Source organism: Mesoplodon mirus, assembly GCF_964341445.2.
Source record: "Mesoplodon mirus genome assembly, contig: HAP1_SCAFFOLD_751, whole genome shotgun sequence".
NCBI lineage: Eukaryota > Metazoa > Chordata > Mammalia > Artiodactyla > Ziphiidae > Mesoplodon > Mesoplodon mirus.
In genome coordinates this window covers 9,266-269,000 of record NW_028295282.1, presented here as the reverse complement: position 1 = coordinate 269,000, position 259,735 = coordinate 9,266, and the positions used below count along the sequence as shown (strand labels likewise).

The 259,735-nt window shown below is 38.7% G+C and overlaps 3 protein-coding genes and 1 pseudogene across 4 annotated transcripts; 3 read left to right on the top strand and 1 right to left on the bottom strand.

The window, feature by feature from the left end:
• Positions 1 to 23,406: 23,406 nt before the first annotated feature.
• LOC309797575 (ankyrin repeat domain-containing protein 26-like) lies at positions 23,407 to 126,047 on the bottom strand. Its single transcript, XM_082646071.1, has 27 exons — positions 125,909 to 126,047; positions 123,400 to 123,546; positions 101,650 to 101,711; positions 98,500 to 98,593; positions 96,366 to 96,464; positions 95,720 to 95,748; positions 95,555 to 95,627; positions 84,910 to 84,992; positions 82,664 to 83,776; positions 80,788 to 80,939; positions 78,329 to 78,499; positions 76,485 to 76,518; positions 76,060 to 76,201; positions 72,565 to 72,778; positions 70,074 to 70,257; positions 69,325 to 69,462; positions 59,572 to 60,525; positions 58,039 to 58,191; positions 55,122 to 55,192; positions 54,692 to 54,785; positions 50,431 to 50,537; positions 48,480 to 48,597; positions 42,233 to 42,523; positions 39,904 to 40,121; positions 38,280 to 38,508; positions 25,045 to 25,090; positions 23,407 to 23,865 (listed from the first exon to the last, which is right to left on the bottom strand). Exons 3-27 carry the CDS (start codon positions 101,707 to 101,709, stop codon positions 23,822 to 23,824), a joined length of 4,911 nt encoding a protein of 1,636 aa, XP_082502197.1. The 5' UTR covers positions 101,710 to 101,711; positions 123,400 to 123,546; positions 125,909 to 126,047; the 3' UTR covers positions 23,407 to 23,821.
• LOC309797577 (maternal embryonic leucine zipper kinase-like) lies at positions 40,149 to 41,795 on the top strand. Its single transcript, XM_082646073.1, has one exon. It carries the CDS (start codon positions 40,261 to 40,263, stop codon positions 41,422 to 41,424), a length of 1,164 nt encoding a protein of 387 aa, XP_082502199.1. The 5' UTR covers positions 40,149 to 40,260; the 3' UTR covers positions 41,425 to 41,795.
• LOC309797576 (ATP-dependent zinc metalloprotease YME1L1-like) lies at positions 108,921 to 111,724 on the top strand. Its single transcript, XM_082646072.1, has 4 exons — positions 108,921 to 109,000; positions 109,094 to 109,167; positions 109,814 to 109,900; positions 111,361 to 111,724. Exons 1-4 carry the CDS (start codon positions 108,934 to 108,936, stop codon positions 111,502 to 111,504), a joined length of 372 nt encoding a protein of 123 aa, XP_082502198.1. The 5' UTR covers positions 108,921 to 108,933; the 3' UTR covers positions 111,505 to 111,724.
• A 113-nt stretch (positions 126,048 to 126,160) lies between the features above and the next one.
• LOC309797578 (ankyrin repeat domain-containing protein 26-like) lies at positions 126,161 to 222,762 on the top strand (annotated as a pseudogene). The gene is made up of 35 exons (XR_014296150.1): positions 126,161 to 126,582; positions 134,970 to 135,084; positions 135,247 to 135,420; positions 139,591 to 139,697; positions 143,479 to 143,549; positions 148,467 to 148,500; positions 150,941 to 151,013; positions 151,898 to 151,958; positions 152,048 to 152,241; positions 155,356 to 155,482; positions 156,010 to 156,068; positions 159,128 to 159,221; positions 161,307 to 161,405; positions 162,023 to 162,051; positions 162,144 to 162,216; positions 172,770 to 172,852; positions 173,997 to 175,109; positions 176,836 to 176,987; positions 179,299 to 179,469; positions 181,281 to 181,314; positions 181,598 to 181,739; positions 185,031 to 185,244; positions 187,103 to 187,286; positions 187,898 to 188,035; positions 190,651 to 191,606; positions 192,994 to 193,146; positions 195,989 to 196,059; positions 196,400 to 196,493; positions 203,473 to 203,579; positions 205,173 to 205,302; positions 211,240 to 211,530; positions 212,116 to 212,333; positions 213,731 to 213,959; positions 220,602 to 220,646; positions 221,828 to 222,762. The product of XR_014296150.1 is annotated as an ankyrin repeat domain-containing protein 26-like (transcript).
• The last annotated feature ends 36,973 nt before the right edge of the window (positions 222,763 to 259,735 follow it).

The window sequence follows — 259,735 nt, the reverse complement described above, 5'->3', positions numbered from 1 at the left end:
AAGGGGTGTGTGTGTGTGTGTGTGTGTGTGTGTGTGTGTGTGTGTGTGTGTGTGTGTGTGATAAATTGACCTTTCCTTTCCCTGGTGAGCAAGGAGTTTAGGACTTGGGTGTTTGGCATGGTGTTTTTAAGACCTGTGGAAGTATGCTCAAAAAGGAACACAGTGCCATGTACTCAGAGAGATGCACCTGAGTGTATTTGCCTTCTCCTGCCAGCCCTGGAGATCCTGATATGGGATGTATTTTCAAAATGTGTTTTGTGAGCCCACCCCAGCAGAGGGCTTTGGCTGAAGAGCCCTTGACTGTGGATCCGGTATGAGTTCCCTGTCTGCTGTGTGTCCTTCACTCTACTTTTCTCTGTGATTTAGACTTTATCTGCTCTTTCTGATGTTTGTCCTTTGCCCTTCCCCCATTGCTCACACTTCTAGAGGCCAGAAGTCCAAACCAAGGTGTCTTCAGGATTGCTTCCTTCAGAACCTGGGAGGGAGGGATCTGTTCCAGGTCTCTCTCCTTGGCCTGTAGGTGGCCTCCGTGTGTCTCTTCACATTATGTCTTTGTGTCCAAATTTCCTCTTGTTATAAGGACATATTAGGTTTATTTCAACCCTTATTTTAACAAGATGGCCTCCATAAAGATCTCATGTCCCAATAGGGTCATATTCTGAGATAATGTCAACATATGAATTTTTTTGGTGGGGGGGAACAAAATTCAGCCTATAACACAGACCACGATTAGCTATGATCCCCCATCCTTTAGAGAAGGGGAGTGGGGCCCCAGAGATCTTTGAGGTAGCCTGGTTAATCAGTGGGGCCCTGGGAATGGACCTCAGGTTCCTGCTACCCTTGCAGGTACCAGGCTTCATCAGAATCCAGATGTGTGAAGGAGCTCCGAGGGCCCGGAGTGAGTGTACTCCAAACGGGTGTAGAGTTGGTGTCAGTGTCCAGGTGTCAAGCTCAGCTCTCAAGTTTTAAAACCTCTCTGTTTTAAGAGGACACATTACTCAGACTGAACTGAGGCTTCTCCCTTCTTTCTTGTCTGCTCCGAGGGCAATAATGGTACTGACGGTCACGGTTACAACTACCACTACCACCTACATCTGCTGAGCGCCATGTACTTCTGCAAGCCTGTTCTATGCTTTACCAATGTCCATCCTTACCACCACCCCATGAAGTAGATTCAGGTTTAGAAGCCCTTCTGAAAGCCCCTGGGGCCAGATGTATTTTAGAATTCAGAGCTCTGCAGACTTGAGAAAAGCAACTACAGTGCTTGTCTTGTGTATGACATAACAGCCCTTGTGGGTTCAGGGGCAGCATTTGAAAGCAGACGGCAAAACATATAAATATTCACACAAACCTGGGTCAGTGAGGATAAGCCATAACCTCTGATCCATTCAAGTCAGATTCTGCTGCTGTTGAGTTTGGAAAAACTTTCAGTTTTTTGCGATTCTTCAGTTTCAGGTGTGTGGCTAAGGGATCACGAGCCTGTTGCTATTTTGGCCCCTGTTCCCAGATGAGAAGGTGAAGTTGCCCACCTGCCTGCAGAGGTGAGCTGGCCTCGGCACTCAGCAGGAGAGGACTGATGGCAGGGCTCTGTCTAGAAGAATCTGGGTGCCTGTTCTGGGCCCCAGTGACTCATTCTGTGCCTCCAGGGCACATTGTTCACCCTCCCCGTAGCTCAGTTCCCAGTTTTGCTCTGATATGTCCACCTTGTGGCATTGCAGTGAGAATAAAACAGACTTAAGAGGGGACAGGAAGGGGTCTGGGTTTTGTGGGGCTTGAAGCTTGCGAGACTGTGAAGGCACTCTTAAAGAAAAAGGACATAAAACAACAGACATAAAATTAGACACAGAGTAGATTTTTCTTTAGGATGAGAAATCACAACAGATTACACATTTTAAAAAGCTGCCAGATAAACTGGAGGTGGGAGTGTGTGAGGGGGAGCTCTCTGTGCTTTCTGTTCAATTTTTCTGTGGACCTAAAACCAAAAAAAAAAGAAAAAAAAGGTCTATTAATTAAAAAAACAAAAGCTGCCAAATAGTTCAGACATCACACAATCTAGAAAGGGAACATGATATATTTTTTAAATCAATTATCTGCCCACTCTTTATCCTACTTTTTTTCCCTACAAGTTTTGGGCTGTGGATTCTTTGATTTCCTTTTCACATGACAATGATTTTCTAATATATTTATAGAGAGCCTTTAAAAATCAAATGTAAAGATGATGCAGTCTTCCTTCTAGTGTGGTCGATCAAGCTGGCTTTTTATAACTGAAAGCTTAGAAACGTTCCTCTCGGCTTTGCAACTGTTTATTGGTAACATGGTAAATTTTTAGGATGGTTGACCAATTTGAGATACCTTTGCCAAGTTTCTTCCAAATCTGTGCCTTTCTTTAGACAGGAGGATAGTGTCGTGTGCCCACTGCAGGTGAGGGTTTCAAACAGCCTGGGGTGTTAAGGGATGGGGGGTCAGTTGCACACTGTCTGGTTCTCACAGTAATGCTGATGCCGTGTGCCTCCCCACTGTAGGGTCAGCCCTGCTTTGGCCTCTAGAACAATCTTTAAGTAGGAGGATTTTTAGCAGACTCATCTTCCTGAAGCACTGGCTCTCATTTGGGTTCTAGACCCACTCCTGTTCTGCCGGCTGGGCCTCTGTTTGAATTGGGTACGTAACATTGCCTAACATCCCAGCCTTCTAAGAAGGCAGGCTAGTCTGGCTACTAAGCCCTCCCTCTCTATAGCCTCCACCTGGACACCCTCTTTGTGAAGGGTGCTGTGAGCTGCCTGCCTGAATTTCTGAGTATGCTTCTCTCCCTCATATATGAACTCCTTGATGGCAGAGGTAGGTTTTTTGTGATTACATGTTTGTGACCCCATCAACCAGAATAATATCTGGCATAAAATTGGTACTTGGAAAATGTAAAGGAATGAATGAATGAATGAATGAATGAGACATGGAGGGCCAGGCCAGCTTTATTGCCAAAGAGCATTTAGGAGCTCTTAGAGCAATAGGCATAGATGCTTCTGAGCTTGACGGGGAGGATTTGAGGGCTGAGCATGGGGTATGTGGATATCCCTGTATTTTGCTAGGGCTGCTGTAACAAAGTACCACAAACTGGGTGGCTTATGGAAAAGAAATTGATTGTTTCACAGTTCTGGAAGGTAGATTGATTTACAATGTTTACAATGTTACAATGTTTACATTGATTTACAATGTTTTGTTAATTTCTCCTGTACAGCAAAGTGATTGAGTTATACATATATATACATTCTTTTTAAAAAATATTCTTTTCCATTATGGTTTATCATAGGTCATTTGGGATTAGGACCCACCCTAATGACCTCATCTTAACTTGGTTAATTCTGCAAAGACCATATTTCCAAATAAGGTCATATACTGAGTTTTACTGGGGGTTATAATTTTGATACATCATTTTTTTAAGGGGAAACAATTTAACCCATAACAAGCCCCACAATCTCTCACATGGGTGTTTTGGACATTTCCATGACTTTCAGGGGATGAAGTGGGGAAGGGATGTTCTCAAGGACAGGACAGTAAAGATCCTGGATGGAGTTTCTCAGGATTAGCTGGAACATAGGTTAGTGCTTGTTCAATAATGGAAGAAAGACAAAGAGAGTGAAAGAATGAATGAACACATTCTGCGGTGTACCATCCTATGGAGATATCCTTGTGACTTCCTCCTGGACACTCAGTATCATGAACTTGCCTGGACAGATGGTTTCTGGATGCTTTGGATATGCTGCTGCCAGGTTGAACTCTGGATGCCTACAACTGGGAACCAGATAGACCTGTGTTCAAATCCTGGCTCCACTATTTTCCCATTGTAAGATGTAGGTCAAGTTACCTCATCTCCAAGAACCTCTGATTTCCCATGTTGAGATGAGAATGGTGATAGTAATCTTATAGAATTGTTTAGCATTAAATATGATCATATACATGATATATGTAGCTTAGAGTGGGCAGAAAGGAAATGCCTGGTAATGAGGAGAAGTCTACTGTTATTGTCATATGTGGCTCTGTCTGTCTCTTCCATGGCTGCCCTCCTCTAGCTTGTTAATCTGGTTCTGGTTCCTTCCACACTGCCCCTTTCTTCTAGCTGGAGTTGATCAGGCTACGCCTGGCTATTCCCAGAAATAAGGTGATCAGATGCCCAGTCCCAAGTTAGGCAGGACGCCTGACTTCTGGGCCAGATCTTCAATTAAGTGCCTCTATGGGGACTTCCCCGGTGGTTCAGTGGTTAAGACTTTGCCTTCCAATGCAGGGGGTGCGGGTTCGAACCCTGGTCAGGGAGCTAAGATCCCACATGCCTCGCGGCCAAAAAATCAAAACATAAAACAGAAGCACTATTGTAACAAATTCAATAAAGACTTTAAAAATGGTTCACATCAAAAAAAAAAATCTTTAAAAAAAAAGTGCCTCTGTGGACTAAACTGTGCATTCTCTCTGTGCCCTGAGTGTCTTCATTTGTGAAATAAAATGTTGTTGGTCTAGTCCTCTCTATGACCCTATCAGTACCTAATTCATGTCCTTACAAATGCGGATGAGAACGGTTATGGGTGAGTATTTTTCTGCTGTAGGACAATATTTTTACTTGTTGTTGTTACTGGCATAAGCATGGTGTTAAGACCTGTGGCATGAACAGCGATATAAGAACTCTTGGATTACATCATAACCCAGAGGAAAGGGAACGCAGTGTCTCAGACCCGACTGTGTTTCGTGCACTGTGCTCTATGCTTTGTGTACAATATCATATCACACACACACCACAGCCTCTAAGGAAGGAGCAGGGCAGGAAACTGAGGTCTATGGAAGTTACGTGACTTGCTGGAGGTCTCAGTGCTGGCAGGTAGGAAGGCCAGAATTGGAACCTAGGATGCCTGACAGTCAGGGACCTCTGGAAAGGCAGCTGGACCCAGAAGAACTGAGAACAGCGAACAGCCACGTGTCCACGCCCCCCACCCTTCCCCCATCCCAGTCCCCACACAGGCGCACAGGGGTGGGAGCTGCCTTGGGCTTGAGCAGTGGTCTGTTCAAATAAGTTCTTATGAAAGCAACAGGCCTTGACTAAAGAACCAGACTCTCCGGTTGGCCAAGCTCCTCTGCATGAGAAAACAGGCTTTTAAGAGGATAATGAACTCAGCCTCTAAGGCAAGTGAGCAGGCAGCTGGTGGAAAATAGTCCTGTGCAGATTTAGCCTTAGCTTCAAGGCCCCTTGCAGCCTGCTTCTGTTGGCAAGGAAATGGCCTCACACTAAGGAGGAAATATCCGCCTTCCTTCAACCCTAAACCCTGGGAGTCATTCTGGCCATCCAGCGAGGTTCCCAGGCCATTTTCCTTTAAGTATTTACACTAAGCAAGTGCTTTTTGCTCATGAACACTTTTTCTCTCAAAAGGATCTTAAAATGGGACTCAACTCCTTTTCAACCGAAGTTCAGTTAAGAAAATAAAGGCCAACTATTTCCATATTGCAAAGTGAGATGGTAGTGGACTGACAAAGGATGTGATAGGAAACTAACTGGTTTTGGAGCCTTAAACCCACACCCACTGGAGAGCATCAAAAGGGGCATAAAGTCAGGACATGAGAAGTTGGAAAGGTGGGAAGGGAGGTGATTGGAAATTGGAGCATTTTTTGGAAAGAGCTGGGCAGTGACTTTTATCCTTGATGGCAGAGGGTCAGGGGATACTTTCTGATCCCAAATCTATTGAGAGGGATGCTAGTGGGAATTCTCAAAGATCTCAGCATGCATGCCCTGGTTCTTGAAAACTACAGTGGACTGACATCTATCTCAAATTTGGGAATCTACAGAGCGAAAGGCTGTGGCTGGAGCTGTCAGCAGGTGGCTCAGTGAACAGAAGGCTGCTTTGGGGAAGTGATTCTACCCCCACTGACTGAGGGCAAATACGAGTTATTTCCTGTGTGGATCAGGGAGAGAGAGAAAAAATTGATAAGGGGCAGTCACCCAGAGGAGTGAGAAGAAAATGCTGAAGTTGTACCATGGTATGCCCAGGAGTCGAGGGAGAAATTGTAAGTGATCAGCCAGAAGAGATACATTTGTCTACATCAAGGGCACTGTAGCAACTCTAAACAAGACCCTTCTAATAATAATTCATACATGTATAGATCTTACTAAGGGCCCAGTGTTCTTATCACTAGTTTAGTCCTCAATAACTCTACGAAGCCTACACTATTTTCATCTTTATTTTACAGATGAAGAAACTGAAGCACAGAGAGGTCAAGTGACTTGCCCAAGGTCACGCAGGTAAAAGTGGCAGAGCTGGGATTCAAATCCAGGCAGTCTAGCTCAAGAGTTTACACTTTTAATCAATACGCTGATGCTGAATCTTCTAGTAGCAATGAAGCCATTACATAGTTCTGTTGGAGGAAAATGTTCAGTTTCTCTGCCAGAACTCCATGACGGAAGCTGGGATCCTGGGTGAGCTCATCCTGGCTGCCCTCGACTCCCCAAGTCCCCGACTCGCCTTCACTTGGCAACACCTCCCACCTTCTCTCAACATGTTTCCCTAAAGGGCTGCGCTGGGGACGCTGTCATCTCTCCTCTTGGCCCCCAGCCAACTCTAACCTCTGGGGCCTGCGGAACTCAGCACAATCTCCAGATGCTTCCTTGTGGCCCCTGCACATACACAAGTCCAGTCTCAGTAAGAGCCCCTGGGTATTCTAGCTCCCTAACAGAGAAGCTACGGGTTCAAGTGTAATGCTTTTTGGTGCTAAAGTCAGGGGAGACTCGTAGCACTTTTCTATCAACTTTATCTCCTCTTCCATTGGCTCTGAGCCCTCAGTAGCCTGAGGCAGGAGACAGCTCTGATGTAGGGGGAAAATGCCGTACCTGGAGTGGGATGATCTGGGAGGGTCCTGAGCTCTGTACCTGGTACTCAGGTGCAGGCAGATATGTCTCCCTGCACCCGCCCCCCACCCCATGCCATGTGATGTCTGCTGGAGGTCCTCGGATAAGAGAAGTCCTTAATGAAAGTGTTTTTGAGATGACATAAAAATCTAAAAAAATGCATATATATAGTATATACACAAAAATGTGTAAACATCTGCCTTCATATAAAGATTTATATTTATTTGTATACATGTCTATGTGTATATATATATTTATGTGTGTATATACATTCATATAACTATTTCTATATCTATCTCTATAGCTATCTTTTTTCTCTCTCCCTTCACCCCCCCCCATTTGCAAGATGAAACAGAGAATTTAAAGTCACGGGTGGTCCCTGAAGTTGTAATGCAACCTCTTATGAATGTGTGAGAAAACTGAGACTCAGAGATGCTAAGTGATTTACCCAACATCACACAGCCAGGCACTAGCAAGGCTGGCACTGGTCCAGGTGTCCTGTCTCCTCCCAGTGCGCTGCTCCTCCCCCCTTGCCAGCTGCTTCTGTTTCCCAAGCGCTGAGTATGTTCTTGACAAGGTACTAGGCACGTCTCCAGTACTGCCTCAGCCAGCCTCTGTTATTTTTTTTATTCCTCTTTTTATTTTTATAAATTTAAAAAATTTTATGTTGGAGTATAGTTGATCTACAATGTTGTGTTAGTTTCAGGTGTACAACAAAGAGGTTCAGTTATACATATATATGTATCTACTCTTTTTCAAATTCTTTTCCCATTTCAGTTATTACAGAATACTCAGCAGAGTTCCCTGTGCTATACAGTAGGTCCTTGTTGGTTATCTATTTTAAATATAGCAGTGTGTGCATGTCAATCTTACACTCCCAATCTCTCCCTTCCCCCCCCCACTCTTCCACCCTGGTAACCATAAGTTGGTGCTCTAAGTCTGTGAGTCTGTTTCTGTTTTGTAAATAAGTTCATTTGTATCATTTTTTTTAGATTCCGCATATAAGCGATATCATATGATATTTGTCTTTTCCGTCTGACTTACTTCACTTAGTACGATAATCTCCAGGTCCATGCATGTTGCTGCACATGACATTATTTCATTCTTTTCAATGAGTCAGCCTCTGTGTTAAGAGGATACTGAAGGGCACAATGGTTAAGGAACCTAGAAATACAATGGTCTGTGATAGAGCTTCCAGGTCTTTCTAATTCTAAAGCCTGAGTGCTTCACAGGACACACAGGCCTCCACCTCGTGGGCCAGCTCCAGTTGACTGGAAGTGGCTGCATAGAGTGCTTAGGGGCTGGGATCTTTCGAATGTGGCCTTTAGTCTCTGGGACCCTGGTCTGTATCCTGTTCACCCCACTCCTTGCAGGGAGCCATTTGGAATTCTCAGCTGAAAGGCTGCTTTTCCGAGCCCTTGTTGCTTGGTGGGCTCTGAACTCCAACTTTACTCCTTTGAAGCCCTTAAGATGTCTACATTTTGTTCAGCCTTTCCCGTACCAGTCACTGCACTGGAATTGGCAAATGCTGCAGTGGGAGAAGGGCTCTCAAATGATGGCTCACCCTGCACTTCTCTTCACTGTGGGCTCTTGGTCCCTCAAGTCCCTGCTTCCTTGGCAGCTCTCTGATGCCTTCAAACAGGTATTTTAAGTATCTTTTATTCTTCCAGTTGTTTTAGTAGGAAGGTCATTCTGCCACATGCTAATCCACTTTTACCAGAACTCCCCTACATTAAGATGTGGAGAAACCAAACCTGGAATTTCGATGCTAATTGAGTCATTTGAGAAATTGGCCTCCTCCCAGTGACTCTTCCCTGAACTAGGCTGTACCTCTGAAACCTCTCTACCTTTCAGCTAAGTTACACTGGCACTTCCGTGGTGGAGCTCGGGACAGCTAGCATTCTCTTTACATGAAAGACAATGGACACAATTTCTCTGGTGTTGGGGCCTCTAGCCAGCAAAGTTGGGTGAGTGTTACAATGCAGTCTCCAGGCAGAGCTGGCCATCTCAGAGAGTAATTGCTTCCCCTTCTATCACGAAGCTTTACATCCCTGGTTCACAGCCAGGTGCCCAATGGCCACAGCGATGCTCACATGAAGCCTGTTAAGTCCACTTGGGCACAGCTAACCAGGCAGGAGTGTGAGCAGATCTGAGGTTGGTGAATATCTGCCCCCATCATTCCCCATCACTGTCACCCTGTGAAATCTTCTGAGAAACATACCATGCAAGAGGGGCTGCTGCTAGCTGTGGGCTGTGCTTCTATTTCTCAAACAGTTGGCTCTAAAAGGTCAGAGTAAGTAATGTTGTATAAAAGGAACGAAATGGTGACAAAAATGGACCCGTTTGCAAAGTGCTTGTACAGTATTTATGGCTCAGATACACCATTTAATGCTGTATTTGGAGAATGATTGATGCTTTAGTGACCCCCAATGCTTTGCTTTGCAGGAGCTGGTGACACATAGAGAGGGCACACCCTTGTATTTGGGAGGGGCAGGATAGCCTTCTTCTCTGGGTGGCCAAGGGCAAAAGCCTCCTGGACTGTAGCCCTCACTTGTTTTTCTTGTGAATTTGCATCTTTGTATTTTTGCAGCTTCCTTTCCTTTCCTTCCAGCCCATGAGACATCCTTAGCACAGCCACTAAAGCAGAAAATCGGAGGAAGACAGATGTTGTCCGGGTGTGGTGAGGCTTTCCGGGTGTGGTGAGACTTGACGGGGCACAGATCACAGCTATGTCAATGACAAACAGGAGAAAGACCATGGTCATTGTAAAGTCAGACCTCTCTGGGTCGAAGCCCAGCTCTGTGACTTTCTTGTCCTTGGCCTGTCACTTAACCTTAACAATTTATATTTGTTAATCTTGATATTAGAACATTTAAACATATCAAACTACATAAAAATATGACAAACAATATAAAATAGAAAGAAATTTGTTGACAACTTATTTCCAAAACATCACTATTTCTTATATTGCAGTTAAGCAAGAAGACAGCTTCCACAGCTCTTCAGAAAACATGTAGTGTTCTTAGTGGAGTGTTATCAACAAAAATCAGCACAGTCCCACACAATAATGTCTTCAATTTATTATCTTTTCCACAGTGCAAGTCTTTCACAAACCATAAATCCTTTGCAGTTATTGAGTCTATAAACAAGTGCCTGAATTCCCACATCCCCCCAGTTTAGTATATGCTTGTGAATGTTTTAAGTCTCTCCTTCATCGTCTGTTAAAGGAGGGCAATCGCGCCGACGCAGCAGCTTTGCTTTGAGAAGGAAATGAGAGACTGTCCATGAAGAGTGACACATCCACATTCCAGCTTCTCAATTTCTCCAGCTTCCAATCATCACCAGCCTTTTATCACATGGCATCTTAGCCAACCCTGCCTTGCTTACGCCCTGCACCTTGTCACCACCAGAAAAAGCACCTCATCAGAAATCTTAGTTCTGAACGTCCCAGTCTCCAGCCCTTCCACTTGCTCAGGACCCTGTTCTTCCACTGAATCCAGACCTCCTGTCCACGTGGTCTCTGTCCTGGAGGAGGGCAACAAAGTGGACTTCCTACTCCCATGCCTGTCCCCCTACCCTCTTCTCCCCAAAGCAGATAGAGTGATGTCCTCAAAATTTTAAAACCCATCATGTTCTTCCTCTGCTTAAAGCCTTTCAGTGACTTCCTAAGTGGTACCCAATCAACCAAACAACTAACCCGTAAATGCTGATGAGCACCTACTTTGTGCCAGCTGCCATGTTGCGTGATCTCAGTGCAAAGGATACGTGCAGAGCCTGCTGTCAGCTCCTCCTTGTACCATGATGGAAAATTGCCCACTATGTGTCTGCAACTATCTTGTTTCATCTTTACCATGAAGCAGATCGTTGTCTTCATTTCTCAGGGGATGGAACTGATCCTCAGAGAGGTTAAAGGACTTGCCCAAGATCACACAGCTGGTGTGTGATCACACCAGGAGCTCCCAGCCTGCCTGTTTCTGCCATGCTGTCTTGCTTGGGTAGCTCTAGGGCCATGGCTTAGCCCCATCACTTACTCATGAAGCCACCACCATTAACCATAATAAACCCTGTGGTGTAACACAGGGCATTAAGACCTTGAAGTCACCCCACCTCCAACACAACCCCTTTGTAGAAAATCTTAGACTATTTCCCAGGCAAAAATCTATATTCTGTGTTCTCTCATTGTCTTGTCTCTTGCCAGTACCCTTACTCCAGACTTTTGGTCTTATGGTCTCTTGCTTCTCACTGTCACCAACAATTCTGCATCCAACCATCCTGTGACATAGATGAGATCTGATTATCATCACCATTTTGGATGAAGAAGACAATCAGGCTCAGAGAGTTTAATTTACTTGCTGGGAGTAGAACAAGGCTTTGATCTCAGAACTTCTGCTCAAAGGATTCCATCCCATTATTCCTTGTGGCCACGTCACTGTCATTTCTGCCGGTGGAATTCTGCAGCAGGAAGGGCCAATAGGCTTCATCTAGTGTGTGCTGATGCTGGTTGATTTCAGCAGTTTCTTGCACCTCTGTGTTGGGAAAGACTCTGAGGCTGCATTTAGACTCACCCAGAATGAGCGTCCTGATTAATTAGGCATGTCTGCTAAGTGTGGGGTCATGTATTGGCTGTTCCCAAAATTCTATATCATCTCTCATGTAACATAATGTGGCGGCATCTAGCACAGCGCCTGGAATGGAGTTGAAGCTCAGAAAATGTAGAATATTAGTTGATATACAGGGTTGTTTCCAGGGAAAAGAGTAGTGGAAAATACTCATTCCTTTAAAATACCAGCCTCTGCTCTCTCATGTTAGATGGGGTTCAGGAAATAGAAACACCGGACTAGGAGGTCGAGCACAGTAGGTGAGGTGGTGTAATGCAAAGAATTGGGACTTTGGGGCTGGCATCCCTGGGTTTGAAGTCCCTCTCTGTCATGTGGTAGCTGTGTGACCTTCAGCAAGTCACTCAAATATTATAAACTTCAGTTGTGGAGGCGGTAATGGTACTTATCAAATAAGGTTGTTGAGTGGATTAAATGAGATGATGTATATAAAAGTGACACATACAAAGTGTCCCATAGCCATATGGATATACAGAAAGTGTTCCTGACATATAGGAAGTGTTCCACAGTTGTGAACTAGTAATAGTATGGTGCATGAAATTCATAGCACAGTTCCTGGCACACAAAAGGCACTTGGAAAATTTTTTCTTTCCTCCTGCTGCAAGGAACCGGCAGAATGTTCTTCCTCTTTTGCCCCAGATCCTCCATCTGCAAAACAGAATCTGCTTCCTTCCTGTTCAGGTCTTGGGGTGCCATGGAGATATCTGTAAAGCTTACAGTCACCCAGATGACAAAAGCAAAGAAAAGATCTGGTCTCTTCTCAAATCATGACCTGCTTCTTCCATTGGAAAGATGCTTACACATGGCCCCTGTCGGGAGGGGCAGTGAGAGGCTGCATCCTGGGTTCTGGGGTTATTCGCAACAGTTGCAGAAGGACCACCAGCATCCACTTTCAGAGTACTCTGCCGATGCTAAGCACCTCTTGGTCCTGCCCTGCATTCTCGCCTTTTGCTGATCAACTTGCAGTCAACTCAGGAATGTGCTCTGAGCAGAAGAGAAAGTCTAGGCGAGGTGGATGGGGCATTAAGAAAGACGGTTAATTTGCTGGACGCAGAGTCTTTCAGGAAGTGTCTGGAGAGTTTGAAAAATTTTAGACCGATGGACTAAAATAGATACCTAAAAGACTGCTTAGCACTGAAGACAGTGCTAAACTAGCCTTCCCCATTTGAAGCAAAAGCTAGCCTTCCCCACTTGAAGGTGCTCATAATTATTTCCCTGGATTGTTCTAGATTTCTGTGTTTGGGGCTCTTATTTGGAACTAAAGTTGTTTTGAGAAGTTTGGGACTTAGTGGTGAAAAGCACAGGTTTACCCACCCATTCAGATGTGGGTTCAAATCATGACGCTGCTACTGTCTTGCCTCAGAAAAATTAATTTACTCTTCTCTCTTCTACCCTGTAAAGTGGGATCATGACACTTCCTTAGAGCTTATTTGTGAGAAGAAAATAAAATAAATGAATGAATGGAAAGCATGTATCACAGAGCACAACCCGGAGTAGGTGATGGAGCCTGTCACTGACATTACTGACTGACCAGATTTTCGGGGTAGAGGGGGAAGAACTCTTGTTTAGGACTCAGAACATTCAGTTCTTCTGCAGGCTGAACAAGCTCAGAAGTCCCCAACCTCCCCAAACCCTGTGGAGATAATAATATCACTTTGCCTACCTTACCAAGTTGTGAAAATCAACAAAGTAATGGATGAGAAAGGCATGGTTAACTGTAAAGCATTATCCAAGTGGAAGGTGACTTTTGGGGGGGGGTTATTGAGGTATAATTCACATGCAATAAAGTCCATGCTTTTAAACTGTACAGTTAGATAAGTTATGATAAATGCCTTCAGTGGGGTAGCCATTACCATTGTCAAGGTATAGAACCGTTCCATCACTCCAGAAAAATTCCCTCTTACTCCTTTGCAGTAAATCCCCTTCCCCAATACCCAACCCTTGGCAACTACTGAGCGGCTTTCTGTCCCTGCAGTTTTGTCTCTTGTAGAATGTTATATAAATGGAATCACATGGTGTATAGCCTTCTGTCTGGCTTCTTTTATTTAGCATAATGATTTTGAGATTCACCCACATGCTTGTGTGTACACGTAGTCTGTTTTTTTATTATTGAATGATATGGCATTGTATGGTGCTAGAAACTGAACTGTGTCCTCCCTAAATTCATATGTTGAAGGTCTAAGCCCCAGAGTATGATAGAAGGTGGAGATGGAGTCACTGGGAGATAATTAGGTTTACATGAGACCATGGGGGTAGAGCTCTCATGATGGGATTAGTGCCCTTATAAGAAGGGACACCAGAGAGCTCTCTCTCTCCATGTGGACATGGTGAGAAGGTGGCCATCTGCCAGGCAGGAAGAAAGCTCTCACCAGGACCCAACCATGCTGACACCCTGCTCTCAAACTCCTAGCCTCCTGAACTGTGAGAAAATAAATTTCCATCTTTTAAGCCACGCAGTCTGTGAATTGAGTTATGGGAGCCCGAGCTGATGAAGACATATGGATAGAATTTTTTTTAAAAAGAAATTATGGAATATTTCAAATATTTACATTTCTCATATTAATTCCTTTAACATATACCAAAACATTTGATTATAAATATACTGTTCACAAGATCATCACAAGATTAAACATTATGAATTCAGAGCTCTGAATTTGTAAGACATAAAATTTCAAGTGCTGCCATTGCCTTGACATCTCTGAGCCTCACAGGACCCCAGATACCTCACCAGATGTGCCCCTCACACAGTGGGAAAAGGGTCCTCACCCAGCTAATTCCCCTACCAGTGGCATCAGCTTTGCCGCACAGGGTCCTTACTTCCCTACCAACCCAAGGAGTTATTCAGCAAACCAACACATCCTCCCACTGGAACCAGCGGTCACATCACTATCTTGTCACTACAAAGCCTGCCTCTCACAGCTCCTGGTTGTTCACTCTGTTCCTGAGTGCAGTCCCCATGTGGCCCTGCAAGGTGCTGTGTCCTCCGCCCCCTGGGCTGTGAGTATGTGTAATTAATAAACTTCTGCCAATCTCATCGGTCCAGTGTAGGGCGTTGTACTGGGTGGGCCAAAAAGTTCGTTCAGTAACAACTTATGGAAAACCCGAACAAACTTTTTGGCCAAACCAATATATTTATTTAGGGCTGGGGATCCCTCCTTCACTAATGAGGTGAATGGAAGGTGATCAAAACAAGCACATAGTAGATTTTGTGGTTTGGTAACAGGATTTGAAGGTTAACATCCTCACTCTCTCTTCAATCCTTTACTGTGTGGTTCAGTGAGGCTGTGCTGGGTCCCACTTGCAGATAAGGTTAAAAGGCTTAATGTGTGGCCTTATGAATAGGAGCTCTCCAAAATATACAAAAAGTTCATGCAGCTCAATATCAAAAAACAAACCACGCAATCAAAAAATGGGCGGAAGACCTTAATAGACATTTCTCCAAAGAAGACATACAGAGTGCCGCTGAAAAGCTGCTTAACATCACTAATCATTAGAGAAATGCAAATCAAAACTACAGTGACGTATCACCTCACACCAGTCAGAATGGCCATCATCAAAAATCTACAAACAATACATGCTGGAGAGGGTTTGGAGAAAAGGGACCCTCCTACACTGTTGGTGGGAATGTAAATTGGTACAACCATTCTGGAGAACAGTATAGAGGTTCCTTAAATAACTAAATATAGAACTACCATATGATCCAGCAATCCCACTCCTGGGCATATACCCTGAGAAAACCATAATTCAAAAACATACAAGCACCCCAACATTCACTGCAGCACTATTTACAATAGCCAAAACACGGAAACAAGCTAAACGCCCATCGACAGAGAAAGGAATAAAGAAGATGTGGTACATATACACAATGGAATTTTATTCAGCCACAAAAAAAAGAATGAAATAATGCCATCTGCAGCAACATGGATGGACCTAGAGATTATCATACTAAGTGAAGTAAGTCAGACAGAGAAAAACAAATATCATATGATAGCACTCATATGTGGAGTCTAATTTAAAAATGATACAAATGAGTTTATTTACAAAACAGAAACCAACTCACAGATCTTGAAATCAAACTTATGGTTACCAAAGGGGAAGCATGGGGGGGAGGGATAAATTAGGAGACTGGGATTAACATATACACAATACTACATATAAAATAGATAACTAACTAATAAGGACCTACTGTATAGCACAGGGAACTCTACTCAATATTCTGTAATAACCTATATGGGAAAAGAATCTGAAAAATAATGGATCTATATAGGTATGATATATATATATAACTGATTCACTTTGCTATACATCTGAAACTAACACAACATGGTTGTGTCAACCATGTAGAGTCAACTATACTCCAATAAAAATTTTTTTAAATTGTTTCCTGCTGGAACAAGGCTTTATATCCCTTTAGAACAAATCTTTCCAACTCCTAATAAATATCTCAGAAGCTAAGTGGTCTTTCCTACGACTTCCTTCCCATTTTCTTTGCAGGTTCATAAAGTGATTTTGTTTTATTTACTCCAGTGAGTCATTAGCATAAGGCTCAAAATGACAACCGGTAACAAACAATTAGAGAGAAGAAGCCACATTTTATTTGTTGTTGCATCTCTAGCATCCAGCACATAGACTAGAGCTCTGGAATTGGCTGGTTTTGGTTTTGTGGCTTTTCGAATGATATAACACGCATTTACTATCTGAGGTGAGGGAATATGACACGCAGATTATTTTATTTTAAGGAGAGAGATTTTTCTAGACCTTCCAGTTTAGGTGGGTTATGACTGAAAAACTAACTAGGAACCCTCTCCCCTCCTCTTGAATCCATTAAAAATAAGCGGGGAAACACTGTTAAAAAGAAAATCTAATTGCAATGGAGCAGGACCCAGTGGGGACCTCCCCATGGCCCCTGCCTCTTGTTTGTAGAAAACCTTTAGCCTCCTAGGCTTTCCCCCAGTTCCAAAGAGCAAATGTAATTAGGGAAGTGGGAAAAAAGGAAAATAGTGAAGCAAGACAAAATAATAATAGTTTAGCCATAAAACAAAGTCAAGGACCTTTAGTTCCTCCTCAAGGGCTATAGATAATATTCTAAGCCATATATACCCTTGAGCTGTTTTGCAGACACTGAAAATCCCACCAGGTGGAAGAAGTTAACTGCATGCTGACCACAAGCCCACAGACCTCAGACCGGTTGGAACCTGATGGTTGATGTTGATTCCCAAAACACCACCCTGTTACCTCACTGCCAACCAATCCAGAAGGATGTACACAGGCTCAGCTGGCACATTACATCCTCACCCCTAATGTTGCCTTTAAAAACCCTTCCCTGAAAGCTATCGGACAGTTTGGGTCTATTGAGCCTGAGCCGTCTGTTCTCCTTGCTTGGTGCCACGTTGGGCAACTTGGAATAAACGCCACACTTTCCTTCATCACAACCTGGTGTCAGTAGATTATCTTTGCTGTGCATTGAGCAAGTGGACCCAAGTTTGCTTTGGTAACAAAATCAATAACAAACTCCTATGCTCAACATCACTAATTATTAGAGAAATACAAATCAAAACTACAATGAGGTATCACCTCATGCCGGTCAGAATGGCCATCATCAAAAAATCTACAAACAATAAATGCTGGAGACGGTATGGAGAAAAGGGAACCCTCCTGCACTGTTGGTGGGAATGTAATTGATACAGCCACTATAGAGAACAGTATGGAGGTTCCTTAAAAAACTAAAAATAGAATTACCATATGATCCAGCAATCCCACTACTGGGCATATACCCTGAGAAAACCATAATTCAAAAGGACACATGTACCCCAGTGTTCATTGCAGCACTCTTTACAATAGCCAGGACATGGAAACAACCTAAGTGTCCAATGACAGAAGAATGGATAAAGAAGAAGTGGTACATATATACAATGGAATATTACTTAGCCATGAAAAGGAATGAAATTGGGTCATTTGTAGAGATGTGGATGGACCTAGAGTCTGTTATACAGAGTAAAGTAAGGCAGAAAGAGAAAAGCAAATATCATATATTAATGCATATATGTGGAATCTAGAAAAATGGTACAGATGAACCTATTTGCAGGGTAGGAACAGAGACACAGATGTAGAGAATGGACATGTGGACACAGGAAGGAAGGGGAGGGGAGGATGAACTGGGAGATCAGGATTGACATATATACACTACCATGTGTAAAATAGCTAGCTAGTGGGAACATGCTATAAAGCACAGGAGGCTCAGCTCGGTGCTCTGTGATGACCTAGGTGGGTGGGATGGGGGTCGGGGCGAGGGAGGTCCAAGAGGGAGAGGATATAGGTATACATATAGCTGATTCACCTCATTGTACAGCAGAAACTAACACAACATTGTAAAGCAATTATACTCTAATAAAAAATTTTAAAAATTAAAACAATAAAAACCTCTTGCAGGGGGGCAGGAAGGAACATACAGGTTGCATTATAGGTTCTCCATAAAACCTAGCCTAGAACTGGAAAAATATTAGAATATTTCAATATTCTTCTTAAAATTGATAGTTAAAATATCTGCCCAGTGTGATAGTTAATTTATGTGCCAACTTGGCTAGATTATGATCCCAGCTGTTTGGTCAAACACAAGTTAGATGTTTCCATGAAGGTATTTAAATATATATATATACATGTGTATATATATATATATATATATATATATATATATATATATATATATATATATATATATATATATATATATATAAATACAGTTTTGTATCCTGCTTTTATAAACATCACATTTGGAGCACTTTACCATACCATTAAGTATTCTTCGAGGAAATGATTTTATTTATTTATTTATTTATTTGGTTGCACCAGGTCTTAGTTGCAGCAGGTGGGCTCCTTAGTTGAGGAACGCAGGCCCTTTAGTTGTGGCATGCAAACTCTTAGTTACGGTGTGCGTGGGGGATCTAGTTGTCTGACCAGGGATCGAAGCCAGGCCCCCTGCATTGGGAGCCCAGAGTCTTAACCACTGCGCCACCAGGGAAGTCCCCTCTGTATTTAAATATGATTAGTATTTAAATCAGTAACTTTGAATAAAGCTGATTACCCTCCATAATGTCCATGAGCCTCATCCAATCAGTTGAAGGTCTTAAGAGCAAAGACTGAGGTTCCCCAAAGTGGAATGAACTCTTTTCAAGACTGAAGCATAGAAACCCTGCCTGAGTTTCCAGACTATTGTCCTGGGGATTCAGACTCAAGACTGCAACATCAACTCTTCCCTGAATTTACAGCCTGCAGGCCCACCCTGCAGATTTCAGACCTGTTGACAGAGATAGATAGATAGATGATAGATGATAGATAGATAGATAGATAGGTAACCTCATACTGTTTTTATTTCCCCTCTGGAGAACACTGACTAATAATTTTACTATATCCCAGCAGCAGGGCTATAGTTATGTTTCACTATATCCTGGCAACAGGGATATAGTTATGTTTATAATTATAGTAAAATATATTGTGGTAATCATCTCATAAGTCAAATCATTATGCTATACACCTTAAAATTATACGGTGCTGCATGTCCATTATATCTCAATAAAACTGGAAGGAACAAAAAAGAATTTCAATTCGGGAGACACAGATTCACGTAAAACTGAGTGTTCCGAGAGAGAGTCAGGGGCTTATAAAGACAAAAAGCCACAGGCTGACAAAAATTGCCTGATGAGAATTATGACTGACTCTGATACGAGTCCAGAAATACTTGTCCTTAAGGGATCACAAGTTATTTTAGGGTAGGGCCCAAGAAGTATCTTGAGTTTCTGGCAGATGTTCTGGATGACTTCATTAGGACAATAAATGGTCAAAAGGTCAGATTCCATCCAGGCTGAGACGTGCATATGTCACACCCCTTAATGGCCTCCCAGCTCCACTTTAGAGAGCCCTCTTTAGGGAGCATTACCGACTCCATTTTTATTTTTCTTTCACAAAAGGCAGTATGAAATTTGTCCCTGACTTCTGCTGAAGTGAACAACTGTACAATACCATACAAAGCAAAGGAACTTCGTATTCTATTACAAGTTAATCACTGAGGGGATGTTGCCTACAAGCTTAAATTATACACAATGGCCCATCTCTGGGAACCCTGCCTCCCAGGTAATGAGCATTAAGCTAAAGTACCTTTGTTTAGCTCCCAGGAAGCATGCTGACCAGGCCCACCTGTGAATGACTGCAGGGAGAAAAAAGAGGAAAACAGTAACACCTCCCCTCAGGAGGCTGATGGGAACCAGGAAGTGTTTGACTTTACTCCCTCCCCTTTCAGTATAAAAGAAGCTTGAATTCTAACTCAGGCTAGATGGTTCTTTGGGACATGAGTCTCCCATCTTCTCAGCCTGCCAGCTTTGCAAATAAGGTCGCTATTCCTTGCTCCAACAACTCGTCTCTCAATTTATTGGCCGGTCCTGCAGCGAGCAGTATGACTAACACAGTGACCCCACCTCAGCTTGAAGCCATTCAGGTGAGCTTCAACTCACTGGCTAGTATTGTATGGATAACAGAGTTTGCCATAGATTCCTTCCTTGCAGGCGAAGCAAAGTCTGTGCCACTTGTAAATTAGCATCGCTACCTGTACTAAGGTATGTGCTGTCGGGGAGAAAAAAAACCTTCCTCTATCCTTCTAGCTTCGTCTGACTGGTCTCAAGATAAAATTGATGTGAGACAGATTAACAGGAGAAAAACAAAAAAAAAGCTTACTAACATGTTTACTTCCTGTATACATGGGAGAGACCCAGGAAAACTGAGTAACTCACCAGAATGGCTAAAAACCTCCCCTTAAATACCATCTTCAGCTAAAGACATAAGAGGATGTTATGGGTAGTGGTTTGGGACTACAAAGTGGAGGAAGGCAATTCACATGGAGATGGAAAAGCAAATGTTTGGAACTCCCTGTAAAAATCTGGAGTGCTCTTTACCGCACCTAGCCCATATTCCTTCTAGGTGTCTCTGGTGATGGCGGTCTTCTCGGACCAGGCCCTTTATCTAAACTCTTCAACAGTTAAGGGGGTGGTAAGAAGAAAGACTTCCTGAGTCTTCCACTTCTTAAAATTATTCAGCCTAAAATAATTCTCGTGCCAAAGAGACACGTTTAGGGGTGACAAATTTTGCTTCCTCACAGTGCCTTGGGCCAGATAGCAAAGGTTAATATGGAAACACAAGGAGGAAGCCACCTGCCTTCCCAAGGTCGTCCCTAATGCTTTGGGGGACTCGGCTAGATGCCTGAACCTGAGATTTGGGGGAGTTCAGCTGAGACCAACTTCTTTTGCTAAGTCAGGGTCCTGCTGATCGTAGCTCTGATTAAGTGTTGGCTAAGACAAACCCAAAGGATTTGGTGCCCAACAATTTTAGTTGGACTGGTTACAGTGGCCGATGTTGGGGCTAAAGCTCCTTCCGGAATGAGGGGTGGAACTATGGGGAAGCAAAATTTCCTGGGATTTCTCAGCAATCTTGTAAAAAGCCCTGGCCCTCTGAGACTCTTTGTGCAGTGTGAGATTCACATCTACAGCCATTTGTCTAGTTAATTGCTCTGATCTGAAAGGATTCATAAAGTCTCATCCCCCCAGGAGGACCAAATAGTTACAGCTCTGAGTAGGTCCCCGAAGGTGCACCATCTCCCTAGGAATTCACATTTCAAGGAGGAATGAGGCCCAGAAACTTGGAGACTCCGGGTCTGGCTCCTGGAGAGATTTCATCACTGGCAAAGCCCATTAGCTGTTCCCAGGAAATAAAAATAGAATCTGGGTAGTAAAATAAAGTCTAACCTTTTTTGCCTTTGTGCTTAGTCTGCTTTCACTGGCTTACAGTGGGCTTCGTGCAGAGGCCTCGCATCCAGCACTTCAGACCCGAGTTCCGGGTGTGAAATATCTGCGCCAATGCTCCAGCTGGGGGTGGGCGGTCCGACCGTATGCAGGAACGCTGCACACGACACCCCCAATCAAGATGGCGGTGGCGGGTCATGTGGGCACTGCGATGGGGAGCAGCTGCGCCTGTGCCTGCTCCTGCGCCTGCCCCGCGAGAACTCCACCCCCTCCCCTGCTGAGGGGATCCCTGTGAAGCAGCCACGCCCACGGCCTCTTGAGCGGGAGCTTGTGCCTCTGCATTCTTTGATCAAAGAAAGAGTAAAGCTTTCTTTTGCTTCTGAACCCAACTCATTCTACTGGTGGGGGCGACACTGGGCAGAAGGACCCTTGTTGGAATGGGTAACAGTTTTACTTACATACCAAAGGCCAGAGTGAGGAGGAGATGCTTCCCAGGAGAGAAGGACGGCTAACTCCCGCCCCTTCACAAGCAGCAGGGAAAACCAGTTTCCTCCCGCCCTTCACCTGCTGACTTAGAACAACTGACCTGTTCTCACCATGTTGCCCCAGGTGCAGGCCTGGGCGAGGGGGGAAGGCCTGTGTATTTACTGTGAGATATTAATAAGAACTCTGTCTGCGATCACAATACGCTGTGGGTGCATTCAGGATGAAATTAAAGAGTATTAAAAGCCCAGCCAAAAGGAGAGAGTGTCTCAAAGAGGTCAGTTATACTGAATGCCAAGAGGAATGAGAAATTCAGTTAGACAAGGACTGGAAAGGTGTCACTTTGATTTAGCGATGTGGAAGTCATCGGTGACTTCGGAGTAGTTTTGAGAGAATGCGGGAAGGAGAAGACAGCCTAGAGCGGGTGGGGATACAGGCAAATCTTTCAAGAAGTTTGTCGTGAGAAATGAGATTGCCTGGTACACATGAGAGGGAAAAAACAGGGTGAAAAGTTTACAGAGAGAGGAGATTTGAAATCGACATTGTGAAGAAAGAAGATGCAAATTAGCTAAATAAAAGTAGTAGAATAACTTTCTTCAGCAGCACGTAGATGCCTGGGTGAAGGTAAGGGGGGAGAATGATAAGCAATCTCTTATGAAGTTCTGCCAACTAAGTACACTGAAAGGACAGAAGAAAAGGGAATAAAGGATGTAAGTAAGAGTCACTAACATTTTAGCTCTTGGAATTGTTGGGAAGGAAAACACTTCCTCTACCCTCTTACGTTCATTAATTGGGAATCTGCAAATTAAATTGACAAAAGCAGATTACCATGAGAAAAAAACATTTAACTGTGGATGACTACATGCAGGGGTTCACAAAGAAACGTGATTTGAAGGGCTGGCTACAACTGGGGGCTTATATACTACTTAAGTGACTGGGGTAGGAGAAAGGCATCTTCTGAAAAACATGACTTCTTGGTGGGGGGAGGGAAGGGCACTTATGGGAGAACAAATGACATTTAGGAAAGATAAATGTTACATTAGGAGAATATACGGGAGATATGGTAGTTTTAGGAAAATGTCTGTTTGAGTCTGGTGCTTGGAACTCTTCTCTAAGACTGTTTCCAAAAAGTAAGTAAGTAAATAAATAGAAAAGGTGAAAAGTCTTAGGCAAATTTTATTTCTCCATGAGGAAAGATCTATGAATCAGTGTTTAAAGTTATATATACTAAGTTTTATGGCACTAGAACAATTGTAATACATCCAAACATTGACAATAAGGACTTCCCTGGTGGCACAGTGGTTAAGAATCCTCCTGTCAATGCAGGGAACACAGGTTCGCCCTGGTCCGGGAAGATCCCACATGCCATGGAGCAACTAAGCCTGTGCGCCATGACTACTGAGCCTGTGCTCTAGAGCCCGCATGCCACAACTACTGAAGCCCGCGCGCCTAGAGCCCAGGCTCCGCAACAAGAGAAGCCACCACGATGAGAAGCCCGTAGCCCCCGCTCGCCGCAACTAGAGAAAGTCCTCATGCAGCAACGAAGACTCAACACACTCAAAAATAAATAATATTAAAAAAACCCAAAACATTGACAATAGCCATAGCAGCAGTATATCCAAATGATGTCTGTGTAAATCTTTAGGTCTGTATATCATGATAAAATTGGAAATAGAAAAAAGCTATCAATCAACACCACTATATATTAATGACAAGTTTGGTTGTCTGGGTGCTGGTATCAGGGCTCAGTTTGAATATGTAAAACTCAACAGTGTTTTGATTCACAAAATCTGATTAAAAGTAAGTTAGATGCAGAGAAACATGGTTTAAAATACTATATAAATTTTCATCATACACATATAATACAAGAATAGTTTCCTTTAATCCAGATTTTCACGTCATGTTTAATGGGAAACAACTAAAATGTTATGCAAACAACCCAGGAGGGAAATTTTTACTATTTATCTTTTAGATCATATAATCTTTCTTCAAAATCTGTACATATCCTCATGATGTTTTCAAAACTAGATCTTGATTTAGATTTGACTCATCAGTAGCTCCTAGATGAGAAGCTCTATAGCATGCTGATTCAATTCAGCAGCAGCTGAAAAGAAAAAGAAAGGATTATATTCTTTACCTAAAATACTTGAGTTAACTAAATATAAGTTGGTAAAAAAAAAAACCTGAGACCTTTCTAAGCGTTCAGAAGAATGAAAAGTATCTATACACGACATAACACAAAATATAAGATTACTAGTATATAATTTGCCTGTGGTTGCACGATGAATTAATTGCTCTTGTGGCTGAGTATCAGAGCTTCTGGCTTTCTCATTCGTCATTCATTTACTCAACAACCATCTGCTAAGGTGTTGTGACAAGCACTGAAATTACAAGATGAAGGTGACACAGTCCACCCTGAAAAATCATGCTATAAACTGGAAAAACAGACAAACAGGCAATTTCCATAGTCATAAATACTATGACAGGTATAAAAGAGGGTACAAGGAACACTCAGAAGTGACACCCAGCTTTGTGTCAATACTGTCAGCTTTTTGGTGGAGGTGGTATGTAAGTGGATACCTGAAGGACAAGGGAAAAATACGGGAGATGGAGGGAAGAGGCAAATACAAAGACTAAAGGTGAGGAAGAGCACCTGTGGGATTGCAAGCAGTCTATTTGACTGGATGTAGAGCAAAGGGGCAGAGGAAGGTAGTAAAGAGATAAGGCTGAGTACTATGGCAGGACCCAAACTGATTTGGGTGTTTTTATTCCATGATAAGGAATTTGGAATTTTTTCCTGAGAGCGAAAGATAAACCAATGACAAAGTCAATGACAGGAAATTTTAATGTCAGCCACTAAGTGACAGCTACACGAACGTGACTGCTTGAGTCTGGGTTTTTTTGCCTTAATCACTGCCAGAAACTTGAGAAGTTGATAAACCTCATGTTTTCTAATAGTGTCAGTGTGCAGGTTGACAGTTCCACAGGGATGGCAGAAGCAGAGAGGAAGGATATAGCCAGAAATAAAAAGAAATACATAGACTTTTTGAGATTTTTTTTAAAGCTGTGGAACATGATGAATAAATGAGGAATCAGGATATTTTTCATTATGAATGTTCATTCTTTCACATTTTTTCATTAGATATGTATAAGAAAAGATATTTAACCTATCAATAGTATCTGTCATCCAAACAATGGAAAGAGATGCCATTTACTACTGAATATTTACAGTTTATTTCAGAAATCAATGTCTAAATTTAATTCATAAATTTCAGCAACATACCTTTTTCTAGTACTCTAGTTATATTTTTTTCCATCTCCTGCCACATCTGAAATAAGTCAAATATTATTTAAGTTAGACAAGAGACATTTTTGTAGGAATGATGTATAGCTTATGAAATGTGGCCTTTAAATAATACTTGTAGAGACTAGACCTAATTTGAGGATTGCTTAAATAGAAAAATAATCACATCAATAAAATAAAATAAATTCCTACTTATTTTGATTTTAGATAATAAAGAACATATATATGTAATGTTATTTAGATTAATCGGATAAAAAGTACAATAAATATCAGTCTACTGAATATACATAATTTCAGAGGGTGATATTTGATCTTATTGGTACAAACAAGTTTAAACGATTAAAGTCATATATATATTACAATGAATGCATTACTTTGCAATTCTTAGAAAAATTGCTCTTTCTAAAAGTTTAATCAGTTTTTTACTCTAATGGATCTTTCCTTAAAATGAGTTTTCCTTTCTTACACTTCTATATAACTAAAATTTTAAGGTATGTTCTATGGTAATAATTTTTCAACATAGAATCTTAAATACATAAAATGGAGAAAATGGTTCCGTTGTAATGTCATGTCAAAATTCTACGGGCAAAAAATTAAGTAAAGGTATTTTGCTGTCTATATTAGGACTGAAACATTTAGTTCAGAAAATCTGCTTGAAGAAAGGAAAAGTAGAGGCTAGAGCCAGTTTTCAAACTCAGTTTCTGATTCATGACTTTCTAGAATTAGAAACAAGGAAAACAATACATAATTCTTTAACTGTAACTTTGTTTCCATTCTAGAAATTAGGGCCAACTTTTTGAAACATTTGACTAATTATAGTTATCTACTTAATTATGAAATGTGTGGGAACATTTCAAACTGTATTACAAGTGTCTCCACCTAGAGTGTTCTTTTAAAAATCTTTCTTATAAAAGGCACCCTCTCACTAAACAGGGTCTCAAATAGTATACTGAACATGACAAACACTGTGATGATAAGGATATCATGATAGCCAACGCCTTTGTAAATTTTAGGTGCGAAGACAAATTTTTTGGCTAGTAGGTTTCCCAATATTTTCAGAGACTGTTTTCCATAACACTTTTCTGACAACAGCACTGTAGAGAGGCCCTATGAAATGAATAATGTGACAACATTACTAGACAGGTTTTGTGAAATTAATAACTCATAACAGATGAAGGAAGAAGCCTTTACTGAAATAATTTTGTATTACCATTAATAAACACTGCAAAATGTAGGTCACGTTTGTACATGCGTTGAATTAGGGAATGACCCGTGTAAGATTACTCTCTTTTCCCGCAAAAGCTCTTTTCCTCAATATGTCCTTCCAAGACGCTTATGTTGATTTCTAGGTGAAGATCATGTTCACCTGGAGGAAGTAGTTGGAAGTCGAACATTAATAAGGAGAACAGGGCTTCCCTGGTGGCACAGTGGTTGAGAGTCCGCCTGCCGATGCAGGGGACACGGGTTCTTGCCCCGCTCCGGGAAGACCCCACATGCTGCGGAGCGGCTGGGCCCGTGAGCCATGGCCGCTGAGCCTGCACGTCCGGAGCCTGTGCTCCACAACGGGAGAGGCCGCAACAGTGAGAGGCCTGCGTACCGCAAAAAATAAATAAATAATAAGGAGAACACACCTGCATTTTTCTTTAAACTTTTCCATTTAACAAAAACACAGAAAGGTGAGAAAATTATACACAGGAAAACAATATATCAGCAAGTTTTAATTTTAAAGATTTTTAGTTAGAAGGATTCTCTCACAACTGGTAGTTTCCAAACTATGTCCCATAGTAATGGAAGGTCCCCCACTGAGGACACTGCAGGACTGAAGGAAAAAGAAGTCACAGCTTCAAGGTCTCCGCCACTCCTTTAGCTAAACAGCTCTATATTTGTCTCTGTTTTATATAATACAGTTTCATGCAAAAAATTTTTTTTTAAAAAGAAAGGTTCTTTTCCTTGAAAGAAAATTTTTTAAGGTATGAGAGTCATTGATTTAGTCAAAGTCCCTAATTTTACAAAAGAGGTAACAAAGGGTCAGAGAGACTTTGTCACAAAGCCAACGTGTCATAAAGCCAACGGCCTTCTCGCTGAGTCTAGAGAGAGTTCTACGCCAGCTACTTCCTCAGATTAAGAAAAAAAAACACATAGATTTTTAACTATAACTCAGAGAAAATGAATATGTAAAACTTTGTCATGTAGCTCAATAACGTTTGATGCATGAGACATGAAATAGTAGCTTTCTAACTAAATTATATATTTTAAAGGCATGAACAAGAATAAATTATCATAACTCCTATTAGTAGCAGTCAATATATTTAATTTATGAAGCACAGATTTTTTTTTTTTAACCACAGGACAGGGAACTTGAAGGAGAAAATCTTTAGTTGAATCACACAGGCCAAAATTGAGGAGATTCTTCTTCTTTTTTAAAAAATTATTTATTTATTTATTTTTGCGGTACGCGGGCCTCTCACTGTTGTGGCCTCTCTCATTGCGGAGCACAGGCTCCGGACGCGCAGGCTCAGCGGCCATGGCTCACGGACCCAGCCGCTCCGCGGAATGTGGGATCTTCCCAGACCGGGGCACGAACCCGTGTCCCCTGCACGGGCAGGCAGATTCTCAACCACTGCACCACCAGGGAAGCCTGAGGAGATTCTTCTTTAAAAGGATATTCATTTCCTCCAAATAAAACTTGGTTTACCGAAATGAGTCAACAAATGAATTATCCACGTTGTGGGTTATTTATGGCAAAATTTAAAACACAAAACAGATTTCTCTTTACCATCTAGCATACTTCAATCTCTCATCATTAGTTTGTATGTACAAAAAACATGAGTGTAATCTCAATTAGAATTTAAATCCAGTCAGAAATTACAGGCTAATTCCTTGGCCTAAAGTTTCAACGTGAGGACTTACACTCCTACCCTCCTCATGAGAGGAGGGGAGATTTACCCAATGCGTGAATTTGGGAGAAGGAACTAAGAAGTGCTGGCTTGCTTCCGAATCTCTTCTTTGAGAAGGTGTGTGTGCCCTCAGCACCGGGAACTGGGGTCTGCTCTCATGCCCGCAGTAAGCAGCCTGCCCTGGGGCGGGGGTCAAGCATTTGCTTCCTCCCCTTAGGCCTAATTTGGGATGAAGTATTCTGAGGCCCACTGTGACTGCACACCTAAAGCACGTCCTCCAATTCGTTAGTTATGTGTCAGTAACAAAGCTCCTTAGTTGATCTCCAGCTGCTGACTCCCGCGTGCTGAACTCAGAAGGGGAAGAGAAGTGTCATCTGCCACCTACCCACCACAGCTCCAACAAGGCAGAGGACCACACGACACTGAGGGAACGTTTTCTTCTTCTTCCCTGACTTTATAATTAATGTACATTGTTCAAAACAACCCCCACTATAAAGTAGGCGAAAGGTGAAAGGAACATTTTAGAAAGAAACGTAGTGAAGCCAGTAACAATATGAAGCACAACAGGTATGTGCTCGTTCACCCAACCGTAATATATTACTGTTAAATTATATCTGAGACTGCAGGCTGGAAAATAATGTTGCACTCTCTTTTTAAGACCAATTTGGACACAATCCAGGCTGGGACATCATGTTTACTTCTGCCTTGCAAAGTGCAAATTGGGAACCATCCAGGTATTTAGCAAGAATAAAATACAACATTTAAATAGAACTGCTGACTTCCGGGTAAGATGGCGGAAGAGTAAGACGCGGAGATCACCTTCCTCCCCACGGATACACCAGAAATACAGCTACACGTGGAACAACTCCTACAGAACACCTACTGAACGCTGGCAGAAGACCCCAGACCTCCCAAAAGGCAAGAAACTCCCCACATACCTGGGTAGGGCAAAGCGGAGAGATTCCCGCACAGAGGATCGGTGCCGAGCGGCACTCACCAGCCCGAGAGGCTTGTCTGCTCGCCCGCCGGGGCACGCAGTGCTGGAAGCTGAGGCTTGGGCTTCGGTCAGAGCGCAGGGAGAGGACTGGGGCTGGCGGCGAGAACTCAGCCTGAAGGGGGCTAATGTGCCACAGCTAGCCGGGAGGGAGTCCGGGAAAACTCTAGAGCTGCCGAAGAGGCAAGAGACTTTTTCTTCCCTCTTGGTTTCCTGGTGCGCGAGGAGAGGGGATTAAGAGCGCTGCTTAAAGGGGCTCCACGGACGGGCGCGAGTCGCGACTGAAAGCGCGGAGCCCAGTGACAGGCGTGGGACGCTGGGGCTGCTGCTGCCGCCGCCAAGAAGCCTGTGTGCGAGCGCAGGTCACTGCCCACACCGCCCTTCCGGGAGCCTGTGCAGCCCGCCACTGCCGGAGTCCCGGGATCCAGGGGCGGCTTCCCTGGGAGAACGCACGGTGCGCCTCGGGCTGGTGCAACGTCACGCCGACCTCTGCCGCTGCAGGCTCGCCCCGCACTCCGTGCCCCTCCCTCCCTCCTGGCCTGAGTGAGCCAGAGTCCCCGAAGAGGCTGCTCCTTTAACCCTGTCCTATCTGAGCGAAGAACAGACGCCCTCCGGCGACCTACACGCAGAGGCGGGGGCAAATCCAAAGCTGAGACCTAGGAGCTGTGAGAACAAAGAAGAGAAAGGGAAACCTCTCCCAGCAGCCTCAGAAGCAGCGGATTAAAGCTCCACAATCAACTTGATGTACCCTGCATCTGTGGAATACATGAATAGACAACACATCATCCCAAATTGAGGAGCCAGGAGTCAGTGCTGTGCCTCTGAGGTGGGAGAGCCAACTTCAGGACACTGGTCCACAAGAGACCTCCCAGCTCCACATAATATCAAACGGCGAAAATCTTCCAGAGATCTCCATCTCAACACCAGCACCCAGCTTCACTCAACGACCAGCAGGCTACAGTGCTGGACACCCTAAGCCAAACAACTAGCAAGACAGGAACACAACGCCACCCATTAGCAGAGAGGTGGCCTAAAATCATAAAAAGGCCACAGACACCCCAAAACACACCACCAGACGTGGACCTGCCCACCAGAAAGACAAGATCCAGCCTCATCCACCAGAACACAGGCACTAGTCCCCTCCACCAGGAAGCCTACACAACCCACTAAACCAACCTTAGCCACTGGGGACAGACACCAAAAACAACAGGAACTACGAACCTGCAGCCTGCAAAAAGGAGACCCCAAACACAGTAACATAAGCAAAATGAGAAGACAGAAAAACACACAGCAGGAGAAGGAGCAAGATAAAAACCCACCAGACCTAACAAATGAAGAGGTAATAGGCACTCTACCTGAAAAAGAATTCAGAATAATGATGGTAAAGATGATCCAAGATTCTATTTCCCAGATACAAAATCTCGGAAATAGAATAGACAAAATGCAAGAAACAGTTAACAAGGACCTAGAAGAACTAAAGATGAATCAAGCATCGATTAAAAACACAATACATGAAATAAAAAATACTCTAGATGGGATCAATAGCAGAATAACTGAGGCAGAAGAATGGATAAGTGAGGTGGAAGATAAAATAGTGGAAATAACTGCTGCAGAGCAAAATAAAGAAAAAAGAATGAAAAGAACAGAGGACAGTCTCAGAGACCTCTGGGACAACATTAAATGCAACAACATTCGAATTATAGGGGTTCCAGAAGAAGAAGAGAAAAAGAAAGGGACTGAGAAAATATTTGAAGAGATTATAGTTGAAAACTTCCCTAATATGGGAAAGGAAATAGTTAATCAAGTTCAGGAGGCACAGAGAGTCCCATACAGAATAAATCCAAGGAGAAATACGCCAAGACACATATTAATCAAACTGTCAAAAATTAAACACAAAGAAATCATATTAAAAGCAGCAAGGCAAAAACAACAAATAACACACAAGGGAATCCCCATCAGGATAACAGCTGATCTCTCAGCAGAAACTCTACAAGCCAGAAGGGAGTGGCAGGACATACTTAAAGTGATGAAGGAGAAAAACCTGCAACCAAGATTACTCTACCCAGCAAGGATCTCATTCAGATTTGATGGAGAAATTAAAACGTTTACAGACAAGCAAAAGCTGAGAGAGTTCAGCACCACCAAACCAGCTTTACAACAAATGCTAAAGGAACTTCTCTAGGCAAGAAACACAACAGAAGGAAAAGACCTACAATAATGAACCCAAAACAATTAAGAAAATGGGAATAGGAACATACATATCGATAATTACCTTAAATGTAAATGGACTAAATGCTCCCACCAAAAGACACAGAGTGGCTGAATGGATACAAAAACAAGACCCATCTATATGCTGTCTACAAGAGACCCACTTCAGACCTAGAGACACATACAGACTGAAAGTAAGGGGATGGAAAAAGATATTCCATGCAAATGGAAACCAAAAGAAAGCTGGAGTAGCAATTCTCATATCAGACAAAATAGACTTTAAAATAAGGACTACTAGAAGAGACAAAGAAGGACACTACATAATGATCAAGGGATCGATCCAAGAAGAAGATATAACAATTGTAAATATTTATGCACCCAACATAGGAGCACCTCAATACATAAGGCAAATACTAACAGCCATAAAAGGAGAAATCGACAGTAACACACTCATAGTAGGGGACTTTAACACCCCACTTTCACCAATGGACAGATCATCCAAAATGAAAATAAATAAGGAAACACAAGCTTTAAATGATACATTAAACAAGATGGACTTAATTGATATTTATAGGACATTCCATCCAAAAACAACAGAATACACATTTTTCTCAAGTGCTCATGGAACATTCTCCAGGATAGATCATATCTTGGGTCACAAATCAAGCCTTGGTAAATTTAAGAAAATTGAAATTGTATCAAGTATCTTTTCCGACCACAATGCTATGAGACTAGATATCAATTACAGGAAAAGAGCTGTAAACAATACAAACACATGGAGGCTAAACAATACACTACTTAATAACGAAGTGATCACTGAAGAAATCAAAGAGGAAATTAAAAAATACCTAGAAACAAATGACAATGGAGACACGACGACCCAAAACCTATGGGATGCAGCAAAAGCAGTGCTAAGAGGGAAGTTTATAGCAATACAATCCCACCTTAAGAAACAGGAAACATCTCGAATAAACAACCTAACCTTGCACCTAAAGCAATTAGAGAAAGAAGAACAAAAACATCCCAAAGTTAGCAGAAGGAAAGAAATCATAAAAATCAGATCAGAAATAAATGAAAAAGAAATGAAGGAAACGATAGCAAAGATCAATAAAACTAAAAGCTGGTTCTTTGAGAAGATAAACAAAATTGATAAACCATTAGCCAGACTCATCAAGAAAAAAAGGGAGAAGACTCAAATCAATAGAATTAGAAATGAAAAAGGAGAAGTAACAACTGACACTACAGAAATAAAAAAGATCATGAGAGATTACTATAAGCAACTCTATGCCAATAAAATGGACAACCTGGAAGAAATGGACAAATTCTTAGAAATGCACAACCTGCCGAGACTGAATCAGGAAGAAATAGAAAATATGAACAGACCAATCACAAGCACTGAAATTGAAACTGTGATAAAAAATCTTCCAACAAACAAAAGCCCAGGACCAGATGGCTTCACAGGCGAATTCTATCAAGCATTTAGAGAAGAGCTAACACCTGTCCTTCTGAAACTCTTCCAAAATATAGCAGAGGGAGGAACACTCCCAAACTCATTCTACGAGGCCACCATCACCTTGATACCAAAACCAGGCAAGGATGTCACAAAGAAAGAAAACTACAGGCCAATATCACTGATGAACATAGATGCAAAAATCCTCAACAAAATCCTAGCAAACAGAATCCAACAGCACATTAAAAGGATCATACACCATGATCAAGTGGGGTTTATTCCAGGAATGCAAGGATTCTTCAATATACGCAAATCAATCAACGTGATACACCATATTAACAAACTGAAGGAGAAAAACCATATGATCATCTCAATAGATGCAGAGAAAGCTTTCGACAAAATTCAACACCCATTTATGATAAAAACCCTGCAGAAAGTAGGCATAGAGGGAACTTTCCTCAACATAATAAAGGCCATATATGACAAACCCACAGCCAGCATCGTCCTCAATGGTGAAAAACTGCAATCATTTCCACTAAGATCAGGAACAAGACAAGGTTGCCCACTCTCACCACTCTTATTCAACCTAGTTTTGGAAGTTTTAGCCACAGCAATCAGAGAAGAAAAGGAAATAAAAGGAATCCAAATCGGAAAAGAAGAAGTAAAGCTGTCACTGTTTGCAGATGACATGATACTATACATAGAGAATCCTAAAGATGCTACCAGAAAACTACTAGAGTTAATCAATGAATTTGGTCAAGTTGCAGGATACAAAATTAATGCACAGAAATCTCTGGCATTCCTATATACTGATGATGAAAAATCTGAAAGAGAAATCAAGGAAACACTCCCATTTACCATTGCAACAAAAAGAATAAAATATCTAGGAATAAACCTACCTAAGGAGACAAAAGACCTGTATGCAGAAAATTATAAGACACTGATGAAAGAAATTAAAGATGATACAAATAGATGGAGAGATGTACCATGTTCTTGGATTGGAAGAATCAACATTGTGAAAATGACTCTACTACCCAAAGCAATCTACAGATTCAATGCAATCCCTATCAAACTACCACTGGCATTTTTCACAGAACTAGAACAAAAAATTTCACAATTTGTATGGAAACACAAAAGACCCCGAATAGCCAAAGCAATCTTGAGAACGAAAAATGGAGCTGGAGGAATCAGGCTCCCTGACTTCAGACTATACTACAAAGCTACAGTAATCAAGACAGTATGGTACTGGCACAAAAACAGAAAGATAGATCAATGGAACAGGATAGAAAGCCCAGAGTTAAACCCACGGACATATGGGCACCTTATCTTTGATAAAGGAGGCAGGAATGTACAGTGGAGAAAGGACAGTCTCTTCAATAAGTGGTGCTGGGAAAACTGGATAGGGATATGTAAAAGTATGAGATTATATCATTCCCTAACACCATACACAAAAATAAGCTCAAAATGGATTAAAGACCTAAATGTAAGGCCAGACACTATCAAACTCTTAGAGGAAAACATAGGCAGAACACTCTATGACATAAATCACAGCAAGATCCTTTTTGACCCACCTCCTAGAGAAATGGAAATAAAGACAAAAATAAACACATGGGACCTAATGAAACTTAAAAGCTTTTGCACAGCAAAGGAAACCATAAACAAGACCAAAAGACAACCCTCAGAATGGGAGAAAATATTTGCAAATGAAGCAACTGACAAAGGATTAATCTCCAAAATTTATAAGCAGCTCATGCAGCTCAATAACAAAAAAACAAACAACCCAATCCAAAAATGGGCAGAAGACCTAAATAGACATTTCTCCACAGAAGATATACAGACTGCCAACAAACACATGAAAGGATGCTCAACATCTTTACTCATTAGAGAAATGCAAATCAAAACTACAATGAGATATCATCTCACACCAGTCAGAATGGCCATCATCAAAAAATCTAGAAACAATAAATGCTGGAGAGGGTGTGGAAAAAAGGGAACACTCTTGCACTGCTGGTGGGAATGTGAATTGGTACAGCCGCTATGGAGAACGGTATGGAGGTTCCTTAAAAAACTACAAATAGAACTACCATATGACCCAGCAATCCCACTACTGGGCATATACCCTGAGAAAACCATAATTCAAAAAGAGACATGTACCAAAATGTTCATAGCAGCCCTATTTACAATAGCCCGGAGATGGAAACAACCTAAGTGTCCATCATCGGATGAATGGATAAAGAAGATGTGGCACATATATACAATGGAATATTACTCAGCCATAAAAAGAAATGAAATTGAGCTATTTGTAATGAGGTGGATAGACCTAGAGTCTGTCATACAGAGTGAAGTAAGTCAGAAAGAGAAAGACAAATACTGTATGCTAACACATATATATGGAATTTAAGAAAAAAAAATGTCATGAAGAACATAGGGGTAAGACAGGAATAAAGACACAGACCTACTAGAGAATGGACTTGAGGATATGGGGAGGGGGAAGGGTAAGCTGTGACAAAGTGAAAGAGCGGCATGGACATATATACACTACCAAACGTGAGGTAAATAGCTAGTGGGAAGCAGCCGCATAGCACAGGGAGATCAGCTTGGTACTTTGTGACCGCCTGGAGGGGTGGGATAGGGAGGGTGGGAGGGAGACGCAAAAGGGAGGGGATATGGAAACATATGTATATGTATAACTGATTAAATTTGTTATAAAGCAAAAAAATAAAATAAAATAAAATTAAAAAAAAAAAAAAAAAAGACCAATTTGATAAATATATACACACCACACACATACACATGCACACTCATTTCCAAAGTTAATTTATTTTCAGTAATTATTGATACTTTTAAAAGTTGATATCACTCATTTTAAGTGTCACGAAAATGTAATAAAATCAAGTCATTTAAACCACTTCAATTCATTATCCAATTGTAAACAGGCTAAGGTATGAAGGAAATTACACTTGGCAGTCTGTAGATATTAAGTACATATATTTTGCTGCAGAGAGAAGAACTGAGGAAGAATTTGTAGATCAAAGAGCTGAAAAACTAAGTACAGGGAAAAAAATGAATGAAAGAAAAAGAACTGTTAAGAAGTTGAACTATTACCTCTATCTTTCAAAAGATAAAATGCCTACTCATTTGTCCATGTGGACAAAATGAAGTGGGAACAAGAAGGATTATACTGATATAATAAACTGAGACAATAAACAAGTTTATTGAACTCTGCCTGTGCCTTATGAGAAACTAGCTCAACTACTGTGGTAATTTGATTAGAGTTAAAACTCAAGAGTGGATAGGCACTGCCTTGGTGATGTAAACACGAGGCCTATTTTTTTAAAAGAAATGTGACTCAATATTCTGGTGAGACACAAAATGTTGTGTCATATAAAAAGTCAAAGTCTTAGGAATATTAATTGTTTTAGCTTCAGTGCATTTGTATGACCACATTTAGAAAGAGAGTTGCTAAACTGAATGGACATTTGAGCAATTTTTTAAATTACTTAAATAAATCATTAGAAAAATTTTCAAAGTGTCAGTAATGCACCAAAAGTCCAAAATCAGTCAATGTAAAATGTAATCCTCCTACTTAAGACAGATTTAAAGGGCATTTATTAACTACTGTGGCCATGCATCGTGTTCGGCACACAAATACCTAAAAACTCTTGAACATAAAAAAATCTTTAAACCAGTGAGATTGTGTCTGTTATAAAGTTGTCTGGAATAGATTTTTAAGTTTTCAGTTCTTGAAAAAATTCTATGTGCAAGAAAATCTAACAGTGATGTAGCTATTTTGGCTAATGTTAACCTTTTGTATTTTATAATAATATAATTAAATAACACAATTGAAAAAAACTGTAAAATTACTTCTGATATATAGAACCAAACATCCCAGAATTAACTAGAATGTGAAAACTGAGGGTAAAATTAGCAAGACAGATACGCAGTAATCTCCTACCCCCACAATGGTATCAACTGCTAAGACTGAACTTCATGTACTGGTGAGGGAGGTAATAAATCTAAGTATTACGTACATGGAGTAAGCTTGCTGCTACAACCAGCACAACTGAAACCACACACCTAGAGCAGTACTTTGCTATAATTATTTTCCTTAAAGTTAGGGGAAAATGCTGAGTAAGATAAAACTTCACAGTAGGAATAGTCCAAAATGTTAAAACATTGCCAATAAAGGAGAATGATAAACAAATGCAATCTTAATGCCATTTTTAACATTTTACTTTGTAGAATCATAGCTAAAACCTTTAGAAGGCTATTGTTTTATCATGTCCCATCCAAAAACCCACCTCTTTCTATCATTTTAGACAGTACGTTAACACCTCTCATAGTATTATTTTATGTTTTCCTAGTAGAAATAATTATATTCCTAGCAATTCCAGAAGGCACCTTCTTTCTGTAAGTCTTACTAAGAATTAGGTGAACAACAACTGTATAATAACTCTTCCGCGGCATTCTGTAGTCATTATGGAGACATGTCTTTGCACCTTGATAGAGTTAAGTAGTGCTCTTCAATCTCTCTTATTCAAACCAGCACGATTTGGCAAAGACCCCACAAGGGAACTATGTATACTTAGTAACTACAACATTGAGTATAAAATAAACGATTTTTCGATTTATCTAGAATTACTAGAATTATCTAGAATTAATTCGACCCTGGAGTCCAGTTTCATGGCTCTGAAGCACTTAGACCCAATTTAGCCACAGCACTGTCTAAGAAACCTTAGCTTTGCTCTTCTATGATTTCTTACGACGTGAAGCCAAATGAGAAAACAGGTGGAGACTTCATTTAACAAGGCCTACTTTTCTCTGCATCAAGAACATCATGAAAACACCATCAAAACCATAACCCCGTGTGCACTGAGTGAGATGCATATTTTAATAACAATGATACACAATGAAAACCAGTTGCAGTTTAAAGACTCCCCATCATAGTCATCATTCATCCAGGTGATGGCAAGATAGAGACATAAGTGGACTTCATTTTAAAAGTTTAAATATTTGCTTTATTTACGTATTTAGAAATGTTCTACAATTGCTCAGCAAGACATTTTATAAAAATTCAATAAAAATGCTCTAAGTAAAATAGCAATTAAGGATGCACTCTCATGTACGAAAATGACAAAAAATTTTAACTTAAAAACAGAAATTAACCTATTTAGTGCTACAAGTCTATTTAATTCACAAAAAGGATTTATCTAGGATTCCTTTAAATTAAAAATATCCATATATGGTTAAGTGTTTGGATGCCAATCATTCACTTATGCTTAGGGGTAGAAAAACTAGGGTGCAGCAAAACTTGAAAATGATTATGAACCATTGCCAAACTGAAATCAATTAGAAGGTATATCTTTGGTTATTAGGCAATAATATTTAATTTCTAAAATAGGATTTAACTGCAGTTGTTAGAAATTTAAAATTTGTCAGTTTAATTACATTTACTGAATAAAGTTCATGATAAATCTCTCTTGAAAATGAGAAATCCAGGGACTTTAAAAAATCATAAAATTTCTGTCTCTTTATTAGCACAATTAATTATGGCTTTTACTTCGTGTGTGTAAGTCAAATAAACAATTCAGAATTTCACCAAATTAAAAACAAGAATTATTATCAGAAATCTGAAACCCAAGGAAAAAAGGATAGTATAACTAACCTTGGTCAAGTACATCTCCATGCTCTCATGTGAAGGGCGCCAACTTGAGGTAGAAATCTCTAAGTTTTCTCCTGGAGTAAGATATCTATTGAGCACTAAACTATTATTAATATTTCCTACACAAGGTGGCTTCAGGACTGGCCTCGTAGTAAGAGTGCTGAGTAAAGATCTGTTCTGCTGTTTCTCCACCAGTAGTTTGGTACTGACCTTTGCCAGCTTCTTATTAGTCCTGGGAAGATGGCAAAACACCAATTTCATTCATTGCATTTTCCCTAAATGATTTGTAAATGATTTGCATTTCTTAAATTGCCATAATAGTAAATGGAATGAACCATTAAACCACGTTTTAACACTGAAAATGGGTCAGAGCAGACCTATTATAAACAATTCTAGGTGTAAAATTGTTCTAAAGAAGTACATATGTGTCTGGGGGATCCTTAACTAACAAGTCAGTCAAAGTCAGGAGAGAGAAATGGCGTCAGCGATGGAGACGGCTTAACAGGTGACGCTTGCTGCCTTCTGCGATGGCTGCACTTAGACACCCACCTTTAGTAAACCAGTTCAGGGATGAAAAAACAAACCATCCCTCAAAGACATTTTCAAGCATTTGCTTTCACCACCCCTGTATACACATTTCACTCATTACCTCAGAGGAATTAAGCATTCGGCACTGAGGAATAATCTAGAGCAGCGGTCCCCAACCTTTCTGGCACCGGGGCCAGTTTCGTGGAAGACAACTTTTCCATGGATGGGGGTGTATGGGGGTTGTCAGGATGGTTCAGGCGGTAATGCGAGCGATGGGGGGCGATGGGGGGGGCGGCAGGCGAAGCTTTGCTGGCTCGTCCACCGCTCACCTCCTGCTGTGCGGCCCGGTTCCTAACAGGCTGCGGACAGGTACCGGTAACACTGTTACTGAGGCACTGGGGGTGGGATCTGCCCTTGCGGTCTTCCACGCACACCCTCACGCAGGCCACCGTGTTATTTTTAGACACTTTGTGAATTATACGGCCCTTCGCCCCTCTGTTACTTTCCCCTTATTTCACAAGCATGCCTTTATGTAGAGTAGAAAAACTTCAAATACAGTAGTTTGTCTCAGGGCGCCCTCTAGCGATGATACCAAAGATCATAATCAAGAAAGTAAATTTACCAAATGCTAAAATGTGACGCTTTGCGTTTAAGCGGTAATCTTCCAAAAAATAATTAAACTCGTTAATATTTCTATTTACGGGAATTCCAACAAGAAATTTTATCTCAATTACAAAGTTTCAAAAACACTTAGCTTAAAGACTAAATCAGGTTAACTATTGGGTTGGCCAAAAAGTTCGTTTGGGTTTTTCCAGTGACATCTTACGGGAAGACACAAATGAACTTTTTGGCCAACCCAATATATGAAAATATAAAAAATAAAGTTATGTAAAACCAACAAAAAGGTGGGGAGATGGAAACTGGACTCACATTTTAAAGGTGACTTCACTTACTAACATCATTTTCCAAAGTTATACTATCTAGTTAGCTTTCACTTCCTACTAATCTCATGAACCTGGCTCAATAAAAATTATGCTTTAGAGGCAAATTAATGAGCTAAATTTAAATTTATTTTCTATGATTCTACGTTTTGACTTACTTCTTTAGTTCATTTGCCAATGACTTTCTAACTTTTAGTTCTTCGAGGTAGAGTTGCTTATATTTTTCCAACTCTGCTTTAGTAGAATCTTCTTGAAAAGTTTTCATTTTGGAGAGTTCAGATTCCAGATCTTTAATTCTCAGTTCCATTGGACTTCTTATTGAAGCATTATTATTCTCTCTTAACTGCTCTAAGTTTTCTTGAGATGCTGCTTGTGTCTAAAGTCAAATAAAAACATACATGTTTAAAATAATTATAACCTGAATAATTATAGTATATTTGTTCCCTTTAGTTTTGTGTCAGTGATTCAGAGAGCAATTTTAAATGTGAAAAAAAAGCTGAACTTTAAAAATATTTATGCAAGATTACAACTGTCCTGTTGAGTGGCAAGGCAAGACTCCTCTTTTTCACCTTGATGAAGATTGTGTAACGGAACTTTCTGTATATCACAGAAACAACAGACAAACAATGGAGGATTTAATTTCACTGTGGCAGTATGATCACCTCACAGCTACTTATCTTCTACTCCTAGCCAAGAAGGCTCGGGGAAAACCAGTTCGTTTAAGGCTTCTTTCGTCCTGTGGACAGGCCAGCTCGACTGCAGTCACAAACATCAAGCCAAAGAATCTGAGTCTAGAAGATGTGATCACCAGTGATGAAAATTATGTGGCTGGATTAATAGACTATGAATGGTGTGAAGATATTTCATCAACAGGTGTGGCTACTCCACAAACACCACAGTTTGCCAAGCATTGGATAGAGTCAAATGGTCTGGAATCTAAATCATTAACTCCAGTATTATGCACAGCATCTGCCAATAAATTAAAGAACAAAGAGAATGTATATACTCCTAAGTCTGCTGTGAAGAATGACGAGTGCTTTTCATTTCCTGAGCCAAAGACTCCAGTTAATAAGAACCAGCATAAAAGAGAAATACTCACTACACCAAATCATTACAGTACACCCTCAAAAGCTAGAAACCAGTGCCTGAAAGAGACCCCAGTTAAAATGACAGTAAATTCAGCAGGAACAGAGAAGTTAATAACAGGTGTCATTAGCCCTGAGAGGCGGTGTCACTCAGTGGAACTCAACCTTAACCAAGTACATGTAGAGGATACTCCAAAAAGAGAAGGAACCAAAGTGTTTGGGAGCCTTGAGAAGGGGTTGGATAAGGTTATCACTGTGCTTACCAGGAGCAAAAGGAAGGGCTCGGCCAAAGATGGGCCAAGAAGACTAAAGCCTCACTATAACGTGACTACAACCAGATTAGTGAATCCAGATCAACTCTTGAATGAAATAATGTCTATTCTTCCAAAGAAGCACGTTGACTTTGTACAAAAGGGCTATACGCTGAAGTGTCAAACACAGTCAGATTTTGGCAAAGTGACAATGCAGTTTGAGCTAGAAGTGTGCCAGCTTCAAAAACCCGACGTGGTGGGTATCAGGAGGCAGCGGCTTAAGGGTGATGCCTGGGTTTACAAGAGATTAGTGGAAGACATCCTGTCTAGCTGCAAGGTTTAATTGATGAATGGTTTCCATCCTGCCTGATGAGTATGGGTGCGATACAGCCTACATGGAGCCTGGTGTGATGGGTTTGATTTTTAAAGTCCTCTGGAACTACGAACTTGTTTCTAAAGAGCTACCTTAAAGACCAATATCTTTTTGTTTTTAAACAAAAGATATTATTTCATGGATGAATCTAAGGCAAGCCCCTCTGGCATTATCTCTTACTGTCTTTTTTAATCCTGTGCGTTGTATATTAATAACTGTTGACTTTCTTAGATTCACTTCCATACATGAATGTAAGCTCTTAACTATGTCTCCTTTTAATGTGTAATTTCTTTCTGAAATAAAACCGTTTGCGACTATAAAAAAAAATTATCATCAATGTAAACTGAATTAAATCTTAATTACAAAATTAAAGTTGGATCATTCTTATATTCGTACTCATGTAATCTGATAATTCAAAGAATAATAGGATCAATTTAAAAATTTTTAAATTGAACAATACAGCTAAGAATAATCCAAGAGTATAGTACAATTTCTAAATCATAATATTTTCTTTTCATCCTAATAGTTTTGTTTTATACCAGTTGGTCTTAAAAATAAAATGATTCCCTAGTGAGAATCGTTCTGAAAGATCAATTTAGTGAGAATAATGATGGAAACTGAAATATTTAAAGGGAGAAACAAATGCCACCTTCCTTCCAGAAATTTACAAAACAAACTGATATAAGGGAAGTAGAAGAAACATATAAAATGTATACATCCGAAATGTAATTTATAAATGTGAAGTGAATTAAAGCACATTACAGATCAAAAAATTAACCTGTAAAAATAGGTTGACTTCTTTTAATTTTTCTATTATATCCTGTCTTGCTCTTTCTTCAACCTCCCATTTATACTGCTCTACTTGACTGTGTTCTATCATATTCATTTCTATATGACTTCTGAGGTTCACTGCTTCTTGTTCCAACTTCTTTTTATTCTTCTCTAGTTTTTCACATTTCTTTTGCATTACTTTTATAGATAATAACACCCGTTGAAGAACTTGATTTTTTGCACCCAGATGTAGACATTTTGAAGATGCAGTTTCCAGTTCTGCTGTAAGGTCATCAATCTGCATGAATAAAATAAAATCGCTTGGTAATTAGGGACGTAGACTGAAAATAGCCTTACTCAAAACCAGTATCAACTTTTAAAATAAATTCAGTTACAATAAAATGGTGTCTATATTGTAGCGTGTAGGACCTTGAATTACTAAGAAAATGAAGAAAAAAGTTCAAACCACCAAGAGCCACAAATATATATCCTTCACTGTCATCATTGTTACACAAAATTTGCATTTGATTTTATACTTTTATTCTTCTATTGTTTCATGTCTTTCCTCCATAAAATGACTATAAGTCACCTCTTAGTAGAAAGCCTCTTACTCCTTCCCCACCCCCATCTTAACCCACCATGATTTTTAAAGTTTTAGGGATATCATATTGAGTTATTTGGGGCTGAATTAATAAATGCCTCCTAAAATAAGACTCGGAAAATCAGACTCTAATGAGTCTTGTAAATATGGCTTCTAATGCCATAAGCCTTTTTTCTGAACTACAAATATTTTATGCTAATTTGAATTGCATTCCAAGGAGAAATGCTTCGCAGGGTTAAGGAGAAATCACATCTCCCAGTGTCATAGTTTAGCGAGATGATCCATACATTTTTCTGAACAAAAAAATGCCATTAATTCTTGTAATGCTTTGTTACTTTCCACAGAATAAGAGAACATACTAAACAAAACAAACAAAAAACTTGCTGGAATTTCAAGGACACTGAGTTGGGAAGAACTACTTCCCTTTAGACAGAATGATTATTTGGTCAGACAAGGCAAGTGGATGTGGTAGTTTAAAAAACATGTCTACATGTTTTGAAACTGGTGGCTCAGTGGTTGAGAGTCCGCCTGCCGATGCAGGGGACACGGGCTCGTGCCCCGGTCCGGGAAGATCCCACATGCCGCCGCGGAGCGGCTGGGCCCGTGAGCCATGGCCGCTGAGGCTGCACGTCCAGAGCCTGTGCTCCGCAACGGGAGAGGCCACAACAGTGAGAGGCCTGCGTACCGCAAAAAAAGGGGAAAAAAAAACATGTCTACAAATTCTTGGACACTTATCTCACGAAATTCTCAGGGCTTCGCAAGACTGTTAATGGAAGCCTGACGGCCCTTGAAGAGGCTGAAGGTGACAGCTTCTAGGCAAGGGAAGAAAATGACACTGCAACCTGGAGGTAGGGGGATTCTAGCTACAAAGCAGCTGAAAGTAAAATTGATGAGAGGGATAAGCTAAAAAAAAAAGACTATTGAATATAAAGGATCCAGGACTCATTGGGTTCAAATATCTGTATCCTATTTACAGCATCTCCCCATGCCCAAATAATGCTAAAACAGAGAAATAGCTTCTGGGCTAAGATCAGATTTAGGGTGCTGCCAGGAAAACATGGTCTAAAGATGAAGCCAAGACTGTAGAACCCTTTATTAACAACCTGGAAAGACTTAAGTTGGTGCCTCAAATTCCTTTAAGGATCTTAAAAAAGCATAAGAATTTTAAAGGCATCATCCTACAAAGTTTCCCGTCCAACCGTCCTACAACAGCTTCACAAGAAGCCCAAGGGGAAGAGCTTATCTCAAAAAGATTTGGGAGGGTAGCTTTTCCAATGTCATGAACCCCAATAAAATTCACAGGACATTCAAAGCTTTAAAGAGAACTGTGGTAGCAAAAACACTGCTTGCTAGCTTGCATTAACAGAGACCAAGACAGTACAAAATGAGAAGAGGCCTCTGGGATTTTCTTAGAAGTTCTGTAAGTCCCCCTTCCTCCAGGTTTCAGTGTCATTTTCTTCCCTTGCTGGCTTGAGAAACACTACTCAGCTGCAAACACAGGTCATTTCTTATGAAAAGGACAGAACAAAGGGCTCAGAGGGTACAGCAAAGGAGAATCACTTCCATGGTCGGGACTAAGTCCTAATCACAGAGCTGGCAGCAGGTATCAGGCTGTATTTCAGAACTGCTATGGACCAGCATGTCTTCCATTTTCCATTTCTGAAGGGGAGAGTCTTTAGCAGTTTAACAGAATGTTGGTTATGTGGGTGACAGAAGATTTGTCCCTTTAGTTCTCAAGTCTTAGTACTGAGAGGATTGGTACTCAAGGGGCTATACTCTAGAAACCACACCCAGGAGCCTCATCCCCATCCATACCTGGTGAAAGATGGTAAGATCCTGGACTCAAGCCTGAGCCTGACACTGTAACAATTGAGACTTGTGGGGGAACTGAGTAGGGATAAGTGTATTCTTCATGTGGAAGGAATATAAAAATTGTGGCCAGTGGGTAGATTATGCTGGTTTTTAAATGTATCCATAAGTTTTTGAAAAAAATTATCCCATAAAAAAAGGTAGACTATGGGCCAGGCATAAGTGACTTATTCCTAATGAACAGAATATGGTGAAAGAGATGCTGTGTGAATTGCAAGGCGAGGTTAGACAAGGCAACATGGCTTCTGCCTGGCTCTTAACCTTGGAACCCAGCCCCATGTTGTGAGGAAGCTCAGGCCACAAAGAGAGCCTAGGTGTTCAGGGTAGGTGTTCCAACTGACGGGAAGAGAGGCCAGCTGTCCTGGCTATGCTTTTCCCAAGTATAGATTGTGAACAAAATAAACATTGCTTATTTCAGCTACTAAACTTTGAGGAGATTTTTAGGAAAAAACAGATAGAAAAGTGGATGAAAAAAAGAGATAATAAGAAACATAACTTAGACACAGTAGAAATTGGTTTCCTATAAACTGGAATCTAATAAATGTTGAGATTAATTTAAAATGACAAACAATGCTGATGAGAAGAAGCAGATAACTAGAAGAAAGACCTAAGAACTATTCAGGAGGAAGTTTTGGGCAGGTTCCCTTCACTTACAATTTCTTACAAATAGGCAGGTATGCCTCTTCAGAATTTCCCCTCAAGTTTGAAGATAAGCAAGATTGGTAAGCAAGGAGACATATGAAGTATAATAGTTGAAAAACAACTAGAAATCGTCAGTTTAATTACCAAAATCAGACTTTTTTACCTCATCTCAATTAACTGAAATTCTAAGGGATAGGCAACTTTGAATATTTATTAATCTAGGACTCAATCTTCATTGTCCTTTCCTCAGAGAGGAAATAAAACATCATGGAAGCATTTTTAATCTTCTCAGTAGTAAAACAAATGGAGTGTCCTTTGGCAGTATATAATTAAATACAATTTTTCCTTTACCTTACTTAAAGCTTGTTTGTAAGGGAAGGTAGGATATCTCATTTTTACATTGTACCACAGTGCTTCTCTATATCATACAAACTGGCTTTGAAATTTTGAAATTCAAATTACTAATCTATTATTTGTCCCAGATAAATTATTACCTTTTTAAAAAAATTTATTTTATTTATTTTATTTATTTTTGGCTGTGTTGGGTCTTCGTTGCTGTGCACAGGCTTTCTCTAGTTGTGGCGAGCAGGGGCTACTCTTTGTGGAGGTGCACAGGCTTCTCATTACGGTGGCTTCTCTTGTTGTGGAACACGGGTTCTAGGTGCATGGGCTTCAGTAGTTGTGGCACACAGGTTCCACAGCTGTGGCTTGCGGGCTCTAGAGTGCAGGCTCAGTAGTTGTGGCGCATGGGCTTAGTTGCTCCATGGCATGTGGGATCTTCCCGGACCTGGGCTCGAACCATTGTCCCCTGCATTGGCAGGCAGATTCTTAACCACTGCACTACCAGGGAAGCCCTACCTGGTTTTTAACAGCTATACTCTTAAAAATTTTTCTTTGGATGGGTTGAAATAGTTATTCTATTCATTATGTGTTAAGCTATAAAGTACAGCTATGCATCTCTTTCTTTTTCAATCAAAGAAGGTAGATACAGGGAACTGTGGTTTCTGAGAATGCAGGATCTATGTCAAGAACAAGATCAGCACGAGTGTTATACACAAGAACCACATCAAAAGATGATTTAATTGTGAATTGCAACATGATGGCTTAGAGAGACTTCCAATGAGGAAAGCTGACAGCCCAGACTTAATCTTCTCCTAGATGGTGAAACCTATGGATGAGTCTATGAATTATAATGAGCTAAACATAATGAAGCAGAGAGCAGACGAAGTCAGCAGATCTCGTGACCAAGATTTGATGGAAACTGGAGTGAAGTGGGAGGCACTGGGTGAGAGACTAAAGGTCTGAATGGAGGGAGAAAAAAAGGAATGGACTTTACCTTTGTAAACCTACTTCCCATTGTGTCATGGGGTCAGTGAGGCATAAGCTGGCCACAGGCTCCTTCAAGAGGCAAAAAACCTCCACGGAAGTAGAGTTAAAGACATTCCACTACACTGACTTTTTATTATTACATAAAACAACTGGTAAGATGCAAGATGACGAAGAAAGAATTCTCATAAAATCTGACTTGATACTGGCATAGGACAGACATATAGATCAATGCATTACCATTGAGGATGTAAAAGGAAAGCCCCACATTTACGGCCAACTGATTGTAAGAGTGCCAAATAATTGAATGAGACAAGAATAGTCTTTTTAACAAATGGTACTGGGACAACAGAATATCCACATACAAAAGAATAAAATTAGACCTCTACCTCATACCATATGTAGAAATTAAGTCAATATGCAAGAGCTAAAACTACAAAATTCTTAGAAGAAAACACAGGTGTTTATCTTCATGACTGGATTTGGCAATTCTTAGATATGACACCAAAAGACAAAAATCGACTAACTGAACTTCATCAATATTAAAGACTTCCGTGTTTTGAAGGACACCATCAAGAAGGGGAAAGGGCAAGCTCCTGAGTGAGAGAAAATACTTGAAAATCCTATATCCGATTGAAGACTTGTATCTAGGATACAAAAAGAACTCTTACAATTCAATAATAAAAAGACAATCCAACTTAAAAATGGGCAAAAAGTTGAATAGACAGTTCTTCAAAGAAGATACACAGATAGACAATAAGCACATGAAAAGTGCCTCAACCTTATTAGTCAACAGCAAAACGCTAATCAAAACCACAATGAGATGCCACTTCACACCTACTAGGATGGCTATAATCAGAAAGACGGGTAATGGCAAGTGTTGGCGGGCATGTAGAGAAACTGGAATGCTTACACACTTTGGATAAAAATGTAAAATGGTGCAGCCACTCTGGAAAACAGTACGGCAGTTCCTCAAAAGTTTAAACAGGGTTACCATATGATACAGCAATTCCATTCATAAGTATATTCCAAAAAGAAATGAAAAAAATATGTTCACACCGAAACCTGGACATGAATGTTCATAGCAGCATTATTAACAATAGCCAAAAAAGTGGAAACCACCCAAAGGTCTATCAACTGATGAATGGATAAATAAAATGTGGTATGTCCATACAAATGAATATTATTCAGCAATAAAAAGAAATAAAGTATTGATCCACGCTACAAAACAGATGTACCTTAAAAATATTATGCTGAATGAAAGAAGGCAGTCACAAAGGACCCCATATTCTGTGATTCCACTGACATGAAATATCCAAAATAGGCAAATCTATAGAAACAGGGAGTACAGTCGTGGTATTAGGGCTGGGAATAGGAGGAAGGGAAAACTGGCACAGGGTGATGGCTAAAAAGTATAGGGTTTCTTTTTAGGGTGATGAAAATGGTCTAAAACTGATTGTGGTGATAACTGTATAACTCTTTGAATATACTAAAAGTCACTGAATTGTACAGTTTAAATGAGTGGACTGCATGGTATGTTCATTATATTTCAATAAAGCTGTCACCAAAAAATAATGGATGCTTTGGGGTAATGGTGTGCTGCTCAGCTTCAGATCACTAGCCATGGTTCAAGACACTAACAGTCAACAGTGTGCCCTTTTTATGGAAAAATTATATAGGAAAAAGCTGTCTTTTTTACTGGTATCAAGTCTAAAAAATTAAGAGACAAATCTATGTTTCACTGCTCAAAGCATGGAGTGATTTATATTTCCCCCAATTAAGTGGCTTTTCGGTCCCCAAACTGATTAAAATTTACCTTATGTTTTAGCATATCCATTTCACTTTGACTGGTTTTTAAATCTCCATGGAAACTAAGCTCTCCATTTTCGTATTCATTTAACTTCCTTCTTGGCATTTTTAAGAGTTTCTTAAGTCTGTAGAAATGCATAGAATGAATAAGTCAAGTTCTTTAAGAGTAGATAATTAATAACTATTTAAACAGATATATGTTCTATCATATAAAATAAACTATAAATTATAATCCTTTCTCATCTGTTCTAATCTAATATGGGTTGAAAGCATAATAACTAACTTATAATCTTAGGTAAATAATATGAAGAAAAATTTTACGACACATGCTAAGTAAAGAGTTAATATAGTATGTGTATACATATATTATACGGTTCTTATAAGGAAGCTGTTATTAGTATCCATTTTTAGTATGTTAATATGAAATACTAACTTATTATTAAATACTAGTTATAAACCAGACATCAGTATCCAAGCTGAAGAAGAAGAGCATATCATATATGAATGTTTTGAAAAGACACAAAAAGACATTTTGGTACCTACTGACCACAGCCTCTACAAGAAGCAAAGAAATAACACACAAAAAATCATCGACAATCACTCACTCAAAATAGAAAAAGAAACAAGAAAGAACAATCTTTGGAGTCTGAGCTGATGGAGAAGAAAACCAGGCTGAGCTTCATAAAAAAGGAAATCAGCAGAGAGAGAATGTGTACCAGTCCCTTCAAGCTGTTTTAAGAGATCTAGAAATCTTGCCCAGCACAATGTTAACAAAATGCCAAGCAATGTAGAGAAAATTAAATGAGAGAAAAATACTTATGAGAATCAGGGAAGAACCATAAGTACAATACCAAAATCCACCGATGCTCAAGTCCTCCTAAGCACATACTCCTGTATACTTTAAATTATCTCTAGATCACTTATAATACCTAATACAAGGTAAGTGCTATGTAAATAGTTATAAATACAATGTAAATAAATTCTATGGAAATAGTTGCCACCTGAGGCCAATCCAAGTTTTGCTTTTGGGAACTTTCTGGAATTTTTTTCCCCCTGAATACCTTCAATCTGAGGTTGGTTGAATCTGTGGATGCTGAGGGCAAACTGTGCTCAGCAAATAACCAGAAAGGAAGCCATGTGGAGGCATCACAGACATTGGGAAACACTCTATTTTTTTTTTTTTTTATAATCTGAGTGGTCAAAACATGAACATTAATTTTATCATTCTTTAAGTCATACATATGTTTTTGTATGTATATTTTAGAACTAGGGCCTCCCTGGTGGCGCAGTGGTTGAGAGTCCGCCTGCCGATGCAGGGGATACGGGTTCGTGCCCCGGTCTGGGAGGATCCCATATGCCGCGGAGCGGCTGGGCCCGTGAGCCATGGCCGCTGGGCCTGCGCATCCGGAGCCTGTGCTCCGCAACGGGAGAGGCCACAACAGTGAGAGGCCCGCATACCGCAAAAAGAAAAAAAAAAAAAAAAAGAAAAAAAAAAAAAGAACTAAACTTTTAGAGCAGAAAGAAAACATAAGCAAGATCAAGATAGTTTTTGATGTTGTTAAACAGTGACACAAATAGGTTTTTAGATATTAAAATACTTGAACGCTGAAGGGGAAGAACACAACTAAAAGAGGGCAGGATTACCCAAAAAGAGCAAAGATATCTTGCAGACATAAAAATTCAAGGTAGATGATGAAGAGCAGAGTGACATTACTATATGCAAGGCACACTATTGTTATTGTTTTAGAAATCATTAAAGAGGAACTGTAATACTGGGGCACTCAAAACAGTTTCAGATTGTGCTGTGAGTTTCTAAAGTAAACTTTTAAATAGGATGGATGATTTGTTTAAGTATGAATATACACATATAAAATGAATTTGTATCTAAGGTTTTAATAAAACAAAATTATAGTTAAATCAATTAATTGTTGAAATTATCAGAAATATTAAAATCTTACCCAGTAATCTCTTTTTCTAATTCAGTATTTTTCTTCATTACTCGATCCAAACTATATTCCAGAGACTGTTTTAACTCAATATATTTCTTGAATTTCTCCTTTTCATCCTCAAAAAAAATTAATTATTTTTTAAAACCTAGAGACTTACTCTTCTTTCTTAAAAATATTACTTCTCATGAATTCATGAGTAATATACGTTTATAGTGAAACACAGTTTATAAACCTGATGCCAATAAGGACAGATTTCAAAAATAATGACTTTTCTTGAAACAGCTTATATTGATTTTTCATTTTCATCATTTCATCATTTTTCTAGAATTTAAATTGCCAAAATTTATTTGTTAAAAACAGACGTTTTGGGACTTCCCTGGTGGCATGGTGGATAAGACTCCGTGCTCCCAATGCAGGGGGCCTGGGTTCAATCCTTAGTCAGAGAACTAGATCCCACATGCAGGCCGCAACTAAGAGCTTGCATGCCACAACTAAGGAGCACACCTGCTGCAACTGGGGAGCCCGCCTGCTGCAACCAAGACTTGGAGCAACCAAATAATAATAATAATAATAAATAAATAAGTAAATAAATAACCCAGAGGTTTTTACACGTTAATGAAATTTTTTTAAAGACTGGTTATATTTACGTTTTAGTTTCTAAAGATGCCCTAGAAACATTTTCATCAACGGTTTAAGATATTCCAGGTTTTGTTAAATCACATCTTACTAATATAATCTTTGAAAAATTCCCACACAAGATAAAGCCTTTCATTCTCTGTAAGCATTCTTCCATAGGTTACAATTTCTCCATTTCTATTAACCATTCTTCTCTTTAAATAAAGTTTAAGTCTTCTGTACACTAAATAAAAATGTAACTTCGGGCTTCTCTGGTGGCGCAGTGTTTGAGAGTCTGCCTGCTGATGCAAGGGACACGGGTTCGTGCCCCGGTACGGGAAGATCCCACATGCCTTGGAGTGGCCGGGCCCGGGAGCCATGGCCGCTGAGCCTGCGCGACCGGAGCCTGTGCTCTGCAACGGGAGAGGCCGCAACAGTGAGAGGCCCGCGTACTGCATTAAAAAAAAAAAGTAACTTCTTCTTGATTCTTGTAGCTTTTTCTCTCATCCTTTTTCTCCCTCACTCCCACTACTGGACTCTTACATTCTTTTTTTAAATTAATTAATTAAATTTATTTATTTATTTTTGGCTGTGTTGGGTCTTTGTTGCTGCGTGCGGGCTTTCTCTACTTGTGGTGAGCAGGGGCTACTCTTCGTTGTGGTGCGTGGGCTTCTCATTGCAGTGACTTCTCTTGTTGCAGAGCATGAGCTCTAGGCACATGGGCTCAGTAGTTGTGGCTTGCGGGCTCTAGAGCGCAGGCTCAGTAGTTGTGGCGCACAGGCTTAGTTGCTCTGCGGCATGTGGGATCTTCCCGGACCAAGGCTCGAACCCGTGTCCCCTGCATTGGCAGGTGGATTCTTAACCACTGCGCTACTAGGGAAGCCCGGGACTCTTACATTCTTTAACGCATGGTCTCATCCATAATTCATCTTTCATCACTTATTCTCTTCTTTTACACTAAATTGACCTTCAATCTTGTAACTCCACTAAAAGTTTTGAGGGTCATCAAGAACCGTTTCTTCTTCAGTCCTTACCCTGCTTCACTTCTCAGCAGCAACCGTGAACATGACCACACTCTGCCTCTGCTCCTCTGAGCCCACCTCAGTCTGAATGACAGTAACCCTTGATGTTCAGTCCTTGACCCTTTCTAATCCTCTTTCTAAATTCTCTCAGGGCTCCTTACATCTCAAGGCTTCGTACCAGATTCCCTAACCTGCCTTTCCAGCCTTGACCCCTTTGCTGAGATCACCTGTACTTTTCTCTCCCCCTTCTTGCTCCTCATAGACAACATCCTCAGCCACACTCATGAGCCATTACTCAGTGTGGATTATCCTTGTACAGAGCTATTCTTGGACACTTTACGTTTATTCTTATTGGTGTTACTTTGAGTGTAGTGTTATTTTCTAATCTTGGGGGGCACCCTCACCCTTAGGATGTTGACCAGCATACTTTGTCTTTATTTTCTTTTACAATGTGAAAGTTTTTCACAAGGATCAGATTATCAATTATTTGCCCTTGTTTTCTTTTTTTTTTTTTTTTGGCTGCATTGGATCTGCGTTGCTGCGTGTGGGCTTTTTCTAGTTGAGGTGAGTGGGGGCTTCTCTTCACTGTGGTGCGTGGGCTTCTCACTGCAGTGGCTTCTCTTGTTGCAGAGCACAGGCTCTAGGAACGTGGGCTGTAGTAGTTGCAGCACATGGGCTCAGTAGTTGTGGCTCGCAGGCTCTAGAGTGCAGGCTCAGTAGTTGTGGTGCACGGGCTTAGTGGCTCCCCGGCATGTGGGATCTTCCTGGACCAGGGATCAAACCTATGTCCAATGCATTGGCAGGTGGATTCCTAACCACTGCACCAGGGAAGTCCCTGCCCTTGTTTTCTTTTGAATGATTTCCTACTCCATAGAGACCTGACCTTATGGAAGTCTTCTGACACTCCTTTCAGGTGAATACTCAACTATATTGTTTGGAGTCTTGAGTCAGCTAGAGCTCTCTCTTCTTCCCAGCCCAGATTCTTCATCTCAACACTGTGCTCACCATATATCTTAACTCAGGTTGGCTCTGGCCTGGGGATTCCTGAGATGAGAACTTTAGGAGAAGCCAGGGCTACTGACTGAGTTGGTGAAAAGCTCTCTCATTAAATTTTTGATTTGTGTAGACCTGAAAGTGGCCAATAATTCTGTCATAATCCTAACTCATTTCTATAGGAATCTACAGAAAATCCCTCATTATTTTTTTTAATACGCTTAATCAGTGTGGGGTATCCTTACAAAATTTTCAATTTCTGATACCCGAATAGATGTGTTTGACAATGTAAGGGGACATCTGGCACTCTCATTCACATGAGACTCCCTTTGTCAACATATTGTGTTGTCACTCGTATGAAAAGTATGCTAATACAATGTGACTAATGCATATCAAGTCTAGAAAAAATAATTTTCAATGTTTCTTTGAACACAAGAAGGGCCAGTCAATAGAATGTTCTAGTCCCCCTGACAGGTATATCTGTAAATTGACACTGCATGAATCTAACTATTGTGATGGAAAGAAATGAGTTGATAGGTGCATCTACCTCATCCCTCCAACTTAGGGTTCACAATAGAATCTTCTGATTTTTAAATCATAGGTAGCTTCCCCTACAAAGGAGAGTATAAACGGCAGGAGATTTTACCAACCTTTCTGCTTGGTAAATAGTTACATAGCTTTCACTATACATTGATAAATTGGAATCCTGGATTACACATCAGTCTTTTCTGAGACTGGCTGTTACACCTTTGAAAGGCTGATTAACTCAAGTGTCTGGGAGAAAAATTGTTCCTGAACTTGCCATGCTAGGAGCACCTGTTACTATGTAAGGCCCTGATTGAGCAGCCATTTCTGCTTTTTCACTGGCATCTCTTTTCTTTTTTTAAAGAAAAAAGGGGGACTTCCCTGGAGGTCCAGTGGTTAAGACTTTGCCTTCCAATGCAGGAAGTTTGATCCCTGGTCAGGGAGTTAAGATCCCACATGCCTCCTGGCCAAAAAACCAAAACGTAAAACAGAAGCAGTATTGTATCAAATTCAATTAAGACTTGAAGAATGGTCCACATCAAAAAAATCTTTAAAAAATAAAGTAAAATAAAATCCAAGAAAGGAAAAAATACATTCCTTTCAGAAAAATGCTTGCATAGTGACCTAGTATTCCTTCTTGATAAAGAAAATGAACTACAACATTAAAAGTAATTCATTCTCAAAATAGCACTGGAGGGTTTAGATTACAAGGGAAGTTCAGAATTCTAGATCAAATCATTACTCAAATTTCTGGACTCAAACAGATATTTGTGTACCACTGTTCATAGCAGCATTGTTAACAATAGCCAGAAGGTGGAAAAATCACAGTGTTCATTGACAGATGAATGAATAAACAAAATGTGGTATATATAAAATATTGCTTTTGGACTGTCACCATCTTTTTAATTAAAGGCTTACTATAAAAATCAATTTTATTATTTCAGTCAACTTCCTCTATAAAGAGGAATTATGCTACCAGTAGCAAGTAGTATCAATATAAAAATAAACTCTTTTATCAATGAGACTTTTCATAGTGTCCAAAATATTCTTATATATTACTAGTAAAAAAATTAAAATTCCTTTTCAGCATGACAGAAATTAAGAGATTGACTTACTGAACTTGTACTTAACAGGTTTTTCTGAAGCTCTTCAATTTTGTCCGCTTGCTTTTTGACTGTAGCTTTTAACTTGGCCTTTTCAATTTCAAGCCTAAAATGCATATTTTAAAATAATTACTCTCACACATAGATTTTAAAATACCACACAGTTTCTGAACAAACACCTGCAGGTTCAATTACATACATTCTTAGAATTTTGAAAAGTAGATGATTTGGCAATTGTGCCGTTTTCTAGTTGTGTTCTGTGGATAATGTGAAAAATTTAGAAATAATGGAGAAAAATTATGCATTTCAAAATAGCTCAAAGCTGAAATGTTTACCCAGCTTTACAATGATGTATTTATTGTCATAACTGATATAATTCTCATACTATACTGCTTATCTGCTCTATACTTATACTTATTTTCTGTGCTGCTTTAAATTGTACTTTTGGATGTGATCCTGCGTCTTCTCAGCACATCTCATGGCCTCTGTACATCGATCCTGTGCTTCTTGCAACTAAAAGGAGAAAATTTTTTTTAAATTACTGATAATCTAGCAAATCCGCCATCATCTGTTTTATGTCTTTCATCTGCATATTGTTTATGGCTACTTTCCTGCTGCAACAGCAGAGTTGAGTTGCTATAACAGACACCTTCTGAACCACAAAGCCTAAAATATTTACTATCTGGCCCTTTACAAGTTACTGACTTCTCGTACTAAACCACAACATCATTCATGCTTTAAATTATATTTTATCAAATAAATACACAAATTTATAAATTGGCCAAATGGGGAAAGACATTTATATTTTTTACTCCACGCTCTATACCAACTATAATTTTAAATATCCACATATGTGAATGACCACAGCTCTTTCAGTGATTATGAACATTCACACTACACACTACTGTTGGTGACAACCAGATGCTTCAGGGACTAGTGTGAGAGGTAGTATCTACACAGGAGCCAGAATGCGTGGGTCTGAGTCCCAATTCCACCACTTATTTGCTGTATGTCCTTGAGCAAATTACTTAAATTTTCTGTGTCTCAGTTTCTCCAGCCGTAAAATGAAGATAATAATAGCACTGACCTCACTGGGATGTCGGGAAGATTAAATTGGGGGGGGTGTACATAACGTATTTAGAAAAGTACGTGGCACATAGTAAATGCTAAGTGTTTACAATCAGAATTATTACTATTGCTGTATTTTATGTTCTAAACAATTTGATATTTTAGGCAGATGGCATGCCAACAGAAGTGGTCTCCTGTACAAGTCACACTGAAATCATTCTCCATCCCATTGAAATTGGCAGTAAACAGGGAGCATGAGGACCAGAATGTATGTGCCCAGTACTTCAAAAACTTTCACTGATTCCACTAGTCCTTTTCTCCACTTATAATAATTTATAACTTACTTCCTCTCTGTACTACTCAGTGGGCAGTGATCATGGATTAATATGCAAATAGCACCTCCTGGATTGAGTGGTACATAACTTACATGACCATCAGAGGAAGGGTTAAGTCACTGGCATGGAAATATCACCCTACTGCTAAATCAAAGTTCTGAATCAATTCACTCCCAGCAACTGGTTATGTCTAGAAAAAACTCGGATGAGAAAATTAAGGTTATGTGGTATGGATATTGGAGAAGCTATCCACAGAGCTTTACAGTTGGTGAAATGCTATCAATGTGAAAATCCCCAGTTCTGGCTGCATAATGAAGGAAGGCAAATTTAGATTTTTTTTTTCCAGAGTGAGGGGAAAAAAAAAAGAGCATTTAATTGAACAATTCTGCTCTATTAGATTAAGAGCTTTTAATTGTATATTTAATTGCTTAAAATACATTTTAATAAAAGATTATATCAATATCTCCAAGAAAAAGTTATTGGTATGGTATAAAGTACTTAATTGTATCCTAGCAACTGTTAAGCTAAAACATTTTCAATTTATGCAAGACAGGTGCCGTGCATATCAATAAATATTCCCTGTTAGACAAATTTATACTTAGATGAGATTCTCTCTCATGAAAAAACATTAAAACAGTGTAAAATTAAGGGCTAAAGTGTTCTTCACAGACTAGATGACAGGGTCAATGAGAGCTAGGACAGTCAGAGAGAGAGCTTCATGGAGAAGACTCGGGGCCAGGTCTGAATAAATGGAGGATTAGGCAGGAGGAAAAGAAACTGTAAAGACAGAAAGGACAGCATGAGTAAAGGCCAAGAAAAGGTGAAATCAGCCAATTAACTCAGAGGATAAAACCCAACAGCAGGGAGATAAAAATTATGTCCACACAGTAACTTGTAAATGACTGTTCACAGCAGCATTATTAACAGCCCAAAGGTGGAAATAACCCAAAGGCCCATCAACTGATGAATGGATGAACGGCTTAGCCACATAACGTGCTGTTCGACAATAAACAGAAATGGAAGTACTGATATGCGCTATAACATGGATGAACCTCGAAAATGTTACGTCAAATGAGAAAAGCTAATCACAAAGGACCACATACTGTGTCATTCCATTTATATGAAATACCCAGAATAGGCACATCTACAGAGGCAGAGATTAGACTGGTGGTTGCTGGGGCTGAGGGAGATGGGGGCCATGGGTGATGGCTAAGGGATGCAGGGTTTTCCTTTGGGGGTGATGGAGATGCTCTATAATTGATGCCAAGTGCACGACTCTCTGAATATACACGGAGAGATTGAACTACACATTTTAAATGGGTGAATTATGTGATATGTGAATTATCTCAATAGTTTTTTTAAAAATACAATGGCAGGATCTAGATAATTTTCTTAATTTTCTATTTTGGGTGTACATACTATACACAATCTGAGTATCTCTACGCTTGTACAATATATCTAAAATGAAAAGAAAATGAAGGCAATGCCTAACTTCAACTGGTTTGTATAATGACCTTTCTGCACAAGTTATTCTGAAATCCATGAAATAAATATACACAGATACTATATCCATTCACAAAAGTGAAGATGAAAAATGACAATTTTATGGAACATTCCATTAAACATTATCCTCTGATTTTATCTGGCTTGCTTCATCATGGTAGTAGAGATATCACTAAAAAATACTGTTTAATAGAAAAAAAAAGTCTCTCAACTTCTGTGAGGAATCACGCACAATTCTCAACTTTCCTAAGGGTAAATATTGTAAGAAAAAATATATAATGCAAACGGCAGGATGAAAGTCAGAGTTTAAGAAACAAGTGCATTATAAAGATAACAAAATTATAATAAATTTACTTGTAACGAAAATACAAAAGAAAGCCATCCATGAAAATTAGTGTCCTAAAGCACTTTATCCTATACATTAAGTATTGACACGTTAAATTTCATAAAAACGTGACTTGTGACTTGATGTAATTTTTTCTTTAAATCCTGTGCCTCATCTTCTAAATTAGTACGATAACGTGACGTGGCCTCCAGTGAAGCCTCTGACATAGATTGCTTTATTAGGGTATCAGCCAGTTCTTGTTGAAGTTGTCTCACAAGTGCCTAATAAGATACTCTGTCACTGATTTTATAAATTACCTTATTATTAAGTTATGTTAATAATAGATAACTCCAACCTATGTACTTTGAAAACTATCACCAGAGACATCAATTTGTCTCCTTCTTCTTGTATGTGCACCTTCCTGCTCACTGAATTTGGTTTAAGACACAGAAGGTGTTACCCTCCGGCCTTATCGCTATTAAGTTACTTAGACAATGGATTCAGTCCCACTATCCACTCCCCGCCCTTCCCGATCAATTTGCTGAGCTTGAGGACCTCCTCAAGTCTCAGAAAGAAATGGGTGTGTAGGTGGGACGAGTGGTGGGAACATCTTCCCTCTTCTCTACTGGAGGCTTCCATTAACTTCAGAGATCCTCACATATTCAATCCAGTGCTCAATAGATTCCTATCTCAGAATTAAAATGAGGTCATTCCCATTTTAATTCCTAGAATTAAAATGAGACCTTCAGGGCCTCCCTCTGCCTCCTGATAGCAGCCCCTGTGACCCTGTCCCCCACCCTATTCCTGCTACTCATGAATCTGCCACCCCTCACTAGTCTGAAAATGGGAGTCCAATGCCAAATTAATAAGTCACAGAGAGCTACAATTCTCTTTGTATTGGACAGATTTATATCCAGATGATAGTAACTGAGCCTTGAAATGAGAATTATGAGCAAATTATTTGTAAAAATGTCCCCAGTAAATTATAAATAGAAGTGGGAAGATTAAATCAAGTATAGTTTTGCTAAAGCTCACTACTTTAATCCCAAATTATGAGTTAATGAAAAGTAGATGCCTTTAAAGAGTTGAGAGGTCATAAGAATACATGGTTTGAGGCTGAGCTATTTCTCAAATTAATTCAAATTGACATGAATAAAAATAAAATTATATCAACTAAAAAGTTATGACAAGCTACTGAAGGAAAAGTACTATGAGATATGGCATCAACACATCAGTTCATTTGGGAAATCTGGAATTGACTGTCAAGGTAATACACACAACTGAACCTTAATTTCAAAATAATTCATTTTAGATCTGAGCGTTTCATTTATCTGCTTCATCATGATACTAAAATGTGGTGACATAAAGATTAAAATTATTAGCTTAGCAGTAGAAGAGTAAATTACTAATACCTGTCTATACCCATTAACAATTTATAACTTAATCTCTTAAAATTTCATATGTGACACAATGTCTCTACTCAAAGTAAAGCACCTCTCAGGACTAATTCTTTATTTGCTGGATACAAGGTATGCTTTTAGGCTGATTTACAGTCTATATATTATTTCTATTCAACTAGATTCAACATTTAGCCATAATCAAAATCACTTTGAATTTTCTTTCAGGAAGTCTGAGAATTATTTCTCTTCTTGGATACTTACTTCTCTTTCTGTTTTCTCATTTTCATACTGATACATTCTCTCTTTTAAATGATTACATTCATTGATTAACTCCTTGTTCCTTTCCTCCAGCATCAGACCTTGTTTTTCACTTTCAGCTTGAAGTTTTTTCACAATCTCCTGAAACTGGTCTTGGATGTTAATTACTGTCTTCTCTCTACTGTCGGCTTTGTTTTGCGCATCATCCAGTTGCTGTCTGAGCAATATGTTTTCACTCTGGAGTTGAGATAATCTCTCTTCTAAGGATTCCTGCTTTCCAATGTATTTATTCACTTTGCCTTGTTTGCTTTGATACATGTGTTCAAGTTCCTTCTTTTGACACTGTGCTTGGCTTAGGTCTCTCTGTACACGTTCTAACACCAAAGTCTTTTCTCTGAGAGCATCCCTCGTGTGATGGAGCTTGGTTTTTAGGCTACTGAATTTACTTTCAGCTTGAGAAAGTTGCTGGGAAAGCATCTCATTGTTATCGTTCAGGTTAGACACATCAAAATTCATTTTGTCCTGCAAGCGTAACCACTCATCTCTTGGTCTCTGGAAGGCAAGTTCCAGGTCTCTTTTTGATGTCTGACTTTGATGGTGATCATGTATGGTAGCAGCCAGTCTAGAACGGTCGGATTCCACTTCTGCTTCCTGTCTGTCTTTGCTTTGTTTTTCATTCTCCAGCTTAGAGTTTAGCATTGTATTCTCAGCTGTCAGAACATTAAGCTGTCCAGTACATTGGAGTATTGTCTTTGTTAATGTTTCCTCATTCAGTTTTATTGTCTTTTGAAGATCATCATTCTTTTCTTTTACAATTTCAATGTCCTCAAAATATTTTTCCTTTTCCTGCTTCTGACATTTTATTGTGTCGATTTCCAGTCTTAGCATGGCAACTTCATCCTGCAACATGTGGTTTTTATGTAACAGATCTTTTTCTTTTTCAGGGCTATCAGACACCTAAGTGAAATAAAGGAGATTTTTAGCTAGTACTCAATAAATTGACATTTCATGATTTCCTCTGAAAGACTAACCTATATGTTGATACAATGAAAAGCCTGCAATAAGTGGATATCCAACTGGAAAAAATAAGGTTGGATACAAACCTCAGACTTCTTACAAGCAGAAATCTTCAAAAGTTCAAAAATTTAATTGAAGACAATGAATCCATGAAAGTAAAAAACAAACCACAGGAGAATTTTTAAGCTCAGAATTGGAAAGGCCTTTCTCTAAATTATAACAAACACAGAAGGCTTAAAATAAAAGATTAATAAATCTGACTATACTTAAAAATTGCATCTGATGTGATATATTTATACAGTGGAATACTACTCTGCCATAAAAACAGAATGAAATAATGCCATTTGCAGCAACATGGATGGACCTAGAGACTATCATTCTGAGCGAAGTAAGCCAGACAGAAAGACAAATATCATATGATATAGCTTATACATGGAATCTAAAAAAATGATACAAATAAACTTATTTACAAAACAGAAAGAAACTCACAGACGTAGAAAACAAACTTATGGTTACTGAAGGGGAAAGAGGGGGAGGGATTCATTAGGAGGTTGGGATTAATATATACACACTACTATATAAAAAACAGGTAATCCACAATGACCTACTGTGTAGCACAGGGAACTACACTCAATATTTGGAAAAAGAATCTATAAAGGTATATATATATATATATATAGATAGATAGATAGATAGATAACTGAATCACTGTGCTGTATACCTGAAAATAACACAGTATTGTAAATCAACTATACTTCAATAAAAAATAAAATAAAATACCACCTGCTAGCTTAAAAAAAAACTACGTCTGCTATCTAACCTATACAGCTACCCCATACTAAAAGCCTTAGCTCTGTATATATTTTGACAGATTAAATTTCCTAAAATTTTTTTTCCTGAGAATATTCCATAAATATTCTATGTTTCTAATATTTATATAGTCCTGAGAATATTCCATAAATATTCTACGTTTCTAATATTTTTATAGTCAGTTACAAGAATCACATCTACTGATAACTGTACTAAGCACTTCTACAAACATCAATTAACTCATTTAGCTATGAGAGTCCTGGAAATGAGGAAGTCAAAAATACAAGCAAGCGACTGAAAGCGCGGAGCCCAGAGACGGGCGTGGGACGCTGGGGCTGCTGCTGCCGCCGCCAAGAAGCCTGTGTGCGAGCGCAGGTCACTGCCCACACCGCCCTTCCGGGAGCCTGTGCAGCCCGCCACTGCCGGGGTCCCGGGATCCAGGGGCGGCTTCACTGGGAGAACGCACGGTGCGCCTCGGGCTGGTGCAACGTCACGCCGACCTTTGCCGCTGCAGGCTCGCCCCGCACTCTGTGCCCCTCCCTCCCGCCCGGCCTGAGTGAGCCAGAGTCCCCGAAGAGGCTGCTCCTTTAACCCTGTCCTGCCTGAGCGAAGAACAGACGCCCTCCAGCGACCTACACGCAGAGGCGGGGCCAAATCCAAAGCTGAGACCCAGGAGCTGTGAGAACAAAGAAGAGAAAGGGAAACCTCTCCCAGCAGCCTCAGAAGCAGCGGATTAAAGCTCCACAATCAACTTGATGTACCCTGCATCTGTGGAATACATGAATAGACAACACATCATCCCAAATTGAGGAGCCCGGAGTCAATGCTGTGCCTCTGAGGTGGGAGAGCCAACTTCAGGACACTGGTCCACAAGAGACCTCCCAGCTCCACATAATATCAAACGGCAAAAATCTTCCAGAGATCTCCATCTCAACACCAGCACCCAGCTTCGGTCAACGACCAGCAAGCTACAGTGCTGGACACCCTATGCCAAACAACTAGCAAGACAGGAACACAATGCCACCCATTAGCAGAGAGGTGGCCTAAACTCATAAAAAGTCTGCAGACACCCCAAAACACACCACCAAACGTGGACCTGCCCACCAGAAAGACAAGATCCAGCCTCATCCACCAGAACACAGGCACTAGTCCCCTCCACCAGGAAGCCTACACAACCCACTAAACCAACCTTAGCCACTGGGGACAGACACCAAAAACAATGGGAACTACGAACCTGCAGCCTGCAAAAAGGAGACCCCAAACACAGTAACATAAGCAAAATGAGAAGACAGAAAAACACACAGCAGGAGAAGGAGCAAGATAAAAACCCACCAGATCTAACAAATGAAGAGGTAATAGGCAGTCTACCTGAAAAAGAATTCAGAATAATGATGGTAAAGATGATCCAAGATTCTATTTCCCAGATCCAAAATCTTGGAAATAGAATAGACAAAATGCAAGAAACAGTTAACAAGGACCTAGAAGAACTAAAGATGAATCAAGCATCGATTAAAAACACAATACATGAAATAAAAAATACTCTAGATAGGCTCAATAGCAGAATAACTGAGGCAGAAGAACGGATAAGTGAGGTGGAAGATAAAATAGTGGAAATAACTGCTGCAGAGCAAAATAAAGAAAAAAGAATGAAAAGAACAGAGGACAGTCTCAGAGACCTCTGGGACAACATTAAACGCACCAACATTCGAATTATAGGGGTTCCAGAAGAAGAAGAGAAAAAGAAAGGGACTGAGAAAATATTTGAAGAGATTATAGTTGAAAACTTCCCTAATATGGGAAAGGAAATAGTTAATCAAGTTCAGGAGGCACAGAGAGTCCCATACAGAATAAATCCAAGGAGAAATACGCCAAGACACATATTAATCAAACTGTCAAAAATTAAACACAAAGAAATCATATTAAAAGCAGCAAGGCAAAAACAACAAATAACACACAAGGGAATCCCCATCAGGATAACAGCTGATCTCTCAGCAGAAACTCTACAAGCCAGAAGGGACTGGCAGGACATAATTAAAGTGATGAAGGAGAAAAACCTGCAACCAAGATTACTCTACCCAGCAAGGATCTCATTCAGATTTGATGGAGAAATTAAAACGTTTACAGACAAGCAAAAGCTGAGAGAGTTCAGCACCACCAAACCAGCTTTACAACAAATGCTAAAGGAACTTCTCTAGGCAAGAAACACAACAGAAGTAAAAGACCTACAATAACGAACCCAAAACAATTAAGAAAATGGGAACAGGAACATACATATCAATAATTACCTTAAATGTAAATGGACTAAATGCTCCCACCAAAAGACACAGATTGGCTGAATGGATACAAAAACAAGACCCATATATATGCTGTCTACAAGAGACCCACGTCAGACCTAGAGACACATACAGACTGAAAGTAAGGGGATGGAAAAAGATATTCCATGCAAATGGAAACCAAAAGAAAGCTGGAGTAGCAATTCTCATATCAGACAAAATAGACTTTAAAGTAAAGACTACTAGAAGAGACAAAGAAGGACACTACATAATGATCAAGGGATCGATCCAAGAAGAAGATATAACTATTGTAAATATTTATGCACCAAACATAGGAGCACCTCAATACATAAGGCAAATACTAACAGCCATAAAAGGGGAAATCGACAGTAACACAATCATAGTGGGGGACCTTAACACCCCACTTTCACCAATGGACAGATCATCCAAAATGAAAATAAATAAGGAAACACAAGCTTTAAATCATACATTAAATGAGATGGACTTAATTGAAATTTATAGGACACTCCATCCATAAACAACAGAATACACATTTTTCTCAAGCGCTCATGGAACATTCTCCAGGATAGATCATATCTTGGGTCACAAATCAAGCCTTGGTAAATTTAAGAAAATTGAAATTGTATCAAGTATCTTTTCCGACCACAATGCTATGAGACTAGATATCAATTACAGGAAAAGATCTGTAAAAAGTACAAACACATGGAGGCTAAACAATACGCTACTTAATAACGAAGTGATCACTGAAGAAATCAAAGAGGAAATTAAAAAATACCTAGAAACAAATGACAATGGAGACACGATGACCCAAAACCTATGGGATACAGCAAAAGCAGTTCTAAGAGGGAAGTTTATAGCAATACAATCCCACCTTAAGAAACAGGAAACAGGAAACATCTCGAATAAACAACCTAACCTTGCACCTAAAGCAATTAGAGAAAGAAGAACAAAAACATCCCAAAGTCAGCAGAAGGAAAGAAATCATAAAAATCAGATCAGAAATAAATGAAAAAGAAATGAAGGAAACGATAGCAAAGATCAATAAAACTAAAAGCTGGTTCTTTGAGAAGATAAACAAAATTGATAAACCATTAGCCAGACTCATCAAGAAAAAAAGGGAGAAGACTCAAATCAATAGAATTAGAAATGAAAAAGGAGAAGTAACAACTGACACTGCAGAAATACAAAAGATCATGAGAGATTACTATAAGCAACTCTATGCCAATAAAATGGACAACCTGGAAGAAATGGACAAATTCTTAGAAACGCACAACCTGCCAAGACTGAATCAGGAAGAAATAGAAAATATGAACAGACCAATCACAAGCACTGAAATTGAAACTGTGATAAAAAAATCTTCCAACAAACAAAAGCCCAGGACCAGATGGCTTCACAGGCGAATTCTATCAAGCATTTAGAGAAGAGCTAACACCTATCCTTCTGAAACTCTTCCAAAATATAGCAGAGGGAGGAACACTCCCAAACTCATTCTACGAGGCCACCATCACCTTGATACCAAAACCAGACAAGGATGTCACAAAGAAAGAAAACTACAGGCCAATATCACCGATGAACATAGATGCAAAAATCCTCAACAAAATACTACCAAACAGAATCCAACAGCACATTAAAAGGATCACACACCATGATCAAGTGGGGTTTATTCCAGGAATGCAAGGATTCTTCAATATACGCAAATCAATCAACGTGATACACCATATTAACAAATTGAAGGAGAAAAACCATATGATCATCTCAATAGATGCAGAGAAAGCTTTCGACAAAATTCAACACCCATTTATGATAAAAACCCTGCAGAAAGTAGGCATAGAGGGAACTTTCCTCAACATAATAAAGGCCATATATGACAAACCCACAGCCAGCATCGTCCTCAATGGTGAAAAACTGAAACCATTTCCACTAAGATCAGGAACAAGACAAGGTTGCCCACTCTCACCACTCTTATTCAACCTAGTTTTGGAAGTTTTAGCCACAGCAATCAGAGAAGAAAAGGAAATAAAAGGAATCCAAATCGGAAAAGAAGAAGTAAAGCTGTCACTGTTTGCAGATGACATGATACTATACATAGAGAATCCTAAAGATGCTACCAGAAAACTACTAGAGCTAATCAATGAATTTGGTCAAGTTGCAGGATACAAAATTAATGCACAGAAATCTCTGGCATTCCTATATACTAATGATGAAAAATCTGAAAGTGAAATCAAGGAAACACTCCCATTTACCATTGCAACAAAAAGAATAAAATATCTAGGAATAAACCTACCTAAGGAGACAAAAGACCTGTATGCAGAAAATTATAAGACACTGATGAAAGAAATTAAAGATGATACAAATAGATGGAGAGATGTACCATGTTCTTGGATTGGAAGAATCAACATTGTGAAAATGACTCTACTACCCAAAGCAATCTACAGATTCAATGCAATCCCTATCAAACTACCACTGGCATTTTTCACAGAACTAGACCCAAAAATTTCACAATTTGTATGGAAACACAAAAGACCCCGAATAGCCAAAGCAATCTTGAGAATGAAAAATGGAGCTGGAGGAATCAGGCTCCCTGACTTCAGACTATACTACAAAGCTACAGTAATCAAGACAGTATGGTACTGGCACAAAAACAGAAAGATAGATCAATGGAACAGGATAGAAAGCCCAGAGTTAAACCCACGGACATATGGTCACCTTATCTTTGATAAAGGAGGCAGGAATGTACAGTGGAGAAAGGACAGTCTCTTCAATAAGTGGTGCTGGGAAAACTGGACAGGGACATGTAAAAGTATGAGATTAGATCATTCCCTAACACCATACACAAAAATAAGCTCAAAATGGATTAAAGACCTAAATGTAAGGCCAGACACTATCAAACTCTTAGAGGAAAACATAGGCAGAACACTCTATGACATAAATCACAGCAAGATCCTTTTTGACCCACCTCCTAGAGAAATGGAAATAAAGACAAAAATAAACACATGGGACCTAATGAAACTTAAAAGCTTTTGCACAGCAAAGGAAATCATAAACAAGACCAAAAGACAACCCTCAGAATGGGAGAAAATATTTGCCAATGAAGCAACTGACAAAGGATTAATCTCCAAAATTTATAAGCAGCTCATGCAGCTCAATAACAAAAAAACAAACAACCCAATCCAAAAATGGGCAGAAGACCTAAATAGACATTTCTCCACAGAAGATATACAGACTGCCAACAAACACATGAAAGGATGCTCAACATCTTTACTCATTAGAGAAATGCAAATCAAAACTACAATGAGATATCATCTCACACCAGTCAGAATGGCCATCATCAAAAAATCTAGAAACAATAAATGCTGGAGAGGGTGTGGAAAAAAGGGAACACTCTTGCACTGCTGGTGGGAATGTGAATTGGTACAGCCACTATGGAGAACGGTATGGAGGTTCCTTAAAAAACTACAAATAGAACTACCATATGACCCAGCAATCCCACTACTGGGCATATACCCTGAGAAAACCATAATTCAAAAAGAGACATGTACCAAAATGTTCATAGCAGCCCTATTTACAATAGCCCGGAGATGGAAACAACCTAAGTGTCCATCATCGGATGAATGGATAAAGAAGATGTGGCACATATATACAATGGAATATTACTCAGCCATAAAAAGAAATGAAATTGAGCTATTTGTAATGAGGTGGATAGACCTAGAGTCTGTCATACAGAGTGAAGTAACTCAGAAAGAGAAAGACAAATACTGTATGCTAACACATATATATGGAATTTAAGAAAAAAAAATGTCATGAAGAACATAGGGGTAAGACAGGAATAAAGACACAGACCTACTAGAGAATGGACTTGAGGATATGGGGAGGGGGAAGGGTAAGCTGTGACAAAGTGAAAGAGCGGCATGGACATATATACACTACCAAACGTAAGGTAGATAGCTAGTGGGAAGCAGCCGCATAGCACAGGGAGATCAGCTCGGTGCTTTGTGACCGCCTGGAGGGGTGGGATAGGGAGGGTGGGAGGGAGACGCAAAAGGGAGGGGATATGGAAACATATGTATATGTATAACTGATTAAATTTGTTATAAGGCAAAAAATTAAAAATAAAAAATAAAATTAAAAAAACCAAAATAACGAGAAAAAAAAAAAAATACAAGCAAGCTGCAGGCTTTTCTCCAGGTCTTCTGACTTTACTATGAGTCCTCTTACACCAAACCACAGCTAGTTCTCTAGTACAAACATATAAATATGAAATGAGCCTTATATTTCACTATGGTGCATACACTAGTGGTAAATAAGGTAAAATTTATAGAGATCTTAGAAAATCGTGAGATTATTCGCTGCTGCAATAACTTTTATTTTCTCTTCATAATGCTTAAAATAGTAAGGTAGGGGGAAATACAATGAACTGTTTCACTAAAAATAAAATACTTATCAATAAATTATCACTAAATAAATATTATGGCATATCTATCACTACTTTCAAAAGTTCCTTGTACTGAAATAGGACACCACATGGAGCAAAGTGTTAATTTTCTCACAAGTAGAAGAATGACATCCAAAAGACGGTCTCTGACCTGGCTATACCTTTCCTCCTTACCATCAGTGGAAGGGATAAACTAACCTCTCTATTAATCTATCAAGGAAGTGAAATCACTGCCAAAAACCATAATGTTGTTTTGTTTGTTTGTTTTGGGGTTTTCTCTTTTTTTTTTTTTTGGTAATTTTGTAAGTTTATTCTAAGGAAATAATTTTTTTAAAGTGCTCAAAAATGTTTTTACGGGCTTCCCTGGTGGCGCAGTGGTTTAGAGTCCGCCTGTCAATGCAGGGGACACAGGTTCGTGCCCCTGTCCGGGAAGATTCCACATGCCACGGAGCGGCTGGGCCCGTGAGCCATGGCCACTGAGCCTGTGCGTCCGGGGCCTGTGCTCCGCATGGGACAGGCTACAAAAGTGAGAGGCCCATGTACCGCAAAAAAAAAAAAAAAAAAAAAAAAAAAATGTTTTTACAACTAATGTTGCAGCTTTTACAATACTGAAAAATTGTAAGTGATGTGAAAATGTCATTGATGGGGTACTGGTTAAAGAAATGACAGTGAAGCCAAGAACAGACTCTGATTTAGACACTGAAAATGATGAGATGCATAGTGATTGACATGTTCACTCCAAAGCAGAGGGCAAGAACGTATTCAGTGCTGGGATTTGGTCGGGTAGTGTGGTCGATGGTGGAGCACACATGGTCTTCCCTGCCTAAACCGCCATCAGGGTGCAGACTTTTCTAGATGGTAGCAATAGTTTTCAGATTATGAAAGGTTCATCAGTTCCTATGGAAAATATTAAAAGCCTCTCCTTGGATGAGGCTATTGTATGTCACTGCTTGACTGTTGCAGACAAATGGATTTGAATTAAAAATACTACTTGAATTAAATTTAATCAAATATAATTCAATTATGTTTGAATTAAAAATATTAAATATCCAATGGATGAGAAACGTCCACCCCTCCCCAAAATATACTTAAATAGGTTTTAAATATCCTCTACACTGTCTGTGATGTATAGTATTGGTTTTTAAAATATATACATATACAGATACATACACACAAATATTTGAAAATGATTAAAGAAAATACCTCAGAATTCATTTCCTTATTAGTCATTTCTATCTCCTTTTGTTTGGCAAGGTGACTGGTCAGGATTCCATCTTGTAAAATTCTGGCATTCTGCTCTCGAGAAAGCTGCCTCTGAGCGTCATTTCGCTCTTCTACAACCTGGAGACACATTTCATGAGGTTTTTGGTCTCATACCATTAAAAAAAAAAAGTCAAAAGCTTAAGAGCAGAATTTAAAAAAAAACTGTTAAAAGGAAGTAGCCTTTTAAAATAAACACAAGGATATTTATCCCACATGAATAACTTAAGATTTTAATTTAAATGACTGCTAAACTAATCACAGAGCAAAAATACAGGGAGATATAGTATTGTGAAAGAAAATCTTTTTACAAAGCATTTAACTAGTTCCATCGCAGTCTCAAGGCAATTTACCCTGTATTTTAACATAGAAAAGCCAAAATTAACACATGGATTGGAATTAAGAATATTACTTTTGAATGGACCAAAAATGCCAATCATTATGTTAATCATTAAGCTCAATTTACCTTCCATTCCTCCATTCAGAAAACATACACAGAGCATGTATTAGAAGCTAAGAATGGCAAGAAATTAATAACTTAAGCTATAAATGTCATAGTTCATATTTAGGATGAGATAACACTTTTTATTTGTTTTAAACCTAAATAATATATATTAAATCAAAGAGATATTACAAATAATACTGAGGAAATACTGTTGGAAATTTGAAATTTTCACCAAAGATTAACTTACCTGATTCAGATTATTTCTCACAGTCCTCAGTTCCATGTCTAGTGCTCTGAGAGTGAGTTCAAGTTGTTGTTTCATTTCAACTTCTTTACTGTATTGCTCTTCTTTTCTTCTTAACTGCTCCCTAATTTTTTCATATAACCTGTCAGCATTTCTTCTCTTCTTTTTTTCTTGTTTTAGGGTGAATCTGCAGTTAAATACGCTTACCTTAAAATGTGTTTTGGGGCCTCCCTGGTGGCGCAGTGGTTGAGAGTCCGCCTGCCGATGCAGGGGATACGGGTTCGTGCCCCGGTCTGGGAGGATCCCATATGCCGCGGAGTGGCTGGGCCCGTGCGCCATGGCCGCTGGGCCTGCGCGTCCGGAGCCTGTGCTCTGCAGCGGGGGAGGCCACAGCAGTGAGAGGCCCGCATACCGCAAAAAGAAGAAGAAGAAAAAAAAAAAATGTGTTTTGTTAGAAAATAAAAAGGTCATTTTATGATCTGGCTCTTCACCCGCTGATTTAGTATCCTAATGAAATTTCTGTTCTCCAGTTTTTTTTTCCTTTCTAGGTCTGATATTTTTAATTCCTCACTTCAATCTCTTCATAAAGATATATATACTTGAAAGGTAGCAATGAAAAAACATTCTGCCACTTAAGTAAGTTTTAGTCAAGAGTAACTCTGGTGAATAGTGTAGGAAAGAAATTTTGAAATTATTCAGTGAAGTTAGGCCGAAAATTACCCTGTTTTCCACACTGTCATAATTACTCCTCCTTTAGGACACATAATTTAGTTACTAGTTAAAAAGAGAAGCTGTTGTTTAGAAACAAGTTATAAGTTCACTAGAAATAAAATTTCAACTTCATAAAATACTACAGGTACCCCTAAATGACTTACAGTGCCAGATAAAATCTGCAGATTCCTTTTACAGAACATATATCTTCAGACACTGTAATCCAAGACTAGGCTAGGGAGTCTAATATCTGTTGCCCCACACTTTTTATGTTTCTTCTTTTGCAACCTTTTCAACTTGTTGTTTATTAGCTATTTAATAAATAATTTTAAATCCCGTAAGGCAGGATCCATATTAATTAATTAAATAGAGTATTTTGTGCTTTCAGCACAAACCTGTGAACTAATTTTATCTCTGTATGAAAGAGATATTGAATAAACTAATCAGTAATCACCTTCCATTTTTACCTTTTATTTCATCCATGCATATGTTAAGAAAAAAACTTCATAAATTTTTAAAAACTTTTGTCTTCAGAAAAATGGCCATTTCATACTTCTGTCGGTGGGAGTGTAAAGTAATATAAACTTTCTGGAGAACAATTTAGAAACATGGATCAAAGACCTTTTTAAAAAGTTCTCATACTTTAACCAAATAACACAATATTAAAGAATTTATTCCAAATAAATAATCAGAAATGTAGAAATGAATTTATAGAAGAGACATTCCTTGTAGCATTAAATATAATACAGAAAAATGAAAAATAAGTGAAATTCAATTTGCTAAAAAAAATAATGACCATAATTCAAAAAGACACAAGCAACCCAATGTTCACTGAAGCACTATTTACAATAGCCAGGTCATGGAAGCAATGTAAATGCCCATCAACAGACAAATGGATAAAGAAGATGTGGCACATATATACAATGGAGTATTACACAGCCATAAAAAGGAACGAAATTGGGTCATTTGTTGAGACGTGGTTGGATCTAGGGACTGTCATACAGAGTGAAGTAAGTCAGAAAGAGAAAAACAAATATCGTATATTAACGCATATATGTGGAATCTAGAAAAATGGTACAGGTGAACTGGTTTGCAAGGCAGAAATAGAGACACAGATGTAGAGAACAAACGTATAGACACCAAGGGGGGAAAGCAGGGGGGTGGGATGAACTTGGAGCTTGGGATTAACATGTATACACTAATATGTATTAAATGGATAACTAATAAGAACTTGCTGTATAAAAAAATAAAATTAAAAAAAAGAGAGATTACAAAAAAATGAGGCTTTGTATGGAGGACTTCTGTATGGCCATGAAAATGATGATTTGGAAATATATACATTAAATAATTAGTAGAAGTATCCACTGTTAAGAACTTGTTGTATTATTTCCAAGAATTTCACACTCCACAATACTAATGAAGTTTTCTCCCCTGTAAAATCCCAGCAGGTAAGTTAGCAAGTATAAAACTTCCCATAGGGCTTCCCTGGTGGCGCAGTGGTTGAGAGTCCGCCTGCCGATGCAGGGGACAAGGGTTCGTGCCCCGGTCCGGGAAGATCCCACATGCCGCGGAGCGGCTGGGCCCGTGAGCCATGGCCGCTGAGCCTGCGCATCCAGAGCCTGTGCTCCACAACGGGAGAGGCCACAACAGTGAGAGGCCCACGTACCACACACACAAAAAAAAAACAAAAAACTTCCCGTAGTATTAAAGTAAATACACATCTGTAGTATTACAGTAAATAGAAACAGTTCAAATATTTCTTTAAAACCAAGACGTTCAATACCTCAAGCTGCAGAGCTCTTGTTCCCACTCCACTTTTTGATGCTCTAACTGTGATTTCATTTCTTTTGTTTCTGGTAGCTCCTTTGGTAGCCCAGTAACCTTACTTTCCATTTTGTTGTTTTTTCCTGTAAGTAGTTCACAGTGATCTTTTTTAAGTTCTATTAATCTTTCATATGAAAGAACTGCATCCTGAATTTTCAATAAGCTAACAGAATCTGCATTAGGAATAAACAAGATAGAAATAAAATATATGAGTAATTTTTATGTATAAAAGCACTGTGCATTTTCACCTTCACTAATCCATAACAAAAAAAAATACATTTTTTTTTTGGCCATGCCGCACAGCATGCGGGACCTTAATTCCCTGACCAGGAATTCAAGTGGCTAAATATACAATGCCCCAAAGAGGTGGAGGAAAGAAACAGAAAAAAAAATATTTGAAGAAAAGAATGGCCAACAACTTTCTAAACTTAATGAAAACTACAATCCCACAGATCCAGGAGGATCTGACAAGGAGAGAAGAAGTGGCAGTAAACTATTTTGTAATATTCTTATCCTATATATGATGTGGTACAATATTACTTGAAGGTGGACTGTGATAACCCTAAGTAAAATACTGTAAACCCTAAAGCAACCACTAAAATTGTGAACAAAAGAGTTACAGTTAATAAACCAAAAAAACAAAAAAGAAATAAAACTACATCATAAAAATTACTTGATTAATCTAAAAGATGGCAGAAAAAGAAAAGGGGAACAAAGAACAGATGGAATAAACAGAAATCAAACAGCATAATGACAGATTCATACCTACTGTATCAATAATCACATTAAGTGAAAATGGTCTGAAAACCTCAATTAAAAAGCAGATTGTCAGGGACTTCACTGGTGGCGCAGTGGTCAGGAACCCACCTGCCAATGCAGGAGACACAGGTTTGAGCCCTGGTCCTCCCACACGTCATGGAACAACTAAACCCATGCGCCACAATGACTGAGCCCACATGCCACAATTACTGAAGCCCATGGGCCTACAGCCTGTGCTCCACAGCAAGAGAAGCCACCGCAATGAGAAGCCTGTGCACCACAATGAAGAGTAGCCTCCACTCGCCGTAACTAGAGAAAGCCTGTGCGCAGCAATGAAGACCCAACACAGCCAAAAATAAATACATAAACAAATTAATTAATTTTTAAGAAAAAGCAGATTGTCAGACTGGATCAAAAAGCAAGACCCAACTGTATGCCACCTATAAGAAATGCACTTTAAACATACAGACATAAATTTGTAATAAGGTTAGAAATAAGATATACCACACTAACATGTGACAAAACAAAGCTAAGCTAGACTGGCTATATTAATACCAAACAAAGTAGACTTCAGAGCAAAAAACATTATCAGCAACAAACAAGGTCATTTCATAATGAGGAGTGTCAATTAATAAGAAGCATAACAACCCTAAACGTTTATGCGCCTAGTAACTTCAAAATATATGAAGCAAAACTTGAGAGAACTGCAAAGAAAAATAGACAAATCCACAATTACAGTCTGAGATTTCAATACCCCTCAATGAATAAGTGATAGAAACAGCAGGCAGAAAATCATCAAGGATACTGTAGACTTGAACACCACCATTCTTTTCAAGTAGCCATGGAACACTTACCAAAAGACTATATTCTGGGTTATAAAATAAAGGAGTAAGTCAAAAGGATTTAAGTCATACAAAGTATGTTCTCTGACCACAAAGCAATCAAACTGGAAATGAAGAACAAAAATATTTCTGGAAAATACTCCAATATTCGAAAACTAAATAACACACATCTAAATCATCCTTGGATTAAAGAGGTAATGAAAAGAGGAATTACAAAGTATTTTGAACTGAATAAAAATGAAAACATAATATATTACAATTTGTGGAATGCTGCTTACTTGCATGAAAATTTATAGCACTGGATGTCTATATTAGAAAAGAAGGTCTCAAATCAATGACCTTGGCTTCCAACATAAAAATCCAGAAAAAGAGCAAATTAGGGGACTTCCCTGATGGTTCAGTGGTTAAGGATCTGCCTTCCAATCCAGGGGACATGGGTTCGATCCCTGGTCGGGAGACTAAAACCCCACATGACATGGGTCAACTAAGCCTGCCCACTGCAACGACTGAACACACAAGCCACAACTAGAGAGCTGGCATGCCGCAACTACAGAGCCCACACACGCTGGAGCCCACACCCCATTTGGAGTGTCACAAATACTGAGCCCACATGCCACAACTAGAGAGAGAAGCCCACGCGCTGCAACAAAAGATACCACATGCTGCAACTAAGACCTAAAGCAGCCAAAAATAAAATAAATAAATAAATATTTTTTAAAAAAGAGCAAAGTAAACCCAAAGCAAGCAGAAGAAAGGAAATAAAAAACATCAATGAAAAAATCAATGAGAAAAAACAAAACAAACAAAACAATAAAGACATGGAAAAATCAATGAGGGACTCCCCTGGTGGCACAATGGTTAAGAATCCACCTGCCAATGCAAGGGACACGGGTTTGATCCCTGGTCCAGGAAGATGCCACATACCGCAGAGCAACTAAGCCTGTGTGCCAAAACTACTGAGCCTGCATTCTACCATCCACAAGCCACAACTACTGAGCCCGTGTGCCACAACTACTGAAGCACATGTACCTAGAATCCATGCTCCACAACAAGAGAAGCCACAGCAATGAGAAGCCCTCACACTGAATGAAGAGTAGCCCCTGCTTGCCGCAACTAGAGAAAGCCTGAGCACAGCAACGAAGACCCAACACAGCCAAAAATAAATAAATAAATAATTTAATTTTTTAAAAAACCAGTGAAACCAAATATGTTCAGAAGGTGAATAAAAGTGATAAACCTCTAGCCAGGCTGATAATTAAAAAAAAAAGAGAGAGAGAGAAGGCACAAATTACCAATTTCACAGAAATGAGTAATGAGAAATTACTACAGATTCTATAGATATTAAAAGACTGACAGAGTAATATTATGAACATTATGTAAATAAATTTGACAACTCAGATGAAGTGGGTAAATTCCTTGAAAGAGGGAAAATACCAAAGCTCAATCAAGAAAGAACAAATAGGGCTTCCCTGCTGGCGCAGGGGTTGAGAGTCCAACTGCCGATGCAGGGGACACGGGTTCGTGCCCGGGTCCAGGAAGATCCCACATGCCATGGAGCGGGTGGGCCCATGAACCATGGCCACTGAGCCTGCGCATTGGAGCCTGTGCTCCGCAACGGGAGAGGCCACAGCACTGAGAGGCCTGCGTACCGCAAAAAAAAAAAAAAAAAAAAAAAAAAGAACAAATAAACTAAATAGCCCTATATCTAAAAAAGAAACTAAAGTCCTACGTAAAGACCTTCCCACAAAGAAAATTCCAGGCCCAAATGGCTACACTGGTGAATTCTACCAAATATTACAACAGTATACACAACAATATACATATAAATATACATATTTATACCATGGTCCTACCTTTACACTCCATGCCAAGTTGTTCTATTAGCAACATGGAATTCTTATAATTAGAGTAAAGCATCTGGCAATCCTCAAAAGCTGTTTCAGATGACTGAGTTAAGTCATCAAGGTCATCCATAGAATTAATTTGCTCTTTGACCTACAAATAAAACATACTATTTCACAATGTCCCCAAAATACTTATAAAATATACTAAGTGTACAGAGGTGATAAATATCTCTTTATTAAAGCAAAAACACAGATACTTCTTAAAAGAACAGATTTTTATCAAAGGGATAATTTTATCAACAGTGTTTCTAAATTATTTTTTCAAAGTAAATGTTTCTACAACAAAGGAAGATTTTCTATTTTTCCACTATACCTTTCACAAAGTAATTTTTTACTACAGGATAATATTTTTTATAATTAATTTTTTACTCTACCTTGTTCTTTTCATTAGATGTTTCCTTTGTAGTCCTAAAAAAAACAAACGATTCTTTTCAGGCAAATATTAAATACTTAAAATACAAAGAATACCTAAACCTATTATTTTTTACATAAAATCTTTGCATTGGTAATTAATTTTCTATAAAAGAGATTAAACAATAAATAGAAAGAGTAACATTAAAGGACAAAGAAAATACACCATAATAATATTAACAAAGCATTAAATTAAATTAAGCTGACAATCAAAGGAAAAGGAAAAACATAATGTTACTTGCATTATTTGATAGGAAGAAATATACCAGGGTTTTTTGTTATCATCATTTTCAATAAAAACTAACTTTATGGCACTAAAACCTATTTGGAAAGTATTAAGTCCTATATGAAAGAAACCCTTTTTTAATAATCATGATATTAGCTTTTCGAGGACTTACTATGTAATTGCTATGCATTATTATAAGCACCTTACATGTCTTAAAGGCATTTTAATCCTCACAACAATTCTGGGAGAGAGGTAATACATTAGGTCCTTTTTACACAGGAAGAAATGCAGCACAGAAAGGCTAAGTAACTTGCCCAAGCCCATACAGCAGACCGGCAGCTGACCCAGAATTCAAACCCAGGAAATCTGGCTTCAACACTTGTGTTTCACAATATGATGAGAAGGTAATATTTATTTTTAAGTGTTCTTAAGTAATATGATAGCAAATGAATCTGTATTATTATTCCATGTCTAGTTATAACTATAAATAATAATTTCTGAATCTTACACATATTTTTCAAAAATAAAAAGACTTTAGACCCAGGCAATATTGGAATTCTATTTTCAATAAAGATTTGCTTTTGTAAAGAAATTCATCAACCCACTGATGAGGGTTTCATTCACCCATTCATTCATTCACCCATTCAGCTGTTTATTCATACATTCAACATATACTTAGCGCACAATTACGTGTTAATGACACTTTTGGTATAGGAAGCATGACTTTTGAAATTTAGAACTTTATAATCCAAAAGTAATAATCTGTGATAGATTGTTAATAGTTTTTTTCCTATCAAATATAAACAAAATCTTACCCTTTTCCCTGGAATCTAAACCACTATGAAGTTAACATAACCTGTTTTAGAGTACCTTACAAAACCATAGCCACTCATGATGATACTGTCATCTAGAATTATCAAGGAATGATTAAATCCTTTTCAGTATGGCCTAAATGTTTGTAAATTTGATTATATAATTTTTAAAAATCTATGTATGATAGAATAACTTTTAAGTACTCATCTGCATATTCAATTATATAAGAATATTACACTTCAAAATCAATGAACAAGCCCTTACCATAAAACTATACGTGAATAGAAGTATTATGTACAATTAGTTTACTATAATATTTTAAAGATAATGTAATACAATCAATAAGCTTTCTAATATTGGACATGCAAACAAGATTAAACTGAATAAATGCATCCTCTACTGGCTCATTTCCAACAGCATACAAACATACTCTAAAAACGCCCATCTTAACATAAAAAGAGAAAGGAAACTCCCTTGAACTCCACATTCCTCTTCAGTTACCATCCAGTTCTCTATTGCCTTTCCCAGTAAATATTCCCTAAGGAGCCGTTTATACTTATTCACTACAGTCCAGCTTCCATGGGGAATATTTATTGAAACTACTTCTGGTCAAAGCCACTCGTCCTCATCTTAACCTTTCAGCAGCGTTCATCTGGTATAGTTGAGAATACTCCTGTCATGACCTGTACACTATATTATGCTGTTCTATTTCCAGAAAAAGTATTCAGTGCTAATATTTCTTGACCTAAAAGAATTTGTACATTTTACCTGCCATCATCCTGATCTACTCCACTTAAACTGCTGTCATCCTTCATGTGTAGCAGACCACCACTCAGTGAATCAGCCTTCTCAAACATTGGTGTAATCACACATTCTTTTGATGTCCATTTTTCATTTTCCTTTTTCTTTACTTCCTTCATGTGCACGCCAGGACTGCTACTTTAAAAAATCCATTAAAAAACCAATGTTTTCTAATAATTCTACTGATAAAGAATAAAAAACCAATTTTTGTAAAATTCCAACTCTTACCCATCATAAGTCATTTATTAGTTCACAAAACACTTATGAAGTACCAACCATATGCAAGCAAATACAAATTCTTGCTTCAAAGACAGATACACAATTATGATACAATGTGATATGTAAGCGTTGACATATGAAAGTTATAAGTGAACATAGGAAAGCTTTACAGAAGAGGTTAAATAAACAGAGGAGGTCATGAGGAAAAGAAAATGGAGAAAATCATTTTACTTGGTGATTAGAATGTGAGCACAAAGATTAGACACATGGAGTCTAGGTGTTTCCTAGAAACTTGGAAGGAAAAGTACAAAATACATGGAAGGAAGAAGAGAGATGAGTCTGGAAAGACATTCTGAAGAACCTCAAGTGCTACAATGAAAAGCTGGAGTTCACTGCCTAAAAGCAATGACTCTTAGACATGGGAGTAATAATTAGATTTCTACTATATTTTTTTGTTTTGTTTTGATATATAATAATGTTTAATTTGCATGATGTTTAAAAATAACATGAGGTACATAAAACACGAAAGAAGAACTGAAGGAAATATCTTTGGGGGAAAATTTACTTTTAAACACCCACATGTTGGGGTCATGTCAGCATCAGGGCTGAAAAATAGGTACCTCATAGTAGCCCTCCACCACCAGCAACAATTTGGCATCTATCCACAGACAACAGTGGCTTTGTGGCAGTTGCAGGATCCAGCACCATAAACCAAGGGACCTGGGAAGAGTCCTGCCCACCCAAGTGGTAACAGACATACAGACCACAGCCCAGCTGTGGATCCTGCATGGCCCATGAACTGGCTCCAGCCACTCTTAGCAACGTCCAGGGAACCCCTGGAAAACACTGTCTTAGACAATCACCTACAGACGAGAGAGCCTTTGTGGAAACCCAGGTTTCCAGCAGAGAAGTGCCAGCATACCACTGGAACAAAAAAATGCAAGTTGGGATACATTGGAGAGGGCAGTTATTAAAGACTGGAAGAGGTGACTGCTACTTCAAATTCAAAGACAGCAATGCAAAACTTCAAGTAGCATAAAAAAAATCAAGAAAACATGACACTACCAAAAGATCACAATAATTTTCCAGTAACAAATCCCAAAGACATGGAGATCTGCAATCTACCTGATAGAGAATTCAAAATAGTAGTTTTAAGGAAACTCAGTGAGCTACAAGAAAACACAGAAAGACAACCCAATAAAATCAGGAAAGTAATACACAAACAAGATGAGGAGTTTAACAAAGAGATAGAAATAATAAAAAATAACCAAATGGAAGTTTTGGAGCTGAAGAATACAATGAATGAAAGGAAAAATGCAATAAAGAGCACTGACAGCAGAATGGATCAAACAGAAGAAAGAATCTGTGAGTTAAGAGACAGGAGCTTTGAAATTATCCAATCAGAGGAGAATAAAGAAAAAAAGAATGAAAAAGTGGGAAGAAAGCCTACATAAATTACCAGATACCATCAAAGGAAATAATTCATAAATCATTGCAGTTCCAGAAAGAGAAGATAGGGAGAAGTTGGCAGAAGCTTATTTAAAGAAAAAATGGTTGAGAACTTCCTAAACCTGGCGAGAGATTTGGATATCCAAGTTCCTAAAGCTCATAGGTCACCAAACAAACTCAACTTAAAGCAATCCTCGCCAGGAGACATTATAACAAAACTGTCAAAAATCAAAGACAAAGAGAGAGTCTTAAAAGCAGCAAAAGTAAAGAGGCTTGTAAATTATAAGGGAACCCCCATAAGTCTATCAATGGATTTCAAGAGAGTAGGACGACATATTCAAAGTGCTAAAAGAAAAAAACTGCCAACCAAGAATACTCTATCCAGAAAAGTTGTCTTTCAGAAATGAACGAGAGATAAAAGCTTTCCCAAACAAAGCAAAGCTGAGGGAGGTCATCACCACTAGACCTGCCTCACAAGAAATGCTGAAAGGACGCTAATTAGTAACATAAAATATATTTAAATATACAACACACTGGTAAAGGTAAGTATACAGTCAAATCCAGAATACTCTAATACTGTAATACGGTGGTGTGTTAACCAATTAACTCTAGTATTAAGGCTAAAGGACAAGAGTATTAGAAATAACTATAACCCTAGAAAAATATAAAATTTGTTCATCATGGACATTAGCTCAAATGAGAACTTGTTTTATAGGAAAATAACAATTATCTATTGTTAAATACTGACATAGGCTTACCTATCAGAATCTTCATTCTCCATGGTAGGAAACTGTTGGTTATTAGTTTTTCTGCTCTTTCTCTGTTGAATTAATCCACTATCATCAGCATCATATATGTTTTCTGATACTTCCATTTCACTACTTTTGTGCTTCTTCTTTGCTTCTTCAACCTTTAATGAAAGTTTGACACTACATATAATTGTTATTACCTTATTCATTATAAAGACCTTTTCATTGTCATTAATTACTTGACTCAGAGTTTGCCCCGGCTTTAAGCAATAAAAATAGTTTTGTGCTTACTTTAATTTTTTTAATTACAAGTCATTGAAATTTTTGTAAAGTCTGCTTCTTTCTGTTTGAGGAAAAGAAATAAAATTTTAAAAATTTCAAAAAGGGCTTTCTTAATGTGGTGCAGCTATTCACATCCACTCTTCCCTGTCTGATGGCAGAGACAGAGAAATAAAGAGACAAAGACACAAAATTTGTCCTCTTTGGTCTTTACCACCTGGATTTTGCATTAAACAGCCAAATTTAGAGGATGGGACACCTTGGTGCTTCAGTAACAAAAAGGAAACATCCTTCTTTCTGCACTGAAGCTATTCTTCCCCCACTGCCTTTTACAATTCTTTTTTCATTTGGATCCTGGGAATATCAAAAAAGTGACGGTGTTCACTAAAATATATGAACCAAAGTTTACCAAAAAACAGGAGTAGAGTGAAATTGATGAACTGTTAGTTAGTGTGGAATTCTGGAAAATGAGTAATGCCTCCCAATTTCACATTCAATAACCATGAAATTTTAGAGCTAAAGGGTACAGAAGCAATTATCTACTTTAGCCCCACTATTTACCAATAATGGGAATAAAACCAAGAAAGGTTCAATGATTTGTCCAAAGCCCCTAAAGTGGCATTTCCTATCATTTCATGGCACCAAAAGAGATGATACAATTCTGTAACCCTGAATCTGATAAATTACCAAATGAATTCATCAGATTAATCAGATAAGTTAAAAGTGTGACTTTGGCAAAGTAATTTAATGCCTCAGTTGGGGGTAGGGCTCATCTCTTTTTCTTGTAAAGGAGAATATCTACAGATTTTTGTCTATCTTTAAAACTCAGTCAATGCACCTCTTACACAAAAGAGCAAAGAAACAAATTTAAAAATCTATTATTGGAAGGAAAAAAAAACCTCACTGCACGTCAAAACTGTTTTCTCCTTTGGAGATAAATACTGAATTTGTTTTGCTGAGGGTTTATACTACCTAAATGATAAAATCATACATGTCAAAACTTACCACATTTTATTAAACAACATAATGTAAAGGTCTGACTCAACAGAAACATCTGAGAGTGGTGACTAAGGAATATGTGGGAGTACATGTATTTGTTATTAAAAATATCTTGAAGTGGCCATGCTGGAATTCTAAGCGCCAAGCGATTGAGTAAAGCAGAGAAGATCGCATCCACTAAAGCACAATAAAGAGATTAGTTTAGCAGGAATACGTGTTTATGTCCCTTCTTTCAGTCACTGCTTCCTTCCCATACTATAGAGTGTAATTTATATTTAAAACCCAATAGATTAAAAAAAACCCCAAAACCCTAGCTTATTATATTTCTTAAGTAATTTCCTTTGTGGAAATTCTGGCTCAGAAGGTCACACGGTATGTAGCTAAATTAGTTTCCCAGTTCATATGAAAGACTGACAGAGAGAGACTTAGGTTGATTAAGGAACAAAAGCCATGAAAATAGTTTCCTATTATTTAGATGGCAGAAGTAATCTATTTCTACACAATTACCTATTTAGCTGACCCCATTTTATTACTAAGTGGAAAATCAGAATGGATCAGAGATCATTGATAAAGAGAAAGAACAAAGTAGCAACAAATGAACCTCTACCTCTTTTTGAAGTTGAATTTTCTCTTTTCTGAAAGCCAGGAACTCTACTTGTAACATGCCTATCTCATTCTTAAGCCTTTGCATATCTTGCTGTAATTCTTCATTTAGATACACTTTGGATCTTCTGTTACTATTCAGTGGAGAAGAACTCCCATTTTCTAATTCAGGTTGCATGCTTTTATAGTTATTAGCACTGCAATTATCTGCAAGCAATGGCTTCTGGAACCAGTCTTGTATTGGTTTGGTTTTCTTATAAGTATTTGTAACAGCAGAAATATCACGACTTTTTATTTGAATCATGTGTTTCATTTCATTGGAGCGGGCAAGCCATAAATCAAAAAGACTTTTGGGATCACTAGACTGAGGTATACATCCGACGTCTAATTTCCAATTAGTGGTATTTTGGTTCATATTTTGTAACATTTGCATATCAAGTTCTTGGTCTTCTTGCATTTCAAATGTAACTACTGGGTCCCTTACTTTTTTATTTTCTGTATCATTATAAAAACTCTCCTCATTTTTGTTAAAAACATGTTCAGTGTCTGGTTTATCACTTTTATAGTCTAATTTAATTTCATTTACATAAAGCTGTGAAGATGATGGGCAAGCATGTCCCCAAGACCCAGAGGTTAAATAAGATGGAAAAACATTTTCAAGCCTGGGTTCTTTTTGTTCAGGAAATGCTTGGAATGCTAGAGAGACAGATACTCCAAATGAAACTTTTTCCTCACAGTCAGGTATATTATTTGTCAAATTAGAAGGTATTTCCTTTATGTTTGCTCCTTCTTTAGGGTTATCATGTAGTGGCTCTTCCTCAGGACAAACAGTAATTTTGTATTTTTCAAAAGTTCCACCAAACTTCCACTTTAACTTATTTGTGATGCGTTTGAAGTTATTTTTCCACCCTAATTTGCCTCGTTTGATCCACATTTCCTCATGCTTTTGTACACAAGGAAGTCCTGAACATACAGATATGTCCTCTCTATCACATTCCTTATTCATTTCTGGTTCTTGAGGCATTTTTTGCAGATGCAAAAGCGGAAGATCAATTGGCTTGATTTGATTTTCACATGTCTTTTCTGTCAGGGTACATGTTTGTAAAATAACTTTATCCTTAAGTAATCAAGGACAGACAAAGATAAATAATTAACTTTAACCATTAAACTTCTTAATCTATGTTTAGCTACTCACAAATCACTGGATTACAACTAAGAAGTGAAAAATAACTTGCCTTAGCCTGAAACAGGAGAAAAACATGAACTCACAAACCCAATTTTGTCACTGTTTGTTTGAACTAAATAATTCATATATGTTAAATCTACCAAAAATGAATTAGGAGATGATTTTTAATGTTACAAAGGCTTCCTTACTTAAAAATATTTCACCTCACCGTACCTTAAAAAGTCCTTATGTGCACGTAAGGATTTTTTTTTTTTAAGGACTAGTAACTGGAGAATAGACAAACCTTAAATTACTAGGAGCCAAAATCAATTAACATCAATCAGAAAGAGGAACAAATTCCTAAATTTTAATGCAAATTATATACTATGATAGTATTATACATTGATGTAATACCTGCTTTCATTCAGTTATATTATATTCTAATATCCACTAATGAAAGTGGATAAAACATTGTTTAATATTATTTACTGGTTTCCTACCCTGAAATGAAATAAATTAGAAAGTTATTGTTTGTACCCTAACAACAAAGGTCCAATTCTGGAAGGTCTGCTTCCTTAATAGGCAATTGGGTTGATTGTATGACCCCTTCTCTCCCTGAATGTAGATCTTTAGGTCGATTACATAGTGGTCACAGGACAGAATAAATCTTTAATCTTGGCATTAGTGACTGGCAATTTGAAACTGCAAATTTTGAACAGCTGGGAATGATTTCTCCTTCCATGAATCTAACTCATGGACCATCACTGATATACTGTTCATAATTTCAACTGCTTAATCATACGATTCAGTATTTGATTATCACCTTCTTTATCATGTAAGGAAGAAGCAAACAATATTGAGGAAATTTTTTTGCCTCAATTCCAAGGACAAAGTTTAACTATAAATTATAATAGATTCTAACAATATTTTAAGCTTTGTAATTAAAGCACTATAAAAACTAACTATTAAATTATTATCTATCAATTTTAAGAGGTTAATTTTGAAAGGTAATTTCATTTGAACTCTGTTGTTAAAGCATAGAAAACAATATTGAGCCAGAAATTTACATTTACATTTTTACATACCTGTGAGTGGTTATTTTCACTTCCATCAAGCCTTTCTTGTGCTTCCTCCGATGTTATTTCTAAGTCTAGTTCTGCTGACAAATCTATATGTTTAGTTAAAATTAACTACTTAGAACAGTTAGGTAAAAGACATAATCTTTATAAAAATAGATTTAAAAAATTTTATCAAATGACAATTTAAATTAAGCTTAATCTTTAGCTGAATATTTACTTCTTTAAGAAATACTTCTAATTACCTAAAACTCCAACAAACCATCTGGGAAATACCAGATGTCACCAGGTTAGAGGCACACAAACATCTCAAAGATTCATTTACAAATTCATCCACCAAACATCAATGAACAGAACAATCAGAAACCAAACAAAGGGTTTCCCTGGCGGCGCAGTGGTTGAGAGTCCGCCTGCCGATGCAGGGGACACGGGTTCGTGCACCGGTACGGGAAGATCCCACATGCAGCGGAGCAGCTGGGCCCGTGAGCCATGGCCTCTAGGCCTGTGCGTCTGGAGCCTGTGATCCGCAGTGGGAGAGGCCACAACAGTGAGAGGCCCGTGTATGCAAAACAAACAAACAAACAAAATTTAAAAATACAGGACAAACATAGAAAGTCACAATATACTCTGTTCTCTACTTCATAATAGTACCTATTTAACAACACACCAAGCTTCAACTGCAACGTTATTCATGGTTTCCAAAATTACTGTTACTTTTCATGCTTTTGTCAGTTCCTTAATCTGAAATGCTTTCCTCTACTCTTCTGACAAAGTTCTTTTCACCTTTTAAGACTCAGCCTGCTTTGTGAAGTCCTCCTTGATTACAGCTCTCTTTCCCCAAATAGGTATCTCTTTCCTAGTAGCTACCTTAGTACTTTATAGATTTTTCTAGTGTATCTTCATCACCTGAACTGTAAATTATTTCTTCACGTCTATCCTCTTTGCTTCTAGACTGTAGAGGGCAATCTCTTGAAATCATCTTTGTATAAACAGTCTTTATTTTACTCAATAATTATTTATTGAGTTCCTGCTCAGTACTAAACATGGAGTTTAAAGAAGAATGTAGATAAAAGGTGTCAGGGATGGCTTTTCTAGAGATAATGCCTGAGCTGAGACTTACACAGTGAGGTCAGTCAGATTCAAGGGAATAGAGGGCAGGAAAGGGAGAGAGCATGGAAAGCTGTAGCAAGACAGGCAGAGAAGCATACATAAAACAGGGTGAATAGTTGTCTAAAATACAGGGATAGATGAGAGAGCATCACCAGCAGTTCAGAATTCCAGAGCAAAGGACAGACAGAAAGGGCTAGAGAGGGAGAGTCAGGTAGAAGTTAGATTATGAAAGCCTCGTGTCATTCTAAGATGGCTGGACATTAATATGCTTTAAAGAGTGGTTCACGATCACTGGTGCACTTGAGATAGATCACTCTAAATGCTGCGGGAGGGATGAATTTGAAGGCCATACAAATAAATAGAGGGAGAAGAATTTGATGGCATTATAATGCAAAAAAAAAGATGATGCAGGCCTACACTGAGGGACTGTTTCCAGAAATATTTAGGATATAAAATTACCAGGACCCAGCATAGAATAAATCTTTATTAAATAAATAAATGCACGAATCCTGGGCCCCTCAAGAACTAGACTCTGCTTATTACTTTATAAAACGTATCAACTGAGAAGAGAAATGATCTGCATGAACTGTTTTAAGTTGCTTGTATTTAGTTTCCAGTTTTCCTGTTTCACATCTTCCTGTGTTGAGGGGGCTCGTGTAGGTGTTTTGTTTGAATTTGTGCTTCTTGGACCTACCAAGCTCATGGAGAAATGAGAGCAAACAAGTCACTTGTATAGATAAAAAAAACTTTGAGTTTATAGCTTGTAGTCACTACTCTAGGAGATAACTGAGAATCTTTTGTAAATGTAACATTAATTCCACAGGTAAGGAAAGACAAGAAGATAAAACTATAGGACTGGAAAAAGAAAACAGTGTATGATTTATTACTATAGCCCTGATCATATGACTGATTAAGGGCACTAAATTAATCGGTATTTATGTAGAACATATATTAGATGTGGTTAATCAATAGACTGGGCATCCTAGTAGAATTAGAATTGATTTTCCTTACACTATCTTTAAATGATCAGCACTCCTTAAAACCAATATCCCTTGTGAACTATTAATTCATTAAAAATAATAAGTTGGTATACTATGTGGACACAGCTAAGAAGGAGGGACTATGTAGCAATCCCCAATGACTCCCATTACTGCTGGGAAAGCCAATTCTAAAATATATAAACTCATAGAAAATACAAGAAATAGTTTAGTATTTGGTTTTGGAGGTGCTTTTTTCGTTACATTGAATATAGTTATAACTAATACTAATGAATTCAGAGCTAAACAAAAATAAAGCTAAGAAACTACATTTTGAGAACGGAATCTTCAGATGTCTGCCTAGGTTTCCCAACTAGTCCCAAAGTTCTAAATATAATCTTGCTACCCACTCTCAGGTGTATGCTAAATACTAGTCTAACGAACCTATACTCTCTCCTAATTCCCTTTGTTATTTATTATGTTGCTTTGGTCAGAGGAAGAATGCAAACATCTTGCTAAAAGACGTTTGGCTGCAGGTTGAATAAAAGGAGTAAACACAAAGCAGATTTTGCCACAAAATGATTTTGGAAACATCAGGATTATGGTGAAGCCATGCCGAGGTGGCCTACGGTTGAGTGCTCTGTGCTTATTTATTACATTGTTTGCTTTCTCTGTTTTCTGGCAGTTGTGACTCACACAGGTCAAGAAGTGTGTAATCCCCTAACAGAAACAACACTCCGATATTAATCTTTTTATCTGTTAAGGTCATCTGTCCAAATTCTGTGGATGCTGACTGATTTTTGCTCATTGATTGTGACACAAATGGATATTTATCATCAACTTTCAAATGCCCGGCTCTTTGACAAGTCTCATTATTGAGCCACAAACTAGCAGAATCCCAACCTGAAAAATCTGAAAACAAAGTTTCCGTTTATTAGAATGTGAATACTAATACAAATTTGACTAACCTGAACAAATTATTTCTTCAGAGAAGCAGTCCCATGTCCTCCTCTCCCCCCAAACACACTACTCCCTCATGGCTTATTGTATCTTACACGTCATTGCCATTCATATAGATACGTTAACTATTGCCTCTCATTTTTTTCTAATTTTTAATTTTCTAGTGTTACTTACTTTGATTCACTCATCAATCTCTATTACATATTCTGTATACCTTAGGAGATTTATTAATAATTACGTCTCTTCAACATATAAATTTTTTCATTAACAAAATTATGTCTAACCATTTATTTTGTGTTTAAATATGCATGACAGTATTGTGTGTTCCAGAGACATGGGTTTTAAAAAATCTTTTAATGAATGGTACTACTTTAATACAATGAGATGGTCTTTCCTCAATGTACCAATATCTTCAGAACTTATTTTTTAAGGCTTGGATAAATATCATAAATTTACAAAAGAAATGATAGCCTTGAGTGACTAATTGTTTCCTGGTAAAAATAGGATAAGTCTAGGTCCACACTAGATCCAAAGAGCATATAGTGCCATGACACAGGAAATGAATACATAACAAAAATATTTTCCTTTTTTTTAACGAAAGTAAAATTGTCAGATTTCAATTTTTTAAGACAAATAAGAGCTGAACCAAGATGGTGGAGTACAAGGATATGCTCTCAGTCCCTCCTGTGAGAACACCAGAATCACTACTAGGTGCTGGACAATCATCGACAGGAAGACACTGGAACTCACCAAAAAAGATACCCCACATCCGAAGACAAAGGAGAAGCCACAATGAGACAGTAGGAGGGGCACAGTCACAGCAAAATCAAATACCAAACAGGTGGGTGGGTGACTCATAGACTGGAGAACACTTATACCACAGAAGTCCACCCACTGGAGTGAAGGTTCTGAGCCCCACATCAGGCTTCCCAATCTGGGGGTCTGGCAATGGGAAGAGAAATTCCTAGGGAATCAGACTTTGAAGCCTAGTGGGATTTGACTGCAGGACTTTGACAGGACTGGGGGAAAAACAGACTCCACTCTTGGAGGGCACACACAAAGTACTGTGCGCAGTGGGACCCAGAAGAAGGAGCAGTGACCCCACGGGAGACTGAACCAGACCTACCTGCTAGTGTTGGAGGGTCTCCTGCAGAGGCGGGGGTTGGCTGTGGCTCATCGTGGGGACAAGAACACGGGCAGCAGAAGTTCTGGGAAGTAGTCCTTGGCGTGAGCCCTCCCAGAGTCTGCCATTAGCCCTACCAAAGAGCCCAGGTAGGCTCCACTGTTGGGTTGCCTCAGGCTAAACAAACAACAGGGAGGGGACGCAGGCCCACCCATCAGCAGTCAAGTGGATTAAAGTTTTACTGAGCTCTGCCCACCAGAGCAACACCCAGCTCTACCCACCACCACTCCCTCCCATCAGGAAACCTGCACAAGCCTCGTAGATAGCCTCATCCACCAGAGGGCAGACAGGAGAAACAAGAACTACAATCCTGCAGCCTGTGGAACAAAAACCACATTCACAGACAGATAGACAAGATGAAAAGGCAGAGGGCTATGTACCAGATGAAGGAACAAGACAAAACCACAGAAAAACAACTAAATGAAGTGGAGATAGGAAACCTTCCAGAAAAAGAATTCAGAATAATGATAGTGAAGATGATCCAGGACCTCGGAAAAACAATGGAGGCAAAGATCGAGAAGATGCAAGAAATGTTTAACAAAGACCTAGAAGAGTTAAAGAACAAACAAACAGAGATGAACAATACAATAATTGGAACGAAAACTACACTAGAAGGAATCAATAGCAGAATAACTGAGGCAGAAGAACACATAAGTGACCTGGAAGACAGATTGGTGGAATTCACTGAGCAGAAGAGAATAAAGAAAAAAGAATGAAAAGAAATGAAGACAGCCTAAGAGACGTCTGAGACAACATTAAACGCAACAACATTCGCATTATAGGGGTCCCAAAAGGAGAAGAGAGAGAGAAAGGACCAGAGAAAATATTTGAAGAGATTATAGTCGAAAACTTCCCTAACATGGGAAAGGAAATAGCCACTCAAGTCCAGGACGTGCAGCGAGTCCCATACAGGATAAACCCAAAGAGAAACATGCCGAGACACACAGTAATCAAATTGGCAAAAATTAAACACAAAGAAACATTACTGAAAGCAGCAAGGGAAAAATGACAAATAACATACAAGGGAACTCCCATAAGGTTAACAGCTGATTTCTCAGCAGAAACTCCACAAGCCAGAAGAGAGTGGCATGATGCACTTAAAGTGATAAAAGGGAAGAACCTACAACCAAGATTACTCGACCTGGCAAGGATCTCATTCAGACTCCACGGAGAAATCAAAAGCTTTACAGACTAGCAAAAGCTAAGAGAATTCAGCACCACCAAACCAGCTCTACAACAAATGCTAAAGGAACTTCTCTAAGTGGGAAACACAAGGGAAGAAAAGGACCTACAAAAACAAACCCAAAAGAATTAAGAAAATGGTCATAGGAACATACATATTGATAATTACCTTAAACGTGAATGGATTAAATGCTCCAACCAAAAGACACAGGCTTGCTGAATGGATACAAACACAAGACCCATATATATGCTGTCTACAAGAGCCCCACTTCAGACCTACGGACACATACAGACTGAAAGTGAGGGGATGGAAAAAGATATTCCATGCAAATGGAAATCAAAAGAAAGCTGGAGTAGCAATACGCATATCAGATAAAATAGACTTTAAAATAAAGAATGTTACAAAAGACAAGGAAGGACACTATATAATGATCAAGGGATCAATCCAAGAAAAATATATAACAATTATAAATATATATGCATCCAACATAGGACCACCTCAATATATAAGGCAACGGCTAACAGCTGTAAAAGAGGAAATCAACAGTAACACAATAATAGTGGGGGACTTTAACACCTCAATTGCACCAATGGACAGATCATCCAAAATGTAAATAAATGAGGAAACAGAAGCTTTAAATGACACAATAGACCAGATAGATTTAATTGATATTTATAGGACATTCCATCCAAAAACAGCAGATTACACTTTCTTCTCAAGTGCGCACAGAACATTCTGCAGGATAAATCACATCTTGGGTCACAAATCAAGCCTCAGTAAATTTAAGAAAATTGAAATTATATCAAGCATCTTTTCTGACCACAACACTATGAGATTAGAAATGAATTACAGTGGAAAAACATAAAAAACACAAACACATCGAGGCTAAACAGTAAATTGCTAAATAACCAAGAGATCACTGAAGAAATCCAAGAGGAAATCAAAAAATACCTAGAGACAAATGACAATGAGAACACAACAATCCAAAACCTATGGGATGCAGCAAAAGCAGTCTTAAGAGGGAAGTTTATAGCTATACAAGCCTACCTCAAGAAACAAGAAAAATCTCAAATAAATAATCTAACTTTATACCTAAAGGAACTAGAGAAAGAAGAACAAACAAAACCCAAAGTTAGCATAAGGAAAGAAAACATAAAGATCAGAGCAGAAATAAACGAAATAGACACAAAGAAAACAATAGCAAAGATCAATAAAACTAAAAGCTGGTTCTTTGAGAAGATAAACAAAATTGATAAACCATTAGCCAGACTCATCAAGAAAAAGAGAGAGAGGACTCAAATCAATAAAATTAGAAATGAAAAAGGAGAAGTTACAACAGACACCGCAGAAAGACAAAGCATCTTAAGAGACTACTACAAGCAACTCTATGCCAATAAAATGGACAACCTGGAAGAAACGGACAAATTCTTAGAAAGGTATAACCTTCCAAGACTGAACCAGGAGTAACAGAAAATATGAACAGACCAATCACAAGTAATGAAATTGAAGCTGTGATGAAAAATCTTCCAACAAACAAAAGTCCAGGAGCACATGGCTTCACAGGTGAATTTTATCAAACATTTAGAGGAGAGCTAACACCCATCCTTCTCAAACTCTTCCAAAAAATTGCAGAGGAAGGAGCACTCCCAAACTCATTTTACGAGGCCACCATCACCCTGATACCAAAACCAGACAAAGATACGGCAAAAAAAGAAAATTACAGACCAATATCACTGATGAATATAGATGCAAAAATCCTCAACAAAATACTAGCAAACAGAATCCAACAATGCATTAAAAGGATCATACACCATGATCAACTGGGATTTATCCCAGGGATGCAAGGATTCTTCAATATACACAAATCAATCAATGTGATACACCATATTAACAAATTGAAGAATAAAAACCATATGATCATCTCAATAGATGCAGAAAAAGCTTTCAACAAAATTCAACACCAATTTATAATAAAAACTCTCCAGAAAGTGGGCATAGCGGGAACCTACCTCAACATAATAAAGGTCATATATTACAAACCCACAGCAAACATCATTCTCAATGGTGAAAAACTGAAAGCATTTCCTCTAAGATCAGGAACAAGACAAGGATGTCCACTGTCACCACTATTATTCAACATAGTTTTGGAAGTCCTAGCCTCAGCAATCAGAGAAGAAAGAGAAATAAACGGCATATAAATTGCAAAAGAAGAAGTAAAACTGTCAGTGTTTACAGATGACATGATACCATACATAGAGAATCCTAAAGATGCCACCAGAAAACTACTAGAGCTAATCAAAGAATTTGGTAAAGTTGCAGGATACAAAATTATGCACCGAAATCTCTTGCATTCCTATACACTAATGATGAAAAATATGAAAGAGAAATTAAGGAAACACTCTCATTTACCATTGCAACAAAAAGAATAAAATACCTAGGAATAAACCTACCTAGGGAGACAAAAGATCAGTATGCAGAAAAGTATAAGACACGGATGAAAGAAATTAAAGATGGTACCAACAGATGGAGAGATACACCATGTTCTTGGATTGAAAGAATCAATATAGTGAAAATGACTCTACTACCCAAAGCAATCTACAGATTCAATGCAATCCCTATCAAATTACCAATGGCATTTTTTACGGAACTAAAACAAAAAATCGTAAAATTTGTATGGAGACAAAAACGACCCCGAATACCCAAAGCAGTCTTGAGGGAAAAAAACGCAGCTGGAGGAATCAGACTCCCTGACGTCAGGCTATATTACAAAGCTACAGTCATCAAGACAATATGGTACTGGCACAAAAACAGAAACATAGATCAATGGAACAAGATAGAAAGCCCAGAGGTAAACCCACACACCTATGGTCAACTAATCTATGACAAAGGAGGCAAGGATATACAATGGAGAAAAGACAGTCTCTTCAATAAGTGGTGCTGGGAAAACTGGACAGATACATGGAAAGAATATTAGAACACTCCCTAACACCATACACAAAAATAAACTCAAAATGGATTAGAGACCTAAATGTAAGACTGGACACTATAAATCTCTTAGAGGAAAACATAGGAAGAACACTCTTTGACATTAATCACAGCAAGATCTTTTTTGATCCACCTCCTAGAGTAATGGAAATAAAAACAAAAATAAACAAATGGGACCTAGTGAAACTTCAAAGCTTTTGCACAGGAAAGGAAACCATAAACAAGATAAAAAGACAACCCTCAGAATGGGAGAAAATATTTGCAAACAAATCAACGGACAAAGGATTAATCTCCAAAACATATAAACAGCTCATGCAGCTCAATATTAAAAAAACAAACAACCCAATCCAAAAATGGGCAGAAGACTTAGATAGACAGTTCTCCAAAGAAGACATACAGATGGCCAAGAAGCACATGAAAAGCTGTTCAACATCGCTAATTATTAGAGAAATACAAATCAAAACTAGAATGAGGTATCACCTCACACTAGTTAGAATGGGCTTCATCAGAAAATGTACAAACAACAAAGGCTGGAGAGGGTATGGAGAAAAGAGAACCCTCTTGCACTGTTGGTGGGAATGTAACTGATACAGCCACTATGGAGAACAGTATGGAGGTTCCTTAAAAAACTAAAAATAGAATTACCATATGATCCAGCAATCCCACTACCGGGCATATACCCTGAGAAAACCATAATTCAAAAAGACACATGCACCCCAATGTTCACTGCAGCACTATTTACCGTACGCAGGTCATGGAAGCAATCTAAATGCCCATCGACAGACGAATGGATAAAGAAGATGGGGTACATATATACAATGAAATATTACTCAGCCATAAAAAAGGAATGAAATTGGGTCATTTGTTGAGACGTGGATGGATCCAGAGACTGTCATACAGAGTGAAGTAAGTCAGAAAGAGAAAAACAAATATCGTATATTAACGCATATATGTGGAACCTAGAAAAATGGTACAGATGAACTGGTTTGCAGGGCAGAAATTGAGGCACAGTTGTAGAGAACAAACGTATGGACACCAAGGGGGGAAAACCGCAGGGCGTTGGGGATGGTGGTGGGATGAATTGGGAGATTGGGAATGACATGTATACACTGATGTGTATAAAATTGATGACTAATAAGAACCTGCTGTATACATTAAAAAAAGACAAATCAAAGAAGAAAGCAAGAAATGTAAAAGTGAAAGTTTAAAGCCTGTTTCATCACAAGTGTCCCTTTATCATTTCACATCCATCAGCTCTGTAATTGGTTTAAAACAGTGGTTCTCAAGTGTCACCTGAGCATCCCTGGAGTCCCAAGACTCAACCGTTCAAGGGGTCCAAGAGGTCAAAACTATTTTCACAATAACAGTAAACGTTACTTCCATTCTCATTCTGTTTTAAGTGTACAGAGCAGTTTTCCAGAGACAAGATATGTGATAACATCATACTTCTAATGGCTAATAGAATGTATGATTGTGTGTGCTTGTATTTTAAATTTTTCAGTTTTATTTTCCAATACAGTAAACATCAGTAGATACAACCTACTTAAACAAAAGTTCCTTGGAATTCTCAATAATTTTTAAATGTATAAAAGGATCCTATATCTGCATCATAAAAAATAACAAACAAATAAATAAAAGGATCTTAAAGCCCAAAACTTTCAGAATTACTGTTTTACAAGATTGTGTCTATCAAATCGTCATTAAGGTATGATTACTTTCCCCCACTTTTAATAATCAAAGACCACACACACACACACACACACACACACACACACACACAGAGTCTGCTAATCAAAACATCTGGTTGGCTTAAGCTCATCCGTGTAACACCACTAAAATGAAATAATTAAATTTGAAATACAATTGACATGTTAGCAAGTGAAGCTTTACTCTAGGTTAAGGTCAGAATTCAAATAAGCATTTTATAAAACTGGAAAAATCTTAGAATCTAATAATTAACCTCTGAGAATCCCTAAGAAGTACAGAGATTCCAAACTGAGAACTTTAGGGTATTGAAACGTACATAGAAACATCTGAGTTAAAGCTTACATTTTAAAAATATATTTTTCTTATGCTTGTAAATATCTTTTTTTCAAAACATGGATACCAACAATAACATGTGCCTTATTTATGTCAAATCCTTCAATTAAACTTGCAAAAACAAAAGAAAAAAGAATTAGGAATATGAAGGCTGTGAGCGTTTCAAATATTTTAGTGTACCTCTTTCCAGAGTGAAATTTGCACTGCAAAATTTACCTGATCTGGATGTTTGTAAATCCTTCATTCCTACTGCTTTATTAGGAACAGAATCTTTCACTCCAACTGCAGGCTGAATGGGTTTTGAAACAAGTTGATTAATAAATAATGTACATTTGATACAATCTGTAGTTAATAATTCAAGACAAAAATATAAGTTTTTACCTTCAAGTGAGGATATTTTTCAGGAGAATCTAAAAGGCAAAAGGGACATAGAATCAATTACACGTAACTATGAAAGCCAACTATATATTCATGCAGTTAGTACTGAGCAGAACCCTCATGCTTGGCCTTGGCAGTGAATACTTTAGGTTTTGGTGTTTTGTTTCTTGGGGGAAGTTAGGACTGCAACAAGACAGACATATGAATCCACTATAGATACTGAAGAAAAAATAGGAGTACAGGTTTAACAAAACATGCAGTTAAGATTTCAAAAGGAAGATTATGTTCCAAAAGCCTTTATAAAATAGAAAAATGCACATGTACCAATGTGAACATGCTGATTGATGAGGAGAAAAGTGATCTTTAATCAGAGCAACAAATCATGACCCCGAGAAGGTAAATGTGAAAGCTGATGGTAAAATGCAACAGCATATCTTGAATGCAATACAGCAGCATCATTTACACCATTATACTACAAGTAGTTATCATGTTCTTCAATTTGTCCTGTAATTTAGGAAGTGCACAGTTGGGATGACAGTTCAGTTGAATGTATAATTCATTTCTCATCAGAGAAAGGGTTATGAACTGATCAGCTTGGATATACACTTGTAGAATAATAGTTCATAAAAATATTCATGTTTTTCCATACCCATGTGGGCTACTGGTATGCCTACATTTCTTGGATCCTCTAGTTTAGTCATCTTAAAGTTTCTCGATCCACTCATGCAAGAAGGTATATAAGGCACATCTAAGAAATAACGTATTATAAGTTTTCAACATCGAAGTACGATTATCAAAAAGGAAAAAGTAAATTTTACTGCCACAGAATTATTAGATATTAAAAATCTTTCATATTTCAAAATCAGTGTAGTATTTACTGAAAATAACAATTTTAGCATTTAGGGAATGAACCCTATTAATTTCTTTTGTTTCCAAAATTAGTTTGGTTCAGTATATCATGCTAATGTTTAAAAGGATTTTTGTGAAACAATTATCATCAAAAAATTAGCTATCTTAGGGACTCCCCTGGCGGTCCAGTGGTGAAGACCCCATGCTTCTACTGCAGGGGGCACGGGTTCAATACCTGGTTGGGGAATTTAAGATCCCACATGCCAAGCCAAGCAGCCAAAAAAAAAACCCACAAACCTATCTTAAAAAAACAAAAAACAGCCAATGCTTCCATATTCAAATTAATCTCATTTGAATAACACATACCAACACAACATATATCTTTGATGCCTGATAGTTACAAGGAGGAGCTGGGGTTTACCTCAATTCTAGCACCCACTCCTGCTTCCAGTATTCTCTGGAGCAGCAATGACCTAACCTTGTTTCAGTGTAAATACACTGAAGTCATCTAACGAGAGTTCTCTCAAGTTTCCTCATCACCTCCACAATCACCTCCCTAACACCCTTCTTTCCCCCCTCTTTCCTTTCACTATATTCTTTCCTCTTCAAAGGTAGTCTCTGGATCTGTGGTCTTAATTCTCCCCCTTTGACATTCTTTTTATGGATCATCCCCACCACTTCTTTTTTCCTCTTTGCTTAGCAGTGGCACCTTACATCTATAAGTTCTACTTCAACGCTTTGCTACCCTCTGGCTATAAACACACTCAGAAAGAAAAACAAAATAATGCTTTTCCTTGATCCTGTTCTGTCTTGAACTATCCAGTGGCTCCTCTTCCAGATTTCTCTCAATGCAAGCCTACACCCTAGCTACTCTGAGAGCTTGTCAGAAATGCACAATCCCAGACCTGCTGCTCAGCATGTGCACTTTTCACAAGGTCCCCAGGGGACTAATTAAAATTTGAGAAACTCTGACCTATCAGTCTGCTTCTACATTCCCACAGTAAGAGTGGGAAAGCTTTGCTGTTCGTCTCTGACAAGTTTCGGTGCTGGAAGCTCACTCCAAATTTGTCTCACGTTTCAAATACTCTTCTCTTCCCTTTTCTAAAGACCTATTTTACTTTGCCCCCGTCCTCCACAGACCCCTGCTTCCTTTTCCTTCATTTACTCCCTGTAACCTCTGCCTCTCTCATTCTTTAGTCCTTCTTTCCTCTTCCTCATTTCCCGACTTTCCTTAGGTTGTAGAGTACCTTGAAACGGAACTAATAATTTAGCTCCTTAAAGGGGACTCTCAATTTAATCTGTGGCTGACACCAGATAAGATACACAGCTTCCCTCCTTTTCTCGTCTTTTTCCTCACTATGCATTTGACAGGTGATTTTCTTTTTTTTTTTTTGCATCAACAGTGTTATGTTTTTTAATAGTTTTCAGAATATAAGCTGCATAGCTTTTTAGAATAAAAAATGATATAACTTCAGGTACATGCTTTAGGACACTTGGTTAAACAACAAGCAAACTGTGTCTTTGAGGACCACCTCAAAAGGGTGGCACACTTCACAGTGTAACTTGGTAACAGACATGGAGATAGATGATTATATCATGGCATGTTGTCTACAAAAGAACATCTGGACACTCAGAGCTTAAATAGAACACACCACACAGTTAAGTATTCAAGCACTGCTTTTTGGCCAAATAAAAACTGCCTAAAAACTGCTGATGGATTTTTGACAAGAAAAAAAGATGTAGCTGCTTAGTTCTTCTGATACAGCACTTCTTTTCCAGAATGAGACAGGCTCAGTTCAACTTGAAATCAGTGTGAGGAATGATACTTCCTCTTAACCGACAGGTGATTTTCTTTGGCTATTAGAATATATCAGAATTCCCATTTTAAATCAACATGCTGTCAAATGACTTTTTCATAAAAATATAGTTCTTACCTTCTACTTGTCCATTTAATATATTTTTTCCTCTTTGACCTGCAGCTCCAGATAAATGATCAACATACTTCTCTGGAAGTCTCTCAGAGATACTCTGTTAAAATTGATATTAATAATGAGTTGCATAAAGCTTTCCTAATCCCCTTCTAATAGCTGGAAATATCCTACTTTTTAAAAATTTCCTACTTTACAAGCAATTAGATTTAAAAATAAGAGAAGCATGCATTGAAAACCCAAACATTGAAATAGAAAACTTCATATACACTCTCTAGATCAAGTCTATCTTTTATCCTCATTTGGCTACTGACTCTGTAAACTGAGCATGGAAAGCCAGAGGAATTATTTTCACAGACAAAAAATGTGCCTGACTTACAGGCACATTTCAGCAAAGAATTAACTTCACAACACCTAACTCTACTTTACATTCTTTGTCAAAAGAAGAGAGTATTTTTAAAAAATATGTGTTTAACTAAATTCTTTAATAAGTACACTTGGTATAAATTTAAAATATTTCTAAAGACAGAAATTTTTTAGTATTAAATTAATATACTTGGCATGAAAAGAAACCATGAAGTATGTCATGTTGAGCATAAACAGAACACTGTAGAAGCTGCTTCATTTAGGTAAACAAGGGCTTATAAGAATCTGTTATTTGATAAAATTTTTATTGATAGGAAAAATAGTTGAATAAAATAGCGAAGTAGTAAGAAAAACTTTTATGTCTAAATCATAGCAGAAAATTTAAATATAGTTATGCAACTCTTCAAAAAAGTACAGCAAGCTTTAATAAGGGAAGAATAAGAACTTTTATTTATTAATTATCTAAATGTGCCAAGCTTTTCTTATGCACATTTTATTTTCTACATACAACAACAATGATAAAAGTGATTGTAAGGACAGTTACCCTACTTCCTGTTTCCTGGTCCTTCCAAGATGCGAGAGTGTAATGATGGGATCCGCTGCTCTCTTTGTCCAGAATGTCCCTCTCCTGGACCCTGACATGACTGGCTCTTTCCCATCCTCCCCTTGGTAGCTTTTCTCACATGCAGATCTTTTCTGACTACCTAAATTCCACTCCCACTCCCATCCCCATCCTAACTACAAACTCTCTCAATGTTGTCTAACGTAACATTCTCCATTTTCTTTGTCTCTCACTGTTGTGGCCTCTCCCGTTGAGGAGCACAGGCTCTGGACGCGCAGGCTTAGCGGCCATGGCTCACGAGCCCAGCCGGTCTGCGGTACGTGGGATCTTCCTGGACCGGGGAACGAACCTGTATCCCCTGCATCGGCAGGTGGACTCTCAACCACTGCGCCACCAGGGAAGCTCTCTCCATTTTCTTTACATGAAGGACTTAACAGTGACTTATAAAGGATTCCTGTTGGGTTTTATGTTCCCACCACTACAGCCTTACCCCTCAATTGGTACAGTCAGTGTCTAACTGCCCAGTATATAGTTGGTATTCAATAACAGGAATTTATTTAAGATCAAAACATTTAAAATGTCGAGAGGACCTCAAGTACCAAAGCACTTGATACCTATAGGAGATCTCCGATAACAGTCTATAGAAACTTAACATACCCCAAGCTAGAAATCCACATGCCCGTTCTAATTTTCCTATTCTTAACACTACTGTCATTTTATTGTCCTTCAGGTTTTAAAAAAGTGCCCCAGCATTTAGTGAGTCACTAATTGCCACTGTGATCATTTTTTATTAGTTTCTGCTTTATAACAAAGTGAATCAGTCATACATATACATCTGTTCCCACATCCCTTCCCTCATGCATCTCCTTCCCTCCCACCCTCCCCATCCCACCCCTCCAGGCAGTCACAAAGCACCGAGCTGATCTCCCTGTGCTCTGCGGCTGCTTCCCACTATCTATCTACCTTACGTTTGGTAGTGTATATATGTCCATGCACTGTGATCATTTTTGTCTTACATTTCTATAGCACCCTTTACAGTTTACAAGGTGTGTTCACAGCTGTTAACACATCTGTTCCCTACACCTACCTGACAAGTGGGTACCAGTACCATTTTTACGAAGGACGTCACTGACGCTCAACCAGGGTAGACAAGTTTTTCCGAGATCCCACAGCTAGTGACAGAACCAGGATGCTACCATGTCTTTTGACTTTAAACACAGTGCTGTATCACTGCAGCAGCTGCCTAGGTCTAACAGATCAGGCCCTTCTTATCTCTTTCCATAGCTGTCACCTTACAACAGGTCATCATTACTTTATATTTACGTTACTTCAAGTATGGCTGCCATAAAGGTACTCAACGCACACTAGTTTATCCAAAATGGTGTGTACTTATTAAAACATAGCTAAACCAAACTGTTGTTATTATAACGCCACATACTTATTATTCCCCATTCTTTTGCTTCTCTTGAAACGTTCCTTGCAGATCTATTTGAAAATCCAAATGTACTAATACTTTCAAGTCTCAGGCACTATCTTTTTCAGGTCTAAGTGGTAAAAAACTACATTTCAACCTGTTTCTCTCTGAACCTCACTAGGAGTTTTACACATCCATATGTACCAAAGAAACATACATTTGCTTGGGAGACTGGGACTGACAGATACACCCTACTATATATAAAATAGATCAATAATAAGGACCTCCTGTATAGCACAGAGAACTCTACTGAATACTCTGTAATGGCCTATATGGGGAAGGAATCGAAAAAAGAGTGGATATATGTATAACTGATTCACTTTGCTGTACATCTGAAAGTAACACAACATTGTAAATCAACTATACTCCAACAAAAATTTTTTAAAAAAAGAAAAGAAAAAAGAAACATACATTTGGCCATAGGCTGACCTGGAATAATGCTTCAGTTTTTAGATAAATTTAACTTCAGAACCCAAACTGATTCCTTATGACTTCTAAGCCTTGGTTTTTGCTCTGTGCTACACTGGTTTCATTAGGTGAATCTTGCAAATTAACAAAAGTGCACTATGTGGTAGTTACTATACTTAGCACACAATTATTTAATTAATTACAGGTTAAAAATGTAAGGAAAAAATTTTGAAGGGCAAATGCAAAGGTGAGAAAGTAAAGTCAAAGCACCCCCCCTTTATGTTTTAACATCATTCAGTGCTTATATTTTAAAATAAAAAATAATAATAATAATAGAAGACAGTACCTCAGAATCCCAAGGTGATTCTATACCTTCCTCTTCTCCTAATCCTAATGCTGACATCATATCTGTAAAATGCAGCCACAGATACATTAATGAGAACATTTACTACTATGAATTTTAAATACATATATGTCTATCTCCATCCACAAATATTTAAATAAAATAAAGTAGCAGAAAAGAATTTCAGAGGGTTGAGGCATTTTCAGGAAGAAAATGTTGGTAGTAGTTGGGATACTTCTGAAGAAATGGAGCAAAAGAAATATACTTAAAAAGAAATGGAAAAAGAAAAAGGGCTTCACTGTTAGCGCAGTGGTTGAGGGTCCGCCTGCCGATGCAGGGGATACGGATTCGTGCCCTGGTACGGGAAGATCCCACATGCCGCTGAGCGGCTGGGCCCGTGAGCCGTGGCCACTGGGCCTGCGCGTCCGGAGCCTGTGCTCCACAACGGGAGAGGCCACAGCAGTGAGAGGCCCGCGTACCGCAAAAAAAAAAAAAAAAAAAAAAAAAAAAGAAAGAAATGGATAGTATATTTGGATCTACACACTTCAGATGTTTTTAGACTAGCCTTTAAGCATAGAAAAAATTCATAAATATTCACTAACTCACCATTCCTATTATTTTTCTGAGCTCCATCAAAAGAAGTCAAATTGGGCTTCCCTGGTGGCACAGTGGTTGAGAGTCTGCCTGCTGATGCAGGGGACACGGGTTCGTGCCCCAGTCCGGAAAGATCCCACATGCTGGGGAGCGGCTGGGCCCGTGAGCCATGGCCGCTGAGCCTGCGCAGCCGGAGCCTGTGCTCCGCAACGGGAGAGGCCATAACAGTGAGAGGCCTGCGTACCGCAAAACAAAACAAAACAAAACAAAAGTCAAATTGTTATGATCTGTTTGCTCCTATGGAGCACGTTCAATATCAGTATCATTTTCTTTTTCTCCAATTTCTGGATTTGTTGCTCCTTCCTATAAAAACAAAACAAAACAAACACCTCATTCCAGAAAACATCATATTCATTCATTTGGTCATTCAATCAATCAGTAAGACCACAAACATTTACTGGATCTATCAAATCATCGGCACTAACCTGGGAGAAAAGCTGGAAATATAAATAGAAGACCGATTCTGCTCTGTATTCCAGGAGAAGTAGAGCTACATGAAAACAAGTAAGAACAGCAAAGTATCATTCAAAAGCTCTACAACTGATGTGAACAGAGTACAGGAAGGGCACACAGGAAAGAGGAGTCAGCTGTATCTGGGTAGCTCAGGAAATGCTGCAAAGACAGGTCTGTGTCTTAAAAGACACACACAGTGTAGAGCGGGGATGTGAAGGGGATTCTAGAAAAGGCAGCCTGAGCAAAAGGACGAGGCATGAAACAACATAACAAGTCACGTGGAAAACTAGAACACAGTTACGGGGAATGGTATGGAGAGACAAAACTGGAGGATCAGAGCCAAACCAAAAATAGCAAGTGTCCTCCTAGAACATGAACTTTCTCCTTCATGTGATGGGGATCCACTACATAAGTAGAGGTGTTACATCTTCACAAATATATTTTAGAAAGGTCACTCTGGCAGCAACGTAAAGATGAACATCAGGGGAGCAAAACTAGAAAAGAGCATTTCAAAATTATAAGTGAGAAAGTAATAGGAAATGAAAAATGGTAAGCAGGTAGAAAATACTGAACTTGATGAGCAACAGGATGTGGTGATTTCAGGGAGGGATGGAGTCCAGGATTTTTCCTGCTTTGGTATTTCAGTGATGTTATCTACTAGGATGGGGAAGACAGATGACAGAGTAGCTTACAAAGAGTCAGGAAAGAGGAAGGCATCAGGGACAATGTCTTCAGTTTGGGGCATAACAAATTTGAGGCACCCAGGGGACTTAGAAGAAAGATTTGGATAAGTGCATTTGGATTAGTAATAGATAAACTTATTCAGGAAAAGCATATGATGTTAAGATAAATATCTGTAAAATATACTAACCTGGTATAATTAAATGATGCAAACCTATGCAGAGTTCTGAACTTTTGAAAATATAAACAAGACTGGGGAAGAAAACTATGAGATTCAATTTTTCGATTATATATTGCAACATTTGTTTAAGGATATAAAATATACTCTTTCACGAATATGTGCAAATATTCATTTCCTGGATATTATAGCAATAAGCATTTTTAAGTTTAATGAAAAGATTTAATTGTAAAACACCAACTCAAGAGACTACAAGAACACTCCTTTTCAAAAATTAATCTGAAAAGACAAGTTTGAAATTGTAGAAGAGAATGTTTATGTGATTATGGAATTATAAGGCGTTTTTAAGTACTACTATGATGTACGAAAGAAATATAAAACCCTATTTTGAGTGTTGCTGTAGATCAAAAAATTGTTTCTTAAAGTCATATAAGACATTCTGGAAGTCTAGGAGCAAATAATTTGAATTGGTAAACTTGAAAATGTTTTTCAAAAATTAGTCGGGGACTCAAGCTTTTTGTGTCAGGTCATCTCTTCCTAACTAGAAAAATTATTATGAAGGTATGTAACCACAGATGACCTGGTGATTTATTATTAACACTTTTATTGAAGTGCACTGGCATTTTAAGAAAACAATTAGAGATGCCTTATCATTTTGGGCATTAAAAAGATCAATCCCTTTTCTTTGCTGTTAGTAAGATTAACGATAAACAGTTTTGCATAGAACATTTCTACATGTGTGCTGTTTTAATTTTCAATGAAAATGTCCTTTTTTTTTATAATAGTTTTAAGCCCAATGAAGGAGTTATCATCATAGGAGCCACAAACTTCCCAGAGGCATTAGATAAGTAAGTATTAAAATTTTTGTGATATATTCTAGAATAGTGATGAACTTTAAAAATATTGTGCTAAGTGAAGGAAACCCATCACAAAACATCACATATTATATGATTGCTTTTATATGAAATGTCTAGAATAAGCAGATCCATAGCAACAGAAAGGAATTTAGTGGTTGCCAGAGGTTAGGGAAAATGGGGAATAACTGCCAGTAGATTTGGGGTTTCTTTCAGCTGGAGAAGAGAGGGAGGGGGTAAAAATTCTCTAAAATTAGATTGTGGTGATGGTTGGGCAACTCTGAATATATTAAAAACCACTGGGTTACACTACCAAACGTAAAATAGATAGCTAGTGGGAAGCAGCGGCACAGCACAGGGAGATCAGCTCGGTGCTTTGTGACCACCTAGAGGGGTGGGATAGGGAGGGTGGCAGGGACGGAGATGCAAGAGGGAGGGGATATGGGGACATATGTATATGTATAACCGATTCACTTTGTTATACAGCAGAAAATAACACAACATTGTAAAGCAAATTATACTCCAACAATGATGTTAAAAAAAAACAACACTGGGTTTTCGACTTCAAATTCTATGATATGAAAATTGTATCTCAGTAAAGCTGCTAAAAGAATCTGCTCACAACTTAAACATCACAAAGCTTTTGGGTGGGGGGTAGAGAGGATTTTTAGAATAAAATTTACTATAGTTTAAAAGTTTTATTGGTTTTATTATATAGAAGTTATTCATACTTTCATTTGATCTAATAGTTGGTTCTTGCCTAAGACTCTAGTTTAACATTTTGTACTTAATAGCAGTAAGATGGATGTGTAGCTCTCATAATAGATTGCTGTAGAATTACTTGTTCCTTGACTGACTGACTTGCATGTCTTTGTCTCTGAAGGGCTGTATGCTATCTAGATGCACACATTTATCTATATGAACCTTTGTTCTGCCTTCTGGTTATTGAAACTGTTCTTTGAGCCACGTTTTATAAGGAACTAATCTGAATATTTATGTTCAACATAAATATTGGTTGCCATTGTCTTTCCATCTTCTCTTTAGGATGTCAGTCCTGTTTAACTTGACCTTCAGCACAGTCAGCTCATTAATTTATATTTTCTTTTTGTATTCTCCCTTTAGCGCCTTAATACGTCCTGGTCGTTTTGACATGCAGGTTACAGTTCCCAGGCCAGATGTAAAAGGTCGAACAGAAATCTTGAAGTGGTATCTCAATAAGATAAAGTTTGATCAGTGTAAGTCTTAATTCGACGATACAGACATTATCTCCATAAAATGGTAATATATCAATCCACCCTGTTTGTGGTCCTTACTCAGGATGTCTTAAAAGACAAATTCCTTTAAATGTCTATTTTTCTCTCCTCTTGTTTGTCCATAAAGTCCATTTCTCAATGAACGTGTGTCCAGAGATTCTGTCATTTTGAATCCCGATTCTAAAGAAAGTTTTCTTTTGAGTACTTAGATAATACTTGATGAAATCTATGTATAAATGTTTCTTTAGATGAATGTAAAATATAAAATCATATAAAAAGCACCTGTATATTATGAGCATAGTACCTCATGATATAGTCACTTTGGGGCCAAAAGAGGGGAAGCAGACTATAAAACAAAACACATGGAAATATTATGGAACTACCTGAGTAATAAAAGCAGCTATTAAAGCTGCAGTATTTTCAAAGATACCTGAATCAATTCTTAAAACCAAATATGTTTCCGATAATAAGGGGGGCTTTTATGTCCAAAGTTATTTCAAGATGAAATTCTGAAAACAAAATGTCTATGAATGTGCTTTTTCAGTTTGTGGTTAGGCCATAATTAAAGGTTTGTAAATCGTTATCTGGCAACTCTACCTTTCTCTGTTTATCACAAAGTTATTTAAATATAAGAACTTTTGTGATTTGTCCCAATGACAATTTTAATGGTGTGTTTACTAGCAGTTTTGGCTTTTTCCCCTTAGAATTTAGTGAAGTAAGCTTTTGTAAAATTACAGCTCATGATGGCTATCTTCTTTTTTCTTTTGCAATGTGAGTTCTTTATGAAGAGCTTTTTATTAGCTCTTCTGAAATTTTAATATTGTGTCCTGTCTGCATATAGCTGTTGATCCAGAAATCATAGCTCGAGGTACTGTTGGCTTTTCTGGAGCAGAGTTGGAGAATCTTGTGAACCAAGCTGCTTTAAAGGCAGCTGTTGATGGAAAAGAAGTGGTAACCATGACGGAACTAGAGTTTTCCAAAGATAAAATCCTAATGGGTAGGTTTTCTTTTTTTTTCCCCTATGTTATACTGTTCATTATGTTAGAGAAAAAATTCTCTTTTTTTTTAAATTGCCACTTGGTAATTTTTGGTTTGGTGGTAATTCACTCTTTTTTTAAATTTTTTATTTATTTATTTATTGGCTGCATTGGGTCTTCGTTGCTGCATGCGGGCTTTCTCTAAGTGCGGCGAGCAGGGGCTACTCTTCATTGCGGTGCATGGGCGTCTCATTGTGGTGGCTTCTCTTCTTGTGGAACATGGGTTCTAGGTGCGTGGGCTTCAGTAGTTGTGGCTTATGGGCTCTAGAACTCAGGCTCAGTAGCTGTGACGCATGGGCTTAGTTGCTCCACGGCATGTGGAGTCTTCTTGGACCAGAGCTCGAACCCGTGTCCCCTGCATTGGCAGGCGGATTCTTAACCACTGCGCCACCGGGGAAGTCCGAGAAAAAACTCTTAATTTTGAGAAAAAGTTTATAAAAAAGAAAGGTATAGAAACATGCAAATATATACTCTAACAGAGCAACACAGTTTGGCCTGTTACAGAACAAATATATTATAACTTATATTACACTCTTTGGGGGGCATGAGTGCCCATGTCTTTCCTATTGTCTGATATTGCTGATAAAAGAATACCTAATTTTATTGCTTTTCAGAATTTAATTTTTATTTTAAATCTTGAATTGCCTTCAAAACAGGTTAGTTATGATATTCCTGTTAAATTAGAAGTTTGTTTTCTAGAAATAGAATAAAGCTTTTCCTTTTGATATAAGGATTAAGATGATAGTTTTTAGTTTGGTTTTCAGTTGACAAATTATGGTTTACATGTGTTGTAGAGTGGAATCTACTCATTTTTTAAACTTTCAAACTTTTAAAATATTTATTAATGATATTAAATCATATGACTCTAAGAATGACTTTGAGACAAAGGAGCTTCATTCATTTAAATATACCTTCTTAATGGAGTATTTTACTTAAGTAAATTTTTATTCTTAGGGCCTGAGCGTAGAAGAAGTGTGGAAATTGATAACAAAAACAAAACAATCACAGTGTATCATGAATCTGGTCACGCTATTATTGCATATTACACTAAAGATGCTATGCCTATCAACAAAGCTACAATCATGCCACGAGGGCCAACACTTGGACATGTATCTTTAGTTTTTCTTTTCTTTCAAATAGCGCTCCCCAGGAGCTTATGTAGGAAATTGCTGATGAAAACATTTCAAAAGAAAATTCAGCTACTTCCTAGGTGTGTTGATACTTTCTTCTTTAGCTTCCTCAAGTGTCTTGAAATCAGACATACTTGTGAAATTTACCTGCTAATAAAGGATATCCTTAATATTTCAGATAATATATTTACATTATGAAATGTAATTCAGGAATGACAGCAAAATATAATTCTTAAATATGTAGGTGCTCTTTTCCCCTCGAAAGAAATTATGTATCATAGTGACTGGTTCAATAGTTTTCTAAGTTTTTTCTCATTGAGTACAAGTTTCATTTTCATATCTTTCTAATTATAGACGTTTATTTTTATTTATTTATGTTTTAAATTTTATTTTTGGCTGCGTTGGGTCTTCTTTGCTGCACGCGGGCTTTCTCTAGTGGAAGCGAGAGGGGGCTGCTCTTCATTGCGGTGCGTGGGCTTCTCATTGTGGTGGCTTCTCTTGTTGCAGAGCACAGGCTCTAGGCGTGCGGGCTTCAGTAGTTGTGGTACATGGGCTCAGTGGTTGTGGCTTGCAGGCTCTAGAGCACAGGCCCAGTAGTTGTGGCGCACAGGCTGAGTTGCTCCGCGGCATGTGGGATCTTCCCAGACCAGGGCTCGAACCGTGTCCCCTGCATTGGCAGGCAGATTCTTAACCACTGCACCACCGGGGACATCCCTATAGACGTTTTAAACATTTTTGTGCAACGAGGGACAAACAGTTGTATTGCAGCATTAACTACTTATTATTTATAAACTGCACTTTTGCTTTCCTCATTTTATACATAGCTGGTTTGGTAATCAATCACCATGACCATCTCTATTAAATGCCGCTGAGCTTTCAGCATCATGGTATTAAGTAAGGTCATGAGAGACAAATGATAATTCAGGTTATTAATGTGAGTGTTTCAAAAGTGTGTCTGAATTTTTTCTTTCTTTTTCAATTGTCTGGGTGTACCTGTTGCCTGAAAATGATCGACAGAACGAAACTAGAGCTCAGCTTCTTGCTCAGATGGACGTCAGTATGGGAGGAAGAGTGGCAGAGGAACTTATATTTGGAGCTGATCATATTACAACAGGTTGGCTGTAAAGAATAGCTTTGGTTCAAATTGTGTTTGTTGGTTTAAAGATTTTTTTTTAACTTGAGTTTTATGTATATTTCAAATTTTCAGGTGCTTCCAGTGATTTTGATAATGCAACCCAAATAGCAAAGCAGATCGTCACCAAATTTGGAATGAGTGAAAAGGTAATGGCTAATTTTAATCCTTCCTCATGTATCAAATATTGATGTGCCAAGTGTCTCTTTGTGAGAGAGGATTCTCATTATAAATTGATAGATTTTCCCCTGTCTCATTCCAAATGGATTTAACAAAGCTGACTCTAAACTAAATGTCATTTTCTGAGAAATGTAACATACTCTTTCCATTCCAGCTGCTCAAACAGTAAGAGTTATTATTTCATGAATTAACCAAATGATAATATAAATTCTTTAGCTTTTTTTATTCATATGACATCGAAGACCTACTTGTTGAGCTTGCTTACTTTGCCCTTTCCACATACTTCACATTTTTACATTATCACTGTGGCTCCATAAAGCAATTCCAGTACTCTGTGAATTGTGGATTTCTGGACTAGAATAGCTGCTAAGGTTTTCTAAGAAGGTACTCAGAACGATACTTAGGATTTAAAATTTTCCCTCTTGTTCACACTTTTTAGTATTATACTTTCAGAAGAATAATGAAGTTTTTTTGCCCTCAAGGGCATTTTTATATTGTATTTTTTCCTTGCCCCCATGATATTTATTTTCTTATGTATAGGATAGTACTTCCTCTGTTACATACATTAGTGTTGGAGGTTTTTCTGTTGGATTTCTTTCTTTTCATTGATTTTAGCTTGGAGTTATGACCTACAGTGATACAGGGAAACTGAGTCCAGAAACTCAATCTGCTATTGAACAGGAAACCAGAATCCTTCTGAGGGTAATGATCTTTTTTTAAATGTTTATTTATCTATTTACTCAAAATGTGCCTAAATATTTGGGTGCTTGCAAAAAAACTAAAGTTCCTCTGTTTTATAAAGTTAATAGGTGCACCGTTGCTGCCGTGATTAACTATGTCATAGACTGGATCTTTGACATAGACTGGAAACCCTGATCATAGACTGGATCTTTATTTTATTCTGGCCATAGGCTAAGAACAAGTTATATATATATACATACATATATATATATATATATACATATATGTATATATATATATATATTTTTTAAATAAATTTATTTATTTTATTTTTGGCTGCATTGGGTCTTTGTTGCTACATGTGGGCTTTCTCTGGTTGCAGCAAGCAGGGGCTGCTCTTCATTGCGGTGGCTTCTCTTGTTGCTAAGCATGGGCTCTAGGGCACGGGCTTCAGTGGCTGTAGTGCGGGGCTTCAGTGGTTGTGGCACACGGGCTTAGTTGCTTCGCGGCTTGTGGGATCTTCCCGGACCAGGGATTGAACCCGTGTCCCCTGCATTGGCAGGCGGATTCTTAACCACTGTGCCACTAGGGAAGCCCAGAACAATTTACATTGTGATTTAAATATTCAGTCCTTCTTTAGCTGATATATTTCTAATATTTTATGTATTTTCTTTAATTTGATTATTTTACTTGGACATGGTTATGTTCAAAATGTCTAGTAATTGTATTGTGTTTATATGACCTGTGCTTCTTGGTGTTGGTAAATTCATTTTTACATATTCCACCCAATTTTATAAGGACAAAAATATAATTCGCTAGTAAAATATTGGCAGAAACATTGTACAGGCAAATATGACACTGCCAAAAATGAACTGTTATTACTGCCATTATTCATAAGCTGATAAACTTAATTCAGACTCACCTTTGGAAAGAGAGTTGAAGGATTTAAATGAAAAGTTCAAGGTGGGTTGCAAAAAAAATCAAATGTACGGAAGTCAGGGATCACCTCTAATGATACTGTGTTACAGTATTGAGAGGTGAGTGTGTTACCAAGTAAAAGAATGGAAATTATATCTTTTCTGGCCATTCTAGATTGAGTAAATTGGTGAAATCTCAAGAGGCAAAAGGAGCAAACTCCCTTTCCTTTTAGCACGTATACTGAAAAGAGAAATAGATTTCTGTGTTCACAGACCTTATTTAGAAAGCAGATGAGTACAGTGTATACTTTTATTTCTTAAGTAGCTTTTTGTTTAAGTAGTCCTCAGTTATCTCTATGATAGACTTTGAGGTTAAAAATGTAACATTTGAAAGTATGAAAGAGTTATCTTTAGGGAACCAAGCTTTTAAATGCATTTATCTTTCATAACTAGAAGTCAATAGATTTTATAGTTTTTTTAGGGTGCATAAAGGCTTTTTATCTCATTGAGGGTTTGTGCTTCTCCTAAGGTTTCTGCCTCTTACATATCTGCTTTGTATTTCAGGATTCGTATGAGCGAGCAAAACATATCTTGAAGACTCATGCAAAAGAGCACAAGAATCTAGCAGAAGCTTTATTGACCTATGAGCCTTTGGATGCCAAAGAGGTTCAGATTGTTCTTGAGGGGAAGAAATTGGATGTGAGATGATAGCTCTTGATGCATTGTTGGTTTTATTGCAAGACCATAAGTAGCACTGCAGTAGTCGTATTTTGCAACACTTTTCTCCCATTCTTGGTATCACTCAAGGGTGTGAAACACTTTGTCAGTCTTTTGTCACATTTATCTAATTTTGATTATTCTCATGATGGACACCTACTGCAAACAGCAATTTATTAAAGAAAATAAAGAACTATCAGGATTGAAAACAGCTTGTTTGAGAAATGTCAATCAGTTATTAAGTTGAAAATAAGTAATGATTTTATGGTTGGTTACAGTGCTAGATGTGAATAGAAATTGTGCCTTTAGCTCTTGGGAAGTATTTTTACTTAGGAAAATAAAATTCTTGAAGGATTGTCTTTATTTCTAGATAGTACCACTTATCTTTGATAAAGAAATGATGCTATTTGGCTATTGGTAAATCATATTTCTACATACATCAGTGGAAACTTCATTAAGATGCACTTAATTATGATCTAGATTGACCATATATAAAGTGTTTTTTTAAAAATCTAAGAGTAGAGAATTGTGAACCTACAGATACAATCGGAATTTAAATGATTATTATAAGCTTTTTAAAATGCAGCTTGCATTTTCATGGTCTTTTTTATTTTAACATTACTATCACTCTGAAAATGAAGTTTACTTCAGAGCAGCAGTATTTTGTTAAATAAACAAGTAACACACCTCAAATTATGAATAACTATGTAATTATGCTTTGCGTTAAAACCAAAATAAAACCAAAAACCCAGTCCCATTCAGAGTGAACTTTTGAATTATGCTGTGTTAGAAATGGAAAGTTGTGTTTATTTTTCAGTCAGATTTTGTGAATATGAATGTGCTGTTACAGAATTTACAGATGACTTTATTTAACTCAGTAGAAAAATTATTTTAGAGCACATTGTAGTGGTTTTACAACCATACTATATTCTTGAAGTGATTTTATTAAAATTACCTACAGTTTTCTAGTAACTTTTAAGCTGTATATGGTCTTCGTTGAGGTTGGTAGAGGGAGCTTGCTACATGATATTCTTGCCCTTTATTTGGGTAATTTAAAATTTTGATGTACTTTCAAACTTAGAGAAACATTACCAGAATAATACAAGGAATTCTCATATACCCTTGATTCAGATATACCAGTTATTTTCATTTGCCCATTTTTTATAGCCCCTGCTTCCTTTCTCCCTTCCCCCTCTCTTCCCTCCCTCCCTCCTTCCCTCCCCTTCTCTCTGTGTTTATATATATATGAGTATACATGTCTTTGTGTGGACACGTTTTCATTTGTCTTGGTAGACTTCTAGAAATTGCTGTGTGATGTGGTGAGTTTCTGTTTAACTTGTTAAGAACCTGATGAACTGTTTTGAAAGTAACTATATAATTTAATGTTCCAACTACCAGTGTATGAAGGTTCCCATTTCTCCATATCTTGTACAGTGTTTCTTATAGTCTTGTCTTTTTGACAAAGCCAATCTAGTGGGTATGAAGTAGAATCTCATTGTAGATTTAATTTACATTTCCCTAGGACTAGTGATTTTGAACATCCTCTGCTAGGCTTTTGGTCATTTGTATATCGTCTTTGGAGAAATGTCTGTTGAAATCCTCCCTCCCCTCTTTGGGTTGTTGTCTTCTGTGTTGTAAGAGATCATATATTCCAAAGACAAGTCCTTTATCATATGGATCTTGTTTTTTTGTTTGTTTGTTTGTTTTGGCGGTACACGGGCCTCTCACTGTTGTGGCCTCTCCCGTTGCGGAGCACAGGCTCCGGACACGCAGGCTTAGCGGCCATGGCTCACGGGTCTAGCCACTCCGCGGCATGTGGAATCTTCCCAGACCGGGGCACAAAGCCGCGTCTCCTGCATCGGCAGGTGGACTCTCAACCACTGCGCCACCAGGGAAGCCCAACAGTTTATTCTTTAATCACTTTGAGTGTGTCGTCCCACAGCCTCTGATTTCCATTATTTTTGGTGAAAAGTCAGCTGTTAATGGTAATTTTGGTCTCCTTTTCCAATAGGTTTTCACTTGCTGCTTTCAAGAATTTTTTCTTAGTCTTGTCTTTTAACAGTTTGACTATGATGTGTATAAGTGTGGATATCCTTGAGTTTTTCCTACTTGGGATTCGTTGAACCTCTTGGATCTGTAGATTAATGTTTTTCATCAGATTTGAGACATTTTTGGCAATTATTTCTTCAAATATATTTATTTGCCCTTTCTCTCTTCTTCTGGGATTCTCCTTTCACATATGTTGATCTGGTCTCTGAGGCTTTGTTCATTTTTTTCATTGCTTTTCTCCCTCTCCTCTTCAGATTGAATACTTTCTGTTGATTCAGCTTCAAGTTCACTGATTCTTTCTTCTTCTTTCAACTGAATTTTTCATTTCAGATATTATATTTTTCAGCTCCAAGTTTCTATCTGGTTCTTTCATATACCTTGTATCTCTTTACTGAGATTCTTCATGCATTGCACCATTTTCATCATAGCTCTCATTAATTCTTTAAACATGAATTCCATTAGTTCTTTGAACCTGTTTATAATAGCTGCTTTTAAGTCTTTGCTCATTCTAACATCTGGAGATACTCAGTTCCTATTGAATGCTTTTCTTCCTCAGTAAGGGTACACTTTCTTCTTTCTTTGCTTTGTAATCTTGTTGAATTTCAGATAATGTAGCAATTACTAATTCTGAATTTTTCCCCCGAGGGTTGTTCTTGTTTTATTTAGTAACTTGCCACCAGTAAATTTGTGAAATCTGTCTCCACGGCAGTGTGCAGTCACCGATGTCTCTACTCATTTTTTAAAATAATAAATCTTGCTTCCTAAGCATTGCTGCTGGATTGCATAGCTTAGCATATAGCCAAAGACTGGACAGAGGTTGTGTTCAAACCCCATCAGTCAGGCCTCCACTCTGCCAATGGATCTGTGTGGGCTGGCAAGTACATACAGTGTTCAGGTCATTTTCAAGTCTGCTCTGGTCTGAGCTTTCTGATGGGCTTTTTTGCTTCTCCCTTGTGCATATGTGCAGGCTTTGGCAACCATGGGTATGTGGGTGGCCTGAATCAGCTTCAGTTTCCGCTTTGCATGCCTGTACATCTGGAGTATATAGAGTGCTTATCCAACCCAGATGGCTGTCTTACCTCCTAGGACTTCCAGTGAAATCCCTAGCTACTCTGTTGTTTGCCCCAAACAGGACTACAACCTCACTGAGCCTTGTTTGCTTACCACTGAGCTCCCAGGTTAACTTACAATGCATCATATCAAATGAGTCCCCTCTGGCAGTGACAACAAGTCTTGTTCCCTGGGTCTGTTGTTGCCCTGGTTGAACTACTGCACCCGTAGACCTGGCCCAGGATGTGGCAGCACAGTAATCCCACAGGCTCACAGGTTCTTTCCCTAACTGGGTTTCATGAATAAGCACTTCTTAGTTTGTTGTAGATCTTCAGTTAATTTCCAGAGTGCTGAAATGGCTGTTTTATTAAACAGTTTATCCAAATTTATAGCTGCTTTTTAAAAAATGGAGATGATTTGTCAACCTCCTCCCCTCATCATGCCAAAAGTATATTTCCCCAGCTTATTCTGAATCACATTTCAACCAAATCAGTTTAATAAGGATGGACTTTGAGAGGACTTGTAAACTTTTTAAAGCTGTCCATTGAAAGCTACCCCAATGCCAGAGTTTTACAAGTAACCTATACCTATTAAATAGATTACTTGTGGTAATTGATACATGTTTTGTTTTTAGATATTCTTTGTTCATATTCATTTTAAAGTAAATACTGAGTTACTACAATCTGGCTAGTTATAAGCATTTTTCTTAATGTAAGTATGTAATATTTTAATAAAATATGTTGGAATGTAGATTTGATCTTTGAATTGAAAAAAATAACACCTATTCGTGGACATAAAATTTGGAGAGTTGATACATTTGAACTGAGGATTTTATTTCTATGCAGATTCTCCCCTGCCCCCATTTTGTCACATGAATCCCTATTCTTTTGGGCAAGAATGTGATTCCCCAACACACACCCCTCCCCACCTTTTAAAACAGAAACTTAATTTAGTTATGTATCAATGCTTCATATGGGAATATAATGGGTAGCTAATCTGTTATGAATTTGAGAATGTATTTCATGAAAAAAGAAATTACAGAGCTGCCAAAGAGAGAGGGTGAGAGGGAGAGAGGTTGTAAAACCTGGTTTGGGGAACTCGATATGAATCTAATCTCCTGCAGTTCTGGGAGCAGGTATGTAACTCATACCCAGGGAACCTGGAATCTGAAGGAACTCGTAGGTTACTTTGGTTCAGGACAGGAGAAGAACTGCTAATGTGTTGAGACTGTTCTGCACTCTCAGCATTTGCTTTGACAGACTGTTTGAGTGCTTATCGAGGACGTTAGTCAAGCGTGAAAGAGAGAAAATGAGCCCTGGTGGTGGATCCACATTGGATACCGCACAAAAGGCCACTTAGAGGCGTGAACAGGCCTCAGAACAGGATAGTCCAAAGAGGGGCTCTGGATTCCTTAAGAGCTAAGAAGAAAGAATGGATTACATTCACTTAGGTCAAGGGAGTTACAGGTGAGAACAGCTGTGGGCACGGAAATGCCCCTGAGAGAGAGAGTCAGCTTTAAAACAATTGCCAGATCCAGACTGCTCAGAACCATCTCACATAAGAACTCTACAGCCCCCTGCAGTTTTGAACCTGGCAGCATGGGAAACCATGATTAGCCAGCTGAAGGAGGAAGGATGGGATGAAGCAGGAAAGGAGGGGACCATGCCTGCCTTCCACCCCTACTGCAGGTGGTCTGCCTGTAGCATGGCCTAGCTGATTAACTCTGACTTGGCATTTTTATAGTTCTGTATGTTATGTGGGGCTGGACATTGTTTTTCAGTGCTTTGTGAGTTAAAGCAACTCTGGACTTCTTATTACTTGAGAGTAAGGGTTTTCAACCTGGGTTGGGAGAAGAACCTCTGAATATTTAAAAGGGTAGTGGGAGATGAAGTTGCCTTCTAATTATATCCCATGAGTCAAAAATAGTGGTTACATATATTAACAGATTTTTGTTTGAACACTTTTCTGGGTGATATAATTCTATTCATAAGATTTTTCAAAATTGAAATATTTGTGTAATTTCCATCATAATCATGTATGGGATATGTGTGTGAGTAACTATTTTAACAAAGCTTCTAATGTCTTGGTATTTTTTTAAATTTTTATGGAAGTATAGTTAATTTACAGTGTTGTATTTCAAGTGTACAGCAAAGTGATTCAGTTATACATATATATCTATATATATTCTTTTCCAGATTCCTGTCCATTATAGGTTATTACAAGATATTGAGTATAGTTCCCTGTGCTATACAGTAGGTCCTTATCTGTTTTATATATAGTAGTATGTATATGTTAATCCCAAACTCCTAATTTATCTCCGACCACCGCCCCCCTGCTATCCGCTTTGGTAACCATAAACTTGTTTTCTATGTTTGTGAGTCTGTTTCTGCTTCGTAAATAAAATAAGTTCATTTGTATCATTTTTTTTAGATTCCACATATAAGTGATATCATGATGTCTTTCTCTGACTTGACTTCACTTAATATAATCTCTAGGTCCATCCATGCTGCTGCAAATGGCATTATTTCATTCTTTTTTATGGCTGAGTAATATTCCATTGTATATGTATGCTACATCTTCTTTATCCATTCACCTGTCAGTGGATATTTATCGAAAAGATACATGCACCCCGGTGTTCATAGCAGCACTATTTGCAATATCCAAAACATCATGGAAGCAACATAAATGTCTTGGTATTTTTATATGATTTTATTTCCTCTTCCCCCTTATATGATATTTTATTGTACTATATTATGGTTCAGTATTCTTTCCCCTTAAAATTCCTATGCAATTTAGTCATGTTATATTTCCATATTCATTATCAGTTTAATACTTTTAATATTGAAATAGCTAATCTAGGGATTTAGTAGAATGATCTATTTATTGTTAAAATGGGGACAAGAGAAACTGCTTTTAGTTGATTACAGCTCTTATTTCTCCCTTTATTCTGTTGATAACATTTTTATGATTATGTTAAAATTCAGGAATTATTTTGTGGGATCTTATTCTTTGCTCTCCATTTTATGTTGGTAAACTCTAAGGTTATATATCCTTTGTCCTTTTAGCTTCTCTCTATATTTTTGTATCATCTGTATGCTGATGACTTCTTAGTCTTGCTCTATAGCCCTTTTCCATTTAGGCTACGTGTCCAACTGTTTTTCTCCATAGCATTTGATTTGTATGTTCATAAGAAGCTGTTATTGGGGACTTCCCTGGTGGTCCAGTGGTTAGGACTCCACACTCTCAATGCAGGGAGCACAGGTTCAAACCCTGGTCCGGGAACTAAGATCCTGCATGCCACATGGCGCGGCCAAAAGAAAAGAAGAAGAAGAAGAAAAAAGCTGTTCTCTAATTTATTGTTTCTGTGTCTGCCTTTTCCCACCTGGTGTTGAGTTCTAGGAAGGAGTCTTGAACACTGGTATCTCTAAGACTAAATGCAGTGCTTTATAAGTAGACAGCTAAAAAATCTTCAGTGAGTGAAAGAATAATAGGCATTCAGTAGATTGATCCTAATTCCCCCATCAGGCAGAGCACTGGAACAGATGGGTCAGATTCTCCATAGATGGTTAAATAATGCCATAGAGAACATGAGTAGTAAGTGGTTTTTTCGTCTTTGAAAATATCGCAGTGACTGTAACAATAAAGAAGATGGAATGTCTTCCTGAGGAAAATCTGCCTTCTTTTTTGGAAGATAAAATGTGCAAGGTAGGACTGAGTGCCAGGCTAACAGTATCTTTTACATAGAAGGATCTGTTAACTGGATAAAAAGATAACTTTAAGACCTGCAGCATGTGAAACTCCTTAAGTATTCTGGATTGATTTCATACAAGATGTGTTTTATCTTTGATCAACCAGTTGCCTCCATTCACAGTCCTGAGGCATGTTAAAGACCAGTTGTTGGTAAACTTGAGATGTTAGGAATGTCTGTATAACTCTCCTGGAAGTTCTGAACTAGGTGATGAAAGAGACAGAGTTGCAAGAAGACAGAGAAAGAAGAGACAAGATATGGAGGATTGGAGAAGATGGTTGCTAAAGAATTTCCAGGAAGAACAAAAGAGAGACTGTTTATATTATTTGGAAATAAGCATCGTTATCTAAAAAGAAACCCAAATCAACTATAACCAAAATATCAAATGACTGAATGATTATAAGAAATGTGTGAATCAAACTATGCAAAGCCTGGGGCTTCCCTGGTAGTGCAGTGGTTGAGAATCTGCTGCCAATGCAGGGGACACGGGTTCGATCCCTGGTCCTGGAAGATCCCAAATGCCTCGGAGCAACTAAGCCCGTGTGCCACAACTGCTGAGCCTGCACTCTAAAGCCTGCAAGCCACAACTGCTGAGCCCACGTGCCACAACTACTGAAGCCCACGCTCCTAGAGCCCGTGCTCTGCAACAAGAGAAGCCACCGCAGTGAGAAGCCCACGCACCGCAAGGAATAGTAACTCCCGCTCGCTGCAACTAGAGAAATCCCGCGTGCAGCAATGAAGACCCAACGCAGCCTAAATTAATTAATTAATTAATTTAAAAAAAAACACTATGCAAAGCCTGATGCACAATGTTTCCTGGTGGAGGGAGCATAGCTCCCACCAAGTAGAAGCATCTTGTCAGCATTAACTCTGCTAGGCCAAAAGGTTCATAATTTTTATTTTTAATTTTGCTGGAAGATAATGTTTTATACTGTTATAGCGCAAAGAAAACTGACTTCAAAATTTATCAAAACTTAATGTGATTTTTTTTCTTCCTGTTTGGGAAGTTGATAGGAGGGCAAGTGCATACTTGTACCCTGGTTCCACTTTCTGTATGCTTCTTCATCCTTGTTAGATTTTAAGATTCTTAGGTTCATGCTTCTTCTTAGTGTCATAAGATCTCAAATCCTCTCATATAAAATTTGAAGAAAGAGTTGCTAAAGGAGTACATATAAGGTAAAAAGAATGTCTCTCTTGGTTGGGTTTTATAAAAAATACACCTGTTTTTTTAAATACACCTTTTCTAAAAGTGAACTGTTACTATGCTTCTCAGTACCCCGAATCACAAATTTCATTTATCCACCAAAGCTGCTGTTGGTCACTGTTAGAACTGATTATATGGTTAGCATTACATTTTGTAAATTACTTGTGATGCCAAGGTGATGTTTAGGATTTGTGCTTAACTCTGGGGGAAATATTTCTTTAAATGGATAATGCTGATTTTTTTAAGAGGGTTAACATAAATCATAACAGTGGGAAAATAAATTTTGACCAGAACTTTCAAACTATCTCCTATTTCCTATGCACCTAATACCATCAGCATGAAGTCATCCACATAATGGGTAAATTTGATGTCCTGTAAGGTAGTGAGAATATCAAGATCTCGGTGGATTAAACTACCACAGAATTATCAGCATTTGATGAGCAAATGTTGTCTTGAAGCAAGATGATGAAGTTGAACCCCTATCCATATCAAGTAAGAGTAGAAAGCTTCTGGTACCCATGGTTAATTTGTGAACTGACTGTATCCTTTGATCATTAAAAAAAAAATTTAGGGGACTTCCCGGGCGGTGCAGTGGTTAAGACTTCGCCTTCCAATGCAGCGGGTGTGGGTTTGATCCCTGGTTGGGGAGCTGAGATCCTTCATGCCTCACAGCCAAAATAACCAAAACATAAAACAAGCAATATTGTAACAAATTCAGTGAAGACTTTAAAAATGGTACACATAAAAAAATCTTTTGAAAAAATTTAGTTCCTTGATTGTAAACAATGTTTTATTAATTATTAATATTAAGTATTTTATTATTTATTAATAAAATTAATTAATTTTATTAATTATACATGTTAATGCCTTATCTGTATTTGCATTTATACTTTTTTTTTTTTTTTTTTTGCGGTACGCGGGCCTCTCACTGTTGTGGCCTCTCCCATTGCGGAGCAGAGGCTCCAGACGCACAGGCTCAGCGGCCATGGCTCACGGGCCCAGCCGCTCCGTGGCATGTGGGATCTTCCCGGACCGGGGCACGAACCCGTGTCCCCTGCATTGGCAGGCGGACTCTCAACCACTGCGCCACCAGGGAAGCCCCATTTATACTTTTTGTGTGTGTGTGGCTGCACCGGCCCTGGCAGCGAAAGCACCAAGTCCTAACCACTGGACTGCCAGGGAATGCCCTATACTAAATTTTTTGGTCACAAATTTTATGTGGCCAAATGTACTGATATTTTCTTTTGACACTTCCATTGTTTTTGTTTGAAAAATCTTCAAAAATTTACAAATAATACCACTCATCCATATTTTCTTCTAAAATATTTAGTGGTTTCATTAAAAAGACTAAACATTTTTACTAACCTGGAGTTTCTTTTGGTGTATATGTTGAGATATGTAGTTAACTTCTTATCACAAATTGATTTTTCCCAAACCATTTATTAATAATCTATATCATTCTCATTGATTTGTATAGTTTCTCTTATGTTAATACATTCTCACCTCTTACTGTTTTCCAGTAATATGCTTATTCTTCTGTAGGCTAGTATTTAATAATTATATTTTTATATTTACTAATTATATATTTTATAATCTAACAGAAAGTATTTAATTTATCTTAACTTTCTTTAAATATATTTAAAGCTATTTTATTTTAACTAGAAACAAATCACTATATGTCTATGCAAAAGCAACATATGTTTATTGCTGAAAAGTTAGAAAATATAAATAATAAATATGAAAGAAGGAACACCTTAGTAGTGAGTGGATGTAACTATGCCTCATTCCCCTAACACTGGGTCCCCCATGTGCAAGGTTCTGAGGGGTGATGTTAAGCTTTTGCCCTACCTCCTTCCCCTCTTAGAACCCACTTGGGTCCCAGGTTGGTGACTGAGGTGCTTAATTTGTTTCCAGTGAAAAAAGTTTGGCCACAAAGGGGATGGCCATTACACCTTTCTTGGTACCAACTCCCTATAAAACTAAGAGGTCCTATGTTTGCCACAGACTCTGGAGCAAAAAACGGCTTAAGACTTTATGAAGTAGAGATGCCAACCCATTTTTCTTGTAGATGGAAGTGCATTGCTGGCTGACTGTAGTCATGAGAAAATAAGCTCAGTACCAATAAGAGAATAATAAGAAGAATAAGAGAAAATAAGCTCAGTGCCTTCTCCTCATAGGAAGCAAAGACCCTCGTTGGAAGGGCTAAAGTAGGCACGTTGCCAACTGACGCTCCATATCCTCACAATGCTGGGGGGTCAGGGACACAGGGGATAGTCTGGATTCTATGGGAGAGAAGTATGGAAGTAAAACAGCTGAAATTTTAACTTGCATTCCTAGTGAGTTTCAATGTTTGAGAGTTACAAAGAAAAGTTACAAACACCCCAGTCTGCCTATGGAATCTCAGGAGTCACAGATGGTGTCTACTCTGGCTAGGTAGCCAAGGTAGGAAGAGGGTGAAAATTCTTTCCAGCTATAAACTGCCATGATAAGCAGAAATTATCCTAAGGGGGCCACAGAGATGAGGGGTATGTTGGGCACGAAAATGCTCAGGTCAGGTCTCCAGTGCTAGGGACAGGGTAACAAACCATGCCAGTTTTCCCAGGACTGTCTTGGTTTTATCACTGATAGTCCTGTGTCCCAAGAATGCCCCAGTCCTGGACAAACTGGGGAACCTACTTGGGACACATAGTAGACTGACAGCCCCAGCAGCTGTCCTTCTGGATCCACGTCTGCGTCTGTCCTATGCCCATGCTTCCCACGACTGCTCCCAGCCATTGTACCCACAATAGGGGTAAAATACAGGCCCACTCCTGGAAGATGCAGGATTTATTTATCATATGACTTTGGCTCCAGGATTCCCCTTTGGCCTGGCCAGAAATGTTGTTAGAACTGTGCTGCAGTTTTAGACTCTCTCTACCCAGTCCTCTTTGTTGCCCTCTATCTTCACTTCTTCCATTCTTCCTAGCTCCCTCCCTCCATAATTTGCTATGGCCACTTAACATATTACCACAAATTTCGTGGCTTAAAACCACACATATTTATAGTATAGTTCTGGAGGTCGGAGGTCTGAAATGATTCTCACTGAGCTAACATCAAGGCTGCATTCCTTTCTGGAGGTTCTAGAGGACAATCAGTTTTCTTGTCTTTTCCGACTTGTAGAGGCCACCTGTATTCCTTGGCTTGTGGCCCCTTCCATCTTCAAAGCCAGCAATGACCTGTCGAGTCTTTCTCACATCATTCTGACACTCCTGCCTCCTCCTTCCACATATGAAGGACCCTTGTGATTACACTGGATCCACCTGAATTTGTTAAGGCATCCATAACATGTTTTTCATCATAAAACAGGTATTACTCTGACATTATTAGTTCCATTAACATATGTTAAATAAATATTAAATAAATAATTATTAAATAAATATGCAGGAAACCACCAGGGCATTATTTGAGTCTTAGATAGGCATGGGAGCTCTAAGCAACTTTACTTTAAAACAATTTATTTATTTATTTGGCTGTGCCAGGTCTTAGTTGGCAGCACTTGGGCTCTTTTAGTTGCAGCATGTGGCATCTAGTTCCCTGACCAGGGATCGAACCTGGGCCCCTGGCACTGGGAGTGTGAAATCTTAACCCCTGGACCACCAGGGAAGTCCCCAAGCAACAACTTTCTAGAGGGCATCTGTTTGCAAAGAAATCTGGGAATCTTAGCTTTCAAGTGCTTGGGGATCCAGGTAGCATTTGACAAGGACATACAGAAGTTCAGAGTTGGCCTAGCATATACTCCTTGAGTATCTCTGGTCTATACAGAAACACTAGAGTCAACCAAATCTTGACAACCTACCTGGAGTCCTGGTGTGTGGTTCTTATCTCCCTACAGCCTGGTAGTGTCTTTGACCCTCATTCCAGGCTGCATCAGCAAGTGTCAGAGTCTTCTTCAGATGTCACAATAGGGAGCCTTTACTGGTCTCATAGGTCACACTGGGGAGTACTGCGGAGTTAAATAGAGGACAAAAGATTATTCTCTGGTTGGGCTATCATAGGAAGAAAATTGTGGGTGATCAGAGTGGAAACCAGTCACACACATCAAAACCATTTGGTCCAGCTAAGCTGGATAGACCTGAGAAATGTTTTTTTGTTTGTTTTTTGTTTTGTTTTTGTTCATTGCTCTTTCACCAGTGAAGACACTGTCCTGGAACCAGCTATCACTTCAACAGGGACCCTGCCTCCCTCCAGAGTTTTTCGGCACAATTGCTTTCTTTCTTTCTTTCTTTCTTTTTATTTTTTTGGCTGTGCCGCGTTCCCCAACCAGGGATGGAACTCGTGCTTGCTGCAGTGGAAGCGAGGAGTCCTAACCTCTGGACCTCCAGGGAATTCCCCCAGCAGCAATTTCTGCTGAAGGTCTGGACACCTGACTTCTGAGTCACTAATTCCAAGCAATTTGTTGTCAAATCATTCAACCTACAAAGCACAAAATGGCATTAAATGGCCTCTGAAGAATAAGTACCTAAATTAATATCTACGCATTTGTCTTGCTGTAAAATATGGCTGCCAAACTTTCAAATTTTGCTGGTGCATCTTGTGCAATGGTGGTATCTGTTACTTTTTAATTTGGTTAATCAAAATTCTTAAAATCATTAACATGATTTTGATCTTGAAATCATCAACAAATGTAATAGGAACCTGCTGAGTTTTGGGATAGCTGGTTTTGTATTAACTGTTGTTGTGAGCCTGCTTCTGCTTCTGTCTGTTTCACCCACAATACCAGGTTTGGTTTAATTGTATTGTAACTGTATAATTACAGTAATTGTATAATTACTGGATCAAGTACTACATTAAAAGGAGTTTCTGTATACAGTCGCCTGTTTCTACCAGTATGGAGTATGGAGTCAACCTATTTTGCTTTATTCCTAAGAAATGGAATAAAGATGGAAACACAAATTGCAGGTAGAGAAAGATGGAAGCAAGGGAAAAGATTATTTAAAGTTTGGGAAATTTTAAAGATATGGGACAAAGATAAAGCATAAGAGGTTTCATAACAATGGAGATGATAAGATTCCATAAGGTCACTATGATGATTAGATTTAGGAGTGGGAAACAGATTTGGGTGGATAAAGCAAGGGAGCAAAGAGACTATTAAGAGGAAACACGAAAGTTAGATGTCCCTATTAGTTAGCTAATTACTGAAAAATTTGGCTAATAGAATTTTAGGGAAATTTAGCTATATTGATTTTTTAAATTTGTAGCAACGATCTTATACTTCAATAAAAAACAGAGTACTTGTTTGCATTCTACTTGATTTTTTTCATCTGCATACTATTCTTCAATATTCTTCAATCTATACCAACCAGTTTGTGCCTTCCTTAAGTACTGCCAGAAACTATCAACTCTTTCTCCTGTTACAAAATTATAGCTTAAAAAAGTTCTTCACTCTTGTTGTCAAACGAATACACAGATATCAAACAATAATCGTTTACAAATTATAATGAAAGAATAATATACCATTACAGAAAAAAAAGCGCCCAGATACAGATATATCAAGAAGTGTACAGGATTTACATAATGAAAAAAGCTACCAAAGGCTAATGAAGGACATAAAATAAGACAAATTGAGAGACATAACATGTACCTGGATACACTGATACAAGAGACTGATTCTCAGTTAAAATTCTCTTCACCTAATTACAATCAAAATCTCACTAAGATCTCTCTTTAGCTTGGCATAGTGATTAAAAATTCATCTCAAATAATGTAGAGGTAAACATTCCCAAGAGAATACTGAAAAGGAAGACTAAGGAGGGAAACCTTGGACCTGTAATAGATATTTCTATTTTACACACTACTGACGCTAGAAGAAGCAGACCAGAATGGAAAACCCAGAAACAGAAAAAACATCCGAGAATTAAATGTAAGATTAAGGGGTAAACTAGGTGAGGAAAGATGGACTGTTTGGGACAAGTGGATAACCATTTTTTAAAAAGTTCTCATATGTTACACCATGCTCCAAAATAAATCTTGAATTTAGAGACTTAATTAGGGGAAAATAAAAGCAAAAACTAAAATATAGGTGAAGAAAATGTGCAGACGGAACGCTGGGCCACAGGGAAGGGTCAGGAGGCACGCGGAAACGCGTCTTCATTTCACCTGGAGAAACTGCGTTGGTTTCTCCTAAGTTTGCACTTGATGACACCTGTCGCCACAATCTCTGGAACCATGAAAACAGCTTTCTGTAGTTACATCTGTTAAATTCCATGGAGAAAGCCTGGGGCCCAGAGGGATGTGGAAAGGAATAAACTGAGGGATAAGGAGATTGTTACAGAGTATTTTTAGGGGAGCTCTCTGGGGGACGAGACCTTCTGCATCCTGAAGCTCCACGCCACTCTAGCCCCAGTCGCATGCGAAGACGACTCTCTCACGGGAGATTCTAAAATTTCCAAATGTCCAGAAACGCCCAGCCAGCTCGTACCATCGTTGGAAAACAACCCAGCGCGTCCCACAAACAATCGCAGAGATTTGTGACGGTTGGACCTCGCACATGCGCACTGGGCACTCCTGCGCTCCGTGCCTCTGTGCGCAAGCGCAGTGACGCCGTCTTACAAGGCGTGCACGCGCACTGTGTTTAGCTGTATCGCTTGGCTACGGTTATTCTGGGCTGAAAGATGAGAAACCGCGGAGCTTCCCAGCTGGGATGTTGTGGCTAGACCGCGTTGGCTTATCTATACCGCTAGTGTTAGGCTCAGGAGACTGTGAGAAGCCGAGGGGGAGGGGAGGTGTGTCTGAAGCGTGTAGGCTCTGCGATGAAGAAGATTTTTGGCTTCGGAAGTAAGAAGGGCGAGTCGCTCTTCGGCTCCTCCACCAGCCCGCGGAGAGAGAGCGGTAATCGGGTCAACTCCCGGCCCGAGTACCACATCCGACACAAGGATCTCGGGAAGGTCCACAAAGCTGCCCGCGTGGGCAACGTAGCCAAAGTGCAGCAGATTCTGTTGCTTGGGAAGAATGGCTTGAACGACAGGGACAAGATGAACAGGTAACCGGGGCGGGCGGGAGGAGGCGGGGCGGGCCTGGGTGGGGCCCCTGCTGTCAGTTTCCCCTCCGAGGCTCGTGGACACCTACGTGGGGTCCCGCGCCCCGCAGACTTTATAGGCAGCAAAAAGCCTTAGCTGGTTTCGGACCCGCTCATGATTCCCCTTATAGAGCACTTTACTGACAGTTTTAAAGTCATTTGGCTGAATGTCAGTAATCACAGAAACGAAATTAAACATGAACAGCATCTTATTTTTAATGTACACATTTTTATACCGTAATGTTATATGTTACAGAGAAGTGCATAATGAGGAAAATAATTCTCATGACAGATCAACTTCTGGACTAAAAATTCCTCAGATACAATCCCGTATCTTTTTTAAAAAAAATAATTTATTTATTGCTGTGTTGGGTCTTCATTGCCGTGCACGGGCTTCTCATTGTGGTGGCTTCTCTTGTTGTGGAGCACGGGCTCTAGGCGCGCGAGCTCAGTTAGTTGTGGAACGTGGGCTCAGTAGATGTGGAACGTGGGCTAGGTAGTTGTGGCTTGCCGGCTCTAGAGCGCAGGCTCAGTAGTTGTGGCCCATGGGCTTAGTTTCTCTGCAGCATGTGGGATCTTCCTGGACCAGGGCTCGAACCCGTGTCCCCTGCATTAGCAGACGGATTCTTTTTTTAAAAAAATTATTTATTTTAATTTATTTATTTTTGGCTGTTCTGGGTCTTCACTGCTGCACGTGGGCTTTCTCTAGTTGCAGCGAGTGGGGGCTACTGTTCGTTGCAGTGCGTGGGCTTCTCATTGGGGTGGCTTCTGTTGTTGTGGAGCACGGGCTGTAGGTGCACAGGCTTCAGTAGTTGTGGCATGCGGGCTCAGTAGTTGTGGTTTGTGGGCTCTAGAGCGCAGGCTCAGTAGTTGTGGCGCACGGGCTTAGTTGCTCCACAATATGTGGGATCTTCCCCGACCAGGGCTCAAACCTGTGTCCCCTGCATTGGCAGGCGGATTCTTAACCTCTGTGCCACCAGGGAAGCCTGCAGTATCCGTTTTATATCAGTGTACACCTATGTATATATGTTCTCTACTGAAGGACCTTAGAAGACAGCTTTGAAGTGGGAAGATGGTTGTGTCCTTGAATAGGAAGACTCATTTTCTTAAAATGTATGGTCTTCCCATATTTAAACCAAATAGGCAGATGGTGGTTTAAAAATTTTTGAGTTACACATGCTTTCTTTATTTGTTGTGATGAAATGAAAAGTTTTATGTAGTAGACAAAGGTTTGCCCTTCTAGATGTCAAAATGTGCTGTAAGTTCCCACAAATTATTCATTTACTAACAACTGAAAAGACAGATAAGTGAATGGAACAGAATAGAAAATGCCCAAACATCCAAATATATGTAAGACTTTAGAACTTGAACTGATGACATTTCATATTAGAAGGAAAAAATAAATTGTTTGTAAATGGTGCAGGAGTAAACTGCTAACTATTTAGAGAAAAGTAACTAGATTTTTATCTCACAAAAATAAGTTTCAGATGGAGTACAGATCAAAAATTTTAAATATACAAAGTGAGAAAACGACCAGAAGAAAACAAAATTTCTATTTATACATTTTTTTTTTGTGCTGACAAAGACCTTCCTAAGAATGACTTCAAAAGCAAGAATTCTGGAGGTTGATTTAACAACATTAAAAAATTAAAACCCTCTGTAGATCAGAAAAGAAGATTAACAAAATAAAAGACAATGAGCTTTTAAAATATATCAACGTATTTGTATCAGGCAAGAAAACATATCTTCACTTTACAGAGAATTCTTTGAAATCAGTAAGGGGAAAGAAACTCTAATTTGAAATTGAGCAACGTACTTTTTTGCATATCCATAAGTGACCAATGGATATAGGAAAAAAATTTAGCATTTCTGGTAAGAAAAGGAATTTAAGTTAAAGAGGAATGAAAAACCATTTTCCCTTCACAAAGTTTGTGAAGATGAAGAGCAGTGGTACTTATACTGCTGTTTAAAGTCTGAGTTGCTTTTGACTTTTCAAATAGGCAATTTGGTGATAAGTACCACATTTAAAAAATGTGTATTCCCTTTACACATCAATTCTCTTTATACAAATTAGAGGTAAATAATTAGAGATAAATTAGAGATAGGTAACATACAATTTGTTGTTCTCAACACTGCTTAAAATAGCAATGTATTAAGACGAACTCAAAGGATTTTATAAATAAATTGCAGTGTATCTGGTATGGAGTAATATGTGACCATTGAAGGTGGCATAGATAACAGATGTATGTTGACCTGCAGAGATGTACTTTGGTAGAATATTGAGAAAAAAAATCAATTTCATTATATATAAACACAAGAAGACTATGGTCTTATCTTAGACAAAAATATGTACAAAAATATGATAATTTTTGTTATTTCTGAGCACTTGTATTATAAGTGAAGCTTTCTTTTCCTTTTAAAAATATCTGTGATTTCTACAGTGAACATGTACAAAAATTCTAGTAACTGTTTAGTAGTAGTGAAATAATCCTGGGAGAGACCAGGAATATGAATCTTGTACAGATAAAAATAATTTCTCACTTTCTATTTTTTTTTTGGAAGTTTTTCAAGGATTGATATCTTGTGACAACTTTTAACCTCTTCAGAAGTAAAGGGAATCTTTTTATCCATGCCTGTAGATTTTACTAGGTATATATTTCGCTATATATACGTTTTTGATTTTGTGTAGCTTTATTACCTATAATATGTAAATGATTAGAGATTAATCATTTTACTTTATTGCAGTCTTATGAAAATAAAAAATAGTTAATGTAAGTGGTGATTATTACTATTGAAAAAGTTTATTAGAGTTTTAGTTGTGTCCTTATGAGAATACAAAATGAAAAATACAAATGTAAATGATTATTACTATTGCAAAAGTATTGCTTTACTTCCCAAAAGTTTTCTTTAAAAATATCGAACTCTCCAAAGTAACAACTGACATTAGAAATACAAAGAATCATGAGAGATTACTACAAGCAACTATATGTCAATAAAATGGACAACCTGGAAGAAATGGACAAATTCTTAGAAAAGCACAACCTTCCAAGATTTAACCAGGAAGAAATAGAAAATATAAACAGACCAATCACAAGCACTGAAATTGAAACTGTGATTAAAAGTCTTCCAACAGGGCTTCCCTGGTGGCGCAGTGGTTGAGATTCCACCTGCCGATGCAGGGGACACGGGTTCGTGCCCCAGTCCGGGAAGATCCCACATGCCACGGAGCGGCTAGGCCCGTGAGCCATGGCCACTGAGCCTGTGCGTCCGGAGCCTGTGCTCCACAACGGGAGAGGCCGCAGCAGTGAGAGGCCCGCGTACCACTAAAAAAAAAAAAAAAAAAATCTTCCAACAAGTAAAAGCCCAGGACCAGGTGGCTTCACAGGAGAATTCCATCAAACATTTACAGCAGAGATAACACCTGTCCTTCTCAAACTCTTCCAAAGTATAGCAGAGGGGGGAACACTCCCAAGCTCATTCTACAAGGCCACCATCACCCTGATACCAAAACTAGACAAAGATGTAACAAAAAAAGAAAACTGCAGACCAATATCACTGATGAACGTAGATGCAAACATTCTCAAAAAACACCTCACAAACAGAATCCAACAGCACATTAAAAGTATTGTACACCATGATCAAGTGGGGTTTATCCCAGGAATGCAAGGATTCTTCAGTATACACCAATGAATGTGATGCACCATATTAACAAACTGAAGAATAAAAACCATATGATGATCTCAGTAGATGAATTTTTGACAAAATTCAACACCTGTTTATGATAAAAACTCTCCAGAAAGTAGGCATAGAGGGAACTTACCTCAACATAATAAAGGGCATATATGACAAACCCACAGCCAACATTGTTCTCAATGGTGAAAAACTTAAACCATTTCGTCTAAAATCAGGAACAAGACAAGGTTGCCCACTCTCACCACTCTTATTCAACATAGTTTTGGAAGTTTTAGCCACAGCAATCAGAGAAGAAAAAGAAATAAAAGGAATCCAAATCGGAAAAGAAGAATTAAAGCTGTCACTGTTTGCAGATGACATGATACTATACATAGAGGATCCTGAAGATGCTACCAGAAAACTACTGGAGCTAATCAATGAGTTTGGTAAAGTAGCAGGATACAAAATTAATGTACAGAAATCTCTTGCATTCCTAAACACTAATGATGAAAAATCTGAAAGAGAAATTAAGGAAGCACTTCCATTTACCATTGCAACAAAAAGAATAAAATACCTAGGAATAAACCTACCTAAGGAGACAAAAGACCTGTATGCAGAAAACTATAAGACACTGATGAAAGAAATTAAAGATGACACAAACAGATGGAGAGAGATACCATGTTCTTGGATTGGAAGAATCAACATTGTGAAAATGACTCTACTACCCAAAGCAAACTACAGTTTCAATGCAATCCCTATCAAACTACCAATGGCATTTTTCAGAGAACTAGAACAAAAAATTTCACCATTTCTATGGAAACACAAAAGATCCCGAATAGCCAAAGCAATCTTGAGAAAGAAAAATGGAGCTGGAGGAATCAGGCTCCCTGACTTCAGACTATACTACAAAGCTACAGTAATCAAGACAGTATGGTACTGGTACAAAAATAGAAATGTAGGGCTCCCCTCGTGGAGCAGTGGTTGAGAGTCTGCCTGCTGGTGCAGGGGACACGGGTTCGTGCCCCGGTGTGGGAAGATCCCACATGCTGCGGAGCGGCTGGGCCCGTGAGCCATGGCTGCTGAGCCTGCGCGTCCGGAGCCTGTGCTTCACAACGGGAGAGGCCACAACAATGAGAGGCCCACATACCGCAAAAAAAAAAAAAAAATAGAAATGTAGACCACTGGAACAGGATAGAAGGCCCAGAGATAAACCCACGCACATATGGTCACCTTATCTTTGATAAAGGAGGCAAGAATATACAATGGAGAAAAGACAGCCTCTTCAGTAAGTGGTGTTGGGGAAACTGGACAACTACATGTAAAAGAATGAAATTAGAGGAATGAAATTCCTCTAAAAGTCTTAGAGGAAAACATAGGCAGAACACTCTATGACATCAATCACAGCAAGATCCTTTTTGACCCAGCTCCTAGAGAAATGGAAATAAAAACAAAAATAAACAAATGGGACCTGATGAAACTTAAAAGCTTTTGCACAGCAAAGGAAACCATAAAATAGATGAAAAGACAATCCTCAGAATGGGAGAAAATATTTGCAAATGAAGCAACTGACAAAGGATTAATCTCCAAAATATACAAGCAGCTCATGCGGCTCAATATCAAAAAGACAAATAACCCAATCCAAAAATGGGCAGAAGACCTAAATAGCCATTTCTCCAAAGAAGATATACAGATTGCCAACAAACACATGAAAAGATGCCCGACATCACTAATCATTAGAGAAATGCAAATCAAAACTGCAATGAGATATCACCTCACACTGGTCAGAATGGCCATCTTCAAAAATCTACAAACAATAAATGCTGGAGAGGGTGTGCGTAAAAGGGAACCCTTCTGCACTGTTGGTGGGAATGTAAATTGATACAGCCACTATGGAGAACAATATGGAGGTTCCTTCAAAAACTAAAAATAGAGCTACCATACAATCCAGCAATCCCACTTCTGGGCATATACCCTGAGAAAACCATAATTCAAAAAGAGTCACGCACCACAATGTTCATTGCAGCACTATTTACAATAGACAGGACATGGAAGCAACCTAAGTGTCCATCGACAGATGAATGGATAAAGAAGATGTGGCACATATATACAATGGAATATTACTCAGCCATAAAAAGAAATGAAATTGAGTTATTTGTAGTGAGGTGGATGGACCTAGCGTCTGTCATACAGAGTGAAGTAAGCCAGAAAGAGAAAAACAAATACCATGTTCTAACACATAGATATGGAATGTAAAAAAAAAAAAAAAGGTTCTGATGAACCTAGGAGCAGGACAGGAGTAAAGACACAGACATAGAGAATGAACTTGAGAACACGAGGAAAGGGGAAGATTAGGCTGGGACGAAGTGAGAGAGTAGCAGTGACATATATACAGTACTAAATGTAAAATAGATAGCTAGTGGGAAGCAGCTGCATCACCTGGGAGATCAGCTCGGTGCTTTGTGACCACCTAGAGGGGTGGGATAGGGAGGGTGGGAGGGAATGCAAGAGGGAGGGGATATGGGGATATATGTATACATATAGCTGCTTCACTTCATTATACAGCAGAAACTAATAAATCATTGTAAAGCAATTGTACTCCAATAAAGATGTTAAAAAAGTTATTGAACTCTCCAGTTATGTTTGTCCATTGTTTAATCCATTTATTCATCAAATATAACTTGAATACCTATTATGTAGCACGTGTTTTCTACTCAGGACCCTGCATCTATCTCTCAGAACCCTTTCATGCTTAAAAACTTCATGTTGCCCCCATGAACAAGATGAGAAATTTAAAATTGAAGTATTAAGCCTTCGTCTCAATTGAAGCTTTGCTCCCTTCTTTCAAACAGAAGCATTTCTGAAGGTAGGAAATTGTAAAAGGTAACCTTTACTTGTCCTTTTGAACATTTATAATGGTATTAAATACTAATATTGATCATTGGAAATGTCTGATTTCACACAATCTATAAATGTAAATATTGAATAGAATGAGCCATCCCTATTCATTTGAATCCTGAATTTCCTTTGGCTTAAAGCTTCCTGAAAATCAGAGTTAGAATTACTTTTTTAAAAAAATTCTTGTTTTGTTTGTTATTTTAGTTCTCTTTCCCCATGCTGCTTTTATTGTATTATTTTATTTTATTATTTATTTTATTATTTTTAAAATTGAAGTATAGGTGATTTACAGTATTGCTCATCATGCCTTTAAGAACTAAAAGTTATTTAAGTGCCAACCGTGTGACTAGAACTGCAGTAGACCTGTTATATAGATCATTATTTCATTTAATGTAAGGAACCATGAATTGCATGATGCCCCACTATTTTATATATTAATAAGAAATTTTTTAAAATGTTGCCAACTCGCAGATATAGAGAACAAACTAGTGGTTACCAGTGGGGAGAGGAAAGGGAGGAGGGGCAAGATAGGGGTAGGGAATTAAGAGGTACAAACTATTAGGTATAAAATAAGCTACAAGGATATATCGTACAACATGGGGAATATAGCCAATATTTTATAATAACTATAAATGGAATATATAACCTTTAAAAATTGTGAATCACTATGTTGTACCCCTATAATATATAATTTTTATTTTTATTTTTTATTATTTTTTTATTTTTGGCTGTGTTGGTTCTTCGTTGCTGCACGCAGGCTTTCTCTAGTTGTGGCGAGCGGGGGCTACTCTTCCTTGCGGTGTGCAGGCTTCTCATTGTGGTGGCTTCTCTTGTTGTGGAGCACGGGCTCTAGGCGTGTGGGCTCAGTAGTTGTGGCTCGCGGGTTCTAGAGCGCAGGCTTAGTAGTTGTGGTGCACGGGCTTAGTTGCTTTGTGGCACGTGGGACCTTCTGGGATCGGGGCTCGAACCTGTGTCCCCTGCATTGACAAGTGGATTCTTCACCACTGAGCCACCAGGGAAGTTCCATAATTTATAATATTATACATCACCTATACTTAAATTTAAAAAAATGGCAACTTTAGGCACAGAGACGTTATGATAATTAGACCAACAGGAAAAATGAGAACTGAACAAACAAAAAATGCTACCAATTATAGTTGTAAGACATTGTGAATTATAAATTTCATTCCAATGTCAGAGATGTTAAAATGTGAGAAAGTGAGCATATTAGAATCATTGAAGTACAGTGTTCTCTCTAGTCCTCAAGACATATCTTCAAAAGAGGTATAATATCCTTTTACTTAATTGAAATGTTGCCCTTGTAAAATAGTAGTAATAGTAATAATTATGATAATATTACCTAATAATTATTGAGCTGTTATCTGTGCGAGGAACTGTTCTAAACCCTTTGCACGGGTTCTCATTTAAGCATCACAGTGGTGTCCTGTGAGGTAACTACTGCTCTATCCCCATTTTGTTGATGAGGAAATTGAGGCACAGAAAGGCTAAGTGACAGCTAATAAGTGACACAGTTAAAGTCAAATTCAAACCCAAGTTGAGCTGAATCTCAAGGTCATGCTTTTTCTATTCAAGCAGGTTGTTCTTTCGTTAATGTGGAGAGTAAGAAGAGCTAATATATATTGTTCTTTCTCCAGAAGCAAACTAAATATTTGTTTTCAAGGGATAGGAATAGCATGCTATTAAATGTTTTCAATTACATGAACAATTGTATGTTTTGAAATAGTGCACTACTAATTTCCTAAAAACTCCTCTCGGTTTCGTAGGACTGCTCTCCATTTGGCCTGTGCCAATGGCCATCCGGCAGTGGTAACTCTCCTAGTGGAGAGAAAATGCCAGCTTAACCTCTGTGACAACGAAAACAGGACAGCGCTGATGAAGGTACATAGTAGCCAACCATGTCAACGTGAGATGGATTTGATTTAACTACTTAGAATAAAAATGGATTTATCTCATTTAAATATAACGAATTGGTGAAACTTCTGGAATGTTTACTTTGAATTCCTAGAATTTACAGTCTGTTTCTTGGCATAACACTTATAGGCCATACAATGCCAGGAAGAGGAGTGTGCAACTATTCTGCTGGAACATGGTGCCGACCCAAATGTCATGGACGTCAGTGGCAACACTGCTCTCCACTATGCTGCCCTTTATCAGAATATATCACTCGCAGCAAAGCTGCTTTCACATGACGCCAACATTGAAGCAAGCAACAAGGTATAGCTCAACTATATTTACAAAATATTTGCCATACATGGTTGTTTTTTTGTTTGTTTTAGCTGCAGATGTTTTATCTATAATAATATGTACACTGAATCCCACCCATCAGGCCCTGTTACCATGGAAACAACTCCAAAGCCAAGTCACGGGCTGGAGAAAGGTGGTGCTCACAGAAAGAGCACCATTCTGTCTCCCAGCCACCCTTCTACCCCAGAAGGAAAATCTTCCCATTAGGATATGCCTGGGAGTGGGTGGTGGGCTCAAGAGCCCACACAAGACAAAGACCTGGGGAGAGTGAGGTGAGGTGGGGGCTGGCTGCTTGCAGGGGCTCAGGGAATGGGTGCTGTTGGGGATGGATGGGAGGAGGAAGGAGACCCAGTACCCAGCAGGGAGAGCTGGGTGAGTGCCGGTGGCCAGGCAGGCAGCAGGCCCTGAGCCCTCCAGGACCCCAGGTTCTCAGATCGGGGAAAGTGGGGCAGGTCGTGTTTGACACCCAGCAAGGGTGTTCACTTATGCTGGTGGCCATTTGGTCCACCATGTACACCTTGGGGTCTTCCACGCTCAGCCTCGGGTGGCTCCTCAGCAGGGTTGTAGCTGTGCATGGGGAGCAGGTGATGGCGAAGCTGCTGTTCCTGCTTTTTCTTTGGGACACACATTACCTCCTCCCACTGCAGCCCCGCCAGGAACTCCCTCTGCTGACATAGATGGGGTCAGTTTTACATATTTGGAAGCTCAAGCATTCCCTGAGTGAAAATATTTTGAAATAACTTAATTATCTAAGATTTCCCTTTAAATCATTATATTTCTAAAGAAACATTAGAGAGTATAGCTTTCTTTTATGTGTCTATGGCAGATATTTGTGAAAACATTGCATTTGTTAAAGGTAAGACTTTTTTTTTTTCCCCAAATATTTTTTCCCCCGCTCAAATTTTTTTTCTGATTAGTGTAAAACAACAGAGAAATGCAAAACTTGCCTTGGAGATAGACTTTGTCCTAAAACTCAAACAAAACAAAAGCATTTTACAATATAATAGCAATCTTGCTGCTGTTGACAAGTTCCTATTTTATTAAAAAATGATTTATGTAAAAATGATTTCTCTCTCATTGCCAAGGCTTCAGAGGGAAAAAGGAATAGGAAAAGGAGAGAGCAGTTGAAATATGCAGGCCGGGCTTCCCTGGTGGCTCAGTGGTTAAGAATCTGCCTGCCAGTGCAGGAGACACGGGTTCGAGCCCTGGTCCAGGAAGATCCCACATGCCGCGGAGCAACTAAGCCCGTGAGCCACAACTACTGAGTCTGCGCTCTAGAGCACGCGAGCCACAACTACTGAAGCCCGCGCACCTGGAGCCCGTGTTCCGCAACAAGAGAAGCCACCACAATGAAAAGCCTGCTCACCACAAAGAAGAGTAGCTCCCGCTCACCGCGACTAGAGAAAGCCCACGCGCAGCAATGAAGACCCAACGCAGCCAAAAATAAATAAATTAATTAAATTTAAAAAAAAAGAAATACGCAGGCCAATTTGGAAATTTGGCAGTTAGGAAATGCCAAGAAGAGGCTTTTGGGGTTTTCTTTTCCCTTCAGTTTATGTATTTAGGCAAAGTTCTTTTCAGGTTTCGGGGATAATAATTCTTATTTGGGGAAAGAGCCTAAGTGAACTGTAACCTTGCCTGGAGATCAATTTTAGGAGGACTCAGAGGAAATCAGATTGGCAATGGACGTGTGGTGATTAAATGGGAAATAAGGGAGAAGAACAGATAATTAACTGACATATTATCCTGTTTTGGCAGAAACAGCCACTTAGATAAGAGTCTAGAGTCTGCTCTCAAATCTAGAATGTCTTGATGGGAAGTAAAGGGTTTATAAGTAATGAGATCAAGTTGCATTTTCAGTTTACTTGTCCCTGTTCTACCTATTGACCCAGAAAAATTAAATGTAGTTTTGGTGACTCTGATCTCTTACACTTTTCTTTTTTTTTTTCAAATCCTCAATTGAGAAAAGGAATTGGCCATGTGGGTAGAGATGAGACTGAGATGGTTGCTACACTAATTCTCAGCTAGAATTGTGCTCATGAACCACAGTCACCTGGGAGAACTTATAAAAAATTTACAAGCCTAGGCTCTCCCCTGAAGATTTTGATTGAATAAATCTAGCAAGGCCCGGACATGTGTGTTTGGAAGTATTTCCTCGAGATTCTGATACAGCCCTTGGTTAAGAACAATGGAATGGATGAGTGTGATTTATAAATTCACAGATCTCAAAAATAAGAAATCTCTAGAAGAGTTGGAGTTGGATAGATGCTACTTCCATCAACTCCCTCCTTTCCAACAATATTAGCCTGACTTTTATCTTTCTCTGCCTCTGTAATTGAGAAGGTAAAAGGGATATTATTGGCAATATCTATTGGCTTGAAGAATAACTCCTTTTTCCTTCCAACCACTAATCATTCACTGGCACTCAGAGAGTCTTTAGAAATTTGCTTATGGTGAGTCATTTAATAAGTAGAGTGTGACCCTTTGCGGATTTTGCACCTTTTGTTATCATCCAGGTCATTAGGTCAACAGATGTTTATCACAAACAGGGTTTTCCTGACTGCAGTAAGAGTAAAGCATGAGCCTTCTTTTGGTGAAAGCTGCATGACAGAGTCTTGCAGTGTGTCTGTTAGGTTCACTGGGCCCTGGCATAAGCAAGATGATAGTTTTAAACATCAAAACCCATGAAGTTAGTAACAGTACAGATAGGAATTGTTTTAATAATTTAGTTTCAGCAGTCTTATGAACTAATTATCCATTTGGTTAACATCAGGGAGAATTATAGAAATAGATTGTAGTTTTAACAGGCATTGGAAACATTCTTGAAGTGGGTATTATGAATCTTAATAGCAATTTTTATTACACGTTGGGACCCACTTTTTTTTGTAAAACACATGATACTAAAGAAAGGAAAGTTTTTTTGTTTTTTTTGCGGTACTCCAGCCTCTCACTGTTGTGGCCTCTCCTGTTGTGGAGCACAGGCTCCGGACATGCATGCTCAGCGGCCATGGCCCACGGTCCCAGCTGCTCCGCGGCATATGGCATCTTCCCAGACAGGGGCACGAACCCATGTCCCCTGCATCGGCAGGCAGACTCTCAACCACTGCGCCACCAGGGAAGCCCTAAAGAAAGGAAAGGTTTTACATGCAAATATTTGCTTTATACCCACCCGTTTGGAAACACTCACAGCAAACATAAAAACACAAGTGGGCTATAGACTAAACTTGGCCCCTGGATGTGTTTAGCTTTCCTCCACAAATTGAGTCAGCATTTAAAATTTAGGAGACTCATGCAGAAATCTGCATTTCAGGCTTCTCTTAAGGAATCCAATCTGGTCCCCCTTGAGCCCATGCTACTGTTTGGTCTGCCGTGCAAAGGGTGCCCCTTCTGTATGGGGCGCGTTCTCCAATTTGCTGGCCTCACCTGGGTTCTTCACTTACTTGGGTCACCTACTTTGCCTCCATAAGCATCTGTGTTTCCAATTCCTGTATTACAGTTTATTTTGATAAATATTTCTAGATTTTAAAACAGTCATTAATTTCTAATCTATTTCATATTTTAAAAGAATCTCTTAAGGATGGGATTGAATTTTTCAAGTTAGAATTTATAAGTTGGTTTTTTAAAAAAACTCTTTTTCTTTACATGTTCATGTGAAGAATCATATTCCCATTGGACTGTCTGTAAACCTTATGAGGTTAATTGGTTATCATTGGATAGGTTATGCATGTTGCAGACAGTATTATATCTTTCTCCTCAGCATTGTTCCTAAAATATGCAGTTGATTTAATAGTTAAATGATTATCTCTGGAGGAGTGTTTAGAGTGTATAGACGAGTATAGAGCAATAAAATAACTACAGTATACCTGATAAATACTGTGATAGAAGCAAAGATCCTTGGAACCGGTAAATGTTGGAAGTGAGTTTTAGAGAATGACTTTGCAGTTAATCATGTGAAGAAGTGAGGAGGAGCATTTTAAAGAGAAGGAAGCAGCACAGGGTGGGTGAGAAGGAAGGGGCTCCTTTTTATTTACTTTCTATATTAGATGTTTAAGTTCAGAGAATCTATTATAAGTTTTAAAATTCAGTTTAGAAATATGTAACTTTGTACATTCTATATAAAGTGTTTCTTCTGTTTTACAGGAGGGCTTCACACCACTTTTACTTGCTGTAAGTGAAAACAAGCAGCAAATGGTGGAATTTTTAGTAAAGAAAGAAGCAAATATACATGTAGTTGATAAGATGAAAAGGTACAGTAGTTTGTTCTTTTTCTTTTTAAAAACCTTAGTGCTGTTCTAGAGTGGTGACAGAAAGATTGAATTAGTAAGAAGAGATTAATGTATAATCAACACATCATCAGGTCGAAAAGCAATTATTCTGACTGTGTATCATGAAAAATAATATATAGCAGGATTCATATTCCTTTATAATATTGACTGATGTCATTTGCCACCTGATTTCTTTCTTTTTTTTGGTCATACGATCTTATAATAGCTAAGGGGTTTCATATTAGTTTTATTAGCTTTATAAAGTATGGATTCTACTTTTTAATTTACCTTATGACACAGTATTGAATTTCTTAATTCTTTAATAATAATTTTTTAACCTCTGCTTTGTATATATTTTTCCTTAAAAGATGCATGTCTTTGGGATGACTCTTTGCTTTAAATTACTTTCTTTGAAGAATACTGATGTTATTAGGTTATCACAAAGTGATTGTTAATCACTATTACCAGATACTGTGGGCTCATCAGTTTTTATCCTTTTTCATTTCTAGTATTTTTTTTTTTTTTTTTTTTTTTTTTGTGGTACGCTGGCCTCTCACTGTTGTGGCCTCTCCCGTTGCGGAGCACAGGCTCCGGACGCGCAGGCTCAGCGGCCATGGCTCACGGGCCCAGCCGCTCCGCGGCATGTGGGATCTTCCCGGACTGGGGCAGGAACCCGTGTCCCCTGCATCGGCAGGCGGACTCTCCACCACTGCGCCACCAGGGAAGCCCCATTTCTAGTACATTTTGATGTTCTTATTTTTAATTGGTGAAGGTAGAAGGAAGAAAGATAGCTTTAATTGGATAAACATTTCCTTCAATGAAGACAAGTCATAGGTGGGTGATAAAGAGGAAAATGATGGGCTTTAGATTCAGACTGGGTTTAATTCCTAGCTTTCCTACTTATTAGGTGTATGACCTTGGGAACATTACTTATTATCAGCAAATATGTTTCCTGATATGAAAAGGAGGATAGTAGTATATCCTTCAAGGGTGGTTGTGTGGAAGAAAGATTACACATATAGTATTTCATTTAGTGCCTAGCACATGCTTATCAGCATCCTTAACTGCATCCATGACTGTTTTTATTTCATTATTATTAATATTATTGTTTTAAGCCTGCAAATAGCTTATCCTTAACCTGACCTCTAGCTGATTTTGAAGTATAATATAACAGACTAAGGAAGAAATGGGGAATTCTTCCTTTATATACTCACCTGCTTCAGATAAGTGACCTCAGCATAGCTTCTTGTCCATCAAGGACTTTAAATTAGCAGTTTCTACTACATGCCATCCGAGTGGGACAGGAGGCTTCTTTTTTGTCCCTTCATTTTAGCCTTGGAGGTAATTTACAAAGATGAACACTTGAACGTGTAAATGGTCAGTTCTACATGGATTGGCAAGATATTAACTTGGTAAAGTATATTAAATTAGCTGTTAACGTAAGTTAGCTAAAGTTCCTAAGGGTGAAATTATCTCTCTGTTATTTTAGAACAGCCCTCATACTTGCTGTAAACAATGATTCAACAAATATAGTCAGGCTGCTTCTTCAAGAAGGTATTGATGTCTTTTCTCAAGATTTCTATGGAAGGACCGCAGACGAATATGCTCGTATTTATGGTTTTCATATGTAAGTGTTTACATTAAAATGCCAGTTATCACTAAACTGTGGTTAAAAATAATTTAACTGTTACTTGTTATGTGACAGGTGAGAGTTCTAGTTTGGTGCAGGCAGTTTGGGAATGGTGGTGAGATGTTCCCTATCATCAGCTGGAACCCAGCCAAAAGGCCAGACGAGTTAGATGTAGCAGTGGGCACAGGGTTCTTTATCTCAGGACTTTAAGACTTTATATCCTTAAAGATCCTAACATTATCCATTTCATTCCAAGTGTAACCCCTATGCATGGGGTACAAGTAGTGTCACAGCTCTGATTTTTCTAACTTGTTATTTGGGTCTTGAAGTGTTTAGTTCAGCAGACTATCCTATATTTTCTCTTGGGGACTTACTTCTATACTCTCCCTCTTAAATTTTGCAAGAACCTAAGGGATTCCCTAAGATCAAAGAGACAGTCCTCTTCCACAATTCATCTGGAGGGAAAAACAAGGGCATTCTCATCATTCTGTTGCTTGCATTGATTCTGTTGCTGCAGTGTTGCTACTAAAACTGGTCTTAGCAGGGTCTCCTTGGCAGCTGGATCTGGAGTCTGGATGTTGCTCTATAAAGACCTTTAATAATTTTAAAAGAAAAAAAGGAACCGGTCCTGCAGTCGGGTCACGATTGACCTTTGCTCCCAGGATGCCCTTGCTGATTCAGATTCCTCAGTTTTCATGGTGATGCACACTTAGACTTCAAAGTGACAACTTGTTTAGTTCTCATACATATGCCTGTAGCTCAGCCACTGTTCCAAAGCACCAGCACCCAGTTCTGGCACCTGGGCCTCCTAGCCTTAGCCACACACACCCTCCCCGACACACTCAAAAACCTTATGGAGAGCCCACATCTTAGCCCAGATCTTCACGATGAGTTACCCTTTGAGGCTCTTACTTGTCTTTTCTGCTAGCAGATGTCAATGGGAAGCGTTTTAGGCTGTCAGAGAGGTTCAAATGCTCCTGCCGGGGGAGAGCAGACTTTCCTTTTTCCTTTGTTACCAGACCTGAACCTCAAGGCTGCTTTATATCCTGTGGGGCACTTTTTCTTAGGTTGTGGAAGGTCCCATATCATCCTCCTCAGAGTAGTGGGTGCCAGCTTGCCTGAGATTCCATAACTGAGGTTGGCCCCTCAAGTGATCTGTTTTCCATGATAATGAAAATCTTCTAAATGATTTACATCTGCCTCAGCCTTCAAAGTATTTTCAGATTCTGCCTCATAAGGAACCCATTCACCAGAAATCCCTGAATCTCAAGTAGGTTAGTTGGCATTAGGAGAGGTAAGCCCCGTCCAGGACTTGTCAGCATCCATGGTAAAAGTAGGGTTATGTCTTCCAAGTGAACTGGAGATGAACATGGAGCTTAAGCATCATTCTAAGAAAGATCTGCTGGTTCAGAGTTTGAGTAGGTAGAGAAGGAGTAGTAGTGGTCCAAGCCAGGTCTGGACTTCGATTAGTTTTCTACTCTTGGTGCGATTAGCTGCAATAATGGGGGGCAGTTATGTTATCTAATTTAATGAGGTCATATATTTATAAATAAATTCAGTTACAAATTATAGAATAGCTGAGAGTCCCTGAATTACAAACCACCAAGAAAGGACAGCTAATCACCCTGATTACTGACGTTTTCCCTGAAAACTGCAACATTAGAATGTTAAACCTATGAAAGGACACACACATTGGGATTTTAATATGATTTTTACAAATTAATTTATATATTATTTATTTTTGGTTGCATTGGGTCTTTGTTGCTGCACGCGGGCTTCCTCTGGTTGTGGTGAGCGGGGGCTACTCTTTGTTGCGGTGCGCGGGCTTCTCATCGCGGTGGCTTCTCTTGTTGTGGAGTTCGGGCTCTAGGCGTGTGGGCTTCAGTAGTTGTGGCACATGGGCTTAGTTGCTCCGCAGCATGTGGGATCTTCCCGGACCAGGGCTCGAACCCGTGTCCCCTGCAATGGCAGGCGGATTCTTAACCGCTGCGCCACCAGGGAAGTCCCACAATCGAAGTTTTGGTAATAGCTCTGACATTGTCTGAAGTGATCAAAGAATTTAATGTATTTGGTAATTGTTTTTCATATTAGTATTAAAATAGTAATGTTATTTATCACATTTTTAATACATAGCAACTGCCAACTGATTTCTGAATATAAAGAAGAAAAGAGACCTAAAACTCCTTCTCAAAATAGCAACCCAGGTAAGACGTCTGATAGTGAATTACTCTTGGTGACCCTACCATAGATAAAGTAAGAGTGAGGAAGCTTTAATAATGAAAAAGCAATGAAAAAAACCAGTGTGTAAACTGCATGTATATTTTTATTTTTTAAATTAATTTCTTAATAGTCTAGTATTCAGAATTGTTTAAGAAGTTAATTGTAGGTAATTTAAAATCAGACAGTGTTGTCTGAAAAGAAATCCACATATTTAATCATGGCCCCTAAAATCCCATATTAAATCTTTGCGTAAATAAGAAAAAAGATTTTTTGGTTAGTACGTTGTATGTTTCCTCTATAATCACATGAATATTAGTTATTGTATAGTGATTAGCCTCACTCAGGCAGGCTGGCACCCACTACTCTGAGGAGGATGATATGGGACCTTCCACAACCTAAGAAAAAGTGCCCCACAGGATATAAAGCAGCCTTGAGGTTCAGGTCTGGTAACAAAGGAAAAAGGAAAGTCTGCTCTCCCCCGGCAGGAGCATTTGAACCTCTCTGACAGCCTAAAACGCTTCCCATTGACATCTGCTAGCAGAAAAGACAAGTAAGAGCCTCAAAGGGTAACTCATCGTGAAGATCTGGGCTAAGATGTGGGCTCTCCATAAGGTTTTTGAGTGTGTCGGGGAGGGTGTGTGTGGCTAAGGCTAAAAAAGTTACCACCTTTAAGCCTTGGAACTCAACAGTACCTTCCTGGTACTTTAAACAAATGGCAAACAAGAAGAACTGCAAAGCTGAGCCAGTGTGCAGTGTACCAAGAAGAGATTATTTTTGAAAGATACCTACCGATAGTACAGAAGTCAGAAAAGCAATGCCTGGTAGCGAAGCACTGGTTATTTTCCATATTATTGTACCAGCGAGGTCTCGCTATTACCAACTTCATTCCTCACAAGTCCAAACAGAGTGAGATAGGCTGACTTCATTAGAACCAGATGTTTTCTTCTGTGTGTTGGATAATTGTCATGACACTATAATTTTGTTAGAACGAGATGCTCTGTTGCCATTAGTTAAAGGATTATCATAGTATTCAAATAGCCCAACTGGAGACTCAGCAAATTCTAATAAAAGCACAAAGATACTTCACATTAAGAAATACACTATTGTGTTCCCTAGATGTGGCACCTAGCGCATTGTACAATCTTTATGAGGACACCTCTAACATAGTAGACCTCTGTCCATCAAAGAACTTCTGTAGGTTGGTTTTACACGTTAGAGGAGATACAGAAATGAAATAGAGCTTTGGTCTTCAAGGTGCTCATAATAGAGTTGTCCCTGGTTAATTTCAGTATTTTTTTAAATGCAATTTTCAAAGAAAATATTCTAATTTATTTGTTAATTTGTCCACTTAACAAATAACTGTCAAGTATCTTTTAGGTACTAGGCACTATTCTGATGTCACAGGATGCAAGCATTTAAAAAACGCAGTCCTTGGGCTTCCCTGGTGGCGCAGTGGTTGAGAGTCCGCCTGCCGATTCAGGGGACACGGGTTCGTGCCCCGGTCCGGGGAGATCCCACATGCCGCAGAGCGGCTGGGCACTTGAGCCATGGCCTCTGAGCCTGCGCGTCCGGAGCCTGTGCTCCGCAACGAGAGAGGCCACAACAGTGAGAGGCCCGCGTACTGCAAAAAAAAAATTAAAACAAAAATTAAAAAAATAATAAAAAACACAGTCCTTGCCCTCTAGGAGCTTGCTATTATAATGATCATTTTTATTATTTAGTATACTTTATTCTGTGCTTACTATGTCCCAGAGCCCACTAGGAGTTTATAAATTGTCTTTATGTATTTTTTTAAGTTGGTGTTTCATATGTGCCAGATATTTCAAGTCCATGGTGAGGAATTAGAGTTTTTAAAAAGTGCGTGGACTTTAAGGTAAGCGTGCAGAGTGAGGAGAAGTTTGCCAGGTAAAGAGGCAGAAGGACAGCGTTTGGCTGGAGGAACATCTATCAAGATCACATGTTTTGCAGAACGAACAGCAGTTCACAGGCTGAGATGTACGAGTGGACTTGGCAGGATTTATGAGCAGTTCAGTTTTGCTGGTGCAGAAAGGGTGCTGTGGGGATGGTTGGTAAAGAACACTTGAGGAGGGGCTGGAGAAAAGTAGGGCAGGCACTGAGCTCCACAGCGGGACAAACGGAAAGTCTGCTGGGGACAATCTGAGTCACATACTGCAGGGATCCTCCTCAAGGAATTTGAGTACCAGCCAATGACCAAAAGATGTCAGTGGAATTACAAAGCCCTTAACTGAGGACTGAGGGTCTTGAGATGGAGGGAAGTAGCATTATTCCACATAGATCAGTCTCTATTTGTTTTAAAAATATTTATTTATTTATTTATTTATTTTGGCTGCGTCAGGTCTTAGTTGTGACGTGCAGACCCCTTGTTGCAGTGTGCGGGCTTCTCTCTAGTTGTGGCGCATGGTAGATCAGTTCCTATATTTGTTCATCTGAGTGTGCTAAATAAAACTCTCATTCAAAATAAAAATTAAAAAGGAAAAACAAAAAAAGAAAAGTAGGAGAGGATGGTGGTGATGTTGCAAAAAAATTTTTTAATGAAAATTTCAAGGAGGGAGTATCAATTATATCAAGTAAAATTACTGAAAAGAAAGTTGGATTTAACTCTTAAAAGTTCTTTGCTGGTAACCTTTTCATAAGGACAATTTAAGAGTCATAACATCTACTTTTTATATGAGTGGTACTTCTGATGTCCAAATATGGAAAAATCATCACATCTACCGAGGTCCTACCTAAGTTTTTCATAACAGCCGCCGCTGCCCACGCAGGGTCAGCAAAAACAGTCTGGCCTGGTGAGTACGCTTGCCCGCGTTTTCCCAGAGTTGTCAAAACCTGGGAGTGGGACTTCCCTGGTGGTCTAGGGGTTAAGACTTCTTGCTTCCACTGCAGGGGGCATGGGTTTGATCCCTGGGGAACTAAGATCCTGCATGCCGCTCGGTGTGGCCACAAAAACAAAAACAAAACAAAAAACCTGGGAGTCAACTGTGAGGAATTAAATCCTGCTTAGTTGGAGAAAATTAACTGATCTTTTCATTTTCTTTATAGGAACTTTCATACTTTAGAACATATTATCGATCATCAGAATTCTTTGTTTTTTTTTCTGGTTGAAATAGGATTGTTGTTTGTTTCAATTACTTTCTGACGTCACTGTTTCATCTATCCCTTTTATGCCTTTATTCAAATGTGTATAGAAATACAGGCAAATATCAAGAAAAACAGATTTGAGGAAGGTTATTCTGTGAAATAACCTGACTGTAATCACATATAACACATCAACCCAAATAATACAGACTTCATGTAAACAATGCAACTGTTTGAGAGGTTCCCCAAACCACGCCAGGTTCGGCTCTTCCATAGAACTCCCAGGACTCAGCATGTGGTTGTACTCATGCTTGTGATTTATTACAGTGAAAGAATACCAAGCAAACTCAGCAAAGGGAAAAGGCGCACGGTGCGAAGTCTGAAGGAAACCAGGCGCAAGCTTGCAGGTGTCCTCTCCCTGTGGAGTTACTTCATGTGCTTCATTCCCCTAGCATCAGATTATGACAACACATGTGAAATGTTGTCCAGCAGTACCAGAGTCTCTCCCTCCCTCCTTCCCTCCCTCTCTTTTTTTGTTCATCAGCTTAAGATACAATGACATATGCCTTACAAGCTGAAAAAGCATGATTTCTATAATCATTTGCCACATAATGGGAAGGGTTGAGAAAAATGACATCCCTCACTACTACACAGCACTAACTGTTTGGACCATGCTGCTCTATGTGGTGGTGGGTCCAGATAGACTCTCGAGCAATGGAAGGAGACAGTCTCAAGAGATTATACTTTTAAAATGTATATATATTGAAAACTTTAAAAAAATTCAACTTCTCCATCCTCACCATCCAGTTGACCCCATTTACCCTCCCCCGCCTCCCTTTCAGGAGATTATCCTTTATAAAACTGGAACTACAAAGTCTTTCATGCTTATCTTGCCATTGGAAATAGGGCCAGAAAGAGTTTGTTTCCTGTGTTTTGCCATGCTCTAAAGTACAGCGCCTGTAGACCAGGCTTCCTTGTGACGGCATTTTCACCCTGAACTGAAGAGCCGGAGAAGTTGTGTTATGTGATGGCAAAATACATGTATTCTGTACGCACTGCTCTGAGTGATGGAAGTCCAGAAATATCATGCCATTTAAGTTTGCTATTGTCAGTTTATGGTACTGATTCTACTAATGATACCATTTTCTGTCAGTCTCACAGTTTGGTTAGGATTATGGTCATTGTAAACAGCACTTTACTTTTAGGTAACAAATTTTGATAAATACTGTTCTTTTTTTTTTGCATATGATAAATGTAAAGGAGGGGAAATGGCTCTCACGCATAATTGCCTAGCAGTGGTATAATCAGCATTCACTCTAGTATACTGTCCAGGTGTGATTCCAAAGGAATACTTTTTTTAAAATTAATTAATTAATTAATTTTATTTTTGGCTGCGTTGAGTCTTCATTGCTGCACGCAGGCTTTCTCTAGTTGCGGGAGTGGGGGCTACCCTTTTTTGCGTCACGCGGGCTTCTCATCATGGTGACTTCTGTTGCGGAGCACAGGCTCTAGGCGTGCAGGCTTCAGTAGCTGCAGCACATGGGCTCAGTAGTTGTGGCTCGTGGGCTCTAGAGCTCAGGCTCAGTAGTGTGGCACACGAGCTTAGTTGCTCTGCGGCATGTGGGATCTTCCCGGACCAGGGCTCGAACACGTGTCTCCTGCATTGGCAGGCAGATTCTCAACCACTGCGCCCCCAGGGAAGCCCACAGAGGGATACTTTTTAACAAAGCATCAGTCCTACACTTTTAATATTCTGTATTTTTCTATTGTTGATTTAAAATGTGTTTTACTTTTTCCTTTAACAGTGGTTAAGAGTTTTGAAGAAGAGTCTTTAAGCAGGTAGGATTTTATGGATTTTTAAAACTTGTATGTTTAACTAAGGGAACGTGGAGAAAAGAAACCAATGTTTGTTGAGTGTTCTACTCTGGGTTAGACACTGTATTATGTGCTTAAATTTGTTACATCATAGAGTCATCACAATCTCTTTACAAAGTAGCTGTGCTATATAGCTTATTTTAATTAATTAGGCAGCTGTGGTTTGGAGGGCTTGGTTAATTGACCCATGATTCCATAGACAACAAGTTGCTGACCTGTGATGTGACGGTCAGCCTCAGATCCACTCTCATGTCCTTCAGCAGAGATTGATAAGTACCCGTGTAGCACTGGGGTCAAGATACAGACCCAAATCAGATCAACTCAGAAAGTCAAATTTAGTTATGTACTAACTCTGATTTAGAGTTTTCCTAAGAAGCCTGGTTAGTCCAAGCCTTTGTCCTGATATATTTGACAATTGCAGTGGTAACTAGTACCTTGTATTTACCATTAAGGTGTTATGGCAGATCTCAGGTAGCTGAGGCCTCAGAACCATAGGGTTTTATACAAGCAAGACCTCATTAGGCAGGTCTCCTTAGATATAACGATGTCTACTCTCCTTAAGGTGAATTAGTTTTCTATAAGAGAAGAGTATCTGCCTATAGACCATGTTATGTTAATTAAATTCAACATCTACATAGAGCATCTGTCTAGTTGATTTCTCTACTTACTGCCTTCCCAGTCTGGTTTTGGTTTTCCCTTCAGGGTAGTACCCTTGCCTGGTTCTCTGAAGTTTTTTCTTTTTTCCTAGAGTCTTTTTTCTTTTCTTTTTTTTTAAAATAAATACATTTGGTTATTTGTTTATTTTTGGCTGCATTGGGTCTTCGTTGCTGCGCGTGGGCTTTCTCTAGTTGTGGCGAGCAGGGGCTACTCTTCGTTGTGGTGCACGGGCTTCTCATTGCAGTGGCTTCTCTTGTTGCAGAGTGCTCGGGCTTCAGTAGTTGTGGCACGTGGGCTCAGTAGCTGTGGCTCATGGGCTCTAGAGCACAGGCTCAATAGTGTGGCGCACAGGCTTAGTTGCTCTGGGGTATGTGGGATCTTCCCAGACCAGGGCTCGAACCCATGTCCCCTGCATTGGCAGGCGGATTCTTAACTACTGTGCCACCAGGGAAGTCCCGAGCCCATCCTTGATTCAGGAACCATTGCCTTCACAGGCTGAAATCTTAAAGGTTGGAGACTGCCATTGAGCAGGCCTCAGGGGTGAGGCACAGGGGTGATTTGGGAGGGGAGCCTATAGGAAGGAAGATATTTAGGCAGTACATAGAGAAAGAGAGGCACAGCTGCCAGGACTCTGTTTCTACAGCACTGTCTCTGCTTGGGGATCTGAGTGCCTATGAGGGTTTTTAAGAGCTAGCTATTTATGTGGACCTGAATAAGGCAGGACCTGTATAGGAAAACTAAGTAGACTTTATAATTTTTAATGTTTTAATCTCTCTGGGAATGGTTTAACATATAAATTAGACATATAAATTTGTTCTTTGACTTTTGTACATTTAACTTTCAAACATTTCAGGGGAGTCCCTGTACTGTTTTAGAGTAAAGGGAAGGAATGGGGCCTTCTTTTTTTTTTTTTTAACACATTTATTTATTTATTTATTTATTTTTTGGCTTCATTGCTGCGCACGGGCTTTCTCTAGTTGCGGTGAGTGGGGGCTACTCTTCGTTGTGGTGCATGGGCTTCACATTGTGGTGGCTTTTCTTGTTGCGGAGCATGGGTTCTAGGCATGCGGGCTTCAGTAGTGGTGGCGTGTGGGCTCAGTAGTTGCGGCTCGCCGGCGCTAGAGTGAAAGCTCAGTAGTTGTGGTGCACGGGCTTAGCTGCTCCGCGGAATGTGGGATCTTCCCGGACCAGTGCTTGAAGCCGTGTCCCCTGCATTGGCAGGTGGATTCTTAACCCCCTGCGCCATCGGGATAGCCCCGGGAGCCTTCTTTAATAAGTGGTTTCCCTGCTGGAGAACCAAGACTGCCATTTTTGATGGACACAGATTACTCTTTGAACCAGGCACGGACAATGGAGAAGGAACAGCATATCCTTCTACTTTGTTTTAGGTCATCAGGTTTGTTCCAGTTCTGGTAAACAAAAGTTATGTTACCCATTAATTGGGTTTTCAGTTCAGGTTTTAGGACTTTTGGTGAAAACAAATTATTCTTAGGCTCTGCCAGTATACTGGCTGTCACCCTTTGTTATGGGAACTAAGAATGGGTCTTAGCTAGATATTTCATAGGTTGGGAGAGATGGAAGCAGAAATAGGTAACTAAAAGCTTTTCCAAAACAGAGGCCACATTTTAATGATGTCAGAAAACATCATTTAATATATAGATAACCAACCTTTCACTTGATTTTGTTTGTTTGTTTTCGGTTAAAGAAATGAAGTCACTCATTTTTGTTATATATTTTTGCTCTGAAGCCTTTCCAACAAACCTGGTGTTGATGATTCATGGCCTACATCAGATGATGAAGACTTAGATTTTGATACCAAGGTAAAGTTCTCTCCTGTGAAATTAGTTTTCCTGCTTTGAATTTAGTTTTGTGTAGTATTAACTTTTAAAGTTTAGCAGTGGTCTACCTCTCATTGTTTTATGTTTGTAGTAGAAAGTTGGTCAGAGCAAACCATTTTATAAAAATATGACTAGTTGAATTTTTTTTTTACTTTGCTAAATACTGAAGGTCGGGGCTGAAGAGGAAATGGGCTGGGAAGTAGATAGTGACAGGAAAAGTGTATAGAGAAGCACTTTCCCACAAGGGAGGAAATACGAAATTTGGTCAAGGATAAGGATTCTTACTGTGACTTTTCAACCATACTGATGTGATTTATATATACTCATGCTTAAATGAAATCTTTAGTGGATACAGTTACTTACTGTAATAATCATAGAATTTTCCTGGGGACTTTCAGTTCCAAAACTATGTAGCATATATCATCTAGTTCTTTTTTCTTGGACAATTTTTATTTTGGTATCATAGAGTTGTTAGGAGAGAGCTTTTTTTCCCTCTGTTTCTGTCTTTGGTTCTGCATTAAGCCTAAAATAACAGTCGAAATTATGGAAATTTAGAAATTAAAATTCTGTTTCTCAAAATCCATATTATGAAGGGATTTCACTGTGTTTTCTGAAGCATTCCATTAAGCATATATTCAGGGAATTCCCTGGTTGTCCAGTGGTTAGGACTCCACGCTCTCACTGCCAAGGACCCAGGTTCAATCCCTGGTCGGGGAATTAAGATCCCACAAGCAGTGCAGGATCTTATTTCCCCGACCAGGGGTTGAACCCATGCCCACTGCAGTGGAAGCATGGAGTTTTAACCACTGGATCGCCAGGGAATTCCCAATACTTCTTATTCTTAAAGCTCTTGTTTTCTTCTCTAGAATGTCCTGAAACCAAGCTTAACAAAGCTAATGAGTGCTTTTCAGCAATCCAAGAAAAACAGTAAGTTATTTGAAGACTATCCTTCTTGTGTTATTCACTGATTTGAAATTACGGATGTTCTCATGTACTCCACCTTGTTTTCACTATAGTAGAAGCAAAATGTGGCATCGTGAGACCAGAAGAGAGAACCTTCTTTGAGCACAATAGTTCTGATAGTGGAAATGAAGATGTGGTCGAAACCTTTCCCAAACCATCAATCCAGGGCGTCTCTCATCCTGCTTTCCCATCACCTGAACCTCTCCCAAAACCTCTCAAGTCTTTATCAGGCCTTTGTCTCACAAAGGTAAGTTGTTCTGTTTTGTTTTTAACTCTTTTTTTCTGTGCTTTTTCACATACCAGCCCCCTGATTCTTACAGTGATGAAAAGGATCCCTTGCAGAAATGGAATTCCTCAAGATCACGATAGAAAACAGTGTAATAACAAGAGCAATATATGTGCAGGATTGAGATTTATGAACGTTGGTGGCAGTAAACCATTCTGAAGTATGCCATTATGAAAGGAAAGAATGAGAAAGCAACTAGAAAGAACAACTAGATGAATATGAAGATGGGGAGGGGGGTGAAGGGGAATAATTCATTTAAGAAGGACAAGATGAATTTAAAGATTGAATGAGGGTCAAGATGAGAGAGATTATTATACAAACAACAGAAATAGTGGGGTTAAGTGAGAGCAGGAACTCTATATTATAAAATATGATAGAAATTATTTCAAATTCAAATTAACAAGAGAAAATCAGGTCATGGGAAAAAATGCTCATACTCTTTTGAATGACATATAGTTGATTTTTATGAAGAACTGAAAGAGAATTTGATCCTTACCTTTTTTTGGTTGTTGTTGTTGTTTTCTAATTGAAGTGTAATTGATTTACAATACTGTGTTAGTTTCAGGTGTACAGCAAAATGACTTGGTTATACATATATATGTATATATCTATATTCCTTTCAATTCTTTTCCATTATAGTTTATTACAAGGTATTGAATATAGTTCCATGTGAAAGTTAGTTTTAATTTGAAGTTTTTTCCTTTTTAAAAAATTCTCACTTTTAAATTAATGAGGTTATGTCTTATATTTAATCTAGCAAAACCTTTGTTCATAGATAATGCAAGAAGAGCTCTGTTTTAGGCCTTATCAGATTTATTATGAATTAAGAATTTGGGGCCCTTCTGTTTCTTGTGGTTTCTTACTTACTGTTTGGTATATACTTAACTAATTTATCTTACTGTTTGGTATCATCTTGGTAGGTGTTTTGGATCTTTTTGAGAATAAACAGAGAGGAAGTAAATAAGTATTTTGTCTAGTCTTTCACTAAGATTATAATTTCTAATTGTGTAAATGAGGTTCTTAATTTCAAGTCATGAAATGAGAAAATTTTAAACTGCAACAGTCTTAAAGAAAAAAATATAGAAATCATTTTTTTCTGGAGAGATTCTGATTTATCTTTTCCTAGTAATATCTGCACATAATGGGCACATATACACACATCAAATGAATGAAAGCACAATTTATGATTTTTTTCTAATATAAACTACTTGTTATTATAAAATAATAAGGAAGGAAAAATTACCAGCAGAGTGTACAAAATTATCTTTGCAAGATAATTTTTTACTTTTTAAAATATCTCCAGCAGTAGGTACATTTCATGTTATTCTTGAGAAACATTATTAACTTCAGTATTTATGGTTAAACTAGCATGTAAATATTTTGTTATACAAGTTAAACTAACATGTAAGTTTTTTCATATCTAAAACCCAGGAATCCTGGTTACTTGATTTTTTAGTCCCTTTGTTCTTCCCTCATGTGAATATTGGGTCCTGTTTGTTAATCATAGATGTATCTGAGAACTTTTAAATCTCAAACTTGGATAATCATAGTTTTACTAATTTTTTTTAGTTCTATATCATTTCCCCAATCTTTAACTGCCATTCTATAAGGCGTAGATAGTAAGAGTTATTAGCGTGCTGTTCACAGGTGAATAAGGAAACCATGTAAATTTTAAAATAGGGTTTTATATTTCTTCCGTACATCATAGTAGTACTTAAAAATGCCTCATAATTCCATAATCACATAAACATTCTCTTCTACAATTTCAAACTTATCTTTTACGATTAATTTTTGAAAAGGAGTTTTCTTTCAGTCTCTTGAGTTGGTGTTTTACAATTAAATCTTTTCATTAAACTTAAAAATGCTTATTGCTATAATATCCCAGAAATGAATATTTGCGCATATTCATGAAAGAGTATATTTTATATCCTTAAACAAATGTTGCAATATATAATCGAAAAATTGAATCTCATAGTTTTCTTCCCCAGTCTTGTTTATATTTTCAAAAGTTCAGAACTCTGCATAGGTTTGCATCATTTAATTATACCAGGTTAGTATATTTTACAGATATTTATCTTAACATCATATGCTTTTCCTGAATAAGTTTATCTATTACTAATCCAAATGCATTTATCCAAATCTTTCCTCTAAGTCCCCTGGGTGCCTCAAATTTGTTATGCCTCAAACTGAAGACATTGTCCCTGATGCTTTCCTCTTTCCTGACTCTTTGTAAGCTACTCTGTCATCTGTCTTCCCCATCCTAGTAGATAACATCACTGAAATACCAAAGCAGGAAAAATCCTGGACTCCATCCCTCCCTGAAATCACCACATCCTGTTGCTCATCAAGTTCAGTATTTTCTACCTGCTTACCATTTTTCATTTCCTATTACTTTCTCACTTATAATTTTGAAATGCTCTTTTCTAGTTTTGCTCCCCTGATGTTCATCTTTACGTTGCTGCCAGAGTGACCTTTCTAAAATATATTTGTGAAGATGTAACACCTCTACTTATGTAGTGGATCCCCATCACATGAAGGAGAAAGTTCATGTTCTAGGAGGACACTTGCTTTTTTTGGTTTGGCTCTGATCCTCCAGTTTTGTCTCTCCATACCATTCCCCGTAACTGTGTTCTAGTTTTCCACGTGACTTGTTATGTTGTTTCATGCCTCGTCCTTTTGCTCAGGCTGCCCTTTCTAGAATCCCCTTCACGTCCCTGCTCTACACTGTGTGTGTCTTTTAAGACACAGACCTGTCTTTGCAGCATTTCCTGAGCTACCCAGATACAGCTGACTCCTCTTTCCTTGTGCCCTTCTTGTACTCTGTTCACATCAACTGTAGAGCTTTTGAATGATACTTTGCTGTTCTTACTTGTTTTCATGTAGCTCTACTTCTCCTGGAATACAGAGCAGAATCGGTCTTCTATTTATATTTCCAGCTTTTCTCCCAGGATAGTGCCGATGATTTGATAGATCCAGTAAATGTTTGTTGTCTTACTGATTGATTGAATGACCAAATGAATGAATATGATGTTTTCTGGAACGAGGTGTTTGTTTTATTTTGTTTTGTTTTTATAGGAAGGAGCAACAAATCCAGAAATTGCAGAAAACGAAAATGATACTGATATTGAAAGTGCTGCACAAGAGCAAACAGATCATAACAATTTGACTTCTGTTGATGGAGCTCAGAAAAATAATAGGAATGGTGAGTTAGTGAATATTTATGAATTTTTTTCTATGCTTAAAGGCTAGTCTAAAAACATCTAAAGTGTGTAGATCCAAATATACTATCCATTTCTTTCTTTTTTTTTTTTTTTTTTTTTTTTGCGGTACGTGGTCCTCTCACTGCTGTTGCCTGTCCCGTTGCGGAGCACAGGCTCTGGACGCACAGGCCCAGCGGCCACGGCTCACGGGTCCAGCCGCTCAGCGGCATGTGGGATCCTCCCGTACCAGGGCACGAATCCGTATCCCCTGCATCGGCAGGCGGACCCTCAACCACTGCGCCACCAGTGAAGCCCTTTTTTTTTCCCATTTCTTTTTAAGTATGTTTCTTTTGCTCCGTTTCTTCAGAAGTATCCCAACTACTACCAACTTTTTCTTCCTGAAAATGCCTCACCCCTCTGAAATTCTTTTCTGCTACTTTATTTTATTTAAATATTTGTGGATGGAGATAGACATATATGTCATAGTAGTAAATGTTCTCATTAATGTATCTGTGGCTGCATTTTACAGATATGATGTCAGCATTAGGATTAGAAGAGGAAGGTATAGAATCACCTTGGGATTCTGAGGTACTGTCTACTATTATTATTATTATTTTTTTATTTTAAAATATAAGCACTGAGTGATGTTAAAACATAAAAGGGGGGGTGCTTTGACTTTACTTCCTCACCTTTGCATTTGCCCATCAAAAGTTTTTCCTTACATTTTTAACCTGTAATTAATTAAATAATTGTGTGCTAAGTATAATAACTACCACATAGTGCACTTTTGTTAATTTGCAAGATTCACCTAATGAAACCAGTGTAGCACAGAGCAAAAACCAAGGCTTAGAAGCCATAAGGAATCAGTTTGGGTTCTGAAGTTAAATTTATCTAAAAACTGAAGCATTATTCCAGGTCAGCCTATGGCCAAATGTATGTTTCTTTTTTCTTTTCTTTTTTTAAAAATTTTTGTTGGAGTCTAGTTGATTTACAATGTTGTGTTAGTTTCAGATATACAGCAAAGTGAATCAGTTATACATATATCCACTCTTTTTTCGATTCCTTCCCCATATAGGCCATTACAGAGTTTTCAGTAGAATTCTCTGTGCTATACAGGAGGTCCTTATTATTGATCTATTTTATATATAGTAGGGTGTATCTGTCAGTCCCAGTCTCCCAAGCAAATGTATGTTTCTTTGGTACATATGGATGTGTAAAACTCCTAGTGAGGTTCAGAGAGAAACAGGTTAAAATGTAGTTTTTTACCACTTAGACCTGAAAAAGATAGTGCCTGAGACTTGAAAGTATTATTACATTTGGATTTTCAACTAGATCTGCAAGGAACGTTTCAAGAGAAGCAAAAGAATGCGGAATAATAAGTATGTGGCGTTATAATAACAACAGTTTGGTTTAGCGATATTTTAATAAGTACACACCATTTTGGATAAACTAGTGTGCGTTGAGTACCTTTATGGCAGCCATCCTTGAAGTAACGTAAATATAAAGGAATGATGACCTGTTGTAAGGTGACAGCTATGGAAAGAGATAAGAAGGGCCTGATCTGTTAGATATAGGCAGCTGCTGCAGTGATACAGCACTGTGTTTAAAGTCAAAAGACATGGTAGCATCCTGGTTCTGTCACGAGCTGTGGGATCTCGGAAAAACTTGTCTACCCTGGTTGAGCGTCAATGACCTCCTTCGTAAAAATGGTACTGGTACCCACTTCTCAGGTATGTGTAGGGAACAGATGTGGTAAGAGCTGTGAATACACCTTGTAAACTGTAAAGGGTGCTATAGAAATGTAAGACAAAAATGATCACAGTGCATGGACATATATACACTACCAAACGTAAGGTAGATAGATAGTGGGAAGCAGCCGCAGAGCACGGGGAGATCAGCTCGGTGCTTTGTGACCGCCTGGAGGGGTGGGATGGGGAGGGTGGGAGGGAAGGAGATGCATGAGGGAAGGGATGTGGGAACAGATGTATATGTATGACTGATTCACTTTGTTATAAAGCAGAAACTAATTAAAAAATGATCACAGTGGCAATTAGTGACTCACTAAATGCTGGGGCACTTTTTTAAAACTTGAAGGACAATAAAATGACAGTAGTGTTAAGAATAGGAAAATTAGAACGGGCATGTGGATTTCTAGCTTGGGGTATGTTAAGTTTCTATAGACTGTTATCGGAGATCTCCTATAGGTATCAAGTGCTTTGGTACTTGAGGTTCTCTCGACATTTTAAATGTTTTGGTCTTAAATAAATTCCTGTTATTGAATACCAACTATGTACGGGGCAGTTAGACACTGACTGTACCAATTGAGGGGTTAGGCTGTAGTGGTGGGAACCAAACAGGAATCCTTTTTAAGTCACTGTTAAGTCCTTCATGTAAAGAAAATTGAGAGGGCTTCCCTGGTGGCGCAGTGGTTGAGAGCCCACCTGCCGATGCAGGGGACACAGGTTCGTGCCCCGGTCCGGGAAGATCCCACGTACCGCGGAGCGGCTGCGCCCGTGAGCCATGGCCGCTAAGCCTGCGCGTCCGGAACCTGTGCTCCTCAACGGGAGAGGCCACAACAGTGAGAGGCAAAGAACATGGAGAATGTTACGTCAGACAACATTGAGAGAGTTTGTAGTTAGGATGGGGATGGGGGTGGGAGTGGAATTTAGGTAGTCAGAAAAGATCTGCGTGTGAGAAAAACTACCAAGGGGAGGATGGGAAGGAGCCAGTCACGTGAGGGTCCAGGGGAGGGACGTTCTGGACAGAGAGAGCAGCGGATCCCATCTGTTCATCATTACACTCTCGCATCTTGGAAGGACCAGGAAACAGGAAGTGGGGTAACTGTCCTTACAATCACTTTTATCATTGTTGTTGTATGTAGAAAATAAAATGTGCATAAGAAAAGCTTGGCACATTTAGATGCTTAATAAATAAAAGTTCTTATTCTTCCCTTATTAAAGCTTGCTGTACTTTTTTGAAGAGTTGCATAACTATATTTAAATTTTCTGCTATTATTTAAACATAAAAGTTTTTCTTACTACTTCGCTATTTTATTCAACTATTTTTCCTATCAATAAAAATTTTATCAAATAACAGATTCTTATAAGCCCTTGTTTACCTAAATGAAGCAGCTTCTACAGTGTTCTGTTTATGCTCAACATGACATACTTCATGGTTTCTTTTCATGCCAAGTATATTAATTTAATACTAAAAACTTTCTGTCTTTAGAAATATTTTAAATTTACAGCAAGTGTACTTATTAAAGAATTTATTTAAACACATATTTTTTAAAAATACTCTCTTCTTTTGACAAGGAATGCAAAGTAGTGTTAGGTGTTTTGAAGGTAATTGTTTGCTGAAATGTGCCTGTAGGTCAGGCACATTTTTCGTCTGTGAAAATAATTCCTCTGGCTTTCCATGCTCAGTTTACAGAGTCAGTAGCCAAATGAGGATAAAAGATAGACTTGATCTAGAGAGTGTATATGAAGTTTTCTATTTCAATGTTTGGGTTTTCAGTGCATGCTTCTCTTATTTTTAAATCTAATTGCTTGTAAAGTAGGAAATTTTTAAAAAGTAGGGTATTTTCAGCTATTAGAAGGGGATTAGGAAAGCTTTATGCAACTCATTATTAATATCAATTTTAACAGAGTATCTCTGAGAGACTTCCAGAGAAGTATGTTGATCATTTATCTGGAGCTGCAGGTCAAAGAGGAAAAAATATATTAAATGGACAAGTAGAAGGTAAGAACTATATTTTTATGAAAAAGTCATTTGACAGCATGTTGATTTAAAATGGGAATTCTGATATATTCTAACAGCCAAAGAAAATCACCTGTCGGTTAAGAGGAAGAATCATTCCTCACACTGATTTCAAGTTGACCTGAGCCTGTCTCATTCTGGAAAAGAAGTGCTGTATCAGAAGAACTAAGCAGCTACGTCTTTTTTTCTTGTCAAAAATCCATCAGCAGTTTTTAGGCAGTTTTTATTTGGCCAAAAAGCAGTGCTTGAATACTTAACTGTGTGGTGTGTTCTATTTAAGCTCTGAGTGTCCAGATGCTCTTTTGTAGACAACATGCCATGATATAATCATCTATCTCCATGTCTGTTACCAAGTTACACTGTGAAGTGTGCCACCCTTTTGAGGTGGTCCTCAAAGACACAGTTTGCTTGTTGTTTAACCAAGTGTCCTAAAGCATGTACTGAAGTTATATCATTTTTATTCTAAAAAGCTATGCAGCTTATATTCTGAAAACTATTAAAAAACATAACACTGTTGATGTAAAAAAAAAAAAGGAAATCACCTGTCAAATGCATAGTGAGGAAAAAGACGAGAAAAGGAGGGAAGCTGTGTATCTTATCTGGTGTCAGCCACAGATTAAATTGAGAGTCCCCTTTAAGGAGCTAAATTATTAGTTCTGTTTCAAGGTACTCTACAACCTAGGGAAAGTCGGGAAATGAGGAAGAGGAAAGAAGGACTAAAGAATGAGAGAGGCAGAGGTTACAGGGAGTAAATGAAGGAAAAGGAAGCAGGGGTCTGTGGAGGACGGGGGCAAAGTAAAATAGGTCTTTAGAAAAGGGAAGAGAAGAGTATTTGAAACGTTAGACAAATTTGGAGTGAGCTTCCAGCACCGAAACTTGTCAGAGACGAACAGCAAAGCTTTCCCACTCTTACTGTGGGAATGTAGAAGCAGACTGATAGATCAGAGTTTCTCAAATTTTAATTAGTCCCCTGGGGACCTTGTGAAAAGTGCACATGCTGAGCAGCAGGTCTGGGATTGTGCATTTCTGACAAGCTCTCAGAGTAGCTAGGGTGTAGGCTTGCATTGAGAGAAATCTGGAAGAGGAGCCACTGGATAGTTCAAGACAGAACAGGATCAAGGAAGAGCATTATTATTTTTTCTTTCTGAGTGTGTTTATATCATTTTTTATACCAATGCTTCCATATTCCATATTTAAATATTCCATATTTAAGAGGGTAGCAAAGCGTTGAAGTAGAACTTATAGATGTAAGGTGCCACTGCTAAGCAAAGAGGAAAAAAGAAGTGGTGGGGATGATCCATAAAAAGAATGTCAAAGGGGGAGAATTAAGACCACAGATCCAGAGACTACCTTTGAAGAGAAAAGAATATAGTGAAAGGAAAGAGGGGAGAAAGAAGGGTGTTAGGGAGGTGATTGTGGAGGTGATGAGGAAACGTGAGAGAACTCTCGTTAGATGACTTTAGTGTATTTACACTGAAACAAGGTTAGGTCATTGCTGCTCCAGAGAGTACTGGAAGCAGGAGTGGGTGCTAGAATTGAGGTAAACCCCAGCTCCTCCTTCTAACTATCAGGCATCAAAGATATATGTTGTGTTGGTATGTGTTATTCAAATGAGATTAATTTGAATATGGAAGCATTGGCTGTTTTGTTTTTTTTTTTAAGATAGGTTTTTTTTTTTTTTTCTTTTTGGCTGCTTGACTTGGCATGTGGGATCTTAATTTCTCCGACCAGGTATTGAACCCGTGCCCCCTGCAGTAGAAGCATGGGGTCTTCACAACTGGACCGCCAGGGGAGTCCCTAAGAAAGCTAATTTTTTGATGATAATTGTTTCACAAAAATCCTTTTAAACATTAGCATGATATACTGAACCAAACTAATTTTGGAAACAAAAGAAATTAATAGGGTTCATTCCCTAAATGCTAAAATTGTTACTTTCAGTAAATACTACACTGATTTTGAAATATGAAAGACTTTTAATATCTAATAATTCTATGGCAGTAAAATTTACTTTTTCCTTTTTGATAATTGTACTTCGATATTGAAAACTTATAATACGTTATTTCTTAGATGTGCCTTATATACCTTCTTGCATGAGTGGATCGAAAAACTTTAAGATGACTAAACTAGAGGATCCAAGAAATGTAGGCATACCAGTAGCCCACATGGGTATGGAAAAAAATGAATATTTTTATGAACTGTAATTCTACAAGTGTATATCCAAGCTGATCAGTTCATAACACTTTCTCTGATGAGAAATGAATTATACATTCAACTGAACTGTCATCCCAACTGTGCACTTCCTAAATTACAGGACAAATTGAAGAACATGATAACTACTTGTAGTATAATGGTGTAAATGATGCTGCTGTATTGCATTCAAGATATGCTGTTGCATTTTACCATCAGCTTTCACATTTACCTTCTCGGGGTCATGATTTGTTCCTCTGATTAAAGATCACTTTTCTCCTCATCAATCAGCATGTTCACATTGGTACATGTGCATTTTTCTATTTTATAAAGGCTTTTGGAACATAATCTTACTTTTGAAGTCTTAACTGCATGTTTTGTTAAACCTGTACTCCTATTTTTTCTTCAGTATCTATAGTGGATTCATATGTCTGTCTTGTTGCAGTCCTAACTTCCCCCAAGAAACAAAACACCAAAACCTAAAGTATTCACTGCCAAGGCCAAGCATGAGGATTCTGCTCAGTACTAACTGCATGAATATATAGTTGGCTTTCATAGTTACGTGTAATTGATTCTATGTCCCTTTTGCCTTTTAGATTCTCCTGGAAAATATCCTCACTTGAAGGTAAAAACTTATATTTTTGTCTTGAATTATTAACTACAGACTGTATCAAATGTACATTATTTATTAATCAACTTGTTTCAAAACCCATTCAGCCTGCAGTTGGAGTGAAAGATTCTGTTCCTAGTAAAACAGTAGGAATGAAGGATTTACAAACATCCAGATCAGGTAAATTTTGCAGTGCAAATTTCACTCTGGAAAGAGGTACACTAAAATATTTGAAACGCTCACAGCCTTCATATTCCTAATTCTTTTTTCTTTTGTTTTTGCAAGTTTAATTGACGGATTTGACATAAATAAGGCACATGTTATTGTTGGTATCCATGTTTTGAAAAAAAGATATTTACAACCATAAGAAAAAGATATTTTTAAAATGTAAGCTTTAACTCAGATGTTTCTATGTACGCTTCAATACCCTAAAGTTCTCAGCTTGGAATCTCTGTACTTCTTAGGGATTCTCAGAGGTTAATTATTAGATTCTAAGATTTTTCCAGTTTTATAAAATGCTTATTTGAATTCTGACCTTAACCTAGAGTAAAGCTTCACTTGCTAACATGTCAATTGTATTTCAAATTTAATTATTTCATTTTAGTGGTGTTACACGGATGAGCTTAAGCCAACCAGATGTTTTGATTAGCAGACTCTGTGTGTGTGTGTGTGTGTGTGTGGTCTTTGATTATTAAAAGTGGGGGAAAGTAATCATACCTTAATGACGATTTGATAGACACAATCTTTTAAAACAGTAATTCTGAACGTTTTGGGCTTTAAGATCCTTTTATTTATTTGTTTGTTATTTTTTATGATGCAGATATAGGATCCTTTTATACTTTTAAAAATTATTGAGAATTCCAAAGAACTTTTGTTTAAGTAGGTTGTATCTACTGATGTTTACTGTATTGGAAAATAAAACTGAAAAATTTAAAATACAAGCACACACAATCATACATTCTATTAGCCATTAGAAGTATGATGTTATCACATATCTTGTCTCTGGAAAACTGCTCTGTACACTTAAAACAGAATGAGAATGGAAATAACGTTTACTGTTATTGTGAAATAGTTTTGACCTCTTGGACCCCTTGAACGGTTGAGTCTTGGGACTCCAGGGATGCTCAGGTGACACTTGAGAACCACTTTTAAACCATTTACAGAGCTCATGGATGTGAAATGATAAAGGGACGCTTGTGATGAAACAGGCTTTAAACTTTCACTTTTACGTTTCTTGCTTTTTTCTTTGATTTGTCTCTTTTTTCATATATATACAGCAGGTTCTTATTAGTCATCAATTTTATACACATCAGTGTATACATGTTATTCCCAATCTCCCAATTCATCCAAGCACCATCCCCAGCCCCCGGCGGTTTTCCCCCCTTGATGTCCATACGTTTGTTCTCTACAACTGTGCCTCAATTTCTGCCCTGCAAACCAGTTCACCTGTACCATTTTTCTAGGTTCCACATATATGCATTAATGTACGATATTTGTTTTTCTCTTTCTGACTTACTTCACTCTGTATGACAGTCTGGATCCATCCACGTCTCAACAAATGACCCAATTTCATTCCTTTTTATGGCTGAGTAATATTCCAATGTATATATGTACCCCATCTTCTTTATCCATTCGTCTGTCGATGGGCATTTAGGTTGCGTCCATGACCTGCCTACGGTAAATAGTGCTGCAATGAACATTGGGGTGCATGTGTCTTTTTGAATTATGGTTTTCTCTGGGTATATGCCCAGTAGTGGGATTGCTGGATCATATGGTAATTCTATTTTTAGTTTTTTAAGGAACCTCCATACTGTTCTGCATAGTGGCTATATCAGTTACATTCCCACCAACAGTGCAAGAGGGTTCTCTTTTCTCCATACCCTCTCCAGCCTTTGTTGTTTGTACATTTTCTGATGAAGCCCATTCTAACTGATGTGAGGTGATACCTCATTCTAGTTTTGATTTGTATTTCTCTAATAATTAGTGATGTTGAACAGCTTTTCATGTGCTTCTTGGCCATCTGTATGTCTTCTTTGGAGAACTGTCTATCTAGGTCTTCTGCCCATTTTTGGATTGGGTTTTTTTTTAATATTGAGCTGCATGAGCTGTTTATATGTTTTGGAGATTAATCCTTTGTCCGTTGATTTGTTTGCAAATAGTTTCTCCCATTCTGAGGGTTGTCTTTTTATCTTGTTTATGGTTTCCTTTCCTGTGCAAAAGCTTTGAAGTTTCACTAGGTCCCATTTGTTTATTTTTGTTTTTATTTCCATTACTCTAGGAGGTGGATCAAAAAAGATCTTGCTGTGATTAATGTCAAAGAGTGTTCTTCCTATGTTTTCCTCTAGGAGATTTATAGTGTCCAGTCTTACATTTAGGTCTCTAATCCATTTTGAGTTTATTTTTGTGTATGGTGTTAGGGAGTGTTCTAATATCATTCTTTCCATGTATCTGTCCAGTTTTCCCAGCACCACTTATTGAAGAGACTGTCTTTTCTCCATTGTATATCCTTGCCTCCTTTGTCATAGATTAGTTGACCATAGGTGTGTGGGTTTACCTCTGGGCTTTCTATCTTGTTCCATTGATCTATGTTTCTGTTTTTCTGCCAGTACCATATTGTCTTGATTACTGTAGCTTTGTAATATAGCCTGACGTCAGGGAGTCTGATTCCTCCAGCTGCGTTTTTTTCCGTCAAGACTGTTTTGGGTATTCGGGGTCTTTTTTGTCTCCATACAAATTGTAAGATTTTTTGTTCTAGTTCTGTAAAAAATGCCATTGGTAATTTGATAGGGATTGCATTGAATCTGTACATTGCTTTGTGTAGTATAGTCATTTTCACAATATTGATTCTTCCAATCCAAGAACATGGTTTATCTCTCCATCTGTTGGTATCATCTTTAATTTCTTTCATCAGTGTCTTATACTTTTCTGCATACAGATCTTTTGTCTCCCTAGGTAGGTTTATTCCTAGGTATATTATTCTTTTTGTTGCAATGGTAAATGAGAGTGTTTCCTTAATTTCTCTTTCATATTTTTCATCATTAGTGTATAGGAATGCGAGAGATTTCGGTGCATTAATTTTGTATCCTTCAACTTTACCAAATTCTTTGATTAGCTCTAGTAGTTTTCTGGTGGCATCTTTAGGATTCTCTATGTATGGTATCATGTCATCTGCAAACAGTGACAGTTTTACTACTTCTTTTGCAATTTATATTCCTTTTATTTCTTTTTCTTCTCTGATTGCTGAGGCTAGGACTTCCAAAACTATGTTGAGTAATAGTGGTGAGAGTGGACATCCTTGTCTTGTTCCTGATCTTAGAGGAAATGGTTTCAGTTTTTCACCATTGAGAATGATGTTTGCTGTGGGTTTGTAATATATGACCTTTATTATGTTGAGGTAGGTTCCCTCTATGCCCACTTTCTGGAGAGTTTTTATCATAAATTGGTGTTGAATTTTGTTGAAAGCTTTTTCTGCATCTATTGAGATGATCATATGGTTTTTATTCTTCAATTTGTTAATATGGTGTATCACATTGATTGATTTGTGTATATTGAAGAATCCTTGCATCCCTGGGATAAATCCCAGTTGATCATGGTGTATGATCCTTTTAATGCATTGTTGGATTCTGTTTGCTAGTATTTTGCTGAGGATTTTTGCATCTGTATTCATCAGTGATATTGGTCTGTAATTTGCTTTTTTTGTCACATCTTTGTCTGGTTTTGGTATCAGGGTGATGGTGGCCTCGTAAAATGAGTTTGGGAGTGCTCCTTCCTCTGCAATTTTTTGGAAGAGTTTGAGAAGGATGGGTGTTAGCTCTCCTCTAAATGTTTGATAAAATTCACCTGTGAAGCCATCTGCTCCTGGACTTTTGTTTGTTGGAAGATTTTTCATCACAGCTTCAATTTCATTACTTGTGATTGGTCTGTTCATATTTTCTGTTTCTCCTGGTTCAGTCTTGGAAGGTTATACCTTTCTAAGAATTTGTCCATTTCTTCCAGGTTGTCCATTTTATTGGCATAGAGTTGCTTGTAGTAGTCTCTTAAGATGCTTTGTCTTTCTGCGGTGTCTGTTGTAACTTCTCCTTTTTCATTTCTAATTTTATTGATTTGAGTCCTCTCCCTCTTTTTCTTGATGAGTCTGGCTAATGGTTTATCAATTTTGTTTATCTTCTCAAAGAACCAGCTTTTAGTTTTATTGATCTTTGCTATTGTTTTCTTTGTGTCTATTTCGTTTATTTCTGCTCTGATCTTTATGTTTTCTTTCCTTCTGCTAACTTTGGGTTTTGTTTGTTCTTCTTTCTCTAGTTCCTTTAGGTATAAAGTTAGATTATTTATTTGAGATTTTTCTTGTTTCTTGAGGTAGGCTTGTATAGCTATAAAATTCCCTCTTAAGACTGCTTTTGCTGCATCCCATAGGTTTTGGATTGTTGTGTTTTCATTGTCATTTGTCTCTAGGTATTTTTTGATTTCCTCTTGGATTTCTTCAGTGATCTCTTGGTTATTTAGTAATTTACTGTTTAGCCTCCATGTGTTTGTGTATTTTATGTTTTTCCACTGTAATTCATTTCTAATCTCATAGTGTTGTGGTCAGAAAAGATGCTTGATATGATTTCAATTTTCTTGAATTCACTGAGGCTTTGTTTGTGACCCAAGATGTGATTTATCCTGCAGAATGTTCTGTGCGCACTTGAGAAGAAAGTGTAATCTGCTGTTTTTGGATGGAATGTCCTATGAATATCAATTAAATCTGTCTGGTCTATTGTGTCATTTAAAGCTTCTGTTTCCTTATTTATTTACATTTTGGATGATCTGTCCATTGGTGCAATTGAGGTGTTAAAGTCCCCCACTATTATTGTGTTACTGTTGATTTCCTCTTTTACAGCTGTTAGCCGTTGCCTTATATATTGAGGTGGTCCTATGTTGGGTGCATATATATTTATAATTGTTATATATTCTTCTTGGATTGATCCCTTGATCATTATATAGTGTCCATCCTTGTCTTTTGTAACATTCTTTATTTTAAAGTCTATTTTATCTGATATGAGTATTGCTACTCCAGCTTTCTTTTGATTTCCATTTGCATGGAATATCTTTTTCCATCCCCTCACTTTCAGTCTGTATGTGTCCGTAGGTCTGAAGTGGGGCTCTTGTAGACAGCATATATATGGGTCTTGTGTTTGTATCCATTCAGCAAGCCTGTGTCTTTTGGTTGGAGCATTTAATCCATTCACGTTTAAGGTAATTATCAATATGTATGTTCCTATGACCATTTTCTTAATTCTTTTGGGTTTGTTTTTGTAGGTCCTTTTCTTCTCTTGTGTTTCCCACTTATAGAAGTTCCTTTAGCATTTGTTGTAGAGCTGGTTTGTGGTGCTGAATTCTCTTAGCTTTTGCTTGTCTGTAAAGCTTTTGATTTCTCCGTGGAGTCTGAATGATATCCTTGCCAGGTCGAGTAATCATGGTTGTACGTTCTTCCCTTTTATCATTTTAAGTGTATTATGCCACTCCCTTCTGGCTTGTAGAGTTTCTGCTGAGAAATCAGCTGTTAACCTTATGGGAGTTCCCTTGTATGTTATTTGTCATTTTTCCCTTGCTGCTTTCAGTAATATTTCTTTGTGTTTAATTTTTGCCAATTTGATTACTGTGTGTCTCGGCATGTTTCTCTTTGGGTTTATCCTGTATGGGACTCGCTGCACGTCCTGGACTTGAGTGGCTATTTCCTTTCCCATGTTAGGGAAGTTTTCGACTATAATCTCTTCAAATATTTTCTCTGGTCCTTTCTCTGTCTCTTCTCCTTTTGGGACCCCTATAATGCGAATGTTGTTGCGTTTAATGTTGTCTCAGACATCTCTTAGGCTGTCTTCATTTCTTTTCATTCTTTTTTCTTTATTCTCTTCTGCTCAGTGAATTCCACCATTCTGGCTTCCAGGTCACTTATCTGTTCTTCTGCCTCAGTTATTCTGCTATTGATTCCTTCTAATGTAGTTTTCATTCCAATTATTGTATTGTTCATCTCTGTTTGTTTGTTCTTTAACTCTTCTAGGTGTTTGTTAAACATTTCTTGCATCTTCTCGATCTTTGCCTCCATTGATTTTCCAAGGTCCTGGATCATCTTCACTATCATTATTCTGAATTCTTTTTCTGGAAGGTTGCCTATCTCCACTTCATTTAGTTGTTTTTCTGCAGTTTTATCTTGTTCCTTCATCTGGTACATAGCCCTCTGCCTTTTCATCTTGTCTATCTGTCTGTGAATGTGGTTTTTGTTCCACAGGCTGCAGGATTGTAGTTCTTGTTTCTCCTGTCTGCCCTCTGGTGGATGAGGCTATCTACTGAGGCTTGTGCAGGTTTCCTGATGGGAGGGAGTGGTGGTGGGTAGAGCTGGGTGTTGCTCTGGTGGGCAGAGCTCAGTAAAACTTTAATCCACTTGACTGCTGTTGGGTGGGGCTGAGTTCCCTCCCTGTTGGTTGTTTAGCCTGAGGCAACCCAACAGTGGAGCCTACCTGGGCTCTTTGGTAGGGCTAATGGCAGACTCTGGGAGGGCTCACGCCAAGGAGTACTTCCCAGAACTTCTGCTGCCCGTGTTCTTGTCCACACGATGAGCCACAGCCAACCCCCGCCTCTGCAGGAGACCCTCCAACACTAGCAGGTATGTCTGGTTCAGTCTCCCGTGGGGTCACTGCTCCTTCTTCTGGGTCCCACTGCGCACAGTACTTTGTGTGTGCCCTCCAAGAGTGGAGTCTGTTTCTCCCCCAGTCCTGTCAAAGTCCTGCAGTCAAATCCCACTAGGCTTCAAAGTCTGATTCCCTAGGAATTTCTCTTCCCCTTGCCGGACCCCCAGGTTGGGAAGCCTGATGTGGGGCTCAGAACCTTCACTCCAGTGGGTGGACTTCTGTGGTATAAGTGTTCTCCAGTCTATGAGTCACCCACCCACCTGTTATGGGATTTGATTTTGCTGTGACTGCACCCCTCCTACTGTCTCATTGTGGCTTCTCCTTTGTCTTCGGATGTGGGGTATGTTTTTTGGTGAGTTCCAGTGTCTTCCTGTCGATGATTGTCCAGCACCTAGTAGTGATTCTGGTGTTCTCACAAGAGGGACTGAGAGCATATCCTTGTACTCCACCATCTTGGTTCAGCTCTTATTTGTCTTAAGAAATTGAAATCTGACAATTTTACTTTCTTTAAAAAAAAGAAAAATATTTTTGTTATGTATTCATTTCCTGTGTCATGGCACTGTATGCTCTTTGGATCTAGTGTGGACCTAGACTTATCCTATTTTTACCAGGAATCAATTAGTCACTCAAGGCTATCATTTCTTTTGTAAATTTATGATATTTATCCAAGCCTTAAAAAATGAGTTCTGAAGATATTGGTACATTGAGGAAAGACCATCTCATTGTATTAAAGTAGTACCATTCATTAAAAGATTTTTTAAAACCCATGTCTCTGGAACACACAATACTGTCATGCATATTTAAACATAAAATAAATGGTTAGACATAATTTTGTTAATGAAAAAATTTATATGTTGAAGAAACGTAATTATTAATAAAGCTCTTAAGGTATACAGAATATGTAATAGAGATTGATGAGTGAATCAAAGTAAGTAACACTAGAAAATTAAAAATTAGAAAAAATGAGAGGCAATACTTAACGTATCTATATGAATGGCAATGACGTGTAAGGTACAATAAGCCATGAGGGAGTAGTGTGTTTGGGGGGAGAGGAGGACATGGGACTGCTTCTCTGAAGAAAGAATTTGTTCAGGTTAGTCAAATTTGTATTAGTATTCACATTCTAATAAATGGAAACTTTGTTTTCAGATTTTTCAGGTTGGGATTCTGCTAGTTTGTCGCTCAATAATGAGACTTGTCAAAGAGCTGGGCATTTGAAAGTTGATGATAAATATCCATTTGTGTCACAATCAATGACCAAAAATCAGTCAGCATCCACAGAATTTGGACAGATGACCTTAACAGATAAAGAAAAGATTAATATCGGAGTGTTGTTTCTGTTAGGGGATTACACGCTCTGTGACCTGTGTGAGTCACAACTGCCAGAAAACAGAGAAAGCAAACAATGTAATAAATAAGCACAGAGCACTCAACCGTAGGCCACCTCGGCATGGCTTCACCATAATCCTGATGTTTCCAAAATCATTTTGTGGCAAAATCTGCTTTGTGTTTACTCCTTTTATTCAACCTGCAGCCAAACGTCTTTTAGCAAGATGTTTGCATTCTTCCTCTGACCAAAGCAACATAATAAATAACAAAGGGAATTAGGAGAGAGAATAGGTTCGTTAGGCTAGTATTTAGGATACACCTGAGAGTGGGTAGCAAGATTATATTTAGAACTTTGGGACTAGTTGGGAAACCTAGGCAGACATCTGAAGATTCCCTTCTCAAAATGTAGTTTCTTAGCTTTATTTTTGTTTAGCTCTGAATTCATTAGTATTAGTTATAACTATATTCAATGTAACGAAAAAAGCACCTCCAAAACCAAATACTAAACTATTTCTTGTATTTTCTATGAGTTTATATATTTTAGAATTGGCTTTCCCAGCAGTAATGGGAGTCATTGGGGATTGCTACATAGTCCCTCCTTCTTAGCTGTGTCCACATAGTATACCAACTTATTATTTTTAATGAATTAATAGTTCACAAGGGATATTGGTTTTAAGGAGTGCTGATCATTTAAAGATAGTGTAAGGAAAATCAATTCTAATTCTATTAGGATGCCCAGTCTATTGATTAACCACATCTAATATATGTTCTACATAAATACCAATTAATTTAGTGCCCTTAATCAGTCATATGATCAGGGCTATAGTAATAAATCATACACTGTTTTCTTTTTCCAGTCCTATAGTTTTATCTTCTTGTCTTTCCTTACCTGTAGAATTAATGTTACATTTACAAAAGATTCTCAGTTATTTCCTAGAGTAGTGACTACAAGCTATAAACTCAAAGTTTTTTTTTATCTATACAAGTGACTTGTTTGCTCTCATTTCTCCATGAGCTTGGTAGGTCCAAGAAGCACAAATTCAAACGAAACACCTACACGAGCACCCTCAACACAGGAAGATGTGAAACAGGAAAACTGGAAACTAAATACAAGCAACTTAAAACAGTTCATGCAGATCATTTCTCTTCTCAGTTGATACCTTTTATAAAGTAATAAGCAGAGTCTAGTTCTTGAGGGGCCCAGGATTCGTGCATTTATTTATTTAATAAAGATTTATTCTATGCTGGGTCCTGGTAATTTTATATCCTAAATATTTCTGGAAACAGTCCCTCAGTGTAGGCCTGCATCACCTTTTTTTTTGCATTATAATGCCATCAAATTCTTCTCCCTCTATTTATTTGTATGGCCTTCAAATTCATCCCTCCCGCAGCATTTAGAGTGATCTATCTCAAATGCACCAGTGATCGCGAACCACTCTTTAAAGCATATTAATGTCCAGCCATCTTAGAATGACACGAGGCTTTCGTAATCTAACTTCTACCTGACTCTCCCTCTCTAGCCCTTTCTGTCTGTCCTTTGCTCTGGAATTCTGAACTGCTGGTGATGCTCTCTCGTCTATCCCTGTATTTTAGACAAGTATTCATCCTGTTTTATGTATGCTTCTCTGCCTGTCTTGCTACAGCTTTCCATGCTCTCTCCCTTTCCTGCCCTCTATTCCCTTGAATCTGACTGACCTCACTGTGTAAGTCTCAGCTCAGGCATTATCTCTAGAAAAGCCATCCCTGACACCTTTTATCTACATTCTTCTTTAAACTCCATGTTTAGTACTGAGCAGGAACTCAATAAATAATTATTGAGTAAAATAAAGACTGTTTATACAAAGATGATTTCAAGAGATTGTCCTCTACAGTCTAGAAGCAAAGAGGATAGATGTGAAGAAATAATTTACAGTTCAGGTGATGAAGATACACTAGAAAAATCTATAAAGTACTAAGGTAGCTACTAGGAAAGAGATACCTATTTGGGGAAAGAGAGCTGTAATCAAGGAGGACTTCACGAAGCAGGCTGAGTCTTAAAAGATGAAAAGAACTTTGTCAGAAGAGTAGAGGAAAACATTTCAGATTAAGGAACTGATAAAAGCATGAAAAGTAACAGTAATTTTGGAAACCATGAATAACGTTGCAGTTGAAGCTTGGTGTATTGTTAAATAGGTACTATTATGAAGTAGAGAACAGAGTATATTGTGACTTTCTATGTTTGTCCTGTATTTTTAAATTTTGTTTGTTTGTTTGTTTGTTTTGCGGTATGCGGGCCTCTCACTGTTGTGGCCTCTCCCACTGCGGAGCACAGGCTCCAGACGCACAGGCCTAGCGGCCATGGCTCACGGTCCCAGCAGCTCTGCGGCATGTGGGATCTTCCCGGACTAGGGCACGAACCCGTGTCCCCTTCATCGGCAGGCGGACTCTCAACCACTGCGCCACCAGGGAAACCCTTTGTTTGGTTTTTGATTGTTCTGTTCATTGATGTTTGGTGGATGAATTTGTAAATGAATCTTTGAGATGTTTGTGTGCCTGTAACCTGGTGACATCTGGTATTTCCCAGATGGTTTGTTGGAGTTTTAGGTAATTAGAAGTATTTCTTAAAGAAGTAAATATTCAGCTAAAGATTAAGCTTAATTTAAATTGTCATTTGATAAAATTTTTTAAATCTATTTTTATAAAGATTATGTCTTTTATCTAACTGTTCTAAGTAGTTTATTTTAACTAAACATATAGATTTGTCAGAAGAGCTAGACTTAGAAATAACATCGGAGGAAGCACAAGAAAGTCTTGATGGAAGTGAAAATAACCACTCACAGGTATGTAAAAATGTAAATGTAAATTTCTGGCTCAATATTGTTTTCTATGCTTTAACAACATAACAGAGTTCAAATGAAATTACCTTTCAAAATCAACCTCTTAGAATTGATAGATAATAATTTAATAGTTAGTTTTTATAGTGCTTTAATTACAAAGCTTAAAATATTGTTAGAATCTGTTATAATTTATAGTTAAACTTTTCCTTGGAATTGAGGCAAAAAAATTTCCTGAATGTCGTTTGCTTCTTCCTTACATGATAAAGAAGGTGATAATCAAATACTGAATCGTATGATTAAGCAGTTGAAATTATGAACAGTATATCAGTGATGGTCCGTGAGTTAGATTCATGGAAGGAGAAATCATTCCCAGCTGTTCAAAATTTGTAGTTTCAAGTTGCCAGTCAGTAATGCCAAGATTAGAAATTTATTCTGTCTTGTGACCTCTATGTAATCAACCTAAGGATCTCCATTCAGGGAGAGAAGGGGTCATACAATCAACCCAATTGCCTATTAAGGAAGCAGACCTTCCAGAATTGGACCTTTGTTGTTAGGGTACAGACAATAACTTTCTAATTTATTTCATTTCAGGGTAGGAAACCAGTAAATAATATTAAACAATGTTTTATCCACTTTCATTAGTGGATATTAGAATATAATATAACTGAATGAAAGCAGGTATTATATCAACGTATAATACTATCATAGTATATAATTTGCATTAAAATTTAGGAATTTGTTCCTCTTTCTGATTGCTGTTAATTGATTTTGGCTCCCAGTAATTCAAGGTTTGTCTATTCTCCAGTTACTAGTCCTTAAAAAAAAAATGGTTACGTGCACATAGGGACTTTTTAAGGTACGGTGAGGTGAAATATTTTTAAGTAAGGAAGCCTTTGTAACATTAAAAATCATCTCCTAATTCATTTTTGGTAGATTTAACATATATGAATTATTTAGTTCAAACAAACAGTGACAAAATTGGGTTTGTGAGTTCATGTTTTTCTCCTGTTTCAGGCTAAGGCAAGTTATTTTTCACTTCTTAGTTGTAATCCAGTGATTTGTGAGTAGCTAAACATAGATTAAGAAGTTTAATGGTTAAAGTTTAATTATTTTCTAATTTTTCTTTGTCTGTCCTTGATTACTTAAGGATAAAGTTATTTTACAAACATGTACCCTGACAGAAAAGACATGTGAAAATCAAATCAAGCCAATTGATCTTCCGCTTTTGCATCTGCAAAAAATGCCTCAAGAACCAGAAATGAATAAGGAATGTGATAGAGAGGACATATCTGTATGTTTAGGACTTCCTTGTATACAAAAGCATGAGGAAATGTGGATCAAACAAGGCAAATTAGGGTGGGAAAATAACTTCAAACACATCACAAATAAGTTAAAGTGGAAGTTTGGTGGAACTTTTGAAAAATACAAAATTACTGTTTGTCCTGAGGAAGAGCCACTACATGATGACCCTAAAGAAGGAGCAAACATAAAGGAAATACCTTCTAATTTGACAAATAATATACCTGACTGTGAGGCAAAAGTTTCATTTGGAGTATCTGTCTCTCTAGCATTCCAAGCATTTCCTGAACAAAAAGAACCCAGTCTTGAAAATGTTTTTCCATCTTATTTAACCTGTGGGTCTTGGGGACATGCTTGCCCATCATCTTCACAGCTTTATTTAACTGAAATTAAATTAGACTATGAAAGTGATAAACCAGACACTGAACATGTTTTTAACAAAAATGAGGAGAGTTTTTATAATGATACAGAAAATAAAAAAGTAAGGGACCCATTAGTTACATTTGAAATGCAAGAAGACCAAGAGTTTGATATGCAAATGTTACAAAATATGAACCAAAATACCACTAATTGGAAATTAGACATCGGATGTATACCTCAGTCTAGTGATCCCAAAAGACTTTTTGATTTATGGCTTGCCTGCTCCAATGAAATGAAACACATGATTCAAATAAAAAGTCGTGATATTTCTGCTGTTACAAATACTTGTAAGAAAACCAAACCAATACAAGACTGGTTCCAGAAGCCATTGCTTGCAGATAATTGCAGTGCTAATAACTATAAAAGCATGCAACCTGAATTAGAAAATGGGAGTTCTTCTCCACTGAATAGTAACAGAAGATCCAAAGTGTATCTAAATGAAGAATTACAGCAAGATATGCAAAGGCTTAAGAATGAGATAGCCATGTTACAAGTAGAGTTCCTGGCTTTCAGACAACAGAAAATTCAACTTCAAAAAGAGGTAGAGGTTCATTTGTTGCTACTTTGTTCTTTCTCTTTATCAATGATCTCTGATCCATTCTGATTTTCCACTTAGTAATAAAATGGGGTCAGCTAAATAGGTAATTGTGTAGAAATAGATTACTTCTGCCATCTAAATAATAGGAAACTATTTTCATGGCTTTTGTTCCTTAATCAACCTAAGTCTCTCTCTGTCAGTCTTTCATATGAACTGGGAAACTAATTTAGCTACATACCGTGTGACTTTCTGAGCCAGAATTTCCACAAAGGAAATTGCTTAAGAAATATAATAAGCTAGGGTTTGGGGGTTTCTTTTTAATCTATTGGGTTTTAAATATAAATTACACTCTATAGTATGGGAAGGAAGCAGTGACTGAAAGAAGGGACATAAACACGTATTCCTGGTAAACTAATCTCTTTATTGTGCTTTAGTGGATGCGATCTTCTCTGCTTTACTCAATCGCTTGGCGCTTAGAATTCCAGCATGGCCACTTCAAGATATTTTTAATAACAAATACATGTACTCCCACATATTCTTTAATCACCACTCTCAGATGTTTCTGTTGAGTCAGACCTTTACATTATGTTGTTTAATAAAATGTGGTAAGTTTTGACATGTATGATTTTATCATATAGGTAGTATAAACCCTCAGCCAAACAAATTCAGTATTTATCTCCAAAGGAGAAAACTGAGTTTTGACGTGCAGTGAGGTTTTTTTTCCTTCCAGTAATAGATTTTTAAATTTGTTTGTTTGCTCTTTTGTGTATGAGGTGCATTGACTGAGTTTTAAAGATAGACAAAAATCTGTAGATATTCTCCTTTAAAAGAAAAAGAGATGAGCCCTACCCCCAACTGAGGCATTAAATTACTTTGCCAAAGTCACACTTTTAACTTATCTGATTAATCTGATGAATTCATTTGGTAATTTATCAGATTCAGGGTTACAGAATTGTATCATCTCTTTTGGTGCCATGAAATGATAGGAAATGCCACTTTAGGGGCTTTGGAATAATCATTGAACCTTTCTTGGTTTTATTCCCATTATTGGTAAATAGTGGGGCTAAAGTAGATAATTACTTCTATACCCTTTAGCTATAAAATTTCATGGTTATTGAATGTGAAATTGGGAGGCATTACTCATTTTCCAGAATTCCACACTAACTAGCAATTCATCAATTTCACTCTACTCCTGTTTTTTGGTAAACTTTGGTTCATATATTTTAGTGAACACCGTCACTTTTTTGATATTCCCAGGATCCAAATGAAAAAAGAATTGTAAAAGGCAGTGGGGGAAGAATAGCTTCAGTGCAGAAAGAAGGATGTTTCCTTTTTGTTACTGAAGCACCAAGGTGTCCCGTCCTCTAAATTTGGCTGTTTAATGCAAAATCCAGGTGGTAAAGACCAAAGAGGACAAATTTTGTGTCTTTGTCTCTTTATTTCTCTGTCTCTGCCATCAGACAGGGAAGAGTGGATGTGAATAGCTGCACCACATTAAGAAAGCCCTTTTTGAAATTTTTAAAATTTTATTTCTTTTCCTCAAACAGAAAGAAGCAGACTTTACAAAAATTTCAATGACTTGTAATTAAAAAAATTAAAGTAAGCACAAAACTATTTTTATTGCTTAAAGCCGGGGCAAACTCTGAGTCAAGTAATTAATGACAATGAAAAGGTCTTTATAATGAATAAGGTAATAACAATTATATGTAGTGTCAAACTTTCATTAAAGGTTGAAGAAGCAAAGAAGAAGCACAAAAGTAGTGAAATGGAAGTATCAGAAAACATATATGATGCTGATGATAGTGGATTAATTCAACAGAGAAAGAGCAGAAAAACTAATAACCAACAGTTTCCTACCATGGAGAATGAAGATTCTGATAGGTAAGCCTATGTCAGTATTTAACAATAGATAATTGTTATTTTCCTATAAAACAAGTTCTCATTTGAGCTAATGTTCATGATTAACAAATTTTATATTTTTCTAGGGTTATAGTTATTTCTAATACTCTTGTCCTTTAGCCTTAATACTAGAGTTAATTGGTTAACACACCACTGTATTACAGTATTAGAGTATTCTGGATTTGACTGTATACTTACCTTTACCAGTGTGTTGTATATTTAAATATATTTTATGTTACTAATTAGCGTCCTTTGATTTCAGCTTGAAGACTCCTTTCAGCATTTCTTGTGAGGCAGGTCTAGTGGTGATGACCTCCCTCAGCTTTGCTTTGTTTGGGAAAGCCTTTATCTCTCCTTCATTTCTGAAAGACAACTTTTCTGGATAGTGTATTCTTGGTTGGCAGGTTTTTTCTTTTAGCACTTTGAATATGTCGTCCTACTCTCTTGAAATCCATTGATAGACTTATGGGGGTTCCCTTATAATTTACAAGCCTCTTTACTTTTGCTGCTTTTAAGACTCTCTCTTTGTCTTTGATTTTTGACAGTTTTGTTATAATGTCTCCTGGCGAGGATTTCTTTAAGTTGAGTTTGCTTGGTGACCTATGTGCTTTAGGAACTTGGATATCCAAATCTCTCACCAGGTTTAGGAAGTTCTCAACCATTTTTTCTTTAAATAAGCTTCTGCCACCTTCTCCCTACCTTCTCTTTCTGGAACTGCCATGATTTATGAATTATTTCTTTTGATGGTATCTGGTAATTTATGTAGGCTTTCTTCCCACTTTTTCATTCTTTTTTTCTTTATTCTCCTCTGATTGGATAATTTCAAAGCTCCCGTCTCTTAACTCACAGATTCTTTCTTCTGTTTGATCCATTCTGCTGTCAGTGCTCTTTGTTGCATTTTTCCTTTCATTCATTGTATTCTTCAGCTCCAAAACTTCCATTTGGTTATTTTTTATTATTTCTATCTCTTTGTTAAACTCCTTATCTTGTTTGTGTATTACTTTCCTGATTTTATTGGGTTGTCTTTCTGTGTTTTCTTGTAGCTCACTGAGTTTCCTTAAAACTACTATTTTGAATTCTCTATCAGGTAGATTGCAGATCTCCATGTCTTTGGGATTTGCTAGTGGAAAATTATTGTGATCTTTTGGTAGTGTCATGTTTTCTTGATTTTTTTTATGTTACTTGAAGTTTTGCATTGCTGTCTTTGAATTTGAAGTAGCAGTCACCTCTTCCAGTCTTTAATAACTGCCCTCTCCAGTGTATCCCAACTTGCATTTTTTTGTTCCAGTGGTATGCTGGCACTTCTCTGCTGGAAACCTGGATTTCCACAAAGGCTCTCTCGTCTGTGGGTGATTGTCTAAGACAGTGTTTTCCAGGGATTCCCTGGACGTTGCTAAGAGTGGCTGGAGCCAGTTCATGGGCCATGCAGGGTCCACAGCTGGGCTGTGGTCTGTATGTCTGTTACCACTTGGGTGGGCAGGACTCTTCCCAGGTCCCTTGGTTTATGGTGCTGGATCCTGCAACTGCCACAAAGCCACTTTTGTCTGTGGATAGATGCCAAATTGTTGCTGGTGGTGGAGGGATACTATGAGGTACCTATTTTTCAGCCCTGATGCTGACATGACCCCAACATGTGGGTGTTTAAAAGTAAATTTTCCCCCCAAGATATTTCCTTCAGTTCTTCTTTCGTGTTTTATGTACCTCATGTTATTTTTAAAAATCATGCAAATTAAACATTATTATATATCAAAACAAAACAAAAAAATATAGTAGAAATCTAATTATTACTCCCATGTCTAAGAGTCATTGCTTTTAGGCAGTGAACTTCAGCTTTTCATTGTAGCACTTGAGGTTCTTCAGAATGTCTTTCCAGACTCATCTCTCTGCTTCCTTCCATGTATTTTGTACTTTTCCTTCCAAGTTTCTCAGAAACACCTAGATTCCATGTGTCTAAACTTTGTGCTCACATTCTAATCACCAAGTAGAATGATTTTCTCCATTTTCTTTTCCTCATGACCTCCTCTGTTTATTTAACCTCTTCTGTAAAGCTTTCCTATGTTCACTTATAACTTTCATGTGTCAACTCTTACATATCACATTGTATCATAATTGTGTATCTGTCTTTGAAGCAAGGATTTGTATTTGCTTGCATATGGTTGGTACTTCATAACTGTTTTGTGAACTAATAAATGACTTATGATGGGTAAGAGTTGGAATTTTACAAAAATTGGTTTTTTATTCTTTATCAGTAGAATTATTAGAAAACATTGGCTTTTTAATGGATTTTTTAAAGTAGCGGTCCTGGCGTGCACATGAAGGAAGTAAAGAAAAAGGAAAATGAAAAATGGACAACAAAAGAATGTGTGATTACACTAATGTTTGAGAAGGCTGATTCACTGAGCGGTTGTCTGCTACACATGAAGGATGACAGCAGTTTAAGTGGAGTAGATCAGGATGATGGCAGGTAAAATGTACAAATTCTTTTAGGTCAAGAAATATTAGCACTGAATACTTTTTCTGGAAATAGAACAGCATAATATAGTGTACAGGTCATGACAGGAGTATTCTCAACTATACCAGATGAACGCTGCTGAAAGGTTAAGATGAGGATGAGTGGCTTTGACCAGAAGTAGTTTCAATAAATATTCCCCATGGAAGCTGGACTGTAGTGAATAAATATAAACGGCTCCTTAGGGAATATTTACTGGGAAAGGCAATAGAGAACTGGATGGTAACTGAAGAGGAATGTGGAGTTCAAGGGAGTTTCCTTTCTCTTTTTATGTTAAGATGGGCGTTTTTAGAGTATGTTTGTATGCTGTTGGAAATGAGCCAGTAGAGGATGCATTTATTCAGTTTAATGTTGTTTGCATGTCCAATATTAGAAAGCTTATTGATTGTATTACATTATCTTTAAAATATTATAGTAAACTAATTGTACATAATACTTCTATTCACGTATAGTTTTATGGTAAGGGCTTGTTCATTGATTTTGAAGTGTAATATTCTTATATAATTGAATATGCAGATGAGTACTTAAAAGTTATTCTATCATACATAGATTTTTAAAAATTATATAATCATAAATTTACAAACATTTAGGCCACACTGAAAAGGATTTAATCATTCCTTGATAATTCTAGATGACAGTATCATCATGAGTGGCTATGGTTTTGTAAGGTACTCTAAAACAGGTTATGTTAACTTCATAGTGGTTTAGATTCCAGGGAAAAGGGTAAGATTTTGTTTATATTTGATAGGAAAAAAACTATTAACAATCTATCACAGATTATTACTTTTGGATTATAAAGTTCTAAATTACAAAAGTCATGCTTCCTATACCAAAAGTGTCATTAACACGTATTGTGCGCTAAGTATATGTTGAATGTATGAATAAACAGCTGAATGGGTGAATGAATGAATGGGTGAATGAAACCCTCATCAATGGGTTGATGAATTTCTTTACAAAAGCAAATCTTTATTGAAAATAGAATTCCTATATTGCCTGGGTCTAAAGTCTTTTTATTTTTGAAAAATATGTGTAAGATTCAGAAATTATTATTTATAGTTATAACTAGACATGGAATGATAATACAGATTCATTTGCTATCATATTACTTAAAAACACTTAAAAATAAATATTACCTTCTCATCATATTGTGAAACACAAGTGTTGAAGCCAGATTTCCTGGGTTTGAATTCTGGGTCAGCTGCTGATCTGCTGTATGGGCTTGGGCAAGTTACTTAGCCTTTCTGTGCTGCGTTTCTTCCTGTGTAAAAAGGACCTAATGTATTACCTCTCTCCCAGAATTGTTGTGAGGATTAAAATGCCTTTAAGACATGTAAGGTGCTTATAATAATGCATAGCAATTACATAGTAAGTCCTCAAAAAGCTAATATCATGATTATTAAAAACGGGTTTCTTTCATATAAGGACTTAATACTCTCCAAATAGGTTTTAGTGCCATAAAGTTAGTTTTTATTGAAAATGACGATAACAAAAAACCCTGGTATATTTCTTCCTATCAAATAATGCAAGTAACATTATGTTTTTCCTTTTCCTTTGATTGTCAGCTTAATCTAATTTAATGCTTTGTTAATATCATTATGGTGTATTTTCTTTGTCCTTTAATGTTACTCTTTCTATTTATTGTTTAATCTCTTTTATAGAAAATTAATTACCAATGCAAAGATTTTATGTGAAAAACAATAGGTTTAGGTATTCTTTGGATTTTAAGTATTTAATATTTGCCTGAAAAGAATCGTTTGTTTTTCTAGGGCTACAAAGGAAACATCTAATGAGAAGAACAAGGTAGAGTAAAAAATTAATTATAAAAAATATTATCCTGTAGTAAAAAATTACTTTGTGAAAGGTATAGTGGAAAAATAGAAAATCTTCCTTTGTTGTAGAAACATTTACTTTGAAAAAATAATTTAGAAACACTGTTGATAAAATTATCCCTTTGATAAAAATCTGTTCTTTTAAGAAGTATCTGTGTTTTTGCTTTAATAAAGAGATATTTATCACCTCTGTACACTTAGTATATTTTATAAGTATTTTGGGGACATTGTGAAATAGTATTTTTTATTTGTAGGTCAAAGAGCAAATTAATTCTATGGATGACCTTGATGACTTAACTCAGTCATCTGAAACAGCTTTTGAGGATTGCCAGATGCTTTACTCTAATTATAAGAATTCCATGTTGCTAATAGAACAACTTGGCATGGAGTGTAAAGGTAGGACCATGGTATAAATATGTATATTTATATGTATATTTTTGTGTATACTGTTGTAATATTTGGTAGAATTCACCAGTGTAGCCATTTGGGCCTGGAATTTTCTTTGTGGGAAGGTCTTTAAGTAGGACTTTACTTTCTTTTTTAGATATAGGGCTATTTAGTTTATTTGTTCTTTCTTTTTTTCTTTTTTTTTTTTTTTTTTTTTTGCGGTACGCAGGCCTCTCACTGCTGTGGCCTCTCCCGTTGTGGAGCATAGGCTCTGACGTGCAGGCTCAGCGGCCATGTCTCATGGGCCCAGCCGCTCCATGGCATGTGGGATCTTCCTGGACCCGGGCACGAACCTGTGTCCCCTGCATCGGCAGGTGGACTCTCAACCCTTGCGCCACCAGGGAAGCCCTATTTGTTCTTTCTTGATTGAGCTTTGCTATTTTCCCTCTTTCAAGGAATTTACCCACTTCATCTGAGTTGTCAAATTTATTTACATAATGTTCATAATATTACTCTGTCAGTCTTTTAATATCTATAGAATCTGTAGTAATTTCTCATTACTCATTTCTGTGAAATTGGTAATTTGTGCCTTCTCTCTCTTTTTTTTTTTTTTTCATTATCAGCCTGGCTAGAGGTTTATCACTTTTATTCATCTTCTGAACATATTTGGTTTCACTGGTTTTTTAAAAACATATTTATTTATTTATTTATTTTAGGCTGTGTTGGGTCTTCATTGCTGTGCTCAGGCTTTCTCTAGTTGCAGCAAGTGGAGGCTACTCTTCGTTCAGTGTGCAGGCTTCTCATTGCTGTGGCTTCTCTTGTGGTGGAACATGGGTTCTAGGTACATGGGCTTCAGTAGTTGTGGCACGTGGGCTCAGTAGTTGTGGCTTGCGGATGGTAAAATGCAGGCTCAGTAGTTTTGGCACACAGGCTTAGTTGCTCTGCGGTATGTGGCATCTTCCTGGACCAGGGATCAAACCCGTGTCCCTTGCATTGGCAGGTGGATTCTTAACCATTGTGCCACCAGGGGAGTCCCTCATTGATTTTTCCATGTCTTTTTTGTTTTGTTTGTTTTGTTTTTTCTCATTGATTTTTTCTTTGATGTTTTTTATTTCCTTTCTTCTGCTTGCTTTGGGTTTACTTTGCTCTTTTTTAAAAAATATTTATTTATTTATTTTATTTTTGGCTGCGTTAGGTCTTAGTTGCAGCATGTGGTATCTTTTGTTGCAGCGCGTGGGCCTCTCTCTCTAGTTGTGGCGTGTGGGCCCAGTATTTGTGACACTCCAAATGGGGTGTGGGCTCCAGCGTGTGTGGGCTCTGTAGTTGCGGCATGCCGGCTCTCTAGTTGTGGCTTGCGTGTTCAGTCGTTGCAGTGGGCGGGCTTAGTTGCCCCATGGCATGTGGGGTTTTAGTCCCCCGACCAGGGATCGAACCCGTGTCCCCTGGATTGGAAGGCAGATCCTTAACCACTGAACCATCAGGGAAGTCCCCTAATTTGCTCTTTTTCTGGATTTTTATGTTGGAAGCCAAGGTCATTGATTTGAGACCTTCTTTTCTAATATAGACATCCAGTGCTATAAATTTTCATGCAAGTAAGCAGCATTCCACAAATAGTAATATATTATGTTTTCATTTTTATTCAGTTCAAAATACTTTGTAATTCCTCTTTTCATTACCTCTTTAATCCAAGGATGATTTAGATGTGTGTTATTTAGTTTTCGAATATTGGAGTATTTTCCAGAAATATTTTTGTTCTTCATTTCCAGTTTGATTGCTTTGTGGTCAGAGAACATACTTTGTATGACTTAAATCCTTTTGACTTACTCCTTTATTTTATAACTCAGAATATAGTCTTCTTTTGGTAAGTGTTCCATGGCTACTTGAAAAGAATGGTGGTGTTCAAGTCTACAGTATCCTTGATGATTTTCTGCCTGCTCTTTCTATCACTTATTCATTGAGGGGTATTGAAATCTCAGACTGTAATTGTGGATTTGTCTATTTTTCTTTGCAGTTCTCTCAAGTTTTGCTTCGTATATTTTGAAGTTACTAGGCACATAAACGTTTAGGGTTGTTGTGCTTTTTATTAATTGACACTCCTCATTATGAAATGACCTTGTTTATTGCTGATAATGTTTTTTTACTCTGAAGTCTACTTTGTTTGGTATTAATATAGCCAGTCTAGCTTAGCTTTGTTTTGTCACATGTTAGTGTGGTATATCTTATTTCTAACCTTATTACAAATTTATGTCCGTATGTTTAAAGTGCATTTCTTATAGGTGGCATACAGTTGGGTCTTGCTTTTTGATCCAGTCTGACAATCTGCTTTTTCTTAAAAATTAATTAATTAATTTATGTATTTATTTTTGGCTGTGTTGGGTCTTCATTGCTGCGCACAGGCTTTCTCTAGTTACGGCGAGTGGAGGCTACTCTTCATTGTGGTGCACAGGCTTCTCATTGCGGTGGCTTCTCTTGCTGTGGAGCACAGGCTGTAGGCCCATGGGCTTCAGTAATTGTGGCATGTGGGCTCAGTCATTGTGGCGCATGGGTTTAGTTGTTCCATGACGTGTGGGAGGACCAGGGCTCAAACCTGTGTCTCCTGCATTGGCAGGGGGGTTCCTGACCACTGCGCCACCAGTGAAGTCCCTGACAATCTGCTTTTTAATTGAGGTTTTCAGACCATTTTCACTTAATGTGATTATTGATACAGTAGGTATGAATCTGTCATTATGCTGTTTGATTTCTGTTTATCCCATCTGTTCTTTGTTGCCCTTTTCTTTTTCTGCCATCTTTTAGATTAATCAAGTAATTTTTATGATGTAGTTTTATTTCTTTTTTGTTTTTTTGGTTTATTAACTGTAACTCTTTTGTTCACAATTTTAGTGGTTGCTTTAGGGTTTACAGTATTTTACTTAGGGTTATCACAGTCCACCTTCAAGTAATATTGTACCACATCATATATAGGATAAGAATATTACAAAATAGTTTACTTCCACTTCTTCTCTCCTTGCCAGATCCTCCTGGATCTGTGGGATTGTAGTTTTCATTAAGTTTAGAAAGTTGTTGGCCATTCTTTTCTTCAAATATTTTTTTTTTCTGTTTCTTTCCTCCACCTCTTTGGGGCATTGTATATTTAGCCACTTGAATTCCTGGTCAGGGATTTATTAAGGTCCCGCATGACCAAAAAAAAAAAAAAAGGTATTTGTTCAATGTTTGGATGAGTGAGGGTGAAAATGCACAGTGCTTTATACATAAAAATTACTCATATATTTTATTTCTATCTTTGTTTTCTTCCTAATGCAGATTCTGTTAGCTTATTGAAAATTCGGGATGCAGTTCTTTCATATGAAAGATTAATAGATCTTAAAAAAGATCACTGTGAACTACTTACAGGACAAAATAAAAAAATGGAAAGTAAGGTTACTGGGCTACAAAAGGAGCTATCAGAAACAAAAGAAATGAAATCACAGTTAGAGCATCAAAAAGTGGAATGGGAACAAGAGCTCTGCAGCTTGAGGTATTGAACATCTTGGTTTTAAAGAAATATTTGAACTGTTTTTATTTACTGTAATACTACAGATGTGTATTTACTTTAATATTACGGGAAGTTTTATAATTGCTAACTTACCTGCTGGGATTTTACAGGAGAGAAAACTTCATTAGTATTGTGGAGTGTGAAATTCTTGGAAATAATACAGCAAGTTCTTAACAGTGGATACTTCTAGTAATAATTTAATGTATATATTTCCAAATCATCATTTTCATGGCCATACAGAAGTCCTCCATACGAAGCCTCATTTTTTTGTAATCTCTCTTTTTTTTAATTTTATTTTTTTATACAGCAGGTTCTTATTAGTTATCCATTTTATACATATTAGTGTATACATGTCAATCCCAAGCTCCAAGTTCATCCCAGCCCCCTGCTTTCCCCCCTTGGTGTCTATACGTTTGTTCTCTACATCTGTGTCTCTATTTCTGCCTTGCAAACCAGTTCACCTGTACCATTTTTCTAGATTCCACATATATGTGTTAATATACGATATTTGTTTTTCTCTTTCTGACTTACTTCACTCTGTATGACAGTCCCTAGATCCAACCACGTCTCAACAAATGACCCAATTTCGTTCCTTTTTATGGCTGAGTAATATTCCATTGTATATATGTGCCACATCTTCTTTATCCATTCGTCTGTTGATGGGCATTTACATTGCTTCCATGACCTGGCTATTGTAAATAGTGCTGCAATGAACATTGGGGTGCTTGTGTCTTTTTGAATTATGGTCATTATTTGTTTAGCAAATTGAATGTCAGTTATTTTTCATTTTTCTGCATTATATTTAATGCTACAAGGAATGTCTTTTCTATAAATTCATTTCTACATTTCTGATTATTTATTTGGAATAAATTCTTTAATATTGTGTTATTTGGTTAAAGTATGAGAACTTTTTAAAAAGGTCTTTGATCCATGTTTCTAAATTGTTCTCCAGAAAGTTTATATTTCTTTACACTCCCACCCACAGAAGTATGAAATGGCCATTTTTCTGAAGACAAAATTTTTTAAAACATTTATGTAGTTTTATTCTTAACATATGCATGGATGAAATAAGAAGTAAAAATGGAAGGTGATTACTGATTAGTTTATTCAATATCTCTTTCATACAGAGATAAAATTAGTTCACAGGTTTGTGCTGAAAGCACAAAATACTCTCTATTTGATTAATTAATATGGATCCTGCCTTACGGGATTTAAAATTATTTATTAAATAGATAATAATCAACAAGTTGAAAATGTTGCAAAAGAAGAAACATAAAAAGTTTGGGGCAACAGATATTAGACTCCCTAGCCTAGTCTTGGATTACAGTGTCTGAAGATATATGTTCTGTAAAAGGCATCTGCAGATTTTATCTGGCACTGTAAGTCATTTAGGGGTACCTGTAGTATTTTATGAAGTTGAAATTTTATTTCTAGTGAACTTATAAACTTGTTTCTAAACAACAGCTTCTCTTTTTAACTAGTAACTAAATTATGTGTCCTAAAGGAGGAGTAATTATGACAGTGTGGAAAACAGGGTAATTTTCGGCCTAACTTCACTGAATAATTTCAAAATTTCTTTCCTACACTATTCACCAGAGTTACTCTTGACTAAAACTTACTTAAGTGGCAGAATGTTTTTTCATTGCTACCTTTCAAGTATATATATCTTTATGAAGAGATTGAAGTGAGGAATTAAAAATATGAGACCTAGAAAGGAAAAAAAAACTGGAGAACAGAAATTTCATTAGGATACTAAATCAGCAGGTGAAGAGCCAGATCATAAAATGAACTTTTTATTTTCCAACAAAACACATTTTAAGGTAAGCATATTTAACTGCAGATTCACCCTAAAACAAGAAAAGAAGAAGAGAAGAAATGCTGACAGGTTATATGAAAAAATTAGGGAGCAGTTAAGAAGAAAAGAAGAGCAATACAGTAAAGAAGTTGAAATGAAACAACAACTTGAACTCACTCTCAGAGCACTAGACATGGAACTGAGGACTGTGAGAAATAATCTGAATCAGGTAAGTTAATCTTTGGTGAAAATTTCAAATTTCCAACAGTATTTCATCAGTATTATTTGTAATATCTCTTTGATTTAATATATATTATTTAGGTTTAAAACAAATGAAAAGTGTTATCTCATCCTAAATATGAACTATGACATTTATAGCTTAAGCTATTAATTTCTTGCCATTCTTAGCTTCTAATACATGCTCTGTGTATGTTTTCTGAATGGAGGAATGGAAGGTAAATTGAGCTTAATGATTAACATAATGATTGGCATTTTTGGTCCATTCGAAAGTAATATTCTTAATTCCAATCAATGTGTTAATTTTGGCTTTTCTGTGTTAAACTACAGGGTAAATTGCCTTGAGACTGCGATGGAACTAGTTAAATGCTTTGTAAAAAGATTTTCTTTCACAATACTATATCTCCCTGTATTTTTGCTCTGTGATAACTTTAGCAGTCATTTAAATTAAAATCTTAAGTTATTCATGTGGGATAAATATCCTTGTGTTTATTTTAAAAGGCTACTTCCTTTTAACAGTTTTTTTTTAAATTCTGCTCTTAAGCTTTTGACTTTTTTTTTTTAATGGTATGAGACCAAAAACCTCATGAAATGTGTCTCCAGGTTGTAGAAGAGCGAAATGACGCTCAGAGGCAGCTTTCTCGAGAGCAGAATGCCAGAATTTTACAAGATGGAATCCTGACCAGTCACCTTGCCAAACAAAAGGAGATAGAAATGACTAATAAGAAAATGAATTCTGAGATATTTTCTTTAATCATTTTCAAATATTTGTGTGTATGTATCTGTATATGTATATATTTTAAAAACCAATACTATACATCACAGACAGTGTAGAGGATATTTAAAACCTATTTAAGTATATTTGGGGGGGGTGACGTTTCTCATCCATTGGATATTTAATATTTTTAGTTCAAACATAATTGAATTATATTTGATTAAATTTAATTCAAGTAGTATTTTTAATTTCAATCCATTTGTCTGCAACAGTCAAGCAGTGACATACAATAGCCTCATCCAAGGCGCAGCTTTTAATATTTTCCATAGGAACTGATTAACTTTTCATAATCTGAAAACTATTGCTACCATCTAGAAAAGTCTGCACCCTGATGGCGGTTTAGGCAGGGAAGACCATGTGTGCTCCACCATCGAAAACACTACCCGACCAAATCCCAGCACTGAATACGTTCTTGCCCTCTGCTTTGGAGTGAACATGTCAATCACTATGCACCTCATCATTTTCAGTGCCTAAATCAGAGTCTGTTCTTGGCTTCACTGTCATTTCTTTAACCAGTACCCCATCAATGACATTTTCACATCACTTACAATTTTTCAGTATCGTAAAAGCTGCAACATTAGTTGTAAAAACATTTTTTTTTTTTTTTTTTTGGCGGTACGTGGGCCTCTCACTGTTGTAGCCTCTCCCATTGCGGAGCACAGGCTCCAGACACGCAGGCTCAGCGGCCATGGCTCACGGGCCCAGCCACTCTGCGGCATGTGCAATCTTCCCGAACCAGGGCACGAACCCGTGTCCCCTGCATCGGCAGGTGGACTCTAAACCACTGCACCACCAGGGAAGCCCGTAAAAACTTTTTTGAGCCCTTAATAAAAAATATTTCCTTAGAATAAACTTACAAAATTACCAAAAAAAAAAGAGAAAACCCCAAAACAAACAAACAAAGCAACATTATGGTTTTTGGCAGTGATTTCACTTCCTTGATAGATTAATAGAGAGGTTAGTTTATCCCTTCCACTGATGGTAAGGGAGAAAGGTATAGCCAGTTCAGAGAACGTCTTTTGGATGTCATTCTTCTACTTGTGAGAAAATTAACACTTTGCTCCATGTAGTGTCCTATTTCAGTACAAGGAACTTTTGAAAATAGTGATAGATATGCCATAATATTTATTTAGTGATAATTTATTGATAAGTGTTTTATTTTTAGTGAAACAGTTCATTGTATTTCCCCCTACCTTACTATTTTAAGCATTATGAAGAGAGAGTAAAAGTTATTGCAGCAGCGAATAATCTCACGATTTTCTAAGATCTCTATAAATTTTACCTTATTTACCACTAGAGTATGCACCATAGTGAAATATAAGGCTCATTGCATATTTATATGTTTGTACTAGAGAACTAGCTGTGGTTTGGTGTAAGAGGACTCATAGTAAAGTCAAAAGACCTGGAGAAAAGCCTGCAGCTTGCTTGTATTTTTGACTTCCTCATTTCCAGGACTGTCATAGCTAAACGAGTTAATTGATGTTTGTAGAAGTGCTTAGTACAGTTATCAGTAGATGTAATTCTTGTAACTGACTATAAAAATATTAGAAATGTAGAATATTTATGGAATAGTCTCAGGACTATATAAATAGTAGAAACATAGGATATTTATGGAATATTCTCAAGAAAAAAATTTTTTAGGAAATTTAATCTGTTGAAATATATACAGAGCTAAGGCTTTTACTATGGGGTAGCTGTATAGGTTAGATAGCAGATGTAATTATTTTTAAGCTAGCAGGTGGTATTTTATTTTATTTTTTATTGAAGTATAGTTGATTTACAATACTGTGTTATTTTCAGGTATACAGCACAGTGATTCTGTTCTATATATATATATATATATATATATATATATGTATACCTTTATAGATTCTTTTTCCAAATATTGAGTGTAGTTCCCTGTGCTACACAGTAGGTCATTGTGGGTTATCTGTTTTTTATATAGTAGTGTGTATATATTAATCCCAACCTCCTAATGAATCCCTCCCCCTCTTTCCCCTTCAGTAACCATAAGTTTGTTTTCTACGTCTGTGAGTCTCTTTCTGTTTTGTAAATAAGTTTATTTGTATCATTTTTTTAGATTCCATGTATAAGCGATATCATATGATATTTGTCTTTCTGTCTGGCTTACTTCGCTTAGTATCATAGTCTCTAGGTCCATCCGTGTTGCTGCAAATGGCATTATTTCATTCTGTTTTATGGCAGAGTAGTATTCCACTGTATAAATATATCACATCAGATGCAATTTTTAAGTGTAGTCAGATTTATTAATCTTTTATTTTAAGCCTTCTGGGTTTGTTATAATTTAGAGAAAGGCCTTTCCAATTCTGAGCTTCTTAAGAATTCTCCTGTGGTTTGTTTTTTACTTTCGTGGGTTCATTGTCTTCAATTAAATTTTTGAACTTTTGAAGATTTCTGCTTGTAAGAAGTCTGAGGTTTGTATCCAACCTTATTTTTTCCAGTTGGATATCCACTTATTGCAGCCTTTTCATTGTATCAACATATAGGTTAGTCTTTCAGAGGAAATCATGAAATGTCAATTTATTGAGTACTAGCTAAAAATCTCCTTTATTTCACTTAGGTGTCCGATAGTCCTGAAAAAGAAAAAGATCTGTTACATAAAAACCACATGTTGCAGGATGAAGTTGCCATGCTAAGACTGGAAATCGACACAATAAAATGTCAGAACCAGGAAAAGGAAAAGAAATATGTTGAGGACATTGAAATTGTAAAAGAAAAGAATGATGATCTTCAAAAGACAATAAAACTGAATGAGGAAACATTAACAAAGACAATATTCCAATACACTGGACAGCTTAATGTTCTGACAGCTGAGAATACAATGCTAGACTCTAAGCTGGAGAATGAAAAACAAAGCAAAGAAAGACTGGAAGCAGAAGTGGAATCCTATCGTTCTAAACTGGCTGCAACCATACATGATCACCATCAAAGTCAGACATCAAAAAGAGACCTGGAACTTGCCTTCCAGAGAGCAAGAGATGAGTGGTTACGCTTGCAGGACAAAATGAATTTTGATGTGTCTAACCTGAAAGATAACAATGAGATGCTTTCCCAGCAACTTTCTCAAGCTGAAAGTAAATTCAGTAGCCTAAAACCAAGTTCCGTCACACGAGGGATGCTCTCAGAGAAAAGACTTTGGTGTTAGAACGTGTACAGAGAGACCTAAGCCAAGCACAGTGTCAAAAGAAGGAACTTGAACACATGTATCAAAGCGAACAAGGCAAAGTGAATAAATACATTGGAAAGCAGGAATCCTTAGAAGAGAGATTATCTCAACTCCAGAGTGAAAACATATTGCTCAGACAGCAACTGGATGATGCGCAAAACAAAGCCGACAGTAGAGAGAAGACAGTAATTAACATCCAAGACCAGTTTCAGGAGATTGTGAAAAAACTTCAAGCTGAAAGTGAAAAACAAGGTCTGATGCTGGAGGAAAGGAACAAGGAGTTAATCAATGAATGTAATCATTTAAAAGAGAGAATGTATCAGTATGAAAATGAGAAAACAGAAAGAGAAGTAAGTATCCAAGAAGAGAAATAATTCTCAGACTTCCTGAAAGAAAATTCAAAGTGATTTTGATTATGGCTAAATGTTGAATCTAGTTGAATAGAAATAATATATAGACTATAAATCTATAGACTGTAAATCAGCCTAAAAGCATACCTTGTATCCAGCAAATAAAGAATTAGACCTGAGAGGTGCTTTACTTTGAGTAGAGACATTGTGTCACCTATGAAATTTTAAGAGATTAAGTTATAAATTGTTAATGGGTATAGACAGGTATTAGTAATTTACTCTTCTACTGCTAAGCTAATAATTTTAATCTTTATGTCACCACATTTTAGTATCATGATGAAGCAGATAAATGAAACGCTCAGATCTAAAATGAATTATTTTGAAATTAAGGTTCAGTTGTGTGTATTACCTTGACAGTCAATTCCAGATTTCCCAAATGAACTGATGTGTCGATGCCATATCTCATAGTACTTTTCCTTCAGTAGCTTGTCATAACTTTTTAGTTGATATAATTTTATTTTTATTCATGTCAATTTGAATTAATTTGAGAAATAGCTCAGCCTCAAACCATGTATTCTTATGACCTCTCAACTCTTTAAAGGCATCTACTTTTCATTATAATTTGGGATTAAAGTAGTGAGCTTTAGCAAAACTATACTTGATTTAATCTTCCCACTTCTATTTATAATTTACTTGGAACATTTTTACAAATAATTTGCTCATAATTCTCATTTCAAGGCTCAGTTACTATCATTTGGATATAAATCTGTCCAATACAAAGAGAATTGTAGCTCTCTGTGACTTATTAATTTGGCATTGGACTCCCATTTTCAGACTAGTGAGGGGTGGCAGATTCATGAGTAGCAGGAATAGGGTGGGGGACAGGGTCATAGGGGCTGCTATCGGGAGGCAGAGGGAGGCCCTGAAGGTCTCATTTTAATTCTAGGAATTAAAATGGGAATGACCTCATTTTAATTCTGAGATAGGAATCTATTGAGCACTGGATTGAATATGTGAGGATCTCTGAAGTTAATGGAAGCCTCCAGTAGAGAAGAGGGAAGATGTTCCCACCACTCGTCCCACCTACACACCCATTTCTTTCTGAGACTTGAGGGGGTCCTCAAGCTCAGCAAATTGATCGGGAAGGGCGGGGAGTGGATAGTGGGACTGAATCCATTGTCTAAGTAACTTAATAGCGATAAGGCCGGAGGGTAACACCTTCTGTGTCTTAAACCAAATTCAGTGAGCAGGAAGGTGCACATACAAGAAGGAGACAAATTGATGTCTCTGGTGATAGTTTTCAAAGTACATAGGTTGGAGTTATCTATTATTAACATAACTTAATAATAAGGTAATTTATAAAATCAGTGACAGAGTATCTTATTAGGCACTTGTGAGACAACTTCAACAAGAACTGGCTGATACCCTAAAAAAGCAATCTATGTCAGAGGCTTCACTGGAGGCCACGTCACGTTATCGTACTAATTTAGAAGATGAGGCACAGGATTTAAAGAAAAAATTACGTCAAGTCACAAGTCAGGTATGTATGAAATTTAACGTGTCAGTACTTAATGTATAGGATAAAGTGTTTTAGGACACTAATTTTCATGGACGGCTTTCTTTTGTATTTTCGTTACAAGTAAATTTATTATAATTTTGTTATCTTTATAATGCACTTGTTTCTTAAACTCTGACTTTCATCCTGCCGTTTGCATTATATATTTTTTCTTACAATATTTACCCTTAGGAAAGTTGAGAATTGTGCGTGATTCCTCACAGAAGTTGAGAGACTTTTTTTTTCTATTAAACAGTATTTTTTAGTGATATCTCTACTACCATGATGAAGCAAGCCAGATAAAATCAGAGGATAATGTTTAATGGAATGTTCCATAAAATTGTCATTTTTCATCTTCACTTTCATGAATGGATGTAGTATCTGTGTGTATTTATTTCATGGATTTCAGAATAACGTGTGCAGAAAGGTCATTATACAAACCAGTTGAAGTTAGGCATTGCCTTCATTTTCTTTTCATTTTAGATATATTGTAAAAGCGTAGAGATACTCAGATCGTGTGTAGTATGTACACCCAAAATAGAAAATTAAGAAAATTATCTAGATCCTGCCATTGTATTTTTAAGAAAACTATTGAGATAATTCACATATCATATAATTCACCCATTTAAAATGTGTAGTTCAATCTCTCTGTGTATATTCAGAGAGTCGTGCCCTTGGCATCAATTATAGAGCATCTCCATCACCCCCAAAGGAAAACTCTGCATCCCTTAGCCATCACCCATGGCCCCCATCTCCCTCAGCCCCAGCAACCACCAGTCTAATCTCTGTCTCTGTAGATGTGCCTATTCTGGGTATTTCATATAAATGGAATCACACAGTATGTGGTCCTTTGTGATTAGCTTTTCTCATTTGACGTAGCATTTTCGAGGTTCATCCATGTTATAGCGCATATCAGTACTTCCATTTCTGTATATTGTCGAACAGCACGTTATGTGGCTAAGCCGTTCATCCATTCATCAGTTGATGGGCCTTTGGGTTATTTCCACCTTTGGGCTGTTAATAATGCTGCTGTGAACAGTCATTTACAAGTTACTGTGTGGACATAATTTTTATCTCCCTGCTGTTGGCTTTTACCTCTGAGTTAATTGGCTGATTTCATCTTTTCTTGGCCTTTACTCATGCTGTCCTTTCTGTCTTTACAGTTTCTTTTCCTCCTGCCTAATCCTCCATTTATTCAGACCTGGCCCCGAGTCTTCTCCATGAAGCTCTCTCTCTGACTGTCCTAGCTCTCATTGACCCTGTCATCTAGTCTGTGAAGAAGAGTTTAGCCCTTAATTTTACACTGATTTAATTTTTTTCATGAGAGAGAATCTCGTCTAAGTATAAATTTGTCTAACAGGGAATATTTATTGATATGCACGGCACCTGTCTTGCATAAATTGAAAATATTTTAGCTTAACAGTTGCTAGGATACAATTAAGTACTTTATACCATACCAATAACTTTTTCTTGGAGATATTGATATAATCTTTTATTAAAATGTATTTTAAGCAATTAAATATACAATTAAAAGCTCTTAATCTAATGGAGGAGAATTGTTCAATTAAATGCTCTTTTTTTTTTCCCTCACTCTGGAAAAAAAATCTAAATTTGCCTTCCTTCATTATGCAGCCAGAACTGGGGATTTTCACATTGATAGCATTTCACCAACTGTAAAGCTCTGTGGATAGCTTCTCCAATATCCATACCACATAACCTTAATTTTCTCATCCGAGTACTTTCTAGACATAACCAGTTGCAGGGAGTGAATTGATTCAGAACTTTGATTTAGCAGTAGGGTGATATTTCCATGCCAGTGACTTAACCCTTCCTCTGATGGTCATGTAAGTTATGTACCACTCAATCCAGGAGGTGCTATTTGCATATTAGTCCATGATCACTGCCCACTGAGTAGTACAGAGAGGAAGTAAGTTATAAATTATTGTAAGTGGAAAAAAGGACTAGTGGAATCAGTGAAAGTTTTTGAAGTACTGGGCACATACATTCTGGTCCTCATGCTCCCTGTTACTGCCAATTTCAGTGGTATGGAGAATGACTTCAGTGTGACTTGTATAGGAGACCACTTCTGTTGGCATGCCATCTGCCTAAAATATCAAATTGTTTAGAACGTAAAATACAGCAATAGTAATAATTCTGATTGTAAACACTTAGCATTTACTATGTGCCACGTACTTTTCTACATAAGTTATGTATACCCCCCCCAATTTAATCTTCCCGACATCCCAGTGAGGTCAGTGCTATTATTATCTTCATTTTACGGCTGGAGAAACTGAGACACAGAAAATTTAAGTAGTTTGCTCAAGGACATACAGCAAATAAGTGGTGGAATTGGGACTCAGACCCACGCATTCTGGCTCCTGTGTAGATACTACCTCTCACACTAGTCCCTGAAGCATCTGGTTGTCACCAACAGTAGTGTGTAGTGTGAACGTTCATAATCACTGGAAGAGCTGTGGTCATTCACATACGTGGATATTTAAAATTATAGTTGGTATAGAGCGTGGAGTAAAAAATTTAAATGTCTTTCCCCATTTGGCCAATTTATAAATTTGTGTATTTATTTGATAAAATATAATTTAAAGCATGAATGATGTTGTGGTTTAGTACTAGAGGTCAGTAACTTGTAAAGGGCCAGATAGTAAATATTTTAGGCTTTGTGGTTCAGAAGGTGTCTGTTGTAGCAACTCAACTCTGCTGTTGCAGCAGGAAAGTAGCCATAAACAATATGCAGATGAAAGACATAAAAACAGATGATGGCGGATTTGCTAGATTATCAGTAATTTAAAATTTTTTTTTCTCCTTTTAGTTGCAAGAAGCACAGGATCGACGTACAGAGGCCATGAGATGTGCTGAGAAGACGCAGGATCACATCCAAAAGTACAATTTAAAGCAGCACAGAAAATAACTTAGTATAAGTATAGAGCAGATAAGCAGTATAGTATGAGAATTATATCAGTTATGACAATAAATACATCATTGTAAAGCTGGGTAAACATTTCAGCTTTGAGCTATTTTGAAATGCATAATTTTTCTCCATTATTTCTAAATTTTTCACATTATCCACAGAACACAACTAGAAAACGGCACAATTGCCAAATCATCTACTTTTCAAAATTCTAAGAATGTATGTAATTGAACCTGCAGGTGTTTGTTCAGAAACTGTGTGGTATTTTAAAATCTATGTGTGAGAGTAATTATTTTAAAATATGCATTTTAGGCTTGAAATTGAAAAGGCCAAGTTAAAAGCTACAGTCAAAAAGCAAGCGGACAAAATTGAAGAGCTTCAGAAAAACCTGTTAAGTACAAGTTCAGTAAGTCAATCTCTTAATTTCTGTCATGCTGAAAAGGAATTTTAATTTTTTTACTAGTAATATATAAGAATATTTTGGACACTATGAAAAGTTTCATTGATAAAAGAGTTTATTTTTATATTGATACTACTTGCTACTGGTAGCATAATTCCTCTTTATAGAGGAAGTTGACTGAAATAATAAAATTGATTTTTATAGTAAGCCTTTAATTAAAAAGATGGTGACAGTCCAAAAGCAATATTTTATATATACCACATTTTGTTTATTCATTCATCTGTCAATGAACACTGTGATTTTTCCACCTTCTGGCTATTGTTAATAATGCTGCTATGAACAGTGGTACACAAATATCTGTTTGAGTCCAGAAATTTGAGTAATGATTTGATCTAGAATTCTGAACTTCCCTTGTAATCTAAACCCTCCAGTGCTATTTTGAGAATGAATTACTTTTAATGTTATAGTTCATTTTCTTTATTAAGAAGGAATACTAGGTCACTATGCAAGCATTTTTCTGAAAGGAATGTATTTTTTCCTTTCTTGGATTTTATTTTACTTTATTTTTTAAAGATTTTTTTGATGTGGACCATTCTTCAAGTCTTTATTGAATTTGATACAATACTGCTTCTGTTTTATGTTTTGGTTTTTTGGCCAGGAGGCATGTGGGATCTTAGCTCCCTGACCAGGGATCAAATTTCCTGCATTGGAAGGCAAAGTCTTAACCACTGGACCTCCAGGGAAGTCCCCCTTTTTTCTTTAAAAAAAGAAAAGAGATGCCAGTGAAAAAGCAGAAATGGCTGCTCAATCAGGGCCTTACATAGTAACAGGTGTTCCTAGCATAGCAAGTTCAGGAACAATTTTTCTCCCAGACACTTGAGTTAATCAGCCTTTCAAAGGTGTAACAGCCAGTCTCAGAAAAGACTGATGTGTAATCCAGGATTCCAATTTATCAATGTATAGTGAAAGCTATGTAACTATTTACCAAGCAGAAAGGTTGGTAAAATCTCCTGCCGTTTATACTCTCCTTTGTAGGGGAAGCTACCTATGATTTAAAAATCAGAAGATTCTATTGTGAACCCTAAGTTGGAGGGATGAGGTAGATGCACCTACCAACTCGTTTCTTTCCATCACAATAGTTAGATTCATGCAGTGTCATTATACAGATATACCTGTCAGGGGGACTAGAACATTCTATTGACTGGCCCTTCTTGTGTTCAAAGAAACATTGAAAATTATTTTTTCTAGACTTGATATGCATTAGTCACATTGTATTAGCATACTTTTCATACAAGTGACAATACAATATGTTGACAAAAGGAGTGTCATGTGAATGAGAGTGCCAGATGTCCCCTTACATTGTCAAACACATCTATTCGGGTATCAGAAATTGAAAATTTTGTAAGGATACCCCACACTGATTAAGCGTATTAAAAAAAATAATGAGGGATTTTCTGTAGATTCGTATAGAAATGAGTTAAGATTATGACATAGAATTATTGGCCACTTTAAGGTCTACACAAATCAAAAATTTAATGAGAGAGCTTTTCACCAACTCAGTCAGTAGCCCTGGCTTCTCCTAAAGTTCTCATCTCAGGAATCCCCAGGCCAGAGCCAACCTGAGTTAAGATATATGGTGAGCACAGTGTTGAGATGAAGAATCTGGGCTGGGAAGAAGAGAGAGCTCTAGCTGACTCAAGACTCCAAACAATATAGTTGAGTATTCACCTGAAAGGAGTGTCAGAAGACTTCCATAAGGTCAGGTCTCTATGGAGTAGGAAATCATTCAAAAGAAAACAAGGGCAGGGACTTCCCTGGTGCAGTGGTTAGGAATCCGCCTGCCAGTGCATTGGACATGGGTTTGATCCCTGGTCCGGGAAGATCCCACATGCCGGGGAGCCACTAAGCCCATGCACCACAACTACTGAGCCTGCACTCTAGAGCCTGCGAGCCACAACTACTGAGCCCATGTGCTGCAACTACTGCAGCCCACGTTCCTAGAGCCTGTGCTCTGCAACAAGAGAAGCCACTGCAGTGAGAAGCCCGCGCACCACAGTGAAGAGAAGCCCCCACTCACCTCAACTAGAAAAAGCCCACACGCAGCAACGCAGATCCAATGCAGCCAAAAAAAAAAAAAAAAGAAAGAAAAAAGAAAACAAGGGCAAATAATTGAAAATCTGATCCTTGTGAAAAACTTTCGCATTATAAAAAAAATAAAGACAAAGTATGCTGGTCAACATCCTAAGGGTGAGGCTGCCCCCCAAGATTAGAAAATAACACTACACTCAAAGTAACACCAATAGGAATAAACATAAAGTGTCCAAGAATAGCTCTGTACAAGGATAATCCTCACTGAGTAATGGCTCATGAGTGTGGCTGAGGATGTTGTCTATGAGGAGCAAGAAGGGGGAGAGAAAAGTACAGGTGATCTCAGCAAAGGGGTCAAGGCTGGAAAGGCAGGTTAGGGAATCTGGTACGAAGCCTTGAGATGTAAGGAGCCCTGAGAGAATTTAGAAAGAGGATTAGAAAGGGTCAAGGACTGAACATCAAGGGTTACTGTCATTCAGACTGAGGTGGGCTCAGAGGAGCAGAGGCAGAGTGTGGTCATGTTCGCGGTTGCTGCTGAGAAGTGAAGCAGGGTAAGGACTGAAGAAGAAACGGTTCTTGATGACCCTCAAAACTTTTAGTGGAGTTACAAGATTGAAAGTCAATTTAGTGTAAAAGAAGAGAATAAGTGATAAAAGATGAATTATGAATGAGACCATGCGTTAAAGAATGTAAGAGTCACAAAAGCCCAGGACCAGATGGCTTCACAGGCAAATTCTATAAAGCATTTAGAAAAGAGCTAACACCTATCCTTCTCAAACTCTTCCAAAATATAGCAGAGGGAGGAACACTCCCAAACTCATTCTATGAAGCCACCATCACCTTGATACCAAAACCAGACAAGGATGTCACAAAGAAAGAAAACTACAGGCCAATATCACTGATGAACATAGATGCAAAAATCCTCAACAAAATACTAACAAGCAGAATCCAACAGCACATTAAAAGGATGATACACCATGATCAAGTGGGGTTTATTCCAGGAATGCAAGGATTCTTCAATATACACAAATCAATCAACGTGATACACCATATTAACAAATTGAAGGAGAAAAACCATATGATAATCTCAATAGATGCAGAGAAAGCTTTCGACAAAATTCAACACCCATTTATGATAAAAACCCTGCAGAAAGTAGGCATAGAGGGAACTTTCCTCAACATAATAAAGGCCATATATGACAAACCCACAGCCAGCATCGTCCTCAAGGGTGAAAAACTGAAACCATTTCCACTAAGATCAGGAACAAGACAAGGTTGCCCACTCTCACCACTCTTATTCAACATAGTTTTGGAAGTTTTAGCCACAGCAATCAGAGAAGAAAAGGAAATAAAAGGAATCCAAATCGGAAAAGAAGAAGTAAAGCTGTCACTGTTTGCAGATGACATGATACTATACATAGAGAATCCTAAAGATGCTACCAGAAAACTACTAGAGTTAATCAATGAATTTGGTAAAGTTGCAGGATACAAAATTAATGCACAGAAATCTCTGGCATTCCTATATACTAATGATGAAAAATCTGAAAGTGAAATCAAGGAAACACTCCCATTTACCATTGCAACAAAAAGAATAAAATATCTAGGAATAAACCTACCTAAGGAGACAAAAGACCTGTATGCAGAAGATTATAAGACACTGATGAAAGAAATTAAAGATGATACAAATAGATGGAGAGATGTACCATGTTCTTGGATTGGAAGAATCAACATTGTGAAAATGACTCTACTACCCAAAGCAATCTACAGATTCAATGCAATCCCTATGAAACTACCACTGGCATTTTTCACAGAACTAGAACAAAAAATTTCACAATTTGTATGGAAACACAAAAGACCCCGAATAGCCAAAGCAATCTTGAGAAAGAAAAATGGAGCTGGAGGAATCAGGCTCCCTGACTTCAGACTATACTACAAAACTACAGTAATCAAGACAGTATGGTACTGACACAATAACAGAAAGATAGATCAATGGAACAGGATAGAAAACCCAGAGATAAACCCACGGACATATGGTCACCTTATCTTTGATAAACGCGGCAGGAATGTACAGTGGAGAAAGGACAGTCTCTTCAATAAGTGGTGCTGGGAAAACTGGACAGGGACATGTAAAAGTATGAGATTAGATCACTCCCTAACACCATACACAAAAATAAGCTCAAAATGGATTAAAGACCTAAATGTAAGGCCAGACACTATCAAACTCTTAGAGGAAAACATAGGCAGAACACTCTATGACATAAATCACAGCAAGATCCTTTTTGACCCACCTCCTAGAGAAATGGAAATAAAGACAAAAATAAACACATGGGACCTAATGAAACTTAAAAGCGTTTGCACAGCAAAGGAAACCATAAACAAGACCAAAAGACAACCCTCAGAATGGGAGAAAATATTTGCAAATGAAGCAACTGACAAAGGATTAATCTCCAAAATTTATAAGCAGCTCATGCAGCTCAATAACAAAAAAACAAACAACCCAATCCAAAAATGGGCAGAAGACCTAAATGGACATTTCTCCACAGAAGATATACAGACTGCCAACAAACACATGAAAGGATGCTCAACATCTTTACTCATTAGAGAAATGCAAATCAAAACTACAATGAGATATCATCTCACACCAGTCAGAATGGCCATCATCAAAAAATCTAGAAACAATAAATGCTGGAGAGCGTGTGGAAAAAAGGGAACACTCTTGCACTGCTGGTCGGAATGTGAATTGGTACAGCCACTATGGAGAACGGTATGGAGGTTCCTTATAAAACTACAAATAGAACTACCATATGACCCAGCAATCCCACTACTAGGCATATACCCTGAGAAAACCATAATTCAAAAAGAGACATGTACCAAAATGTTCATAGCAGCCCTATTTACAATAGCCCAGAGATGGAAACAACCTAAGTGTCCATCATCGGATGAATGGGTAAAGAAGATGTGGCACATATATACAATGGAATATTACTCAGCCATAAAAAGAAATGAAATTGAGCTATTTGTAATGAGGTGGATGGACCTAGAGCCTGTCATACAGAGTGAAGTAAGTCAGAAAGAGAAAGACAAATACTGTATGCTGACACATATATATGGAATTTAAGAAAAAAAATGTCATGAAGAACCTAGGGGTAAGACAGGAATAAAGACACAGAACTACTAGAGAATGGACTTCAGGATATGGGGAGGGGGAAGGGTAAGCTGTGACAAAGTGAAAGAGCGGCATGGACATATATACACTACCAAACGTAAGGTAGATAGCTAGCGGGAAGCAGCCGCATAGCACAGGGAGATCAGCTCGGTGCTTTGTGACCGCCTGGAGGGGTGGGATAGGGAGGGTGGGAGGGAGACACCAAATGGAGGGGATATGGGAACATATGTATATGTATAACTGATTAAATTTGTTATAAAGCAAAAAAAAAATTAAAAAAATTTAAAAAAATAAGAAATAAACTTTTTGATAATAATAATAAAAAAAAAGAATGTAAGAGTCCAGGCCTTCCCTAGTAGTGCAGTTGTTAAGAATCCACCTGCCAATGCAGGTTCGAGCCTTGGTCCGGGAAGATCCCACATGCCGCCGAGCAACTAAGCTTGTGAGCCACAACTACTGAGCCTGCGCTCTAGAGCCCGCAAGCCACAACTACGGAGCCCATGTGCCTAGAGCTCATGCTCTGCAACAAGAGAAGTCACTGCAATGAGAAGCCCATGCACCACAACGAAGAGTAGCCCCTGCTCACCACAAGTAGAGAAAGCCTGCACGCAGCAACAAAGACCCAACACAGCCAAAAATAAATAAATAAAATTAATTAATTAATTAAAAAAACAATGTAAGAGTCCAGTAGCGGGGGTGAGGGAGAAAAAGGATGAGAGAAAAAGCTACAAGAATCAAGAAGAAGTTACTTTTTTTTTTTTTTTTTTTTTTTTTGCGGTACGCGGGCCTCTCACTGTTGCGGCCTCTCCCGCTGCATAGCACAGGCTCCGGTTGCGCAGGCTCAGCGGCCATGGCTCACGGGCCCAGCCACTCCAAGGCATGTGGAATCTTCCCAGACTGGGGCACGAACCCGTGTCCCTTGCATCAGCAAGTGGACTCTCAACCACTGCGCCACCAGAGAAGCCCGAAGTTACATTGTTATTTAGTGTATAGAAGACTTAAACTTTATTTAAAGAGAAGAATTGTTAATAGAAATGGAGAAATTGAAACCTATGGAAGAATGCTTACAGAGAATGAAAGGCTTTATCTTGTGTGGGAATTTTTCAAAGATTATATTAATAAGATGTGATTTAACAAGACCTGGAATATCTTAAACCACTGATGAAAATGTTTCTAGGGCATCTTTAGAAACTAAAACGTAAATATAACCACTCCTTAAAAAACTTTCACTAACGTGTAAAAACCTCTGGGTTATTTATTTACTTATTTATTTATTATTATTATTATTATTATTATTTGGTTGCTCCAAGTCTTGGTTGCAGCAGGAGGGCTCCCCAGTTGCAGCAGGTGTGCTCCTTAGTTGTGGCATGCAACCTCTTAGTTGCGGCCTGCATGTGGGATCTAGTTCTCTGACTAAGGATTGAACCCAGGCCCCCTGCATTGGGAGCACGGAGTCTTATCCACCATGCCACCAGGGAAGTCCCAAAACGTCTGTTTTTAACAAATAAATTTTGGCAATTTAAATTCTAGAAAAATGATGAAAATGAAAAATCAATATAAGCTGTTTCAGGAAAAGTGATTATTTTTGAAATCGTCCTTACTGGCATCAGGTTTATAAACTGTGTTTCACTATAAACGTATATTACTCATGAACTCATGAGAAGTAATATTTTTAAGAAAGAAGAGTAAGTCTCTAGGTTTTAAAAAATAATTAAAAAAATTTTTTTTGAGGATGAAAAGGAGCAATTAAAGAAATATATTGAGTTAAAACGGTCTCTGGAATATAGTTTGGATCCAGAAATGAAGAAAAATAGTGAATTAGAAAAAGAGATTACTGGGTAAGATTTTAATATTTCTGATAATTTCAACAATTAATTGATTTAACTATAATTTTGTTTTATTAAAACCTTAGATACAAATTCATTTTATATGTGTATATTCATACTTAAATCATCCATCCTATTTAAAAGTTTACTTTAGAAACTCACAGCACAATCTGAAACTGTTTTGAGTGCCCCAGTACTACAGTTCCTCTTTAATAATTTCTAAAACAATAACAATAGTGTGCCTTGCATATAGTAATGTCACTCTGCTCTTCATCATCTACCTTGAATTTTTATGTCTGCAAGATATCTTTGCTCTTTTTGGGTAATCCTGCCTTCTTTTAGTTGTGTTCTTCCCCTTCAGCGTTCAAGTATTTTAATATCTAAAAACCTATTTGTGTCACTGTTTAACAACATCAAAAACTATCTTGATTTTGCTTATGTTTTCTTTCTGCTCTAAAAGTTTAGTTCTAAAATATACATACAAAAACATATGTATGACTTAAAGAATAATAAAATTAATGATCATGTTTTGACCACTCAGATTAAAAAAAATAATAATAAGAGTGTTTCCCAATGTCTGTGATGCCTCCACATGGCTTCCTTTCTGGTTATTTGCTGAGCACAGTTAGCCCTCAGCTTCCACAGATTCAACCAACCTCAGATTGAAGGTATTCAGGGGGAAAAAATTCCAGAAAGTTCCCAAAAGCAAAACTTGGATTGGCCTCAGGTGGCAACTATTTCCATAGAATTTATTTACATTGTATTTATAACTATTTACATAGCACTTACCTTGTATTAGGTATTATAAGTGATCTAGAGATGATTTAAAGTATACAGGAGTATGTGCTTAGGAGGACTTGAGCATCTGTGGATTTTGGTGTTGTACTTATGGTTCTTCCCTGATTCTCATAAGTATTTTTCTCTCATTTAATTTTCTCTACATTGCTTGGCATTTTGTTAACATTGTGCTGGGCAAGATTTCTAGATCTCTTAAAACAGCTTGAAGGGACTGGTACACATTCTCTCTCTGCTGATTTCCTTTTTTATGAAGCTCAGCCTGGTTTTCTTCTCCAGCAGCTCAGACTCCAAAGATTGTTCTTTCTTGTTTCTTTTTCTATTTTGAGTGAGTGAGTGTCGATGATTTTTTGTGTGTTATTTCTTTGCTTCTTGTAGAGGCTGTGGTCAGTAGGTACCAAAATGTCTTTTTGTGTCTTTTCAAAACATTCATATATGATATACTCTTCTTCTTCAGCTTGGATACTGATGTCTGGTTTATAACTAGTATTAAATAATAAGTTAGTATTTCATATTAACATACTAAAAATGGATACTAATAACAGCTTCCTTATAAGAACCGTATAATATATGTATACACATACTATATTAACTCTTTACTTAGCATGTGTCATAAAATTTTTCTTCATATTATTTACCTAAGATTATAAGTTAGTTATTATGCTTTCAAACCATATTAGATTAGAACAGATGAGAAAGGATTATAATTTATAGAGTTTATTTTATATGATAGAACATATATCTGTTTAAATAGTTATTAATTATCTACTCTTAAAGAACTTGACTTATTCATTCTATGCATTTCTACAGACTTAAGAAACTCTTAAAAATGCCAAGAAGGAAGTTAAATGAATACGAAAATGGAGAGCTTAGTTTCCATGGAGATTTAAAAACCAGTCAAAGTGAAATGGATATTCAGATTAATATGCTAAAACATAAGGTAATTTTTAATCAGTTTTGGGACCGAAAAGCCACTTAATTGGGGGAAATATAAATCACTCCATGCTTTGAGCAGTGAAACATAGATTTGTCTCTTAATTTTTTAGACTTGATACCAGTAAAAAAGACAGCTTTTTCCTATATAATTTTTCCATAAAAAGGGCACACTGTTGACTGTTAGTGTCTTGAACCATGGCTAGTGATCTGAAGCTGAGCAGCACACCATTACCCCAAAGCATCCATTATTTTTTGGTGACAGCTTTATTGAAATATAATGAACATACCATGCAGTTTCACTCATTTAAACTGTACAATTCAGTGACTTTTAGTATATTCAAAGAGTTATACAGTTATCACCACAATCAATTTTAGACCATTTTCATCACCCTAAAAAGAAACCCTGTACTTTTTAGCCATCACCCTGTGCCAGTTTTCCCTTCCTCCTATTCCCAGCCCTAGTACCACGACTGTACTCCCTGTTTCTATAGATTTGCCTATTTTGGATATTTCATGTCAGTGGAATCACAGAATATGGGGTCCTTTGTGACTGCCTTCTTTCATTCAGCATAGTATTTTTAAGGTACATCTGCTTTGTAGTGTGGATCAATACTTTCTTTTTATTGCTGAATAATACTCATTTGTATGGACATACCACATTTTATTTATCCATTCATCAGTTGATAGACCTTTGGGTGGTTTCCACTTTTTTGGCTATTGTTAATAATGCTGCTATGAACGTTCATGTCCAAGTTCCGGTGTGAACATATTTTTTTCATTTCTTTTTGGAATATACTTATGAATGGAATTGCTGTATCATATGGTAACCCTGTTTAAACTTTTGAGGAACTGCCGTACTGTTTTCCAGAGTGGCTGCACCATTTTACATTTTTATCCAAAGTGTGTAAGCCTTCCAATTTCTCTACATGCCCGCCAACACTTGTCATTACCTGTCTTTCTGATTATAGCCATCCTAGTAGGTGTGAAGTGGCATCTCTTGTGGTTTTGATTTGCGTTTTGCTGTTGACTAATAACGTTGAGGCACTTTTCATGTGCTTATTGTCTATCTGTGTATCTTCTTTGAAGAACTGTCTATTCAACTTTTTGCCCATTTTTAAGTTGGATTGTCTTTTTATTATTGAATTGTAAGAGTTCTTTTTGTATCCTAGATACAAGTCTTTGATCGGATATAAGATTTTCAAGTATTTTCTCTCACTCAGGAGCTTGCCCTTTCCCCTTCTTGATGGTGTCCTTCAAAACACGGAAGTCTTTAATATTGATGAAGTTCAGTTAGTCGATTTTTGTCTTTTGGTGTCATATCTAAGAATTGCCAAATCCAGTCATGAAGATAAACACCTGTGTTTTCTTCTAAGAATTTTGTAGTTTTAGCTCTTGCATATTGACTTAATTTCTACATATGGTATGAGGTAGAGGTCTAATTTTATTCTTTTGTATGTGGATATTCTGTTGTCCCAGTACCATTTGTTAAAAAGACTATTCTTGTCTCATTCAATTATTTGGCACTCTTACAATCAGTTGGCCATAAATGTGGGGCTTTCCTTTTACATCGTCAATGGTAACGCATTGATCTATATGTCTGCCCTATGCCAGTATCAAGTCAGATTTTATGAGAATTCTTTCTTCGTCATCTTGCATCTTACCAGTTGTTTTATGTAATAATAAAAAGTCAGTGTAGTGGAATGTCTTTAACTCTACTTCCGTGGAGGTTTTTTGCCTCTTGAAGGAGCCTGTGGCCAGCTTATGCCTCACTGACCCCATGACACAATGGGAAGTAGGTTTACAAAGGTAAAGTCCACTCCTTTTTTTCTCCCTCCATTCAGACCTTTAGTCTCTCACCCAGTGCCTCCCACTTCACTCCAGTTTCCATCAAATCTTGGTCACGAGATCCGCTGACTTCGTCTGCTATCTGCTTCATTATGTTTAGCTCATTATAATTCATAGGCTCATCCATAGGTTTCACCATCTAGGAGAAGATTAAGTCTGGGCTGTCAGCTTTCCTCATTGGAAGTCTCTCTAAGCCATCATGTTGCAATTCACAATTAAATCATCTTTTGATGTGGTTCTTGTGTATAACACTCATGCTGATCTTGTTCTTGACATAGATCCTGCATTCTCAGAAACCACAGTTCCCTGTATCTACCTTCTTTGATTGAAAAAGAGATGCATAGCTGTAATTTATAGCTTAACACATAATGAATAGAATAACTATTTCATCCCATCCAAAGAAAAATTTTTAAGAGTATAGCTGTTAAAAACCAGGTAGGGCTTCCCTGGTGGTGCAGTGGTTAAGAATCTGCCTGCCAATGCAGGGGACAATGGTTCGAGCCCAGGTCCGGGAAGATCCCACATGCCATGGAGCAACTAAGCCCATGCGCCACAACTACTGAGCCTGCACTCTAGGGCCCGCAAGCCACAGCTGTGGAACCTGTGTGCCACAACTACTGAAGCCCATGCACCTAGAACCCGTGTTCCACAACAAGAGAAGCCACCGTAATGAGAAGCCTGTGCACCTCCACAAAGAGTAGCCCCTGCTCGCCGCAACTAGAGAAAGCCTGTGCACAGCAACGAAGACCCAACACAGCCAAAAATAAATAAAATAAATAAAATAATTTTTTTTAAAAAAGGTAATAATTTATCTGGGACAAATAATAGATTAGTAATTTGAATTTCAAAGTTTCAAAGCCAGTTTTTATGATATAGAGAAGCACTGTGGTACAATGTAAAAATGAGATATCCTACCTTCCCTTACAAACAAGCTTTAAGTAAGGTAAAGGAAAAATTATATTCTGCCAAAGGACATTCCATTTGTTTTACTACTGAGAAGATTAAAAATGCTTCCATGATGTTTTATTTCCTCTCTGAGGAAAGGACAATGAAGATTGAGTCCTAGATTAATAAATATTCAAAGTTGCCTATCCCTTAGAATTTCAGTTAATTGAGATGAGGTAAAGAAGTCTGATTTTGGTAATTAAACTGACGATTTCTAGTTGTTTTTCAACTATTACACTTCATATGTCTCCTTGCTTACCAATCTTGCTTATCTTCAAACTTGAGGGGAAATTCTGAAGAGGCATACCTGCCTATTTGTAAGAAATTGTAAGTGAAGGGAACCTGCCCAAAACTTCCTCCTGAATAGTTCTTAGGTCTTTCTTCTAGTTATCTGCTTCGTCTCATCAGCATTGTTTGTCATTTTAAATTAATCTCAACATTTATTAGATTCCAGTTTATAGGAAACCAATTCCTACTGTGTCTAAGTTATGTTTCTTATTATCTCTTTTTTTCATCCACTTTTCTATCTGTTTTTTCCTAAAAATCTCCTCAAAGTTTAGTAGCTGAAATAAGCAACGTTTATTTTGTTCACAATCTATACTTAGGAAAAGCATAACCAGGACAGCTGGCCTCTCTTCCCCTCAGTTGGAACACCTACCCTGAACACCTAGGCTCTCTTTGTGGCCTGAGCTTCCTCACAACATGGGCTGGGTTCCAAGGTTAAGAGCCAGGCAGAAGCCGTGTTGCCTTGTCTAACCTCGCCTTGCAATTCACACAGCATCTCTTTCACCATATTCTGTTCATTAGGAATAAGTCACTTATGCTTGGCCCATAGTCTACCTTTTTTTATGGGATAATTTTTTTCAAAAACTTATGGATACATTTAAAAACCAGCATAATCTACCCACTGGCCACAATTTTTATATTCCTTCCACATGAAGAATACACTTATCCCTACTCAGTTCCCCCACAAGTCTCAATTGTTATGGTGTCAGGCTCAGGCTTGAGTCCAGGATCTTACCATCTTTCACCAGGTACAGATGGGGATGAGGCTCCTGGGTGTGGTTTCTAGAGTATAGCCCCTTGAGTACCAATCCTCTCAGTACGAAGACTTGAGAACTAAAGGGACAAATTTTCTGCCACCCACATACCCAACATTCTGTTAAACTGCTAAAGACTCCCCCATTCAGAAATGGAAAATGGAAGACATGCTGTTCCATAGCAGTTCTGCAATACAGCCTGATATCTGCTGCCAGCTCTGTGATTAGGACTTAGTCCTGACCATGGAAGTGATTCTCCTTTGCTGTACCCTCTGAGCTCTTTGTTCTGTCCTTTTCATAAGAAATGACCTGTGTTTGCAGCTGAGTAGTGTTTCTCAAGCCAGCAAGGGAAGAAAATGACACTGAAACCTGGAGGAAGGGGGACTTACAGAACTTCTAAGAAAATCCCAGAGGCCTCTTCTCATTTTGTACTGTCTTGGTCTCTGTTAATGCAAGCTAGCAAGCAGTGTTTTTGCTACCACAGTTCTCTTTAAAGCTTTGAATGTCCTGTGAATTTTATTGGGGTTCATGACATTGGAAAAGCTACCCTCCCAAATCTTTTTGAGATAAGCTCTTCCCCTTGGGCTTCTTGTGAAGCTGTTGTAGGATGGTAGGATGGGAAACTTTGTAGGATGATGCCTTTAAAATTCTTAAGCTTTTTTAAGATCCTTAAAGGAATTTGAGGCACCAACTTAAGTCTTTCCAGGGTGTTAATAAAGGGTTCTACAGTCTTGGCTTCATCTTTAGACCATGTTTTCCTGGCAGCACCCTAAATCTGATCTTAGTCCAGAAGCTATTTCTCTGTTTTAGCATTAGTTGGGCATGTGGAGATGCTGTAAATGGGATACAGATATTTGAACCCAATGAGTCCTGGATTCTTTATATTTAATAGTCTTTTTTTTAGCTTATCCCTCTCATCAGTTTTACTTTCAGCTGCTTTGTAGCTAGAGTCCCCCTACCTCCAGGTTGCAGTGTCATTTTCTTCCCTTGCCTAGAAGCTGTCACCTTCAGCCTCTTCAAGGGCCGTCAGGCTTCCATTAACAGTCTTGCGAAGCCCTGAGAATTTCGTGAGATAAGTGTCAAAGAATTTGTAGACATGTTTTTTTTTTTTTTCTTTTTTTTGCGGTACGCGGGCCTCTCACTGTTGTGGCCTCTCCCGTTGCGTAACAGGCTCTGGACGCGCAGGCTCAGCGGCCATGGCTCACGGGCCCAGCCGCTCCGCGGCGGCATGTGGGATCTTCCCGGACCGGGGCACGAGCCCGTGTCCCCTGCATCGGCAGGCGGACTCTCAACCACTGTGCCACCAGTTTCAAAACATGTAGACATGTTTTTAAACTACCACATCCACTTACCTTGTCTTACCAAATAATCATTCTGTCTAAAGGGAAGTAGTTCTTACCAACTCAGTGTCCTTGAAATTCCAGCAAGTTTTTTTGTTTGTTTTGTTTAGTATGTTCTCTTATTCTGTGGAAAGTAACAAAGCATTGCAAGAATTAATGGCATTTTTTTGTTCAGAAAAATGTATGGATCATCTCGCTAAACTATTACACTGGGAGATGTGATTTCTCCTTAACCCTGCGAAGCATTTCTCCTTGGAATGCAATTCAAATTAGCATAAAATATTTGTAGTTCAGAAAAAAGGCTTATGGCATTAGAAGCCATATTTACAAGACTCATTAGAGTCTGATTTTCCGAGTCTTATTTTGGGAGGCATTTATTAATTCAGCCCTAAATAACTCAATATGATATCCCTAAAACTTTAAAAATCATGGAGGGTTAAGACGGGAGTGGGGAAGGAGTAAGAGGCTTTCTACTAAGAGGTGACTTATAGTCATTTTATGGAGGAAAGACATGAAACAATAGAAGAATAAAAGTATAAAATCAAATGCAAATTTTGTGTAACAATGATGACAGTGAAGGATATATATTTGTGGCTCTTGGTGGTTTGAACTTTTTTCTTCATTTTCTTAGTAATTCAAGGTCCGACACGCTACAATATAGACACCATTTTATTGTAACTGAATTTATTTTAAAAGTTGATACTGGTTTTGAGTTAGGCTATTTTCAGTCTACGTCCCTAATTACTAAGCGATTTTATTTTATTCATGCAGATTGATGACCTTACAGCAGAACTGGAAACTGCATCTTCAAAATGTCTACATCTTGGTGCAAAAAATCAAGTTCTTCAACAGGAGTTATTATCTATAAAAGTAATGCAAAAGAAATGTGAAAAACTAGAGAAGAATAAAAAGAAGTTGGAACAAGAAGCAGTGAACCTCAGAAGTCATATAGAAATGAATATGATAGAACACAGTCAAGTAGAGCAGTATAAACGGGAGGTTGAAGAAAGAGCAAGACAGGATATAATAGAAAAATTAAAAGAAGTCAACCTATTTTTACAGGTTAATTTTTTGATCTGTAATGTGCTTTAATACACTTCACTATAAATTACATTTCGGATGTGTACATTTTATGTGTTTCTTCTACTTCCCTTATAGCAGTTTGTTTTGTAAATTTCTGGAAGGAAGGTGGCATTTGTTTCTCCCTTTAAATATTTCAGTTTCCATCATTATTCTTACTAAATTGATCTTTCAGAACGATTCTCACTAGGGAATCATTTTATTTTTAAGACCAACTGGTATAAAACAAAACTATTAGGATGAAAAGAAAATATTATGATTTAGAAATTGTACTATACTCTTGGATTATTCTTAGCTGTATTGTTCAATTTAAAAATTTTAAAATTAATCCTATTATTCTTTGAATTATCAGATTACATGAGTATGAATATAAGAATGATCCAACTTTAATTTTATAATTAAGATTTAACTCAGTTTACATTGATGATAAATATTTTTAAAGTTCAGCTTTTTTTTCACATTTAAAATTGTTCTCTGAATCATTGACACAAAACTGAAGGGAACAAATATACTATAATTATTCAGGTTATAATTATTTTAAACATGTATGTTTTTATTTGACTTTAGACACAAGCAGCATCTCAAGAAAACTTAGAGCAGTTAAGAGAGAATAATAATGCTCCAATAAGAAGTCCAATGGAACTGAGAATTAAAGATCTGGAATCTGAACTCTCCAAAATGAAAACTTTTCAAGAAGATTCTACTAAAGCAGAGTTGGAAAAATATAAGCAACTCTACCTCGAAGAACTAAAAGTTAGAAAGTCATTGGCAAATAAACGAAACAAGTAAGTCAAAACGTAGAATCATAGAAAATAAATTTAAATTTAGCTCATTAATTTGCCTCTAAAGCATAATTTTTATTGAGCCAGGTTCATGAGATTAGTAGGAGTGAAAGCTAACTACATAGTATAACTTTGGAAAATGATGTTAGTAAGTGAAGTCACCTTTAAAATGTGAGTCCAGTTTTCTTCTCCCCACCTTTTTGTTGGTTTTACATAACTTTATTTTTTATATTTTCATATATTGGGTTGGCCAAAAAGTTCATTTGTGTCTTCCCGTAAGATGTTACTGGAAAAACCCAAACGAACTTTTTGGCCAACCCAATAGTTAACCTGATTTAGTCTTTAAGCTAAGTGTTTTTGAAACTTTGTAATTGAGATAAAATTTCTTGTTGGAATTCCCGTAAATAGAAATATTAACGAGTTTAATTATTTTTTGGAAGATTACCGCTTAAACGCAAAGCGTCACATTTTAGCATTTGGTAAATTTACTTTCTTGATTATGATCTTTGGTATCATCGCTAGAGGGCGCCCTGAGACAAACTACTGTATTTGAAGTTTTTCTACTCTACATAAAGGCATGCTTGTGAAATAAGGGGAAAGTAACAGAGGGGCGAAGGGCCGTATAATTCACAAAGTGTCTAAAAATAACACGGTGGCCTGCGTGAGGGTGTGCGTGGAAGACCGCAAGGGCAGATCCCACCCCCAGTGCCTCAGTAACAGTGTTACCGGTACCTGTCCGCAGCCTGTTAGGAACCGGGCCGCACAGCAGGAGGTGAGCGGTGGACGAGCCAGCAAAGCTTCACCTGCCGCCCCCCCATCGCCCCCCGTCGCTCGCATTACCGCCTGAACCATCCTGACAACCCCCATACACCCCCATCCATGGAAAAGTTGTCTTCCACGAAACTGGCCCCTGGTGCCAGAAAGGTTGGGGACCGCTGCTCTAGATTATTCCTCAGTGCCGAATGCTTAATTCCTCTGAGGTAATGAGTGAAATGTGTATACAGGGGTGGTGAAAGCAAATGCTTGAAAATGTCTTTGAGGGATGGTTTGTTTTTTCATCCCTGAACTGGTTTACTAAAGGTGGGTGTCTAAGTGCAGCCATCGCAGAAGGCAGCAAGCGTCACCTGTTAAGCCGTCTCCATCGCTGGCGCCATTTCTCTCCTCTCCCGACTCTGACTGACTTGTTAGTTAAGGATCCCCCAGACACATATATACTTCTTTAGAACAATTTTACACCTAGAATTGTTTATAATAGGTCTGCTCTGACCCATTTTCAGTGTTAAAACGTGGTTTAATGGTTCATTCCATTTACTATTATGGCAATTTAAAAAATGCAAATCATTTACGAATCATTTAGGGAAAATGCAATGAATGAAATTGGTGTTTTGCCATCTTCCCAGGACTAATGAGAGGCTGGCAGAGGTCAGTACCAAACTGCTGGTGGAGAAACAGCAGAACAGATCTTTACTCAGCACTCTTACTACGAGGCCAGTCCTGAAGCCACCTTGTGTAGGAAATATTAATAATAGTTTAGTGCTCAATAGATATCTTACTCCAGGAGAAAACTTAGAGATTTCTACCTCAAGCTCACGCCCTTCACATGAGAGCATGGAGATGTACTTGACCAAGGTTAGTTATACTATCCTTTTTTCCTTGGGTTTCAGATTTCTGATAATAATTCTTGTTTTTAATTTGGTGAAATTCTGAATTGTTTATTTGACTTACACACACGAAGTAAAAGCCATAATTAATTGTGCTAATAAAGAGACAGAAATTTTATGATTTTTTAAAGTCCCTGGATTTCTCATTTTCAAGAGAGATTTATCATGAACTTTATTCAGTAAATGTAATTAAACTGACAAATTTTAAATTTCTAACAACTGCAGTTAAATCCTATTTTAGAAATTAAATATTATTGCCTAATAACCAAAGATATACCTTCTAATTGATTTCAGTTTGGCAATGGTTCATAATCATTTTCAAGTTTTGCTGCACCCTAGTTTTTCTACCCCTAAGCATAAGTGAATGATTGGCATCCAAACACTTAACCATATATGGATATTTTTAATTTAAAGGAATCCTAGATAAATCCTTTTTGTGAATTAAATAGACTTGTAGCACTAAATAGGTTAATTTCTGTTTTTAAGTTAAAATTTTTTGTCATTTTCGTACATGAGAGTGCATCCTTAATTGCTATTTTACTTAGAGCATTTTTATTGAATTTTTATAAAATGTCTTGCTGAGCAATTGTAGAACATTTCTAAATACGTAAATAAAGCAAATATTTAAACTTTTAAAATGAAGTCCACTTATGTCTCTATCTTGCCATCACCTGGATGAATGATGACTATGATGGGGAGTCTTTAAATTGCAACTGGTTTTCATTGTGTATCATTGTTATTAAAATATGCATCTCACTCAGTGCACACGGGGTTATGGTTTTGATGGTGTTTTCATGACGTTCTTGATGCAGAGAAAAGTAGGCCTTGTTAAATGAAGTCTCCACCTGTTTTCTCATTTGGCTTCACGTCGTAAGAAATCATAGAAGAGCAAAGCTAAGGTTTCTTAGACAGTGCTGTGGCTAAATTGGGTCTAAGTGCTTCAGAGCCATGAAACTGGACTCCAGGGTCGAAAAGAAAATGCATGTCAAGCCCTCTGTCAGTTGCTAAGCATGATGTAAACTTAGAATGTTCCCATGAGTTGTCACCCAAAAAATCAAACAATGTATCATTTTACAAGATGAAGATGAAAGAGTGTGTGAATGCAAAAACAATGTGAGAGAAAATTTCTGCGGGAATTTTTTCCTTTAATTTTTTTGGAGGAAAGAGGCGTTTATTTTTTTAGTAATTCTAGATAAATCGAAAAATAGTTTATTTTAAACTCCATGTTGTAGTTACTAGGTATACATAGTTCCCTTGTGGGGTCTTTGCCAAATCGTGCTGGTTTGAATAAGAGAGATTGAAGAGCACTACTTAACTCTATCAAGATGCAAAGACGTCTCCATAATCACTACAGAATGCCGCGGAAGAGTTATTATACAGTTGTTGGTCACCTAATTCTTAGTAAGACTTACAGAAAGAAGGTGCCTTCTGGAATTGCTAGGAATATAATTATTTCTACTAGGAAAACGTAAAATAATACTATGAGAGGTGTTAACGTACTGTCTAAAATGATAGAAAGAGGTGGGTTTTGGGATGGGACATGATAAAACAATAGCCTTCTAAAGGTTTTAGCTATGATTCTACAAAGTAAAATGTTAAAAATGGCATTAAGATTGCATTTGTTTATCATTCTCCTTTATTGGCAATGTTTTAACATTTTGGACTATTCCTATTGTGAAGTTTTATCTTACTCAGCATTTTCCCCTAACTTTAAGGAAAATAATTATAGCAAAGTACTGCTCTAGGTGTGTGGTTTCAGTTGTGCTGGTTGTAGCAGCAAGCTTACTCCATGTACCTAACACAGATTTATTACCTCCCTCACCAGTACATGAAGTTCAGTCTTAGCAGTTGATACCATTGTGGGGGTAGGAGATTACTACGTATCTGTCTTGCTAATTTTACCCTCAGTTTTCACATTCTAGTTAATTCTGGGATGTTTGGTCCTATATATCAGAAGTAATTTTACGTTTTTTTTCAATTGTGTTATTTAATTATATTATTATAAAATACAAAAGGTTAACATTAGCCAAAATAGCTACATCACTGTTAGATTTTCTTGCACATAGAATTTTTTCAAGAACTGAAAACTTAAAAATCTATTCCAGACAACTTTATAACAGACACAATCTCACTGGTTTAAAGATTTTTTTATGTTCAAGAGTTTTTAGGTATTTGTGTGCCGAACACGATGCATGGCCACAGTAGTTAATAAATGCCCTTTAAATCTGTCTTAAGTAGGAGGATTACATTTTACATTGACTGATTTTGGACTTTTGGTGCATTACTGACACTTTGAAAATTTTTCTAATGATTTATTTAAGTAATTTAAAAAATTGCTCAAATGTCCATTCAGTTTAGCAACTCTCTTTCTAAATGTGGTCATACAAATGCACTGAAGCTAAAACAATTAATATTCCTAAGACTTTGACTTTTTATATGACACAACATTTTGTGTCTCACCAGAATATTGAGTCACATTTCTTTTAAAAAAAATAGGCCTTGTGTTTACATCACCAAGGCAGTGCCTATCCACTCTTGAGTTTTAACTCTAATCAAATTACCACAGTAGTTGAGCTAGTTTCTCATAAGGCACAGGCAGAGTTCAATAAACTTGTTTATTGTCTCAGTTTATTATATCAGTATAATCCTTCTTGTTCCCACTTCATTTTGTCCACATGGACAAATGAGTAGGCATTTTATCTTTTGAAAGATAGAGGTAATAGTTCAACTTCTTAACAGTTCTTTTTCTTTCATTCATTTTTTTCCCTGTACTTAGTTTTTCAGCTCTTTGATCTACAAATTCTTCCTCAGTTCTTCTCTCTGCAGCAAAATATATGTACTTAATATCTACAGACTGCCAAGTGTAATTTCCTTCATACCTTAGCCTGTTTACAATTGGATAATGAATTGAAGTGGTTTAAATGACTTGATTTTATTACATTTTCGTGACACTTAAAATGAGTGATATCAACTTTTAAAAGTATCAATAATTACTGAAAATAAATTAACTTTGGAAATGAGTGTGCATGTGTATGTGTGTGGTGTGTATATATTTATCAAATTGGTCTTAAAAAGAGAGTGCAACATTATTTTCCAGCCTGCAGTCTCAGATATAATTTAACAGTAATATATTACAGTTGGGTGAACGAGCACATACCTGTTGTGCTTCATATTGTTACTGGCTTCACTACGTTTCTTTCTAAAATGTTCCTTTCACCTTTCGCCTACTTTATAGTGGGGGTTGTTTTGAACAATGTACATTAATTATAAAGTCAGGGAAGAAGAAGAAAACGTTCCCTCAGTGTCGTGTGGTCCTCTGCCTTGTTGGAGCTGTGGTGGGTAGGTGGCAGATGACACTTCTCTTCCCCTTCTGAGTTCAGCACGCGGGAGTCAGCAGCTGGAGATCAACTAAGGAGCTTTGTTACTGACACATAACTAACGAATTGGAGGACGTGCTTTAGGTGTGCAGTCACAGTGGGCCTCAGAATACTTCATCCCAAATTAGGCCTAAGGGGAGGAAGCAAATGCTTGACCCCCGCCCCAGGGCAGGCTGCTTACTGCGGGCATGAGAGCAGACCCCAGTTCCCGGTGCTGAGGGCACACACACCTTCTCAAAGAAGAGATTTGGAAGCAAGCAAGCACTTCTTAGTTCCTTCTCCCAAATTCACGCATTGGGTAAATCTCCCCTCCTCTCATGAGGAGGGTAGGAGTGTAAGTCTTCACGTTGAAACTTTAGGCCAAGGAATTAGCCTGTACTTTCTGACTGGATTTAAATTCTAATTGAGATTACACTCATGTTTTTTGTACATACAAACTAATGATGAGAGATTGAAGTATGCTAGATGGTAAAGAGAAATCTGTTTTGTGTTTTAAATTTTGCCATAAATAACCCACAACGTGGATAATTCATTTGTTGACTCATTTCGGTAAACCAAGTTTTATTTGGAGGAAACGAATATCCTTTTAAAGAAGAATCTCCTCAGGCTTCCCTGGTGGCACTGTGATTGAGAGTCTGCGTGCCGATGCAGGGGACACGGGTTCGTGCCCCGGTCCGGGAAGATCCCACATTCCGCGGAGCGGCTGGGTCCGTGAGCCATGGCCGCTGAGCCTGCGCGTCCGGAGCCTGTGCTCCGCAACGAGAGAGGCCACAACAGTGAGAGGCCCGCGTACCGCAAAAATAAATAAATAAATAATAATTTAAAAAAGAAGAAGAATCTCCTCAATTTTGGCCTGTGTGATTCAACTAAAGATTTTCTCCTTCAAGTTCCCTGTCCTCTGGTTAAAAAAAAAACAAACAAACAAACAAAAAAATCTGTGCTTTATAAATTAAATATATTGACTGCTACTAATAGGAGTTATGATAATTTATTCTTGTTCATGCCTTTGAAACATATAATTTAGTTAGAAAGCTACTATTTCATGTCTCATGCATCAAACGTTATTGAGCTACATGACAAAGTTTTACATATTCATTTTCTCTGAGTTATAGTTAAAAATCTATGTGTTTTTTTTTCTTAATCTGAGGAAGTAGCTGGCGTAGAACTCTCTCTAGACTCAGCGAGAAGGCCGTTGGCTTTGTGACACGTTGGCTTTGTGACAAAGTCTCTCTGACCCTTTGTTACCTCTTTTGTAAAATTAGGGACTTTGACTAAATCAGTGACTCTCATACCTTAAAAAATTTTCTTTCAAGGAAAAGAACCTTTCTTTTAAAAAAAAAATTGCATGAAACTGTATTATATAAAACAGAGACAAATATAGAGCTGTTTAGCTAAAGGAGTGGCGGAGACCTTGAAGCTGTGACTTCTTTTTCCTTCAGTCCTGCAGTGTCCTCAGTGGGGGACCTTCCATTACCATGGGACATAGTTTGGAAACTACCAGTTGTGAGAGAATCCTTCTAACTAAAAATCTTTAAAATTAAAACTTGCTGATATATTGTTTTCCTGTGTATAATTTTCTCACCTTTCTGTGTTTTTGTTAAATGGAAAAGTTTAAAGAAAAATGCAGGTGTGTTCTCCTTATTATTTATTTATTTTTTGCGGTACGCAGGCCTCTCACTGTTGCGGCCTCTCCCGTTGTGGAGCACAGGCTCCGGACGCGCAGGCTCAGCGGCCATGGCTCACGGGCCCAGCCGCTCCGCAGCATGTGGGATCTTCCCGGACCGGGGCAAGAACCCGTGTCCCCTGCATCGGCAGGCGGACTCTCAACCACTGTGCCACCAGGGAAGCCCTGTTCTCCTTATTAATGTTCGACTTCCAACTACTTCCTCCAGGTGAACATGATCTTCACCTAGAAATCAACATAAGCGTCTTGGAAGGACATATTGAGGAAAAGAGCTTTTGCGGGAAAAGAGAGTAATCTTACATGGGTCATTCCCTAATTCAACGCATGTACAAACGTGACCTACATTTTGCAGTGTTTATTAATGGTAATACAAAATTATTTCAGTAAAGGCTTCTTCCTTCATCTGTTATGAGTTATTAATTTCACAAAACCTGTCTAGTAATGTTGTCACATTATTCATTTCATAGGGCCTCTCTACAGTGCTGTTGTCAGAAAAGTGTTATGGAAAACAGTCTCTGAAAATATTGGGAAACCTGCTAGCCAAAAAATTTGTCTTCGCACCTAAAATTTACAAAGGCGTTGGCTATCATGATATCCTTATCATCACAGTGTTTGTCATGTTCAGTATACTATTTGAGACCCTGTTTAGTGAGAGGGTGCCTTTTATAAGAAAGATTTTTAAAAGAACACTCTAGGTGGAGACACTTGTAATACAGTTTGAAATGTTCCCACACATTTCATAATTAAGTAGATAACTATAATTAGTCAAATGTTTCAAAAAGTTGGCCCTAATTTCTAGAATGGAAACAAAGTTACAGTTAAAGAATTATGTATTGTTTTCCTTGTTTCTAATTCTAGAAAGTCATGAATCAGAAACTGAGTTTGAAAACTGGCTCTAGCCTCTACTTTTCCTTTCTTCAAGCAGATTTTCTGAACTAAATGTTTCAGTCCTAATATAGACAGCAAAATACCTTTACTTAATTTTTTGCCCGTAGAATTTTGACATGACATTACAACGGAACCATTTTCTCCATTTTATGTATTTAAGATTCTATGTTGAAAAATTATTACCATAGAACATACCTTAAAATTTTAGTTATATAGAAGTGTAAGAAAGGAAAACTCATTTTAAGGAAAGATCCATTAGAGTAAAAAACTGATTAAACTTTTAGAAAGAGCAATTTTTCTAAGAATTGCAAAGTAATGCATTCATTGTAATATATATATGACTTTAATCGTTTAAACTTGTTTGTACCAATAAGATCAAATATCACCCTCTGAAATTATGTATATTCAGTAGACTGATATTTATTGTACTTTTTATCCGATTAATCTAAATAACATTACATATATATGTTCTTTATTATCTAAAATCAAAATAAGTAGGAATTTATTTTATTTTATTGATGTGATTATTTTTCTATTTAAGCAATCCTCAAATTAGGTCTAGTCTCTACAAGTATTATTTAAAGGCCACATTTCATAAGCTATACATCATTCCTACAAAAATGTCTCTTGTCTAACTTAAATAATATTTGACTTATTTCAGATGTGGCAGGAGATGGAAAAAATATAACTAGAGTACTAGAAAAAGGTATGTTGCTGAAATTTATGAATTAAATTTAGACATTGATTTCTGAAATAAACTGTAAATATTCAGTAGTAAATGGCATCTCTTTCCATTGTTTGGATGACAGATACTATTGATAGGTTAAATATCTTTTCTTATACATATCTAATGAAAAAATGTGAAAGAATGAACATTCATAAAGAAAAATATCCTGATTCCTCATTTATTCATCATGTTCCACAGCTTTAAAAAAAATCTCAAAAAGTCTATGTATTTCTTTTTATTTCTGGCTATATCCTTCCTCTCTACTTCTGCCATCCCTGTGGAACTGTCAACCTGCACACTGACACTATTAGAAAACATGGGGTTTATCAACTTCTCAAGTTTCTGGCAGTGATTAAGGCCAAAAAACCCAGACTCAAGCAGTCACATTCGTGTAGCTGTCACTTAGTGGCTGACATTAAAATTTCCTGTCATTGACTTTGTCATTGGTTTATCTTTCGCTCTCAGGAAAAATTCCAAATTCCTTATCATGGAATAAAAACACCCAAATCAGTTTGGGTCCTGCCATAGTATTCAGCCTTATCTCTTTACTACCTTCCTCTGCCCCTTTGCTCTACATCCAGTCAAATAGACTGCTTGCGATCCCACAGGTGCTCTTCCTCACCTTTAGTCTTTGTATTTGCTTCTTCCCTCCATCTCCCGTACTTTTCCCTTGTCCTTCAGGTATCCACTTACATACCACCTCCACCAAAAAGCTGACAGTATTGACACAAAGCTGGGTGTCACTTCTGAGTGTTCCTTGTACCCTCTTTTATACCTGTCATAGTATTTATGACTCTGTATGGAAATTGCCTGTTTGTCTGTTTTTCCAGTTTATAGTATGATTTTTCAGGGTGGACTGTGTCCCCTTCATCTTGTAATTTCAGTGCTTGTCACAACACCTTAGCAGATGGTTGTTGAGTAAATGAATGACGAATGAGAAAGCCAGAAGCTCTGATACTCAGCCACAAGAGCAATTAATTCATCGTGCAACCACAGGCAAATTATATACTAGTAAACTTGTATTTTGTGTTATGTCGTGTATAGATGCTTTTCATTCTTCTGAACGCTTAGAAAGGTCTCAGGTTTTTTTTTTACTAACTTATATTTAGTTAACTCAAGTATTTTAGGTAAAGAATGTAATCCTTTCTTTTTCTTTTCAGCTGCTGCTGAATTGAATCAGCATGCTATAGAGCTTCTCATCTAGGAGCTACTGATGAGTCAAATCTAAATCAAGATCTAGTTTTGAAAACATCATGAGGATATGTACAGATTTTGAAGAAAGATTATATGATCTAAAAGATAAATAGTAAAAATTTCCCTCCTGGGTTGTTTGCATAACATTTTAGTTGTTTCCCATTAAACATGACGTGAAAATCTGGATTAAAGGAAACTATTCTTGTATTATATGTGTATGATGAAAATTTATATAGTATTTTAAACCATGTTTCTCTGCATCTAACTTACTTTTAATCAGATTTTGTGAATCAAAACACTGTTGAGTTTTACATACTCAAACTGAGCCCTGATACCAGCACCCAGACAACCAAACTTGTCATTAATATATAGTGGTGTTGATTGATAGCTTTTTTCTATTTCCAATTTTATCATGATATACAGACCTAAAGATTTACACAGACATCATTTGGATATACTGCTGCTATGGCTATTGTCAATGTTTTGGGTTTTTTTAATATTATTTATTTTTGAGTGTGTTGAGTCTTCGTTGCTGCATGCGGACTTTCTCTAGTTGCGGCGAGCGGGGGCTACGGGCTTCTCATCGTGGTGGCTTCTCTTGTTGCGGAGCCTGGGCTCTAGGCGCGCGGGCTTCAGTAGTTGTGGCATGCGGGCTCTAGAGCACAGGCTCAGTAGTCGTGGCGCACAGGCTTAGTTGCTCCATGGCATGTGGGATCTTCCCGGACCAGGGCGAACCTGTGTTCCCTGCATTGGCAGAAGGATTCTTAACCACTGTGCCACCAGGGAAGTCCTTATTGTCAATGTTTGGATGTATTACAATTGTTCTAGTGCCATAAAACTTAGTATATATAACTTTAAACACTGATTCATAGATCTTTCCTCATGGAGAAATAAAATTTGCCTAAGACTTTTCACCTTTTCTATTTATTTACTTACTTACTTTTTGGAAACAGTCTTAGAGAAGAGTTCCAAGCACCAGACTCAAACAGACATTTTCCTAAAACTACCATATCTCCCATATATTCTCCTAATGTAACATTTATCTTTCCTAAATGTCATTTGTTCTCCCATAAGTGCCCTTCCCTCCCCCCACCAAGAAGTCATGTTTTTCAGAAGTTGCCTTTCTCCTACTCCCTGTCACTTAAGTAGTATATAAGCCCCCAGTTGTAGCCAGCACTTCAAATTACGTTTCTTTGTGAACCCCTGCATGTAGTCATCCACAGTTAAATGTTTTTTTCTCATGGTAATCTGCTTTTGTCAATTTAATTTGCAGATTCCCAATTAATGAACGTAAGAGGGTAGAGGACGTGTTTTCCTTCCCAACAATTCCAAGAGCTAAAATGTTAGCGACTCTTACTTACATCCTTTATTCCCTTTTCTTCTGTCCTTTCAGTGTACTTAGTTGGCAGAACTTCATAAGAGATTGCTTATCATTCTCCCCCCTTACCTTCACCCAGGCATCTACGTGCTGCTGAAGAAAGTTATTCTACTTTTATTTAGTTAATTTGCATCTTCTTTCTTCACAATGTCGATTTCAAATCTCCTCTCTCTGTAAACTTTTCACCCTGTTTTTTCCCTCTCACGTGTACCAGGCAATCTCATTTCTCACGACAAACTTCTTGAAAGATTTGCCTGTATCCCCACCCGCTCTAGGCTGTCTTCTCCTTCCCGCATTCTCTCAAAACTACTCCGAAGTCACCGATGACTTCCACGTCGCTAAATCAAAGTGACACCTTTCCAGTCCTTGTCTAACTGAATTTCTCATTCCTCTTGGCATTCAGTATAACTGACCTCTTTGAGACACTCTCTCCTTTTGGCTGGGCTTTTAATACTCTTTAATTTCATCCTGAATGCACCCACAGCGTATTGTGATCGCAGACAGAGTTCTTATTAATATCTCACAGTAAATACACAGGCCTTCCCTCCTCGCCCAGGCCTGCACCTGGGGCAACATGGTGAGAACAGGTCAGTTGTTCTAAGTCAGCAGGTGAAGGGCGGGAGGAAACTGGTTTTCCCTGCTGCTTGTGAAGGGGCGGGAGTTAGCCGTCCTTCTCTCCTGGGAAGCATCTCCTCCTCACTCTGGCCTTTGGTATGTAAGTAAAACTGTTACCCATTCCAACAAGGGTCCTTCTGCCCAGTGTCGCCCCCACCAGTAGAATGAGTTGGGTTCAGAAGCAAAAGAAAGCTTTACTCTTTCTTTGATCAAAGAATGCAGAGGCACAAGCTCCCACTCAAGAGGCCGTGGGCGGGGCTGCTTCACAGGGATCCCATCAGCAGCGGAGGGGGTGGAGTTCTCGCGGGGCAGGCGCAGGAGCAGGCGCAGGCGCAGCTGCTCCCCGTCGCAGTGCCCACATGGCCCGCCACTGCCATCTTGATTGGGGGTGTCGTGTGCAGCGTTCCTGCATACGGTCGGACCTCCCACCCCCAGCTGGAGCATTGGCGCAGATATTTCACACCCGGAACTCGGGTCTGAAGTGCTGGATGCGAGGCCTCTGCACGAAGCCCCCCTGTAAGCCAGTGAAAGCAGACTAAGCACAAAGGCAAAAAAGGTTAGACTTTATTTTACTACCCAGATTCTATTTTTATTTCCTGGGAACAGCTAATGGGCTTTGCCAGTGATGAAATCTCTCCAGGTGCCAGACCCGGAGTCTCCAAGTTTCTGGGCCTCATTCCTCCTTGAAATGTGAATTCCTAGGGAGATGGTGCACCTTCGGGGACCTACTCAGAGCTGTAACTGTTTGGTCCACCTGGGGGGATGAGACTTTATAAGTCCTTTCAGATCAGAGCAATTAACTAGACAAATGGCTGTAGATGTGAATCTCACACTGCACAAAGAGTCTCAGAGGGCCAGGGCTTTTTACAAGATTGCTGAGAAATCCCAGGAAATTTTGCTTCCCCACAATTCCACCCCTCATTCCGGAAGGAGCTTTAGCCCCAACATCGGCCACTGTAACCAGTCCAACTAAAATTGGTGGGCACCAAATCCTTTGGGTTTGTCTTAGCCAACACTTAATCAGAGCTACGATCAGCAGAACCCTGACTTAGCAAAAGAAGTTGGTCTCAGCTGAACTCCCCCAAATCTCAGGTTCAGGCATCTAGCCGAGTCCCCCAAAGCATTAGGGACGACCTTGGGAAGGCAGGTGGCTTCCTCCTTGTGTTTCCATATTAACCTTTGCTATCTGGCCCAAGGCACTGTGAGGAAGCAAAATTTGTCACCCCTAAACGTGTCTCTTTGGCATGAGAATTATTTTAGGCTGAATAATTTTAAGAAGTGGAAGACTCAGGAAGTCTTTCTTCTTACCACCCCCTTAACTGTTGAAGAGTTTAGATAAAGGGCCTGGTCCGAGAAGACCGCCATCACCAGAGACACCTAGAAGGAATATGGGCTAGGTGTGGTAAAGAGCACTCCAGATTTTTACAGGGAGTTCCAAACATTTGCTTTTCCATCTCCATGTGAATTGCCTTCCTCCACTTTGTAGTCCCAAACCACTACCCATAACATCCTCTTTTGTCTTTAGCTGAAGATGGTATTTAAGGGGAGGTTTTTAGCCATTCTGGTGAGTTACTCAGTTTCCCTGGGTCTCTCCCATGTATACAGGAAGTATACATGTTAGTAAGCTTTTTTTTGTTTTTCTCCTGTTAATCTGCCTCACATCAATTTTATCCTGAGACCAGTCAGACGAACCTAGAAGGATAGAGGAAGGTTTTTTTTCTCCCCGACAGCACATACCTTAGTACAGGTAGTGATGCTAATTTACAAGTGGCACAGACTTTGCTTCGCCTGCAAGGAAGGAATCTATGGCAAACTCTGTTATCCATACAATACTAGCCAGTGAGTTGAAGCTCACCTGAATGGCTTCAAGCTGAGGTGGGGTCACTGTGTTAGTCATACTGCTCGCTGCAGGACCGGCCAATAAATTGAGAGACGAGTTGTTGGAGCAAGGAATAACGACCTTATTTGCAAAGCTGGCAGGCTGAGAAGATGGGAGACTCATGTCCCAAAGAACCATCTAGCCTGAGTTAGAATTCAGGCTTCTTTTATACTGAAAGGGGAGGGAGTAAAGTCAAACACTTCCTGGTTCCCATCAGCCTCCTGAGGGGAGGTGTTACTGTTTTCCTCTTTTTCCTCCCTGCAGTCATTCACAGGTGGGCCTGGTCAGCATGCTTCCTGGGAGCTAAACAAAGGTACTTTAGCTTAATGCTCATTACCTGGGAGGCAGGGTTCCCAGAGATGGGCCATTGTGTATAATTTAAGCTTGTAGGCAACATCCCCTCAGTGATTAACTTGTAATAGAATACGAAGTTTCTTTGCTTTGTATGGTATTGTACAGTTGTTCACTTCAGCAGAAGTCAGGGACAAATTTCATACTGCCTTTTGTGAAAGAAAAATAAAAATGGAGTCGGTAATGCTCCCTAAAGAGGGCTCTCTAAAGTGGAGCTGGGAGGCCATTAAGGGGTGTGACATATGCACGTCTCAGCCTGGATGGAATCTGACCTTTTGACCATTTATTGTCCTAATGAAGTCATCCAGAACATCTGCCAGAAACTCAAGATACTTCTTGGACCCTACCCTAAAATAACTTGCGATCCCTTAAGGACAAGTATTTCTGGACTCGTATCAGAGTCAGTCATAATTCTCATCAGGCAATTTTTGTCGGCCTGTGGCTTTTTGTCTTTATAAGCCCCTGACTCTCTCTCAGAACACTCAGTTTTACGTGAATCTGTGTCTCCCGAATTGAAATTCTTTTTTGTTCCTTCCAGTTTTATTGAGATATAATGGACATGCAGCACTGTATAATTTTAAGGTGTACAGCATAATGATTTGACTTATGAGATGATTACCACAATACATTTTACTATAATTATAAACATAACTATATCCCTGTTGCCAGGATATAGTGAAACATAACTATAGCCCTGCTGCTGGGATATAGTAAAATTATTAGTCAGTGTTCTCCAGAGGGGAAATAAAATCAGTATGAGGTTACCTATCTAACTATCTATCTATCATCTATCATCTATCTATCTATCTCTGTCAACAGGTCTGAAATCTGCAGGGTGGGCCTGCAGGCTGTAAATTCAGGGAAGAGTTGATGTTGCAGTCTTGAGTCTGAATCCCCAGGACAATAGTCTGGAAACTCAGGCAGGGTTTCTATGCTTCAGTCTTGAAAAGAGTTCATTCCACTTTAGGGAACCTCAGTCTTTGCTCTTAAGACCTTCAACTGATTGGATGAGGCTCATGGACATTATGGAGGGTAATCAGCTTTATTCAAAGTTACTGATTTAAATACTAATCACATTTAAAAACACCTTCACAGAGGGGACTTCCCTGGTGGCGCAGTGGTTAAGACTCTGGGCTCCCAATGCAGGGGGCCTGGCTTCGATCCCTGGTCAGGCAACTAGATCCCCCATGCACACCGTAACTAAGAGTTTGCATGCCACAACTAAAGGGCCTGCGTTCCTCAACTAAGGAGCCCACCTGCTGCAACTAAGACCTGGTGCAACCAAATAAATAAATAAATAAATAAAATCATTTCCTCAAAGAATACTTAATGGTATGGTAAAGTGCTCCAAATGTGATGTTTATAAAAGCAGGATACAAAACTGTATTTAAATATATATATATATATATATATATATATATATATATATATTTAAATACCTTCATGGAAACATCTAACTTGTGTTTGACCAAACAGCTGGGATCATAATCTAGCCAAGTTGGCACATAAATTAACTATCACACTGGGCAGATATTTTAACTATCAATTTTAAGAAGAATATTGAAATATTCTAATGTTTTTCCAGTTCTAGGCTAGGTTTTATGGAGAACCTATAATGCAACCTGTATGTTCCTTCCTGCCCCCCTGCAAGAGGTTTTTATTGTTTTAATTTTTAAAATTTTTTATTAGAGTATAATTGCTTTACAATGTTATGTTAGTTTCTGCTGTACAATGAGGTGAATCAGCTATATGTATACCTATATCCTCTCCCTCTTGGACCTCCCTCGCCCCGACCCCCATCCCACCCACCTAGGTCATCACAGAGCACCGAGCTGAGCCTCCTGTGCTTTATAGCATGTTCCCACTAGCTAGCTATTTTACACATGGTAGTGTATATATGTCAATCCTGATCTCCCAGTTCAGCCCACCCTCCCCTTCCTTCCTGTGTCCACATGTCCATTCTCTACATCTGTGTCTCTGTTCCTACCCTGCAAATAGGTTCATCTGTACCATTTTTCTAGATTCCACGTATATTCATTAATATATGATATTTGCTTTTCTCTTTCTGGCTTACTTTGTATAACAGACTCTAGGTCCATCCACATCTCTACAAATGACCCAATTTCATTCCTTTTCGTGGCTAAGTAATATTCCATTGTATATATGTACCACTTCTTCTTTATCCATTCTTCTGTCATTGGACACTTAGGTTGTTTCCATGTCCTGGCTATTGTAAAGAGTGCTGCAATGAACACTGGGGTACATGTGTCCTTTTGAATTATGGTTTTCTCGGGGTATATGCCCAGTAGTGGGATTGCTGGGTCACATGGTATTTCTGTTTTTAGTTTTTTAAGGAACCTCCATACTGTTCTCCATAGTGGCTGTATCAATTACATTCCCACCAACAGTGCAGGAGGGTTCCCTTTTCTCCATACCGTCTCCAGCATTTATTGTTTGTAGATTTTTTGATGATGGCCATTCTGACCGGCGTGAGGTGATACCTCATTGTAGTTTTGATTTGTATTTCTCTAATAATTAGTGATGTTGAGCATAGGAGTTTGTTATTGATTTTGTTTCCAAAGCAAACTTGGGTCCACTTGCCCAATGCACAGCAAAGATAATCTACTGACACCAGGTTGTGATGAAGGAAAGTGTGGCGTTTATTCCAAGGTGCCCAACGTGGCGCCAAGCAAGGAGAACAGACGGCTCAGGCTCAATAGACCCAAACTGTCGGATAGCTTTCAGGGAAGAGTTTTTAAAGGCAACATTAGGGGTGAGGATGTAATGTGCCAGATGAGCCTGTGTACATCCTTCTGGATTGGTTGGCAGTGAGGTAACAGGGTGGTGTTTTGGGAATCAACATCAACCATCAGCTTCCAACCGGTCTGAGGTCTGTGGGTTTGTGGTCAGCATGCAGTTAACTTCTTCCACCTGGTGGGATTTTCAGTGTCTGCAAAACAGCTCAAGGGTATATATGGCTTAGAATATTATCTATAGCCCTTGAGGAGGAACTAAAGGTCCTTGACTTTGTTTTATGGCTAAACTATTATTATTTTGTCTTGCTTCACTATTTTCCTTTTTTCTCACTTCCCTAATTACATTTGCTCTTTGGAACTGGGGGAAAGCCTAGGAGGCTAAAGGTTTTCTACAAACAAGAGGCAGGGGCCATGGGGAGGTCCCCACTGGGTCCTGCTCCATTGCAATTAGATTTTCTTTTTAACAGTGTTTCCCCGCTTATTTTTAATGGATTCAAGAGGAGGGGAGAGGGTTCCTAGTTAGTTTTTCAGTCATAACCCACCTAAACTGGAAGGTCTAGAAAAATCTCTCTCCTTAAAATAAAATAATCTGCATGTCATATTCCCTCACCTCAGATAGTAAATGCGTGTTATATCATTCGAAAAGCCACAAAACCAAAACCAGCCACTTCCAGAGCTCTAGTCTATGTGCTGGATGCTAGAGATGCAACAACAAATAAAATGTGGCTTCTTCTCTCTAATTGTTTGTTACCGGTTGTCATTTTGAGCCTTATGCTAATGACTCACTGGAGTAAATAAAACAAAATCACTTTATGAACCTGCAAAGAAAATGGGAAGGAAGTCGTAGGAAAGACCACTTAGCTTCTGAGATATTTATTAGGAGTTGGAGAGATTTGTTCTAAAGGGATATAAAGCCTTGTTCCAGCAGGAAACAATTAAAAAAAATTTTTATTGGAGTATAGTTGACTAACAATGTTGTGTTAGTTTCAGATGTATAGCAAAGTGAATCAGTTATATATATATATATATATATATATATATATATATATATATATCATACCTATATAGATCCATTATTTTTCAGATTATTTTCCCATATAGGTTATTACAGAATATTGAGTAGAGTTCCCTGTGCTATACAGTAGGTCCTTATTAGTTAGTTATCTATTTTATATGTAGTAGTGTGTATATGTTAATCCCAGTCTCCTAATTTATCCCTCCCCCCCATGCTTCCCCTTTGGTAACCATAAGTTTGATTTCAAGATCTGTGAGTTGGTTTCTGTTTTGTAAATAAATTCATTTGTATCATTTTTAAATTAGACTCCACATATGAGTGCTATCATATGATATTTGTTTTTCTCTGTCTGACTTACTTCACTTAGTATGATAATCTCTAGGTCCATCCGTGTTGCTGCAGATGGCACTATTTCATTCTTTTTTTTGTGGCTGAATAAAATTCCATTGTGTATGTGTACCACATCTTCTTTATTCCTTTCTCTGTCGATGGGCGTTTAGCTTGTTTCCGTGTTTTGGCTATTGTAAATAGTGCTGCAGTGAACGTTGGGGTGCTTGTATGTTTTTGAATTATGGTTTTCTCAGGGTATATGCCCAGGAGTGGGATTGCTGGATCATATGGTAGTTCTATATTTAGTTATTTAAGGAACCTCTATACTGTTCTCCAGAATGGTTGTACCAATTTACATTCCCACCAACAGTGTAGGAGGGTCCCTTTTCTCCAAACCCTCTCCAGCATGTATTGTTTGTAGATTTTTGATGATGGCCATTCTGACCGGTGTGAGGTGATACTTCATTGTAGTTTTGATTTGCATTTCTCTAATGATTAGTGATGTTAAGCAGCTTTTCAGCGGCACTCTGTATGTCTTCTTTGGAGCAATGTCTATTAAGGTCTTTGGCCCATTTTTTGATTGCATGGTTTGTTTTTTGATATTGAGCTGCATGAACTTTTTGTATATTTTGGAGAGCTCCTATTCATAAGGCCACACATTAAGCCTTTTACCCTTATCTGCAAGTGGGACCCAGCACAGCCTCACTGAACCACAGTAAAGGATTGAAGAGAGATGCCCAGTGAGGATGTTAACCTTCAAATCCTGTTACCAAACCACAAAATCTACTATGTGCTTGTTTTGATCACCTCCCATTCACCTCATTAGTGAAGGAGGGATCCCCAGCCCTAAATAAATATATTGGTTTGGTCAAAAAGTTTGTTCGGGTTTTCCATAAGTTGTTACTGAACGAACTTTTTGGCCCACCCAGTACAACGCCCTACACTGGACCAATGAGATTGGCAGAAGTTTATTAATTACATATACTCACAGCCCAGGGGGCGGAGGACACAGCACCTTGCAGGGCCACATGGGGACTGCACTCAGGAACAGAGTGAACAACCAGGAGCTGTGAGAGGCAGGCTTTGTAGTGACAAGATAGTGATGTGACCGCTGGTTCCAGTGGGAGGATGTGTTGGTTTGCTGAATAACTCCTTGGGTTGGTAGGGAAGTAAGGACCCTGTGCGGCAAAGCTGATGCCACTGGTAGGGGAATTAGCTGGGTGAGGACCCTTTTCCCACTGTGTGAGGGGCACATCTGGTGAGGTATCTGGGGCCCTGTGAGGCTCAGAGATGTCAAGGCAATGGCAGCACTTGAAATTTTATGTCTTACAAATTCAGAGCTCTGAATTCATAATGTTTAATCTTGTGATGATCTTGTGAACAGTATATTTATAATCAAGTGTTTTGGTATGTGTTAAAGGAATTAATGTGAGAAATGTAAATATTTGAAATATTCCATAATTTCTTTTTTAAAAAATTCTATCCATGTCTTCATCAGCTCGGGCTCCCATAACTCAATTCACAGACTGCGTGGCTTAAAAGATGGAAATTTATTTTCTCACAGTTCAGGAGGCTAGGAGTTTGAGAGCAGGGTGTCAGCATGGTTGGGTCCTGGCGAGAGCTTTCTTCCTGCCTGGCAGATGGCCACCTTCTCACCATGTCCACATGGAGAGAGAGAGCTCTCTGGTGTCCCTTCTTATAAGGGCACTAATCCCATCATGAGAGCTCTACCCCCATGGTCTCATGTAAACCTAATTATCTCCCAGTGACTCCATCTCCACCTTCTATCATACTCTGGGGCTTAGACCTTCAACATATGAATTTAGGGAGGACACAGTTCAGTTTCTAGCACCATACAATGCCATATCATTCAATAATAAAAAAACAGACTACGTGTACACACAAGCATGTGGGTGAATCTCAAAATCATTATGCTAAATAAAAGAAGCCAGACAGAAGGCTATACACCATGTGATTCCATTTATATAACATTCTACAAGAGACAAAACTGCAGGGACAGAAAGCCGCTCAGTAGTTGCCAAGGGTTGGGTATTGGGGAAGGGGATTTACTGCAAAGGAGTAAGAGGGAATTTTTCTGGAGTGATGGAACGGTTCTATACCTTGACAATGGTCATGGCTACCCCACTGAAGGCATTTATCATAACTTATCTAACTGTACAGTTTAAAAGCATGGACTTTATTGCATGTGAATTGTACCTCAATAACCCCCCCCCCAAAAGTCACCTTCCACTTGGATAATGCCTTACAGTTAACCATGCCTTTCTCATCCATTACTTTGTTGATTTTCACAACTTGGTAAGGTAGGCAAAGTGATATTATTATCTCCACAGGGTTTGGGGAGGTTGGGGACTTCTGAGCTTGTTCAGCCTGCAGAAGAACTGAATGTTCTGAGTCCTAAACAAGAGTTCTTCCCCCTCTACCCCGAAAATCTGGTCAGTCAGTAATGTCAGTGACAGGCTCCATCACCTACTCTGGGTTGTGCTCTGTGATACATGTTTTCCATTCATTCATTTATTTTATTTTCTTCTCACAAATAAGCTCTAAGGAAGTGTCATGATCCCACTTTACAGGTTAGAAGAGAGAAGAGTAAATTAATTGTTCTGAGGCAAGACAGTAACAGTGTCATGATTTGAACCCACATCTGAATGGGTGGGTAAACCTGTGCTTTTCACCACTAAGTCCCAAACTTCTCAAAACAACTTTAGTTCCAAATAAGAGCCCCAAACACAGAAATCTAGAACAATCCAGGGAAATAATTATGAGCACCTTCAAGTGGGGAAGGCTAGCTTTTGCTTCAAATGGGGAAGGCTAGTTTAGCACTGTCTTCAGTGCTAAGCAGTCTTTTAGGTATCTATTTTAGTCCATCGGTCTAAAATTTTTCAAACTCTCCAGACACTTCCTGAAAGACTCTGCATCCAGCAAATTAACCGTCTTTCTTAATGCCCCATCCACCTTGCCTAGACTTTCTCTTCTGCTCAGAGCACATTCTTGAGTTGACTGCAAGTTGATCAGCAAAAGGTGAGAATGCAGGGCAGGACCAAGAGGTGCTTAGCATCGGCAGAGTACTCTGAAAGTGGATGCTGGTGGTCCTTCTGCAACTGTTGCGAATAACCCCAGAACCCAGGATGCAGCCTCTCACTGCCCCTCCCGACAGGGGCCATGTGTAAGCATCTTTCCAATGGAAGAAGCAGGTCATGATTTGAGAAGAGACCAGATCTTTTCTTTGCTTTTGTCGTCTGGGTGACTGTAAGCTTTACAGACATCTCCATGGCACCCCAAGACCTGAACATGAAGGAAGCAGATTCTGTTTTGCAGATGGAGGATCTGGGGCAAAAGAGGAAGAACATTCTGCCTGGTTCCTTGCAGCAGGAGGAAAGAAAAAATTTTCCAAGTGCCTTTTGTGTGCCAGGAACTGTGCTATGAATTTCATGCACCATACTATTACTAGTTCACAACTGTGGAACACTTCCTATATGTCAGGAACACTTTCTGTATATCCATATGGCTATGGGACACTTTGTATGTGTCACTTTTATATACATCATCTCATTTAATCCACTCAACAACCTTATTTGATAAGTACCATTACCGCCTCCACAACTGAAGTTTATAATATTTGAGTGACTTGCTGAAGGTCACACAGCTACCACATGACAGAGAGGGACTTCAAACCCAGGGATGCCAGCCCCAAAGTCCCAATTCTTTGCATTACACCACCTCACCTACTGTGCTCGACCCCCTAGTCCGGTGTTTCTATTTCCTGAACCCCATCTAACATGAGAGAGCAGAGGCTGTTATTTTAAAGGAATGAGTATTTTCCACTACTCTTTTCCCTGGAAACAACCCTGTATATCAACTAATATTCTACATTTTCTGAGCTTCAACTCCATCCCAGGCGCTGTGCTAGATGCCGCCACATTATGTTACATGAGAGATGATATAGAATTTTGGGAACAGCCAATACATGACCCCACACTTAGCAGACATGCCTAATTAATCAGGACACTCATTCTGGGTGAGTCTAAATGCAGCCTCGGAGTCTTTCCCAACACAGAGGTGCAAGAAACTGCTGAAATCAACCAGCATCAGCACACACTAGATGAAGCCTATTGGCCCTTCCTGCTGCAGAATTCCACCGGCAGAAATGACAGTGACGTGGCCACAAGGAATAATGGGATGGAATCCTTTCAGCAGAAGTTCTGAGATCAAAGCCTTATTCTACTCCCAGCAAGTAAATTAAACTCTCTGAGCCTGATTGTCTTCTTCATCCAAAATGGTGATGATAATCAGATCTCATCTATGTCACAGGATGGTTGGATGCAGAATTGTTGGTGACAGTGAGAAGCAAGAGACCATAAGACCAAAAGTCTGGAGTAAGGGTACTGGCAAGAGACAAGACAATGAGAGAACACAGAATATAGATTTTTGCCTGGGAAATAGTCTAAGATTTTCTACAAAGGGGTTGTGTTGGAGGTGGGGTGACTTCAAGGTCTTAATGCCCTGTGTTACACCACAGGGTTTATTATGGTTAATGGTGGTGGCTTCATGAGTAAGTGATGGGGCTAAGCCATGGCCCTAGAGCTACCCAAGCAAGACAGCATGGCAGAAACAGGCAGGCTGGGAGCTCCTGGTGTGATCACACACCAGCTGTGTGATCTTGGGCAAGTCCTTTAACCTCTCTGAGGATCAGTTCCATCCCCTGAGAAATGAAGACAATGATCTGCTTCATGGTAAAGATGAAACAAGATAGTTCCAGACACATAGTGGGCAATTTTCCATCATGGTACAGGGAGGAGCTGACAGCAGGCTCTGCACGTATCCTTTGCACTGAGATCACGCAACATGGCAGCTGGCACAAAGTAGGTGCTCATCAGCATTTACGGGTTAGTTGTTTGGTTGATTGGGTACCACTTAGGAAGTCACTGAAAGGCTTTAAGCAGAGGAAGAACATGATGGGTTTTAAAATTTTGAGGACATCACTCTATCTGCTTTGGGGAGAAGAGGGTAGGGGGACAGGCATGGGAGTAGGAAGTCCACTTTGTTGCCCTCCTCCAGGACAGAGACCACGTGGACGGGAGGTCCGGATTCAGTGGAAGAACAGGGTCCTGAGCAAGTGGAAGGGCTGGAGACTGGGACGTTCAGAACTAAGATTTCTGATGAGGTGCTTTTTCTGGTGGTGACAAGGTGCAGGGCGTAAGCAAGGCAGGGTTGGCTAAGATGCCATGTGATAAAAGGCTGGTGATGATTGGAAGCTGGAGAAATTGAGAAGCTGGAATGTGGATGTGTCACTCTTCATGGACAGTCTCTCATTTCCTTCTCAAAGCAAAGCTGCTGCGTCGGCGCGATTGCCCTCCTTTAACAGACGATGAAGGAGAGACTTAAAACATTCACAAGCATATACTAAACTGGGGGGATGTGGGAATTCAGGCACTTGTTTATAGACTCAATAACTGCAAAGGATTTATGGTTTGTGAAAGACTTGCACTGTGGAAAAGATAATAAATTGAAGACATTATTGTGTGGGACTGTGCTGATTTTTGTTGATAACACTCCACTAAGAACACTACATGTTTTCTGAAGAGCTGTGGAAGCTGTCTTCTTGCTTAACTGCAATATAAGAAATAGTGATGTTTTGTAAATAAGTTGTCAACAAATTTCTTTCTATTTTATATTGTTTGTCATATTTTTATGTAGTTTGATATGTTTAAATGTTCTAATATCAAGATTAACAAATATAAATTGTTAAGGTTAAGTGACAGGCCAAGGACAAGAAAGTCACAGAGCTGGGCTTCGACCCAGAGAGGTCTGACTTTACAATGACCATGGTCTTTCTCCTGTTTGTCATTGACATAGCTGTGATCTGTGCCCCGTCAAGTCTCACCACGCCCGGAAAGCCTCACCACACCCGGACAACATCTGTCTTCCTCCGATTTTCTGCTTTAGTGGCTGCGCTAAGGATGTCTCATGGGCTGGAAGGAAAGGAAAGGAAGCTGCAAAAATACAAAGATGCAAATTCACAAGAAAAACAAGTGAGGGGTACAGTCCAGGAGGCTTTTGCCCTTGGCCACCCAGAGGAGAAGGCTATCCTGCCCCTCCCAAATACAAGGGTGTGCCCTCTCTATGTGTCACCAGCTCCTGCAAAGCAAAGCATTGGGGGTCACTAAAGCATCAATCATTCTCCAAATACAGCATTAAATGGTGTATCTCGGCCATAAATACTGTACAAGCACTTTGCAAATGGGTCCATTTTTGTCACCATTTCATTCCTTTTATACAACATTACTTACTCTGACCTTTTAGAGCCAACTGTTTGAGAAATAGAAGCACAGCCCACAGCTAGCAGCAGCCCCTCTTGCATGGTATGTTTCTCAGAAGATTTCACAGGGTGACAGTGATGGGGAATGATGGGGGCAGATATTCACCAACCTCAGATCTGCTCACACTCCTGCCTGGTCAGCTGTGCCCAAGTGGACTTAACAGGCTTCATGTGAGCATCTCTGTGGCCATTGGGCACCTGGCTGTGAACCAGGGATGTAAAGCTTCGTGATAGAAGGGGAAGCAATTACTCTCTGAGATGGCCAGCTCTGCCTGGAGACTGCATTGTAACACTCACCCAACTTTGCTGGCTAGAGGCCCCAACACCAGAGAAATTGTGTCCATTGTCTTTCATGTAAAGAGAATGCTAGCTGTCCCGAGCTCCACCACGGAAGTGCCAGTGTAACTTAGCTGAAAGGTAGAGAGGTTTCAGAGGTACAGCCTAGTTCAGGGAAGAGTCACTGGGAGGAGGCCAATTTCTCAAATGACTCAATTAGCATCGAAATTCCAGGTTTGGTTTCTCCACATCTTAATGTAGGGGAGTTCTGGTAAAAGTGGATTAGCATGTGGCAGAATGACCTTCCTACTAAAACAACTGGAGGAATAAAAGATATTTAAAATACCTTTTTGAAGGCATCAGAGAGCTGCCAAGGAAGCAGGGACTTGAGGGACCAAGAGCCCACAGTGAAGAGAAGTGCAGTGTGGGCCATCATTTGAGAGCCCTTCTCCCACTGCAGCATTTGCCAATTCCAGTGCAATGACTGGTAGGGGAAAGGCTGAACAAAATGTAGGCATCTTAAGGTCTTCAAAGGAGTAAAGTTGGAGTTCAGAGCCCACCAAGCAGCAAGGGCTCGGAAAAGCAGCCTTTCAGCTGAGAATTACAAATGGCTCCCTGCAAGAAGTGGGGTGAACAGGATACAGACCAGGGTCCCAGAGACTAAAGGCCACATTCGAAAGATCCCAGCCCCCAAGCACTCTATGCAGCCACTTCCAGTCAACTGGAGCTGGCCCACGAGGTGGAGGCCTGTGTGTCCTGTGAAGCACTCAGGCTTTAGAATTAGAAAGACCTGGAAGCTCTATCACAAACCATTGTATTTCTAGGTTCCTTAACCATTGTGCCCTTCAGTATCCTCCTCTTAACACAGAGGCTGACTCATTGAAAAGAATGAAATAATGTCATGTGCAGCAATATGCATGGACCTGGAGATTATCATACTAAGTGAAGTAAGACGGAAAAGACAAATATCATATGATATCGCTTATAAGCGGAATCTAAAAAAAATGATACAAATGAACTTATTTACAAAACAGAAACAGACTCACAGACTTAGAGCACCAACTTATGGTTACCAGGGTGGAAGAGTGGAGGGGAAGGGAGAGATTGGGAGTGTAAGATTGACATGCACACACTGCTATATTTAAAATAGATAACCAACAAGGACCTACTGTATAGCACAGGGAACTCTGCTGAGTATTCTGTAATAACTGAAATGGGAAAAGAATTTGAAAAAGAGTAGATACATATATATGTATAACTGAACCTCTTTGTTGTACACCTGAAACTAACACAACATTGTAGATCAACTATACTCCAACATAAAATTTTTTTAATTTATAAAAATAAAAAGAGGAATAAAAAAAATAACAGAGGCTGGCTGAGGCAGCACTGGAGACGTGCCTAGTACCTTGCCAAGAACATACTCAGCGCTTGGGAAACAGAAGCAGCTGGCGAGGGGGGAGGAGCAGCGCACTGGGAGGAGACAGGACACCTGGACCAGTGCCAGCCTTGCTAGTGCCTGGCTGTGTGATGTTGGGTAAATCACTTAGCATCTCTGAGTCTCAGTTTTCTCACACATTCATAAGAGGTTGCATTACAACTTCAGGGACCACCCGTGACTTTAAATTCTCTGTTTCATCTTGCAAATGGGGGGGGGTGAAGGGAGAGAGAAAAAAGATAGCTATAGAGATAGATATAGAAATAGTTATATGAATGTGTATACACAAATATATATATACACATAGACATGTATACAAGTAAATATAAATCTTTATACGAAGGCAGATGTTTACACATTTTTATGTATATACTATATATATGCATTTTTTTAGATTTTTATGTCGTCTCAAAAACACTTTCATTAAGGACTTCTCTTATCCGAGGACCTCCAGCAGACATCACATGGCATGGGGCGGGGGGCAGGTGCAGGGAGACATATCTGCCTGCACCTGAGTACCAGGTACAGAGCTCAGGACCCTCCCAGATCATCCCACTCCAGGTACGGCATTTTCCCCCTACATCAGAGCTGTCTCCTGCCTCAGGCTACTGAGGGCTCATAGCCAATGGAAGAGGAGATAAAGTTGATAGAAAAGTGCTACGAGGGCCTCCCTGGTGGCGCAGTGGTTGAGAGTCCGCCTGCCGATGCAGGGGATACGGGTTCGTGCCCCGGTCTGGGAGGATCCCATATGCCGCGGAGCGGCTGGGCCCGTGAGCCATGGCCGCTGGGCCTGCGCATCCGGAGCCTGTGCTCCGCAACGGGAGAGGCCACAACAGTGAGAGGCCCGCATACCGCAAAAAGAAAAAAAAAAAAAAAAAAAAAAAAGAAAAGTGCTACGAGTCTCCCCTGACTTTAGCACCAAAAAGCATTACACTTGAACCCGTAGCTTCTCTGTTAGGGAGCTAGAATTCCCAGGGGCTCTTACTGAGACTGGACTTGTGTATGTGCAGGGGCCACAAGGAAGCATCTGGAGATTGTGCTGAGTTCCGCAGGCCCCAGAGGTTAGAGTTGGCTGGGGGCCAAGAGGAGAGATGACAGCGTCCCCAGCGCAGCCCTTTAGGGAAACATGTTGAGAGAAGGTGGGAGGTGTTGCCAAATGAAGGGCGAGTCGGGGACTTGGGGAGTAGAGGGCAGCCAGGATGAACTCACCCAGGATCCCAGCTTCCTTCATGGAGTTCTGGCAGAGAAACTGAACATTTTCCTCCAACAGAACTATGTAATGGCTTCATTGCTACTAGGAGATTCAGCATCAGCGTATTGATTAAAAGTGTAAACTCTTGAGCTAGACTGCCTGGATTTGAATCCCAGCTCTGCCACTTTTACCTGCGTGACCTTGGGCAAGTCACTTGACCTCTCTGTGCTTCAGTTTCTTCATCTGTAAAATAAAGATGAAAATAGTATAGGCTTCGTAGAGTTATTGAGGACTAAACTAGTGATAAGAACACTGGGCCCTTAGTAAGATCTATACATGTATGAATTATTATTAGAAGGGTCTTGTTTAGAGTTGCTACAGTGCCCTTGATGTAGACAAATGTATCTCTTCTGGCTGATCACTTACAATTTCTCCCTCGACTCCTGGGCATACCATGGTACAACTTCAGCATTTTCTTCTCACTCCTCTGGGTGACTGCCCCTTATCAATTTTTTCTCTCTCTCCCTGATCCACACAGGAAATAACTCGTATTTGCCCTCAGTCAGTGGGGGTAGAATCACTTCCCCAAAGCAGCCTTCTGTTCACTGAGCCACCTGCTGACAGCTCCAGCCACAGCCTTTCGCTCTGTAGATTCCCAAATTTGAGATAGATGTCAGTCCACTGTAGTTTTCAAGAACCAGGGCATGCATGCTGAGATCTTTGAGAATTCCCACTAACATCCCTCTCAATAGATTTGGGATCAGAAAGTATCCCCTGACCCTCTGCCATCAAGGATAAAAGTCACTGCCCAGCTCTTTCCAAAAAATGCTCCAATTTCCAATCACCTCCCTTCCCACCTTTCCAACTTCTCATGTCCTGACTTTATGCCCCTTTTGATGCTCTCCAGTGGGTGTGGGTTTAAGGCTCCAAAACCAGTTAGTTTCCTATTACATCCTTTGTCAGTCCACTACCATCTCACTTTGCAATATGGAAATAGTTGGCCTTTATTTTCTTAACTGAACTTCAGCTGAAAAGGAGTTGAGTCCCATTTTAAGATCCTTTTGAGAGAAAAAGTGTTCATGAGCAAAAAGCACTTGCTTAGTGTAAATACTTAAAGGAAAATGGCCTGGGAACCTCGCTGGATGGCCAGAATGACTCCCAGGGTTTAGGGTTGAAGGAAGGCGGATATTTCCTCCTTAGTGTGAGGCCATTTCCTTGCCAGCAGAAGCAGGCTGCAAGGGGCCTTGAAGCTAAGGCTAAATCTGCACAGGAATATTTTCCACCAGCTGCCTGCTCACTTGCCTTAGAGGCTGAGTTCATTATCCTCTTAAAAGCCTGTTTTCTCATGCAGAGGAGCTTGGCCAACCGGAGAGTCTGGTTCTTTAGTCAAGGCCTGTTGCTTTCATAAGAACTTATTTGAACAGACCACTGCTCAAGCCCAAGGCAGCTCCCACCCCTGTGCGCCTGTGTGGGGACTGGGATGGGGGAAGGGTGGGGGGCGTGGACACGTGGCTGTTCGCTGTTCTCAGTTCTTCTGGGTCCAGCTGCCTTTCCAGAGGTCCCTGACTGTCAGGCATCCTAGGTTCCAATTCTGGCCTTCCTACCTGCCAGCACTGAGACCTCCAGCAAGTCACGTAACTTCCATAGACCTCAGTTTCCTGCCCTGCTCCTTCCTTAGAGGCTGTGGTGTGTGTGTGATATGATATTGTACACAAAGCATAGAGCACAGTGCACGAAACACAGTCGGGTCTGAGACACTGCATTCCCTTTCCTCTGGGTTATGCTGTAATCCAAGAGTTCTTATATCGCTGTTCATGCCACAGGTCTTAACACCATGCTTATGCCAGTAACAACAACAAGTAAAAATATTGTCCTACAGCAGAAAAATACTCACCCATAACCGTTCTCATCTGCATTTGTAAGGACATGAATTAGGTACTGATAGGGTCATAGAGAGGACTAGACCAACAACATTTTATTTCACAAATGAAGACACTCAGGGCACAGAGAGAATGCACAGTTTAGTCCACAGAGGCACTTTTCTTTTAAGATTTTTTTTTGATGTGAACCATTTTTAAAGTCTTTATTGAATTTGTTACAATAGTGCTTCTGTTTTATGTTTTGATTTTTTGGCCGTGAGGCCTGTGGGATCTTAGCTCCCTGACCAGGGTTCGAACCCGCACCCCCTGCATTGGAAGGCAAAGTCTTAACCACTGAACCACCGGGGAAGTCCCCATAGAGGCACTTAATTGAAGATCTGGCCCAGAAGTCAGGCTTCCTGCCTAACTTGGGACTGGGCATCTGATCACCTTATTTCTGGGAATAGCCAGGCGTAGCCTGATCAACTCCAGCTAGAAGAAAGGGGCAGTGTGAAAGGAACCAGAACCAGATTAACAAGCTAGAGGAGGGCAGCCATGGAAGAGACAGAGCCACATATGACAATAACAGTAGACTTCTCCTCATTACCAGGCATTTCCTTTCTGCCCACTCTAAGCTACATGTATCATGTATATGATCATATTTAATGCTAAACAATTCTATAAGATTACTATCACCATTCTCATCTCAACATGGGAAATCGGAGGTTCTTGGAGATGAGGTAACTTGACCTACATCCTACAATGGGAAAATAGTGGAGCCAGGATTTGAACACAGGTCTATCTGGTTCCCAGTTGTAGGCATCCAGAGTTCAACCTGGCAGCAGCATATCCAAAGCATCCAGAAACCATCTGTCCAGGCAAGTTCATGATACTGAGTGTCCAGGAGGAAGTCACAAGGATATCTCCATAGGATGGTACACCGCAGAATGTGTTCATTCATTCTTTCGCTCTCTTTTTATTTCTTCCATTATTGAACAAGCACTAACCTATGTTCCAGCTAATCCTGAGAAACTCCATCCAGGATCTTTACTGTCCTGTCCTTGAGAACATCCCTTCCCCACTTCATCCCCTGAAAGTCATGGAAATGTCCAAAACACCCATGTGAGAGCTTGTGGGGCTTGTTATGGGTTAAATTGTTTCCCCTTAAAAAAATGATGTATCAAAATTATAACCCCCAGTAAAACTCAGTATATGACCTTATTTGGAAATATGGTCTTTGCAGAATTAACCAAGTTAAGATGAGGTCAGTAGGGTGGGTCCTAATCCCAAATGACCTATGATAAACCATAATGGAAAAGAATATTTTTTAAAAAGAATGTATATATATGTATAACTCAATCACTTTGCTGTACAGGAGAAATTAACAAAACATTGTAAATCAATGTAAACATTGTAACATTGTAAACATTGTAAATCAATCTACCTTCCAGAACTGTGAAACAATCAATTTCTTTTCCGTAAGCCACCCAGTTTGTGGTACTTTGTTACAGCAGCCCTAGCAAAATACAGGGATATCCACATACCCCACGCTCAGCCCTCAAATCCTCCCCGTCAAGCTCAGAAGCATCTATGCCTATTGCTCTAAGAGCTCCTAAATGCTCTTTGGCAATAAAGCTGGCCTGGCCCTCCATGTCTCATTCATTCATTCATTCATTCCTTTACATTTTCCAAGTACCAATTTTATGCCAGATATTATTCTGGTTGATGGGGTCACAAACATGTAATCACAAGAAACCTACCTCTGCCATCAAGGAGTTCATATATGAGGGAGAGAAGCATACTCAGAAATTCAGGCAGGCAGCTCACAGCACCCTTCACAAAGAGGGCGTCCAGGTGGAGGCTATAGAGAGGGAGGGTTTAGTAGCCAGACTAGCCTGCCTTCTTAGAAGGCTGGGATGTTAGGCAATGTTATGTACCCAATTCAAACAGAGGCCCAGCCAGCAGAACAGGAGTGGGTCTAGAACCCAAATGAGAGCCAGTGCTTCAGGAAGACGAGGCTGCTAAAAATCCTCCTACTTAAAGATTGTTCTAGAGGCCAAAGCAGGGCTGACCCTACAGTGGGGAGGCACATGGCATCACCATTACTGTGAGAACCAGACAGTGTGCAACTGACCCCCCATCCCTTAACACCCCAGGCTGCTTGAAACCCTCACCTGCAGTGGGCACACAACACTATCCTCCTGTCTAAAGAAAGGCACAGATTTGGAAGAAACTTGGCAAAGGTATCTCAAATTGGTCAACCATCCTAAAAATTTACCATGTTACCAATAAACAGTTGCAAAGCCGAGAGGAACGTTTCTAAGCTTTCAGTTATAAAAAGCCAGCTTGATCGACCACACTAGAAGGAAGACTGCATCATCTTTACATTTGATTTTTAAAGGCTCTCTATAAATATATTAGAAAATCATTGTCATGTGAAAAGGAAATCAAAGAATCCACAGCCCAAAACTTGTAGGGAAAAAAAGTAGGATAAAGAGTGGGCAGATAATTGATTTAAAAAATATATCATGTTCCCTTTCTAGATTGTGTGATGTCTGAACTATTTGGCAGCTTTTGTTTTTTTAATTAATACACCTTTTTTTTTCTTTTTTTTTTTTTTGGTTTTAGGTCCACAGAAAAATTGAACAGAAAGCACAGAGAGCTCCCCCTCACACACTCCCACCTCCAGTTTATCTGGCAGCTTTTTAAAATGTGTAATCTGTTGTGATTTCTCATCCTAAAGAAAAATCTACTCTGTGTCTAATTTTATGTCTGTTGTTTTATGTCCTTTTCCTTTAAGAGTGCCTTCACAGTCTCGCAAGCTTCAAGCCCCACAAAACCCAGACCCCTTCCTGTCCCTTCTTAAGTCTGTTTTATTCTGACTGCAATGCCACAAGGTGGACATATCAGAGCAAAACTGGGAACTGAGCTACGGGGAGGGTGAACAATGTGCCCTGGAGGCACAGAATGAGTCACTGGGGCCCAGAACTAGCACCCAGATTCTTCTAGACAGAGCCCTGCCATCAGTCCTTTCCTGCTGAGTGCCGAGGCCAGCTCACCTCTGCAGGCAGGTGGGCAACTTCACCTTCTCATCTGGGAACAGGGACCAAAATAGCAACAGGCTCGTGATCCCTTAGCCACACACCTGAAACTGAAGAATCGCAAAAAACTGAAAGTTTTTCCAAACTCAACAGCAGCAGAATCTGACTTGAATGGATCAGAGGTTATGGCTTATCCTCACTGACCCAGGTTTGTGTGAATATTTATATGTTTTGCCGTCTGCTTTCAAATGCTGCCCCTGAACCCACAAGGGCTGTTATGTCATACACAAGACAAGCACTGTAGTTGCTTTTCTCAAGTCTGCAGAGCTCTGAATTCTAAAATACATCTGGCCCCAGGGGCTTTCAGAAGGGCTTCTAAACCTGAATCTACTTCATGGGGTGGTGGTAAGGATGGACATTGGTAAAGCATAGAACAGGCTTGCAGAAGTACATGGCGCTCAGCAGATGTAGGTGGTAGTGGTAGTTGTAACCGTGACCGTCAGTACCATTATTGCCCTCGGAGCAGACAAGAAAGAAGGGAGAAGCCTCAGTTCAGTCTGAGTAATGTGTCCTCTTAAAACAGAGAGGTTTTAAAACTTGAGAGCTGAGCTTGACACCTGGACACTGACACCAACTCTACACCCGTTTGGAGTACACTCACTCCGGGCCCTCGGAGCTCCTTCACACATCTGGATTCTGATGAAGGCTGGTACCTGCAGGGGTAGCAGGAACCTGAGGTCCATTCCCAGGGCCCCACTGATTAACCAGGCTACCTCAAAGATCTCTGGGGCCCCACTCCCCTTCTCTAAAGGATGGGGGATCATAGCTAATCGTGGTCTGTGTTATAGGCTGAATTGTGTTCCCACCACCAAAAAAATTCATATGTTGACATTATCTCAGAATATGACCCTATTGGGACATGAGATCTTTATGGAGGCCATCTTGTTAAAATGAGCGTTGAAATAAACCTAATATGACTGGTGTCTTTATAACAAGAGGAAATTTGGACACAAAGACATAATGTGAAGAGACACACGGAGGCCACCTACAGGCCAAGGAGAGAGACCTGGAACAGATCCCTCCCTCCCAGGTTCTGAAGGAAGCAATCCTGAAGACAACTTGGTTTGGACTTCTGGCCTCTAGAAGTGTGAGAAATGGGGGAAGGGCAAAGGACAAACATCAGAAAGAGCAGATAAAGTCTAAATCACAGAGAAAAGTAGAGTGAAGGACACACAGCAGACAGGGAACTCATACCGGATCCACAGTCAAGGGCTCTTCAGCCAAAGCCCTCTGCTGGGGTGTGCTCACAAAACACATTTGGAAAATACATCCCGTGTCAGGATCTCCAGGGCTGGCAGGATAAGGCAAATACACTCAGGTGCATCTCTCTGAGTACATGGCACTGTGTTCCTTTTTGAGCATACTTCCACAGGTCTTAAAAACACCATGCCAAACACCCAAGTCCTAAACTCCTTGCTCACCAGGGAAAGGAAAGGTCAATTTATATCACACACACACACACACACACCTTTTTAGAATAGATCTGACTTACTGGATCTTGAGGGATTGAAATGTCTTTGGTTGGTGGAGAGGTGGGCTTGCTCAGAAGCAGCAAAGAGTCTACAAGGCCAGAATCTGTAAAACCCTTAAGCCAGGTCATCTTTGACTTCACAAGAGCTGTCTGGAATGAACTAGAAGAGCATCTCCATCCAAGGTCCCCTAAAAGAACTCATTCTCTACAATGTCCCCACTGGTGACCAATGCAAACTCTCGGTGCTCAGGGCCGCAACTGATTAGTTCAGAGGTAATGCATAGAATAACTAAATCCTCTCAGAAGAGGAAATTGCCTTTTTTTAAAAAGATGACACCTTTGCCTCCCAAGAGCACCACCTGCGTCTGGAGCTCCCTCTTCCCAGGCACCAAGATTCAGCCTATTTGTCAGCAACTGAAGCATATGTCTGAACTTCTAAGAATGCCCCCCTACCTTTCTCTGTGACAGGGACAGAGAGTGAGATATTAGATACCATTATCTAGATTTATTTATGTAAAATGCCTGGAAAATCATCACCCACCCTGGGCCAATCAATAAAGCCTGCCAGCAAAGTAGAATATACTAATTTGCAGCCCCGGACCAGTTCAGCGCTGCTTTCAGGTTTGCCTGCCTGAGCTCCACTTCCCAGCCTGGAAACGCCAGACCCTCCAGTGAGCACGCAAAGCTTTCTTTTCCATTAAGCAAAGATCAAAGAACAAAGATGAAAAATGGCAAGAAGTTCCCAGGGAACATACCCATGTCAGCACTCCGAGCTCCAGGCGTGTTGGCAGGGCCTGTAATCCTGCTCAAGGTGCTCAGAGCCACCTGGGCCCCCAAGGCCCAGCTCACCGATGTGCTTCCTGGGCCGTGTAATAGGCTCTGCGATTCAAGCGTCCCTGCATGCATCTTCAGGGGCCCTCTGGACGCCCGCCAGGCCGTTTAGTCTCTGTTCTTGATTTCAAAGGTGGCTCCAGGTCGCCTATCTCAGCAAAGATGGACAGGGAATGTCAGCAACTGCCCACTCACATACTTTCCCACCAGCTGAGACAGAGTTCCTTCCCCTCACCCTGCAGGGTGCATGGTGACAGATTCCCAAAGAGCACATCGCCTGAGCACCAAGTTGGATGAGAGCTGGGCTGGCCCTCTTATGTTCTTTACCTGAGACCACATTTGCTCAGGAAGACATTTCCCACAGCCAAGTGTCTGCTTGGCTGAGGGAAGATACCATGACAGGGCAGGTGCCCATCTGGTAGAGGCAAACAGCCTGCCCGGCACGGGCCTGGTGGGGTAAAGGCGTTGGTGACAATTAGCTGCTTACAGCTGGGACACCAAAAGATTCAGCTGTTCCTCCATGTAAACTTGGATGGTCCCCTGAGAAGCAGAAGGCACAGAACAACACCACCAGAGCCAACAAATAGTTGCTGGATGAATGAAAGACCCTTTAGTGTGAGTAGGCCGGGACTCCATGCTTCCCTGCTAACTATTCAAGTGTAGGACACGCTGCCCCATTTCACGCAAAATTTAGCAGAATACATCAGGAAAGCGGGTCCTACGACACGAAGCTCCTGTTGCAGTAGTGGAAGGTTTAACGTGGTCACTGAGGTTTAGTTTACCTTAACTCCCCTCTGAGCGCTGCAGAGCAACCCCTCCTACTGCAGGTCAACCCCCTCTCCCTGCCTCGAACACTGAACCACCCCACCTTGTGCACATCTTAGAACAGGTGTGCCGGCTCTGTGCCCGCTCAGAACTACATTTCCCAGAATTCCTTTTTCTTGTGTGTTTCCTGTTAGCATGGGCTCCAAGAAAGAGTCTCTAGGGAGAGTTGCAAGACAGAAGGGAAGCGGCAGCTATTTTGTAGCACAGAGGTTGTTGCTGATCAGCTGACTCACCTCTTTGATGTGAAGCAGCAGCTGGTCTTGTCATTGCTCTCTTCTCCCCCTGAATTTTCCTTCCCTGTCTCTGACTCCTGGGCCAGGGATGTGTTTGTCCAGCTCCATGAGGAAGGGCTCTGGCTCCTGCAGGATATCCTTATCACCAAGGTCAGAGGCAATAAGTACAGATGTGGAATTCAGTTCATCCTTAGGGGATTCTAGCTTATGCACATGGGGTTCCAGCCTGCTTGTGATCTCCCCTTCCTGACCACTTGCCTGGGGCCTTCAAGTTCTAGCACTGGACTGAGACAGTCTTGCTGAGATGGCCTATCCAGTGTCTTTAATCACATAAGCCAAGTCCCTGTAGAACATGAATTATCTATTTATTCTGATTCTTGAGATGAACCCCATCCAATACAACAAGTAAGGGACTTTAGAGGCAAAATCGCTTTTAAAAAAGGGATAGGTGGAGAGGCTCACGCAAGATATAAAAATCAGCCAGCACAGATTATGGCATATAGTCAAAACTCAGTAAATATCAGCCAATTTTAAATGGACAGGGTTTTTGTGAAGATGAAAGAATTATTGTTTGTGAAAATGTTTTGAGAACTATGAAATACTATTCAAATGCCAGTTTTTTTTCCTTTGCTACTTTAGAACTATTTTTCTTTATTGCAGTATAATTGCTTTACAATGATGTGTTAGTTTCTGCTTTATAACAAAGTGAATCAGCTATACATATACATATATCCCCATATCCCCTCCCTCTTGTGTCTCCCGCCCACCCTCCCTATCCCACCTCTCTAAGTGGTCACAAAGCACCGAGATGATCTCCCTGTGCTATGGCTGCTTCCCACTAACTATCTATTTTACATTTGATAGTGTATATATGTCCATGCCACTCTCTCACTTCATCCCAGCCTACCCTTCCCCCTCCCCGTGTCCTCAAGTCCATTCTCTACGTCTGCGTCTTTATTCCTGTCCTGCCCCTAGGTTCTTCAGAACCTTTTTTTTTTTTTTTTAGGTTCCAGATATATGTGTTAGCATATGGTATTTGTTTTTCTCTTTCTGACTTACTTCACTCTGTATCCGGTTTTCATTATTTCTACACTTAGTGATGTTACTTATATTATCAGTAATATGGACAAAATCTCTTAATGTATCTGAGGAGACAAGTTCTAATTCTTTCAGATTAGTAACATGTCATTTGGAAAACGTATTTCTGTACCAAATGCCACCTTCTGTGAACTCCGCCTGTGTGCTCTGTTCTGCTTGTGCTGAGGCTCACACATGCTCCCAGACCAATCTCAGCATGGGCAGGGTATGCACGGCTGCCTCCTGTCTACTTCTCCTTCCCCCAGTGGGACATGAAATGAAGCCCTGTTTCCCGAACTGGCATCCAGTGGCCAGGTCCCACTGTTGGGCTCCTACTCTATGAACCAAATAGTCTTGTTTCCAAACACACTTGATAGCTAGTGTCCTCAGAGAGCTGTGGAACCAGTCACACTCTTTCTTCTCTCCAACACGGGATAAACCCACCATCTCCAACCCAGTCCCTTCTGTTTCATTTTTTGCCTGCTATTCTTCTTCCAACAAATACTCCTAATTGGGCTGGGGTCCTGGGGACATCCTCCCCAACCCACAAGACCTGACATTTAGTTGTCTTCTTATGGTGACTCTCCTGGAATGACTGCTATTTCCCACTAGGCTCTAGAGGATTCCACTGCTGCCTTTGCAGCCACAGGATGGCATGACCTGGCACAGTCCACTTCTAGAATTAGGAATGAGACCACTCTGCCCCTTGGGGATTGTGACCGGTCCATTCAGGTGCCCTGTCCCAACGCAGCCCAAGAGGCCAGGTTAGTCCTTTCTAGTTAACTCTCCCTCCACTCGGCCGCAACTAGCAGATAGAGCCATAATGCCTTAGATCCCAAGTTTACCTGTGTTACCTTAGTTTTAGTCTCCCAACGTAGAAAGACACCGGAGGTAGCCCCAGGGAGGTGTCTGTGCTTCAGGAAAAACATTCAGTGATTGATCCTGATTCAAACCAACCAACCACAAAGGACATATTTAAGACAATCAGGGAAAAGTTAATATGGGTATTAGATGGTATGAAGGGAACCATTGTTAATTGTTTTGGGTGTGATAATTGCAAGGCAGTTTTTTAAAAGTCCTTAACAGTTAGAGATTTATGTTGAACTACTTACAGGTGAAATGATATGGGATTTGTTTTAAAATAATGCAGAACAAATAAATGGGGGAAAGAGATTAAAACAAGATGGGCAAAATGGTGATAATTGTTAGATCTGGGTAAGGGTGTATGGGGTTCAAAAAACTATTCCCTCTATAGCAGAGATTAACAGAACATTGTAAATCAACGATACTTCAACTTAAGAAAAATGTTTTAACTATTCTCTCTATATTTTGTACTGATCGAAGTTTACCATGTTAAATTTTTTGTTGTTGTTGTTGAAAACATACAGAGACTTTCTACCTACAGCTGAGTTTCTACCCTATCAGTGCTCGTGAGGACCCCCAACTCCAATCAGGAAATAAGAATCCAAAATGGACAGAGAAAATCTGGGTTTTTTCCCAGAAGAAATGGCACCAGGAGTGAATGAACACAGAATCCTGGAGTTCTCTTTTAAGCTTACTCTCCCTGGATTCTAAAAGCTGCAATTTATTGACCAACTTGTAGCGGCTACGTCCAAGACTATCAGACTCTAAGTGGAAGTAAAGGCTAGAAATAAGAATGCACAAAGCAGTTCAGATTTTTTTAAACGAATTTACTTTTAGTATGTCTTGAAATATATGTGTAATATCATAAATTTATTTACAATAAAGAGTAATTACTGTTTGAGGAAGCAATGAAACATGCTATCAAGTTCAAATTGCCCTCAAATGTTAATAAACATATAGGCAACAACAGCTACTATCCATATTAGATTTAACCATTAATATGAAATAGAATCCCAACCTGCACTGTCAAACAGAAAATTTTTCACTCTTTCAGATTATATTGTTACCCAATAAAAATACTAGTACATTTTGATTCCTAATGGAGTTTTCAAGGGGTTCTAAGCCAGAGTTAGGATTTCCAAAATCATCCTGAAAAATTTCACCTCGTCTTTCTTAATAGATATCTAGCTTCCACTTTCTTACACAGTGTTGGAAACTCACCCTGCACAGTGGATGGTATATGTGTGTGGAAATCCTCATCTCTTTTCCTGTGAGATGACAATCCAATTACGATACCATCAGCCCCTCTTGCCCAATGGTCAATGAGTCATTCAATCAGCAAATAGCTATTGAATTGCTATGATGTTTCAGACACTTCCAGAGGCAGAGGCTTTAAGGAAATGGGCATATTCCATGACACAGTAATGAAAGCTAACATTTGAAGCGTATTTTTGCAGCTTACAAAGTACAAAGAATAGAATTCTCTTACTATCTGAGCGAGTCTCTGAATTGCAGTTTTCTCATTTGAAAAGGAAGGACAATATTATCACCCAGCTGAACAGTTTTGGGAGTGTTTAGGTTTTGGGGGTTTTGTTGGGCTTTTTTTTTTTTCTTTTTTTGCTTTTATTCAAAAAAATGAAATTGTTGAGCAACCACTTTGCGCCAGTGGCTATATTTCTATTGCTATCACAGACAGTTGCTGTAATGATCCTATGAACTGTGATAGTACCTAGCACCCAGCTTGGCTGAGCGCAAGTCATTCACTACCCATTCACTAATTTCATTGGATTCTTTCCCGAGACCCCCTCCTGGCCCACGTTCCCAGCCTGCCTCTTGGGCAGTTATTCAGTCTCCTTTCTGCCACTCCTCCTCAGGCTTCAAAGTCCAGTCCACCGTGGGAAGCATCCAATGTCAGCACAGCACCCTGATGGGTCGGGCTCCCACCAGCACTGCCACCGTGACCCAGACGGGGTGGTAGGCTGTGGAACTGGAGACAGGAGGAACCAGTCAGTTCCACTGTAGTGAATTAGACTAAACCTTTTAACTGCTTCTGATGCTGCTGAATTCTTGGGAACCACCTGAATAAGTAGTGCTTTGTGTTTTCTCATTCTTGGCAAGGCTGACCCACAAAGAGGGCTCCCTCGGAGCCTACAAGGGGGATCGGGGCGGGGAGAGGCCCTGAATGTCTAGGCAGGCTTTCCCATTGGAAACCAGGAGTCCCACTCCCCAGCCATTAGTAACAGCAGTCCCCATTTTCCCTGTCACATTGTCTTAGTTCTCACTTCTGACCAAGGAACCCCATTAATTTTCTGTGATGTACATCCCAAATGCCATCACCTCGGTTCTTTGAAATTCAAAGAGCTGGATTAGTGAACCACAAACTTCAAGCAAATTGGCTGCGTAATCCATCACATCTGACCATAACTTTGCCACTGCCTCGAATTCCAAAGAATGGCAGGAATTTCCCAGGCTGCTTTTGAAAATGAACACAGAAGCCTGAAACAGCAGCCTATGCTGCGTTCATCCTTTCTAGAACCGTTATGTGTCTTCTGTGTGCTGGAAATTAAATGGTCTCATTCTCCCCCTGGTATTTTATTGTTACAAATTTAACCTGTTCAAATGTTATATTAAATTCCAGTCTTTTCCAGAATAATCCACATTTAATTCCTCATTCCGCCAACTATTCAAAATATCCCTCTTGGCAGAAAAGCTGTGTGAATTGCAAACTCTTTTAGATTTTGTTGAAGTCTTAAGAACACTACTTACCCATGTATTCAACTGAGGCCCTTTTATTCCATTTCATTTCCCCAAACTCCTCTCATACAATGTCAGGGTCACAAAAACCAGGAGCAGTGACTGGCCACGGTCATTCACCTTTCCTTCAGTGGTGAAAATGGCATTAAAGTCTGCAAATGAAAAAATATATATCAAATTAATTACTGTCTTTTCCTCCAAAGCAAAAGATAATCTAACACCATTCTTTTGGACATAATGCCATTTATGTCACATAAGGGGGTTTTTGTGTGCTCAAAAATGATGGAGTTTAATACATGTGAATCAAAACCCAAATTAGCTAATTAACTGATGTGTCTGAGAATGAAATGAAGAATCCGTATGCTGTGAAAATTGTCAAAAGCACAGAAGAAATGTCATGGCAGGTGAGACTAGTTCAGAATTTCTCTGCTGGTGAAACAAAAGATGCTTTTTTTTTTAAAGCACCATAGCATAAAACTTTGGTTAGCTGGGATGGTCAGGAAATGAATCATTGGTGGATTGTTAAGTTGTCCAGAGAGCTGAAGGCAAGGTTTTTTGTTTTGTTTTGTTTTTGTCCACACCACGCGGCATGTGGGATCTTAGTTCCCCCACCAGGGATCGAACCCGCACCCTCTGCATTGGAAGGGCGGAGTCTTAACCACTGGACCACCAGGGAAGTCCCTGAAGGTAAGTTCTTTAAGTAACCAAGGTTTTTTGTTTCTCTTAATCATTTCCCTATTAACATGGCTTGCTCATTCAGAATCATCACTATGAACACCAAAAATTATTTACTGAAGGCCTAGGGACTATGAATTGGGAGGGTTTTGTCCCTTCATAAGTTGCCCCAGATGGTGCTGGATGTGCCCGAGGATGACCTCAAAACTGAATTCTGTGTGTCCTGACTCTCAGGTTGGGCTCTAGAAGACTGAGTCCCAGACAGTTGACATGATGCTGAGGTGACGTCCAAGGTATCATTTCTGATGATGAAGTATTTACCTCCCTCAGATTCCTGATCTTCAGTAAGAGTTGGTTAAGATGTACCTCATGTAGAATGTATGCAAACTAAAAGCTCCCATCATGTTATTTTTTGCAAGAAGAAACCCCTGCAGAGATCGTTTCTTTAATAGTCACCATCATCTACAGGGTGTGATGGGGAATCCCAGTCCTAAGTAATCCAATCTTGAGTTACAGAGGAGAAAAGACAAAATTAGATTCTCAAGTAGAGCTTACTGGCTCTGGCAGTCAAATGCCTCACTGAAACTTCTAGAAAACCACAGGAAAAGTCCAGGCTGACAGAGAAAACTGACAACATCAATATCACTGAAATGTTACCAGGTAACACTTCAAGATAAACTGATCCATGAATTTAACTACTGGTATAACATCTCTGTGTTTCTGATTTGTATAAATTTTTGGAGTGCCAAGTTCTAAACATTTATATCTGGACTTCCGTGTGTATAAATTTTCCAGAAACCTGAAGCTGTTTAAAGTGATTACAAACATTTTATTTTTCCCATTTTGTGGGGAGGTCAGTACATTTCAAAACACATCATGTGGTTTCTTGCCTGCTTAACCAAGAGAGACAGGGCCTCAATTTTTCTTCTCTCAGGGTCACGGGCATACCTATGCACACCTTGTACTTGATCACGGAGCAATGAGACAGTGCTCCTTGGGATTTTCTTCCCAGTTGGGTAACTTGAGGAATATTTCTGAATATGTTTTTTATCTGTGAAATACAGAACATAATAGTACCTACCTCAGAAGGTTAGTGTGACAGTTAACATAGACAATGCAAGTAAACAGACAAGCATGATGTACCCACTAAAAGGAAGACGAACTTTCTTGGCCTCTATATCAATTTATCCTGGATTCTGTGCCTTCTCTAGTTCTTCTGTTTTCTCCTTGATCATGTAGCTGTCATCCAGCTCTTTTCATGTTTCTGGACTACCTGCTCTTTTAAATTTTCCATTTCATATTTACTGTGGGTTGCCAAAATAAAATGCAACTTCTTAGAACTGTGTGTAAAGCAAGAGAAAATAGGCCCTGAATTAGGGCCTCTCCTCTGCCCTAAAATCCTTTCTGAGAGACTTTATGACTGTTATGTCTGGTGGATACTGGATAGTAGTCTACTCCCCTTTCCCAGCAGCCATGTCCTGGGTGGCTGTGATTTCCACAAGTCTGACCCATCAGGTATGATAAAAGACCATGTCTCCATGTCATCTTCCCAAAACATTCCTCACATGATCAATCTTGCCCCAGAATTAGGACCTGGTATCAATGCATACTAATGAAACATAGAATTTTTTCAAAATGTTGTAGGTTCAAGAAAGTGCAAAATTTTACCTATGCGGTATTTTTTATATAAATTTATTTATTTTACTTATTTATTTTTGGCTGCGTTGGGTCTTCGTTACTACATGCAGGCTTTCTATAGTTGTGGAGAGCAGGGGCTACTCTTCATTGTGGTGCATGGGCTTCTCATTGTGGTGGCTTCTCTTGTTGTGGAGCACAGGCTCTAGGTGCATGGGCTTCAGTAGTTGTGGCATGCGAGCTCAGTAGTTGTGGCTCATGGGCTCTAGAGCACACAGGCTTAGTTGCTCTGCAGCATGTGGTATCTTCCCAGACCAGGGATTGGACGTGTGTCCCCTGCATTGGCAGGTGGATTCTTCACCACTGCATCACCAGGGAAGTCCACAGTATTTTTTGTTAAAGTAGCTGAATCTACTCAAGCCTCTAGACCTAACTCTTTTTCTTAGAAGGAGAAACTATTATAAATTGAAAGAGATATAAGAGCTGGACCAACGAAATGCAGTGTGAAGACATTGTTTGAAATCTAATTGGAATAATCGAACCAAAAGAATCAAAGCATTTTGGGACTTCCCTGGTGGCTCAGTGGTTGGGAGTCTGCCTGCCAATGCAGGGGACATGGGTTCGAGCCCTAGTCCGGGAAGATCCCACATTCCACGGAGCAACTAAGCCCGTGCACCACAACTACTGATCCCACGTGCCACAACTACTGAAGCCCACGTGCCTAGAGCCTGTGCTCTGCAACAAGAGAAGCCACCGCAAAGAGAAACCCATGCACAGCAATGAAGACCCAACGCAGCCAAAAATAAATAAATACAATAAATAAATTTATTAAAAAAAGAATCAGAGCATTTTGATACAATCATGGAGCCTTAAACACGAAAGAGGTATTCTATGATATTAAGGAATGATTGTTATTTTTGTTGTGATGATGATATTGTGGTTATTTTTTTTTAATCTTTGTCTATTGAAGATACATACATATATATTCACAGGTTAAGTGATAGGATAATTGTTATTTTTGTGGAGATGATATTCTAGTTATATATATATATATATGTATATATATATATATGTATATATGTATATATATTTTTTTAAGTCTTTTTCTATTGAAGATACATACAGATAAATTCACAGGTGAGTGTTACGATGCTTAGAATTTCCTGTATAGCTCTCCAGCCAAAAAAGAATGTGTATGTGTGTGTGTTTGTTAAAGGGATAGAAAATGAAAATAACAGGATATTGATGTCTTGAAGCTGAGGAAGGATATGTAGGGATTTACTATACTCTTCTCTTAACCTTTTGTAAGTTTGAAATTTTTCCAGATGAGCCTTTAAATTTATAGGCTGATACATTTTTAGAATTTCATCTTAGCTCACACATTAAAGTACCATGCTCCCTGGGATGGAAGGCCAACCGAGCCTTCCATCATCACTCATTTAGCACCTACTGTGCCCCCAGCCAGGCAGCTCTGAGACATCGAGCTCATTAGCAACCATTCCTAATGTATCCTTTGACACTTGGATACATTTCTTTTTATCTAATCAATTTTACAAAATCATGATCACCATGAGATTCTTATTTGAGGTCAGCACAATTTGAGAAACAATTCAATGAGTCATTTTTGACCTTGTATCAAATCGCAAGTATTTTTAATTAATATATAGACACATATAAAGGCAGCATCAATTGTTATTAACTAAGTTAATGAAAATTTATACAATGAAACAGCTCACCTCTCTCAGTCTTCTTTGGCTTCAGTTCCTTTGGTCTTTCCAATCTGTTAAGCACCGCTAAGGCTATTTTTGGAATCCCTCATTACTTCCAAATAAAGAGTCTCAGTTCTTTACTACTTTGAGTCTAGCAAAAACAGCATGTACCTGAGAATCAGGAAATAGAAACTCATGCCCAAGACTCTGCCAGCATGAAGTTTGTGACTTGAGAAAGTCACTTTTCTGTTCTGAGTCTTGGTTTCCGAATGTAGGAAGTAAGGCTAATTGTACCTGTCACACATTATAAGGATTATAGAATATTAGACCGACCCCTATATTATGAGGATTATGCAAAAATATACAAGCCGTGAAAAGTAATGTTTAATCACTTGAGAGGCAGGAACTGACACCTCAAGACACCTGAGACCTCAGTTCAAGCCTTCCTACTCTCACAGCAAAAATATCCATGCCCTGGGCCACCTTCATGTTCATTTGGATACTGGAGTTCTTGTGCCTCTGAGAACACCGTGAGGGATAAATAGAGTGGCAGCATGTCCTAGAGGCATCTGGGGTGATGCATGGCTGGTCTTACACCCAGTTAACCCCAGAGATGGTTAAACAACATTCCCCCACCCTGTGCTTCACCTCGGCGACCCGTGATGGTGCCTCACTGCTGCACTGCAACTCAGTGAGGACATATCAGAATTCCGGGGGTGTCTTTGTATAAGCTCCCCTGATAGCACTTCTCTAAGACTTCCTTTGTTGTATAACGCCAGTACCGCTGATGCAAAATATCAAAGGAAATAAATCTGCCCCTCACATCCCGCACCAAGTCTATGACAGTAGTGCATTCAGGCAACAGACACAAGCATTCACCCCAAGACAATTCTCTATGGGCAAGGAAATCCAATGATCCAGATAAGAGGGGGTCAGGAAAGGAAATGAATGTCTTATCTAACAGGATCATGAAAACCTTGTAAGTGGCACCCAGGAGGACTGGAGGGGTGTTAAGGATGAATAGAACATTGTATAAAGATGAATAGTGGCCGTCCCTGCAGTGTTGAGTTAAACCAGTGGCCAAGAGCCATCTCGGATAACTTCCCTGGAAACTCAGCCTCATGAGCTGAGCCCTAAAGGACATGGGTAGGCAGGTGGCCTCGGACCTTCCAGTGAAGGAGGCTAGAATAAGTGTCAGTGTCTCAGAGCCCACATCTGTTCGCAACACCAGCCTTGAGTCAGCCCTGGTGTGCTCACCCCCAGGCCACCCCCCTGTCCCAGCAACCCCAGGCCTTACAGAGCCTCCCAGCGCCCCATTCCCCTGCCTGATGGGGCAAGACCACTGTGATCTGAGAACAATTCCTTCCACATACATGATACTGCATTTCGGTTCTTTCTAATAAACAGGAGCAGATCTCTACCCGGTCAGCCTGCCCCTTCCCATTCTCACTCTGAATTAGATTTAGAGCCTTACAAAGTTGGAGGGGTCTCTAAGAGACCAGATCCCTTGTATCCCTTGGTTCTGTTCTGCTCAGACCCTGAGCAAAAGTCTCGCCATCCCCTCCTCAAACATGAATGATTCCATGTGCATTCTGGTTACTCTCCAAAGCTTTCTGTGTAGCTTCCCTCCCTGGATTTTCGGTACACACAGAGCAGTGTTGAAAATACGCAGTCATAGCTGCGATCTGGGCATTTGGAGAGCTCTGGGTTCCACATAGCAAGGTGGGGCGATGGATGGGCCCCCAAACTAGAGCGCATCTGATGAGATGGAATGAATGCACGGCACCCTCCAACCTCCCGAGTGGAGCGGAACTGTGCAGTCGGAGAACCAGATAGGAGTCGGAGGCAGCTCCAGTTCTGATGAGCCTGGGGTCAACTTCCGCCTGGACACCCAAATGAAGGGCACGTGGAAGAGAAAATCTCCATGGGGAGATTTTGATCGTTAGGCAGACAGCCAATGAGGAGGCTTCTCTGATGCAAAGAAAATGTGGAGCTCAGGCTGCTGCTGCAGAATGTAGGTCCAGAACCTCCCCTCCCATTCCTGACACATGAACCCTCACCTTGCCCACCCCCTCCCTTTAGGGTAAGAACCTCAGCTGGCAGAGTTAAAAACAGACCGAGCCACTCCTGTTGCAGTCTCTTCCCTGTCCGTTCTACACACTGGGAGGGGGTAGAGGATGCTTTCTTCCAGTATCAGTCCCCAAATAGATACCCTCTATACAAACATTAGTTCGAATTTGTTTATCATAGCAGGTATGATAAATAAAACTTTTCCACCTTACGTGTGATGTTGAGGTTTTTCTCCAAAATTAAAACCCATGGGGACTGATCTCCCCACAATGTGCTGAGGGCAGTGAAAGTGCCCATCATACCCTCATGTGGCCATGACAAACGATGGACAGCTAATAAACTCACAGACAACACTGCAAAATCACCTCTCCCCAGCTTCTCTGAGGGCAGCATCTCCATTCCTGAGCCTCAAACTCACCATGAGCTGGAAGGATGAAAACATCTCCTGGCCCCAAGGGAGAGAGCCTGGGGTAACTCTGACATTTCAGGTAGCCAATTCAAGAGTCACCAAATCCCAAATCTCAGGGCTCCTCAGGTGTCAGAGGATGTCTATCAAGATAAAGTATCTGCAGAGTAGCGGGCAAAGAGGTAAAGCCTGGGAAGAACAATTTCACCACGATTTTAGTTATGGCTGGGAGAATGCCATAGCATCATCTAATTGGTGTTAACATTTCATTGCTCCAAAAATATTATTGGGCGAGCATTTTGTCTGGTTTCCTTAAGAAGAGAAAAGAAATAGAAGCAGGGTTCACCACTGAAGATGTCTGCATTTGGCTGGCCAGGAAAAAAGGCCCAGGGTTAGGTAAAAACCTAAGGTCCAACAGCGTAGTAATCCCTGTAAGGTCAGTGGCAGGTCTGTGAAGCAGACTAGAAAAAGATGCATAAAGAGAAAGCTTGAGCTTATTCAGAGCTAACACTTATTTAGCTTTTACTATGTGCCATGCCATATGGTAAATTCCTCACCAGGCTTTGAGAAAGATACTATTATTATCTCCCTTTTACAAAGGAGTAAAAGACACTTAGAAACATTGTCACCAAGGGTCAGCTAGGCCACGAAGAAATTAGGCATCACCCAGACCTCTCTGATTCAAAAGCCTGTTTCTCTAACCACCATATTTTATTACTCAGTCTCCCATAATGTTACCATCCTCCAAGAGGCCAAAGGGGAGAGCGAAAGGGCTAAAATGGAGTTGAAGGTAGAAG

Bases quoted from the DNA above. Each gene is read 5' to 3' on its own strand.
- LOC309797576 (XM_082646072.1), top strand. From the start codon at position 108,934: ATGGACGTCAGTATGGGAGGAAGAGTGGCAGAGGAACTTATATTTGGA. The intron at 109,001-109,093 runs GTTGGCTGTAAA...TCAAATTTTCAG, and splicing joins AGCTGATCATATTACAACAG to GTGCTTCCAGTGATTTTGAT. The intron at 109,168-109,813 runs GTAATGGCTAAT...CATTGATTTTAG, and splicing joins AATTTGGAATGAGTGAAAAG to CTTGGAGTTATGACCTACAG.
- LOC309797577 (XM_082646073.1), top strand. From the start codon at position 40,261: ATGCAAGATTACAACTGTCCTGTTGAGTGGCAAGGCAAGACTCCTCTT.
- LOC309797575 (XM_082646071.1), bottom strand. From the start codon at position 101,709: ATGATGTCAGCATTAGGATTAGGAGAAGAGGAAGGTATAGAATCACCT. The intron at 95,749-96,365 runs GTATGGAAAAAC...TTTGCCTTTTAG, and splicing joins CATACCAGTAGCCCACATGG to ATTCTCCTGAAAAATATCCT. The intron at 95,628-95,719 runs GTAAAAACTTAT...AAACCCATTCAG, and splicing joins AAAAATATCCTCACTTGAAG to CCTGCAGTTGGAGTGAAAGA.